Source organism: Lissotriton vulgaris, chromosome 6 (genome assembly GCF_964263255.1).
Source record: "Lissotriton vulgaris chromosome 6, aLisVul1.2, whole genome shotgun sequence".
In the NCBI taxonomy this organism is placed as follows: domain Eukaryota; kingdom Metazoa; phylum Chordata; class Amphibia; order Caudata; family Salamandridae; genus Lissotriton; species Lissotriton vulgaris.
This window is the reverse complement of record NC_141694.1, coordinates 1,170,482,323-1,170,770,680: the sequence shown is the minus strand read 5'-3', so window position 1 is coordinate 1,170,770,680 and position 288,358 is coordinate 1,170,482,323. Positions and strand designations below refer to the sequence as shown.

The 288,358-nt window shown below is 45.3% G+C and overlaps 1 protein-coding gene across 1 annotated transcript; it reads right to left on the bottom strand.

The window, feature by feature from the left end:
- Positions 1-62,541: 62,541 nt before the first annotated feature.
- On the bottom strand, positions 62,542-185,241 carry LOC147708592 (uncharacterized). The gene is made up of 7 exons (XM_086927265.1): positions 184,994-185,241; positions 170,674-170,800; positions 137,236-137,346; positions 112,486-112,590; positions 87,512-87,631; positions 85,956-86,054; positions 62,542-64,777 (listed from the first exon to the last, which is right to left on the bottom strand). The coding sequence occupies exons 1-7, from the start codon at positions 185,015-185,017 to the stop codon at positions 63,981-63,983; spliced, it is 1,383 nt and encodes a 460-aa protein (XP_086783391.1). The 5' UTR covers positions 185,018-185,241; the 3' UTR covers positions 62,542-63,980.
- Between the last annotated feature and the right edge of the window lie 103,117 nt (positions 185,242-288,358).

The following is a 288,358-nucleotide window of genomic DNA, read 5'->3' as shown; positions in this document are numbered from 1 at the left end:
GCAGGGAATTCATTGGCTGATGAAGCCGCGAAGGCAGCTGTGCAAACGGCTTCCGTAGCTACAATCGCTCGTTCAAAAAGAGTAATAGATGGTGAAACGCTATTAGCAGTAAAAGCCTCAATGAAAGGCAATCATGCAGCGTTACCTCTAAACTATCCACTCTGTAATACATACATACTTGATGCAAACTCCGTTCCTTTTGCTCAAATCCCTGGAGTGGGGGACAGAGTAATTCCAAACAGGAAGCGAAGAGCTTACTTGATTCAAGAAGCACATATGGGAGAGGGTCTGAGACATCAAGGTATCTTGAAATCTCTTATAGAATTAGAAAAGATGTACTGGTGGCCGGGACTTGGAGTTGATATGTAAATTTCACAATTTATTGCCCTAACTGCAACAGAGATCGCAGCAGTGAAAGCCACCAGATACCTGACCACAGAGTAGCCAGCCCAGTCCAGATACCATTGCTAGACAGCATTCTGCTATCTACCCGCAAGTGTCCCTACAGACAAATGCGGTCCCACAACTACTAGGACAAGATTTATTTGGTTATGGCCCCAGCGCTCGGTTGACGCCAGAACTGTTATAAAGGATTTGCGAGTCTTTATTGGCACATACGCAATCGCCACGCTACATTCTGACCAGGGTCCTGCATTTAGCTCTTGAGCTTACAAGGAGGCTATGGTTAGCTTGGGCGTTGCATTGCGATATTCTAGTCCCTTCCACCCTGAGGGTAATGCGGAAGGGAAAGAAAAAACTGTGACATAAAGCAATCCATAACAGCTACGGTATTAGGTTCAGGTGATGGGTGGGTCAAACACTTAATAAGTGTCCAACGTAGTCTTAACAATCTGCCAATAAATTCTCGGGGGGGAATCACTCCTTATGAATTACTGTTTGGTACTAGAATGATAATCGAAGACCTCGATTGTCAAACTTCAGTGGTGGAAAAAAAAAACCTTTGATGTCAAAGATCGTTTGGCTGTTTTACAGGACTTAAATGAAACAAGAAGAAGTCTGAGTAACAACACAAAAGCCAACAGCCACTAAAGAAAAACCACCTGTCCCAGCAAGACCGGTCTGGATTCCAAAGATTGAGGATCTAGTCAGGGAAAAGATAGCGGTGAAGAAGGAATTTGGGCCTTCTTACAGAAAAGCAGTACCTGTTTTAGCAATCCAAGGAACAAAATCAGTAGTACTACCGCCCCTTGCTGGTAAAAAGGAGAACCGAGTCATGTCCATCGACCTGTTCAAACCACAACATGTGGCCAATAATAAGTAGTAGGCCCAGTGGACTCCCAAGATGTAGCAGAAGACCAAATCTTGCTACTATCCAAGAGGTTCAGACTGAAAGACTTATCACGTTTGATAAACCTGCAGTAAGAAAAGAAGGACTATGCAACAAAGCCATGGAACTCGTCCCTCTTGAGACCCAAATAACAGTTCGCCAAGAAACACCTGTCTGCAATGATGTAGCCTCTGACTATACCAATATGACAAAGAAGCAACTCTAAAGATCAATAACAATCCAGATGCTATCCCAACAATTGACAGAACTGCCTCTGGCTATTTTATCAACTTTGATACACTCTCTGAGGATCCCAGTGACCCCGAAGAATGGCCAGCAGAGAAAACTCTCAAAGAAAAAACAACAGAACTGTTTCATCAACTGGAGAAAATATATCTGGTTTCACCATGGATTGAATTTTGGATTGGTTTGGGTGTATTTTTTCTCCTACTCTGGCTGATATTAGTTTTAAGCTTGGGACAAATGATAGATGAAAAATACAGTACAATGGACCCAGCAAGTCAGAAAATCAACTTAGTCCTAAAACCTCACAAATCATCCCATCGTGAAAAAAGAGACCTGTGGCCAGTGAACATCACAGCCGTTCCGCTACCTGGTGGTATAGCATGAGATAGAACTGATTATGACATCTATGGCCCTGTGGAGCTGCTAAAAAATTCTACACCAGTTCAAGGTTTCTTTAAGTGACTTTGTATCACCCAGCACATTTTCTGATGATTGGGACTTTGAGACTATTAATAATATGATGTCATAATTTAGAAATGTCTGCAAAATTTACTGAACATGACTATTTAGAAGGGTCATCAGACTATGAACAAATGTATTGTTTCAATCACTATGGTCACCACTATTTGCACAAATCTGCAAGTCCTATTAATGTCTTTACATATAATCAATGGGAACATTGTCCCACGCCACCAAAAGGTAGCTCAAAAACATTCCATGAAATGTTTTCATACTTCTCAGGGTTTAATGTTACAAATCCAGAAACGTTTTATTTAAAAAATGTAAATAAGACAGGAATGAAAACAATGTTGACCAACACTAAAAAAATGTATTCTGCAAACTTTTATGCACAACTGTCTACATTAGGTTTCGACTTTTGGAAAGACAACATTGAGACAAAAACTGGCGCACGAAAGAATGGCAGGTATAAGGTTTAGAGGCCTTGTTCAGAGCCTGCATTATACCAGAACAAATAATGTTTTTAAACGATACTGTTCAACAGACTTCTTGTCTTGGCTTGGCTAAGATAAAAGATTTAAATAAACCGTCTTTACCTAAACCCACTTCTGAAAGTAATGACAGAACAGAAAAGGAGGTAGACGTTTCATATACTTTAACACAAAACAGAACTATTCCTGATTGGAAAAAATGGTTAATCTGGCCCACAGACACCAATAACTGTCATGATAGATTCCTGAACAAAACACAGGGGTTAAAACTGAACAGGCCAGATCCAAGATACTCCCAGAGACAACATCCAGGGATAGTAACAACATATAGTGTAGGAAAACTATGCCTTGAGTGGCTAAAGACATCCACACTTCCGGAAATCAAACAACACTTATCTTTACTTAAAGATAGCAATGATTTGTGAGATTTCTTAATGGGGCCTCGCAAACCACGGCAAAAACGTTTCATATACGCCGGTATATATGCTGCGTACACCGAAGCTTGGAAAATAACGCAAATGGAAACTGCAGAAAGAATACGAGGAATTGATCGTATTAATTTAGAGAAAGCTCTCTCTGTAGTGGACAATGGGTTAACGACTCTGTCCTCCAGAATATATTCTTTGGACAGCATTGTATCCTCTGCAATTGACATAATGGAACAGGACTTGCTAATGTTACAACATGGCCAGTCTCAATTATGTTCTATAATGCGGTTAGGCTGGACGTTGCAAAATCTTCGTTCAGGCTACGTGCCATGGCGTCTAATCAACACAACGTCATTGTTTGCTGTATTTAACCTTACAGATAAACAAATCTCTTTGGCACAAAGAGGAGCAGACTATACGGTGCCGAGCATTAAAAAACTGGAAAGATTACCATTAACAGTTTCTGAGAAGACTGTCATTGAATGGATATTTCATGGCAACATCATGATACTAGTGACGATTTTTCAATTTCAGTATTGTCTACAACATATGCCAGCGGGCCTGTGTGAAAGGTTGGGTAAAGAATACATTAAGTCAACATGGACTTTACCTTACACACACAAATGTTGGAACAAGGGAAAAGAGGTATTTCTTAGTGGAAAAAATTGTAAAAACTCACTAAGTGGTACACTTTTGTGCCAAGGTATTAATTTACACGGAGCCTGCAAATAACCTTTCTTGCCACCTGCACGGTACTCCCTCCACTGTGATAGAACCCATTTTCAGGCAGCTATCCAATGGCAGTTACGTTTACATTATGTTGAATGATCACAGCTGCTGTGGCATGATGTCAGGAAAACTTTATCTAGTTAATGTGTCATCCATGGCCACTTGTTGTATGCAAGTATTGTATCCAACTCAAAATACAGACAGTGGGACTACATTATGGCCTTCACTGAATATCTCTTCTATACAAATGGATACTTTAAGCAGAATAAAAGCCATTCTTTTGCAAAAGTCTGTGCCACTGACCTCGTCTAAAGAAACGTATGATCTGCAAGGTGCGAGGACATCTGCAGAGATACATGCAATATTATCAACAAACTGCCAGTACATTTCGCAGAAATGTTAAGTCAAATCTTAAACATGTCTGATACCAGTGGCATCGCACATGTATTTAAGACAATTTTTTCAGGACTGTTAACACCATTTGAAGCAGTCCTCAGCATTTTTCCAAATTTTGTGCACTCTGTGTTCGGCTGCCTGCCTCTCATCTTGGGACTCGTAGCAGGAATTCTATTTTTATGCCTTCTGCTCCGATATGGCAAGTCCAGCAACCAACGATACCCAGACCAACATGGAAGGGACCCTCCTTTGCATGAGGTATCGTGAAAGGATTTCACAGATTCTTGGCTTGGCTCGTTTAAGAGATCTGAACACAACCTGGTTTCTATCGTTCAGACCAATCTGGCAAGATTGCATCTTACCTGTTCTACGATGCCTGCTTTGCGGAGAGAAATGCGCGTTCGACATCTGTCTTACACTTCCATCAGTCCTGCCATCGGATGTCGACGCCTTGCTAGGTCCTGTAACGGCTCATGCATCGTGTTGTCCCCAACGGCTACCAATCCTGATGACCGCATTCATTGAGGTCTCACCAGTAAGTCTAACTGAGGGTGAGATACGAGAATCAACAGGCACACAGGTACTATCTAATTTGAACACTGCTAATGCGGCACCTGGCGCTGACGGCAATGCTTCTCATCTGTGCACTTTTGATCTGCTTGATTGAGTGGTTCCACTTTCACCTACTGTGGTAGACAATTTCTTTGCCAGCCTTGATGATCTAATGTTTTCTCCTGACACCAAGAATAACTTTTAATTCATGCACACAGCGTTCCCTGAACTCTGAAATTCGGCCTTCAATTTTTCAAAACAAAGAAATTTAACTTTGGGACTCTGTATTTCACAACCATTTGAATTTTTTTTTTCTCTCCAAAATTATTGAATTTTTGGCACAGACTAATCTGCTTAAAGTAGAACTATTCTTAGAGAACAAGAAATTCTTTTCTTTTTTGAAACATTGCCTAGAAAATATATTTGGCCTTGTCCTCATATATCATCAACTCCTTGGAGTCTTAGGGGGAACTGAGGTACAGGCCGCCCCCCACTCAAAATGTGCCAAAACAGTGAAGGCCAGTCCCACAAGACACTTCTATTTATCAGTTAGGCTGCAGGAACTATAAGGGTGTATGCATAACCTTATCACTACTCCTTTCCTTGTTAAATCTAGGTTCTTTAGTTCCTGCGCAAGTGTCACTCTTTGTCGCAGTACAAACAAGGTAAGGTAAAAACTGTCAAGACACCATCACCCATACACAAAAAATTGTGGGGAAAGAGAGTGAGCACCTCACGGTAGAACCGCCAATGGGGTTATCTGGCTAGCAAATGCCAGTGTACCCACTTCTCATCATCGGTTGCTCACTCTCATGAAAGTGGAAAGAAAAAGACGGACACATAGAAGGAAAGGACAAACAACATGCACTAATCCTTTTCCTCCTAAACAGACAAATAACAGACAAATAAAGCTTGATTCCGTGCCCCAGCGACTAGTAAATCCCAATCGCTGTTTAAGTGTACAAATTCACCATTAACCCCTGTGAGAAAAAAGAAAAAGTGAATCTCACGTATTAAAATTGCAGAACTCACTGACCACTCCTGTTTTTATTCTGGGTTGTGAGCACTCCAAATTAAAATGACTCACACTGAGCCAATTTTCATGTGAGACTAAATCGCCAACATGTTTCGTTGCTGTACTTTGAGCAACTTCATCAGGGCAAATAGGGGTTCGACGCTTTTAAATTCCACTTATATCTGGTTTAAACCTGTGATGGTTGAAATTGACAAACAAAATAAAATTGAATAAAAACAGGAGTGGTCAGTGAGTTCTGCATGGGTGATGGTGTCTTGACAGTTTTTACCTTACCCTGTTTGTACTGCGACAAAGAGTGACACTTGCGCAGGAACTAAAGAGCCTTGATTTAACAAGGAAAGGAGTAGTGATAAGGTTATGCATGCACCCTTATAGTTCCTGCAGCCTAACTGATAAATAGAAGTGTCTTGTGGGACAGGCCTTCACTGTTTTGGCACTTGTCCTCATATAACCATTGACATGATATGTTATGTTATGAAATGGTCTCGACCTTTCTTTATGTATTTAAGGGTAATTTGCATAAATGTAAATTCATGATACATTCAGTTTGCATATTCAGATACAATACTATCTGGCAGATGCATCAACGGAAATACCTCCCGGTAAAACTGCGAATCGGTAAAACAGGCCGATACCGAACGCAAAACCAGAAAATGCTATGCATCAAACAATGAATCGCTAAAAAATAAAGAATCGCAAATAACCCCCCGCGGTAAAATACCGAATCGCAAAACAGACAATCGGAATTACCGACCCCCAAAGCGGCAATCGGTAATACCGAATCGGTAATAACGAATCGCAATGGTATGCATGAAAATTCGCTAATACCGAAAAACCCAAAAATCGCTATTTAGCATGAGCAAATTAAGGGGAATCACAATCAGGAGGTAAAGTAAATGGAAGGACAGAAAAAAATATTACAACCACCAACTGCAGGTGCTCTCAATCAATAACCCTTCAAAAAATCCCTGGGAAACCCCACATGTCTTCCAAAATGGCTGCCCTGTACGTGCTTGCTAGGAGGAGGAGGATCAACGCCCAGGCCCAGCGCAGGAGGATGATCCAGGACGGGATCTTCAGGGTGCGCATCACTTTGCTGGGGCAGACCGAGGAACAGGTCTACGACAAGTATAGACTGAACCGTGCCATGATAATGCGCCTAATAGCAGACCTGGAACCATTACTGCAGCACGAGACCCGTAGGACCAACGCCATACCAGCCCATGTGCAGGTCCTATGCTGCCTGCACCTGCTTGCGTCTGGAAGCTTCCAGGGGGTAATAGCTGAGACTGGAGGCGTGTCGCAAAGCGCTTTATCACGCTTCTTCCACCGGTTCCTAGAGGCCATGCTGACATTAATTAATCGCCACATCGCCTTCCCCAAAACCCCCCAGCAGCTGACCCGCACCAAACGGGAATTCTACCAGGTGGCACAATTCCCCCATGTCATAGGGTGTGTTGACTGCACGCATGTCCCCATCTGTCCTCCATCAGCCACCGAATACATTTTCCGCAACCGGAAGTCATATCACTCTATAAATGTGCAGTTGGTGTGCAATGCCAAGTACATCATTACGGACCTTGTAGCCCAATTCCCCGGAAGCACACACAACGCTTATATATTCCGTCACTGTGGCCTCCACAGGCGCCTGATCAACGGTGAATTTGGAGAGGGACACCTACTAGGTACATATTGATGCATCATCGTACTCTCCACCCACTCCATCCCCACATGTATATGTTCAATCATGCTTATGTCCATTCTCTCCCCATCCTGCAGGTGACAGCGCATACGCATTGCGTGAATATCTACTCACTCCCTACCTGAACCCAGCGACACAACAAGAGCAGCGCTACAACAGAGCACACATCAGCACAAGGAATGTGGTTGAGCGTACATTCAGCATCCTCAAGAGCCGCTTCCGTATACTGCACAAGACTGGAGGTGCCTTGCAGTACGACCCAGTGACCTGCTGCCAGATCATTGCTGTGTGTGCCATCCTGCACAACATCGCCACAGGCAGGGGGATACCCATAGAGGTGGACGGAGAGGATGAACTGCGTGCACAGCAACCACCCCCCCAACACCGACAGACGCATGTGCCCAACACAGCTGAAGGGCAACGGAGGTGGACATACATCACACGGAATCATTTCTGAGACAGGTAAGAGAGAGACTTGACAACAGGTCTCGATTTGCAAGGGTTTAATGGGCATGGACACCTGAGTGGTGCAGAGAAACAAAACAAAAACATGCTGCTGCTGCAGTTAAAGTCAAACTTAAATTGCCCGTCCTCAGAACAGGTGATGCGTGCGGCACTTAAGTCTGGCCATGGTTACGTCACCAAGAACAGTGTAACTTTGTCACATGTTCACTTGGGTTTGCCGCGTACCCCCAGTCTCTTGTCCTGTGACTCCTCGGCTTCTACTCGATGGGAGTCTGTGGCAGTTGCATTGCGGCCACTGCGCCTCCTCCGGCTGGTGTCCGATAGGGAGACGCTGCTGACACTGGAGACTGCCTCACTCCCCTCTTCCGCCCCCAGTATGCTGACACTGGCTGACCCAGGCTGCAGTTGCTCCACTGCGGTGGTCACCCTCTCAAGGGCCTTTGCCACATCCCCACAGTAATGACCTAGGTCCACTTGCAGGGACACGGACCTGCGGGACAGCACAGCCGTGCTGTTGCAGAGCTTATTGATGGCCTTGTTGGTTGAAGTCACTGCCAGCATGATCTGCCTGTGACGACGACGCTCACTCTGTTGGCCTGCCACTACGGCACGTGTGAGTTCTTGCAGGCACAGCTTAATGTCATTGTTGCCGGCAGCTACGGCAGTGGTGTGCTCACGCATAGCGTCTGTCATGTTGCTAAGTTTGTTGCATAGCTTGGTCATGGAGAGTTTCATGGCACCCATGTGTCTCCCCTGCAGGCACTGGACACGCAAGTTCAAGTTCAAGTTTGGGCATTTGTATAGCGCACTGCTCACCCAGAGGGTCTCAAGGCGCTTGGGGAAGGGGTACATTATTTGTCGAATAGCCAGGTTTTAAGTTCTTTTCTGAAGGAGATGTGGTTTTGAGTAAGTCGGAGGTGAGTGGGGAGTGAGTTCCAGGTCTTGGCAGCTAGGAAGGAGAAGGATCTGCCACCCATGGTGGATTTTCGGATGCGCGGGACGGCGGCGAGGGCTTGGTTGGACGATCTTAGTTGTCGGGTGGGTTTGTAGAAGGACAGTCGAGTGTTGAGGCATTCGGGTCCTAGATTGTAAAGGGCCTTGTGTGCGTGGGTGAGAAGGTGGAATGTGATTCTTTTGTTGACGGGAAGCCAGTGGAGGTCTTTTAGGTGTCCGGTGATGTGTTCGTGGCGAGGAATGTCCAGTATGAGTCTCGCTGATGCATTTTGGATGCGTTGTAGTTTTTTCTGTATTTTTGCTGTGATTCCGGCGTATAGTGTGTTACCATAATCCAGCCGACTCGTGACCAGTGCGTGGGTGACAGTTTTTCTTGTTTCGAGGGGGATCCAACGGAAGATCTTTTTGATAATGCGAAGTACGTTGAAGCAGGAGGATGAGACTGCGTTGACTTGTCTGGACATCGAGAGAGATGAGTCTAGGATAAAGCCAAGGTTACGTGCATGATCTGTGGGTGTGGGTGCTGTGCCCAGGGCGGAAGGCCACCAAGAGTCGTCCCAGGCAGAGGGAGAGGATCCTAGGATGAGCACCTCCGTTTTGTTTGAGTTGAGTTTTAGGCGGCTATGTTTCATCCATTCGGCTACTTCTTTCATGCCTTCGTGGAGATTGTTCTTGGCGGTGTTAGGGTCTTTGGTGAGGGAAAGGATTAGCTGGGTGTCGTCGGCGTAGGAGATGATGTTGAGGTTGTGATGACGCGCGATGGAGGCGAGTGGACTCATGTAAACATTGAAGAGGGTGGGACTGAGTGAAGATCCTTGTGGTACGCCACAGATGACTTCAGTGGCCTTGGAGTTGAATGGGGGAAGTCGAACTCTTTGAGTTCTCCCAGCGAGGAATGAGGTGATCCAGTCCAAGGCTTTTCCTTGTATGCCGATGCTGCTGAGGCGTTGTATAAGGGTGCTGTGGCAGACTGTGTCGAAGGCGGCGGAGAGGTCAAGTAGAATGAGGGCTACTGTTTCACCGTTGTCCAGTAGTGTTCGGATGTCGTCAGTCGCTGCAATGAGGGCGGTTTCGGTGCGGTGTTTGGCACGAAATCCGAATTGAGATGGATCGAGAGAGTTGTTGGATTCAAGGAAGGCGGCGAGCTGGTTGTTGACGACTTTCTCGATGACTTTGGCCGGGAATGGGAGGAGGGATATGGGTCGGTAGTTTTTGAGTTCCGAGGGGTCTGCTGTCGGTTTCTTCAGAAGGGCGCTGAGTTTGGCGTGTTTCCAGCTTTCTGGAAAGGTGGCAGAGTTGAACGAGCAATTGATGACATCTCGGAGATGGGGTGCGATGATGGAGTCCGCTTTGTTGAAGATGTGGTGGGGGCAGGGGTCGGTTGGCGAGCCAGAGTGGATGGAGTTCATTAGGCGGATGGTGTCTTCGGTGGTGATTGCGTTCCAGGCGCTAAGGTTGTTAGTTGGCGGAGTAGGATCTGAAGGGGGTGGGGAGGGTTGAATGCTGGGAGTATTCACGAAGCTGTTGTGAATGTCGGCAATTTTGTTGTAGAAGAAGGAGGATAACGCATCGCAGAGGTCTTGTGAGGGAGTGATGTCGTTAGATGCTGCGGTGGGGTTGGTGAATTCTTTGACGATGTTGAAAAGTTCCTTGCTGTTGTGATTGTTGTTGTCGAGACGGTCCTTGAATGCTGATTTCTTGGCGGATCGAATCAGTTGGTGGTGTTTGCGGGTGGCTGCTTTGAGGGTGGCCATGTTATCGGTGGTGGAGTTTTTTCTCCATGTTTTCTTCCGGGTCTCCACAACTCCGTACCCTCCGGACAGATCGACTGGTCTTGCAGCACCACGAGCCGGGGTCACAGCCCTCTGCCTGATGCGCTGTCGTGATGATGTTTGGCTGGTTGGAGTGACGACAGCCTGGCGTGGAACATTTGGGGGTGCAGATTCCATCAGGGGCAGGGAAGGAACATCAGCTCTGCGGCTCTGCGGAGTGGCCCGCACTGGTGGTAGTGGTGGTGGTGTCTTGGACTGCGAGGTTGGTGGTGGTGGTGTCTTGGACCGCGAGGTTGGTGCTGGTGGTGTCTTGGACCGCGAGGTTGGTGCTGGTGGTGTCTTGGACCGCGAGGTTGGTGGTGGTGGTGGTGGTGGTGCCTTGGACTGCAGGGATGGTGGAGGTGTCGACCGCCGTGGTGGTGAAGGGGAGGACATGGCTTCAGCTCCATGTGAGCACTCGGCTTCTGACAACACTGGCGTCTCAGAGATGACGAGGCGGGCACTGTCGTCTGAATCGTAGGGGGATGCATCTGTGTGTGAAACAGTGCATAGTTATAATCATGGTATAGTATGTGGAAATAGCAGTGGCATCTCACAATAAATAACATTTTCAGTCTGACAATTGGCCCTTAGCTGCTGTATTCATCTCTGTGCTCTGGCATGCACCCATTCATGTATGGACTACAACTCCCATGGTGCAACACATTGGTGAGGGTATGTGTTTAGGGCAACACTACATGGGCACTGGGTCTGGCATGGGGGATTGGGCAGGGACTTAGTACACGCTGCATTGTTACGCTGCCATGCTTCTTACCTTGTCCTCCTTCCGCAGCACCAGAGGTGTCCAGATGTGTGACCCCCACAACAGCTTCCCGTTCTATGGTGGACTCCACTAGATCCTCCAGGACAGTGTTTGGCGTCACGTTGGCTGTGCCCCCTCCTGTGCCATCAGCATCCTTGACCCTCTGCGCAATCTTCTCCTTGGCCCTCTTCCTTAGGTCATACCACCGTTTTTTTAGGTCGTCGATGCTGCGGTGGGTGACTCCGCAGGCATTTACCTTGTCCTTGATGCGCAGCCACATCTTGCGTTTTTCTGCCTCTGGCACCTTCAGGGACAATTTGCCAAACAGTCTGTCATTATTGCTGGTCACACACTCGATGAGGATTTCCAGCTCCTTATCAGAAAACTTCCTTTTGCGCTTTCGGTGTGTGTCCTTTCCCTGCTGGGGGGCCTCCTTCTCCATCTTCTCCTGCTTGCCTTGTCCTGCTTGCTACAGGTTCAGTCTTGGTCCTCAGCTCCTGTGCTCTGCCTCCTCCTCAGTGCAACTCCGAACACAGAATGCAGCGTGGCTGTCCTACTTCCTGGTTGTGATGTCATCGGCCCGCATCCGAAGCGTCGCGTAATTTGCCCGTTTTCGCTATTACCGAAATCGCTAATACCGGATTCACTAATACCGAATCGGTATTAGCTAACTCGGTATTTGCTACTCGTGCGGGTGTACTTTCGCTATTTAATAGCGATTTTTACCGAATCGGTAATTTTTACCGATTTGTTTGATGCATCGCGGTTTGCATGTCCTTAATAGCGATTCGGTATTTTTCGCTATTACCAACGTGTATTACCGAATGTTGATGCATATGCCTGTATATGCTTAGAATGTCATCACTTCCTTAAAATGCGTACTGTAGAAATACTCAATATTTTTATGATGTACAAACCATTTCAAAGCGCATTTTTTGTATATTGGGGTGGGATTGTAAACACTAGCTTTAGATATGTTCAGTGCTTATTAGATTAGCTTAATTGAACTTAAGATCATGGAGTGGGTGTTGTAATCGAATCTAGGCCCCTAGTGTAATTTTCCCGATTCATGCCCTTATATAGGTATACTTTATCATATCCTTATATAGGCATATAAATCACTACCCTATTTGGTCTAAGCCATACAGCCCAAATACGGCATGGCTACTTCCACTAGGTTCCGAGAATTAACAACTATTTCTTGGAAAAACCCGCCTTCAGCAGCAAGGAACTTCCCCCTGCTTGAATATTAAGTTCTCCAAGAGCTCCTGGCGTTTTCCAAGAATTTAGCCTTTGAGTGACGATATTAGGTCCAAACATGCGTCAAACTCTGCACCTTCAAAGTATAAATATGCCCAGGTTTGCCCAGTCAAACACACGGTGGTTTGGAGCAGATTGACTATCTACTTGCCCGACGCCCTGCAGCAGCAAGTGCCGAAGGAAGCCGACCCTCCAGCTGACGCACTGAGAGAGACGCTGTCTTTTCTCTTGCTGAGAAATCCAGCTCCAGTGTTTCCGGCTTATCCTTGCGGGTATCTGGGAAATCGAGTCCTGAGAGAGAGAGATACAAGACCTCCTTCATTCTAACACCAAGGTACGGAGCTGATTAGACCTCTTAGAGAATTCTTGGAATAGATTCCTGGCAGGGAACTACTAAACCTAGGCTACTCCTCACTTACTTCCGCCCTAGTACTAGACTTAGGTTAAGTACACCGGGGTAGGTGTATTTTAGAAGCACCAGTTGAGTACTTTTAGTCATTATTTATTACTGTATGTATTTTATAAATTGTATGCACTTTTATGGCTTAGAAACCATATCATGCTTTTACAGTACTACTTTATAATACTGTTCATATTATATGCATTGTACTGTATAACCAGTATTACGATTGTAGCAGTTCATTTCCAATGCTTGAGAAAGAAGACTGTTCAATAAATACTTTTGTTGAAAACGCCCGTCTCTCTATTTCTCTGCATCTCTGGTGAAACGAAGCATGCACGATTAACTGAGTAAAATAGTTATCTATTGTTTCCGCGACTCTAGAAATTTGATTTCTTATTCTTGGGAAACAAAGTTGTCATGTTTATGCGGTTGTCGGAAACTAATCCCTTCTTGTAAATTCAAGAAACTTTCTAGTGACCTCTGAGCTAGCTGGCACTCACTATTAAGTTTAATATATTCGGTAGAGACCTAGTAGACCTCAGTTCTACGTCTAAACTACAGTATATATTATTCCAATGCGCAGAGCCTATTAGGAATATAGGAACTACACTACACTCCAATGCAAGTAGCTGGGGAAGTGATGAGATCTGACACAACCAACAACCTCCTCCTCGAATGGGGTACGGCATGCCTTCATACCAAGGCCCCCCAAGGCTGGCATCCTTATCAAATGTATCCACAAGGATCACCTCATACATTTCCCCTGCCCTATTACCCTCCTTTTTTTAGGCAGACTCTGAGGCAGAGGGAGAGGAAAAAGAAGAGGCACCCACCAGAAACACATACAATGGAACCACCAGCGGAAACCACCCGGCAAACAAGGAGCCAAACAACCAAGCAAAATTGATAATCAACCTGTCTGAAAGATCTTGTCAAGAGCAGAAATGGATGTCTTATAAAAAGGGTTGGGATTCATTCCAGCCTCCAAAGAAGACAAATTCCGTACTGCACATGAGCTCCACCAATTATTTAGAAAAATCAGACTACAAGCTTATTTCCAAGGTAAACCACGTATTGAAAACCCGGACTCAGGTCTACACAATCCACACTTTTATCCCTCCACCAGTAATGATTCCCTGTGAGATCCTAACCTTTGAGCAGGCATTCCACAATAATCCAAACTAGAAACAACCGCAATGTGGACCTTTGGCAATGACACCAAGATCACAATCAAACCCACCAACAAAGGGGGCACGATAGTGATCATCTACACAAATGATTACGTCTCGTAACGTGAACGAAAACTGGCCAAGCATGACTACTATACCCTCATAGTGGAAGAACCCACCAGACAACTCAGCGCACAGATAACCTCACTGGTTTCCTGGTCACAGGGCTGCAAAAGCAAAAAGGAATCCGAGGTCTTTATCTAAGACCATCCTAGAATACCATATTTCTACACCCTTCTTAAAATCCACAAGGGCACTCCACCTCTACCAGTCATACCTATTGTGTCAGGGATAGAGTCCCTCCTAGAGACTTTGTCTCAATTTTTATGACAACTTCATACAGCCTTTGGAGAACAATACCCCGTCATTTCTAAGAAACACCAAGATGTTCTAAGTCTACTGGAAGCCATAGATTGCAATACCCCCGTTGATCTAGTCATCACCCTAGACATTGAGGCATTGTACACCAATATTCCCCAAGATGCTACCTTGGAGGTGATAGAGACCATCCACCTAGCAGAGGAATTGACTTCAGTGAGTTTCATCATTGAGTGCGCCACTCTTTCACTAAAAGACACTTTCTTTCAATTTCAGCACCAGCTATATCACCAAACACAGGGTACCTTAATGGGCAGTGCCTTTGCCCTGAGTCTTGTCCTGCCTGTACATGGCTGATTTTGAAAAGCACCACATCGTACTGGACAATAACCTCTTCCTTCCCAACATGATCTGGCGTTGTTTTATCTTCGACATTCTCATCCTATGGCAAGGTACCGTAGAGGCATGCCAACATTTCTGTGACTGGATTAACACTCTAAATCCATATCTGAGGTTCAAAAAGAACAACCTAGCCATGAAGCTGCCTTTCTTAGACCTGCTAATTTCTCTTAGGGAGGGTTACCTGTATACTACAATATACAAGAAACCTACTGATAACAATAGCTTATTGAGGTATGATAGCCACCACCCCTAAACAGCGAAGAAACAACCTACCCTTAGGCAGCTCTTGTGACTACGTCACAACTGCAGCTCCACAGACGACTACAAACACCAAGCAGAGACCTTAACTGCTGACTAGGTAGCATGACAATATCCTGCACACGTGGTACAGAGAGCTTGCAAAAGAGCTAGAAACAGCAATAGAGAAGGACTACTGGAAACTCACAGGTGGCCAGTAAATGATGTGTCACATCATTCACACCGCAGTCAAACCAAATATCATTGAGACATTGGTCGATACTACACACATGGTCCTTGTCACCTGCCATACCACATTTCGCCTACAAACGCACCCTGAAAATTAAGGATAATATTGTACAGACAAGGCCATAAACGAATAGACCTGCACCACAACAGTCTCTTTGGGGTCTTCCTCCGGTGACAGGTCACTACCCCTGTGGCTCATGTAGTGTATATCCGAAACAAGTATGAGAGGGACCCCTTAAGATTATCAAGGGAATTGAGGTACATGTACCAAAGAGAAATAAAGTTCCCTTGACCCAACAATCAAGACAAATAACCGTGGTTTTTTTTAACAAAAGGATTATTCAAAAATTTCTTTAAAAAATTATACTGTCACTTTATTAAAACAAAAGATTTTTGTAACACACATGTTAAAAAACTCAATCAGTTTCGCGGAATCCAACACTCGGACGCTAAACTCAGACCAGTTAAGTGGCATGATCTATTGACGGCTTACTCTTAAAACGTCTGATTGAGAGGACGTAGGAATCGGAGTCTCTTAAATTGACCGAAGGGCGGACGTATACTAAAAACGAACTCATAATTAAGATCCACATTGTATGAATATATAAGGTAGGATCAGCGTGTATGAGAAATCGCCACCATATTCAAGCTAAAGTCCGGGATATATAGGACAAGAAACAATCGCGCATTCGCTGACTTTTAAATAAAACAATATACAAGTGCAGAGCACGGAGAAACATGAATAATAAGAAGCATCCTGATCAAACAGGGAAGAAAGTATTCATTTCATGCAGAGACAGATTAAATTGTTGTCTTGACAAAGATGGTGTGAAAAGAGGAAGGCCATTGAAACCCGTCAACGCTTTTTTAGAAGTACAATCTAAAGGAACATTACTATCGTGTCAATACAGATTTATCATTGTATCAAGCACAGTGTCCTTGTATCAATTTGGATGTACACCAGTATTAGACAAAGATTGTTCTTACTAGAAGTTTTTTTGTCTGTCTTAATTATGCTGGTCATAATTAATATATTTTAGTGATTCAACCTTGATGTAATTGTATCGTTTTTAATCAATTCAATTGGTTTACTTGCTCAATCTGATTGAGTTTTTTAACAAAGTGACAGTATAATTTTTGAAAGACATTTTTGAATCATCCTTTTGTTAAAAAAAAACGGTTATTTCTCTTGATAGTTGGGTCAAGGGAACTTTATTTCTCTTTGGCTCATTAAGTGTATGCCCATTGACACAACACTCCAAATAAATTTAGGTTGGTCCCATCTACACCTGGACCTAAAACTCCCACACAAATTGTAACACCAAAAACTGCAATCACATGAACTCCTGCCTGTGTCTAAAGTGTTACATAGGAATTACGACTAGGGCTTGAAAACCAGGATCATAGAACACCGTAGCAAGGTAAGGTGTAGTAGAGCAACAACAAAGATGAGTACCCACTACACAGAATCAGGACATACCCAGGACGACCTGCATTGTAGAGTCCTAGAGGCTCATACACACATGCACAAGGATGCCCTTTTCTGTAAAGAACACCAATGGATTTACCGTCTGTCTACACACATAAGAGGTTTTGCCAAGACACAGACTCACTAGATCTTTCCATCTCACCACCAACGTTTCACCCCATCAAGCACATGACTTCCTGATATTGTGCCTAGTTTTAGAGTTGTCAACTGGGGGGAGGATTCCTGAATCCACCTGATATACCGAGCACTGTGTCTGATCCCACTGGACCCCTATCAAGATTGTTATCTTGAAGGAACAGGTTCAACCCCATGACACCTCGCTGAACCATTCCTAGTGACTAACAGCCAGATTCATCAATGTCAAATTCTGCGATTTCTAAATTGCGAGAAAAAGCGAATCGCAATTTAGAAATCGCAGAACGGCATTCATGAACATTTGCGATAAAAAAATGCGAATTGCAACCGGCCACAATCGCCGATTGCGAGCCCCCCAGAATTCGGTAAATAATCGCAGAATCCACGATACCCATGTTGAAATTGCGATTTCGCAATTACCGAAATCGCAAATAGCGATCTCGCTAACTGCGAGATCGCAAAAACGGGAAGTCGCATCCTGAGCACAGTGATGACATCACAACCAGGAAGTAGGCAGGTTCCACCCTCATTCAGCAGTGAGAGGCTGAAGTACAGGCAGCAGTGTCAGAGCTCCCCTCCAGTGTTCCTACAGGAGTACAGCAGGAGACACCACAGTGGCAAGCATGTCACAGGATGCAGCAGGAAGAAGTAGTTTCAAAGGACCACAACCGGCTATTTGGCAAAGACTCCCGAAGGGTGCCAGAGGCCGACAATAGGCGCATATGGCTGCGCATCCGCGCCAAAGTGAACTCTGTGGGGGTGACCCAGCGCTCGGTGGACGAGCAGAAAAAGCGCTGGTATGACTTAAGAAGGCGGGCAAAGGAAAAGATTGCTGAGAGGCTGGGGGAGCAAGTGGCGACAGGTGGAGGGGAGCCCACTTTCCCACCGAACACACCACTGGAGGACCGAGTGGAGGAGACCATCAATCCACAGGCCTGCGTGGGTGTGACCCAGCTTGACTCCTCCCGACCCACCCAAGACACACCAGGTAAGTGCCATGCGACTGCGACCCCCTGTCCCCTAACAATGTCCATGACTCCAGTGCATCCCATATCAAACCCCAATCATGCAGCCAAAGCACACCACTATAGCGCTACTGCATTGTGGGACATGTAGTCTGCCCACAATTACCATCCTGTACCATTAAGCCTGACATGTCCAGTGAGAGTCAATCCTGCAGCGAGTCAGGGAATGGTAGTCTGCATGCATGTAGCAAGCCTAACTGTGTACGGAACATGTCACTAATCAACGTCCACTTTACATCACAGGTGGCACTGATGTCCCCAGCACAGACAGCGAGGCCCTGGTGATTGAGGACAACACGGAGGACACAGAGGGAGACACACATCATACCCCACAGCCCGGACCATCAGGGCAAGCTGCTGCAACAGCGGTCATCCCACCACCCGCCCCTGTGGCCCGTGCCACCCCTGTGACAACAGGCGCTGCTGTACCACCACGCAGCACACCGCCACCAGTGGGGCCTGCAACACCAGCAGCAGGTCGCCAACCAACCCGCCGCCCTGCGGCTGTGAGGAGCCAGACAAGCGGACTGGTCAGGGAGAAACCAACACATCCCGCGCTGGCAGGGTCCGAAACGTGCGTGCAGGTGGGCTCTCCATTGAGCGCAGGATGCTACGTGTGCACCAGACCCAGGCCCAACATCTAGCCGCCATCCACCTCCAACTGGACAAGACCACACGTAATGTGGCACATATGTCTGACCTTATGGACAGGATGACAGCAGCTCTGGAGGCCAACACACAGGCAATGTCCAGCCAGCGGGATCTCAATCGCCGCAGACACCGCCAACTGTTGACCCGCCTGTCGGCGTACACGCGGTCCAACCATATAATTGGGAACGCCACCTCCCAGCTCTCGCGACGCTCACTAGCCATGCAGGTCCAAATGGTCCAGTGCTGCCAGGACGTCGCGAGAGCCCTGGAGAACATTTCAACAGCCATGCAGGGCATGCAGGCTACCGGCCATGGCCAGGCAGACCAGACGACACCAGTGAGGCTACATCAAGCCATAGCAGCCAGTCCCTTCCACCGGTCGTAGCCCTCTGCTGCCTCACGGCAGAATCAGGAGGAGGACGTTGAGAGGAGGTCCGGGGCAACTACCCGGAGGCGCCACTGAACTGTTGTACATTACCATGAGGGAACATGCTGACGCAACAAGCATGCCCTACAGACTAAAAGAGACATATGACGCAATAGGTCATTCATTTCCCAGTTATCAGAATGCTCAGTTTATTGTGCAGTAACAATAACTAAAAATCTGAATAACTTAATCTGACTCATGTCATTATTTATGTTGTCATACATGAGTTGAGTAATGGGTGTGGGGAGTGGGTGCACTAGAAATAGTTCATGCAGATTTGGTTGCGGCGCCTGTGTCCTTCTGCAGGATTCTCGCCGCGTGCGTGACGCACATGTGCAGGTGGTCGATTGTCCCCTTCTGACTCACTGCCAGAGATGTCTACAGGTATCCTGCGCTTGGTAGCAATGTTGTGGAGGATAGCACACACGGCCACGATGTGGCAGCAGACCTCAGGCTCGTATTTGATGGCCCCACCAGTCTTGTGCAGTATGCAGAATCTGCTCTTCAAAAGGCCAAATGTCCTCTCAATGCAATTTCTTGTGCGTATGTGTGCTGCATTGTAACGCCGTTGCTGTGGTGTTGCAGGGTTGAGGTATGGGGTGAGGAGGTACTCACGGAGAGCGTAGCCGCTGTCACCTGAATGATAGGAGCAGAGGGTGAGTGCCTGTGCCGCGCAGCATCATTATCACATTGTACTGTTGTGTGGCATGTGTACTTACCCAGTAGGTGTCCTTCACCAAAGTCTCCCCTGGCCAGTCGTGTGTGAATGCCACTGTGCCGGAATATGAAAGAGTCATGTGTGCTCCCCGGGTACTGTGCCACTATGTCCGTGATGATTGACTTTGCATTGCATACCATCTGGATATTGAGGGAGTGGTAGGACTTGCGGTTACGATACATGTATTCCGTTTGTGCTGGCAGGCAGATCTGAATGTGGGTACAGTCAATGCATCCTATGATGTGTGGGAATTGTGCTACATTGCAAAATTGCAGCTTGGTGTCATTCAAGTCCTGTTGGCTGGTGGGGAATGATATGTAGTGGTGTAGGCGGGTCAGCATGGCCTCCAGGAAACTCCTTAGGCAGCGGGACATGGTGGGCTGGGATATTCCCCCTGCAACAGCGACTATACCCTGGAAGCTTCCGGAGGCCAGTAGGTGCAGGCTGCACAATACCTGCACATGGGTGGGAACGGCATTGGTCCTCCTTGTTGGGTGCTGCAGGAGGGGATCTAGGTCCCGGATCAGCTTGATGATCATTGCCCCATTTAGCCGGTACTTGGTGTAGATTTGCTCCCTGGTTTGGCCCAGTAGGGTGACCCGCTGACGGAATATCCGCTCCTGGATACGTCGTCTGTTCCGTGCTGCTCGCTGTAGCCTTCGCCGCCTGACCACCATGTAGAGTCCTGGCATTGTGTGAGTCCTCAGGCTCCAGCTGCATGTCCTTAAGTGTGTTTGGTCAAGCCTGCACCTGTTGGTAGTTTGCTAGAGTTTATTTCAGATGTGAATTTTTTTTTTACTGGTTACCACCTGGTTTGGGTTCTCAATAATTTGCGCGTCGCAAAATGCGATTTTGGGTTTTTTCGCTATTTGCGATTTTTCATGAATTGCGATTGCGATTTATTTGCGATATCGCAGTTTTATTCGCAGAATCCATGGTTTCTCGCAATTACAGATTCGCTAATGGACGTCTTCCTGGATTCTGCTAATTTAATTGCGATTTCGCAATTTTGGGATTTCAACTTTCATGAATTCCTTTTCATCAAATTGCGATCGCAATTGCTTTTTCGCAGCTATTGCAATCGCAATTTGGCTTCATAAATCTAGCTGTAAAGTCCTTCAAGAAGCCTGTATGTGTTGTAAACCTGTAATACTATTGTCGATATCAACACGCACATAGTTTAACTTCAACAACTAACCCAAGATGGCGCACACTCCAGAGACAGGTTTGACTCTCTTCCTTCCCTCCTCCTTTGAGGTTGCCAGTTTCTCCACCCTGGTTGATGCCACAACAGTTAGGGTAATACCCTTTCATGCAATTAACCCCTCCTCAATTGCAAATAATCACTAGTCTCTTGTTATAAATAATAGAACCACAGCACCGTGCTACAGACAATAAGGCGTCTTTAAGGCCTTAAAGACCTGGCTATTCACACAACTCTGCTAACTTGTTCCACCGCTTCATCATCATACATACCCAGCACCAGGAAACTTATGGTGACAGTGCGCTTTACAAGCTCCTATTAACATAACATAACATAACAGAGTGCCTCCCCCGCACAGCGTTTTTTGCTCTAGCCTCCACCCGTATTCAGGAAGTCGGATAAGAACTCCCATCCACCACGGGACTACTCACTTCCCATACCAGCAATATGAGGGGTAGATCGTCGTATAAAAGACCACAGCGAACTATAAGTAGTACCTCTATCCCACGCCCCCTGCTTGACGGGCCGCTTTCCCTCTGCCCGATTTGGGGATCCAGGTACCCCCAAACTTGCAATTTTTCATCCCGCAACAGCCCGTGCCCCCCACAACAACCATTACCAAAACCTGGGTGTCAACCTGCTGTGCCCTGCCCGGGCACCTTCCTTTACTTTTACAGGGGCCCCTGTTACTGATACATGTCGGTCACTCCTACCATTCTCCCGGAGGGTTTAAGCAGGGCGGTCCACAATTGTTTGCGACCCATCTAGGCCCTTTCCGAAACCTAAGCGCCAGTGTCACTCATAACAGGCCCACATAACCGACATACCCGCCCCCCTCCCTGTATTAGCTCCTAAATAGGACCTTGACCTGTACAAATACAGTTGATCATTTCATTTTACTCCATAGGTTCACCGATATGCCAATGAGCGTTTGTCCTACCCTTACGACTGGAGCCTGTAGACGTCCCTATTAGGTAAGATGCTATCACAGGTTACCAAGTTTTTTTCGGCCCCTGCATTGGCATTTTACTAAGTGGTATGCGCCAGTGTGTCTTAAGATATCTTGTGTCAATATTCCTTTTTATTTACTTATTGTACCAGCCAGCCTTTGCATACCCTGGTTGACAACTAAATGTGCCAGTTGACTTTGTGTTGCTTATTTCCTGTTGCTTACCTTTCTCTCTAGGTTCCCCAGAAGGTATACTATACTATAAATTACACCGTTTTAGGGTATGGTATTATACACATGCACCAATATACCATCCACACATGAGTATATAACGAACCCTTGGTCCTGATGAAAAGCTGTGATCCTTTGGACAAAAATAGGCATGAAACATGTAACACAAGGACCCTTTTGTTTTTTCACACACACTAACTAGGGTCTGAGAGGTTCCTAATTCCCTGGTCACGCCTTGACTTGTTTTTTAATCATAACCCAGCAAATGAAGAATCTTTGGGATTCCTCTAGTTATTTTTATTGACACACTCCCCCTTGACTTCTACTCAGACTCCTTCACCACAAGCCTGACCACTCCACTCAACTCACATCGGCAAAAAAATATAAAGACCACCGGGTAAGGAGCCCCATGGCTAGGCTGTTGGGCATTGCAGCGCTGGCCCAATGAGGAGCTGCCCGATGATGACGCATGACACCCCTTGGGGTATATGAGGGTCCTTGCTCCTGAAAGGAACCCCTTTCTGTAAAAACCAATTACCTTATTTATGAGCCCTTTAAGCTGCTGTTGCGTCACTTTTTGTGACGCTGCAGCGCTGTAAAATATACGCCACACTGTGCCTTATTTGCAAAGTGACGCGTCTAGGCAGATGCGTCACTTTGTAAACCCCTGCATTACATTATACCTGTGTCAGGTATAATGTATGCAGGGTGGACGTTTCCCCGCACAAGAGGCTCATAGTAGTGGTGCAGTGAAATCTATGATATTTCAGTGTGCCACTGCATCAAATCCTTATGCCTGCTTCAAAGGGTAGCTGTGGAGAGCATCTAAGGGTTTTTCAGGTGGGTGTAAAGCGGGTACATTTACCACAATAGTCAGTCAGAAAGCCTTCACAAAAGAAAGAACCACACAAATGTTTATAAAAATACTGTAGTATTTATTATCACAACACAAATAGCTAACTTGATATATCTCCTACCCAGCGATATCAAAAACTCATCAGAAATACTTAAAAAAACAGGTAAGTAACATAGAAAAACATGTGGGTCCCAATTGGGGGGGGGGGGAGCTAACCATATAATGAGAAAGTGGCATAAGAGGTAAGTATCAAAACAAGATGGATATCCAAAGGAAGGAGAAGTACAGGGCAAGCACGGAACCACCAAAGGTGAGTAGCTAGGGACCCAAGGCGCAGTGGTGCAGAGTGGTTACACAGGGTCAAAAGTCCATAGGATAATGGAGGTTAAGTCACAGTTGGTATTTTTATTTTTTATTTTAGGACCCTTCCCAAAGGACCTGAGGACACCAGTTGGATTAGGAAGGTTGGAGAGCCACCCAACCCTTGGATACCCAGGGAACCAGGATACTTACACCAGGGAGCCCAGGTGCACTTGGGCGAAGTAGTGTTGGAACCACAGTTGAATCCAACGGGGTGTCTTGAAAGTCCAGTGGCTACAGTGACTCATGGACCAGGGCTTTGGAACCCAAACATGGATTCAGAACGAGAAGTCCAAATCACCCGGAGATGACTAGGAGGCGCAGAAGCACCATGCCACCCCTTTTCAGAGAGTACTTGCTGTAGCACAACAGTCTTGATGAAGCTGCCATGGAGCCCAGGTGATTATGCAGGAGCATCGGAGCTGTCCAAGAGCTGTCCCACAATGGTTGAGGAATACAGGAAGGTCAGTCGCCAGCAGGACCACCAACAAGCCATGGCAACCTCAGCAGTTGGGTCAAAGGAAAAGATACTTTGTTGCAAATCAGAAAGGTCTGTGGGACTAACCCAGGGCCGGCCTACAGCATGCAGAAGAGCCAGCAGGATTCTTGGAGCCCCCTCGAGGACCCTCTGGTAATAGGCACAGGGAGTTGCAGGGAAGCCTTATCAGCACACAGAAGATGGAGTCCCACTATGCAGGCAGGATGTCGTTCTTGGTGCTGTGCAGCGTTGGTGGTTGCCGCTTCTTGGAGCTCGAAGATCTTCCGTGACGAGAGTCAACAAGCCTTGGCAACAGCATACAGATGCAGTGCACAGGGTTGCGGTTCAGGTCTGCTGGAGAGGGATTGCAGTCTACCAAATAGCAGGGAAGACTAGTCGGACCTCTGGGGAGCAAACAAACCACCATCTGAGTTGCAGAGTTGGGACAACAGGATCAGCAAAACCGTTGTCAACGTAGAGGTGCCTGCGGATGCAGGGAAGTGACTCCTTCACTCTATTATAGTGTTAATGTGTTGAGCCTAATAAGCTATTTTTATCTACCTTAGTTTTTCTTATCCCAAATTAACCACAGCTATTATATGACATCTCATAGGTCCTCCAATGGGTTTTGTTCTGTGCTGATAGGGGCTGGAATATTTAGAGGATGAGCAATTATGAGGACATGGAGTAAGATCATTGATAACATTCCAAGTCTGAGACAAATCTTCCAAGCAATCCCAATGTTAGTAGAATTTAGCCACAAAAAAATAAATGAAGTATTTTATCATAATTTATATTCTCTAATTAATTTTCAGGAAAACTAGAATGCAGCCTTAATTTCAAATTAGATCAGGTGTAATAAGCATTTGCAAATTCTGCAAAATTCAGATATGAGAGAAACAATCTTCCTCAGCTGATGGTGATTTTATAATCTAAGGAATAGTAAATTAGCGGAAAATCAATTAGGTCTCATACCAATCCTTTTAGGGAAGTTCAGCAAATGTCAAATGACCAGTTCCAGCTCATGGACGGAATTGTCTGCCCCTGTCAGTACTGCAGAGTCAATGCCACAGCTGCTCTGAAGTGAACCCTTTCAGCTGAATGGTTCCACTACGATAGCAGACCTGCAGGCAGCAAATGCAGTATTTCGTCACAGTTCATGTTGTTTCTGGAAGTCCCAATCGTCAGTCTCTGGATCACAAGAAGGGTGACGCCCCTTAGTTCCAAATTTAGGCAATTATACTCCATCGAATCCAGGCTTACACTACTTCACATCACTAACATTGTTGGACCACTCTGTCCCATTGGTCACTCTCGATAGGATAACATGATGTAGTAAGTAAAAAGTATACAAATCCGGACGAATTAAGTAATCCATTACTCTCAATTTCTTTAGGACTGCAGTATTTTAGTCATATAATCGTTTGCAGCATTTAGAAAGTTGGCAAGTTCATGCTCTCATCTCTTATGTATCTGTCTCTCAAGCTTTGCTCTAAGAAGTAACAACTTTTGTTGTAAGTCTAGTCAAGTAAGCTACTAACGAAAGAAGGCGATTGAGTGTTAAATCACAAGTGGTGGAGACTTTACGAAATGTTCCCATAGGCTCCAGACTATTCAGTTGATAAGTTCATACTAAGAAAGGAAGCAACGTTTGAGGCCTTCATGAAATACAGCTTATCACAATGAATTTGAGCTAAAATAGGAATTTCACATTACATGGAATAGTGCATTAATTCTTCAATTACGCGTATAAATATAATTTCAGTACAAATTGCAATTAACTCATGTAACTATAGGGTACTCATACAATTTTAAATACTCATTATCATTTCAAATAGAATTTTGTAAGCCTCTTTTGTATAAAGGATTTGAAAGCACATCAGAAATAAAAAATACTTAATACAAATCATAACACAATCTTGTGTAACACCTACTTTTCTTGTCAATGTCAGTGCTTAAGTTACACATTCTAATCCTATTATCCGTTTTCTAACACATGAAGCAATTTTATTCTTACAAAGAGATTTTCTGTGTTAACATTTATTTACCACGTTTATCTAAGCATAAGATAACTTTTTACTGAAAATATCAAATTTCACATCAACTTATTAACATGCTTTCATGATGCAGTATCTAAATTATTTGTGTGTTTCTTAATACATGGATCTTAACACACTTAGTCATTTTCATGTAAAATAGTGTCACAAACCATTTCTGTGTAAAATTATTGTAAGTAGATGAGAGATAACATTCTTGCTCTGTCAACTCCAAGGGAGATTCCTTTTTGCTTGGATACAGGCAGAGTCCTTGCTGACTTGGAGGATGCATGGCCAAGCGGTTGCAGAAGCTTGGAAGAGCACGGAGACGAAGTTGCAGCAGGAATATTCCCACCAAGAACAGTCTTGTCTTTGGTTCTGGCTCGATCCAGCGGCAGAGTTCCAGTGTCCAACAGCAGAAGTGTCTTCAGACAGGTCTTGATGAATCTTCATGAAGTCCAGGACGATTCTAAGGACCCACCATCAGGGGAGCCATTAAGTAACCCTAAAAGGGGGGAAGGATGTCTTCTGCAGTGACCCACCTATCAGGGGAGGCCAGGGACGCTACTCAACTGGCCTAGCCAGTCAGATGCTCCCAGGGGTCAAGATTCAACACAGCAGAACCAAGTGGCCACCTGAAAGAGCTCTGGGCACCTCCCTAGGGAGGAGCTGGACGGAGGGTGGACACTCCCGTCCTTTGTGTAGTTTCGCACTAGAGCAGGATCCAAGAGCTCCTAAACTGATCAAAACTGGTTTATGCAAAGAAGGCACCAAATGTCCCCTTCAATGCAGTCTGGTGGTGCTCCGAAGCACCCCCACTCTATCTTATTCTACAGAGAGGTGATCACACCTCTTCTTTTCAGGAAATCCTTTGTTTAGCTTCCCCTGCCTGAGTTAAGCTCATCAGCAGGGGGACAGAACAGTGTCTGTGGTCAGCAGCAGCATGAGCTGGCAGGCAGATTCCTGCATGGTTACACAGGTAGGTATTAGGGGGTCTTCTAAGGAGCCCCGGAGTACGTGTTATCACAGAACTAACACTGGAATTGGTGTAGTTGCATGATTCCAACAAATTTGATACCAAACAAGAACAGGTTCAGAACAGCCATTATGTAGTTGACAATCTCGACTTGCCAGTGTCCATGACATACCTTAAAATGGCTGCCCTGCACTTACAAAGCCCAGAGAAGGGAGTCTGAGGTTTGTAGGGGTACCTTTGCTCATGCAGGGATACCCACACACTTAGGACTAGGCACCCTTCCCTTGGACTGAAGAATCTACTCTAGGGGAGACTTATAGGTTTAAAGTGTAGTGACCAGGATATAAGGAAAACCTTATATCTAAAGTGAAAGGTCCTTGCACCATTTCAAGCAGACTGCGAAGGCAGCTCTGCAGACACAGTTTGCATGGACTTCCATGGGTGGCACATACATGCTGCAGCCCACGGGAGACCGCTGGTGAACTAATGCCCTGGGTACCTCAGTACCATATACTAGGTACTTAGAGTGGTACCCCAGTATGCCAATTGTGGGGTGTACAAACTACTTACCATAAAATTTAGAGGAGAAAGCACTGGGGACCTGGGTAGCAGGATCCCAGTGAACTACAGTCAAAACACTCTGACAATCAAAAAGTGGGGGTATCTATGCCAGAAAGATACTACTTACAGATAGGCTGCCACAAACTCAAGTAATACATACAGTGAGTCATCATTTTGTGTGAATACACACTGTAGGGAATTCCCTGGCTGATGAAGCAGCAAAATCTGCAGTAACCACAGCTCAATTAGCAGCAGTTCCACACTCTAAAACTCGTATCAATAATGATATCTTGGCTGCCGTAAATGCATTTCAAAACGGCACCCCTTTGCTTAACGGTTTTCCTTCTAAATACTCTTTTCATTTAAATGACCAGAATTATCCTTTTGTAACTATTCCTGGAGTCGGAGATCGTACAAATCTCAACAATTACCGCAGACAGGCTTTGATTGTTTCCACACATGAAGGGGTAGTTTCCGCTTATGCTGGAGTGACACCCATTATTTCATTCTGACAGCATTGCTATTAGTGGCAAGGCTTATACCAACATACCAAAAAATATGTCCTGTGCTGCAACATCTGTCAGCAAATTAAAAGCTCTATAGTGTCTTGTCCACCGCAGACACATATCTTAATTTCTAACAAGCCATTTGGCTGTGTTTATTTTGATCATTGTGGTCCACTGATTTCAGATACTGTGTTCAAATTTATCTTGGTTGCAGTTGATTCTTGCTCCAGGTTCCTTTGGGTTTGGCCACAGCTCTTGGCTGAAGCCCAAACTGTTATTAAAGACCTGCAAGTCTTCATCAGGACTTATGCATGCAATGCTTTTCATTCAGTCCAGGGTCTGGCGTTCGCCTCTAAAGCGTACCATGATTCAATGACATATATTGATATACAGGTGCATTATTCTTCTCCATATCCGCGTACCTAGAGTATTAGGTACAGGACGTGGGTGGTTAAACCATCTCTATGAGGTTCAACAAGCACTTTATAATCTCCCCCAAAGATCTTGGTGGGTTGACCCCATATGAAATGCTTTTTGACATCAAGATGTATGTTCCGGACCTTGACAGTTCAGACATTGTGGTGGCTGGCGCAACCTTTGACGTCAATAACCAGTGTGCTGTCTCATAGGACTTACAAAAGGTCCGCAAAGCTCACTCTCGCAAACACTTGGCTGCATTTCTCTTTGAGTACTGAAGAGCAAGCTCCGTGTTTCCAGTTGACTTCCAAAAGTGGAGTTCGGGAGAAGGTGGCGATAAAACAGAAATTTGGACCAACGTACCCTGCTCCTGTTGCAGTCCTTGCATATAAGGTACACAAAGAGTGATCTTGCCACCACTTCCAGGATCTAAAGACAAACACTTTGTCTCCATTGAACATGTCACCATACATCATGTGGCTGATTATCCATAGTATGCCCCAAAGTGTTCATACACTTCCGCAAGACTTTCATTTACAGCCTGTGAGCACCACCAATGCTGATTCTCCCCAGCTGGGGGGGGGGGGTGAAAGGCTGAGCCCTCCGCCGATAATTTGACAGTATCTGTTTCTACTATACTGTCTATGACGGATGTTATTTATACAAATCCACTGTTGGCGAGTCCTTCCGAGTTAGATTTTTGGAGTTTTACAGCCTCCAGTTTTCTAGCAGAGTACCTCTGGGTACTATATGGATCAAGATGATTTTACTTCAAACAGTTTTTCTGTTTTGCAACTGCTTCCTGCACGGATTTGTATTTTTATTTCATGGTTAAAACGCACTTATCTAGTCCCACCTTGGATATATCTCTGGATCATACTCTCCGTGGTTTTTCTGTTCATGTGAATTGGATTTGTGACAGTTTTTTCCAGTTAATCAATAGACATTACCTCCCATAATGATCTGCTAAGGAACTAGTCGATGCGGTGTTGGCCCCCATTCTTCATCTCATAAACTGAAAAGAGACTTGTCCTTCGTCAACCTTTCAGCTGTTTCAGTGACTGATGGAATTGTTTGGGATAAAGTTGCTATCGACATATTCGGCCCTACGGAGATCCTGCAGATACCATATGTGTTCAAAGTTTCTATGGGTGATTTATTAGTACCTGGGGTTACATTCAAATGATTGGTATGTTGACACCATAAATTCTATGCTTTCATAACTAGAGCATTATACCGTTTACGAATCAGAGGACCAATTTCTTAATTCTGCTAACTATGTCAATATGTTCTGTTATCATTATGGACATCATTTTCTGCACAGAGCTAGTGGTCAGTGTCCACATTTTAATCACACACAAAGGAAACATTGCCCAACTCCTCCACAAGAGAGTTCCAAAAGGCAAAAAGACAAATACGCGTAGTTTCACACTTCAGATCCTGCATCATAATATTTCAAATTAGTTCCTACCCACCCAAAAAATATATGCTCACCCAGATTTAGCTCATAAAGTCAGCTTTGTTTGTCAGCCAGTTGGCCCATAAAGGCTATGTTTACTGGAAGGACCCCATTGATTTAAAGGAAATTTGGGGAACTAAATCTTGGCAGGTTCAGGGAACGGAGTCAATATTTCGAGCCTGTTTAATTTCCAGTCAAATGATTTTCTTGAATGAAACAACCCAGCAGACTACATGTCTAGGATTGGCAAAAATTAAAGAAATGAACGGCCTGACAATTCCCTCTATTGCTCGTTTTGATAATTGGTAGAGTTTCACAAATTACTCAGAAGAACAGTTAAATAGCATGATGAAGAATAGTACATTTAATTCCTAATTTTCCTGATGGGTGGTTGTTGTGGCCGGGAGAATCTAATGACTGCCATGCTTGTTTTTTTAAGTCCACACCAAGATTCAAATCACACAGACCTGATTCCCAATATGCTCTGTCAAAACATTCCGGTATTATTACCAACCACTCAATGGGAAAGTTATGTCAGCAATGGTTGGAAAATTCCACACTGTATGCAGTTAAGCAACACCTTTCTGTCTTGTCTGAAGACATACATTTATGAGATTTTCTTGTAGGTCCCAAATCATCATGTCCTAAAAGATTTATAAATGCTGCATCTTATGGAATTTAAAAGTTATCCCAGATGAAAGCTGCTGTACGTTTGAGACAAATTGACCAAGATGATTTGAATAAAGTGCTTGCTGTTGTGGATAATGAGAGTAATACGTTTTCATCTCATATTTACAATTAAAGCAACATTGTGTCGTCTGTTATCGATATTGTGCAGGGTGACACATCAACAATGTATCATGGGCAAAGTCAGCTTAGGTCTATTATGCAGTTTAGTTGAACACTTTAAACACTTAAAAATTACTTAAATTGCAGTGATTCATTTCTGCTTTTTAATTTAACCCGCAAACAGCAATTGATGGCCACGAAAGATGAAACCTACGACATTTCAATCTACAGCTTGCATGAAACATTTGCCTATAGATAGATATGCACTCCTTGGGTTCAAGATTTTTGCAGAATGTGTGCTGGGATTCAGTTTTTTTATCCATTTCCCAGTTAATCACTTGTTGCTATCATATCTTGTTTCCCCCTCTGCATGGGATCCTAGATAGCTCCTGCGGCCTTCCACTCCAACGTTGAAGGCAGACTTAGGCAAGATAAGCAAACTCAAAGCATTATTGTTCCAACAAGAAGTAGCTCTCACATCTGCTCACAAAACCTTTGAATTGCAAGTGGCTAGAATTACAGTGAAATACAGTAAATGTTGAATCCAAACCTTGCTCTGCATTTCTGAGAATTAGTACATGAACATTTTAATACATCTAGGGCCATATGTATCATAGTTCCGTTTTGCGATTCCTAAATAGCGATTTTTAAGGAATCGCTATTTAGGAATCGCAAAATGGTATGTATGAAGAAAATCGCTTTTCATTAGCGATTCCTTAAGGTTCCTTAATTGCGAATTCGCATTTTGCGAATTCGCAATTAAGGAATAATTTCCAATGCATTCCTATGGGCCAGGAGGCCATAGGAATGATTCCCAAATAATTCTCAAATTGCGAATTCGCAATTTGCTAATCACAATTTGTGAATTATTGCAAGGGTGCAGGGGTGTCTCAAGGACACCCTGCTGCACCCCTGTAAATTACATGTGTGTGCATATGGCGCACATACATGCCAAATGGGCATGTATGTGCATCATATGCCACCCTCACAACTGCACAATTGTGCATATTTACAAGAAATCGCAAATTACCACCAACTACAAGTTGGTGGTAATTTGCGATTTATAAACCTGAAATCGCATTTCTTAAATGTTTCATACATAGCATTTAAGGAATCGCAAAATTGCGATTCCTTAAATGCTATGGCAAATTAAGGAATCGCAAGTATTTGCGATTCCTTAAAATGCGATTGTGTCATACATCTCAAATCATGCAAAATAGCCTTTTGCGATTCGCAAAGGCTGAAATTCGGCGAATTTCTACCTTTGCGATTCCCAAAAGGCTTGATACATATGGCCCCTAGTACGTCTAGCCTTGCCCAAATTTTTAAGATTGTAGGCTCTGGCCTTGGTAGTTCATTCCAAACTATCTTTGAAGTAGTCCCGGCATTTATCCACTCCATCTTTTCCAGTGTATTCGGTGGATTCCTGTTGCTGTTATTTCTTATTTGCGGCATTCTCATCCTGTTCCTGCTTTGCAAGCCCTCTGGAATTAGAACCGATCCAACACTACAGTGAGCATATCCTTCTGATCTTTGGAATATTTCTACTGCATGAATTGGATCTTGATTGGTCCTTAACATTCCGGCCTGCGTGCAAGCAGTGTTCCACTGTCACTGGTGCCCCTTTGACTGGGCACTGGAAATTTGCCTGACTTTCCAGACGCCCGCTGCCTTTGGACTGCTAATGAGTCCCTCAGCAATCCATTTTCAGGACTGTCCTCTAGGTTTGTAACACCTACACAATGCAAGGTTTGAGCCACTCACCTTCAAGTAACCATGTGCATTGGCACATAACTTACTGGAAACCGGCTCTACAACACAGTTGCAAGGTTACCCGGCAACTATCTCGGCATCGGCTGAGATAGAGGATCATGTTTGTTCTTTGGAGCTCATGACTTGGGCTGTTGACCAATCATCATATGCGGAGTCGGACTCCTTCATGGAGTCCTTTGTCTTTGAGTTGGCGAGGGACACAATGGATTCCTAGGAAACACCATGATTTGACTATTTTTTCTAAATTGTCATTGCCGTAATCGTTTTCAGAGTATATTGTTTTCAGACTATGGGGCATATTTACTAGTTCTGGCGCATCTCTGCATATCAGCAGAGATACGCCAGAACAAATGCGTCACCCAAAACTACCCTTGCGTCATGTCAGAAGCGCCGCATTTACAATGCGGTGCGCCATGGCGCAAGGGTAGGTAGATGCTAGACGCATCTCGTGACGTAAGGGCGGTGCAACGCTGGAGTTGCGTCGCAAGCGCGACGCAACTCCAGCAATGCTCAGGGCCGCCCAATACTTAACATGGTGCGTCAGTCCTTACGCCTACTTCAAGCAGGCGTAAGGAATTGACGAAGCAGCGTCGCGGAAGTGCCTGCGTGAAATCTTGTAGATTTCATGCAGGCACTTTTGCGAGCCGCACAGGCGCCGGAACGCCCACCCTGCGTGGGAACGCCCCCATTGTGGCACTGGGCTTTAAAACGTGACGCATCTCCCTGGATGCGTCACGTTGTAAATGCCTCGCAGTGATGCGCCACGTTTACGCCGCTGTTGCGTCACGCAAGGCGGCGTAAACGTGGCGCAAGGGGCTTGTAAATCTGCCCCTATGTTTTGAGTTTGTTTACCTTCTAACTATATTCATTACCTTTAGTATTCTATTTCATGCTTTTATCCTGGACAAAGGGAGGGTGTCATGTGTTTACTGCATCGCCTATTGTCGTTTTCCCTATGTTAGGCTAATTGTACACATTGTAGCCTGTATTTCACTTGCACACGTTACTAAAAAACACGCTTGCCTTAGTGCCACATTGTATTTTCACACAAAACCTGCATATGTTATCCTGTTCTGTTCTTTTACTAAGATTTAGTCTGAACACCATAGACAAGGTAAAACAACAATTCCCCTTGTTATCCTCTCTTGTTGGACACTAGCACCTAGACATAGCATTAGAATGCAGCTGCTGTTTGTGAGCACACATGTTTTGTCATATAACTAACGACAAGAGTTCTAAAAAACACACACTGAGCGAAGGTCCAGGTGCAAGCTTACCACATTAGTTGAGATGTAGAACGTCCATCTATGTGTGCAATAGTATGGGGTCCACCACTCATCCCAGAAATCTTCGATATATAATCATTAAGCTTCAGTAGGAAGGGGAGGGTTAAGCTAATCTGTCTAATAACATGATAGGGCTTTTTATGGTATATGTTAATGTTATGTTAATGTTAATGTTTTGTTTGAGCGCACAGCTGCCCCAGCTAAGGGGCGTCCCGGCGCTGACCGTATCATTGTACCGGAAAAGGAAACTGAAGAGAGAAAAACCTAAGTCAGAGGGAAAAGATAGGTCTTAATGGCTTTCCGAAAAGGGAGAAGCTCATCGATGCTACGAATAGATACAGGCAAGGAGTTCCACAGTTTGGCCGCCAACAGTCGAAAGGAACGTCCTCCAACCCGGCAGAGTCTGAACTTGGGTGTGTTTACCAGATGTTGACCCAAGGAGCGCAAATTATGCTGAGGAGTGTACGAAGTTAACAGTGGGCGGAGCAGCTCAGGGCTAGTACCTTTCAATATTTTAAATGCTAAACTGAGTGTCTTAAGAGTCGGGCTGCCGAGTTCTGAACTCGCTGTAGACGCAGAATCTCAGCTTTATTTGCGCCCAAAAATAGCGCGCTAGCGTAATCCAAGCGCAATAGAATTGTAGCCTGGATGATAAGCTGCCGAACAGGCGCACTAAAAAACTTCAGAATAGGGAGAAGGCCCCTCAACAAGCCCACACATGTCGCTGCCACCTTCTTCGTGTGGCACTGAAAGTTGAGATCTGCGTCCAGCCACACTCCCAAGTTCTTGACCGCTGGTTTGGCTGAAGGCATAATGCCTAAGGAAGCTGGCCACCAATGTTCGTTCCAAAGGGAGGTGTTTTTCCCTACCAGCATCACCTCGGTTTTAGTGCATTCAATTGAAGGCAATTTTCAGCCATCCATTGGGCAACTGCAGTCATCTCATCTCTGAACCTAGAGGCAGAGGGACCTTCAGCCAAGGTGACAATCAGCTGAGTATCGTCAGCGTACGAAACTAACGTTAGGCCCCACTCTCTAGCCACAGCCGCGAGAGGTTGAACATAAAGGTTGAACAACGCCGGGCTCAACGCAGAGCCCTGCGGAACCCCTTGGCAGATGGGATGGGCTTGAGACCGAAAAGGTGGTGCCGAGACCCGGAAGGATCTATCCATCAAGAATGCACGGAACCATTACAGGACCTGATCCATGATCTCAATTGCATCCAGACGGTACAACAAGATGTCATGAGACACCGTATCAAAGGCAGCGCTAAGATCTAATGATATAAGCGCTGCACTCTGACCGGCGTCAAGAGTAGATCTAAAGTACTCCGTGGAGGCCAACAAGGCTGACTCAGTGCTATGACCCGATCTGAAGCCGTTTTGAGACGGATTGATAACCATGCTAGAGATATTTTTGTTATCTGTTTGACTTCTAATTGTACCTTCTAATTGTGGCTCAAATACTGCATCTTAGAGCACAATAGTTTAAATAAATATTCTAAACTTCCTTTGTGTCTCTTGTTTATCTTATTGTGGACAAGTACGAATGAGAGAGCGAAATGGTGTGTCCTGTTACAAGCGATCCCTGAGAGGATTGAGATTGATGTGTTCTGGGGTGCCAACTCACTCGTTTCTCTGGAAAGGTTAGGAGGGCACGTGAGGCACTATAGCTAGTTGAACTCGGGCTCATAGCTACTGAGACTGTATGGTGACTCAGTCGCTATATACCTATGTTCTATGGTCCAAGCATAGTTCTGTTCCTGGGTAGAATCCCTGCAACACCGGGTGTGAAAAGGAGTGTCCTCCACTATTGGCCCTGCAGCTCTGTGGGTTGTCTGCGAGGGAGAGGGAAGCGGATCAAAGGTGTCTGGTCGATTGATGGAAGGTCAGGTGTTTGTTGATGTATTCTGGTCCTTTGTTGTGTAGGGCCTTGTAGGCACGGGTCAGCATCTTGAACTGGCATCTCTTCTGAATAGGGAGCAAGTGTCGTTTCTTGAGCTGGGTCCTTCTGGGGAGGTCAAATATGAGTCTTGCAACGTAGTTCTGCAGCGATTCCTATGTAGAGTGTGTTTCCATAATCCAGTCTGCTGTTGATGAGGGTCTGTGTGATGGTCATTCTGGTGTTTGCCGGGAGCCACCTGAAGATCTTGCAAAGCATGAGAAGGGCGTGGAAGCAGCCAGATAGGATAGCAAGTTATCCATGAAGAAACGAGTCAACGCATGATGCTGAGGTTGCGGGCGTGGTCTTTTAGGACGGGAGAGGTGCCAAGCTCGCCAGCCACCAAGTATTGTTCCCAAAGATGAGGACTTACATTTTTTGTTTAAGTTTAAAACAGTTGTCCTTCTTCCAGTCCGTGACGTTCATTATTCATCTGTGGCTTTTGTGATTGAGGGATCTTCCGGACAGTGAGAGGATGAGCTGTGTGTTGTTGGCGTAGGAGATGATGTTGAATCCGTGTGATCTGATGGTAATGGCCAGGGGGGTAATGGCTAGGTAGGTGTTGAAGAGGGTCGGGCTGAGGGACAATCTTGGGGGACTCTGCAGATGATCTTCTTTGGCTCAGAAGTGAACGGTAGTAGGCGGGTCCTTTGGGTTCTGCGGTGAGGTACAATGCAATCCATTCAAGGGTGTTTCCTTGAATCCCGATGTGGTGGAGTCTGTTGATCAGGATGTGGTAGGAGACACAGTCTAACACAGCGGACAGGTCCATGAGGATGAGGGCTGCTGTTTCCCCGCTGTCTAGGAGGACTCTGGTGTCATCTGTGGGTGCGATCAGGGCTGTCTTGATGGAATTCTGGATTGGAAGGGTTCGAGGAGGTTGTGGTCTTCTAGGTGTTGGGTGAATTGCTGGTTGATCTTTTTCTCAAAGACTTTTGCTAAATAGGGGAGCAGAGAGATGGTCCGGTAGTTCTTAAATTAGACTGGGCTGCTAGGTGTTTTTTTAGAAGGGGCCTCCCTTCAGCGTGTTTCCAGTCCTCAGGGAAGGAGGCTGCAGTGATAGAGGTGTTCAGACTTTCCTGAGGTCATCGCCAATTGTCTTGCTACCAAGGTTGATGATGTGGTGGGGGCATGGGTCCATGGGAGCTCCCAAGTGCTCAGAGTTCATGATGGAGACAGTGTCTTGCATGGGGAGGTGTTCAGGGTTTGTGATTGTGGGCGTGAGCTGGTTGATGATGTCCGTGTCGGAGGGTTGGCATTCAAAGTTTTCGTAGATGGCTGAGATCTTATTGTGTAAGAAGTGCGTGAGATTGTTGCACAGTTCGTGGGAGGAAGTGATGTCGATTGGGGAACTCCTTCTTGATGACAAAGAGTTTTTTACTGTGGTTTGCGCTGTCTTTGATGCAGTCTGCTAGGGCATTCTTTTTGGTAACACAAAGAGGGTACAAAGTTCCCCAGTAGGAAAATAGGACAGAGTGAATGTGCAACGTAGAAAAAGGAAAAAAGGGGGGAATTCCCTTTTTGGAACTAAAACCCTCACACACCCAGCGAGCTAGGTGTCATGCTTCATCATATAGGTTCTGCTCCTCGTCAGACTGGCGCTGCAATGTCTGATGGGCACCCGTAAAGGGGATCTTTATCGGAGATCTTTTGTTCTAGCCATATGGTGCATGTGTGTGAGAGGGCAAGGGAAGTATAGTCGTGAGGTGAAGGTGAGTTTAAAAAATATGAGTCAATCCACAATATACTTTATTAAGGTGGTAGACTCCCTTGGTTAAAAGGGTGGGAGGGGAGATATAAACTGGGAAAAGCTCACAGTAAATTATCTGGAACCCTCAGGACAGGTCAACATGTTTCTTGCCAACATGGCAATTCTTCAGGACCTAAGTGTTACGTACTACACAGTGTAAAAAATGAGAAAAGAAATTACAACCTCATCCAGTGGGTCAGTAAAGGGCAGGCCAAAAGGTCCTACTATGATCAAGCGACCTAAAAATGTAAAAGCAATAGAAGAATACGGTCAGTGTGAGGCTCTATTGCTTATTAGATCGCTAATACTTCTACGTGTTACACACACACAATTAAAAACAAGGATGCTGAAAGCATCATCACAGTTAAAACAAGCTCAATAGAGACTGAGGACGAAGGCATTGCAGAGATACACAGTTCTATCCTTACCCTAAGGGGTGTCCTAGGGTGCCTCGCTGTCTGCTCCCGTGGGACCTGCACAGAGATTAGTAAGGTACCTAGGGAAAAGAATATGCCAGGTAGGATGCCAGTAATGAGGAGGGTCGAGAGGGCAACAACAGAGAAGCTGATCACAAGGGGCTCAATGGCAACAGCACGGGCAGATGACCGCCTCTTAGATAACCCCAAAACCTGCACTGTGTGAGTTACGTGGTAGCCACATAGGCGCACTGTGATAGTTGAGGCCATGAGTACTGATAGACGCCCCCAACCTGCCGATCGGAACGCCCCTCGAACACCCGACCCCGTCAGAGTAACTTGCTGAGGGAAAGGCGGACGCGGAACGGCCAACCCCACAGGCCAGCAGCACCCACCAGCAGACAGCCGTGTGCTTTACACGGAAAGTGGCATCAATGTAGCGCTGATCACGACAGTGGAGGTACAGGCGCAATCAGGGAGGGAATGGTACACGTTGCCCGATCGTTAACAGCGTGATCCAAGGAGCGGCAGAATGGGCCACCAACACCCAGCTTACCTCAATGGCGTGCGGTCATTACCGTCTACACCTACCCCCACGATCAGCGCTGGGTCGAAGCGTAGAGGAGCTGGTGGCATACTCTGTAACGGTACTGCGAATATGAAGACCACTTTCTCCCGCCATGTCAGTGCTGAGGGTGGGCGTGGCGGATAACATCTGACTGCGCATGCGCCACATCGGATACTGGATGCCGGATAACCAGTAGACAGTGTAAAGGTCTGAGCGGTAAACGTGGCGGCCACCTTGGGTGTGAAAATGGTCTGCGGAGATCTGTAAAGGAAAGAGTAAGCAAGCCAAGCCACTGTTAGTAAGGAACAGGCATTGTTAATTAAAAGATAAGCTCAATATATGGATTAATTGACTTGGTTAAATAACCTGGGTCAAAGTCAACCGAACCGACAGTCAGGAGCGGAAAACTATATCGGTAGGCAATAAGTTAATTGCCAAAGTTTAGTAGAGGCATTGCTCAAGGGGAGTGCGGTGGTTCTTTAATTGGATGCTGATGTAATAATGTTACAGCCAAAAGCGAATGGGTGCTAACATTCCCTACGGGTATGGGACCTCATTATTAGGATAGACCCACTATGACTGATGTGACAGGGGCGCAGCCATTGGTGATGTAGCAATGGTACAGTAAAAGTGGACGATTGGGGGCCGAATGCCAGACACTGCTGTATTGAGATAGCTAGAAAAAATCATCATTGGTGTGGACATCTCAAATCTCAAATTCATGCGTAAACTGCGGTTGAGATGGTTCTTTTCGAGCATGGCAACAACGAGTGGAGAAGAACCTACATCATATAGGTTTAAACCAAAGAGTAAATTCATTTCACCCATCTCTCACAAAACTTTGGATACATTTGAAACCCTAGTAAAAAAGGATTTGGAAAGTATACGATATGGGCCACCATCTCAGTCAAATCTCACTACAAGAGAGCGACACATTTTAAACAAATTACGACTAGAAGAATCAATCACATTCCATCCCGCTGATAAAGGAGGTGCTCTGGTGGTATTAGACACTGATTTTTATATCGACAGTGTGAATCGCCATGTATCAGATGAAGACACATACATCAAGTTGGATCATGATCCCACGCAAGAAATGTTATCCACGTTGGAGGTCATGCTACAAAAAGCATTTGATGAAGGCTCTATTGATGACAACACTAAGAAATTTTTGTACAATTCAACTCCACAGGTCTCTACAATATACATGTTACCTAAGATTCACAAGCACAAAACTCAACCTCCGTTCAGACCCATTGTAGCAGGATGTGGATCAATCAATGAACCACTAGGATACTATCTTGACAACCATCTTCAACCACTGGTACAGGCATGGGTAACCTACGTGAAGGATACGACAGATTGTTTACATAAGCTTGAATCTGTACGACATCTGTTCTTACAAGACATTCATCTTTGCACCATAGACGTGGTAGCATTGTATACCTCGATAGCACACACTGAAGGCATTGAGGCATTAGAATGGAGATTACTGCAATTAGATATTCCGGAGGAAAAAAGTATTTTTCTCTTGGAATTGTTACACTTCGCGCTATATCATAGCTATTTCATCTGGCAAGGAGATCATTACATCCAACGCATGGGAACATCCATGGGATTTCCTGGAGCGCCCTCCTCTGCTAATACTTTCATGTCACACTTCGAAGAGCAACATGTACTATCGAACATACATTTGAAGGAGAATGCAGCACTTTTCATTCGTTACATCGACGACATTTTAGTCGTCTGGACAGGTTCAAGACAACTGTTGGAGGAGTGCATTAAGGAATTGAATCAATGTAACCCCAGAATTAGATTCACTTTTGAAATTAGCACAGAATCTATTCATTTCCTAGACATACTAATCAAGAAAACACCATTGGGTTTAGAGACCACTGTGTATAAGAAACCAACGGATGTGAACAATGCTCTATTATACTCAAGTGCACACCCACATGCTCTTAGGAAGCATTTACCCAGCTCTCAGATGATGCGCATAAAAAGGATTACCTCTGAATCGGAAACATGTCAGAGACTGATTGAGCAACAAATTACAAAGTACAAGGATCGAGGTTATCCGGAAACAATTTTGAAGGAAGCCCAACATAAAGTTTCTGAAATACCTCGTGAAGACCTCTTGAGAAAGAAAGACAAATCACCTATGAAACGTGAAGTTTGTGTTATCAAACATTCAGCTCAGGCATCAGCAATTAAAGCGATCATCAGACACCGATTAGAACTCATTGAAAATGAACCGGATTTCCAACAAGTGTTTCATGGAATACCAATGTTTGCGCACACAAGGGCAAGTAATGTAAGAGAACTTTTGAAACCTGCAAAAAAGTCATCCCACTCTAAATATAAGGGAATGATGAAATGTTACAACTGGTAATGTAATCCTGGGCAAGAATTTTACACACCCACACACAGGCAAAAATATTGAGTTGAAACATACATCAGACTGTAACACAGAAAAAGTGGTGTACGCCATAAAATGTCCATGCGGACTAGTATATGTGGGACGAACCAGCAGGAAGGTTAAAACACGAATAGTGGACCACAAAAGCCGCATTAGAAATAAGAATACTAATTCTTCTCTGGTAAGACATTGGATAGAAACATCTCACACGATTCCACAATTGCGATACACGATTTTAGAATGCATTCAATCTAATATAGGTACAGACCTAAACACAATGTTGGCACGTAAAGAAACCCACTGGATAAAATTATTAGGAACTGTTATACCAGGAGGTCTTAATGATCACTATGAACTCTTATGTTACCTGTAAAGTGTTAAATGTAAAGCTATAGATTGTGAGGGAATGCACTGCTTCGTCTATTTTCTTTTTCACTCTGTTTACCATGAGAGGTATGACACTTCTTTTTATAATCAGTAAAACACTGAGATGATGCACCAGCTCTGTTAATGAAGATGTTATGCGGTTTTGAGTTTTTAGATAATTTTTCATTATATTTTTCTTTCATGAGTTTTTTTGTATTGTTTAGTAATGGGTCATAATTTAAGCACAATGAGAGTGGTGAGGCTTGTTTTTAGAACCATAGGGTTGTACCCGATTGCGATGGAGAATGTGAACAAGTGGTCCTATGTTAGTGTTGTTGGACCTCTGTCCATCCAGAATAGTTAAGTATTGTGGTCCTTTGTTAGTGTTGCTGAACGCCTCGTCCCTCTTTGATGTTTAAAGCTTTTAAGCTAGATTTCCAAACGCTTCCGATCACGTGACTCCTGTTGCGGATCAAGTTTTTGAGAAGACTGTATGGCGGCGTTTTGCATACTGTGGTGAGTGTTTGCTAAGGAATCGTTTTGATTTCGAGCGAGTATTTTAGAGAGTAAGGTCTGATAATGTAGTAACCCCCTTCTGTGTGTATGATTACTTTTAGATACATTTACGAAGAAGAGTGGTGAATCCTGATAGGTTGATGCAAGAGGAGTCAGGTATGAACCACGTAGTGGTGTTTATGTGGTAGAGGCCATTGAAAAGACAGGGGTTAGTACTCATGAACGTTGTTCATTATTTGTAGGTTCTCTCGCTGCTTTATGTTATGTGTTGCTTAGCAGGCATATACTGGATTCAGCAGACTATATACTGAGCGGTTAGTAAGAGATATTTTAACACAAACTCACTTTCCTTTCACATGGATTTGGTGAATCTCTATTACACTATGAATGCGAGCACTGTAACTCCCACACCATAAAGTTTGATTTTCGTGTGAGGTATCACATATAAAATTAACTATTGGGATTCCAGGTCTCAGCATTCGGTTGCGGTATACTTTTCTTGATTTATTCGATTTACACGTGCAATGTCTTCATTCTATTAGCACTATCAGTTCTCTTTTTTATTCCTTTTAAATTGGTAATTATGTAAATTTTACTAATTTATTTTCTGTAGCGGGTTGTGGGTTTATAGGGGAATTGGGTGGGAAGTAATTCAATTATAATTAATTAAATATGTTAAATTATTTATTGGTATTTATATAGAATTAATTATTAATTAAGTATTTATGGGTAATTATAAACATTTTATTTGCCAATTAATTTAATTTAATTGATTAATTGTTAATTATGTTTACTTTATTCATTTATTTTCTGTAGAGGGTTGTGGGTTTATAGGGGAATAGGGTGGGAAGTAATTTATTAATGATTAATTAAATAATTACATTTATTTAAATGTATTTAATTGGAAATATTTGTTAAATAATTTTTAATTATTAAATAATTAATTGTTAATTTTTAATTAATTTGTAATAATAGGTGATCAATTGAAATAATTATTGCTAATTAGTAATTTTATTATATTAATTATTATATTATATAAATTTTTTAATTATTTTTAATTAATTATTAATAGATATTCATTTTTAAATTTTGAAATAATATATGAAGTATTTACTTTCCCTAATGTTTTATTCTCTGGAGTGGGAATAGTAATTTTAACCCTTACGCTATCCAAAGCTTTCCCTACTGTTGCACTCTTTGGAGTGGGAATAGTAATTTTAACCCCTACGCTATCCACCGTTTTCCCTACTGTTGCACCCACTGGAGTGGAAATACTCATTTTAACCCCTACGCTATCCCTACTGTTGCACCCACTGGAGTGGGAATAGTAATTTTAACCCATACGCTATACAACGCTTTCCCTACTGTTGCACTCTTTGGAGTGGGAATAGTAATTTTAACCCCTACGCTATCCAACGCTTTCCCTACTGTTGCACCCACTGGAGTGGGAATAGTAATTTTTACCCCTACGCTACCCAACCCTTTTCCTACTGTTGCACTCTTTGGAGTGGGAATAGTAATTTTAACCCCTACGCTATCCAACGCTTTTCCTACTGTTGCACCCACTGGAGTGGGAATAGTAATTTTAATACCTACGCTATCGAACGCTTTCCCTACTGTTGCACCCACTGGAGTGGGAATAGTAATTTTAACCCCTACACTATCCAACGCTTTCCCTACTGTTGCACCCACTGGAGTGGGAATAGTAATTTTAACCCCTACGCCATCCAACGTTTTCTCTACTGTTGAACCCACTGGAGTGGGAATACTAATTTTAACCCCTACGCTATCCAACGCTTTCCCTACTGTTGCACCCACTGGAGTGGGAATAGTAATTTTAACCCCTATGCTATCCAACGTTTTTCCTATTGTTGCACTCTTTGGAGTGGGAATAGTAATTTTAACCCCTACGCTATCCAACGCTTTCCCTACTGTTGCACCCACTGGAGTGGGAATAGTAATTTTAACCCCTACGCTATCCAACGTTTTCCCTACTGTTGCAGCAACTGGAGTGGGAATACTAATTGTAACCCTTACTCTATCCAACGCTTTCTCTACTGTTGCACCCACTGGAGTGGGAATAGTAATTTTAACCTCTACGCTATCCAACGTTTATTCGATTTACACGTGCTGTGTCTTCATTCTATTAGCACTCTCAGTTCTCTTTTTTATTCCTTTTAAATCTTTGGTGTCTGCGGTGTCATTCCCCAGCTTCTACTTGTATCTACGAAGTGCAGGCAAACACTGCGAGTTGAAGAAATAAGAAGTGGAAATATATGTTTTGCTGTTTTTTTTGTGTTATAGATCCAAACTGGAACCACAGAATTATCTTCAAGAAATTTTGTATTACAAATATGTTGTGAAATTTAATCCCCTGATGAAGGGTTCATTCCAGGACCCGAAATGCATTGGGTATCACTTGGAGTTTTGTAAATCAAATGTTTTTCAACTGATTTAAATGTATTGAGTGATTAAGAAACTCATGAATTAAATTTATAATTTTGTTGTGACGGACTGAAGCAATTGATACACAGTGATATCGAAATTACATGATTAACTATGGTTTGATGTTGCTTAATAAACCATGAAGAGAAAAGAGAAAATTATATGTTTGATTTTTGATTAGCATAGAGGCCCTCTGCCCATAACTGTGTGACAGGTAGCGTAGAGTTTTCCTTACGCTCTTTTACGATTTATTTGACACTTGAGGGCTTTGGGCACAGGCCCCTACACTTGTCAGCACGCGAAAGACAACATAGAGCATAGTTTTAGACATAAAAGGAATATAAACAGGTGTGCAGGATCACCATACTATACACCCTATATACATTTTAAGCATAAAATAATGTATATATAATATATATATATATATATATATATATATATATACAACCATAAGTAATATATACATTTGTTAAGCAGACCTAAAGAATATGTGTATCTTTCTAAATCATAAGTAGTGTATATTTTTGCAAACAAATGCACATTTCTAAATAGTTTCAAATAATCCAATTATACAAATTTTACATGCACAGGCATATGCTGTTTACTTGTGTTTGAGTGTGGTGATCATGTAGAAAAGAGGCAACTCTTTTTTAATCTTCTGATGGAAAGATAGTTATTTGAAGCTCTTATGTTTGGGAGTAATGAGCTCCATAGTTTGCCTGCTTGAACAGAGAAAGATTTACCACCCATTGTTTTTTTGTTGTATGCTGGGGTTTTGAGTTGCAGCGTCAATCTTGAGCAGAGGTTCCTTTGTTGTATGTATTTGGTGATTTTATTCCTGATAAAAAGTGGACCTGTAATATGTATTGCTTTGTGGGTGATCCAAAGCAGCTTGAAGGTGGATCTTCTGGCAAACGGTAACCAATGTAGGGCCTTCAAGGCAGGGGAGATGTGGGATTGTGGTTTTACATGTTGAAGTAGTCTGGCAGCAGAATTCAGAATTTGTTGTAGTTTTTTTCATAGTCGATAAAGATGATCCATGGTATAGGACATTGTCGTAGTAAAATGTAGACAGTGCAAGAGCGATAGTACTTTGGACCATGTGTGCAAATCCTAGGTGGGCGAAGATTCCTTGCAGAATTTTCATATTAATGACGCTTGCTCTTATTAACTTGTTTGCTTATGTATTCATTAATAATTTGGAGTCCATGGTAATTCCAAGGTTTCTTACTTCCTTAGATACTTTGGTGGTGTGTTATTGGCACATTTATAGCGGTGCACAGACATAATATCGAGTCCAAAATATCGATTGGACATAATATCGAGTTGGAAATATAGACTGGACAAAATATCGACAGGACAGAATATAGATAACCAAAATATCGTTTTTAAGGTAAGTGATGTAATATCGACTGTTAAAAATATAGAAAGTTAAAATATCGAAGTATATAATATAGATAGTTAAAAATAGCGATTTTTTAATAATATCTAATTTTTATAGTGTATTTTTATGTTATAATATATGTGAAAAGTGTGTATTTATGATATAATTAATTTTAATTAATGAATTTTGTTTTAATAATTATTGCGTAATTTAATTCTGTAGCGGGTTGTGGGTTTATAGGGGAATAGGGTGGGAAGTAATTTAATTATATTTAATTAAATATTTAAATTTATTTATTGATTGCAATTTTTAATTAATTGTTAATTAATTTATATTTGTTAATTAAATTTTAATGGGTAATTAATTTTAATTAATTGATTAATTGGTAATTATGTAAATTTTACTAATTTATTTTCTGTAGCGGGTTGTGGGTTTATAGGGGAATTGGGTGGGAAGTAATTAAATTATAATTAATTAAATATGTTAAATTATTTATTGGTATTTATTTAGAATTAATTATTAATTAAGTATTTATGGGTAATTATAAACATTTTATTTGCCAATTAATTTAATTTAATTGATTAATTGTTAATTATGTTTACTTTATTAATTTATTTTCTGTAGTGGGTTGTGTGTTTATAGGGGAATAGGGTGGGAAGTAATTTATTAATGATTAATTAAATAATTACATTTATTTAAATGTATTTAATTGGAAATAATTCTTAAATAATTTTTAATTATTAAATAATTAATTGTTAATTTTTAATTAATTTGTATTAATAGGTGATCAATTGAAATAATTATTGTTAATTAGTAATTTTATTATATTAATTATTATATTTAATACATTTTTTAATTATTTTTAATTAATTCTTAATAGATATTCATTTTTTAATTTTGAAATAATATATGAAGTATTCACTTTCCCTAATATTGTATTCTCTGGAGTGGGAATAGTAATTTTAACCCTTACGCTATCCAAAGCTTTCCCTACTGTTGCACTCTTTGGAGTGGGAATAGGAATGTAAACCCCTACGCTATCCAACGGTTTCCCTACTGTTGCACCCACTGGAGTGGGAATACTCATTTTAACCCCTATGCTATCCCTACTGTTGCACCCACTGGAGTGGGAATAGTAATTTTAACCCCTACGCTATACAACGCTTTCCATACTGTTGCACTCTTTGGAGTGGTAATAGTAATTTTAACCCCTACGCTATCCAAGGCTTTCCCTACTGTTGCACCCACTGGAGTGGGAATAGTAGTTTTAACCCCTACACTATCCAACGCTTTCCCTACTGTTGCACCCACTGGAGTGGGAATAGTAATTTTAACCCCTACGCCATCCAACGTTTTCTCTACTGTTGAACCCACTGGAGTGGGAATACTAATTTTAACCCCTACGCTATCCAACGCTTTCCCTACTGTTGCACCCACTGGAGTGGGAATAGTAATTTTAACCCCTATGCTATCCAACGTTTTTCCTATTGTTGCACTCTTTGGAGTGGGAATAGTAATTTTAACCCCTACGCTATCCAACGCTTTCCCTACTGTTGCACCCACTGGAGTAGGAATAGTAATTTTAACCCCTACGCTATCCAACGTTTTCCCTACTAATTTTTATAGTGTATTTTTATGTTATAATATATGTGAAAAGTGTGTATTTATGATATAATTAATTTTAATTAATGAATTTTGTTTTAATAATTATTGCGTAATTTAATTCTGTAGCGGGTTGTGGGTTTATAGGGAAATAGGGTGGGAAGTAATTTAATTATATTTAATTAAATATTTAAATTTATTTATTGATTGTAATTTTTAATTAATTGTTAATTAATTTATATTTGTTAATAATTAAATTTTAATGGGTAATTAATTTTAATTAATTGATTAATTGGTAATTATGTAAATTTTACTAATTTATTTTCTGTAGCGGGTTGTGGGTTTATAGGGGAATTGGGTGGGAAGTAATTAAATTATAATTAATTAAATATGTTAAATTATTTATTGGTATTTATTTAGAATTAATTATTAATTAAGTATTTATGGGTAATTATAAACATTTTATTTGCCAATTAATTTAATTTAATTGATTAATTGTTAATTATGTTTACTTTATTAATTTATTTTCTGTAGTGGGTTGTGTGTTTATAGGGGAATAGGGTGGGAAGTAATTTATTAATGATTAATTAAATAATTACATTTATTTAAATGTATTTAATTGGAAATAATTCTTAAATAATTTTTAATTATTAAATAATGAATTGTTAATATTTAATTAATTTGTATTAATAGGTGATCAATTGAAATAATTATTGTTAATTAGTAATTTTATTATATTAATTATTATATTATATACATTTTTTAATTATTTTTAATTAATTATTAATAGATATTCATTTTTAAATTTTGAAATAATATATGAAGTATTCACTTTCCCTAATGTTGTATTCTCTGGAGTGGGAATAGTAATTTTAACCCTTACGCTATCCAAAGCTTTCCCTACTGTTGCACTCTTTGGAGTGGGAATAGGAATGTAAACCCCTACGCTATCCAACGGTTTCCCTACTGTTGCACCCACTGGAGTGGGAATACTCATTTTAACCCCTATGCTATCCCTACTGTTGCACCCACTGGAGTGGGAATAGTAATTTTAACCCCTACGCTATACAACGCTTTCCATACTGTTGCACTCTTTGGAGTGGGAATAGTAATTTTAACCCCTACGCTATCCAACGCTTTCCCTACTGTTGCACCCACTGGAGTGGGAATAGTAATTTTTACCCCTACGCTATCCAATCCTTTTCCTACTGTTGCACTCTTTGGAGTGGGAATAGTAATTTTAACCCCGACGCTATCCAACGCTTTCCCTACTGTTGCACCCACTGGAGTGGGAATAGTAATTTTAACCCCTACGCTATCCAACGCTTTCCCTACTGTTGCACCCACTGGAGTGGGAATAGTAATTTTAACCCCTACACTATCCAACGCTTTCCCTACTGTTGCACCCACTGGAGTGGGAATAGTAATTTTAACCCCTACGCTATCCAACGTTTTCTCTACTGTTGCACTCTTTGGAGTGGGAATAGTAATTTTAACCCCTACGCTATCCAACGCTTTCCCTACTGTTGCACCCATTGGAGTGGGAATAGTAATTTTAACCCCTACGCTATCCAACATTTTCCCTACCGTTGCACCCACTGGAGTGGGAATACTAATTTTAACCCCTACGCTATCCAACGCTTTCCCTACTGTTGCACCCACTGGAGTGGGAATAGTAATTTTAACCTCTATGCTATCCAACATTTTCCCTACTGTTGCACTCTTTGGAGTGGGAATAGTAATTTTAACCCCTACGCTATCCAACGCTTTCCCTACTGTTGCACCCACTGGAGTGGGAATAGTAATTTTAACCCCTACGCTATCCAACACTTTCCCTACCGTTGCACCCACTGGAGTGGGGATAGTAATTTTAACCCCTACGCTATCCAACGTTTTCCCTACTGTTGCACCAACTGGAGTGGGAATACTAATTTGAACCCTTACGCTATCCAACGCTTTCTCTACTGTTGCACCCACTGGAGTGGGAATAGTAATTTTAACCCCTACGCTATCCAACGTTTTCCCTACTGTTGCACTCTTAGGAGTGGGATTAGTAATTTTAACCCCTACGCTATCCAACGCTTTCCCTACTGTTGCACCCACTGGAGTGGGAATAGTAATTTTAACCCCTACACTATCCAACGCTTTCCCTACTGTTGCACCCACTGGAGTGGGAATAGTAATTTTAACCCCTATGCTATCCAATGTTTTCTCTACTGTTGCACCCACTGGAGTGGGAATACTAATTTTAACCACCTACGCTATCCAGCGCTTTCCCTACTGTTGCACCCACTGGAGTGGGAATAGTAATTTTAACCCCTATGCTATCCAACATTTTCCCTACTGTTGCACTCTTTGGAGAGGGAATAGTAATTTTAACCCCTACGCTATCCAACGCTTTCCCTACTGTTGCACCCACTGGAGTGGGAATAGTAATTTTAACCCCTACGCTATCCAACACTTTCCCTACTGTTGCACCCACTGGAGTGGGAATAGTAATTTTAACCCCTACGCTATCCAACGCTTTCCCTACTGTTGCACCCATTGGAGTGGGAATAGTAATTTTAACCCCTACGCTATCCAACATTTTCCCTACCGTTGCACCCACTGGAGTGGGAATACTAATTTTAACCCCTACGCTATCCAACGCTTTCCCTACTGTTGCACCCACTGGAGTGGGAATAGTAATTTTAACCTCTATGCTATCCAACATTTTCCCTACTGTTGCACTCTTTGGAGTGGGAATAGTAATTTTAACCCCTACGCTATCCAACGCTTTCCCTACTGTTGCACCCACTGGAGTGGGAATAGTAATTTTAACCCCTACGCTATCCAACACTTTCCCTACCGTTGCACCCACTGGAGTGGGGATAGTAATTTTAACCCCTACGCTATCCAACGTTTTCCCTACTGTTGCACCAACTGGAGTGGGAATACTAATTTTAACCCTTACGCTATCCAACGCTTTCTCTACTGTTGCACCCACTGGAGTGGGAATAGTAATTTTAACCCCTACGCTATCCAACGTTTTCCCTACTGTTGCACTCTTAGGAGTGGGATTAGTAATTTTAACCCCTACGCTATCCAACGCTTTGCCTACTGTTGCACCCACTGGAGTGGGAATAGTAATTTTAACCCCTACACTATCCAACGCTTTCCCTACTGTTGCACCCACTGGAGTGGGAATAGTAATTTTAACCCCTATGCTATCCAATGTTTTCTCTACTGTTGCACCCACTGGAGTGGGAATACTAATTTTAACCACCTACGCTATCCAGCGCTTTCCCTACTGTTGCACCCACTGGAGTGGGAATAGTAATTTTAACCCCTATGCTATCCAACATTTTCCCTACTGTTGCACTCTTTGGAGAGGGAATAGTAATTTTAACCCCTACGCTATCCAACGCTTTCCCTACTGTTGCACCCACTGGAGTGGGAATAGTAATTTTAACCCCTACGCTATCCAACACTTTCCCTACTGTTGCACCCACTGGAGTGGGAATAGTAATTTTAACCCCTACGCTATCCAACGTTTTCCCTACTGTTGCACCAACTGGAGTGGGAATACTAATTTTAACCCTTACGCTATCCAACGCTTTCTCTACTGTTGCACCCACTGGAGTGGGAATAGTAATTTTAACCCCTACGCTATCCAACGTTTTCCCTACTGTTGCACTCTTTGGAGTGGGATTAGTAATTTTAACCCCTACGCTATCTAACGCTTTCCCTACTGTTGCACTCTTTGGAGTGGGAATAGTAATTTTAACCCCTACGCTATCCAACGCTTTCCCTACTGTTGCACCCACTGGAGTGGGAATAGTAAATTTTACCCCTACGCTATCCAACCCTTTCCCTACTGTTGCACTCTTTGGAGTGGGAATAGTAATTTTAACCCCTACGCAATCCAAGGCTTTCCCTACTGTTGCACCCACTGGAGTGGGAATAGTAATTTTAACCCCTAAGCTATCCAACGCTTTCTCTACTGTTGCACCCACTGGAGTGGGAATAGTAATTTTAACCCCTACGGTATCCAACGTTTTCCCTACTGTTGCACTCTTTGGAGTGGGAATAGTAATTTTAACCCTACGCTATCCAACCCTTTCCCTACTGTTGCACTCTTTGGAGTGGGAATAGTACATTTTACCCCTATGCTATCCAACGCTTTCCCTACTGTTGCCCCCACTGGAGTGGGAATAGTAATTTTAACCCCTACGCTATCCAACGTTTTCCCTACTGTTGCACCAACTGGAGTGGGAATACTAATTTTAACCCTTACGCTATCCAACGCTTTCTCTACTGTTGCACCCACTGGAGTGGGAATAGTAATTTTAACCTCTACGCTATCCAACGTTTTCCCTACTGTTGCACTCTTTGGAGTGGGATTAGTAATTTTAACCCCTACGCTATCCAACACTTTCCCTACTGTTGCACTCTTTGGAGTGGGAATAGTAATTTTAACCCCTACGCGATCCAACGCTTTCCCTACTGTTGCACCCACTGGAGTGGGAATAGTAAATTTTACCCCTACGCTATCCAACCCTTTCCCTACTGTTGCACTCTTTGGAGTGGGAATAGTAATTTTAACCCCTAGGCTATCCAAGACTTTCCCTACTGTTGCACCCACTGGAGTGGGAATAGTAATTTTAACCCCTACGCTATCCAACGCTTTCTCTCCTTTTGCACCCACTGGAGTGGGAATAGTAATTTTAACCCCTACGCTATCCAACGTTTTCCCTACTGTTGCACTCTTTGGAGTGGGAATAGTAATTTTAACCCCTATGCTATCCAACGCTTTCCCTACTGTTGCACTCTTTGGAGTGGGAATAGTAATTTTAACCCCTATGCTATCCAATGCTTTCTCTACTGTTGCACCCACTGGAGTGGGAATAGTACATTTTACCCCTACGCTATCCAACCCTTTCCCTACTGTTGCACTCTTTGGAGTGGGAATAGTAATTTTAACCCCTACGCTATCCAACGCTTTCCCTACTGTTGCACCCACTGGAGTGGGAATAGTAATTTTAACCCCTACGCTATCCAACGCTTTCCCTACTGTTGCACCTACTGGAGTGGGAATAGTAATTTTAACCCCTACGCTAACCAACGCTTTCCCTACTGTTGCACTCTTTGGAGTGGGAATAGTAATTTTAACCCCTACGCTATCCAACGCTTTCCCTACTGTTGCACCCACTGGAGTGGGAATAGTAATTTTTACCCCTACGCTATCCAATGCTTTCCCTACTGTTGCACTCTTTGGAGTGGGAATAGTAATTTTTACCCTTATGCTATCCAACGCTTTCCCTACTGTTGCACTCTTTGGAGTGGGAATAGTAATTTTAACCCCTACGCTATCCAACGCTTTCCCTACGCTTGCACTCTTTGGAGTGGGAATAGTAATTTTTACACTTTTGTTATTGTACGTTAATATTATTGGCTATGATTTAATTATATTTTGTTACTATATATATGTTTTAACAAATATGAATTAAAAAATGTTGTTTTTTAACTTTCATTAATTATTGAATTACTATAAGTTAATTTAAGTATTTTTAAGTATATTTTAGTAATTAATTTTTAATATTAATGTCATTTAACATTGTTTTTAGTAAAGTCGATATTTTTAAAAACTATATTTTAGTAAACGATATTTTTAACTCGATATTTTTATACTTACCTGTTTGTAGATAGAAACTCGATATTTTGTCTGTCGATATTTTTTCAACGATATTCTTGATGGTCGATATTCTGTCCCTCGATATTATGTCAGTGATCCGATAGAGCCTTGTGGGACCCCTGCTTTTGTGAAGTGCGTTTGGATGAGAAAGGGAAAGTATGGATGACATTTGTTCTGTTTTAAAGGTAGGGTGTGATCCAGTCAAGAGCAGTCCCCTCTCTGCCGGCTTCATACAGTCTTTGGTTTAGAGTGCAGTGGACTACAGTGTCGAAGGCGGATGAAAGGTCCAAGAGAAGTAGTGCAGCAACCCCGTTCCAGTCTACTGTGTTTTTAAGGTCCTGCCTTATGGCAATGAGGGCAGATTCTATGCCTCTTCCTGAACGGAATCCTGTTTGGAAGTTGGAAAGTATTGAGTTATCTTCAATGAATTTTTACATCTGGACGGAGGCTGCTCTTTCAATCAGTTTTCCCAGGAAAGGTCAATTTGTAATCGGTCTGTAGTTGTGTCTCATGTGGGTTGTTTTCTTTAATAATAGGTGCATGTTTACCTTTTTTAAGCCTTCTGGAAAGATTCCTGTAGTTAAAGATTTAATGATGATTCCTCTTACTGGTGTGTGAGCAGAGGTAGTTAAAAGAATGTTCTTTAAAGATTTGTGGTAGACAAGAGTCAGAAGGGAAGCTGGCCGGCCTGCTTGCTTTGACCAGATCTATAAACTCACTTTGTAACTGTTGTTTGAAGGGATGCAGAGGCTGGGGTAGCCTACCCTTAGAGGGGATTTTTGGAAGTGGGTTTCCTTTGTTTTAAGTAGGAGTCCAACATGTCTGCTTTCGTTGTGTAATGATTTTTAGTAAGTTCTTCAGTCATGAGATGAGTTCCTTCTGTGCATTTAGGTTTACGAAATCCTGTGAGAATTTCATAAAATTCTTTATTTGCAGAGTTAGCATGTTTATTCTATCCTTTTGATTGCTTACTTCTATATTCTGTTAAGTTTTTGTAGGTGACTTCTGTCTTCATTACTGTTTGTTGTAATCCAGGTGTGTTGCACCTTTGCAATTTGTTCTTTTATCTTTTTGAGTTCTGCATTAGGGCAAGGTGATTGTTTTCTTTTGTCATGTTATGTTGTTCTTAGTAGTATTAGGATATCAAATGCTTCCTGGAGCCACTCAAATGTTTTGAACGGAATTTGTTGTGTATACATCTGTGTTGGAACTCAGTGGTTTTTCTAAGTATTCAAAATTGAGTTTGTTCCACGATCGATAGGTGGATGCATGTATGATGGCCTTAGGTGTGTTGATTTGCAGTGTTTTGAGTTGGAAAGCTATCATGTGGTTGTCTGACCATGTAATTAGAATAATTCTTTGAAAGGTAACTAGTTCTGGATTTCCAAAAACGACATCATGGATGTGTGTAGGTTTGTGATGGATCTGAATGAGGTTGGATGTGTCTATGCCAGTGATGATAGTTCTTGGATAGGGCATATTGAGTTTGTCAAACCATATATTTAGGTCACCAAGGATACAAAGGTTGGAGTGTTGTGCCATATGGTTTGAAACTGTGTCTAGAAACATTTCTGGGAATGTTGCATTGCTAAGTGGTGTTCTGTAAAGAAGGAGGAAGTTACAGGAGGTAGATGGTGTAGTATTTCATCTGGTCATGAGGGCCTCACAACCTTGTATGGAAATGTCATCACCTTTGTTGAGTTTATTGTTTTCGTGAATATAACAACTATTCCACCTCTTCTTTTGCCTATGCAATTTTGCGTGATAGTTTGATAGCCTGGAGAAACAGCTTCTTGCAACATTGAAGCCATGTCATCTCCTAACCAAGATTCAGTTATGGAGAGTTAGTCAGGCTGTGTGTCAGTGAATAGGGAGTAGATGGTGTGCTTGCTTTTAGAGAGTGATAGAGCATTGATTAGTATGCAGTCTAGAGATTGTGTTTTAGTTATGGTGTGACTTTGTTAGAGGAATGAGTAAGACTCTTTGAACTTGTAGCAGTTGTATTATCAGTGCTGTATTATTAGTGCTGGTATTAACTGTATAAAGCTATCCATCATGTTGTTTCTCTATATTGTAATCCTCATCCAGAAGTTTTAGAAGGCATTTATTTGGGTCTGCGTGTGTAGGTGGTGGTTGAGAGTAAGTTAATGAGCTGTGTTGTTTTTGTAGAGTAGCTTTGTTGTGTAATAGACAAGGAGATGCGGAGTGGTGAAGAATGGCATGTAATTAGTATTAGTAGTAAAAAACTTTATTCGGTTTCAAAGTACCATCAGAGTGTACATACATACTCAAAATAATACAATAAATAACATCAGAATAAAATTTTGAAACATCACGTTGCTCAGGCTTATGGTGAAAAGCAGATGCTACTAGGAATTCATTCCTACAATCATTACTGTATACAAGACAAAGTGCAAGAGTTAAGCAAGGGCTATGTTCAAAATGAGCAGAGAGCAGCATAGAAAGTCCAGAGTTTAAAAAAATCAAAAATATATAATTGAAATGAAGTGGTAATTAAAAGATATCTTAATCCCTGGCAATCACAGCATGTAATCTACCACGTTTGAACCAGACCGCCTGTAAAAATGTACTAACAATGTACTAGCAATAACAATTTCGGGAGTAAAATCACTCTTTAAGATTCTGAAAGCCGCTAATATCTGGTCACCTCCAGGTCACAACATAGTGGAATGATCCATTTCCGGCAAGGGCCTAGGTAACCAGGGCAAAAAAATAATATATGTCCCCTTTCTTGGCTTTCCAAGCCACACAACGGGCAAATACTGGAAGCTAAGTTCTTATTCCATTTGTTAGTAAAGGACCTTAGAGGTAAGGTGCCCGATCAAAAGCAGATATAAAGACTTTGCACTAAAGAAGGGGAAGCAAAGTGTAAACATTCCTCGAAACGAGGAAATGATTTAATATTTAAAAATCTATTTGCCAGTGGGCCAATTGACTGGTTATTGATATAACCCTCTTGGATATAAATCTAACGGCATGTAATTATTTTCTTTGCGTCTGTTTAGGGTAGAGAATGTATGGGTTAGGGATGGTGGTAGATCATGTTTTAAGATTAAATTGTGCAATGGATGAGAGGAGGGTGAATGAGAGTTGATGTGTTGAATTATTAGTGGTGGGTGTTGGTGAAGAGAAGATTTGGGAGTAAAGATGATTTAGGGTCTGTATTATTTGTGTAGTCATGAGGGTGAGATGAGTTGTCTGTTTTAGTGACGGAATATAGTCTGAAGTTGGTTGTGTGAGAGTTTTTGATATGCTGGTGTGTGTGTGTCATGTTTTGTTTTTGTAGAATAGACAGATGAGATATTGATGTAGTGAATTGTTGTGAATGGTTTGAATGTAAAGTACTGCTGGTGAATGGAAGTTGAGTTATAAAGGGGGTGGCGATGTGCGCTGGAGGAGAGTGTATGCAGTGTGTGAAAGAGGATGGACAGGGGTTATGAGTGTGTTAGATCTGGCAGTAGGAAGAGCTAATATGTATGGTGGAGTGGAGTGCAAGGAGTGTTTGGTGGTGTGTTTATGGTACAAAGAGGTGTTGGTGGTGATGGAAAGGAGTCTGTTAAGAGTAAATAGAGGGTAGATCTGGTGTTTTGTTTGAACAGTTTGAAGGGATTAAGGTTATGTATAATGTGGGCTTGTGTTGTGTTGGTGAATTTGAAATTGGTATAGGATAGAGTGGAGTTCTGTGCGAGAGTGAAGATGTCATTTTGTGACAGTTGGGTGTATAGATGTGGCTTGACAGATTTTTGTAGTGGTTGTTTAGACACTGAAGTGTGGATAGGGTTTGTTTGTTGTTAGCGAGTAGTGTGCATTCATTGAGAGTGTGTTAATATGTTTGTAGTTGTGGATGGCTTTTGGTGGTTACTGATAAATGGAGAAAAGGGTACTATCTGACCTGACCCAAACAGGCAACTGCAGTTGTCCTCTCTGCCCTTAGCCTCGATACCCGGGCTGAGACACTCCAAGGTCAAATAGACCTAGGTCAGGTGACTGTTGGCCAATCAGAACCCTAAGCCTAAACCCTAGAGCCAATGGGAGACCTGGTCCTATCCACCAATTACAGCCCTAGCCCTATTAGCCAATCAGAACTCAAACTCTAAGCTCCAAGTTGAATAGAAGCCCCAGCCCTAGGAAACAATCAGAACCCTAGCCAATTGACCAGTCTGAACCCAAACTCTAAGCCCTAAGTCAAACAGAAACCCTAGCCCAAGGAACCAATCAGAACCCTAGCCCTATCAGCCAATCAGAACTTAAACCTTAAGCCCTAGGTCCAGTAAAAACCCTAACCATAGGAGTCAATCATAATACAGATGCAACAACCAGTTAGAAACGTATATAAAAGGGGTAAGTGACCTTAAACACAGGCTGATGTGTAGGGAGGTGCTTCTGAGTCAGAATCTCCTTGGATACAGACAGGTTCAATACACACTTTGTAGTTCCTGTTCAACCTTCCAGTTAAAGTCCAATTCTAAAGCTACGAAAAATCCTGTTTTTCCACACTTATACAAACCACTCTTTCTAGCCAAAGACAACTGAGTTCTACATACACTTTCCAAACACAATTTAAACCACAAAGCAGATTAAGCAGTCTCTTAACCACTTGGCTGCTATGGCTCTTCTGGCTCTTCCATGTAATTTCCATTGAAATCAATGGAAACTCCATGACGAGTTACCCTTGTCATTAGCGGCGAAGAGGTTAAACACACTGGTTAGACTCTGGAGTGTATGTACCTTTTTCACAGGTAGTGCCAGTCACAGGTAGAAAAAAAACTTGTAAAAGTACAAACTGCACAAAAACCAATAGATAAATGTAACAGTCACTGGTAGAGGAAAAGAGCAGTTTTAAAGTTTCAAAATACACTGCACAAAGTCTGTGTTCTTACTACCTTCTTTGTCTTTGCTCTCTGGGTAGTTTAGGGCTCAGAGGGGCTGGAGCGATAAAAATGGAGGTGTCTGTTTTAGGGTTCCTCCACAAACCTAATGGACTGTGCAGGTGTAAGAGGAAGTTTGAGGGCTGCTGCTTGGCAGCTTGAGGGACAATCGGTACAGCACAGACTGGTGTGGAGGGGGACTGGGAGGTGCCCCTGAAGTCGGAATCTTCTTTGATACAGACAGGCTCAGTCCACACTTTGCAGTTCCTGTTCAGCCCTGCAGGTGTGGCCCAATTCTAAAGCCACTAAAAATCCTGCTTTTTTCCCACTTAAACAAAACACTGTTTCTAGCCAAAAACAAGTGCTACATACACTTTCAAACACAAATTAAAGCATATTAAGCAGTCTCTTAAACACACTGGTTAGACTCTGGGGTGTATTTGCCCCCGTTTAGCTTGTAAAAAAAGAGGCCATAGCACAGTTTAGGGGAAAACCAGGAAAGACATTTAAACAGTCACAGGTAGATAAAAACAGCAGTTTTAAAAGTATAAATTGCACAGAAACAAAGAGATACGTTTAAAGTCAGAGGTGCAAAAAAAGGGAAGTTTTAAAGTTTCAGAATACATAGCACAAAGTCTGTGTTCTTACCACCTTATTTGTATTTGCTCACAGGGCAGCTTAGAGCTCAGAGAAGCAGGGGCTACAAAATGAAGGTGTTTGTCTTGGGATTTCCCTCCACTGTAACTTTCCTGGGGTAGGGTGTGTGTGTGAAACTGCATCCAAAAATAGGAGAAATATCTAACTACGCACGTTGCAAACTAAACCTGCCAAAGCAAACGTTGATTGGTAGCTCGCAGTGGTTACAAGGTGTAGTGATGACGACACCTGGACATAGCTTGTCAGGACCTAACAAAGCCATGCGTTTGGGCCTACCACCGGAATAAACTCATCAATCTGATCAATGATGAACAGCCGGGCTAAACTAGAACCATCAATATACTTATTCCTCACTCAATACGGCTAAGTCCCTTGTCTTCTTATTGTTAATGCATGTGACTCCTGAGACACAATGGAGTGTTTATGCTGTCAAAAACCGATTGAGTAGTCATCTGACAACTAGCCTTGCTTATACTTCCGATCTCTGAAGTGTTTCTGATATTGGAAATACATATCCTTAAGCTTAGATACCCTGCCATAGTGACTAAAGTGCTCAATATCCATCCGCACGGATGGAAAGCCTATTAATGGTGTTCATGACTGTCATGCTAGAACATTAAATGCTGTGGGGGGATGATTTAAAGTTTGGCAGACAGGATAACGTTGCAAAGGAGACAGAGTACTGGGTCCATCAAACCCAAGGTCCATCTTCCTCGTTTGAAGATGAGCAGACCTTAAGTTTCCTGCTGATGAAGCCCCCGCCGGCTGTCTGAGAAAGGACATTACATCACCCATTCGATTTAGGGTGGATAATGTAATGTCTTTCTTTTCCTGTCGGTCACAAGGGACACAAGATCTAATGACTCCCACAGCAAAGGTGAAAGCTGTCAGGGTGATGGTTTCCTATCTGTTGGATCATAACCACTAACCTGAGTAATCCAGTGAGTGGGGGCGATGGAGAGAAGATAGTCCGGCTACTCCCCTTCATGTTCTCTTTGAGGGACAAATGAGAACTGCCCACCCAAGTCGAACACATAGGGGAAAAGAGAAGTGGAAAAATGAATAAAGAACAGCCTTAGAATACTTGGCGGTCTTTCTTGCTGCAACTTCACCTTATGTAGTTTCCATTTTATATACAAGGCCAACCCTAAATGGTGCAACCTGAAGGCAAGGTGAAGAGGCATTAATATTCACTCCTCCTACTACCCACTACCCCATTCAGTAACTACCACCTACAATACTACAGCAATCATGCACACATAGGCAAATAAGCTGTAGATACAGAAACAGGAGTTGGGTACACTGAGTGAGTATCATCCTCGATGCTACTGGTTTTTACAGGGCGGGTTAAACCTTAGTATATGGAAATCTCAAAAGGAACGTAGCCCAAATAGGAAAGTACTCCAGAGAGATCCTCTCTCTGAATCTGAAACAATATGGGCCCTCAATATGCCTCGATTGAAGCTGCCATATGCACATGTACATAAGGAGTCTTTACTATATAACACAACTCCATCTGTGAACAAGCTTTCACTGGCAGGGAATTTGTAACAGTCAAAATAACCACAGACCGTGGTAAATAATGTCAGAAAGCAGAATGAGAATGCGCAGATCCATTAGTGAGTGGCACTTATTTGAGCGTCGTAAGAGTCCGCAACAAGACTTGGCCGACTTCAGTGAATTGCTGGCCGAGAAAGAGTACCAGGGCTCCCACCGGCAAGATAACAGACGTCAAACACTGGTGGTAGCAGGCGGCAATTGAGTATATCCCTTTCAACACCAGCCATGGTTTGGAGAAAGGACATGCCCCCTCCAGGACGTTATGCCGGCACAATACTGAATTGTCCGACAAGAGTGTAGATATGGGATGCGGAAACGAATAGAAGCAGGACTGTCCTCCTAGCTTGTTGTTCGAATGTCAAGCAGCGTGGATGTCAGGAGGAATGTTTTTTAAAACCCAGGTAACCATCATGTCTGTCAGGGAATACAGCACAGAGTGCATCCCCAGCTGTTTTTGGGGATGCTGGAACATGGAGTCCTGAACCAGGTGTGTGAATACACATTCATTCCTCATTTGTTCCCCCATTAAGTGATTATACCACTGGGCTGTAGTGCTTAGCCATTGATTGTTTTTAATTATTGCGAATACTTTAATAATGTACAGGGTCATGACACAGGGGGCATTGTGTTTTTTGTTTTCCAGAAACAAACTCCCACTTTGGGGCTTTGTCCACCAGATATTTAGTACGTTAAAGGGTACCGCCGGGTTGGTGGTTCTCTTCAAGGGACAGAGAAAACCACTGGGCCAGTGGTCACCTCTAAATTTGAATAACGGTTTTCCACCAGGATGGCAGAGCATTTTGACAGATGGTGTACCATCTGTCGAGCCATAAATTATGTCCTGTGTCTTTAGTTCCCTAATATAAGGCCATCTAAAAGTAGTGCCCATTTTCCACAGATTTTGCAATCTTTACTGTGCTAATTCCTTATGTTACAGATTCACAAAATATGGCTGTTCTTTGAAAATGATTTACTATCACAAATCAGCTGTCTGAATCAGAAGTACCACAGCGTGCAACATCAGCATCCTGATGTCATCATTATGGCATGTGTGCGATAGACAAGAATCAGAAACAGAATCAAGATTGGGAAAATACTGACCCTTGCAGTGCTGCAATACATATTTTGCACCAGTCAAAGACATTTTTGACGTTACCCTGCAGGCCCCAGTGTATTTGGTTTTAAAATAGTAGAGGGAGGTAGGATTTCCCTTATGTTGATACTCTGTTATATGTTTCTATAGCATTATATGAAAAAAGCATCAGTAGGTTCATATTTCTGAACTGAAAATCACAATGTCTCTCATTTGATATAATTTTAGAGCAAAACTGCTCATGAAAATTGAAGCAATTTCTAATGCAGTGCAATTTTCTGATGACTCAATATTTGTGCCTGTGTTTATGTGAAGTACTCTTTTGTGCAAACACTTCATGAGCACAACTGGCAAAATCTGGTGTACATTATGTGACTCCTAATGCCTTTATGTAATAATGAGAAAAAAAAGTGAATGATGGAATGTTTGAATTAATAGCAGTCTCCTGTTATTACTCAGGGTTGCATTCTAGTTCATCATTTTTGCACACTATGTGCCACTGAAGACAGAGACTAAACATTTAAATCAGACTTTGTCCTTCTCTATTAAGAACAGTCCAGTCAGAAATTACGTTGTTGAATGAAGTTCAGAGTAATTACTAATTGCTGAGATTTATTCAAGCATTCCACTTACCACTATTTTGTTTTGCAAACCCATAAGCTCTGATTATGATGGGTGTTCTGAGAAATAGGGCTTGTGTTCACTATGCCATTAGAATCAAGGTACACTTCACTAAAGAGAGCCACTAAGGCCAATGCTAGAATATTTTCCTGTGCTTCCATCTAGAGGAAACCTGGCTTGTCAGTTTGGGGTGGACTATTCCTACTGGAGTATGCCCTAGGCTGTGTATATGGTTGGGTCACGTGGCTCAGTTATGCCTGGTAGGAAACATGGCATTTTAAAATGCCCATGTTTCTTAAGTTGCCTTCTCTTTCAAATGATGACTTTTGACATACATTTGCTTGTGCGACAGTGCAGGATTAGTTTCTCCGAAACCACTTTGCTTGTAAATCCTCTTTGCAAGAACACTATCACGACACCTACAACATTTCGAACAAGGCCACAAAACACATTTTGTAAATGTTATTAGGTATTTCATTCATGAGGTGACGTTGCTATCAAAGAGGCAATAAACAATGTCAGCTAAGAGAAGCATCAACACAGAATTGTTGTAAATTCACACGCACTTCCATGCTCAAATTAGAGGAGCACTCAGCTGTCACTCGCAAGGTCATCGCTCTGTTGGCGTTTCAGCTTAGCTGGTTCTTGTTGATCTATCTGCGAGGAGTGATGTCCAACCTGTGACCAAGATGGGGACCTACTTACCTTGCCTCCAGGTAATGGGGAGTTAGATCATCCTAGTGGGGATTCTTGGCAGAGCACACACACCCTAGACAATTAGGTTAGGTAATCCAAAGTAGGAGTACACCATTCTCAATACTTTTATGCCAGCATACACTGTTTTAGCACAATGGTGAAACTGTTCAGTCTCTGCATCGTCCATGTACTTCTAATCCCTTTTAGCTGCTTACGTCTATTGATCATTGCAGCACATTTATTTTATACAAAAATTACGATGGTTCAATAAATATTGAAAACACCCCTTTGTGTATGTCTTGTATGTCTCTACAAGAGTGCACAAGTGAATGAGCGAAAAGGTCCTAGATCTGTTACGATGATTCCTGAGAGGGATCAGAGTTGTCATGTTCTGAGGTTGCCCTAACCATTCGTCCCAGTCTAGGTTAAAGGGACTTAAGGTGGCACTGTAAGCTAGCTGGCATTTAGGACACCATATCATGAGGGGGGTGCATAGAATTAGTCTGACACCATCCCAACGTTTATGTTGACCAACAAACGTGCAGTTCCTATTCGAAAGTGGAAACCGTACAAAGTGGCATTGCAGACAAAAAAACACAAATAAAAGAGCTGGATTGCAGTTCTGAGTTATTACAACCGGCTCGGATTAATTTAAGCATTTACAAGCACAATTATAAAAAGAAAAACCGGTCGCAAACGGGCAGATTCTCAGAATCTGCCCCTTTGCGACCAGTATTTTTGCATTTGGGATGCATCATCCCAAATGCAAAACCGCAATTTAAGTACTCTCTAAATTGCGATTACTTAAATTGCGATTGCATTTAAGGAATCGCAAATTGTGATTCCTTAAATGCAGTGCATTAAAGTAAAGAAATTAGCGATTTCGCTAATAGGGGGTGCAAATTACTATGAAGGTGAACTTCATGGTAATTTGCAAAAACTTTGAAAAATGCACTAAAGTTTCATGTGTGCGCAACATATGTGCATAAATCAATTTCAGGGGTGCAACAAGGTGTCTTTTTGACACCCTTGCACCCTGAAATTGCATGTGCAATTTGCGAGGACCCATTGGTTCTCGCAAATTGTTCATGCAATTTCCCATAAATTCCTATGGGCCTGTAGGCCCATAGGAATGAATGGGAAGCCATTCCTTATTTGCGAGTCGCAAATAAGGAATGTGTAGGAATCACTATTTTTACAGTGATTCCTACATGCATAGGCTTTTGCGAGTACTTAATTGCAATTCCTTAATTATTGCAATTAAGGACTCGCAAAATCCTACCTTGATGCATGTGCCTGTTAATGTATCACTTTTTTTGTAATACTGACTAGTACATCTTGGGGGCTGGTGAAGAATACATGACTCTATCACTTTGAACCATACTATGTTGCATAATAAATTTGTAGTGCTATTACTGAGCTGTCTCTTTGTACTACCAGGCCTATACAAAAACTGTTATTTATTCTTATTTTGAAGAAAAATAGTGCTCCGAGCTACAGTGACTGCATGCATCAACAAATGGGCACTGATGATACTAATAAACAACAAACTTTTTTGAAGTGCCCCAGTGTTTGGCTTTTGGTGGCGGTATCATCATATCACTGAATACTAACCATTTCTCTATTACTAATGTGGATATTTAGTTGGAAGATAAACCAGTTGCATGTGTCCTTTTATGCCTAATAAGATGACCACGCCGACGAAATCTACTGGGACATTCAGGACAATGATAAGGTCTCTCATCTGTGTGTATTCGCTGATGCTGAATTAAATTTGCGACATCGCTAAAGCACCTCCCACATTCACTACAAATGTACGGCTTCTCTCCAGTGTGAATTCTCTGATGTGTTGTGAGAGTCTGGGACTGTTTGAAACTCTTTCCACATTCATTGCAGCTATAAGGCCTTTCTCCCGTGTGTAATTTCCAGTGCATGATTCGAGACTTTGACTGTCTGAGGCCGTTCTTGTATTTTCGACCACCAACCAGTTTGTTCTGATTTTCCAACTCACTGGCATTCTTCTTGCAGTCACTGCATTTATTTAGCAGTTCTCGATTTTGTACTTGCTGAAGTGTTGTTTCATTTGCAGACTGGCTGTAATACTTTCCACACTGGATGCATGTAGACAGTTTAAACCCAGTGTGCATGTTCTGATGTGGATTTATAGCTGGGGGTTCACTTAAGATCTTTCCAAATTCAGGCTGGGTGTACGGTTTTGGCCTTGAGTTGGTTTCTTGATGTACAGGAAGTTTTAACCTCTGACTATAAGCGTTGCTATATGTGTCGCAAGCAGATGCACTCTCTCCTGGATACACTCTGTAATGCCTAAAAGGATCTGACTCGTCGCTACCAACATTCTGTCTTTCATTGGTGGTGTATTTTCTCTTCATATGGTTTGCTGGATATTGCTCAATGGGGTTTACTGATGTACTGGCAGCTGAGAGAAAGAGAGAAAGGGACAGAGATAAGTGAACACTCACTGTATACTTGAAACCTAGGATTAAGAAAACAAGCAAATATTAGATAGACCGGTCATTGAAGAAGGTTATTTAGTGAATTATGTTTTGCAAAGCCATGTTATCAATATTTTACTAAAATCCCATGTAAGGAAATGTTTGCTTAGTGAGCTAGGAAGTCGATTTCACAACTTGGTCCTATTCTGGAGAATGTTCAGCTATTCATTGTGAAGAAGTGTATGCCTTAAGTACTGCAGAAGGTAGAGGCCTGCCAACCTTATTCATAGAGCATAGTCTATGAGCTTTGCTCTCTTCCTCCTGTTTTAGATGAAATACCCTGAATATTCAGGCCTGATCCACAAACACTTTCTGGTACTACCTGTGCCTTTCTAAGGCTTAAGTGTGATTTATCTTTGAGATTTTAGGAATAGGCATGCTATATATGCATAATAGGACTGCACATTCAGGTGTAAATCACATTTTAGATAAGAATGAGATTCAACTACTCATAGAAAAATCTTCGTGATCTGAGTCCAATGTTTCACTATCATCAATCTATTTTGCAATAAAAGGAACTCTTCACTGAAGGGGTCATCTTAATCAATCAATCAATAAATCAATCAATCATTTGGAAAGCGCACTACATACCTGCGAGGGTCTCAAGGCGCTTGGGGGGCGGGGGTGGGGGCGCGCGCTACTGATCGAACAGCCAGGTCGTGAGTATCCTCCTGAAGGTCAGCAGGTCTTGGGCCTGTCGTAGGCTCAGTGGGAGGGTGATCCATGTCTTGGCGGCGAGGTGGGAGAAGGATCTCCCACCGGTGGTTGTTCTTCGGATGCGCGGGACGGTGGCGAGTGAGAGGTCGGCAGAGCGTAGCTGGTGGTTAGGGATGTAGAAGGAGAGAAGTCTGTTGAGGTAGGCTGGGCCGGTCTTGTGGAGTGCCTTGTGTGCGTGGGTGAGGAACTTGAAGGATATCCTCTTGTTGACGGGGACCCAGTGCAGGTTTCTCAAGTGGGGAGTGATGTGGCCGTGGCGTGGTACGTTGAGGTTCAGTCGTGCCGAGGCGTTTTGGATCTGTTGTAGTTGTTTGATGAGCTTGGTCGGGGTTCCCGCGTAGAGGGTGTTTCCGTAGTCGAGTCTGCTGCTGACGAGGGCCTGGGTGACTGTCTTTCTTGTATCTGTCGGGATCCATCTGTAGATCTTGGAGAGCATGGGAAGGGTGCTAAAGCAGGAGGAGGAGACGGCATTGACTTGCTTGGTCATTGAGAGCGTTGAGTCGAGGATGATTCCCAGGTTGCTTGCGTGGTCAGTGGGTGTCGAGGCTGCCTTCAGTGCCGTCGGCCACAAGGAGTCATCCCAGGCTGAAGGGTTGGAGCCGAGGATGAGGACCTCCGTCTTGTCCGAGTTCAGCTTCAGACGGCTGGTCTTCATGCAGTCGGCGACGGCCTTCATTCCTTTGTGGAGGTTGGCTTTGGCGGTGATGGGGTCCTTGGTGAGGGAGAGGATCAGCTGAGTGTCTTCGGCATTGGAGATTATATTGAGGTCGTGCTGTCAGGCTAAATGTGCGAGCGGGGCCATGTAAATGTAGAACAGCGTCGGGCTGAGGGAGGATACCTGGGGTACGCCGCAGATGATCTTGGAGGCTTTGGAATGAAATGGGGGGAGGCGGATGCTCTGGGTTTTGCCGGAGAGGAAGGAGGTGGTCCAATCCAGAGCCTTGTGTGGTTGTGTGTGTGGTTGGGTGTGTGGCTGGGTGTGTCTGTGTGGTTGTGGTTGTGTGTGTGGTTGTGGGTGTGTGGTTGTGTGTGTGGGGTAGTGTGTGTGTGGTTGTGTGTGTGTGTGGTTGTGTGTGTGGTATTGTGTGTGTGTGTGTGTGTGTGTAATAAAAAGTGTTAAGCATTTTTCTTACCTTTATACAAACAAAGGCAACATTATATGCAACTGAAAAACCTGATTAAAAAAAGATTTTAACACAAAAATGGTCTTCTACATTTTTGGTGCTTGCACTGCTGGCAACTACTTCCTGCCTGTTCTTATGCTTGCTTGTTATAATTTTTTTGTTATGGGGGAGCGGGACATAAATAACTGGGGAGTGGATGTTTAAAAACAGTAATTTAATTAGAACATGAGCAGCTGACAGACACTAGGGGAGACTCAACAGATGCCAGTTTCCAAGGGCAGACTGACGTGATGCTTAGGTGGTGCGCTGATGCAAAATGGTGGTGGTGATTGATGTCTGGTGCTCAGATGGAGTTTTGGAGTTGAAATATGTTGTTTGGGGTGTAATTATGTGGTGTTTATTGGAAATGTGTGGAGTTTTATTGTGTGGCCTGGAACTGTGGTGTTCTGTGAAATTAGGCTTAGTGAAATTGTGTCATGGTGTGGAGTGCATTTTGCATTAAGTGCAGTGTAATTGTGTAGCATATAATTATGTGGCACTGAGTGGTATTGTGTGGAGTATATGTTGCATTCATTAGAGTGTAATTATGTGGCGTGTAATATGTGGTACTGAGTGGTACCTGAAGTGTGTCTGTTGCATTGAGTGCAGTGTAATTATGTAGCATATAAGTATGCGGCACTGTGTGGTAATATGTGGAGTGTATTTATGTTCAATTGAGTAGAGTGTAAGTATGAGGTGTGTAATTATATAGCACAGAGTGGTATTATGTGGAGTGTATTTACGTTACATTGAGAAGAGTGTAATTATGTGGCGTGTAATTATGTGGCACTGAGTGGTAATATGGGCAGTGTATGTTGTATAAAGTAGAGTGTAATTATGTGGTGTGTAATTATCTGGCACTGAGTGGTATTTGGAGTGTATGTTGCATTGAGTACAGTGTAATTATGTTGCATATAATTATGTGGCACTGAGCGGTATTACGGGGAGGTTATGTTGTATTCAGCAGAGTGTAATTGTGTGGCGTGTAATTATGTGGCACTGAGTGGTATTATTTGGAGTGTATGTTGCATTGAGTTCAGTGTAATTATGTAGCATATAATGTGCACTGTGTGGTACTATGTGGAGTGTATTTATGTTGCATTCAGTAGAGTGTAATTATGTTGCGTGTAATTATGTGGCACTGAGTGGTATTATGAGGAGTGTATGTTGTATTCAGTAGAGTGTAATTGTGTGGCGTGTAATTATGTGGCACTGAGTGGTATTGTTTGGAGTGTATGTTGCATTGAGTGCTGTGTAATTATGTAGCATATAATTATGTGGCACTGAGTGGTATTTGGAGTGTATGTTAGATTGAGTGCAGTGTAAGTATGTGGTGTGTAATTATGTGGCACTGAGTGGCATTTGGAGTGTATGTTGAATTGAGTGCAGTGTAATTATGTGGCAGGTAATTATGTGGCTCTGAGTGGTATTTGGAGTGTATGTTGCATTGAGTGCAGTGTAATTATGTGGCGTGTAATTATGTGGCACTGAGTGGTATTTGGAGTGTATGTTGCATTGAGCCCAGTGTAATTATGTGGTGTGTAATTATGTGGCACTGAGAGGTATTGGGAGTGTAAGTTGCATTGAGTTCAGTGTAATTATGTGGCATTGAGTGGTATTTGGAGTGTATGTTGCATTGAGTGCAGTGTAATTATGAGGCGTGTAACTATGTGGCACTGAGATGGTATTTGGAGTGTATTTTGCATTGAGTGCAGTGTAATTATGTGGTGTGTAATTATGTGGCACTGAGTGGTATTTTGAATGTATGTTGCATTGAGTGCAGTGTAATTATGTGGCTTGTAATTATGTGGCACTGAGTGGTATTTGGAGTGTATGTTGCATTGCGTGCAGTGTAATTATGTGGCGTGTAATTATGTGGCACTGAGTGGTATTTGGAGTGTATGTTGCGTTGAGCGCCGTGCAATTATGTAGCATATAATTATGTATCAATGACTGGTATTGTGTGTTGCATTCAGTAGAGTGTAATTATGTGGCGTGTAATTATGTGGCACTGAGTGGTATTTGGAGTGTATGTTGCATTGAGTGCAGTGTAATTATGTTGCATATAACTATATGACACTGAGTGGTATTTGGAGTGTATGTTACACTGAGTGCAGTGTAATTATGTGGCGTGTAATTATGTGGCACTGAGTGGTATTTGGAGTGTATGTTGCATTGAGTGGAGTGTAATCATGTGGCTTGTAATTATGTGGCACTGAGAGGTATTTGGAGTGTATGTTGCATTGAGTGCAGTGTAATTATGTGGCACTGAGTAGTATTTGGAGTGTATGCTGCATTGAGTGTAGTGTAATTATTTGGCGTGTAATTATATGACACTGAGTGGTATTTGGAATGTATGTTGCATTGAGTGCAGTGTAATTATGTGGCGTGTAATTATGTGGCACTGAGTGGTATTTGTAGTGTATGGTACATCGAGTGCAGTGTAATTATGTGGCATGTAATTATGTGGCACTGAGTGTTATTTGGAGTGTATGTTGTATTGAGTGCAGTGTAATTATGTGGCATGTAATTATGTGGCACTGAGTGGTATTTGGAGTGTGTGTTGCGTTGAGTGCAGTGTAATTATGTAGCATATAATTATGTAGCACTGAGTGGTCTTGTGTGGAGTGTGTGTTGCATTCATTAGAGTGTAATCATGTGGTGTGTAATTATGTGGCACTGAGTGGTATTTGGAGTGTATGTTGCATTGAGTGCAGTGTAATTATGTTGCATATAACTATGTGACACTGAGTGGTATTTGGAGTGAATTTTGCATTGAGAGCTGTGTATTTATGTGGCGTGTAATTATGTGGCACTGAGTGGTATTTGGAGTGTATGTTGCATTGAGTGCAGTGTAATTATGTGGCGTGTAATTATGTGGCACTGAGTGGTATACGGAGTGAATGCTGCATTGAGTGCAGTTTAATTATGTGGCGTGTAATTATGTGGAACTGAGTGGTATTTGGAGTGTATGTTGTATTTAGTAGAGTGTAATTGTGTGGCGTGTAATTATGTGGCACTGAGTGGTATCTGAAGTGTATGTTGCATTGAGTGCAGTGTAAATATGTGGTGTGTAATTATGTGGCACTGAGTGGTATTTGGAGTGTATGTTGCATTGAGTGCAGTGTAATTATGTGGCGTGTAATGTGGCACTGAGTGGTATTTGTAGTGTATGTTGCATTGAGTGCAGTGTCATTATGTGGCGTGTAATTATGTGGCACTGAGTGGTATTTGGAGTGTATGTTGCATTGAGTGCAGTGTAATTATGTGGCGTGTACTTATGTGGCACTGAGTGGTATTTGGAGTGTATGTTGCGTTGAGCGCAATGTAATTATGTAGCATATAATTATGTGGCACTGAGTGGTATTGTGTGGAGTGCATGATGTATTAAGTAGAGTGTAATTGTGTGGCGTATAATTATGTGGCACTGAGTGGTATTTGGAGTGTATGTTGCATCGAGTGCAGTGTAATTATGTGGCGTGTAATTATGGGGAACTGAGTAGTATTTGGAGTGTATGTTGCATTGAGTGCAGTGTAATTATGTGGCGTGTAATTATGTGGCACTGAGTGGTATTTGGAGTGTATGTTGCATTGAGTGCAGTGTAATTATGTGGCGTGTAACTATGTGACACTGAGTGGTATTTGGAATGTATGTTACATTGACTGTAGTGTAATTATGTGGTGTGCAATTATGGTGCACTGTGTGGTATTTGGAGTGTATGTTACATTGAGTGCAGTGTAATTATGTGGCACTGAGTGGTATTTGGAGTGTATGTTGCATTGAGTGCAGTGTAATCATGTGGCTTGTAATTATGTGGCACTGAGAGGTATTTGGAGTGTATGTTGCATTGAGTGCAGTGTAATTATGTGGCACTGAGCAGTATTTGGAGTGTATGTTGCATTGAGTGTAGTGTAATTATTTGGCGTGTAATTATATGACACTGAGTTGTATTTGGAATGTATGTTGCATTGAGTGCAGTGTAATTATGTGTCGTGTAATTATGTTGCACTGAGTGGTATTTGTAGTGTATGTTACATCGAGTGCAGTGTAATTATGTGGCGTGTAATTATGTGGCACAGAGTGTTATTTGGAGTGTATGTTGCATTGAGTGCAGTGTAATTATGTGGCATGTAATTATGTGGCACTGAGTGGTATTTGGAGTGTGTGTTGCGTTGAGTGCAGTGTAATTATGTAGCATATAATTAAGTAGCACTGAGTGGTCTTGTGTGGAGTGTGTGTTGCATTCATTAGAGTGTAATCATGTGGTGTGTAATTATGTGGCACTGAGTGGTATTTGGAGTGTATGTTGCATTGAGTGCAGTGTAATTATGTTGCATATAACTATGTGACACTGAGTGGTATTTGGAGTGAATTTTGCATTGAGAGCTGTGTATTTATGTGGTGTGTAATTATGTGGCACTGAGTGGTATTTGGAGTGTATGTTGCATTGAGTGCAGTGTAATTATGTGGCGTGTAATTATGTGGCACTGAGTGGTATACGGAGTGAATGCTGCATTGAGTACAGTTTAATTATGTGGCGTGTAATTATGTGGCACTGAGTGGTATTTGGAGTGTATGTTGTATTTAGTAGAGTGTAATTGTGTGGCGTGTAATTATGTAGCACTGAGTGGTATCTGAAGTGTATGTTGCATTGAGTGCAGTGTAAATATGTGGTGTGTAATGTGGCACTGAGTGGTATTTGTAGTGTATGTTGCATTGAGTGCAGTGTAATTATGTAGCATATAATTATGTGGCACTGAGTGGTATTGTGTGGAGTGCATGATGTATTCAGTTGAATGTAATTGTGTGGCGTATAATTATGTGGCACTGAGTGGTATTTGGAGTGTATGTTGCATTGAGTGCAGTGTTATTATGTGGAGTGTAATTATGTGGCACTGAGTGGTATTTGGAGTGTATGTTGCATTGAGTGCAGTGTAATTATGTGCTGTGTAAATATTTGACACTAAGTGGTATTTGGAGTATATGTTGCGTTGAGTGCAGTGTAATTATGTGACGGCTAGTTATGTGTCACTGAGTGGTATTTGAAGTATGTTGCGTTAAGCGCAGTGTAATTACGTAGCATATAATTATTTGTCATGGAGTGGTTTTGTCTTGAGTGTATGTTGCACTGAGTGCAGTGTAATTATGTGGTGTGTAATTATGTGGCACTGAGTGGTATTTGGAGTGTATGTTGCATTGAGCGCAGTGCAATTATGTAGCATATAATTATGTGACACTGACTGGTATTGTGTGGAGTGTATGTTGTATTCAGTCGAGTCAAATTGTGTGGCGCGTAATTATGTGGCACTGAGTGGTATTTGGAGTGCATGTTGCATCGAGTGCAGTGTAATTATGTGGCGTGTAATTATGGGGCACTGAGTAGTATTTGGAGTGTATGTTGCATTGAGTGCAGTGTAATTATGTGGCGTGTAATTATGTGGCACTGAGTGGTATTTGGAGTGTATGTTGCATTGAGTGCAGTGTAATTATGTGGCGTGTAACTATGTGACACTGAGTGGTATTTGGAATGTATGTTGCATTGACTGTAGTGTAATTATGTGGTGTGCAATTATGGTGCACTGTGTGGTATTTGGAGTGTATGTTACATTGAGTGCAGTGTAATTATGTGGCACTGAGTGGTATTTGGAGTGTATGTTGCATTGAGTGCAGTGTAATTATGTGGCATGTAATTATGTGGCACTGAGTGGTATTTGGAGTGTATGTTGTGTTGAGCGCAGTGTAATTATGTAGCATATAATTATGTGGCAATGAGTGGTATTGTGTGGAGTGCATAATGTATTCAGGGAAGAGTGTAATTGTGTGGCGTGTAATTATGTGGCACTAAGCGGTATTTGGAGTGTATGTTACATTGAGTGCAGTGTAATTATGTGGTGTGTAATTATGTGGCACTGAGTGGTATTTGGAGTGTATGTTGCATTGAGTGCACTGTAATTATGTGGCACGGAGTGGTATTTGGAGTGTATGTTGCGTTGAGTGCAGTGTCATTATGTGGCGTCTAATTATGTGGCACTGAGGGGTATTTGGAGTGTATGTTGCGTGGAGCGCAGTGTAATTATGTAGCATAGAATTATGTGTCACTGAGTGGTATTGTCTGGAGTGTATGTTGCATTGAGTGAAGTGTAATTAATGTGGCGTGTAATTCTGTGGCACTGAGTGGTATTTGGAGTGTATGTTGCATTGAGTGCAGTGTAATTATGTGGCACTGAGTGGTATTTGGAGTGTATGTTGCATTGAGTGCAGTGTAATTATGTGGCGTGTAACTATGTGACACTGAGTGGTATTTGGAATGTATGTTGCATTGACTGTAGTGTAATTATGTGGTGTGCAATTATGGTGCACTGTGTGGTATTTGGAGTGTTTGTTACATTGAGTGCAGTGTAATTATGTGGCACTGAGTGGTATTTGGAGTGTATGTTGCATTGAGTGCAGTGTAATTATGTGGCATGTAATTATGTGGCACTGAGTGGTATTTGGAGTGTATGTTGTGTTGAGCGCAGTGTAATTATGTAGCATATAATTATGTGGCACTGAGTGGTATTGTGTGGAGTGCATAATGTATTCAGGGAAGAGTGTAGTTGTGTGGCGTGTAATTATGTGGCACTAAGCGGTATTTGGAGTGTATGTTACATTGAGTGCAGTGTAATTATGTGGTGTGTAATTATGTGGCACTGAGTGGTATTTGGAGTGTATGTTGCATTGAGTGCACTGTAATTATGTGGCACTGAGTGGTATTTGGAGTGTATGTTGCGTTGAGTGCAGTGTCATTATGTGGCGTCTAATTATGTGGCACTGAGTGGTATTTGGAGTGTATGTTGCGTGGAGCGCAGTGTAATTATGTAGCATAGAATTATGTGTCACTGAGTGGTATTGTCTGGAGTGTATGTTGCATTGAGTGAAGTGTAATTAATGTGGCGTGTAATTCTGTGGCACTGAGTGGTATTTGGAGTGTATGTTGCATTGAGTGCAGTGTAATTATGTGGCACTGAGTAGTATTTGGAGTGTATGTTGCATTGAGTGCAGTGTAATTATGTGGTGTGTAATTATGTGGCACTGAGTGGTATTTGGAGTGTATGTTGCATTGAGTGCAGTGTAATTAGATGGTGCGTAATTATGTGGCACTGAGTGGTATTTGGAGTGTATGTTGCATTGAGTGCAGGGTAATAATGTGGTGTGTAATTATGGGGCAATGAGAGGTATTTGGAGTGTATGTTGCGTTGAGCGCCGTGTAATTATGTATCATATAATTATGTGACACTGAGTGGTATTGTGTGGAGTGTATGTTGTATTCAGTAGAGTGTAATTATGTGGCGTGTAATTATATGGCACTGAGTGGTATTGTTTGGAGTGTATGTTGCATTGAGTGCGGTGTAATTATGTAGTATATACATATGTGGCACTGAGTGCTATTGTGTGGAGTGTGTGTTGCTGAGCAGCCAGTCAATACAGAACTATTTAAATTATTTTGCGCACAAACAAGCAGAGAAACACTCATAGAAACGTATCTTTGCCTGTCTCAGCACTGTATCACACAACTACTGCAAACTGTATCAATTTATTTTCATAGATTGAATAAGTTACACCAAAAGCCAGAAGGATTCAGTGGACATGATCAGTGGAAATGTTAGAGCCCTTCTCGTGTGCAATCCTCTGATAGAGTACTGAGGGCTAATGAGTTCTCCGTTTGTCCTGCTCCAAATAGATACAGAAGTGGAGAACGACAGAGAGAATGAAGGTGGTGAAGGAGAAGAATGCCAGAGCGCACAAGAGGAATGGAAAGAGGGGGCACAGGGAAGAGGGAAGGGAGGGGATTAGCGGGAGAACGAAACGTGCAGATTATAAAATAGTGAAAGTAACAAGAGACTAAGTTTTAACAAAACGCCAGAAGATTCACGCGTGGATGCACCACACACTGCAGTGAGAAGTTCTGAGCAGCCAGGCACATACGATGGGGGGGCGGGGGAGAGCATTCCTTTGAAGTGTTTGAAGTCGGCTGCAAGCAAACCAGCATGAGTGCAGAGAGAGGTAAATGGTATGCGATGTGCACGCGTCCGCACACATGAACTGTAGCAATCCGCCTTTGGGTGCATTTTTGAGAGAGCCCTTACTTAAGTTCAGCGAGACCTAAAAATGATCCTAATTTTGATTAAAGAGAGTACAATTTGAACTCTATGCATAGGTTTCATGGTATATGTTCAGATCAAACATTGCCTGGTATTACAATTGTATATTCAATAATGTGCTGCTTTGTTGAAGTAATGCAATATTTCCAATTTAATGAGATGCAGGAAAAAAATCTATTGGAAAAGCTGATGCCAGCTGTCATACTGACAGGCGTTTGAGACCACTGTCATAACCAATCCCAGGTGCATGGAACTGTTTGCCAAGGTCACCTCTAGTTGGAAGAAAATCCCCACACTAGGTTGTTGGGTGACTCGTGTCTGTTTTTTAATCTTTTAAGAGCGAGCATGCTCGATGAAACAGTACTTGGGCACAGAGCAAGTTCAGGACTTTGGACATACCCTTTCCAGTCAACCAGGTAAAACAACCGACCTCTCCTGCGCCTAGAATCAAGGATAGCTTAGACCTCAAACTCCTCTGTTATATTCTCACTTCTTGAAGTTTCCCTTTTAATTCTTCCCTGTATATATTTCCCTTTTAATAGAACCTTTGTCTCATGCTGCACATGCACACCATTCAGGCAGTTCCATTTAGAATTGTTATGATCTAAAATGTTATACTGAATCTGGGAGTTTGGATGATTGGAAGTACTGTGCTGCAGCTGAATAAAACTTGGACTTACAATATACCTTTGGATTCAGCTTTATATATTACAAAATTGGCGACGAGGGTGACCAGTACCTACTACTTCTACATTTGCAGCACAGGAGTGGTACAAAACTGGAAATTGGGAAGTTTGTGGAGTATTTGCTGTTGTTTACCCATTTCCAGAAGCTTTGGATTGTGGATTTACTTTTCAAGCACTTGGATTTGCCTTCAAAAACTATCGTTTTGGAGTGTGACCTGTGTACCAAGAATACAAGGAAAAATCCGTTTCTACATCTATTTCACTGGAACTACGTAAGGTCTTATGAACTGTTAACAATCTTGAGTGACAACCGCCATCACCGTTTCTTCTGCCATTGCATTACGTGAAAATTGCTTAGACCTTGAAAACTACGACCTTTGTAAGTGTTTCCCTGAATTTTTGTACAATTTTAAACAAATACATCGCGTCGCGTTTACCTTTGAAAGCGGCACGCGAGTAAGTATTTGTTTTCCTGTTCGTGCACTGCTACCGTGCTGTACCCATGGAAACGAAGCAACAAAGCTCGTAGCGTAATGCGTGCAGTATCCATAGAAACGAAGAAACAAAACGCATGACGTAATGCGCAACGTCTACGCGGCGGCCATATTTGTTTACATTTTGACGAACGCTGCAACGAAGCTGAGCGCGTCTGCCTGAAAGGATTTGCAACTCATTTGGAAAGTCATTATTTCACCACGCGGTTCACTTAACGTATTTGTAACGCGTATTACAACTGTTGAACAACGAAGGCATTACAGTTGAAGGTACTTTTTTGACTGGTTTCGAGGAAATTACTTCACAGTGAAACAATACTCTGATACAAATTTCATTGGATATGCGCTGATGTACACAGCTGGTGTACTCATTGACTAACTTATCTTTTATATAACAGTTAGTGTTTTATTTTATTGTGTTTCATTTGTTTAGACTGGTTACATTTAATACTTAACATGCAGTTTGATCCCCCTTCAAAATTCTTACAAAGCAAAGGTGATCCTCCTATCCCATGGAACAGATGGAAGGAAGAGTTTATGACTTACCTAAAAGCTATTGATGGGGAAAGGATGGGGAATGAAAGGAAGAAAAATATTTTCTTACATTGCCTGGGATCTGAAGGGCAGGCCATTTTCAGAAATTTACCACCCATTCCTGGTGATAATGGGGTTTTTGATGAAGCTATGCTTCGTGTTGAAACACGTTTTAAACCCACCACTAGCCTAGCTTTAAATCGATATAAGTTTTATACCAGAACGCAAAAAGATAATGAATCGTTTGATGACTTTCTGACAGGTTTGAGAGCTTTAGTCATGCCATGTAATTTTGGTGATATGACAGATGAAATGCTTAGAGATAATATAATTGTGAATGTTAAATGTAAGAAAACACAAGAACAGTTGTGGATTGTAGGAAATCCAACGCTGTTGGAGTGTATTTCTACTGCTAAAGCTTTTGAGCAGTCTAACAAATGGATGAAAACGATAGAAGAGACAAACAGTAAGAGTGGTAAGAGTGACAAGTTAACTGAAGAAGTATGTGCTATGAACAATTTTGGAAGAAGTCCCCAAAATCATAAGTTTGGACCACGTAACCGCATTATTTGTTTTAGATGTGGGAGTTACAATCATGTTGCTACGTTCAAATTTTGTCCTGCTTTGGGCAAGGAGTGCAACAAATGTGGAAAAATAGGTCATTTTTCCAACTCTTGTAGAGAAGACAAAAAGAAGGGTGGGGATAAAGGAAATTATTTTAAGAAAAAGGAAGTTTCTTGTGTGAGAGATGAAACAGACTATGATTCAAGTCTGGTTAGATATGAACATGCTGTGTCTGATGAATCAAACAGAGTAAGTGGGATGATTGTGTCCATTATTAGCATAAGTTTACTTGAGGAGGATTATTTGGAGTCCCCAAAATGTGTTGTTAGGTTTAAAGGAGTAGAGTTAGAGTTGATGGCTGATTCTGGGTCTCCCTGGACTATCATAACTGAAAAGTATTTTGATGAGAAGTACAGGAACATAATTTCTAAAGGTGAATTGTGTCCTCCTGACATAATGGCAAAAGGTTTCAATGAATCAAGCATTGATTTTATAGGATACATTGCATCTATGATTTATTTTAAAGATCAATCTGCATATATTAAACTGTATGTGGCTGTGAAGGGAGTGAATGTGTTGGGGTGGCGGGATCAATTCAGACTTCACATTACATTGAATCCACGCAACAAAGATCCTGTCATGGTGTCTTATGATGGTGATATGTCTGAGGATAAAGTCAGATCTGTTGAAGAAAGTAACGTTTGGAAGACTCTTTCTGACGAATTTCCTAGTGTGTTTTCGGACAAATTGGGTAGATTAAGTGGGTTCACCCATGTTATCAAGCTTAAACAACGAGCTATCCCTGTGGTGCAAAAACTTAGGCCTGTGCCACTTAATGTCAGAGAAGAATTAAGTGATGCGTTGAATGACATGTTAAAGAATGATGTCATAGAAGAAATAGAGTCATCAGAGTGGGTTTCGCCAATGGTTTTGGCACGCAAACCTGATAAATCTTTGAGATTGTGCATAGATTTGAGGGCACTCAATGCCAACATAGTGGTAGACTGCCATCCTTTGCCAAATATCAACGAGGTAGTGAGTATGCTAGGAGGTGGTATGATATTTTCCACGTTAGATTTGAGATCGGCATATCATCAGGTGGTGTTAGCTGAGGAGTCACGCCATCTCACGGCTTTTATCACACCTCAGGGTTTGTTTCAGTTCAAACGGATGCCGTTCGGTTTGGCATCAGCTGCCTCCGTTTTTCAGAGGTCTATGTACCATATATTTAAGGACATGAGTGAGTACGTGAAGTGTTTCCAAGACGATATCTTGGTTTTCTCCAAAGATGACGAAATGCACATGGAGCATTTGAGGAATGTGTGCAAGATGCTAGATAAATTTGGTCTTACCATTAAGAGTAAGAAATGTAAGTTGTTTCAAAAAACCATAGAATATTTGGGACACACTATTTCTGGTAAGGGTGTTGCTCCTAAAAGATCCCTAGTGGATGCTATCTTAAAGGCTCCTGCACCAGATTGTAAGGATAAGTTGTTATCGTTCCTAGGACTGTGCGAATATTACAGTAAGTTTATTGCAAATTTTGCTACAAAGATGGAACCGTTAAGGGAGTTGACGAGGAAGGAGGTGGAATTTTTGTGGGGTTCAAAGCAGCAGGAAGCTTTCGAAAGTGTCAAACTCGACATGGTGTCAGCACCAACTTTAAGGCCATTTTGTTTGAATAAAATTTGCATTTTGACAGTGGATGCCAGTCTTTATGGTTTAGGTTGTGTGCTTTCTCAACGTTCTGGAAAGGAAGATTGGAATGTTGCGTTTGCGTCCAGATCATTGAATCAAACTGAGAGACGGTATGCGGTCATAGAGAAAGAATTGTTGGGATGTGTATGGGGTGTCGAGCATTTCCGTAATTACATTTGGGGTGCAAGATTCCTCATACGCACTGATCACAAGCCATTAGTGAGCATTTTATCACCTGGTGGAGGTTTAAATGCAACAGCTCGCATTGCAAGATTGATGTCACGTTTGCAAGAATATAGTTTCGACATTGAATATGTGCCGGGAAAGTTAAATGTTACTGCAGACTGTTTGTCTAGGTTGCCCTGTACTAGTTCTGAGATTGATGAAGATACAGAAGTAGTAACAAGCGTTTCTGAGATGTTTCCAGAAAAATACAAAGTCATATCGGAGGATATGTGGAAGAGAAGCATGGATGAGGATGATTTGCTGTGTAAGGTCAGAGACTATGTAAGGTTGGGATGGCCTTCCAAAGAATGTGTTCCTTCTGAGGTCACGCCCTTTTACAACGTTGCTGATGAGTTGGCCATTGAGGGAGATCTTTTGTTCAGAGCTGGTAAATGTATTCCACCTGTGGCTATCAGAAGTGTGATTTTACAAATGAGTCATGAGTGCCATATGGGAATGTCTTCTATGAAAAGACTTATTAGGTCCAATTTCTGGTGGCCAGGGGTTGATAGAGTAGTGGATAGATTTGTCAGAGAATGTCCCGAATGCATTGAAAGTGATAAATCGTGTAAGTGCGATCCAGCACCTTTAGTTCCCGTAAAGTGGCCAGATCATCCGTGGCAAAAGCTAGGAATTGACATAGCTGGCCCTTTCAACTTTTTACCACAAGAATGTAGATTTGCCATTGTTGCTGTAGATTATCACTCAAAGTGGCCAGAGGTCAAACTTGTGCCTCATCCAAATACTGAAAGTGTTATTCTGTTTTTAAAGGAGATCTTTTCCAGAGAAGGTTCTCCAGAGTGCATTGTATCCGATAATGGGGTACAGTTCAAGTCTTCTCTCATGTTGGAGTTCTTGAGTACGTATGGCATCAAGCACTGTACTACAGCCCTCTATGAACCACAAGGTAATGGTCTGGTGGAGAGGTATAATAGAGTCCTCAAGGAAGATCTGGTTTGGGCTCGCAAATCAGGAGGTCTGTGGAAAGATAAGTTGAGAGAAAAATTATGGTTATACCGTATTACACCTCATGCCACTACTGAAGTCTCTCCTTTCCGTTTGCTGAAAGGTAGAGACCCTGTTTCAGGATTATGTCCTTGGTGGTTTAAGAAAAGTAGTAGTCAACAAATGACTGATGTGAACATTAAGGATGTGGCTAAAAAAGTGGAGCTCAAACAAGACAAGTACAAATGTAATTATGATTCCAGGATGAAAGTTAGACAACCAGCGTTCATGGTTGGTGATGTTGTCAGGATTCGTAAACCAGGGTTTGTTGCCAAAGGAGAGAACAAATTTGGTAAGCCAATGAAAGTTATGCGTGTCTATCATAATAGCGTTGTTACTCAGGATGGAAAAAGATGGAATGTCAGAAGAGTTTCCAAATGTGTACCATAGTTAATATTGGTTGATTCTTTATATATGCTTCTCAATGCTTGAATGCGTTTCCTTTTCTTTAAGGGGGGAAATGTGTTATATTCTCACTTCTTGAAGTTTCCCTTTTAATTCTTCCCTGTATATATTTCCCTTTTAATAGAACCTTTGTCTCATGCTGCACATGCACACCATTCAGGCAGTTCCATTTAGAATTGTTATGATCTAAAATGTTATACTGAATCTGGGAGTTTGGATGATTGGAAGTACTGTGCTGCAGCTGAATAAAACTTGGACTTACAATATACCTTTGGATTCAGCTTTATATATTACATCCTCCTGACCATCTACCATCACAGGGGCGGGAGGGGGCAAAACCTGATCAGAGGGAACAAAGGGCTTCAACAACGATGTGTGGAAAACAGGGTGGATCTTGAAATCCGATGGCAATAAGAGCTTCATCTCCACAGGATTAATCACCTGTACTATAGGGAAAGGACCTACATACCGGGGCTGTAACTTTCGTGACCCCTGCAATCGTAGATTACGTGAAACCAACCATACTCGATCGCCCACCTGGTAACCAGGGGCCGGGGCCCTATGACGATCGGCCTGTAGCTTCATAGTAGCCTTGGCTTCTTGCAACCTAGCCCTTGCCACTTCCCAGATGCCACTCAATCGCTTACACACTTCATCAATGGCTGGCATGTGCCCAGTGGGTTGTATAGCTAATGCTCTAGGATGGTATCCCATAGAACAATAAAACGGTGTCATTCCCAGGGCAGTGTGTACACTATTGTTATAGGCGAATTCAGCTATGGGTAAAGCCGTCACCCAATCGCACGACAGGGACGTAATCAAGCACCTCAAGTCCATGGTCTGGTTGGTACGCTCCGTCTGCCCATCTGACTGTGAATGATACGCAGATGACAAGCGTATGTCCATTTTGAGCACCAAACAGAGTTCCGTCCAGAAATGGGACACGAATTGCGCCCCCCCTATCAGATATTACCACGGACGGTAAGCCATGTAACCTTACAACCGAGGTCATGAACTCCAAAGCCATCTCCTTTGCTGTTGGGATCTTAATGAGTGGTATGAAATGCGCCATCTTAGTAAACGAATCCACCACCACGAAAATGGCGGTGAATCCGGACACGGATGGAAGGTCAGTGACGAAATCCATACTGACAGTATGCCACGGGGAAGGAGGGACCTCCAACGGCTGCAAAAGACCAGAGGGCTTCCTGTGAGAGGGCTTGTTGATGGCACATATAGGACAAGCGGTCACATACGTCACACATATTGTGGAGAAGTGTGGCTCACTGGTTAGAGGAGGCAGACCCTGATGCAGAGGTCAGTCCCGGGACCAGGGTTCAATTCCCGACGCGGCAGGGTCTTGAGCTCAAAATGTCCACGGACTTGATAATTCTCGCCTCGGTGCCTACTCGAATCATGGGTTCACACTCTGCAACTCTGGGCAATAGCTTGCTTAATCTCCACTACGGCCCTACCGCGATGGGATGCCTGGTCTTCACCTTGGGGATGCCCAGTAGGGGTTATCTCGCAGGGAAAGCCAGGACGGGTTCCCAAAGCAAGCGCTAAGAGACCTGTCGGTGATTTGGCGCTATATAAATCGAAATTAACATAACATAACATAACATACCTTTGAAAATCCTGTGTCATGGTCTCCCACCAAAACCATCTCAAACATAACTCCTTCGTCTTACCCATCCCAGGATGTGCAACCAAAGCGGAGGAGTGACACCATTCCACAACCTTCCCTCTCAAATCGGGTGGAATAAATAGCCTATCCTCATGATATAACAACCCATCCTGGGAAACCACCTGAGGCAGCTGTAACCATGGAGCCAGATCCATCCGGCGTAAAAGATCACGCTAGAGGTGAACTCATCCACTGAAACCGCTCCAACAATCTTCTCAATGTCAATCATAGGTCTATTCTCAACAATCGAGTCATGGGTGCCACAATATCAGAAAAATGAGCTATAAAACGCCGATAGAAATTGGCGAACCCTAAAAGCACCTGTATGTGCTTAACAGTGGATGGCACAGGCCAGGTCACAATCGCCTCTATCTTTTTTGGGTCCATTCGAATCCCTTTTGCTGAAATCAGGAACCCCAAAAACTCCACCTCTACAGCATCAAACTGGCACTTTTCGAGCTTGGCATATAGCCGGTGTTCTCGCAATTTCTGCAGCACTTGAATCACATGCTTGTGATGGTCAACACCTGTCTAAGAATAAATAAGGATGTCATCCAAGTAAACAATGACCGTCCTATCCAGATACTCGCTCAAAACCTCATTGATAAAGTACTGGAACGCCGCCGGCACATTGCAGAGGCCAAACGGCATCACACAGTACTCAACCAGGCCATCTTTAGTTTTAAAAGCCGTCTTCCACTCATCCCCAGGCCGAACATGTATCAGATGATAAGCTCCACGCAAGTCCAACTTAGTAAACACCGTGGCCTTGCGGAGCTGGTCCAGCAACACGGGGATGAGCGGAAGAGGGTACCTGTTCTTCACCGTAGCCTTATTTAAGGTCCGGTAATCAACACAAGCACTCAGCGTCCCCTCCTTCTTCGGTATGAAGAAGATTGCTGAAGACACAGGCGAGGAGGAGGGACGGATAAACCCCAATTTCAGCATCTCATCCAGATAGTCCTTGAGATGTTTTTCCTCGGGTTCAGACAATGCGTAAATATGACTACATGGCAAAGGAACACCGCCATCAGATCGATCCTGCAATCAAAAGACCGATGCGGTGGTAGGCTCTGGGCGCAACCCTTGTCAAAAACATCCTTATAGGCTGAATACCGCAACGGAACCTCACCTCCCTCCATTGCCGCGCAGGACAACGAAGGGACCTTATCACTGGCTTCGCTATAGCAGGGGCCCAAACAATAATGGGAATCCAGTGTTACCAAACGCTGCACCCAATCGATCCTGGGATTGTGTTCCTGGAGCCAAGGAACCCCTAATACTAGTCCTAAAGAAGGCGCATCAATTAAATCAAAAACCACCTGCTCCGAGTGACCATTCTCACATAACAACCGCAAAGGCATGGTTTGTCGAGTGATACAGCCTGATGACAATTCTGTCCCGTCTATAGCTCTTACTGGCTCTGGTTGCTTTTTGTATTGACAGGGAACACCCAACTTCTCCGCGAGTGATGTATCAATAAAATTACCAGTGGCACCAGAATCCAATAGCACCGACACCGGTACTCGTCTATGTACTGCCAACAACAGATAGGCTGAAATGACAAAATGTCTGGGCGCCAAGTCCACTGCCCCTAATACCTCGTACTGACCCCTTAACTGCTCAGAGAGTCGGGGGCCTCCTACCTGTACGTATGCCACCTTCTTACCATACCCAACTCCTGAAGGTTTAACAGGACATTCCCTTGCAAAATGGCCTCCCTGTCCACAGTACAAACATAGATTCTTATCTCTTCGTCTTACACCCCCTATCTCCATTGGTTCCGGTGGTGACTTCTGTTCTCCAACGGGCTGTCTAACTTCTGACTTCGTAAAGCTTCCCCGGTAGACCTGAAAACGCACACGATCCCCACGTCGCTCTGAAAGCCTATGATTCAGTTTCACAACCAGGTCTATGAATGCGGCACACTCCTCTGGTGGATCCACCACTTGTGACACCACATCCTTAAGTTCTTCACTAAGACCCTGGTAAAACAAAGAGGTCCGCTTTTCCGCCGGCCAGTGAGTCTCAGAAACCAACCGGTTAAAAGTAGCTATATACGTTAGGAGATCCTGCCTGCCCTGCCGTAACTTCAACAACTCCGAATCGCTTGCTTGCATGAACGCATGCTTAGCAAACAACCCCCGCATCAACTCCTTGAAGGCCTCCTAATCACGCAATACCTGATCCCTGCCTTCCACCAAGGGAATAGCCCACTGAGCAGCAGTACCAGCCAAATAGGAGAGAGTGAAAGCTACTTTCGCAGAGTCATAAGGAAAGGCACCAGGCCTGCACATGAAATGCAACTGGCACTGGTTCATGAACATCCCGAACTTCGCACTGTCCCCATAAAACCTCTCAGGCGGAGCCAAGGGAACAGGAACGGGAGATGTCACAGTGTTCTGTCCCGCCCCTCCATACTGAAACGTTGCAGGCTGTATAATAGGAGCCTGGCCCCTTGGTTGTATTTGTTCTCGAGCCCTCACAGCTCCCAATTCCTGTCTCAGCCCTACGTTCTCCTGCCGTAAGTCATGCACCTGGGCCTGTAAGGCTGCCAGGGCACCCATTACATCCAGCATGGTAGGGGCATCAACCCCCCCCCTGCCATATGTCCTGTATCAGGATCCATACCCGTCCAGGCAGTGTATTGTAACGCGGGCTTGTTATTCTGTTAGGCTCCCACACGGCCCACACACTGCAGGAACGAGGTATGTCCCAATCCACTTCCCCGACTCACTGGCCACTCACTCGATGTAACCAATGAGTAAGCCAATGACCCAGAAAAGGGGGTGGAATATGTAGAGACACCAAGCCTTCCACCCCTGTAGAGCGTAGTATAAACAACTCCCTCCTCCTCGCATCCGCACCTGCATAAACAGGGAAACAAAACACCTCACAATAATAACGCAGTCCCCAAATCTTCTTTATCATCGATGATCATATCCAGCCAACAATATCACATGCACTTACCAATGACAAATGCAGGTTTTGCTTCGAGGGGGCGTCAGTCCAGGAAACAAACAAGTCCAAGATAACGTCTCTTGGGTAAGTAAAAAACGGGACTGATCCTAGGGAGTATGACTCGGGCTCTTAGTTGTTTACAGAGTAAAAAACATGTCTGGGTAATAGACATGAACAAAAAACCCCTGCGAATGTAGACACACTTCTGGGAAATCGCTAAATCGTAACAGAAACTAACACCGTCCCAAGGGTAACAGAGTGTATTCTCCGGGCTGGGACTACACACGCTGAATGACCGCAAACGTCATTCCTGCCTAACAACAATATGGAGCGGTTACTGTAGGGCGTCTGTATAGCGCTAGACAGCGCATGAATCAATACCACTTCACCGCGCCCCGGTTGGGAAGTAAACAGGAGCCCCTGCAAGCCCGCAACACGGGAATTAAGGTGAAATGGACCAACTTTGAAATACAAAACAAAAAAGGGACAGGAATACTAAAACTGACTAACTCACTGCAAAAACGGGAGAAACACGAAGGAAAAGGGAAGGAACAAAATTCGGTAATGGAAACTCAGGAACAAACTACAAGGGGGGACAAAAAAGGGACACACCAATAGTTCTCACGAGCCCGTGAGAACCAGCAAATGTGAAACAGGATACACAGGAACCAGGATACCAGGAACCCACAGGTTGGCAATAACAAGCACCAACACTATGGTAGGACTAACCTTTATGTGAAACAGGCGGGTCATGTGACAGCAAAACATGATCATCGAAAGAGGACTGGGGACCGAATCCTAACACCCATCTTCATACTTACCAGGTGGTGTTTCCTTAGGAGTCTGCTCGACCATAAACTGTGATTTTTCCTTCTGTACATGAATTGGTGATAGAACAGGCTTGATGATAACTGGTTCACCTGATAAAGAGAAAGTAGAAATAACTGGCCCTGTGAAAAAAGAATTCAATATATTGATACTGAGAACGGCTGCTAATTCTATTATTATGCATATTACCCACTATTTCTCTTCCCTATTGTACTACTTGTGAGTTCTCGTAAGAACTGAGAAGGGCATTTCTCTTTGTTTAATACTCTATGTAATCGGCCCCTCCTTTCACTGAAATTATAGGGATAAGAAACATCTAATTTCCGGTTTCTAAAACACCTCATTACCTGTTTCTTATCAGTCAGTGACTAATGTTGTTCCTATCAAAGAGAATTCTGTTTTTAAGTAGAGGCCTCTGCGGGCCGGGTGATGTAGGAGATGTAGGATAACTTACATATATTCTCGGGAAGGCTGTAGAACAACGTTTGGATTATTTTTTCTTAGTTACATTTATGGTTTATGTCATGTTATATTTCAACCTTTGTTAGAATTCTAGGGTCAGATGTAGGAAGGCTAATACCGGTCGGTAACGGCCGAAATTACCGAATTTCGGCCGTTACCGACCGGTATTAGGCATTTGAGATGTAGGGGCCTAATTTAAGGATTCTGTAATTTACCGAATCGGTAATTTAAGGAGTCAGTAAATTACCGAATTCTTAAATACCGATTCAGTAAATTACCGAATCCTTAATGTAGGAAGCACTCAAGTGAGTGCTTTTCACTTGTAAGGATTCCTTATTTACCACCAACTACAAGTTGGTGGATAAAAACGAAAACCGTTAAAAAAGCAATTTTGTGCTTTTTTAACAGTGCCAAGTGGCAGACATACATGCCCTTAGGGCATGTATGTGTACCACATGTGCACCCATGCACTATTCAGGGGTGCAACAGGGTGTCGATGTGGCACCCTTGTAGGTCTACCCCTCTTACCGATTCAGTATTTAACGATTTGGTAATTCCCATTCATTCCTATGGGCCTCCAGGCCCATAGGAATGAATGGGGAATACCAAATCGGTAAATACCGAATCAGTATTAACCGAATTTTACCGATTCAGTAAAAATTACCGAATGAATACCTACATACCATTTACCCATTCTAAAATACCGAATTGGTAAAATTCTGTATTTTAGAATCAGTAAATGGTATTTACCTACATCTGGCCCATAGTCTTGACTCAAGATAGAAACACTGAGTGTGCCTATAGAACAGCCTGTAAGTCAGGTTTGTTGATCTGAAGAGGTACAGAGGAGGCAGACTTTCTTCAGTTATGTATGTCCAGGCACCTCAGCATTTGGTACTGGATATTTGCTGGGCATATCCGCTATGATGCCAGGATTTGTGGCCTGGGCCAACGGACGGTACTTTACCTTTGACAGATCCGTCGGTAAACCATGATACAACGAAAAGATGCAATAACTATGAGCTATTAGAACAAAAGTTTCTTTTGATGGAGAGCATGTGTGCCTTCAAAAGCCGTGTTTACTTACAGGTTGAATTAATGTTGATGTCTTTGCTTCCAGAGTTCTGATGGTCGATGAAGCAGCCCTCTTCCTCGTCCTCGTCTTTAATGATGAAGGAAACAATTGGTGGGATAACATTTTGCTCTGCTGAACGAAAAAATGCCAACTGTTGAATCATTTTATCTCACTTGTAAGTTATTTTGGTGATTAGCGTTTCTCGAGAAAAATGCGATTAATGAACATGAATAAACACATGCTTAAGTGGTTCGCAGATATGCAACCAATCATCTAATGGGCAGATTAACCCTTAGTTTTAGCACCACAAACCGACGATTAAAACCTGAGCTTGTTCGCTGAAAAGAAATTGGAATTCTCCTCAGTTTACCTGTTTCAATGGACCCCAAAACAACCCTCTGCCAGATGTAGAATATGATGCAGCAACAAATGATGGACGGAATGCTGAGTGAATCAAACATTCAACACCAGCCAAGCGATCTGGGTTTAACAGAGCGGGGCAGAGGGCACCAGGAACAAAGCGGAGCATCGGACCCCTCTGCACCTACAGCCGCAGCAGAGGAATGAGAGCGGGGCAGCGGGCACCAGGACGAAAGCGGGAGAAGCACCGGACACTGTGGTCCCGACGGCAGCAAAGGCAGCACCGGGTCACGGCGACGCACCCCCCCGTCCCCCGCACACCGCAGCAGAGGAGCACGAGCGGTCTGGAGAGCCGGGAGGGACGTTGGTTACAGGTGCTGGCTCACACGGCGGGGGTCACAAGATCTCGAAGCGGAGCCGGGAGAGCTAACACAGCTCACAGTCAAAAAGAGCAAGTTAGGATCGGTAGGGGCGGCGGAACACCGAAGTCTGCCCCCAGTGACATCGGTATACTGCTGGGATGCCTTTTTATAACCAGTCACATACACCTACGAAGGGGAAGGAAGCCAATCATGGATTTTTGTAATGCTTCTGTATATCTCTGCTGGCAAGATTGACTGAATCACAAAAACTCAGGTATTTACTTCTCCCACCCACCGGCTCTCTTTTTGAAAAGCCTAACTCACTTGAAAAATTCTATTCCTTTGTACAAAATGGCTGGGGCCATAAAACTGTAACAATAAATCCCCCCATACCTTCTGTCTTCCACGTGCCCCTTCAGCTCAACTCCCCCACATAGAGATAAGATTCCTCCCAGCTAGACTTGAGCTCTGGTTGCTTGAACAGAAAGTGGAATCTCTTCCCCTGTGCTCAGAGCAATAGCAGCAAAAAGAGGACTATTCTCTCTTTCTCCCAGCCTGCTTAGCAACAAACAAAGGACTACTAGCCTGATCTGAACTATTTGGCGGCCATTTTAGTCTAGTCTCTAGTTTCTATGGGATTATAGTATTTTAGACTAGTAGAACAGAATGCCGGCCTATGCCTGTATTATTATACTCTCACTATAGTTTTATTATTTGTTTAGACCTGATTACTACCTCATATATGAAAGAATGCCTACCTATTACTATATTTTTGCAATATTGCTCTCTTAGCCTTTTCTGAATGTATGTACTACACAGACTGCTGCCTCATATAGGAAAGAGTGTTTGCCATCACTGCATTAGTACGCTCTAGCTCTACTCTAAACATTTGTATTGCTCAGATTACTACCTTATATAGGTCAGAGTGTTTACACATCATTGTAGTACTACACCGATATCGGTATTTTGAACACCTGTATGCACAGATTATTACCTCGTATATTAGGAGTCCTCACTAGTGCCACTTTCACTTGTATTCTGAACATTTGTAAATGCACAGATTGCTACCTCACACTATTTGAACTGACAACCAGTGTCACCCTCGATTTTTGAATTTTGAGTCTTGTAAATTGTGTATCTGGATCCTTCCTCCATATTCTATCAATATTATCAACTATAGTATAGTGCACTCACCCATTGTACCCTACCCTTATATATTATCAGTATTATGCCTATTCTGACACCTTGTACCTTACAATTTACCGTATGTATTTGCCCTACTGCTCACTCTCATATCCTGGATAGGCTGGCTGAATACTAGTGTCACTTTGTTTTATAACATCTTGCTTGCTGTAACTTATTATTGTGTTTCCTACTGTATGCACCTGTTTTTCTGCAAACATGTCTTTCTGCACATTGGTACCACTATAGTCCACTACTGCATCCTCCCATACCCACCTAATCCTGCAACGCAACATGGACCCCATCGGCAAACATACATACAAAATCATCTACCCACCATCACTCACCAAAAAAGCCGCCAAACGCTTTAAACACAACTTCCTTAGGTCACACTCGGAAAAGCCCTTTGCTGACACCTACTTCTCACCGGTTAATGGATCCCTGAACACCGATATCATCTTCCACACCACACGCAGAGCTCAATGGAGAAAAGCGTTCTTCACCCTACTCACCGTCTCCTCGACTAGAAAATCCGCACACAGCCAAACTCTCTCCATCTCCCCATCCCTGGTCTTTCCAGGCAGAGCCACCATCACTATTTACAATACCGGGATTGTCCTATTACAATCCACAGACAAGAACCTGGAACTGCTAGACAACATGTTCCCCACCTTCAAAGAACACCTCTCCAAGTCATGGACAAACACGCATATCTCCCCCAATCCCACCAACCATGACCTCTCAGCTGCATACTTTTCAATCAGGGACACACCTACCACCCCTGACCTCCCATCCCCTACCCACAACCTCACTATCCCAACTCTGCACCCCATCACAGACATAGATCGCTCCCCCTCATACACCGCCCTTTCCCCCGCCCCCTCCACCAACCTGCGGACCTCCACACATACCCTCAACACACCTATCACACCTACAGCGGGCATTAACACCTCGCTCGGCGCTGACAGCAGTCTCCACACATAACACTCCCAACTTAGTCCAGCACCAGAATAACACGCATTCCGACAATTCCCCCCCTCTATCCCCCCCCATTCTCAGTCCTCATTACCCTCCAATCAACTGCGCAGAACGTACTCCCTCTCCTAATTTAACGCCCCCTCCCCTCAACAGGACCATCTCCACTCCCACTCCCCCTCCTACTCTCAGCCCCTACTATCCTCCTTCCAACACGGCTACCAGTCTCCCAGCCTACACGTTGTCCCCCCCCGCCTACCGCCAATGCCCCCACCCATAACACCAATTTCCTCCCTACCCCATCCACTCCCCTCCCGTCCAGAACTTCTCGCCTCCCTAACCCCATCCCGCGCTCCAACACAACGCAGACCTCCCCGAACACCAGCCATCCCTCCCGCTTGCACACGAATTCCCTGGCCAGCCAATCACCCCTGACTGCCACTCCCACCCCCACCACCTACCCTACGATGGAATACATCACGGCCACCCTCACTCAGATCAAAGAAGACATTCAGGTCATCAAAGAACTACTCTCCACACGCCCCATACACCGCCCACCCACCTCCACCCCCCCTCCCAACCTGTCTCCTACCCCGCCGGCGGACCCCCACCCTCACCACGCCCCACACCAGGCGTCAATCCCTGCTCATAGGCGCAGCAACTCCCGTAGTCCCCAACATCGCCCCCTGCAACGCCTCACACATCCACACCTCCCCGCCAAATGTGTCCCCCACCTCTCAGACTAACTCTCGCACTCAGCTATGCCCCAATCTGACATCAATCCCAGCTCTTAATCGCAACAACCGCCCTCGCCGCACCCACAACTCTTCTTCTGACCTCGACACACTCACCCTTCTCCGCTCCTATGAACCAGCCCCCCAAACTCACACAAGCACCCCACACCGCAACATTCCCACGATACACCCAAATCCCCTTAGACCACCCACACTAAACAGCAGATCCTCCATCCCCAATAACCTTAGAAAAGTCCCTCTCTCGCTAGAACAATCTAACACCCTCTACACACCCCGTCTCAAATGCGCTCTTTTCAACTGCAGATCGGCGACAAAACACTCAGCAGCCATTGCTGAACTCCTCTTATCGCAGGACCTTGACCTAATCATCCTGACTGAAACGTGGCTAACTGAATCCTCGACACCCATAATGGACATTCTGGTTCCTCCCAACTTCCACATTATCAGGCTCGACAGAACAGGCCAAATAGGTGGCGGAATCGCATGCATATACAAGAACAACCTCTCTGTTCAGAAAGTCAATTCCACATCCCTACCATCCCCAACATCCTGTGAATACATCTGCCTCGACATTATTAGTGAGGGCAAACCGATATGCTCTCTGCACAGCATATACCACCCACCCAGGGACAACCTCACCTTCTCCCAACAAATCATGGATATGATCTCAACCAATTCCGGTCGCCAGCTCACCCAAATATACCTTGGTGACTTCAACCTCCGCTGGAATGATAGCAACGACGCGGTGGTAAACAGTCTTAAAAATTTCCTCGATGCCCTGAACCTCACCCAAATATGCAACAGTCCGACCCACGAGAAAGGCTCTACCATCGACCTGATCATCTCCAAGGAGCACTCTATCCAACTCGAATCCATCCAACCCTGTGACTGGTCAGATCACCACATTATCACATTCTTTATCAACGAAAAAGTCAAAGTCAATCCTGTGCAACTCTCCAAACCCAAGGTCTGGAAAAGAAACTCGAAAAAGCTCAACCCTGGCTCTCTGCCCCCTAACAGTTGCAATCTCCTACTCCCTCCTGCAGGCGCCTCGGACGTCCAAACTCTGACTGACCACTATCTCAACACTATGACTTCTATAATCAATGAGGCTGCACCTATGCAACTAAAAAGAGTCGCTACTAAAATCTCCAAACCGTGGTACGACGGGAGTCTCAACGAAGATAGAAGAGACATGCGAATGGCAGAACGGACCTGGAGATCAGCCCCCTCTGCAATGCACCTAAAAGAATTGAAGAAGAAGAGAAACGCCTACTTCAGGAAAATAAAACGCTCAAAATCGGACTTCTTCCGCCTCCAACTTAACCAAGCAAAGAACCGCCCGAGAAAACTGTTTGAGCTAATCAAATCGCAATCCAAAGAGCAACCACAACCACTCAACACTGGGCGTGTGGCACCCTCATGTGAAGACTTCGCTGCTTTCTTTATCCAAAAAACTGACAAAATAAAAAGCGATCTCCTCACTGACGCAAGCCTCTACTCCAAACCCAAATGCCCAGCACCCGTTGAACCAAAAAACAATGCGACATGGTCAACCTTTGACACATATTCGGAAGAAGAAATTGGCAAATTACTCAGCACCCTGAAACCATCCAATCACCTCACGGACCCCCTCCCTGCCTTCGCAGTAAAAGACTTTACCCCACTGATTCTCCCTCTCTGGACTAAAATCATCAACAGCTCTCTCCAACAAGGAAGCATACCTGACTCCCTCAAAGTTGGTCAGGTCACACCTCTACTAAAGAAACCAACAGCCGACCCCTCTGATCTCAACAACTACCGTCCCATCACCAATATCCCCACTCTCGCCAAACTGCTGGAAAAATGCGCCCAACTACAATTGACTAAACACATTGAGCAATTCGATCTCCTCAACCCTCACCAGTCAGGTTTCCGAGCAGGACACAGCACAGAAACTGCTATGACTCACATAATTGACGACGCACTTCAAATGCTAGACCAAAATGACACCTGCCTCCTCATCCTTCTTGATCTCTCCTCCGCATTCGACACCGTTAAACATGAGAATCTACTAGAACTACTAAACAAAAGAATGGGCTTATCTGGAACTGTCCTCAAATGGTTCACTTCCTTTCTCCGCAACAGGTCGCAGAAATTCAAGAGCAACAACCTGATGTCCACGCCAGTACCTGTAACGCTAGGCGTCCCCCAAGGATCCTCTCTATCCCCAACTTTGTTCAACCTAGTCATGGAACCTCTCACCACTCTGCTACAAGAATCCAATGTACACTTTCACATGTATGCCGATGACACCCAACTTTACCTCAAACTGCAATCACCCAATGACATCCTGCTCCTGAACTCAACGATCAGATGCACCCAATCCTGGCTTGCCGACAATCACCTCAAACTCAATGCCCTGAAAACAGAGTTCCTTCTGATCGCACCTCCAGCGAAGATATCCACCACTCAACATTGGCTTAAACTCCTAACCGCACTCAATGTCCAACCCACCATCGTGGAATCAGCAAAATCTTTAGGCATAACACTCGACACCAATCTCAACATGCAGCAACATATCAGCAAAGCAACAAAGGGAGCGAACTTCCAGATCAATACTCTGAGGAAACTTAAACCCTACCTCCCAGGGAAAGACTTCCAAACAGCGGTGCAAGCACTAGTCATCCCACGAATTGAATACGGCATCACCGCCCTCTGCGGACTCCCACTAACTACAACCGCACCACTAAAAGCATCTCTAAATGCTGCAGCGAGACTTATCACGGGGTCAAAAAAGCACTCCCACATTACCCCTGACTTGAAATCCCTGAATTGGTTGCCGTTTGAAGCCAGAATACATCTGAAAATCGCCTGCATGACACACAAGGCGGTACACCTAAACTCACCCGGCTACCTTGCTCAGAAACTGACAATCTCTGGGGGAATCAGAAACACGAGAGGCGCAAACAATCTTCTGCTGAAACCTCGAAGATTCCGGAAGGAGAAAACATACAAGCGCTCTTTCTCAGGAATGGCGCCTAGGATTTGAAACTCACTCCCTCCCGAAACCAGGCTTATCTCTTCCACTACACTCTTCAAAAAAGAAGTAAAAGCTATCCTCATGGCTAAATTCACCTGTACTACTATCTCGAACCCTATCAACACCCTGCAATGATCTGTATTACTTGCTTGACCCCTTATCTATTTGTACGAGCTGTCCTATCACCCACTTGATTGCTTTGCAGTCACCCAATTGTATTATTTGTACTGTATGATCTACTGATTTACTTATTTGACTTTGTTCCCTCATGTACCCTTCTGTACTGTGTGAACTATCGATCTACCTATTTGACTTTGTTCCCTCATGTACCCGTCTATGTAAAGCGCTCTGATATCTGCAAAGATCTTGTTCGCGCTATATAAAACTCTGAAAATAAAATAAATAAATAAAAAATAAAATAAATAAATAATCCATTGTTCTTTTGCTCACTTCCCCACCCCAGTTTGGACCCAGCCATATGAAAATCCGTCTTGACCCTGTGCCTCAAGGGAACAGTCCAACCCGAACTGCCAAGCAGGGTCCTCCCTGGATCGGAAACAAGCATACTGGGACTGGTTTCGGGGTACCACCCCTCATCAGTCAAACTAGCTTGAATCGAATGGCACAGTGAGCAGGGGACCCATGTCGGGGCATGTCCATCCCACTTAGGACGAAAGATGCAGCGGCAACAAATGATGGATGGAATACCGAATGAATCAAACATTCACCCCCAGTCTAGAGATCTGGGTTAAAACCATTTTTCTTTTGCTTATTTTGCGTAGCTGTAGAATAAAGGCATACACCAAGGCGCTTTATAGTAAATTACATTTGTCATGCAGTAATCAGAACCAAACCGTAGATTGTGGTATGGTATACTCACGTGTAGGTACAGTAAACACACAGTGCCTACAATTTTAATCTCCCTAACCTATAAATGAAAATAAAAAACTGCCACATTTTACTAGCCCGGTGAAATCCCTGGACCTCATACTTGTAACCAACACACTATGCTACTCTACGCCACGCCTACTATTGGCCCATTCCCATCTGTTTAAGACAACATACACAATAGTTAACATTCTTTCACAAACCAATGCCCCTGCTTCCAGAAGGAAACATTCCCTGGCTTTTTCAAACTAAGTATGTGATGATCTCACTCCATTCCTACCCGTTATGTCAATCCCTTCAACAATAGTGTGAAAAACCCTTTAGTTCATCATATCCACGTATACCCTCTTCACTCACTGCCTTGCACAATAAACCAGGACGTCGCCTACTATTCGAAATTTCAAAAGTAAAGTGAGAGCACTTCTGTGGAAAGGTGCTAAAATAACATTAACTTGTGCTATCAAGAGTGCAAAATCCTCATACTTTAACCACATCAGCGCGGCGCTGATTCCTGCGCTGTGCTGAACGTTCTAATGAGCCAACGGGCTCATGACGGAACGGTTCCGTCATGAGCACAGGCCAACCGACGCTCATGACGGAACTGTTCCGTCATGAGCATCAAAGGGGCTAAAAAATTCAGCACCCCACTTTAGACTTCGTATTCAGACGCACAGAACACTACCAGCAAGCTACTCTCTCTACTCACTCAATGGCTCCTCTCTAGTAGCTAAGAACTTTGCTACCTACTTTTCCAGTCACCATAATAGTCCTGCTTGCTTCATTTATTACTGCACCACCAACCCCTCCCCAGCCAATGATACAACCCCATGACACTTGAATCCCGCATATCTACACTCTCCCATATTGTAACAACTTCTCTCACTAAACTCATTAAACTGATAAAACCGTTCATGCACCAGCGGACCTTTCATTTGAATTTAATTTTTATTGTATATTCAACAGAAAATAAAGCAAAAGTTCCCAAAGTTAAACATTTATTTAAAAATTAAAGACTCGATAACAAATATTAACAGTCAGATGTGTAAAACACTGAACAGCTTTAGTCTATGTGGCAATATGATACGATATAAAATCGACGGTAAATTATACTGTCGGCGCAGATGCCAACCCAGAACAGACAAGCATTTGTAATGCAATAGGTCTCGCATTAGGAAAGTTTGAGCTATTGGTCTTGTAAATAATTTTTTTTTATTTATGTGTTGGTTTTGAAAATAGCTAAATTAATATCTGTCATTTACAATGCCAATAGTTATAACTTTGACAAATGTGACACCTATAACCTGGGGTTGCGCTGAGTGTTGCTGTGGTGCTGCTGAGGGATGCTGTGGTGGTGCTGAGTGATGCTGTGGTGGTGCTGAGTGATGCTGTGGTGGTGCCAAGTGGTGCTGTAGTGGTGCCGAGTGGTGCTGTGGTGGTGCTGAGTGATGCTGTGGTGGTGCTGAGTGGTGCTGTGGTGGTGCTGAGTGATAATGTGGTGGTGCCGAGTGGTGCTGTGGTGGTGCTAAGTGGTGCTGTGGTGGTGCTGAGTGGTGCTGTGGTGGTGCTGAGCGATAATGTGGTGGTGCTGAGTGATGCTGTGGTGGTGCTGAGTGATGCTGTGGTGGTGCTGAGTGATGCTGTGGTGGTGCCAAGTGGTGCTGTGGTGGTGCCAAGTGGTGCTGCTGAGTGATGCTGTGGTGGTGCTGAGTGGTGCTGTGGTGGTGCTGAGTGATAATGTGGTGGTGCCGAGTGGTGCTGTGGTGGTGCTGAGTGGTGCTGTGGTGGTGCTGAGTGATAATGTGGTGGTGCTGAGTGATGCTGGGGTAGCGCTGAGTGATGATGTGGTGATGCTGAGTGGTGCTGTGGTGGTGCTGAGTGATGCTGGGGTGGCGCTGAGTGATGCTGTGGTGGTGCTGAGTGGTGGTGTGGTGGTGCTGAGTGGTGCTGTGGTGGTGCTGAGTGGTGCTGGGTTGGGGCTGAGTGGTGCTGGGGTGCGCTGAGTGGTGCTGTGGTGGTGCTGTGGTGGTGCTGAGTATGCTGTGGTGGTGCTGAGTGATGCTGTGGTGGTGCTGAGTGATGCTGTGGTGGTGCTAAGTGATGCTGTGGTGGTGCTGAGTGGTGCTGCGGTGGTGCTGAGTGATGCTGTGGTGGTGCTGAGTGGTGCTGCGGTGGTGCTGAGTGATGCTGTGGTGGTGCTGTGGTGTTGCTGAGTGATAATGTGGTGGTGCTGAGTGATGCTGTAGTGGCGCTGAATGATGATGGGGTGGCGCTGAGTGATGCTGGGGTGGCGCTGAGTGATGGTGTGCTGGTGCTGAGTGATGCTGTGCTGGTGTTGTGGTGGTGCTGAGTGATGCTGTGGTGGTGCTGAGTGTGGCTTTGGTGGTGCTGAGTGAAGCTGTGCTGGTGCTGAGTGGTGCTGAGTGATAATGTGGTGGTGCTGAGTGATAATGTGGTGGTGCTGAGTGATAATGTGGTGCTGCAGAGTGGTGCTGTGGTGGTGCTGAGTGGTGCTGTTGTGGTGCTGAGTGGTGCTGTTGTGTTGCTGAGTGATAATGTGGTGGTGCTGAGTGATAATGTGGTGGTGCTGAGTGATGCTGGGGTAAGCTGAGTGATGATGTGGTGATGCTGAGTGGTGCTGTGGTGGCGCTGAGTGATGCTGGGGTGGCGCTAAGTGATGCTGTGGTGGTGCTGAGTGGTGCTGTGGAGGTGCTGAGTGGTGCTGTGGTGGTGCTAAGTGATGCTGGGGTAGCGCTGAGTGATGATGTGGTGATGCTGAGTGGTGCTGTGGTGGTGCTGAGTGATGCTGTGGTGGTGCTGAGTGGTGCTGTGGTGGTGCTGAGTGATAATGTGGTGGTGCTGAGTGGTGCTGTGGTGGTGCTGAGTGATGCTGGGGTAGCGCTGAGTGATGCTGTGATGATGTGGTGGTGCTGAGTGATGCCGGAGTGGCGCTGAGTGATGCTGGGGTGGCGCTGAGTGATGCTGTGGTGGTGCTGAGTGGCGCTGTGGTGGTGCTGAGTGGTGCTGTTGTGGTGTTGAGTGGTGCTGAGTGATGCTGCGGTGGTGCTGAGTGATGCTGTGGAAGGGAAGGGAAGAAAGAAAGAACAAAAGAAAGAAGGAAGAAGGGAGGAAGGAAAGAAAGAAAGGAATGAAAGGGAGGGAGGAAAGGAAGAAAGAAAAGGAAGGCAAGAAAGGATGGAAAGGAAGGAAAGAAAAGAAGGAAAAAAAGGATGAAAGGAAAGAAAGAAAGGATTCTAATTGCAAGTGTCAACATGAACAGGCTTGTTTTGAAGATGTAGTCCCCAAATTTGAGATTCCATGACAGAGAGGGCTGTGAAGGACGGAGATGCGACAGGCAGAGGCCACGGGACATCAAAGGAAAGGTGGGAGGGGAAAAAACGCATTAGCGAGCAAGAAAAGCCATAAACACCAGGGGGCGGGGAAGCAGATTGCCTTCAAGCTTTCAAGCCTTTGAAGACAAATGATGGTGGTGTGGGAGGCCAAGTGCGCGCCTGTGCTTTGCAATATTTTTGTAAATACTATGTCTTTTCTGAATATAGTTGATAAGTACTTTATGATGAGATTACGTTCTATAAAAGAACGTACATATTTCTGTTAATAGAGCGGTACTCCAAGTCAAAGCTGCGGGCTCTAAAAGTGATGCTGGCTAAAGCGGCAGGGATGGCTGAGTGATAAACATGACACGGGGCCACTTGCCAGCACTGTGGTGCTTGAGCAAAGGAGGAAGACGTCACTGAGACTCCACAGAGTAAACACTGAGGGCGATTATCACTGAAAGGCGACGGCCTGAGCGATGAGCGAGCAGCTACATTTATTTGGCATACTTTGTGCTCTAGAAGCCTCCGAAGTGCTGAGTCCAAACCTCAGCCTATTAATAGCTGTTCCAAGGACAAGGCTCCTGAACGTAACAGTACATGTTTCTGTAACGTGTAAAATATGGACTTTTCTCCTCATGTAACGTTCTTGGTTCTGTTGTGAAGCGCTCTGACACCTTTGGGTAAAGTCAGCGCTATATAAAAATGCACTAAATAAATAAAATAAATAAATACATACAGCAGCACCGACCCGCTAACCCTTCTCCTTGGCACCGAGGAGTCACCAAAGTGAGGCGACCAGCTGAGCTGGCAGATGTTTCCAGCAGAGGAGTCTTTCTACTCTGCACATATTTGCATTCGCTGACATTCTCACTCTTGGGTGCAAGCAGGAAATCTCACATTGTACCATGAAAGCGATGATGAAAGAATGAAGGAAAGGAGACCCCGCAGTAAACGCCTCCTACGAGTGCAAACGATGAGCTGTAAGAGGATGCAGGGCAGAGCTAGCTGGGCACGGCATGATTCAATACACAAAAAGACGGTGGATCGAACAAGGGGTGTACAGGAACGGGGGGAAGCCGAGAGCAGCATGGTATGGTGGGTGGTCAAGAGGCATGCAAAGGGAAGGAGGGTGAGAAGAGATAATAGGTCAGAGAGAAAGGCTTAAGTCGGGAAAAAGAAAGTTTAAAATGTGTCTGGAAAAGTACAAGACTTGGGGGAAGGTCCAGAGTAAAGAAAGAAGTCCTAAGATATGACAGGTGAGACCAGGAAATAGACTACATAAACAGATGAGACAAAATTAGAAATGAAGGGGGCTACGAAAAGAGATGCGGTAAGTCGAATCAAAAGGACAGGACGCTAGAGGAAGTGATAATGATGAGGGCAGGTGAAGAGATGCAGTGGATCGTATGCCAAGACAAGTAAAGGCCAGACTCAATAAAAAGAATCCGAGAGAAACTTTAAAAAAAAAGCATTGGCGCTGCGCGGCATTAAAAAAAGTATCATTAGACCCAATATTAACCAAAATCACCAAAACTAAGCTAATGTAATTAAAGCAGGCGGCGGATCCCTTTGAAGCACGGCCTCGCGGCCGTGAAAGAAATAAACAGCAGGGATGTAATTAGGGGGGAGGAGAAGTCGCGCTGGGGTGAATGCCTGAGGCCAAGCTGCCCATGTGAGGGAGGCTGATGGCTGTGATGTGGACGCGCGTCGTGAACTAGCCTCTTGTTGCCTATGGGATGGAGGCTAATAGCTTTTATGTGGATGCGCGTCGTGAACTGTCGGAAATCCGCTTCGGAAATCCGCTGGTTTAGCCTCTGGTTTACTGGTTTAGCCACAATAGGTCTCTCTGCAAGACCTAAAAAACAACAGATGCATGGCATCCTGTATTGAGCAGAAGCAAAACTGATAATCTGTAGTTGCACATTTAGACAAATTTGAGCATACATTTTAAAGCTTGTTTTCAAAACGGATAAAATGAAAAGTTGCATTCTACTACCAGGAAGGAAATTACAAAATAACCCCAAATGTAATTTTTTCTAGATTTGGTGATTATAATGCAATCCTGACTTTTTAATTGGGCCTATTTTTAAGCCACCTCAAAATTTACTTCGAGTTCCTTATGTTTAGTATAATGGAGTGACCCAGTGCCCCTCAGAACCTGGGTGTAAAGTTTAGAGATAGTTAGTTCCGCCGGGAACAGAATTACTTTATAGCTTTACTGAATAAAAGAGCCATATATCTGTGTATGGAACAGCTTATTCATACAGTTGTATCGTTTTTAAATCACACAAAGAGAAAACAAAACAACAACAAAAACAAGGGAACACACAAACCATGAGTGAATCTATCAATATATTGAAGGAACTACTTTTTTGTTTTTTAGATTATAAAGTGTCTGAATGACACTAATAGGCTGTTACACAAAAGCCTTAGCAGCATTATTAACAACTACCTGAAACCAGCGATTGGTAATTACTCGGGCCGCACCCCCTCCATCGTTATTTTGCACACCAGGCCACCTCAGTTTGGACCCAGCTATATGCAAATCAGTCTGAAGCATGGATGGGGAGATGTTAGCTGACCAAAACTGTAGTCCCTCATTGATTCGAACGGCTTCTGCAGACTTGATCAGAAATGTTCCATTCACCAGTGCAATTAGCATACACAGAAGCAGTGAAATAGCATTCATTGGTGCAGTGGGAAAAGTGGCCCAATGGTCTGAGGGGCCCTTTAAACCCCGATTTGTGCTGTATTTTAAAAATCAAACAGGAGCCAGGGGGCCTATTTCCTCCTACCTTGCACTAGACCCATGGTAGACTGGCTACACTACTGCACAGAACCAAACTCCAGCTCAGGGATCATTTGAGCTGCATGCTGGAGAGCAAAAATAATAATTGAGGAACAGAATGCAGAACAATGTCATACATTTACCCCAGTACAGAGCTCTGGACTAAATCCATATTTTTTTTGCTCCCCGTGCCATTCCAGTTTGAACCCAGCCATATGCTGACCAGTCTTGACCCTGCGCCCAGTAGGAGCAGTCCAACCGGAATTGCCAGGCCAGATACTCACTGGAATGGAAACAAGGATCCTAGGACCAGTTTCGGGGTTTCACCCCTCTTCAGCCAGGATAGCTTAACTCCAGTGGCATGGAGAGCAAGGGACCCCCGCTGGGCATACCCACCCCACTTGGGGTGACAAATGCAAACAGAACAATTGATGGACAGAATGCAGAACAATGTCATACATTCACCCAGTATAGAGATCTGAGCCTAAATCCATTGTTCTTTTACTCCCCATGTCATTCCAGTTTGAACCCAGCTATATGTAAATTATTATTGACCCTGCGGCCAGTGGGAGAAGTCCAGCTGGAACTGCCAGGCCAGGGCCTCCCTGGAGAGTAAACAAGCATCCTAGGACCGGTTTCGTGGTTTCATCCCTCATCAGCCAGGATAGTTTGACTCCAGTGGCATGGAGAGCATGGGACCCACGTCTGGGCATACCCGGCCCACTTGGGTTGACAAATGCAAAAAGAACAATTGATGGACAGAATGAGGAACAATGGCATACATTCACCCCAGTACAGAGATCTGGGCCTAAATCCATCGTTTTTTGCTACTCATGCTATTCCAGTTTGAACCCAGCCATACGCAAATCAGTCTTGACCCTGCACCCAGTGGGAGCAGTCCAGCCCAAACTGCCAGGCCAGGACCTCCCTGGACTGGAAACAAGCATCCTAGGACCGGTTTCAGGGTTTCACTCCTCATCAGCCAGAATAGCTTGACTCCAGTGGCATGGAAAGCATGGAAACCCAGGCTGTTGTTTAGTTATGCAGCTGAATGACTTAGCGAAGATGTTGCTATTCATGTGTGTGCTTGTGAGCTGCATATAAGGCTTCACAGTAGCAGGACCCAGCAAGTGAAGCAAAACCCCTAGAGCAATTGAAGTGAAACTTTTTAATGCCCCCACCCCCTTCAATTAAAAATAAATTATTAGGCCCACAGAATGACAAACACATTTTGTCGGAATTATCATATAGTACTAGTAGCTCTGGACATATTTAACAACTCAAACATTTCAATTAGGTTTTAAAAATGCAATCCTGTGCATGATTGCTAACATTCTAATGGCAGTCAGGTCTCCTTAAAAGTGTGAATGTAGCTACAGCCTGATTCTTTATCAGAAATGGGGGAAGGGGCTTTGAGGGTTATTTGGAACCCTTCCAAGCAGGACAGGTATCAAAAAGACTTTACTGAAAGTTTTGTTACATAGTGGTTTACTGTCACTCTTGTTTTCTTACACTGTAATCACAGCGCACATCACAGTTCTAAACATGATACTTGCCTCTGTTCCCCTGGGACATAATAAATGCTCCCCTAGACTAGAGCCTCATGCCCCCTACCCTTAGATTAAGACAGGCACTGCCAGAGGTGTCCACTCCCTAGTTTGAAGACCTTTCCCATCAAAATTATACCACTGATTTCGTATTATCTCACCTTTCTATCAGATGGTAAAATAAAACAAAGGTAAACAATCCCTTTAGAGTCTTGCACTGGGATACGAATAAATATTATAAAGGTCAGAAAGGCCGGTATGGGAAGCCCTCAAAAATGCATTAATATGTGGCAGTGGTGGGCTGACTACATGCCGCAGCCCGAGGCAAGTAGATCCGGGGTCGATACAGAAGTTCAAACTTGTGGTGGTCCCCACCACTGAGATGGCCTCTGGCATTATTTTAGGACCTACCTCCTTGTACGTTCTGGAGACCTCGGGCTACCCATGGGTGGGGATTGTGAGGAGAGCATTGCGCATTGTTGTTATATGTTTACCACGTCGTATGGTATTGCAATGTGTTCTAAATAAATATATTCTAAAGGTTAATCTTAAAGCGACTGTACTAAGAAAATCTTCTGGCTGCACTACAATATTCAGTGTGCTGTACACCTGGGATGATGAGGAAGGAAACACTGCCTCTAATCTACATTGGACCACACTTCTCTGTATATTCAGAGGGCTTGCTCTTCACCCTATGCAACTGCACCGCCGTCAATCTTTGATAACAGTCTCCTCTCTGTATGCAGAACAAGCTATTTCTTTACCATAATAATTCGTTTTTATGGCATTTCGCACCACATTAAAGTGTAAAAAAAAGAAATAAAACCAGATAACAGTCAATGTTCATTTATGTACCCAGGATCTGGAACAACATCTCAGTATTCATCAGGGCAGTCCCAATTTAGGAAAGAGTTGAGGACACACCTCTTCAAAAAACACTATATCATGATGCCGAAACTGTTCACCCGCAAGTTACCTCTCAGATCACTTGTTGACCGTATCCTTGCCTATACCACACTGTGGTGAGTGTGTGTGTGCGCATGTGTGTGTGCATGTGTGTGTGCGTGTGTATGTGGGCGTTTTTATTTGCTCCAGGGCAATCAAGTGTGTCTTAAGGTAAATAAGACTGAAATTGTGTTACCTAAGCTCTTATTTCCATTAAGATGTTGACAGTTGGAGAATTTAGCACCCAAGAGCAGCCTAGACCTTCTACAGTGCACCTCCTGCGTGGGAAGAGACACACTTGATAGCACTGGAGGAAATAAACACAGAACACAATATCTTTGGTCAACAAAGCTTCCTCTTAGATAGATTAACAGAGGCCTTAAATGCTCTGATTGGGAGTTTTCAACTGAAAACTGGTTTTAGCACTGTACTAAACCCATTAAAGAGTCGGAAACTTTATACCGATTCCAAAAATGGGATAAGCAATGAACAAGGAATCTCTATTTGGTAGAGGCGCGTTCTAGGGGTTCCTTCCAAATATTAATTCCTATCCACCTGTATCAATGGTTTAAGGCCAAAGTAGCGATCACCACTGAAAAGTTAGTGACCCTCAAGCAGACTTTAACCCATTCACAAAAAGGGAAGACGTCACCTAGGGACCCCTTCCCTTTTGTGAATGCTAAAAAAAACACGTTTATTTGGGAGTAGGTAGTGGCCCATATAACCACAACAAACTCTGAAAAACTCAATTTAGTTTTTTAAATTTTGTATTGAACTATGATCACAGACATGGTGGTCTGCTGACCACTGCAGGCCACCATCCCGGTGATGGGATTCAGTTGTACTGAGTCACAATCTGCAACAAACCTCATTAATATTCATGAGGTATATTGGTTGCGACCCACTATGAATCAGATTTTTAAGAACCGACCTATTAGTGCAATGGGCGGTTTAAAAAAATCTTTACTAGTCGCAATAATACTCGATGCAAACTGTAACCAATATTTTGCGACCAGTAAATAGAACATCTGGCCTCCAGATCCCTAGCTCTGATTGTCCTTTTTAGTACAAAGAAAGAGCGAAGTACCTGATCTGGCTGCAGTGCACTACCCCAGTTTAAAAATATGCTCAAAAGTGTATTGGTGGGGATCTTTTGGAGTTTACATGTGCGAAGGTTCTTTGAAGCACAGCAGCAAGCTACTATTTACTCACCAGCAGAAAGGTTACACTTTTTCACACTTTCATGCTGTACCAGGGAATAGTCCTCAACCTCTTTTTTGATAGTGAATGAAATAACTGTCTCATCAGTGTCATGCTCTGCAATGACAGAAACAAGTATAATTAGAGGCTGACCAAAAGCAGTCCCGGCCACTGGACATGGGCACATCTAGGAAGTGGTTCATATTTATTCACACTGAGGAACATACACACTGTCGCATCAGATGAGCTCTACTTCTGGAAAGAGCCATGGACAAACATATTAAGATTACACTGATACTCCAGTGATCACAGGTGAGCTTCAAACTCCTCACAGACACCATGCAGACAGAAACAACTTACCAAGGACAAACGAAAATATTTCAAATTCAGTACAACATCAGGCTTACATCAACCAATGGAAGATAAATAGCAAAAGAGAGAAATATATATATATATATATATATATATATATATATATATATATATATATATATATATATATATATATTTCTCTCTTTTGCTATTTATCTTCCATTGGTTGATGTAAGCCTGATGTTGTACTGAATTTGAAATATTTTCGTTTATTTTCGTATATATATATATATATATATATATATATATATATATATATATATATATATATATATATATATATATATATATATATATATATATATTTGTAAAACACAAAGCATACAGCCATACAGACTATTCTTTAGTTTCCAAACCATAATGCATGTAGGCCGGATATACTATTTACCGGTTACAGTTTGCGACCAGTAAAGAATGTTATGAACTGACTTATCTGCTAAAAGGTTGGATCTTAAAACTCTAGTGCGGAGTGAGTTGTAATATGACGCAACTTATGAATTTTAATGAGGTAGGTTCCAAATTGCGACTCACTCTGACTGAAGGACATAACAGAATTGTGTCCTGCTAGGGTCAGCAGAACACCATATCTCTGTGATCGCTTTCCAATTAAGAATTATAGTTTTCTTTTAAAGCAAACCAATTTCCTCAAGGAAAACAACGCTGCTGGTCTAAAAAACACACTACTTTCTTTTTTACGTTAGCTTGCGAGTTGCTAGGGTCTCTGGCATGACTGAAACTGCCCAACAAACTTTTTTTTAACTTTGACAAGGGGGAAGGAGTCACAAGGGATCCCCTTCCCTTTTGTGAATGGGTACCACTCTTACTTAGGAGTAGGTACATTTTAAATGTTTCGGTCATTCAATGCATAATGAAACAGTATTTGGAAAGGGAGCCTATAACAACTCCTTACAAATACCAAATTGGTATGCGGTCTCAATCTCATTTTTGGAGTTGGCAAAAGGGTGTAGATTGCTAAAATGAGATTAGTACAAATTCCAAATCACGAACTCCAAATAGGAGTATTTGCGACTGTAAAATTGCTTTTAGCATCTGGTCGTTCGTTTTAGATGCTATTCATATGAAACAAGTAAGGGACAATATAACTACCCAACACATCAAAGATCAACCCTTTCTCCTAACTTTAAAAATAACAACCAAAGCAGCATTTGTTGAAGGGACCATTGCCTGCTGGATCCTCCTAAACAAGAAGGCTTTATATAAACTAATTTCAGCAAACGCTGATCCAGTGAAGTTCAATTTCTTTAAAAAAAAGTTCATCTTGACATTACTACATTGCAAACTCTATTCAGAAAGATGGGATGGGGCACGCTTGAAAATCAGACGCAAGAACGATAATAACATGTAACATGTCAGTATGGGTACCAAGCGATAAGTATCAAAGCATTACATCTATTACTCTGATGCTTCTGTCATCTGGGATATTTTTGATAGACAAGAGATTCTACCTCACTACTCACAGCACTTTCTGAAACATGATCACTTTCTCCTTGCCCAGTACGTCAAGCTGATCGGCTTCAGAGCCAGCACGAGCAGAACCAGCAGCAGCACCACATACACATATGTGGGTTTGAAGAGCGGAATGCGGAACAAAGGAATGCCGAATCATTGACAGAAAGATTTCTTAATGCTGATTTGACAAACTTGGAGGGTTCCGAAGTCTTCTAAAAGCAATGAGGATGCTTTCAGATACGGATATGCCTCTCTGTCCAAAGAATCAGTCACATGTGCACAGGGTGGGTTTCTCTTATGGCTCATCTGAGGATTTCTTGGGGGGCATCCTTTTTACCTTAGGACAGAGGTCTTCAAACTTTTTTCTCTGAGCCCCCCCTACCCAAAATATTATGAAGTTGGGCCCCTCTCCAAAATGTTATGAAAAGACTTTGACGAGCTGTATGGTTGAGCTCAGAGGGTGGGGCTTATGAGATCATTTTAGGGGCACTTTTTCAGTAGCCTCTATTCCACAACAAGCGCGAGACATATAAAAGAGCAAATACATTTAAAATAACTGAACTAGACAAAACACTACACTTGTTAATTGAAGTCTTGTAAGCCCCTCATAATCTTGGGTCCCAATGCAATTGTGCCTTCTGCACTAATGATTGCTGGGTCCTTGAAAATCAGACTGTCCCCTCTGCCTCTTTCACTCTTTCCACATCACATCTGGCATTCACTCCAATCTTGAAACAGACTGTCTGCACCTATAAAAAATAATGATCTCCCACGTGTTGCCCACCTCATTTCAGCATGGGTGCCCTCATCCCAAATGCTCTCTACATGTCTCTATTGTAAATCAAGACAGTCATAATTGTGATGCAGTGGGCCCGGGCCCGTGCCAATTTGCCTTATTCACTAACGAAAGCTACTGCTTTGAGAAGCAGGAATTCTCCTCTGCCCCTTGTAATAACCCTCCCCATCCCCCTTTCTGCGATCTCTCCGAAGCCTGGATCTACGGTGTCACTTCTGCTCCTATTTTCCACTCTCTTGGGCCATTGGTTCGATGCTGAAAACCACACTGGCACAGCAAGGGAGCACTGAGCCCTAAAGCGAGGAAGGAATGAGTAAAACAGCCATAACAGGGATTTAGTTTGGGCCTTACTCACACCTCGGGCCCTGGTTCCACCGCACCAGAGGCACCAATGATATCTACTCCTCTGCCCATTCCACTGGGCCAGTATTTCTAGGCCTTCGGCCCAAAGCAGACTGCCTGCCCGTTTGTTTCGACAAAAAAAGGAAAAATACCAATATGTCCCCCCCTTTCTCCCATTGCTTGTGATCTGAGCCCCAATGCTAATAAGGTCCCCCGCCCCTTTGTGCTAGTACCACATCCAGTATTGGGGTTCAGTGGTCCCTCACACCATTGGCCTGGTGCCAGTGCACCTGCTGCACTAATGGTAGTGATGGCTTTTATTTTTAGTAAATGAGCCCGCATTTCTCAACACCTTCAGTGCATCTCTCTGAAAAAGGGGAGAATATGTGTAATTTGTTTAGAAAATATAATTAGATCTCACATAGCGTCCCCTGCTCGGGACCATCTCTTTGACTCTATCCATGGATTTCGTTCCTTTCCTTTTTCTACTGGGTCATTACCCAGAGGCCCCAGGGGTCCGGATGATCAGGACTCTGAAGATTACTTTTTTGGCCTCCTCTCTTCCACCCGCTCGACTCATCTGAAAGGACATCTGCATGTAAACAGAGTTCATAATTGGCAGGGTGCATGAGGACTAAGGTGCCCATGTGTTTTTCATTTTACAAAACAGTTCCCATACTTTTTCCTAAAAACAACCATCCCTGAATTGTTAATGGGGACCTGGAGGTACCTTTGTGAAATGAAATGAAATGAATGAAACTTATATAGCGCACGACTTACCCTGGGGCATCTCCGCGCTTGCTTAGGGAACCCGTCCTGGTATTCCCCTGTGAGATAACCCTGGCAGGGTATCCACAAGGTGAAAGCCAGGCATCCCACCGCGAGGGGCCGTTGTGGAGATTAAGCAAGCTATTGCCCAGAGTCGCAGAGTGTGAACCCGTGAGTCGAGAAGGCACCGGAGCGAGAATTAACAAGTCCGTGGAATTTTTGAGCCCAAGACCCGCCGAGGCGGGGAATTGAACCCTGGTCCAGGGCCGAACTCAAGCTCCAGGTCTGCCGCCTCTAACCCCTGAGCCACACTTCTCCACACTTTGTGAGAAAGTAAAAGGAGGGGTGTCTAAATTGCTTTCATTTTAAGGAGCCACTTGAAACCACTTGAAGCATGAGGATGAAAAAGATCTTGGTGAATCGGGTCCCTCTGATGCTTTTTCAACAGCCTTCCCTCCATCGACTTCGCGTTCCGCACGCTGTATCTAGATGTTGTCAGGTCTATGGCCGAAAGACCGCCCGAGACCCGTTGACTCCGACAGAATCATCCTCCCACATCGACTTCAGAGGCAAAAGTGGGAGGGAGTCCCGCCAAGAAGACGACAGAGCTCATTACGATGTGTCTTTCGTTTGGGGCAACTGTGGCTGGAACACCTCCATACTCGAGTTAGTTGGTCCATCTACTAATACTGGAATGCAAGGTAGTTGTAACATAGACTGAGTAGGAATATACCATGATGATGTCCCCTTTTCAGGTTCACACTTCAGTTTGCATCTTGAACCCCATTATACAGGTCCTCCCTGTGCTGCTACTGCTTGACCAGAACACTGAGTCACCCCGTCGTCGCCGGACTCTGTGGGTGTACATTCAACAGTGTGTGTATTTGTTGTTGGTGTGCAATGTTATATGTTGAAAAAAAAGTGCATCACACATTACCTACATGTACATGTTGACAGATCCACAACATATATGTGCAATGAGATCATGATAAGTAGTACAAACATGTCTGCACACTCCCACGGCCTCACTCCGTCAGGATTCCAGCACCAGGACACCGCCAGCACAACAGGAATATCTAAATTAGCTCAGAACAATCCCGCCGGCCCGAGGGAGTACTATCTGCCAGCTGAGAAGACCGCTGACACAGCGGACCACAGTTTGTTGATGTCACATTTCAATATGGCAGGCGGGAATCCATCAGCTCGTCTGAGTACTTGGAACCGCAGTTGCGGCAGGACAATGGTAGTCCCGCCAAGATCTAAATCAGCCCTTTATTATTCCTGAGAGGCAATGTAAGGTGCTGATTTTTGGAAAGTGTCTTTTTAATTGACTTATAAAAATACACTAGGACCAGTCCAGTTGGCTGATACTAATATGTATTCTCTGAAAGCACTTGTTTCATCATATACATGGCCACTGGAATTATGCGTAATTATGGATTTGCTGCATTTGCCACATAAGCCATCACCTGCTGCAAAAGCAACAGATTTTGACTTAAAACTTTTTCTTTCTAGTTCAAATGGATTAAAGGTTATTAGAAACGTGGCGATGGGTGTGCACACAGTGAAAAGCCCTTCGCCAAGGTCAAATGGTAATCTTTCCAGTAGCTTAATACTGTACTTGGTTGTTAAATTGGTACTAATGAGGTGAAATTTTCACCCAGACAGAACTATCATGTGAAAAATTACTTAAGTAATGAAGTAATACTAGCAAAAAATGAGCCCCATTATACTGCATAATTAGCCTTTTCTTGCCAAATAATTTCTTTTTTGAAGCATACTTTGGTGCTCCCCTACAGCATAATTGCAGTATCCCTGATAGTATATAGACAAAATGATGGTGTGGCATCCTATCTTGTACTGCGTGTAATACAATTTTAGAATACTGCCTTACATATTCACAGTGCTTTCTTTAACATGCTGTGTGCTCATAACACTATAAATACAAAAGTCACTAACCTGCACTGCACCAACCAGGATTTAATTCTGTGACTCTGTGGTCTCACATATAGACATCTTGAGTGATCACATTAACCAATTGACAATTCATAATGTGAAAAAGTGCATTTCCCACCAATTAGTTTAATTTGCATTTATTTTACACTTAAGGTTTGTGCATTATTTTAAATACAATTGCTGTGAACCTGAAAATACAACAAAATACTTAAAGAATATTCTCTGTTTTTAGCCATGTCCATGCCACCAATGGCTTAGGATCATAGTTGTCTTCCTTTTATATGCGTTTTAACCTTCATGAAAATGAAGACGGCTTGGAAATGCGAAAAATAAATACAGTTGCGCTTCCAGGCCATCTTCTTTAACTTACAGAGGCATTTGCGCCCCCCTCTCTCCCGGATTGCTTCCACGGACTCCCAGGGGGGCACACCCCCTAGTTTGAAGACCTTTGCCTTACGGAGTGAATATGTGGAGGGTTGCACCTCTTTAACCGCATCGCTGCGGCAGCTTTTCCCGCTGTGTGCGGCAAAATTCAAAGAGCCATGTTACATGACGAGCTCAGCTCGTCATCAGCACACGACCACCGTGGCTGATGACGAGCTGAGCTCGTCATCCGCAGCGAAGACAGGTTAATGTTATGCACCTTTGAGATGCTCATTGTCATTGTCTAGGTAGCACCTGAAGATCACCCTCAGACGTTGGGTGATTTTAAATGCTTACTTTTTTTCAGAATTCTTTTTGACCCGGTGGAGAGTGTGTCATGAACAAAGAGGCCACAGACACTGAGAAAAAACAAACACAAGTCACTTTCTTTTTCACACAAAACCTCCTAGTCACCTCCAAAAACAACAGAAGTCTATACAACCATTCTTCTTCTAGTAATAACTAATTCACCAAAGTCTGAAGCAGACATCTTGGGGAAACTCTTAACTTGTAAATCAACATTTCAAAAAAAGAACTGTTCCAGCTGCCCTCAACCAAGCCATCATCACACCACTGCTCAAGACACTTTCCCTTCGCCACACTGTACTTAACTACAGTCCCATAAATGGCCTCTACGCTGTATCAAAAGCAATTAGAAAAAATACTATTAAAGTCCAGGGCCACCTCGATAATAACAACCATCTTCACTCACTGAAGTTCAGCTTCTCCACACAGTGTTTCACAATAACATCCCATAAAATCTTGGGTGTTAATCGCAATCCTACAGATGAAGGGAAGGCAAACCTACTAGTACTTCTAGACCTCTGTGTGGCCTTCAACACTGTTGATAACAAGATCCATGCCCTAAACTCTAAAGTCTCTCAACCGTCTTAACCCCTTCGATGCTATTGACGGAACGGTTCCGTCATGAGCGTCGGTTGGCCTGTGCTCATGACCGAACCGTTCCGTCATGAGCCCGTTGGCTCATTAGAACGTTCAGCACAGCGCAGGAATCTGCGCCGCGCTGATTTGGTTAAACCTCATCCTCTGCTTGTTCTTGTCCTTAATTTGTAATGACGCAGACAGACCGGATTCCTCCCTTTAACGTTCCTGGTCATTCCTGTTACTTGTTCTTTTCAACATCAAGGTCCTTTCCCCCTGAAAAAAATAGCCATCTACAACTTATTTACCACTGACATGCACATAAATATGAACTATACCCATGCATCACCAAAACACAAAATGAATACCAGGCTCTAAAAACAGGCCAGCTAGCACCTAGGTCAGTTCCTAAAAATGTCTGCAAATTTGGATCAATATTTTGCGACTAGTAAATCACACATCTGGCCCCTTTAGTACAAAGAAAGAGTGAAAAGTGCATGATCAGGCTGCAGTGCACTAACACAGCTTAAAATATGTTCAGTGTGTTGGTGAGGATTTGCTGGAGTTTACAAGCGCCTAGTTTTTTTTATGTGCAGCAGCAAATTATTATTTTCTCACCAGCAGAAACATTAATCTTTTGCTCACTTTTGGGCTGCTCCATGCGATAGTCCTCAACCTCTTCTTTGATACTTAATGAGATAACTGTCTCATCAGCGCCATGCTCTGCAATGAAAGAAACAAGTATAATTAGAGGCTGATCATATGCAGTTTTTGATCGTCGGGTTGATCTTGGACGTGGTCAAGAAACGTCAAATTTAGTAAAATGTCTTGCTCATATTAACCAAAGGAATATAAATATCAAACAGAGAAATAATGTACTTTATTTTCCAAAACACAAAGCCTACAGCCATAAAGACTATTATTTAGTTTCCAAATCATATTGCACTTAGAGCCTGAGTACTATTTACAGGTCACAATTTCCGACGTAAAGAATGTTATAAACCGTTTAGGTATTAAAAAGTTAGTTTGTAAAATTACAATTTGGAGTGGCTTGTAATCTGAACTACCACATGAATTTAAAAGAGGGAGGTCGCAAATTGTGACTCACTCTGATTTGGGGACATCACAGGGAGGTGGCCTGCTATGGTCAGCAGACCACCATATCTGTGATTTAAAAAAAAAAGAAACTAGGCTGCAATTCTAACAAAAATAATAACAACAAAAAGTATTTACCTTTTTTCCAGTTTGAGGGTTGCCAGTGGTCTCCCCGACCCCTGAAACTACCCGGCAAACTTATTTTAACATTCACAAAGGGGAGGGCGTCCAAAGGGGCTTCTTACCCTTTTGCACATACATTACCACACCTACTTGGGAGTCTATAACTTTTCAATATTTGCAACCTGATTTCAATCCCAAAAAAGATACATTGCTCACTGAATCAGCATTTGGAAGGGATGCTTACAACACGTCCCTTTGAAAATACAAAATCGATATGAGGTTGTAATCCCATATTAGAAGTCAGTAAAAGTTTCCAGATTCCTAAAATGGGCTACTACAAATTCCGAATCACAAACTCAGAATTGGAGAACTTGCACTGTAAAAATGATTTGTACATTTGGCCTTTAGTTGAAATGGTATTTATATGACACATGAAAGTGTCAATGTCACTACCCAATGTAACATGGTTAAATCATCGCCAAACATCAATTAAAGGTAAAAGGTAAGAGTAACTTCATTGGTGCACCTCATCCATCAACCACCACCTGCAGATATCACACCCAGCACCAACAACGACCAATCTCTACCCCCTACCTTTAAAAAAAAACAACCAAAGCAGCAACTGTTGAAGGGAACATTGCCTGCTGGTTCCTAAACGGGAAGGTATTAGATAACTACATTTTAGAAAATGCTGAACTAGTCTTGAAGGTCATTATTTATTAACCCTTTTGATGCTGATGACGAGCTCAGCTCGTCATCACCCACGGGTGTCGTGTGCTGATGACGAGCTGAGCTCGTCATGAATAACTGACATCCTGAATTTTTCAGCACAGGACGGGAAAACTGCCAGCAGCCATGTGGTTAAAAAGCTCATCTTTACGTAATTTATGTATTTTTGTCTTAACCATTAGATACAATGTAAGGCCTGTACAGAGAGATGGAGCACACTTAAATATCAGATCCCAGAGGATGTCAGTGTAGGTACCAAATGAAAATAATCAATGCATTACATGAATTCCTCTGATGTTATTAACCTAAATGGGTAACATTTCCCATACATTATGACCACTAGGATATACCTGATAGACCAGAGATTCTACCTTGCTATTCACAGCACTTTCAGGAAAAGGATCCCTTTCTCCTGGCCCAGCAGGTCAAGCTGATCTGCTTCAGAGCCAGCACAGGCAGAACTTGCTGCAGCACCACAGGTGAACAGGGTTTTGGAGGACTGTATGAGGGACAAAGAAATGCTGAAGCATAGACAGAATGATTTGACAACCTTCCGAAGTCTTCTAAAAGCATCAAGGGCAATTTCACGTACAGAGAGGCCCTTCTGTCCAAAGAATCGGCCACATGTGTACAAAGTAGAGGTGGATTTCTATGATGGCTCATCTGGGAATTTCTTCAGGGCACCCTTGTTACCTTAGGGAGGAAATATTTGTAGGTGTGCAACTCTTTAGAGTTCTGTACCTTTGAGATTCTAATGGTCATGGCCTAGAAAGCACCTCAAGATTGCCATCAGAAGGAGGATGATTTTAACTGCTCACTTTTGAACAGAATTTAGTCCCGGTAGACAGAGTGCCATGAAAGAACAGGTCACAAACACTGAAGCAAAAAAAAGCCACTTTCTTTTTCACGCCAATCCTCTTAATCACCTCCAAAAACATCAGACGTCTATGCAACCATTCGTCTTCAAGTAATAACTTATGCAACAAAGTCTTAAAGCAGACATCTTTAGCGACTCTAGTCTTGTAAATCAACACTTCAAAGAAGGAACTGCTACAGCTGCCCTCAATCACGCCGTCATCACCCCACAGATCAAGAAACTTTCCTTTAGCTACACTGTACTTAACTACAGTCCCATAAATGGCCTCCGCACTGTACCAAAAGTAGTTAAGAAAAGTATATGCATTAAAATCCCAGGCTACCTCAACAATCACTTCCATATTCAGACAGTTTCTCCATACAGTGTTTCACAAAACCATCCCACAAAATCTTGGATGATAAGCTCAATCCATTGATGAATGGAAGACCTTGTTATGTTATGTTACAAGAATTTTTATAGTGCACGTACACAAAGCAGTTTCATGGCACTAAAGTCAAGGGGAGGCTGCAACAGTGAGAGGATTAAATTAGTCTTACGCCTGGGAGAACAGCCAGGTCTTCAGCTGTTTCCTAAACTGTGTGTAAGAGGTCTCAGACCTCTGCTCCATAGGGAGAGAGTTCTAAAATTGAGGGGCCAAGACCGCAAATCTTAGTCCCCCATGTTGCTTGCGTTTGAAGGATGGGATAACCAGCAAATTCAAATGGGAGGACCTAAGGTCCCGAGATGGAACCTAGCGCTGAATCCTAGAGGAATGAATGCTGGACTGTTGCCAGAAAGGGTTTTGAAAATGATACACCCTAGCTTGAAGGCACAGCGTTTGGCCACAGGGAGCCAGTGTAGATTTTCCATTAGATATCTGACATGGTGCCATTTGGGCTGGTGCTAAATTAATCTGGCCGCTCGGTTCTGCACCAGCTCTAAGCGATGTAGTTGATATGCCAGGCTACCTAGATCAGTGAGTTGGCATAATCAATACGGGAGATAACCAGAGCCAAGATGGCTAGGGTCAGGGCTTTGGTGGTCAGAAATCTGCTAATCTTCCTGATCCTTCACAATTGAAAGAAACAGGCGGAGACCACTGATCCAATCTGAGCTTTCATAGACAGGTCGTTGCTGATCACAATGCCCAGGACACGCTTACACAGCCGTGAGGGGAACGGCCTTATTCTTCTCTATCCTGCCGTGAGGGGAACGTCTTTTTCAGCTCTAACTGTGCCGTGAGGAGAACGGCAGGGCTCCTATCTTCGCCAGCGCCGTGAGGGGAACGGCTGGAAAAACTACAACTCCCAGCGCCCTGACATCATCCGCTGGAGCCAAGGCTGCCATATAAACGCTGTCAGACCCCCGCAGCGCTGGACGCATGCGGGCAGCGCCCGGGCCAAGGGTGGGCCCGTCCTAGCCCGTCACAGCCAGGAAGAGGCTGTGCTAAGCCCCCCTTTTTGGCCCCTCTCCTTGCGCACTTCACTGCAAAAGAAGCTGGTCCACACCCAGGTACTGTTACAAGTTACATCGTGGGCCCTTTATTTGTTCTTGGCTTGGACTTTTGGACTATTACTATATCCTATCAAGCCAGCCTATTACCTGTATCTTTGAGATTCATTGGGCCCTCGGAGAAGAGTGGGTTCTGGGATAGGCGAGGGTACTACTTGTTTTAGCTTAGCCAGCCCTAGTTCTATCGTATCTGAGATAGACACAGGATAATGGGGAAGCGGAAGGCACTGGAAGAGAGTGGGGAAGGAAGTGAGGGGGGGGGGAACGCAACATCAGCAAAAAGGCAAAAAAGGCACAGAAGGTTATTGCTAATAATTGTGTCATGGATCGGACAGACACTCATCAGCGAGTGTGAGGATATACTCGAATCAGCCCCTCTTGAACATGTAAATAGTAACATCAAACCCCACCAGAAAGAGAAGTCCCAGGTAAATCAAGCACAGTTAGCCATTCCAGACATGTTTTGTAAAGCTAGAAAGAGTCAGTTACACACACACAACTATTGAGACCCAGGTTCAAAGTGCTTCTCTTCCAATTGCAACCGATTCCGAGGGAGATGATCTTTCTTCAGATGTAGATTATGTAGCCCACATTGATCCAATTGTCATCTGTACCAATAGATTCCAACTACTTGGAGATGCACAAATGCAAAATAGGGTAGAGGAAAATGGTATGAGGAGAGCGCAAGCTCAAACTCAAACTGATAACCTCCCTTACGAGCAAAAGTCTATTACTGGCTTGCAAGTGCAGACTCTAGAAAAAGTGTCACAAGACGTTTCTGCATTGAGAGATGAAGTACAGACAATGAAGGGCTCACTAGAGGAGATACTTACACTGGTTAGATCTCTAACTTCGGGGGCGGGTCCACAGGGGCAGACCAGCTTACAGGGCATTAAGAAGACGAAACCCCCATAGAACCATCATTTAAAGATTATTTGGGTCCTCTGACAAACTCAAGCCTCCCAGTTACTAAAGATCTGGGAGTGGCAAGTTTAAATGCAACATTATACCCAGATAAAAGATGTTCTAATGGCTTGAATGTTCAATCAGTGAGGTACACAGCCCCCACCGTAGACGCCGCTGAAATTTTTCCATTGCATGGTACACAATTAGATAGCAGAATCCATCTACCCTTAGGCACAAGGTTTATGCACAAGAGGGCCCAAGGCTTTCAGGACCGGGTTTGGGAACAACTAGAGGGTATAAGCAGAATACACATAAACTGCCTAGAATCTATATGGCTAACGTTCCAAAACTAACTCCAAATGGTGGCATTGAGAATGGGAATTTGTTGACGAACAAAGCCATCCATTGGATTAGGCATGTGAGAGGTTGTTGTTTGGTGATTAGGGAGGACATCATTGCTGCACGAAGGATCTCTCTCCACAATCAACCTTTTGATAGTATCGAACTTACTATTATGAGTGTAGATCTAGTTGACAATCTCTTTACACTGGAGTTCCGCACTAGTTGTCCGGAGAACTGTAGAATACAATTTAGGCGCTCCCTTACTGGTTATGACACCGTGGCCTGTCAGGGATTGCGCAGATTGCAGGGTTGCTCTAGCCTTGAGATTAACGATGGACTAAATCTTAATGACCTTCCCACGGCTCATAAAGGTGATTCCATTACATCCCCTAGGGTGGGTTCTAAGACGAGGCTCTCGACCCCTATTCTTAATGTGGCTCCAACACTAGAAGATGATGGGGGAATAAGATTAGCTATCCTACCAACTACGAAACAACCCGTGCCCCAGACCCTAGATTCTATCCTATCTGTAATTAATGTCCCGAGTGGGGTCCCTGTAGAACCTTTTAGCAATATGGGCACATACCAACCAGGAACGCCGCAGATTGTTGAGAATTTACCAATAGTATGTAACATTTTGAGCTGGAATATCGCAGGACTTAACTCAAAGCTATGCTCGCCTGAATGGAATACATTTGTAAAGACATACAATATATGTGCCTTCCAAGAGACTTGGGCCGAAACACCCCTGTTTTGTGATGGGTATTTACATTTCTCCGTAGGAGCTGAAAGGGGAGTGAAGGGAAGGCCCTCTGGAGAGTTAACGGTTTGGGTTCGTCAAGAGTTTAAAGTCAACATCCAGATTCTTTCAACCTGGAACAAGGATATACAAGCGATCAGATTAACCACCCACAACCATTTATCAATAGTGTTATTTAACATCTACGTCAGGGGCACAAGAGGCAAAAGATCAATAGTTTTAGCGGCTCAGGAAGACCTCCTTGATACACTGCCTGACGCTTCCAAGGTAATAATAATGGGGGACTTTAATATATCATTTGAACCCCTTACCGAAGAAGATGGCCACTGGATTGAGGTAGACGACAGTAAATGGGGTGTTCCACCGCTTGAGCTGCAGCCTATTAGAAAGTGGACCGATGTGGCTATCCAATTAAATAGCATCTGCATGGAACAGGGCCTAAGGGCTCTGAATGGGCGCTCTAAATCAGATAGGCAAGGAGCGAATACTTTTAATAATGGGCTTCATGAAGTAGAATCAACTATGTTTTGGTAAGCCTGAGCCTGTGGTATTTGGTGGAGGACATTAGGTCTCTGTTAGGCTTGAAAGTGATCATAACCCGCTGTGTGGTTCTTTGCTTCTGAATTGTCAAATGCCAGACTCACACTTAGTTGATAGGTATCACCTAGGCGAGGTTGTTCCCACCAACGACCAAAGGAGACTTAAATGGGTACAGGTAAAAGAGGCACCAAACCTGCTAGCTAACATTGCACTGAGCCTGGATCTTGCTATTAAAGAACTTGAGGCTTGCGTACACCAGAAAGGAGATCAAGCTAATATAGTGAGCACTCACTCCGCCTTTTTTAATCTCTTGCGCTCATACTTTGTGAAGCAGGGAAAGAAGCCCAAAGTATCTGCCCAGAAAGAGGGGCGCTGGTACAGCGGTGAATGCCGGGAGGTACTCCTGGCCCTTGGGAAAGCCATAAGAGGGAGTGACCCAATAAAGGTTCGCGAAGCAAGAACCCTCTATAAGCTCATGCAAGTAAAGGCCAAGAAAGCCTGGGAAGCTAAAAGGCGGCAGGATTTGAGGGACGCATGTGCCTCGAAAAATCCTAAGCATTTTTGGCACATTTATAAATGGTCTACCGGGGGACAGGCTGAGCGTCCCCAAAATCATGTCTCTGTATCAGACTGGGTAAATGACTTCAAGCCCCAATATGCTTCAACCCCGTTATCGGGGGAAATTGATCTTATAAGTGTGCTGCATTCAGGGGATACTTTTACTAAGACTGAAGTTGAGTCTGCACTGAAATCAATTTCACCGGGAAAAGCACCAGGGCCTGATGGCATCCCTGGCGACATCTTTCTACATGACAAAGCTAGTTGGTGCCGATATATCCTCTTGCTGTCCAATGCGATTGCACAAGGTGCCCCGATTCCAGCATCTTGGAAAAGTGCGGAAATCATCCCTGTCTACAAGAAAGGAGACCCGGGGAACTATAGGCCTAATCGACTGCCTCCAGAAAATAATTGGTAGAATGGTGCTAAATAGGGGTGGATCGAGGAGTTCGGAGTCCTATCTCCATTGCAAGATGGATTCCGAGCGTTCATAAGCACCATCAACCAGGTATTCAGAATTATCTTAATTTACTGGAAGACTGTGACAATAGGTAAGGGTAGCCTTTATGCTGCCTTCGTAGATCTTAAGGCGGCATTTGATCTAGTACCCCGTTGGAAATTATGGCTAGTTCTGAAACAGCTTGGGCTCCCCTTGAACCTCTTGACTTTGATTAGAAGGCTCCATGAAGATAATAACGCCCAAATTATATGGGGGGGGGGGGGGTAGGGGGTAGGGGGAAGTCACTGAATTGTTCCCTGTTGAACGTGGTGTGAGACTGGGATGTGTGATGGCCCCTACGCTAATCTTGTTATATATTAACGGGATAGTTGAATGTATGAGTGCAACACCAACTGACGCCCCCACACTTGCCGGAGAAAAAGTACCGATATTGATGTTTGCCGACGACACATTGATCTTATCCAAGACCCCTAGTGGGCTCCAGGAGGCCTTAAAAATCTTTGAGGATTTTTGCTCACAGAGGGGGTTGGAGGTCAATGTGTCCAAGACAAAGCTAATGGCATTCAGTGCTCGTAAGGCTAACCTGAGGGGTTTTAGTATGAAGGATGGACCGATAGAATCAGTTAAAGAGTTCACTTATCTAGGGGTGAACTTCCAAGGAAGTATGAAATGGGATCTCCAAATTGAATTAGCTTCTCTTAAACTCAGGCAGATTTCAGGGATTCTCTGCCAGGAGCATAATCTCTCTGATTTTAAGCCAATTAGCCCAGCCCTAGAAATGTACAACCTGAAAGCTGTTAGTTCAGCATTATATGGTTCGGAAGTTTGGGGATGCGAGAACCTTCTAGCTCTTACCATCTCTGAAAACAGGTTCTTAAGAAATATCATCAGACTACCCCAGAGTACCCCAGTGAGCCCGTTGTTAATTGATTTAGGCAAGAAACCTATTGCAGCAGCAGCTAAATTGTGTCCTCTTCTGTATTGGAGGAGATTATGGATTACACCAGAACTTGCAGGCTATGCACAAGGTTTCCTAGAACTAATCAGGGCTGACACATTACATTGTATTAAATGGCTGTGGGCAGTTCGAAACCTTTGAGCAGATCTAGGCCTGATCTCGCTGTGGGTAGACCCTGTAAACTCCCACTTCCCCTTCAAAAGAGGTGTTGAACACCATGTACTGGGAATGGTTTCAAGAAAAAAACGCTAGACAACAAGTGTCAACTTCCCTCACTAGCTGTTTTTTGGACCATAAAGTCGCCCGAAGCTGGAACCTTACTGGGATGCTATTACTAAACCCCTGGACCGTCAGTTGTACTTTCAGTTCAGTGTGGGAACGCTCCCGGTGAGATCGTTTACCATCAAATGGTCAGCCCAATCTTCAACTAGGTGCCCGGGGTGTAGATCCTGCAACGAATCCACAGCCCATATCCTCTTTGCTTGTGATGCTTATGCAGCCCCGCGCCGGCTTGGTTGTTACCAATCTGTAGGCTCTTGGGCACAAGGGTGGTAGTGGAAGCTGAACGCATCCTGCGGACTGACACATCACTACCTATTGTATTAACCATGGCAACATTTTTAGGCTGGGTATGGATTTTGAGGGCTCGCCTAATTTCTCAGAGTGTGTGAAAACAAAAAACAAAACGATTTCTACTTAATGTTGTGACCTGTACATATTTTAATTGCGTTTATCTTCTATTTTAACGAGTTTTTAAATGATTTTACTACATGCATTTTTATCTATGGGGATGCGAAGCAGTTTTATTATATGATCTATGTATGTTCTTTTTATCATCTATGATTTTGTATAATTAATTCCATTTGTTTTATTGTACATCGCTTTTATGACTGCAAATGTCGAATAAAGCTGTTGAAAATGGATCACAATGCCCAGGCTTTTGGTAGAACATGCTGGGAGTGGGGAGTTGCCCAGTTGGGGTGGCCAGAAGTTGGAGTTCCAGGGATTGGCCGGCCCACCTGTTAGGATAAGCTCGGTTTTATAAGGGTTTAATTTAGCTTGTTGCTGTTCATCCATCCGCTGATGAATTTCATGGTGGATTGGAAGTTGGAAACAGAGGATATCGAATGATCGATCTCAAATACCAAATGGAGCTCGTCAGCATAATTAAAGGTTCCAACCTTTATTTCTCTGAGAGAGCAGATCAAGGGTAGTAGATACAGATTAAAGAGAAGCGGTGAGAGAGAAGAACCCTGGGAAACTCCGCAGGTCATTTTCATTTTGCTAGAAGAATAATTGGCAATGCGAACCGCTTGAGACCGGTTACTGAGAAAGGAGGAGAGCCACTTCAGAGCCAAGCCCTGGATCCCAGAATTACTGACATGGTTGATATAAAAGATCATGATCGACCGTGTCAAATGCCTCTGACAGGTCAAGAAATACCAGGGCCTGGGTGATGCCCTTGTCTGCCCTCCCTCTAAGCTCATCCATGACTGTAAAAATAACCGACTCTGTTGAGTGTGCAGGTCAAAAACCAGCCTGATCGGGGGTCGAGATAGTGGGAGTGTTCAATGAAGGAGCTGAGGCAACTCGCTACATGAGCCTCTAGAATTTAGCCTAAGTAGGGTAACAGGGAGATGGGACGATAGTTGCTAAGGGCTAAGGGATTACAGCCCGGTTTCTTTAAGATTGGGATGATTTCTGCATTTTTAAATATATTTGGAACTATACCCTGCTCAAGAGAGTTGTTCAGGAGTAAAAACGGGGGGTCCGGACAAGTGAGAAAAGCTTCCTGTAATATGTAGGAGGGGCAACAATCAGTAGGGGAACTGGAACTGACTTTCCTGAGCAGGCCAAAGAAATCTTCCCTAGAGATTGAAGGGATCTGGTCATGGAGAAGAGGGTTTCTGCAAATGAGCGGAAAGTATGTTGGAGAAGAATTGGTGGGGATGCTAGATTTAATAGTGACAGTTTTTTTATTAAAATAGAAGGTGAGAGTCGCATAGGGTTTGAGAAGGGACAGGTTTCACAGTGACTCTTTCTGGCTTGGATAGCTCATCTATTATAGAGAAGATATCTTTGGGCTTATTCGGCGAGTTTAAGATCTTGCAGGAAAAATAATCTGCCTTAGTTTGTGGAATGGCTGGTACTTCTAGACCTCTGTCCCTTTCCACATTTTTAGTCACAAGATCCATGCCCTAAACTCTACATTATCTTGAATGTCTTTGACCTTATCCTCTGCTTGTTCTTGCCCTTATTCTACACCCATTCTTAATGACACAGAGAAACTGAATTATTTCCTTTAAAGTTTCTGGTCATTCCTGTTACTTGTCGTTTTCATCACCAAGGCCCTCCCCCCCCCCCCCTGAAAACAGTAGCCTCTATAACTGATTTTACCAGTCATAAGCAGATAAGTCTCAACTAAATGCATGCCCCATCAACACAAAAAAGAATACCATGCGCTAGAAGCCTGCCAGTGGGGAACACAATCATTGATGACTAGGAGTTTCATGAACGGCAATGAACCATAACTCAACTACTGTTTCTTTGCAAGATTCACCCCCAAACTTTCTTTCATAATAGCCCCACCTCTGGTTTTGCATTAGTGAATTACGAAGATGAGAAGCCTATGAGACATATCTGACTCAACAATAACTCTCAAGATCCACGTAAGATCCATACTCAGCCTATCAAACCACCAACTCTAATGCACTGTCCTCTTCACAATCCTGCAAAGATGCCCAGAAATAATGGAGAACAAATAATATACTATTAACTCAACTATGCCAGCTCACTCTGCTGTGACAGTCCAAATCACTTCCTGATCTTCAAGTGGTATGGAACACTACAGCAAGAATAACAGCTGGAAAAACATTTGATTACACCTCAACAGTCTTAAAATCTCTAGGCTAGCTAAGGTTCAAAGCCCAAATCAGTTTCAAGACCCTAAATCTTACAAAAATATGCATAAAGGAGGGGGCCGTAAAATACCCCAGCAACAAAAAACAACTCAACATCCCTGTTAAACCCTGCCATCATCAAAAACCTTTGCCTAACCCAACACACAAGGAAATTCGGAAAGGAATATAATTTGCTATCCAGGTACTCTGGCTAGCAGAAAGTCCCCTGATGGCAATCCATGCCAAAGCAAACCAACTCACCTTTGGAAAAATAAATTAAAGTCATCTTTTCCCAATTCTGTGCACACTCATTCCACCTGCTATTAAGCATTTTGAGGCGATTCCATTTGCACAACTTTTTTAAACACAAGGAACTCACGTTGGTGCAAGACCCGAAAATATTCTCTGTAGCTCCCCAATTTGTGTACTGCTACCCTAGGTGCTTTTTATTAATTCATGTGCTCTAACAGGGAAGAGGGATGCTCAACACCCTGTGATCCCAGGAAAAATCAAGTATGGGTAGATGCATCAACGTTTTCATTTGCGATTCCTTATTTGCGAAAAATAAGGAATCGCAAATAAGGAATGTAGGAGAGTAGGGTCTGCTATCCTATGGTCACCCCAATTTTTGCTTTTTGCTTCACTGGTTTTCGACTTACTGAGGCTGTGGGCCTGCTAATCAGACCCCCAGCCTGCTGTTCTCTCTCTAAATTTATAATACATGTGCTATAGGTACATACCACAATTGGAAATGGACTCCTTGTCAGCCCCTGTACCATGCACTATAGGTGCTCAGGGCATAGGTGCCACCAAGGCCTACCAGGGGCTGAAGCATAGCTTTTGCCACCCCTGGCTGGTTCTTAAATTGACACAACTGGCTGATCACTCAGCTGGGGCAAGTGGGTGTAATCACCCCTTGCTTAGATATAGTATACCTATATCTAAACCTATATCTGGACACATATAGCCTGTAAGCCACTCCTATGGAAGGCCTCATCAATCCTGGAGGCAGAGTGCGTGGTTTTATGTGAGATGGTGCTCTGGCATGAGCTGAGCCTGTCTGCAGCTGTCGGGAACAACTCCCTAAGCTGATCCGGGATAATGCCATACCATATACTCTTAAGCGCCTTATAATCCTCGCGGTTATATAGCAACTTTGGTTTGGCTTTATCAAAACATGTCGTGTAAGGTGTCATACGAATTGGAATACTACCCCCTCGCCAGTTCTGGCGACGGGGGTAGCATTCCACCCTTCTAGAGGGAGAAGACATGTTACTTTACTGAAACGCGGTTGATTTAAAATGAGCCTCAGATCCACAAAATGGATGCCCCTGCCACAGACACGGGTCTGGCCTCCTGCTGCTGACCGAAACCCGGCAGAGGAGGCCTGGACAAAGAGTTTCCTGTCACAGGGCGGTGTCAAACCACCCCAGACAGGAGATAGTGGATTGGAGTAGGGAGGTTTCAAAGAAACCAGACACTGCATGGGGAGCACAAGGCTGCCCCTTGCATAATCCGGCCAAACCGGTTCTGGGGCCTCCCAGCCCCTGTCCCAGCGCGGCCAGGATCAAAGGAGAGGGGTGTAACCACCCCCTTCCTGGGTCCCACCCATAGGAGGGGACCTAGCAGGATGTCCAACCCCCGAGATTCGAATAAGAGGGGGAGCAGTCCCAATGGAACTCAGATCATCCTGAAGAAACATAAGAAACGAATTCTGGACCCTTCGACTTTCTACACGACGTGAGAAGACTGAAGAATCTCCCTTGTGGTCAAGGAGTGACCACCCTGTGCAAACAGGCACCATCCAGCCCTCGACCCTTGCTTTGTTGCAGTTCCCGCCGGAACTCGAGCGACAGAGATCGACGAGATCAAGCTTGCCTGCCTTCTACCTGCCCGATCCACAGTCCCTGCAGAGCTGAGACCCGTGGAGGCGACCGGAAGCGTGGGGCACGCCATCTTGAAAAGGCCACGAGACGCTGACCGTGCAGCCCACGAGTGATCCTCGAAGCTGTGCACCGGGGTTTGAGAAGCCCCAGCCCCGAGCTCCACTTGCACCAAAGCTCACCCCTCCACACTCGACGAGTGCTGCGTGGGACCCTTCTGCTTGTGTGCGCTCGACGCGTTGGCCCGGTCACTTGCCAGCTGGCTTGTGGCCCCTGTGCCGACGAAACTTGAAATACGACTTGCTTTTCTGGTTGCTCCAGATCTGCACCAGCTCCTGTGAAAAGGAGCACCCACTCTGACCCTCCTGGTTCGAGTGATAAGCAATCTCCCGGTTCCGCGTGGATTGCTTTTGCCAAGTGCTGTTTGCTGCAATCTTGAAGCCGACGGTGCTGACGGCGAGAGCCTACGTGGGACAGATCGTGACCTGCTCCTGGACGTCGCAGATGCCCCAGAGCCCACGTGACAGCGGAGAGAAGCCTATCGACGACCGCCCGATTGCGCCCGACATTGCCTGGTTCCGTCCTGGTTCCACCCTGGTCACTGCTGAGTGACCCAGACTCTGTCCCCTCTGCTTTCAGGTACTTTTCTACTTCGATCCACCCTTGGATCGCACCGGACACTTCTGCTTCACAGCGCCTGCAGCTGCAACAGCTTCAAGCACCAAGAACCTGCGTGACAGAACCCGACGCCACTTCGACCCTGTGCACCCACGGCCTGTGGGTGAGGTAACATTGCAACGCCGGTGTCTATACACTGGTACACACCTCTAGGGTCTGTGTCTAAAGTTTTGTGGTCCTAGGTTCAGCGGAAGTATCTTTTAATTCACTTTAACTGACTTTTACGCACCATTGACAGTGCATTGGTGCGCGCCGCACTTTCCGTGCTGCACCCGTCTCCTGTGGGCTACTCCCGACTTCATCATTGCTAGTCCTGACTGCTCCCAGCGAATCTCTAGGCCCTAGGCCTAACCATTGTTCGATAAGTGTTACTTATACCACTTTTTTAATATATGGTCTGAGTGGCCACCCGCCCTCATCCATAATTGTGCAACTTTATATGTTTTACTGTGCTTTTGATTTAACGCTTGTGCCCCTTTCCTCATAAAGAGTACTGGGGAGTAATTTAGAAATAAATACATATATTTTTATAATATATACTTGTGTGGTGTCCTTTCATTTGATTACAGGATTGTATGTGGTAAAACAGCTCGCTTAACACGACCTCTTAAGTTAAGCCTTTAAGGCTGCTTAGTCCATGCTACCACTAGGATAGCTTGTCTAACAAGGTTGACTTACAACCAGACATCTTTGGGGTTTGTTTGGACTGATACCCAGTGGTTCCAGAATTGGAAACACTACATATCAGGCCAACTTCTCACATTGGTGTGCAGCGGTGCGGATTTGAGCTTGCTGTTTGTTTTACCATTGCAATCTTTATCAAATTGAAAGATCACATCAAGTACCTCTAGGTACATATAAATCAAAAGCTTAGCATATTAAGTTCTACTGAACTTAGTAGTTGTAGATTAAAGGGATTAGCACACCCTGACTACAACTCACTAGCAAGGTACAGTAGGAAACCACTTAGTGTAGGTAAGTGCATCACTTACACCTCACTAGCAGTCATGTCTGATACAGGTAGAGCCTCAGGCTCTGCTCCTGTAATAGTTGATCCTATAGGGACAACATCCAGATATGACAACCTTAGCCACAAAGACCTGAGTGCCTTGTGCACAGCCAGGGGGCTAAAAAAGGGCAGAGGCCCTACCATTCCTTCCCTAGTAGCTCTCCTAGAAAAGGATGACCTAGATAAGGTGAGTCAGGCTCCCTTAGAAACAGGTGAAGGGATAAACTCCCCTGAGAATGAGGATCTTCCAGATGATGTCGTGGAGGAGGAGGAAGAGGAAGACTCTGATTTAGAAGAGCCTGAAGATCAGGATCAGGGGGGAAACCAGGTACAGGTTGTCAGGCTTAACCAGGCCAACTTGGACCTACATGAGAATGGAGAGGGCCAGCACCACTCCAGATCTCATAACCAAATTCTCCCAGGCAACAGGAGGGTGAGATCTCCATCAGGGGACTCTCATCTTTCTAGTGCCTCAAGAGAATCTCAAAGAGGAATGACTTCCTCCCAGAGAAAAGAGCATAGGGCCAGGATGAGGGCTGTCCAACTCCAAATAGAAAGGGAAGAGGTAGCCTTGGCTCAAGCTAAACTTGCTTTAGCAAGAGAAAGAAAATTGTGTGGCTTAGATGCCACTGGTGGCAGCAAAGTTCCTAAAGAAAAAGACAGGGCCTATGACAATAGAAACCTGACAAAAATTGTGCCCCCCTACAAGGAAGGGGATGATATCCACAAATGGATGACTGCTCTTGAGAGGGCCTGCATGGTACAGCAGGTCCCTGAGGATCAGTGGGCAGCAATTTTATGGTACTCCTTTTCTGAGAAAGGGAGGGACAGGCTCCTCACTGTTAGACCTGAGGATGCCAAAAACTACTCTGTTCTGAAGAGTGCTCTTATTGAAGGGTTTGGCCTAACCACTGAGCAATACAGGTTGTTGTTCAGAGACATCCAAAAAGCACAGACTCAGGACTGGACTGATTTTGTAGATTGTGCCACTAAGGCTCTGGAGGGTTGGCTGCAGGGAAGTAAAGTTTCAGACTATACAGGATTGTACAATCTTATGATGAGAGAGCAGATCCTTAATAACTGTCAGAACCAGCTGTTGCATCAATACCTTGTTGACTCTGATTTGACCTCTCCCCAAGAATTGGGAAAGAAGGCAGACAAATGGGTCAGGACAAGGATTAAGCAGAAAAACCAGAACCAAGGTGACCAGAAGAAAACAGACCAGAAGGGTGGGAATCAGAAAGATAAAGAAAAGGACCAGAAGTCTTCAGGCCCCCAAACTAGCAATAAGGAGGGGGTTTCCCAAAATGGAAACAAGAAAAAGAAGAATGATGGCCCAAAGAAACCTTGGTGTAATACCTGCAAATCAGTTTCACACTGGGGCAGTGAATGCACTAAGAAAAATCCAGTCCCCACCACTGCAGCTCCTAAAGCACCTGCACCCCCTAGTACAGTTAACAGTGGTGGTACACAGCCAAAGGGTTTAGTAGGGTTGACCCTGGGTACTGAGGTGGAATCTAGCCTAGTCAGAATCCCCACACAGGCAGTTCTCCTATATGATGTGGACTTATCTTTGCCCACTGCAGTAAGCCCCAGTAACCTGGGCAAATATAGGCAGACTCCCTTAATTAATGAGAAACTGGCTCAGGCCTACAGTGACACTTGTGCCAGTGTCACAATGGTGACACCTGGCTTTGTGGACCCTGGACAGATTGTACTAGGTGAAAGTTACCTAGTGACCAATGCAAGCAACTCCACTACTTCCCATAGTGTGGCTGTTGTGAACTTCTCCTGGGGAGGGGTAGATGGCCTAAAGAAAGTTGTTGTGAGTGCAGACCTCCCAGTAGACTGTCTGTTAGGCAATGATCTTGAAAGCTCAGTTTGGTCAGAAGTGGAGTACAGGACTCATGCAGAAATGCTAGGGATTTCAGCTCATGTCCTTGCAGTGACAAGGTCTCTGGCTAAGAAGTGCCTTCCTGAACCAGTGGTGGATCTTGAAACAATAGACCAACCACAACCCAAGAGGAGGAGCAAGAGGGTTAAGGCTGTGCCTTCCCACTTGCCCCAGGTTGAGGATCAAGTTTCACAGGAAACTGATTCTGCAGTCCAAGAGGAGACTGTCTCAGAGGAGCTTGAACCTGATCAGGTTGAGTTTCTGGGGACAGGGGGACCCTCAAGGGCAGACCTGGGGCAGGCCCAATTAGATTGCCCTTCACTTGAACCCCTCAGACAGCAAGCTGCTGCTGAGGCTGCAGGGAATGCTCAAGGTACCCATAAAGTGTATTGGGATGAAGGACTCCTTTATTCAGAGGCTAGAGACCCCAAGCCTGGCACAACCAGGAGGTTGGTTATACCTTTGAAGTTTAGGGGCTTCCTTCTTACCTTGGCCCATGATATTCCCCTTGCAGGACACTTAGGCCAGAATAAGACTTGGGACAGGCTTGTTCCACACTTTCACTGGCCTCACATGTCAGAAAATGTCAAGGAGTTTTGTCGCTCCTGTGTCACTTGCCAAGCCAGTGGTAAGTCAGGTGGCACAACAAAGGCCCCCCTGATACCACTACCTGTGGTGGGGGTACCCTTTGAAAGAGTTGGAATAGACATTGTGGGTCCCATGGATCCTCCAAAAGCATCTGGGCACAGATTTATACTGGTGGTAGTGGATCATGCCACCAGGTATCCAGAGGCAATTCCCCTGAGGACCACCACAGCTCCTGTGGTGGCAAAAGCCCTCATTGCAGTTTTCTCAAGAGTGGGCTTTCCAAAGGAGGTTCTTTCAGACAGAGGTACTAACTTTATGTCTGGATACTTAAAAGCAATGTGGAAAGAGTGTGGAGTAAACTATAAGTTTACCACACCCTACCATCCACAGTGCAATGGGCTTGTGGAAAGGTTCAACAAGACCCTAAAGGGAATGATAAAAGGTTTACCAGAGAAGCTTAGGCGGAAATGGGACATCCTTTTACCCTGCTTGCTCTTTGCTTACAGAGAGGTCCCACAGAAGGGGGTTGGCTACAGCCCTTTTGAACTTTTGTTTGGCCACCCTGTAAGAGGTCCATTGAGTTTGGTGAAGGAAGGATGGGAGTTACCTCTCAAAAAGCCTAAACTAGACATTGTGGACTATGTACTTGGTCTCCGCTCCAGGATGGCTGAATACATGGAGAGAGCATCCAAAAACCTTGAGGCAAGTCAGGAATTACAGAAAGCCTGGCATGACCAAAAGGCTGTTCTGGTTGAGTACCAGCCAGGGCAGAAGGTGTGGGTGTTGGACCCAGTGGGGCCAGCAGCTCTCCAGGACCAATGGACTGGACCCTACCCTATCATTGAAAAGAAGGGAGAAGTCACCTACTTGGTTGACTTTGGTACCCCTAGGAGCCCCCACAGGGTGCTCCATGTAAATCGTTTGAAAGCATTTGTTGACAGGGAGGACATGAGTCTCCTCATGGCCACAGATGGGGAACAGGAGGAAGAGAGTGACCCTCTCCCAGACCTGCTTTCCCAGAACCCTGATGATGGTTCAGTTGATGGAGTAGCCTTGGCAGGCAGCCTCACTGAGCAGCAACAAGTGGACTGCAGACAGGTGTTGCAGGCCCACAGACATTTGTTTTCACTCACACCCAGTCAGACTAACTGGTGCACCCATGAGGTGGACACTGGTGACAATCTGCCTGTGAAGAATAAGATCTACAGGCAACCTGACCATGTCAGGGATTGTATAAAGGCTGAGGTGCAAAAGATGTTGGAGCTTGGAGTGATTGAGCCATCAGAGAGCCCATGGGCTAGCCCAGTGGTCCTTGTGCCAAAACCTCATACCAAAGATGGGAAGAGAGAAATGAGGTTTTGTGTGGACTACAGAGGTCTCAATGCTGTCACTAGGACAGATGCTCATCCCATTCCAAGAGCAGATGAGCTCATTGATAAATTGGCTTCTGCCAAGTTTCTGAGCACATTTGAGTTGACAGCTGGCTACTGGCAAATCAGACTAGCTGAAGAGTCAAAAGCCAAAACAGCATTCTCTACCCCTAGTGGACATTATCAGTTTGTGGTAATGCCCTTTGGTTTGAAGAATGCACCTGCCACCTTCCAAAGGTTGGTGAATCAAGTCCTTGCTGGGCTGGATGACTTTTGTGCAGCATATCTAGATGATATTGCTGTCTTTAGCTCCACCTGGGAGGATCACCTGATCCACCTGAAGAAGGTTCTGGAGGCCCTGCAAAAGGCAGGCCTGACTATCAAGGCTACTAAGTGCCAGATAGGGCAGAGCAAGGTTGTGTACTTGGGCCACCTAGTAGGTGGGGGTCAAGTTCAACCACTGGAGAGCAAGATCCAGACCATACAGGACTGGGCTCCTCCAACTACCCAGACACAAGTCAGAGCCTTCTTGGGCCTGACTGGGTATTACAGAAAATTTGTAAAGAACTATGGGTCCATTGTGACACCATTGAATGACTTGACATCCAAGAAGATGCCCAAAAAGGTTCAGTGGACAGTTAGCTGTCAAAAGGCATTTGATGACCTGAAGAAGGCCATGTGCTCTGCACCTATCCTGAAGAGTCCTGACTACTCCAAACAGTTCATTGTACAGACAGATGCTTCTGAGTTGGGGGTGGGAGCTGTGCTTTCACAACTTAATCAAGATGGTCAAGACCAGCCCATTGCTTTTATTAGCAGAAGGCTGACCCCAGGTAGAAACGTTGGTCAGCTATTGAGAGGGAGGCCTTTGCTGTGGTTTGGGCCCTGAAGAAGTTGAGGCCATACTTGTTTGGTACTCACTTCCTAATTCAGACAGACCATAAGCCCCTCTTGTGGCTAAATCAGATGAAGGGTGAAAATCCCAAACTGCTCAGGTGGTCCATTTCCCTACAGGGGATGGACTTTACAGTGGAGCACCGCCCAGGGACTGACCATGGTAATGCAGATGGTCTCTCCAGGTACTTCCACTTAGAACATGAAGACTTAGCTGGTCAAGGTTAAGTTTAATGTCCCTGCGTTGGGGGGGGGGGGGGGGGGGGTTATGTAGGAGAGTAGGGTCTGCTATCCTATGGTCACCCCAATTTTTGCTTTTTGCTTCACTGGTTTTCGACTTACTGAGGCTGTGGGCCTGCTAATCAGACCCCCAGCCTGCTGTTCTCTCTCTAAATTTATAATACATGTGCTATAGGTACATACCACAATTGGAAATGGACTCCTTGTCAGCCCCTGTACCATGCACTATAGGTGCTCAGGGCATAGGTGCCACCAAGGCCTACCAGGGGCTGAAGCATAGCTTTTGCCACCCCTGGCTGGTTCTTAAATTGACACAACTGGCTGATCACTCAGCTGGGGCAAGTGGGTGTAATCACCCCTTGCTTAGATATAGTATACCTATATCTAAACCTATATCTGGACACATATAGCCTGTAAGCCACTCCTATGGAAGGCCTCATCAATCCTGGAGGCAGAGTGCGTGGTTTTATGTGAGATGGTGCTCTGGCATGAGCTGAGCCTGTCTGCAGCTGTCGGGAACAACTCCCTAAGCTGATCCGGGATAATGCCATACCATATACTCTTAAGCGCCTTATAATCCTCGCGGTTATATAGCAACTTTGGTTTGGCTTTATCAAAACATGTCGTGTAAGGTGTCATACGAATTGGAATACTACCCCCTCGCCAGTTCTGGCGACGGGGGTAGCATTCCACCCTTCTAGAGGGAGAAGACATGTTACTTTACTGAAACGCGGTTGATTTAAAATGAGCCTCAGATCCACAAAATGGATGCCCCTGCCACAGACACGGGTCTGGCCTCCTGCTGCTGACCGAAACCCGGCAGAGGAGGCCTGGACAAAGAGTTTCCTGTCACAGGGCGGTGTCAAACCACCCCAGACAGGAGATAGTGGATTGGAGTAGGGAGGTTTCAAAGAAACCAGACACTGCATGGGGAGCACAAGGCTGCCCCTTGCATAATCCGGCCAAACCGGTTCTGGGGCCTCCCAGCCCCTGTCCCAGCGCGGCCAGGATCAAAGGAGAGGGGTGTAACCACCCCCTTCCTGGGTCCCACCCATAGGAGGGGACCTAGCAGGATGTCCAACCCCCGAGATTCGAATAAGAGGGGGAGCAGTCCCAATGGAACTCAGATCATCCTGAAGAAACATAAGAAACGAATTCTGGACCCTTCGACTTTCTACACGACGTGAGAAGACTGAAGAATCTCCCTTGTGGTCAAGGAGTGACCACCCTGTGCAAACAGGCACCATCCAGCCCTCGACCCTTGCTTTGTTGCAGTTCCCGCCGGAACTCGAGCGACAGAGATCGACGAGATCAAGCTTGCCTGCCTTCTACCTGCCCGATCCACAGTCCCTGCAGAGCTGAGACCCGTGGAGGCGACCGGAAGCGTGGGGCACGCCATCTTGAAAAGGCCACGAGACGCTGACCGTGCAGCCCACGAGTGATCCTCGAAGCTGTGCACCGGGGTTTGAGAAGCCCCAGCCCCGAGCTCCACTTGCACCAAAGCTCACCCCTCCACACTCGACGAGTGCTGCGTGGGACCCTTCTGCTTGTGTGCGCTCGACGCGTTGGCCCGGTCACTTGCCAGCTGGCTTGTGGCCCCTGTGCCGACGAAACTTGAAATACGACTTGCTTTTCTGGTTGCTCCAGATCTGCACCAGCTCCTGTGAAAAGGAGCACCCACTCTGACCCTCCTGGTTCGAGTGATAAGCAATCTCCCGGTTCCGCGTGGATTGCTTTTGCCAAGTGCTGTTTGCTGCAATCTTGAAGCCGACGGTGCTGACGGCGAGAGCCTACGTGGGACAGATCGTGACCTGCTCCTGGACGTCGCAGATGCCCCAGAGCCCACGTGACAGCGGAGAGAAGCCTATCGACGACCGCCCGATTGCGCCCGACATTGCCTGGTTCCGTCCTGGTTCCACCCTGGTCACTGCTGAGTGACCCAGACTCTGTCCCCTCTGCTTTCAGGTACTTTTCTACTTCGATCCACCCTTGGATCGCACCGGACACTTCTGCTTCACAGCGCCTGCAGCTGCAACAGCTTCAAGCACCAAGAACCTGCGTGACAGAACCCGACGCCACTTCGACCCTGTGCACCCACGGCCTGTGGGTGAGGTAACATTGCAACGCCGGTGTCTATACACTGGTACACACCTCTAGGGTCTGTGTCTAAAGTTTTGTGGTCCTAGGTTCAGCGGAAGTATCTTTTAATTCACTTTAACTGACTTTTACGCACCATTGACAGTGCATTGGTGCGCGCCGCACTTTCCGTGCTGCACCCGTCTCCTGTGGGCTACTCCCGACTTCATCATTGCTAGTCCTGACTGCTCCCAGCGAATCTCTAGGCCCTAGGCCTAACCATTGTTCGATAAGTGTTACTTATACCACTTTTTTAATATATGGTCTGAGTGGCCACCCGCCCTCATCCATAATTGTGCAACTTTATATGTTTTACTGTGCTTTTGATTTAACGCTTGTGCCCCTTTCCTCATAAAGAGTACTGGGGAGTAATTTAGAAATAAATACATATATTTTTATAATATATACTTGTGTGGTGTCCTTTCATTTGATTACAGGATTGTATGTGGTAAAACAGCTCGCTTAACACGACCTCTTAAGTTAAGCCTTTAAGGCTGCTTAGTCCATGCTACCACTAGGATAGCTTGTCTAACAAGGTTGACTTACAACCAGACATCTTTGGGGTTTGTTTGGACTGATACCCAGTGGTTCCAGAATTGGAAACACTACATATCAGGCCAACTTCTCACAAGGAATCGCAAATGACAATGCACCATTAATTTCGCAATTTTATTGTGATTCGGTAAAAATCGCATTTTTTACCGAATCGCAATAAAATTGCGAGTTCCAAATTGCGATTTCGCAATTCCCATTGATTCCTATGGGCCAAAAGGCCCATAGGAATCAATGGGAATTGCGAATTCGTAATTTGGAACTCGCAAAATGTTCATGCATTCCATGGGTGCAAGGGGGGGTCCAAAGGAACCCCCCCTGCACCCCTGAAATGTATTTTAAAGTGCATGTTACACACATGTCCTAAGGACATGTGTGTCTGTAACATGACAGTGTTTAAAAATGCATGTTTGGGCATTTTGACACATTTTTGCAAATTACCACGAGGTTCAAACTCGTGGTAATTTGCACACCCTAATTGCGAAATCGCAATTTTAAAAATAATCATGCATTGCTTTTAAGGAATCGCAAATTTGCGATTCCTTAAAAGCAATCGCATTTTTGGAATTCGCTAAAAATAGCGATTTTCCAAAAATGCTTGATGCATCCCAGACGCCTATTTAGGAATCGCAAACGGCCGAATTTTGCGATTCGCACCGTTTGCACTTCCTAAATAGGTTGATGCATCTAGGCAGTAATCTCCCTGTGCCTAAGAAAAAATAAATGTGTCAGTTTGTAACGCAACTGGGGCTCATATAAAGCACTCTGATACATTCGGGTCTAGTTGCGCTATAAAAAACGCCCAACAAAAAAAAGTCCAAAAGTGTTCCCTCCAACAGTGATTGTGACAGATTGGGTGCATCTTAAGTGGAGATACTGACAAAAAAGAAGAGCTTATAATAGGATGAACAAAGAAAAGGTATAATGTGTTGCCACCTACCTGCCTGACCCGGTGGCAGTGTTCTTTATATTGATTATGATCCTCTGAGACATACATGCAATGCTACCAATTATAAATGGAGATTAGATGGCAATATGCCTTTTATTTGTTATTTTTCTTCAGCTGCCATGCATTTATCATTTCACCTCATATCTTACTGTGGTGTAATTGATACTTCATTGTATTGTACCATATTCCATTATATGGAAGCACTTCTATAGCGCTTTTCTATGCCCTGGTGAAGGCCCAAAGTACTTGTTGGTCGAGTTGTTGTTACTTCATTTGCTGTATCTGTTAGAATAAGGTGTTGGTTGAAGAGTTAACTATAGGTTTGATCTGTTTTCGCTTTCTATGTTTGGTTATCAATACATGCACGATGTCTTGTTTGTCAACCATAATTCGCTGACATCGTTCAATCATCTGCTGCAATCATGGACAAGTGTACCTTAACTAGATATGTTGCTACATTTTACACATCAGTCATATAATATGGATAATGTTTTATCTTGGTACATCTTGATTGGATACGTATCTGCAGGAATGCCATTCGGATTATCTGGTTCACAGTTACTGGATCAAACTGTTGCTCAAATCTCTAAAGATAATCAAACGGTATCTACAAACCTTGAGACTGGGTGTATACATGTATACACTTGCAAAGCATTAACAATCCTGGTATGAATTCTTTGGATTAAAGTGGAGTCATTCTCGAGGTGCTGTATCCATTTGTAAAATATAAACATTGGTTGTCCAATCATATTGTAAAGAGAAACCTGTGGGCAAGCCGGGACGCAGAGGCCATTTTGTCTCATGCGACAAAGATGCAAACGGAGAGGAGAGGTAAGGGTATGTGTAAACAGCAGACACGAATGCTGGTGTGGGGGGGGGAATAACCTGGAAGATAGACACACAACAGGTTGGAAACAGGAGGAAAAGAGGTGCCAAGTGGAAAACACACAGACAGTGGGATATTCAGGTGAATGGGTTCAGATGTAAACAAGCCCAGTGAAGAAGAGAGACAAAGTCACTCAGAGGGGATGGAGAAGGGCTGAGACACAAGGTGCAGATAGGAACCAGGCAGAGTGAAACAGTTGCACAGGTTGGATGGAGAGGGAAATGTGAAGGAAAGTAATATTTGGCAGCGGAGTCTATATCTCATGGAAAGGAATCTGAATTTCCAAAGTAACTCGTATAAATAATAAAGGGGTGAGGCGTACCAAGATGAGACTTAAGTCTTGCTGCATCACACCTACAAATGTTGATGTGCAAGAAGGAAGGGGTGTCTCAGAATGTACAAAAACGTATATAAATAACATGACTTGAAAAAAACAGAAGAACGCGCCTGAACTACTTCATTGAACATATAAGAAAGACAACTCTGGTCTTGGCTTTCAAAAACACTAGAGCACAGATAGAATTAGTGTACTTCAGCACTCCACACTCACTTGTAGGGTGATTATTTTGCGGTCTCTCCTGAGAATCCTGAAGGTTTGCAGGGTAAAGATCTTGACTATCTTTAGCTCTTAATGAAAAGACAGAACTTGCAATCAGGGGACCTGGATTAGGAGTAAAAGTACCAAGATCAGTTACATGGAAGATTACAGAAATAAAATGACATCTAGATGATTTTGTCATAAAAGGAACCATAAGTAATATTCTGCAAAAAACATATGGAACTAAGGGGCTCATAAGGATGGCGGGCGGAACTGAGTCCGCCCGCCATACCCGCGGATTTGGGTCTGGCCACCAGACATGCGGCGGTCCCGCACTGCGAATTAGAATGTGACCGCCACCATGGCAGTCGCATTCTGCAATTTAGCAGTGCGGCGGGTGCTGCTGACAGCAGCACCTGCCGTGATGTTAAAATTGCATGTCTGGCATTTCACTGCACCACACAGTGCCTGCAACTTGGTGCAGCGAAATGTAGGGGGGTACCAAAGGTACCCCCAAGTGCACCCCACCTCCCCCAGACACAAGGGGGCCCGCAACGGGCCCTCAAAACCAATCCCCGCTAGCCTTTCCATGGTGGCGATGCTGCCATGGAAAGGCCTTTCAGTCCCTGCATCCCAATATAGCGGACGGTGCCTGCTAGGCACCGCCACCATATTAGTGCCCCTGCTCCGCCCGGCAGGCAATCGGTACGATTGCCACCAGCAGTAAAGCGGCGGATGGACTTTGTGTCCGCGGCAATACCCACCGCTATCCTAATATGGCGGTGGGTATCGTAATGAGCCCCTAAATCTTTGTCCTGAGAAGTGTAATGACTATAACCCAAGGGCACACATTATCATATGGGGTGAAGAGCAAATATTACACCAATGCCCACCACAAATGTGCTACTCTGAACTTACAAATTCGGCAATGAGTAAAATCTAATGCATGTGAACTGTACGCAGGCACAAGTTCTGAAAATGCTTGTTCACATTGCAATAACTTTCAAACCACACGATAGTCGCATTTAAGGATGCCCACCATTGCACCAGGTATTTTTCCCATAAATTGCTCCTGTACATTTTGCAAGAGGAGCTTTGTGAGCAAAAAAACACGGTGACACGTCCGCAATGTAGTACCGTCATCACATATGTGAGTCCTACAAATAAACTGTAAGAATGGGGGTCCATTACCAAGACTCAAATAACAAATTTCCCTAATGCTCTGGGAATTGTCTAAGTACATTATGGTTTGGTAAAACTTTTGTATGTATAGTAGCATTAATATGACATTAATTAACATGTTTGTGAGTTCGATTGCATTTATTTTAACACTGGATAATGTAGGCCTCGATTTCACAATGGCTGGTGCTGCTAGCAGCCATCTTTTCAGTATGTGGTCCTCTGTTTGTTTTGTTTAACTCTGCACACAGACTATTCGTATATAAGTAACACTGTGCATGCTGCTTTAAGATGTAATGTCACTTTCCCAGATATGGGATGATGATTCTTTCTTTGGAGTTCGTTTGCAAGGTATTCCACTGAGAGTGAACTGTTTCAAGGCCTTTCCTATTGTGACCACAATGGTTTCTCATGAGAACCTGTGCATATACCACAAATAGCAACATTTATACAAACGATTTCTGCGTCTGAAAGGCATCAGGGATGGGAACTGCATTACGAGATTTTGTAAGATAATGCTTAGTAATGTGATTTTAGAAACTGTATTGTTTTTTCTTTGACCTCAATAGTCCAAATCGCGAGATCCTTCCTTAAACAACTGTATTCATGTTTAGTCTTCATCGTATTCTGCAAATTAAAAGAAGGCCATTCCTGAGGGTTGTGGGCTCGCTCTCCTCTGGTCTTTAAGAGGCTACACTATGTCGGCATGACCTATGATTTTTAACTTTTATTTATTGTTTAGAGCTGAACTATACTTACTTCTGCTTGTCCATTTCCTGCATTTTATTCTGAGCATCATTCTATTATATGATAATTGATTCCCTGACTGACTTTTGACTATTTCATTTTGTTTTCTATAATGATCTGAATCCTTTAATAAACCTTTGTGGTTCTATTTTAATATGTGTTTCGTCCTCATGGTAAAGTCTAACGTGCTTTACTATTTACATTGTTCTTTGCATTATAATTTTGGTGACTAAGTCCAATTGAGAAGCAACACCACCATTGAGGGAGTTAACACTGCTCCAGGTCCATCAGGAAAGCATTATATTTGACATGGGTAGGAAAAGTGTTAATCGTCCCATACAGAAGAGACACAGGAGGGTACAGAAGAAAAGGACCCCGGATGGCCTCCCATGATTGGGCAGCCACCGTGACACCATCTCCATCGGCTTAGGTCTGCTCGGGAAAGTGAATCCGGTGGGGGCTACGCTATCAGGAACACAAACCACTGCCCACTAAATGTGGTTGTGGATGAGGGAGGACAGACGTGACATCTGCAACTGTTTACGGATGACCCTACAGTTTTTAAATGAGGTTTTTAGTCAGAAGGAAGAAGTAGTGCTCAACAGTCAGTAGTGTGATTTCAGACTTTACTTGGTCAAGTATCACAACTAGGGATTGAAGTTAGTAGCCAAAGGGCCTATTTACGAAAAACATCCAGCAACATTTTTTAGGTAATGTACTAGGACAGTGGTTCCCAAACTTTTGACTCCTGAGGGCCCCTATTGACTCACGACTGGAAGTCGGGGACCCCAAGCAATTTGTATGATTTAAATTTCAAACATTAAAAGAGTCATTCGAAAAAAATAAACACACGTGTGCACACAAAACAAATACTCGAATTACTAAGGATTTTAGTATTTTATATTAAAAGAATTTGCAAAAAAAGAAAAGCTTTAATGGGAAGGTTGGCACTGAATCTCCGTGACTAACTTTTCAATGGTTAGTTTTATTTCCCAGTACAAGGCTCCTGCTCCTTCCAGGGCCAGACTGGAAACCCAAAGTAGCCCTGGCAAATGTTTTCAGACCAGTCCCCATACAGTGCACACTGAGTGCAGTGAGTGAGCAAGACCACTACCTTTGGGAGGCTCTCCCCCCAAATAATTTAGGAAACAATGGTGCATTCTGCAACACATTTATCATTATATATTGAATTGTATTAGCTTTTAAAGAATATTAAATGATGACTTTACTATGCACCAGGATACAACAATCTTTGTTGGGGTTCTTCAATAATTCCCTAATTATCACCCTTCAACAGTGCCTCTCATTTCTCCATATCCCCCCAGTCACATGTATTTCATTTTATAGCAGAGGCAGGAATGGTTGAGAGGCACTAAGCAGAGGGAATAAGAACCACACTCTGGGCCTAATACGCAAATACACTTTTGTGTAAGTTTACTCTTTTTTTCAGTATTCACTAAGTACAAGTAAATAGTAAGTTTATAGCTGCGGAGAGTCCACAGGCATGTTGGAGTACTCCGCACATACTTTGCCATTTCTGTATTACTGCTGAAATGTAAAAATAAAAGTCGTTATTTATAGTACACTTAATCAATAAACCTCTGCCTTAACTATGCCCTTCTAACGTTGGCAGATAGGGAACTGAAACGAAGGGCGCTAAATTGAGTTGTATACAATCAGACCATCTCATCAAATGAAAATTACATATCACATCTTCTATGTTTTTTTTAGGTTTATTGAAGCAACTTCTTTCCCTCTGTTCTAGCCGGTGTTTTTGAAAATGAAATGTAAATGACCATTAACTTATGCAGTGGACAACGGAATACAAAGAATATTGCAAGACTGATCCTCGAAATCATCAAATCTTAAAAAAATAAAAACATCCAAACATGCCCCAAGACTTTTGAATTGCATTTCTGATATGGCCTGGTGCTATTAGCCTCCAGAAAAGATCTAAGAACTCAGCTCTTCAAACTATACTTTTCACTGACTAAAAACTACTGTTCTCTTTTATACCTTCTTTAATAATATATTTTATACCACCCCGTGGATGTTATATATAAGACGCTCTGCCGCCCCGTGGCTAGGTCTATACAAATAACTTGGACAAAAATAAAAACATAAATAGCACTGCATCATTCAGGGTACTTAAAACACTCCAAATATTGTCTGAAAGCGGGCTTGAGAGACATGGTGATAAAGTGATGCACCTTAGATTAGACATTGTAGCTAGGTATAAAAGATGGATTTCAAACTACTCTTGTGGACAACGTATACATTAATCCTCAAACCATGTGTAATCAAATAAGCACTTGCCGAATTTTCACAGGAAATAGAAACATGTCACTTATTTATGCTTTTATATATGGCTTGCATTTGGACTTTTTACTATTTTATATGCTTGTAACTACTAGGCATCATTCTTACTAAATACAACTTTACTCAAACTATTCCGTTGATGAATGGCTTAATCAGCCCTGAAACTATTGGAACCTGTCACTACTTGGTAATACACAGATCTTCGTGAAGGGTGAGCCGAAATGGTTTACGTGGCAATTGATTTTATGATTTCTGCAGGATGACTTCAATTTGTTTGTTCCAAATCATTTGGAGATTAAACAGTAAGACAGTAGTATATCCTAAAGGGAATTGCTGGCTTTGTGACTGGCTGAGTGAGAGAGGTATACAAGCCTCCTGTTTCATGAATAATGATTAGCTGGCTTCATTGTTACCGCTGACCAAAATGAAGCCAGCCATCACAGAAACCATTTCTCTCATGCATGTGCTGCAATTGTCTATATGTGTATCAGTATCTCTGTACTGCTTGACAATAACAGGTCATAAAGTTCAAGATGGTTCAGCAGGCCACTCTTATTTTGACGAATGAAATATTAGAACTATTTATTTCATGGAAGCGTCTATTTAGCGGGCAAATGGAAACATAGCGAAATTAAGCTTGAAAGGCAAACACAGTGAAGATTTGACTCAAGTTTGCTTTTTCATCTAGACTATTATAATATGATGTGAGCAAACATGCTATTCCTTTTTAAAGGAAGGAAAATGGAATCAGGGCAATTGTCAATATTGTAACAATCGCATGTATGCTTTGTGTAAAAACAAACCTGATCAAGCCCAAAAATCACAAACAGGAACCGCAATTAACAGTAAAAATACACGAGTTGCAGGTTTCCTTTATGCTTTCACATAGAAAATGCACCCACACTACACATGACCTTGTTTCCCCATTGTGCATTACCCTGTGCATTTTGTAGCACATTACCTTTTCCCCTAGTGCACATCAACCCGTGGTCGACTCTTGCAGAGAACCCAGTATTACCCTACTGCACAACACACAGCACTTGCCTGCAAGATATTATTCAGGGGTCCTGGGAGTCCTATCAACAGGTGCTCTCCTCCGTCACCTCACCCTATGTTCTGATGACGCACTTCAACTTGTGTCTCCTGTTATCAGGGCCTTACTGAGACATAGGTCCAAGGGAAGGGTGCTTCATATCCTGGTGAAGTTTCTTGTGGGCACTATTAGAGGCCTCCTGACTAAACATAAGGCCTTGCTGCTTTTTATTGCAGAGCACATATGACTGTCACAAGAAATTGAGGGCATCATTCTTGTAATCAGTGTCCAGAATTTACTTTGACCCCTCTACAATGTCTGAGATTCACCACCCTGCCATTACACTGACTACACATGGCTTCATCCGTATACACCGCACCTTGCTCATAGGATTAGGAAAACAACTTGTAAAATAAGTGTAATTTACCACTATTGTTTAAAAAACGAAACTATTCGAGAATTATATATATTAATGTACTTTTGTTTTATTTAAGTTTATGGCTAGTATTACCATAGTTAATTGGAATTATTTTAAGTAAAATGAGTTACAGTTAGGGGCCGATTCCGATTCGGGTCGGAAGGGCTCCGAACCATGGGGCCGATTATGATGGCAGACGGACCTGAGTCCGTCCCCCACCATAGAGTAGGAGGGACCGTCCGCAGGGGCAGCGGCGGTCCCTTCCATGCAGATTAGGATGTGACCACCAGGATGGCGGTCACATCCTCTATTTTTAACATTGCGGCGGGTGCAGCATCAAGCTGCACCTGCCGCAATGTTAAAAATGCATGCACGGCATTTGCGTGCACAAAGCGGCAGGCACCGCGCGGTGCCTGCCGCTTTGTTCATGCAAATGCAGGGGGTACCATAGGTACCCCCCATGTGCACCCTTCACCCAGGTGGCCCGCAGTGGGCCCCCGAAGTGAAGGTCCGTATGCTTTTCCACGGCAGAAAAGCCGCCGTGGAAAAGCATACTTTCTACTCCATCATAATATGGCTGGCGGTGTCTGATAGACACCACCAGCCATGTTACTGCTTTTCCGCCGCGCTTGGAAGGCGACCGCGGCAGAAAAGCGGCGGACAGATTCCAAGACCCACCAGCCATCCTAATTTGGCGGTGGGTCTTTCAAGCATCCGCTGCGGTTTTCCCGCATCATCCGGGCCGGCGGTGGCTTCGGCTGGCCCGGAGGATGCAGGAAATCCGCAATCGTAATAGGCCCCCATGTTCGGAACCCTTCCAACCGAATCGGTCATTGCCGGCCGGATTAGTTCCCGACCGAGCCATTCCGAGGGGCTCGGTCAGGAAGGAATCCGACTCGGATTTCCGGATTGCGGACGACAGGCTCGGATAGCCTGTCCGCAGTCCGGAAATCTTACAGTACTTCCCCGGTCGCCTCTTTCCGACTGAGGGAGTACGATGGCAGCTTTTCACTGCCTTTTCGTGTCGGTCTGTCCGGCACGAAAAGGCAGTCAGAAGCTGTCTCTGGGGGCCCCCAGCAGGGCCCCTATGGGTGTGAGGCCGCCGGATGGCGGCCTGGGGCACCTATGGTTCCCCTCCGTTGATGCCTACACCCGGGGGACAAAATATTAACAACAAAAATATTAAAAAAGCTAAATAAATAAACAATTATATAAATATGTTAAAAATTAAAATACAAATATATTTAATAACATTTAAAAACAAAACATACAATGGTAAAGGCATTTGACACATACGTACAAATACTATATCAAATAAAATAAAAAATGATTTTCAAACAAATAATTTTTTTTAATTAGAAATTATTTAGAAACAAAGATATTAATTATTAAATAAATTTACTTTTTTTATTTTTATTTCCTGCCCTATAACACCAGCCAATTCACAATCCACATCTAAATTAAAAAATATTTACTCACATAATTAATTCTCAGTTAAGGAAGTAGTATCAATTAAAAAAAAATCTAAAACTCATCAAATGTAATAAACTTCCTACACTTTACCCCTATAGCCCCAAAAAAACACACCTAAAATTAAACTGTAAACATTTTTTAAATTAAAACTTATTTTCAATAGGGCGTGGCTTGGACGCCGGAGAAATGGCGGCGTAGTTCTGTCCTCCTCCGAGCGGCTGAAACGAATATGTTGTGGGAAGCTGCAATCCGCCTCCAACCCTGACCAAAACGGGTGCCTGGCCGTCGGAAGTCTTGAACCGGCGATGGTGAAAATTTGAGTCGGTTCCGACCGGAGATTGAGGAGCTGACTGCCCGTTTGTCCTGACCGAAGGGAGCTACACTCCGCGGTGGAGCCCGATCACGGACACAACCACGTGGTCCCCCGGTCTCCCACAGATTTAGCCGCGCTGCACACTACGGGCTGCTAGGCTCTCCCAGGGCAGTGCAGGATCATGAACCCACACGGCGACACGGCAACACACGCAGTGAGTAAGGATCGAGGCTGACAGTGTGTGGCGGTTGATTGCGCGCTAGTGCGCTAATGCAGAATACAGCGCTGACGAGCTGTAATGGCGGTCACCCGGAGAGCCTGTCTCCGCGACTTGATCACCCTGTAATGAGACTGAGAATCTGCGTGTGACTGCACACATCTCTGTGATAACCGAGGGGTACATCGGGCCAAACGCTCAGACACAGCCTATCTTTTAAAAAAGCAACGAGCAGAATCCTGCACATTACATGAAGGATCGTGGTGGCTGTTTAAAATGGCGGTCCCTTGTTAATCTAACACCGTGTTTGTACAACCTACGCCTGAATACCACGATGTATCCTGTGGTCACTGGCGTGCTATGAGTCACTGTAAGCAGGTCACCAGAACAAATTAACCACGCTTCCTAGAAATAACGCTACAAACACATATATATACAACAGTTGTAAACATCCACAGAGCCTAAATTGAATCTCTGACGCAGCTGGTATCAGAGGCATTGAATAGACCTGCGGAAACCCTAGGAAGTCTGGTGACATGCATGTAGATTGAGTCTGTGTCACTGTGTGTGGCGTGCTGGCTGAACCTCTGCAGCAACTATTATCATCGATATTTACAAGGGTACAAATGACATTTGATGATTTTAACGATGATTTAAACGCTATTTACAAGAAACAACTCGAACATTGTGCAAAGCGACGTACTAATGAATGTACATCTATAATCTCTCTTCAATAAAAATCGTCTCTCGCTATTCACAACGCAACGCAATTCAGTATCAACACCGTGTGCTGGTGGGAATCAGAACATAACAACATCAAGTCAAGTCACTACGCACAACCAAAGATGGGGGATAAAGAAAACGGTGCAACTTCTAAACGCCTGAAATCTAACCCACCGACGCCAGTCAAAGGAAATAAAGAAATGACGGATGACATGGCAACAATTTTGAGCAGGCTAGAAGAGGTTAGAGACTTGGCCAAATCCACCAAAGAAGAGGTTGTAGCTATCCGCCAGGATATCAAAGACATCAACTCAAGAATTACGGAGTCTGAGACCAGGATAAGCAAACTGGAAGACTTTGAGAATAAAACGTGTGGAGCTATCAAGAACCTCTCCTTATGCTCAGACCACCTGGTGAGAAAAGTTGCGGAAGTGGAAGACAGAAACAGAAGGGGGAACCTAAGAATTTTTGGCATGCCGGAAAAAGCGGAGGAATCACATGACTCATGCATACCCTTCCTCGAGGAGTGGTTCACGCAGGCCACAAATCCAGTGGCGGCTGGTGACATTTGAGCCTGGTGGGGCGGAAAATGATTTCCGCACTGTAGCTCACGAGCGCGGCGCGCGTGTCCGAACACCCCCTGCCCAACCCCCCCCAAACCCCCCCCCAGGAAAAATGTGAAAATCGAGTGAATATAACGCTCTAATTTGTACCTTTTATGATACTTTTACTATCGACAGATGTTATTGAACGTGCATTACAGAGTTGCTAACTGGCACTCTTTTTTACCACTGAAAAAAAGCAGTTTTACCAGCATTATGCGTGTCTTGTCCAGGGTGGATAGAGGGAGTTATGTTCATAAAATTATTGGTGGCGTCGGGTCACATTAGTCACTCCAAGATATTGAGTGCAGCTACACAACACATTTGTCAGATGACCCATGAAAAAGATCCAGGAATTATCGCATGTCCCTAGAATCTCGTGGCATGCATAAAATACTCCTTTGTTAGTTGTGTGTTGCGCTAACCCAGCAGCATATGACAAGCAGTCATTACTTTATCCTGCTCGGGAAGAACCAATTAAGAAAAAATGCATCCATTCAAACACTCCCAATTTATGTGGGTGATTCCTCAATTTGTGCGTTAAGAATTACGTTGTTGTAGGTTTCACCCATGTAAAACTCCATCCAGTCCTAATCAAATTCCAGCGCCAACTAGTGTTCCCTGATTATTGTCTCTAAATTTCACTCTTTTCCAAAATGTTGGCGTCTATTAAAATGAGTGGATGGCACTAACAAAGGTAGTGAGTAATGTAACATGAACTGATGTCACGGAAAGGTTTATTGCAACTGAACCATGCTATTCACGTTATTGAGAACGAAGGGTTTATTTTTCAATCAAAGCTGAATGATATCTTGTGTTTACAGTGCTTAGAGACAGTATGGTAGGATACACTATATGCAAACACATTATTATAGGTCCATGTAAATATATTTATAATATGGAAGTATCTCGTTGCAGACCAGTGATTATTTCATATGATGGCTTTTGTTCATTTAAAAAAAATTGTGCACGCATATAAATAAACATTGAGTCATAACTCATACCTGCTATGACATAAAACACAAATTGAGGAAAGTAAAGATGTGTGCAGACGTGCTCGTGCTGATACAGATACAGGGTCGAAAAGGAGGGCAGGGGGCCCAGAGTGAGCATCTAAACACTATTTTTCTGTCCCAACCACGCACAGAGACGGTGCAGCTAAGGGCTGATTGGCATGGTCCTGTCTTGGCCTCCAGGACGAGAAAAGTAAATATGCAGTGCTCTGGGTCATGACACAACCCTATGTGTGGGTCTGTAAACGGGCCTGGCTCCTGGCTGGACGCTGGGGACCTCCTGGGTCAGAAGTCCTCGTGGCCCTGCCCAGTCTAACGGCCTCTGAGTGAGAGCAGGGAGAGTCGTCGTATATTTTCTATTCCACCCAGAAGCACGCCCTCAAAGGACAGTAAACTCTGCCCAGCTTTAGACAGGGGGGGGAGGGGGGGGTGAAACGACCTAGCTCAAGTGCTGCGCGCGCAGATTAGAATGGAATCTATCAGCTCAGATCGAAGCAAAACAATCTATATAGCACTCGTGACTAACTGATTTGCCTCTTGGCGCTTAACCTGTCAGCAAGGGTTCTAATTAAGCAAATCGGTTCTTCAGCTTTGGGAGGCTGAAAGGCCAAGGTCAGGCATTCTACGTTACGGCCCCAGGCTAGCTACCGACCGCAAGCATGAACACGAAAGGTGCATGAACCCGTCGGGCTATCACTGAGTCGTGCACAGCTGTACGGAGGCTCGTTCAGGGCCTAGCATCAGCGGCGGCCGAAATGCTCGAGGGAGGGGGGTCGAGACCGGATTACAAATGTACCAGCATTAAAAATTATAAAAGTAAACGTACCTGAGCCTGAGGGCTAGGAATCTAGGATACCACCTCCGCTCTGGCCTGGTCTGGTGGGTCCGCGACGCTTGTTCCTCCTGCAGGAAGCAGCCAGCAGCACGCTTCCCTCCCCTACGCAACGCAAGGGAAGTAGCGCCGGCCAATCACGGAGTTCATGGAGCAGGGCAAATACTGCCCATAATGAGACCCGGCTCCCCCGGGTCTCTGCCTGTGTGAATGTAAGGAAAGGAGGAGGAGGGAAGGGGCTACTGCGTGTGTGCGCATGCGTGGGCAAGTCTAAAAAATGACTTGTCCTAAATGCGCACACACTTCTGCTGCCCCTGCCCTCCCTGCCACTCTGCTCTACTGCTATCTGATAGCCCAGCCTGCTGACTGCCACTCACTGCCGCAGGCCCGCCTCCCACACACTCTTCCGCGATGACGTCACTATAGTTAGTGACTCCGACCGACGGCGACCTCAAGGCTCAATAATAATTATCATGACTAATTTAATTGGTATGTATTTATGCAGCGGTCGTCCATGGCAGTGGGGCAACGCCCCAACGCCCCCAATGGACGAACCGCCACTGCTAACCTTCACTCAACCACTGGAGTTTGATAGAGCGCATAGGGTTCCAGGACGAATTTCTAAAGACCAGAAGGGCCCAAGAGCGATCGTGTGTAAACCACTAAGATACCAACACACAGAGCAGATACTTACCTTCGCCCGCAAGCACAACCATGTGCTATGGAAGGGTCACAAAATCTTCATCTCACAGGACTTCAGTAAGGAGACTATGGAAGTAAGGAAGGCCTTCCTCGCAATGAGGCCACAATTGAAGTCACTTGGTCACATGTATGGCTTTATTGGTCCGACGAAGTTTAGAGTAACCATACAAGGTGTGACACATGTGTACTCTGACACGAGGAAACTGCGACAACTCCTGTTTGAACATGGCGATGGCACCATGGAAGTATCCCTTTCAGCTCAACAAGGAGCCTCTTCACCTGGCCTAGGATGAGTTTAGGCTTGAACTTTTGGTACTGTTACTCTCATGTTCCTGAATCCACATAGGAATGACTATCTGATCTGGAACTGATATGAGGGTCTCTTGTCCGATTCTGGTAAAGGGCTGTTAACCACGACTGCATTTAAACGAATTCCAATAAGGACAAGCCCACATGGGATCTGGTTCTGGTCTGCTTGCCTGACATGTTGATGGTCTACGTACCCTTTGTGCCCTCTGCCAGCGTATCCGTTAGAACCAGGATCTGTATCAGAACGATCTCTTGAATTCTGGATTTGAAAAATGATTCACAATGATTATACCTATGCTATCATGATTTTGCTTGTGTCCCTCTTGGATCTCAAAAAAGTTCTGTGCTATGGTGCTGTTCTGTAACACTCCCTCTAGGTACCAGGGGCACCCACGATAACCCTTTTACTGTGCTTTTGTGCTTGGTTTATGATACTGAAGTCAAGGCATTGACTTTCCGTACTCAAGGTCATGGTACCATTGTTGTTCGTCGTTTATTGTTGCCTACATGCTTGGTTTATTTCTTCACTAGATTGGGATTGCAGCCCAAAAGTTTAATAGTTTTGAGCGAGCTGCTTGGAGGCGGCCTCGTGGTCGTCATTTCCGAGTCGCCATGTTCTGCTGTTTCTACTATTGGGGAGGGAGGGGTGGGCTGCGGGGGAGGGAGGAGGGTGGAGGGAGGCTGGGGGGAGTGAAGGGGGGATTGTTTTTGCATTCTGTATATTGTTTTGTTTAGTTTTGTCCATCTTGCATCCTAACTTGCGTCCATTACACCACATTCTGTTCCGGAGCTTAAACTCTATCCTACGATTCCCTGAATATGGTTCTAGATATGACACTGCTGGTTCTGACAAAGGTATGAGACCTTCTTCTCGGTCTAACCGTTGCGCATACGCATGGGTCATGAGACTGTATCACTTATTGTATAACTGATGGCTGCTGTTATGGATACTCCAATAGGGACAACAACTGTAGCTAACCTTCGAATATTGTCATTGAACGTGAAAGGTCTCAACCAACCAGTTAAACGTCAAAAGGTACTTGATTATTTACGTAGGCAGCGTGGAGATATAGCCTTGCTGCAGGAGACAAAACTAGAGGCGAAGCTATTTCACACATTGCGTAACAAATACTACACTGAAGTGATAGGGTCTGAAGCAATCTCAAAAAAGAACGGGGTGGTGATGCTAGTGGCCAAGAATGCGAATGTTGAGGTAGTCTCTACCACAACAGACACGGAAGGGAGATGGATTTCGGCAAAACTACTCAAAGATGACACTGAGTTCTTTATCACGACTATTTATGCCCCAAATACACATGATCCGTCCTTCTGGGTAGGCCTCACGAAACAGATCATCTCCATTCCCGACACAGCAGTCCATATTTTGGCGGGCGACTTCAATCTCCCATATGACCCTATATTAGATAGAGACTCTAAATGTGTATTTCGCCCAGGAAAAGCCCATAAGGCATTCATGAAACTATGCAATAGGTTCCATATGGTGGACACGTGGAGATTAATGCATCCGGATGGTAGAGACTATTCCTTCTATTCCCCGCCACATGACTCGTTTTCGAGAATTGACTATATACTCATATCTAAAAATGCGGTGGCAAGAGTTGAGGACGCGGACATTGCTCCCAGATTAGTCTCTGATCATTCATGCGTCTCCCTTACACTTTCTAATCTTAAACCAACAACCCGTCAATCTATGTGGCGATTCAATGACACTATTCTTAATGATACGAAACACAAAGAAACCCTTGACGCCGCCATTAAAGACTTCCTATTGTCCAATAAGAGAGGGGACACTTCAGACACCATCCGTTGGGAGGCACTGAAATCCACTATAAGGGGACTTATTATAAAAATATCCTCTGCGATTAATAAGAACCGCACCGCTGCCTTGTTGAAATTAGAAGAGGACATTTCAAAACTCCAGCGCAAATACCTGATGAGTAGAGACCCTGAAGTCCTAACTGAATTGTCCAATCAAAAATATACCTATAACAAACTTATCAGTGAGAAGGCAGGAATTTGGCTGGACAAGAGGAAGCGTTTTAAAATCTGTGACTCGAACAAAGCAGGGAAGGGGCTAGCGGCATATCTTAAATTTAAAATTCAAAAGAACGCCATTACTTCTTTACTCGATGGAAACGGTACTCCTAACTCTGATCCCACTAAGATTGCGAATATATTCAAAGACTTTTATGAGAAACTCTATGCTAGGAATGTACATGTTGACAGTGAAAAAATGAAGAAGTATCTCTCGAACTGCACACTCCCAACACCTACGGCCGCAGAAAAGGATTCTTTAAATGAACCGATCTCTGAATCGGAGGTTGTTAGCGCGATCAAATCCCTTAAAAAAGGGAAAGCCCCCGGCCCTGATGGCTATACAGCACCATTTTATAAGTCTTTTGCCCATATTCTTGCCACTCCTCTACTGGAAGTTTTTCGAGAAATTAGCACCACAGGAGAAGTTAAGGGAACTATGGCTGAAGCCGTAATTGCTGTAATACCCAAGGAAGGCAAAGATCATAAACTCCCCAAAAATTACAGACCCATCTCATTGATAAATTTGGATTGTAAGCTCCTGGCATCGATTTTAGCAAAACGCATACAGAAGGTCCTGCCGTCCCTAATACATCCCTCGCAAGCGGGTTTCCTGAAGAATAGGCTTTCGAGCGATAACACGAGAATTCTGGCCCACGTTATTGAAAAAGCGAAATTCTTATCCACGCCCACCGTTGCAATTACACTAGACGCTGAAAAAGCGTTCGACAAAGTAGAATGGACTTATTTAAATGCCGTACTACACAAATTCGACCTGGGTCCCCTATTCACTAAATTAGTCATGTCCCTCTATGCCTGTCCTTTGGCTAGAGTACGGGCTGGCGGCGCCTTTTCTTCCCCGTTTAGTCTAGAACAAGGTACTAGACAGGGTTGCCCATTGTCCCCGTCCTTATTCCTCCTGGCAATTGAACCCTTTCTGTACTATATTAGGGAAAACCCTGAAATTGCAGGAGTCCAGTTTGCATCCTGTACAATCAAACTCACGGCCTATGCTGACGATGTATTTGGTCATGAGTGAAAAAGCTGATAAGGCTATAGCGGCGTTACTCTCCACAATCGAAGAATTCTCAAGTGTATCTGGGTACTCCCTGAACAAGGATAAAACTGAGGTGAAGTCATTAAATAATCTGTGTGATAAAAACATCTTGGGCGATTCCGGGCTAACCTGGCAGCCGAAGAGTTTTAAATACTTGGGTTTGGAATTTGAAAGGGACTTGATAACTACCCAAAAAATTAATGAGGAGATACTCTACAAAAAAGTACAAAAACTCTTAGATGGCTGGTCCCCAAAGTTCCTCTCATGGTGGGGTAGGGCGGAAACATTAAAAATGATGATCAGTCCCTTGGTAAACTATATGGCATGTATGCTTCCCATGACCTTCTCGGAGGATTTTCTACATAAAATTGAGAAGTGGCTAACGGAATTTCTGTGGAAAGGGAAGAAACCGAGAATTGCCATGAAGAAACTGCAACTGCCAAAGGTTAAAGGGGGCCTAGGTCAAACAAATTTCAGAAACTACCAAACCGCCTTCCTCTGCAGGCAAGGAGCTTCCTGGTTCACTGAGGACCCAACTTACACGCCATTATGGATTGACATTGAAAAATCCATTATCAGCAAGGCCCCACTCTCTGCTGTGCTCACAATGGACCTCGCACACCTTACGAACTCTAAATACATCATGCTTAATACTAAGAGAGCCCTTTTACAGATAGACCGCACCCACTAGACTGGTCTACAAATCCACAATTCATCATCTGCTTCTTTATGGCGTAACCCGTCAATTAAAATTGGCGGATCACCCATTATATGGGACCACTGGTCTAATAAAGGTGTTATTGTAATTGCAGATCTACACGAAAATAACATGCCACTGCCATTCTCGACTCTGCAGACTAGGCACTCCCTATCGCCGATTGACTTTTACTCGTTCCTGAAGCTAAAGTCAGCCCTATCCACCAGAACGTTCAAGCTAGCGACACCTTGGCTAAAATCTATGCTCCCTCACTTTCAGTCCTCTGGACATTTTGTCTCAAAAGTATATAAACTTCTTGCACCAACACCCAACAAATCGATGAGGCGTAACGAAACCAAATGGGAATCGGAACCAAATAACACTGGCATAAGCATAGACTGGGTCAGGATACATGCATCAGCACTCACTCATAAGGTCTCGCCGATACTATCACAGACCAAGTATATGATTCTTAACAGGGCCTTCTGGGCTCCGCAACGACTATTCAAAGTTGGCCTGCGAGACACACCGACCTGCTGGAACTGCTCCTCAGGTATCGGTGACCTTCCACACATGTTATTTAATTGCCCCATGCTTCACACATTTTGGACTAAAATCTTTGACTACATTGGGCACACGTTTGACATACACCCTGCAAGGGAATTCATCTACATTATCTTGGGGGCTCTAGACCCACTGCTAAAGGGGGATCACGACCGTCAGCTTCTGGATCTCTTGCTAACACTAGCATGCAAGGTAGTCCTATGCAATTGGAAATCAACATCTGAGGTCTCTTTTAATGCCTGGAGGGAATGGCTATCCTGCATTAGAGGCACCGATAATTCCGCTCTTCATTCGTCACCATGGCAGGTTACCAGCAAAAAACTGTGGTCTTCCTTAGACCAGGCCTCCTTTACTTTCGACCCACCATGAAGTACCACCAATGAGGTCCATACTTGGTAATTGCGGGGATGTCGAGGTATTAATTGTACTGGTTATATCCTGTCCACATGGGCTTACCAGCCTTAAACACAATGTGCATGAACGTTAAAGTATACCTGGTGTTATATGACTAGATCTAGATGGAGAACTCTGTGGAACCGCGTACAACCGTAAGAATGCAATGATGGCATATTTTCTTTTCTTTTCTTTTACTGTTTGCCTTGTCTATCTGTTTATCCATCTATTGATTCATTCATCTTATATCATTTACAGATCCGGACTGATGTTACCTTCTTGTTTTTAATATGCTTTATTTTCCGTTGATGTATGTATGTATGTATTGTTTTATATGCACTGATCCATGTTTGATTATGGCATCACTCCAATACGATTGTAATCCTACGAATGCCTCATGGCCGTTATCTTTTTTTTTTTTTGTTATTGCTTAATAAAAGTGATTTGAACTAAAAAAAAAAAACTTATTTTCAATAAAGAAAACTAATAGAACCCACCCTCTACCTCTTTAGTATTACATTTTTTTTATTGAGCAGCAAGGAAAACATTGCATCAAGCACCGCAACCGGAGCTTGCAGCGGCACAAAGCGGTTGAGAACACTTCAATAGTGTAAACATGGTTAAATGAAGGTCCAAATGTGAGCGTTAACACAGCAAGCCGCCTACAACCCATCTGGGCCGGCCGCATCTTAAGGGCTAAAAAACAGGTGCATGCTGCAGTGGTTACGTGACAAGAGGAAAAAAGAAAGGAAAGAAAGAAGAACCACCAACTTCTGCCCCCACCCTCCTCCCACAACAACCCCCCTCCTTGTGCCATAGGTTGCGGCGCCACCCGGAGTCTTACGCTCACGTGGCTGTGTTTTAGGTTCCGTGAGCGGGGTATCTGCGAGGCGCAGCAATCGTAGGTATCGGGGACAGCTCAGTTCACGGAATTCTCCCGTCAGCAGGGACAGGAATGGTCGCCAAAGTGCTGCAAATTCTTCTCCCTTCCCTGCCTTTGCCAGTGACAGTTTCTCCATCCCTAGGACCGCCCATAGTCTATGCAGCCACCCTATTTGTAGGGGAGGCTGGGTAGCTCTCCAGTGCGCTACAATATTTTGCACCGCTGCTCCTAGTGCGATCGCAATAAGTCTCCCCCTCCTGGATTTTAAGGGGTACATCAAGGCGTTAGGAAGGCCAAGCAGGACATAAGCAGTGAATCTGGGGAGTTGGGTATCTAAGTGTGCATCTATCAAATCCAGGATTGAGGTCCAATAGGGTTGTAGACGGTCGCAACCCCAAAGTAAGTGCTCCAGTGTTCCAAGCTCCCCGCAGCCCTCCCAACAGCGGTCGCTAACTCGGGGATCCCATCTATGTAAGCGTTCAGGTGTGTGGTACCAGTAGGTGGCCACTTTGGTCATAGTTTCGGTGAGGCTTGTGTGGTAGGCTGAATGTCTGGCTCTATAGTAAACCCCCTCCCACTCCTTGTGTGTGAGTTGTCTCCCCAGGTCCCTCTCCCACCTGACCCTCCCTGCATTGTAGGTGTGTATGTTGGTGAGAAGTAAATGTTGATATAGATCTGAGATCAGTTTTTTATCAGAAGTGCGTGTCAGTAGCCACTTCTCGTACGGGGTGAGAAAACGCTGTGCTCCGGGCCTGACCGACGATTGTAAAACCCAGTGGCGGACCTGCAGATAGGGCAAGCGATCCGTTTCCGGTATGCCGTAGTCCTCTCTCACCTTCTGAAAGGGAAGAATGCCATTAAGGTCAAACATATGTCCCAAATCCCTGCATGGTGTAGCCCTCCATTTCACGAACCCCCAGGGATCCAGGCCGGGAGAGAAGTCGGGGTTGTCGAAGAGTGGCGTCAACGGGGAGGGGAAGGAAGTGAGCTCCGCTTAACGGCTACCCTGTCCCACACATCCAAAACGTTGCTGGTGACTAGCGAGGCATAGAAGTTGGGCGGTCTGTGGCAGCGCGGCAAGAACGGGACACCTTGGAGCGTCCGACCAGCCACCGCCTGGTCTTGAAAATCCAGTGTTTGCTAGACTCCAGTTGGTGCCACTCCACCAGGGTGCGAAGCTGGGTCGCCTGAAAGTATAGGGTGAGGTCAGGCACTCCCACCCCGCCATGTTCGGGGGGGGGGAGTATAGCGATCGTATGCTTAAACCGTGGGCGGCGTCCGTTCCAGACGAAGTGCGCTAGGTCCGATTGTGTCTTCTGGAGCCATCCTGCCGGGGGGCGGAGAGGGAGGGTCTGAAACACATAAAGGGCCTGTGGCAGCAAGGTCATTTTGACGGCCGCTATACGACCCAGCCATGACAATGTAAGATGTTTCCATCTCCTGAGATCGTCGCGAAGATGGGAGTCTAGCATATTTGACGTCAGCGGTAGCCCGCACCGTTGGGGCTAACAAGACCCCCAGATAGGGAATGGTAGATGTCGACCACTGCAGGTCAAACTCAGCTTTGGCGTCCGCTAGCACATCTGGCGACAGCAATATATTCAGTGCCTCTGATTTCTCCACATTTATCTTGAAACCTGATGCTAGCGCAAAGGTGTGGAGCTCAGTGAAGAGCGCTCGGAGGGATTGCAGCGGATTGGTCAGGGAAAGTAATATGTCATCGGCATAGAGACTAATCGTGCGTGTGTCCCCGCCGAACGGGATGCCCGTGATAAAATGGTGTTTGCCTAACCCGTTGTGCCAACGGCTCCATATAGAGCGCAAACAGAAGGGGTGAAAGTGGGCACCCCTGTCTGGTCCCCCTTTCGATTGGGAATCGTGGTGAGGTGTGCCCATTAACCCGGACCACTGCGTTTGGCTGGCGATAACAGTTAAATATACGGTTGCAGAAGGTTTCTCCCATCCCGAACCGCTGCAGCACCAAATCTAGGTAAGGCCAGTGCACCCTATCGAATGCCTTCTCTGCATCGATAGTGAGGAGCATGCAGCCCGGTTTCGTCCGCGACCAGGCCTCGATAAGATGGAGCACTCGCCTGGTGTTGTCACTGGTCTGCCGTTGTGGGATGAAGCCCCCCTGGTCGGGTTCCACCAGTTGCTGCATATAGGGTGCCAGTCTGCTAGCAAGGATGCCTGTGTACAGCTTCAGGTCGATGTTCAACAGGGATATTGGCCTGTAGGAGCCACATCTGGTGGGATCTCGTCCGGGCTTGGGAATCACCGAGATTGCTGCTTCTAGCAGATCTGGGGGGATGGCACCAGGCTGGTCGAAGGTGTTAAAGAGGTCCCTCAGCAGCGGGGCCACCTTTGGCAGAAGGTTTTATAAAAGGCCGCTGTGTATCCGTCTGGGCCGTGGCGACTTCCCCAACTTGAGGCGGGAAATCGCCGATATTACCTCTTCCAGACCAATGGGTCGGTCGAGGAACGTCTTTTGTGCTTCATTCAGGGATGATAGGGTCGCTCCCTGCAGATAATCATGGCCATTCTACCGATCGAGGCGGTCCGCCGTGTATAGTTTAGTGTAATAGTCTCCAAAGGCCACAGCAATGGCCGCGTCTTCCGCGATGGGGCACCGCGTTCGAGCTGGAGGGTTCGGACATGCTGCTTCTGTTGCTGCTCCCGCAATCTGCTCGCTAACAGTTTCCCGCAGCGGTCTCCCCCTGTTTAGTATGCGTGCCTGAGGCGCATGGCGGCATATTTCCGCCACATCCTGATCTAAAGCTGCCAACATTTTTCGCTCCGCGCACAGCTGACGCCACGCCCGGGCGGCCCTGTGCTTTGGTGCATCCGTTCCTATTATTCGCCGTGGCTACGGAGATAAATTCACCGCGGAGGACCGCCTTGAGGGCTGCCAACTGGGTGGCTTTGGTGGTATCATCATTGGCGTTGTGAGTGAGGAACTGGGCCATCGCCGTTTTAATCCGTTCCAATGTGGTCGGATTCTGCAGAAGGCCATCTCGCAGTCGCCAATGCCGCTATGGGCCGGGTGAGGCTGGGACAAGAAAGGACGCCACCACTGGTGAGTGATCGGACAGTGAGGCCGGGAGGATCTCTACGTCTTGTGACTGAACCACCAGTTGGGAGGAGCACAGGAGGTAATCAAGTCTTGCATAAGTTTTGTGAGCTGCGGAGAAGTAAGTGTATGCCGTGTCATGTGGGTGTGAGTGCCTCCACAGGTCGGTCAGATCCAACTCTGAGAGGTGAGCGCGCCCTGCCGCTGAGAGCGCCCCCACCTGACCAGACCTCTGGCTGGAGCGGTCCGCAATGTTGTGAAATACTAGGTTAAGGTCACCCCCGAGTAGTAAGTGTGGATGCGTGGTAGCGGTGGCAGCTTCCAGTACCCTATGCAAAAATTTCTCTTGGCCTTCGTTGGGGCCATATATGGTACCCACCAACAGTGTCTGTCCCGCCACTAAGAACTGATGGACCAGCAACCTACCCTTAATCTCAGCCTCTTTCTGCAGGACCCGCCCCTCAAAGGATTTAGCCACTAGGATCGCCACCCCAGCTACTTTTTTGTTTGCGGATGAGAAAAACTGCCAGGGAAAGGAACGGGACTTAAGTCTGTGTTGATCTTTGGGCAACAGGTGTGTTTCTTGCAGGAGGCAGATGTCCGCCTTCGAGTGTTCCAGGAGGGACAGGACCGCTTTGCGCTTAATAGGCTTGATGAGCCCTCTCACGTTAAGGGAGAGGACAGTCAGAGAGCGTTTCATTCTAATTGATCAGTCGGGCTGGCTGTGCGCCGCCCCCTGCATGCAGTAGTGAGGCGTACTGCCACGTCAGCATTGCGCTGTGGTCTGAGCGCGCTGGACAGAGCAACTCAAGGGTGGACTCAAAATTCCGTGGACAAGGCGACCCCCCCTTCTTCCCCCGTACCCCCTCCAACTCCAACGTCCCACCCCAACACCCGTTGTTCCCAAGCCCACCCCCCCATCCCCTCCCCGCCCCAACTGCGAGCAACCAACTAGTGAACATTGTCCCAGGCCCAGTCATCAGTCCGGCTGGGCCTGTGGTAAAGTGTGAAAAACAAACTCCTTTCATAGTCTCTGGCCCGTCAGGACAGAGTCCGGGTCCGTAGAGTGTCCAAGTGGGGGTAAACATGGCAGCAGCCGACCCAGCCCCCCCCCCTAAACGGAGCTGTAACATGAGAGCCAACCCCTTAGCAAAAACATCTTACTGCTTGGCTGCTGTGTTGTCTGCCACCTCTTGCACAGCCGCCTCTCGTTCCTGAGCAGCCATGAGGGGGTCAGGCTTCGGAAGAGGCCTACGCGATCGCCGTCGTCGCACAGTCTGCCAGCCGGCCTTAGGGCGACTCGTGGGCCCATCCGGCGATCGATGCGGGGAGGTCCCCCTCGAACCAGCCTCCTCCGGGAGGTCAATGTCCAGTACCGCACACGTGTCTCGGAGCGATCTGAGTTGATGCAGTGTTCCTTTCCATTTGAAGATGAGGCAGAACGGGTGACCCCACGTGTATGGCACTCCCTTGTCTGTCAAGACGTCCGTAGCTACCCTGAAGGCTTTCTGCTTCTGCAGGGTGATGGCGGAGAGATCCTGGAAGAGGGCCACTGGATCTCCCCGGAAGGTGATCGGCTGCCTCGAGCGGGCCTCCCTCAAGATGCGTTCCTTCAGAGGGAAGTCGGGGAGGAATGCCAGTATGTCCGGCGGAGGGGCCTGTGCGCGGCGCGCCGGTCTGACCCTGTGCGCGCGGTCAATACGGATGTCGAACTCGCTGGTCTCTCCCAGAACCTCTCGGAATAGCTCCTGTAGATAGGTGACGATGCTGTTCCCCTCCGATTTCAACTGAACCCCCGGGACCCGTATGTTGTTCCTCCGGGAACGGTTCTCGAGATCCTCCGAGTGCGCCTGTAAGTCCACTTGTTGATCTTGAAGACAAATTATCTCCTGCTGCAGCCTCTCCACCTCCATGCTGCGAGTCTGGTCTGCATCCTCCACATCCTCCACGCGTTCCCCCAGACCATCTATGTCTCGGCGCAGTTCCCGCTGCTCCCCCGCCAGTTCCTGCTTCAGGGCCTGGAAATCGTCGCTCAGAGTGTTAAAGAGGGAGGCAAGGAAGGCTTTTGTGATAGGAGCCATTTCGTCATCCTGGCTGGGGGTGGTGACTGGTGTCTTGGAGGGTGACGGCACTGGGGCTTTCTCCCCTTTCGCGGTATTCTTGTGGAGCATGTTCACGATGTTGTGGTTTCCTTTGCGTCCCCCGGTGGCCATGATGGCGGTGCGCAAGAGCCGATGTGCGCTCAGATGGTCTCCCACGAGGCCGCAGGTAGCGTCACCGCAGAGCCAGGGACAAGGACCGATCGGGGGCTCGGAGGGTAGCGCAGCAAGGTCGCTGGGTTGTCAGCACGTGCTTTTGTCGGCCCAGTAGGGTCTGGAGTCGGTCAGCACAGGTCTAAGCTCGCCATAATCCTCCGGTATAGGCCCAGGGCTTCGTAGCTCCGTCTGGTCGAGGCGCAGGGCGGTGGGAGCCACTGGGCAGCAGTATTCTCCTCAGAGGGGCACAGAAGAAGGGCGACTGTTATGCCCACGTGCCCTGTATGTAAAGGGCTCAAGTGACTGGCTCGGTAGGGCGTGCGTGGGGTCTAGGGACCGGACTGTGGGCCCAGCGAGTACGTAGAGGCCTTAGGTGTAGCAGCCGGTTATCAGGGGGCCAGTCGCGGCAGGAATCTCGTGGGCCGGCCATCGCTGCCCGATGCAGGACGGCGACGGTCCCCCCTCTCGCACGGAGCAGCCGGAGCGCACCCCCGTGAGTAAGGAGGCCAAGTCCGGAACCCCGTGCCCAGTGTAAGTGGTCCCGCTATCAGAGGAGGTGCGCTCTTCACCTGTTGATCCCAGGGGCGCTTTCAACCCGATCAGACGTCAGCATACAGACCCGGTGATTCTTGTCCTCCGGCCAGACCCGGGGGCCTCTCAGGGCCAAGCCACCAGTCCTCCGTTTTCTCCACTGCCCTTGCGCCCGTTCTCCAGGCGCCGGGGGCCCGCCGCTGCTCACCAGGCTCGGCGCCCCGGTCCCCGGCGGATGAGTTCTCAGTGTCCCTAGGCTCTTGAGCCGGAGCCCGTTCACCGCCCTCACGCGGACCAGGTCCAGAGCCGGGGGCTCGATTGCCGCAGCAGCCCGCTCGACTGCCACCAGACGTCGCCGCAGTCCGCTCGGGTCGCCCCTCCGTCGTCTGAAGGCTTAGGTGCCCAGTTGTCGTCCCCGTCTCCGCCTCGTGTGTTCCGGCGCTCTTGGCCTCCTCAGGCAGCCCGCCGTTCCTGCCGCCCGGGACCCAGGGGCACCGGAGTCACTCCAGAAGCCAAGCCTCAGCCGCCGCCATTACTCCGCTTCCCACCGGAGAGGCCTCTGCCAAACTTTCACTGCCTCCGCTGGCGGCGTCGCATAGAGCGGTGATCTGGGAGCACCGGAGCTAGTACTGCACCTCCGGTCGCAACCTCGAAGATTTTTAGGGGTTAATGCTCGCTATTAAAGGGCGATACAAGGTTCAGGGCCGGGGAGCCTCGCCAGGCACGTCCGCTCAGGCCGCCACCTTAGCCACGCCCCTCCCCCTCTACCTCTTTAAAAGTAAAACCCACACACAAAAAATATAAACAATTACCCTAAGGAAGTATCAATTAATTACTATTAATGATCAACTAATTATTAATTAATGAAACAAATTACATCCAGGCCTTTGCCCCTATAAACCCCACAACCCTCACCTAAAATTAATTACACAATTCCCATAATTAATTTACAATTAATTAATATTTATTAACAATTAATTATTAATTAAACATAAATTACTTCCCACCCTTTACCTCTATAAACCCCACAACCCGCACCTAAAACAATTACACAATTACCATAATTAATTAGAAATTCATTAATACTGATTAACAACCAATTAATAATTAATTATTAATAAATTGCTTCCCACAAGTAACACTATAAAATCTCGATTAAATTTAAAAAAACATTAATTTTAATATAATTAAATTACTACCCACCTTATTCCCCTATGAACCCACACCCGCTACAGAATACACAAAATGTAATTAAAATAAAATTGATAACTACTAAAATGTTAACATATATTAAAAAACATAATTCTCAAACAAAAAAGAAATCACATACATTTAAAATATATACTAATTTACATAACACTAATTAAAAAATCGATATTTTAAACAACTATATTTTAGCAAATGATAATAATGACTTCTATAGCCGCTGCCCGAATGTACGTCCTGGTGCTGCCTGCAGTCCCCCGATGACATTTGGGGCCGACTCTGACCCTTCCAGCGCCCGCTCTGCTCCTGCGGCCGGAGGCCTGCCCTCCTCAGCATGGCGGCCCCCATGTGGCGCGGGCTGGAGCCAGGGCGCCACTACCCCTGAAGAACGGGACGCTTCCCCCTACGGCGAGAGGCTGAGGCAGCTGGTCCGGAGGGCCGCTGACCCTCCCTGGGTGCTACGGTGTACGGTGGAGCCGAGCGAGGGTGGCCGTGAGTGTCTCCTGTGGTCTGCGAGGCCTGGGCCCATCCTGAGGCGGCGAGCCGGCCTGAAGTGGAGTGATGGTGGCGGCTGCCGAGTGAAGGTGGAGGGGGCCCCGTGGGGCCGCGATCAACGCCGACGGGTGGACCAACGCGAGCGGCGCCATTGAGGTGAGGGCTCCTTGGGGGGGGGGCCTGGGCCTGCGCTTGTCACCGGGGGCTCGGGCACGCATTGGCGGCCCTGGGGCGTCCCCGCGACCTGCTGGATTGGACCCCGGGACCCCCCACTGAGGATTGCGACCATAGGAGGACCTGTGGGTGGCGGCCCGGTGGCCCAGCGCTCTTTCTGCACGGCGATCCCCCTGCCCTGTGCCGCCTGCGTGGGGCTGGTGACGCCAGGGTGGCGGCGGCTGGCTCCCCTGCGCTGCCTGAGGAATAGCGATGCTGCAGATCTGCGCCGGAGCGTGGGAGCGCTTACGGGGGGATTCCCAGGGGCCTTGTCTGGCCTGGAGTTGTGTGCCAGTATCTGTTGTAGACCCTGGGACGCCCTGAACCTGGGCCCCCTGGTTTTGGGACCCATCTGGGAGCGACACTGCACCTTGACTGGATCAGTGGGGTGCTGACTGACTCGGGGAAGACTGACCGGCGCCTTGGGTGCTGCTCTTCCCCCCCTCCGAGCACCCCCGCCTGCAGGACTCTGTTTCGCACCGGCCAGGAGTGGGGGTGAGATTCGGCCACCATCTCGGGTGGCGGGGGCACAGCCTTGACATCCACTCGCCCTTCCCCGGCACGTTTTGGTTGGCCAGCTGCTACAATGGGCAAATCCCGCGCCCCCCGGCCTCCGGCTCCGCGACCCAAACAACGATGGACCAGTTTGCAACATTGGATCGAGGGCCTGGTGGAGGAGTAGCCGTCGGCTCGGGCCCAGCCGGAGGAGATCTCGCGACCATCCTACAGGCGATCAACGCATCCCAGTCGTCAGTGGAGAGTAAGATAGGGGAGGTCCGGACCAATATGGCCTTAATCCGTCAAGACCTTCTCAAGGCCACGGAACGTATCACTGAGGACAAATCCCGACTCTCCACAGTAGAAGATGACGTCAAGTCCAAAATAGCCCGTCTTCAGTCACAGACCTCAGAACTCCATCGTCGAGCCAAGGATGCCGAAAACAGGGTGCGCCGCAACAATCTGCGCGTCCTGGGCTTTCCAGAGGGAGTGGAGAAGGCCAACACCGCCACCTTTATGGAAGCCTGGATCCGCTCCTTGATACCCAAGGATAAACTCTCCCCCTGGTTCGCGGTGGAGCGGGCTCATCGCTCCCTCGCCCCTAGACCACCGCCTGGTGCCCCCGCCCGGCGCATCATCCTTCGAGTCCTTAATTTCCGCGACAGGGACGCCTTGCTGGGGGCGGCCAGGGAGCTGGGGCCGTTGCATTATCAGGACTCCAAGATAATGGTGTTTCCGGACTACTCAAGGGAGGTTCAGTCGCAGCGCAGATCGTACGATGAGGTCAAACAACAACTTAGAGCGCTTGGCCTGCGGTATAGACTTCTCTTCCCAGCCCGGCTGAAGGTGATTTTTCAGGCCAAGTCCTTCTTCTTCGATTCCCCCCAAGCCGCCTGGAGGTGGCTTACGGAGGAGCGTCCCCTCCTGCCGAGGGCTGTTCCCCCCGCTGTCCAAACGTGTCCCGGAGCGAGTGAATCAGACTGCACCGAAGCCCAGGAGACGCCGGACGGGATCCCGGAGAAGGGCTGGCCGTCGAGGTGGCGGCTCCCAATCGCCGGTGGCACGGCCCCAGCGCTATCTGACAGACCCAGGAGCGGGGGTCTGCTGCTCCGCCATTGGTCTCCTCCTTGGTGGACATGGGCAACGTCCCCGGACCCAGTGAGACTATGAGACGAGCCTTGTCGGACTCCGACCTGTCCGGAAGCCCTGTGATCCACGGGTCAGACGTGGACACCGGCCCATAAACAGCACGGCCGCTGGTGCCCGCAGCTCCAATTTGGATTTCCTTACTGATACATATGCCCATGACTTCATGCACAGACTCACTCGGAGCTTGCCTGACTGGTTTGTGGGGGTATCTATGGCGCTGTAATCCTGAGCACGAACACCTTAGTCCGCAGATACTTGACCATTTCTTCTTCCTTTAACGTGCTGTTAACATTTATCCGAACACATGGGGGGTTCTGACTCAGCCATGTTCCGATTTTGTGGTTGCTAACCGTTTTAGCTTAGCTGGTTGCCTCCTTGTGAGGTATTGGGGATTTAGTTTAGGGCGACAGAAGCTTCCTGTTCTGAAGTATATGGTGGGGGGAGTTGGGGGGCGAGGGAGGGGGGAGAGACCGTTGTCTCTCGGGATTTGGTTGTTGTTGACCGCCTACGGGCTGCCTTGTTTTGTTCTTATGAGTAGTCACACGTCCTACTATCCTCTTCGACCGTCACACGCACCTCTGTCTTCCTTAGCTAGGCCCCTGAGCCCAGGACTTAGCTCGACCCTTCCCCCTGACGGGAGGGGCTCCTCTTTGCCCACTCACTACACTCCAGATCCCACTTCCAAACATGACCCGCGCCTATGACACACTCCTCCACATTCTCTCCTGGAACGTGGACGGCCTCCTTGATCTCATCAAACGAACTGCGGTGCTGCGGGCTGCCCGCCGCCACAGGCCTGATGCCCTTCTCCTCCAGGAGACACATCTTCTGGGTTCCCAGTGCTAATTCCTGGCCAGATACGGGTTCGAACGGGTCTGGCACTCCGGTTTTACCAGAGGCTCCCGAGGGGTGGCCATTCTTCTGAAGCGGGGACTTCCCTTCACCGTGATCGATGCCATCACTGATACCCAGGGCACGTACGTGGCCTTATTGGGACTGATTGAGGGTAACCCCTTGAATCTCCTCTGCACCTATGTTCCCCCAACACTCTTATCATCCACTCTCCGGCGCCTCACGCAGGTAATTTCCTCCCTTCCCCAGGGCCTCACCGTCGTTGGGGGAGACTTCAACGCGGTCCTCCAACCCTCCAGGGATGTGTCAGGCCCTCCCTCGGCGCAGCGGCTCGCCTCTGCAAAAAGCTTGGTGGGATGGACCTCGGCAATGGGTTTTTGCGATGTCTGGAGAGTGTGGAACCCCCGAAGGCAACAATATACTCATACATCAGCCGCCCACCGCACCCATTCTCGCATAGATTTAATACTGATACCCGCCACGGACTGCCAGTTGGTGTCAGGGGCAGAGATTCTTCCCAGAGGAATTTCCGATCACTCCCTCATCTTGCTCCGCATTAGGTCTCCGACCACAGGCCCCAAGACAACCTGGCGCCTAAATGCGTGGTTCTTGCAGGACCCCAAGCTGGTGGACTCCCTCGGCCCGGAGCTTCGACATTACTTCTCCACCAACATAGGGTCAGTCCCTTTGCAGGGAACGCTCTGGGAGGCGGGTAAAGCAGTGCTCCGCGAAGTCGCCAAGGAGCTCGTGCATGCCAAGCGCACGGCCCAGACCGCCCAGCTAGCACAGCTGGAGTCCAGAGCCGTTCGCTTGGAAGAGGCTCAAAGGGCTACTGACAATGCCGACCCCTCTAGACAGCTTGCACTAGTCCGGGACGAGATTCGGTGACTTTCCCTTGAGTCGGCCAAAATGCTCTGGCGCTCCTCTGTGGCCCGCATCTACGGCTGGGGCGACAAGAACGGGAAACTACTCCACAATCTGGTATCCTACCCCAGAGCCCATCGCATCATCCCTGAGATTCGAACGGCCCATGGGACGCGCCATGTAACATCTTCGGCCATTGCGCAAACCTTCGCACAGTATTACGAGGAACTCTATACCGCACGCCCCCCCCGGAGCCTCCCTCGCCGACTTGATCACAGACTCCGACTTACGCCTTCCGTGTCTCCCCAGAGAGGCGGCGGATGCCCTAGACGGCCCTCTCTCCTCTGAAGAAATTTATGGCGCCATCTCCCTGCTATGCTCCGGCAAGACGCCAGGGCCTGATGGATTTCCACGAGAATACTACTCAGCGTTCCGCGACGATCTGGTCCCCCATCTGACAGAGCTCTTCTGCCAGGTGGTCGATGTTGGGTCCTTCCCGTCTGAATCTGACGTGGCGACCATCGTGGTCATCCCGAAGACACAACCACCCTCCCTGGATTGCTCCGACTACCGCCCCATCTCCCTGATCAACACCAAAATAAAAATCTTTGCCACTGCCATAGCCCAAAGACTCCGGCCTCTCTTCCAGGATTTGGTCCATCCCGACCAATGCGGGTTCATGCCGGCCAGGGGTACCTGTCACTGTATCCGCCGTTTCCACCTTGCACTGGCTCATCGACATCGCCTCTCCCCATACCTGGCCCTACTCCTTGTTGACTTTGAGAAGGCCTTTGATACAGTGGACTGGGGATACTTGGGAGACGTTTTGGAGAAGATGGGCTTCGGCATCCCCTTCCGCCGCCTGATCCAGGTTCTTTTTAACAGTCTTAGAGCCCGTATGATCGTCAACGGTGCGTCCTCCGAACCATTTCCGATTCGGAGAGGTACCCGCCAGGGTTGCCCCCTCTCACCACTCGCGCTGGCGATAGAGCCCCTGGCGGCACTAATGCAGCAGGACTCCCTCATCCAGGGCTGTAAGTGGGATCAGAACCAGGTGGACAAAACTGCTCTATATGCAGACGATGTTCTACTTTATTTGGCCGACCCGGAGCACTCTGGCCCTAGGTCTCTGAAGGCCCTTTCTGCTTTTGAGCAAGTCTCGGGTCTTCGCCTCAACCCGGCGAAATCCACACTGGTCCCCCTTCACCCCTCCAAGGCATGCTTCGACTGGCAGGCGGTGATTCCCCTCCAGAGGCAGTCTTTCAAGTACCTGGGTATATGGGTGACCCTCCTGCCTGAGCTAGAGTGGGCCCTTAACGTTGCCCCCCTAGTCACCCAGATGAAAACTGATCTCAGGCACTGGCAGTCCCTTCCCCTTAATCCATTAGGCCGCAGCGCCCTTTTGAAAATGATTATTCTTCCCTGTTTTCTTTATATTTTGCAGAACACTTCGATTCCCCTCTCGAGTAGCTGGTTCAAAGAACTGGATAGCGCACTTATCCGGTTCCTCTGGGGGAGTGGGTGATCACAATTGTCCCTGTCCCATTGCCGGGTCCCCCCCTACGACGGCGGCATGGGAGTCACCAACATCTACTTTTACCACCTAGCCACAAAACTCATTGTGATTCATGACTTGTTTGCGGGCAGCTGATCTGACCCAGCCTACCGAGTGGAGCTCACTGTCCTTGACTTTGCGCAGATACAGGGCTTCCTATATGGTTCCCCAGTGCCGCACTCTGTGCCCTCAATCACCAGATCGGTCCTTATGGCCTGGCGCGCTGCCCTCCGTATGGTACACTGGGATCGGAAACTGACTAGACAAACGCCCCTATGATGTGGCACCTGGTTGGGGGAGAGCTCATCCATGGAGGGTTTCCGCCGCTGGGACCTGGTGGGGATATCCCTGCTGGGAGACGTGTGGGTAGGGGACCACGTACGTTCCTTCTCTGACCTACAGCAAAGGCACGCCCTCCTACGCTCCCAGTTCTATAAATACTTGCAACTCTGTCACGCCCTCCACATACACCTCCCAACACCCACCTCTCTTCCGGAGTTTAGTCCTCGGGAGGCTCAAGTCATGCTGGGTAATCTGGGGAGAGGGGGGGTGTCCCGAATATACTGAGCCCTGATTAATAATTGCCCCACATCCTTGGATCGCCTTAGAGAGCGATGGGAGGGGTGGGTGGGCCCTTTGGACGAAGCAGACTGGCGGGATGCCCTGATGGCTCCCAAATCCCTAACCACATCTTCCAAACTACGCCTGGTCCAGCTTTACTTCCTTCACATGGCATATCTCACGCCGGTCCGCCTCTTTTCGAGCAGGTGTGAGGACCTCCCTGGCCTGTACCCGGTGAGCCGACACCCCCGCTGACTTCTATCACATGGTGTAGCTCTGTCCGGCCTTGGTTCCATTCTGGGGAGGGGTGGAATTGGAACGTATGCGGGCTTTGGGTTGGGTGGTCCCCCACGACCCCAGGCGCCTGTTATTGGGAATGTTCGACGGCCTGGACGGCTCCCGGGCCGATAAACGCTTCCTGAAAACAGCTCTGGCGGTGGCGAAACGAGACATCGCAGCTAAATGGTCCCAGACAGAGGCACCGATACTACGGAAATGGAGGATGGGGGTGGATTGGTGTGGGGGGCAGGAGGAGGCCCTCTTTGAAGCTCGGGGATGCCCTGAGATGTTTGGTAAGGTATGGGGCAAATGGTTGGGCTTGTTACCATCTTGATTGGACCTGACCCGTTAACTCAGTGTGCTACGGGGGTGCTAGTTATTTATCCTGAACAGACTGATATGATTTGTGTTTTCATTTGGGAGGGACAGGGGTTTATAATTGAACTGTGTGACTTATGATTAATGAACTTATTTGTGTTGAAAACTTCAGTAAAATTTGATTATCAAAAAAATATATATAAATGACAGGAGCAATGCTAGAGTGCCCTTGATCTCGTCTGTTCAATTTTTCCTAACTATTTCTCAGTGAGCTTATTAGCATTTACTGCTGAAATCTTTCTATGGTCGTTGCTGTCTTAACCCTTTTCTCTATTTATTTTTCTCTCATTTCTTTCATCCACTTTTCCTTCTCATCTGCTGCTTTTTCTCCTCCCTTTCTGGTCTCCTTCTCTGGTTTCTGTATCCTACTATATAATTGTCCTCTTTTCTCTTTTCATCACTCCTTTCCTGCTACCCCCACTCTACCTTTATCCCTCTAGCGTTTGAGATTACCCATATCACTGTTCTCTCGATTGTCTCGCTCTCCAGTCGCTGACATTATTCTTCTAACTCCCCTTTCTTGTATTCTCACTCTATCTTGTCCGTCCTTCCTGCTCCTCTTCTTCCCTTTTACCACATTATGCCTGCTCTCTCCCATTCATCCCTACGCTCTATGTTTCACCCCCACTCCCCTCACCTACCTTCTCCTCACTCCTCTGCCCCACACTCCACCATACTAGTGCCCAGCCTCTTTCAATCTCTCGTGGTTTTCTTCCTAATTTTAATCTCTTCCTCTTTGCTGCTCTCTTTGTTCTCTTTTCTTCTTCAGGTAGCTGCTTTCGGACATGAATCCACCTTTACTGAGCTCCGTCCCATACTTCCAGTAGTGCTGCCTGCTCCATTGTTTCCCAGGCAGAATACTGGCAAGAGCTAGGAATGAGGTAGCATCAGCAGGCTCTGTTAGAGTCAGTGCCACCTTCGCCTCTTGTCCATGTGCAGGTAACACTCCCTTGGGAGGAAAGGAAGCAATAATGCAACACATTTCAATAATGCCTCTTAAGAGCCAACTATGGTCCAATCTCATGTGAGATACCTTTGTAGCAGAAACATGACCACTTCCTTACTATGCAGCCATTCAGTCACTCCAAGGCATTTTAAAAGAAAGTTCAAGTTGGAAGAGGATTCTTCTATTAGGGAAGTTTCACAATCAGACAAGCTGAGAGTCAGGTTTGGTGGCTCAGTGCACTAAAGCATCCACTCCAGGATTCTGTTTGACCTCATGGTCACTAGTGCAAATCCGAATTGGTCCCATTCAGCATTCAATGTTTCTGAGGTCGATAAAATAAATACCATTGAGTTGGGTAAAAATACATATGCATCATTCAGCGCCAAGACATCCCAATGAGAGAACATCTGCTTTCCAAATACACACGTTATGCTATGACAGTTTATGCTACCATGTTCCTCGTTAACGGTCCATGGACTCTAAGTAAGGCACCCCGATAGAAAAATACACAATAAATGAACACATTTTTCAAGATGGACCAAGCAACTGAGACAAGACATAATCAGAATGCTAAAATGCTAATCATGCAGTATTCTATATTTGTAATTTGTAATTGTATTTATATAGCACTTACTACCCCTGACGAGGTGTCAACGCGCTTTTCGGCGAGTGGCACGCTACTCTGAAACCCAAAAGGGATTAGTATTGTGAAATTTGAGCAGTGGACATGCGAGTCTGTTAGGTGGATTGAAAAGGATAATGGGGGAATAGAAGAGGGAAGAGTCTAGAAAGTGTTTATTGGGAGATCATAGCAGTAAGATGAGGTTTGGGGTGAGATTAAGGAGAGATGGAGGAAGGAAGAATCTCTAGAAATGGATTAGGGAGATCATAGTAGTAAAATGAGTTTTAGAATGAGTCAAAGGAAGGTTAGGTGAAGGAGGAATTTAGAAGGGTTGTTTGGGAGATCATAGAATTGGAAAGAGGTTTAGGGTGATCCAAGGCGGGATAGAGGAGGGAAGTGTCTAGAAAGTAGTACAGCCACTGAGTGAGCAACACAATGTACACTTACCCAGTGAAATCAAGGCTTGGTGAATTTCATTCATCACATTCCTATACAGTTCCTTTTGCCACTCGTGTAACAGCCTCCACTCGTCCACAGAGAAACAGGCAGCAACGTCGTGAAATGTAAGCAGGGTCTGAAAGAGGTAATCCAGGCCTTAGGCACGCTGATAAATTAGATAGAATACACAAACACAAATTGTCATGTTAAACTGGTCATTAACAACACTCAGGGAAAAGCAAATACCACCCAAAAACCAACAGATATGATTCTAGATAAAGTGTTTTATATCTGCAGGACCAACTTTGAATTACTCTATATATGTTGCTTTGTGGACTTTCGTGCAGCCTTCGACTTGGTGGATAGGGACTGTTTGTGGGAGACATTGAGAAAGTATGATGTCCCTGCTGATCTTTTGCTGATTATCCAAGAACGGCATAGCCATAACTGGGCACGGGTAATTAAAGATACCTCTGGCGGCCTTACAATGGAAATACCGATAAATAATGGGTTGAGGCAAGGCTGTGTTTTGGCCCCGTTACTTTTTGCCATATTTCTAGCAGACTTGCCCGTTCTCTTTGGTACAGCGAGAGGTGCAAGTCCAAAAATAAATGGTAAGCATTTGTCCTGTCTGTTGTATGCAGATGACCATGTAATAATGGACCAAACAGAGGTGGGGCTTCAGAGGAAGTTAAATGTATTCAATGAATATTCTATCGCAAAGCGACTTACAGTAAACATGGATAAGACAAAATTCTATGCCTTGGGAAGAAAAGTACGAAGTTTAGCTGGTACTTGGGCCAAACCAAGTTAGATACTGTAAGTGAATATAAATACCTCGGAATATGGTTTGCAAGGTCTTTGAAGTGGGATACCCATTTGGAAGCACAGAAACTAAAAGCGCATTTAGCGGTATGCGGGCTGAAAAGATTCAACCATAGCTATGGCGATATGTCAAATAAGCCTCTCTTGACTGCCTTTAAGGCTATGGTTCCGCCACAGTTCCAATATGGGGCTGAAGTTCTCTGCATTGATGGGAAAAGCACCTGGGATAAAGAGGAGGGAAAATGTTTAAAATCCCTGCTGTCCCTCCCTGGGTCGGCAATGATCCAGGCAGTAAGATTAGAATTGGGCCTAACCGCATGGAATGTCCAGGTGCAGATGAGTCTCCTTAGATTCTGGAACCGTTTGGGTCAGGGGGAAGTCACTAAGGTGTCACAATGGTGCATGAAAGAAATTCAGACCAGAGAGTTAAAGTGGGCGAAGGCAACAAGAAGGAAACTCCTGGCCATTTGTGACCACCTGAATGTGAACATCAACCCTATGACACTCCAAACTAATGTAATAAAGAATGTTCTTAAAGTGCAGGGTAAAGAAACTTCTAGGGCAATAGACCAAATGTATCTGAGAGAGAAAGACTCCGTAAAGTTTATGAGCTCAGGATGGGAGAAAGACTCAAACTTTCCATATATAGACTTGTTACCAAACCGTTGGTTAAGAATAGAAGTTCTTAAATTAAGAATAGGTATTAATCCGTTATTTACAAATAGTGCAATAAAAACTGCCTTAACGCACCCTGATGGTAAATGTGTGTGTAAACTAGGAATGAAATGTGATATTTTGCACATCTTACTGGATTGTTATATGTTTTTAAATTTACGCAAACAGTTTGTTCGCCCAATATTTTTAAAATATGATGTTGAGGATCGCACCCAAGCATGAGAGCTTCTAGTTGATATGGAAAATCTTGATATTGCGATAGCCATCGGGAAATGTATGCAGGGGGTATATAAGTTCCTGATTTGACTGGAGGCCCAAAAATAGCCAATAGCCCTATAATCCAAATGAACTCTGGTTTTAAATTGTACAAAGGTTGTTTTTAGGATAATATAACTTTTACTGTTAAGAATATGAATTTGTGTTATGTGATTTTATATGATAAAGTATGAACTGTGGTTTATAGATCAAATGGTCTAAATAAAATTATTTTTTTACTTGAATTTGACTACTCTATATAAAACAGCATGGCGATTTCTGCTGCTACTAAGATATTATCAGAATATGTAATTAGGGGTCAGATGCACAAAAGACTGCATTTGCAAAGCCAGTCAAACCAACTTTGTGAATGTGCATTGTACACCCTAATGTCATTTTTAAGTCGAGCCTAGCGGCAGCGTGGATACACTGCTCACTCTGCAAGACTGCTGTAGTAGAGTATGGGTGAGAAGCTGCGTCTACTCTCCACCCATATTTTTCATTGGGTTGTGTCATTGTCTTTCGTAAATACTGCCTCCAGATTTGTTAATAGGCTTGTTAGTCCCTCCTTAGTATGGCCTTGTCTTCATTTGTACCCTCTTATGGCGACTGGCCCTTTTACTAAGGTTGTTACATGGGACCTGTTATTTAGTCTGTAGCACTATTTACTTTATTGAGTTTCTCTTACTGCAGGCCGGAAATGCGCTGCTTCAGCTGAAACCGCTTGTGGTTTTTTAAGCAGCACGGGTGCCCCCGTAACACTGCTGCCAGATTTCAATCATTTAACCCCGCATTATCTTGTCTGTTTCAACCCCCCCACCGAAGTAAAATGGAGTTAGAAATGATTAGCTAATTAAGTCATGTGAATTCCAGGTAGCACATAATCCTGTGCTAATGGGCTGAAGTGGACAACTGCATATCTGTGCTACATGTCATCTGTACAAAAGCCACCTAACGGGTTGCTTTCAAAAGCCTGTTTTATTAACACCACCACCACCAACAACAATGCTACCACAAACACCACCACCAATACCACCACCACCACCACCAATACCACCACCACCAATACCACCCCTAATATCACCACCAATACCCACACCACCATAACCACAAATACCACCACCAATACCAATACCACCACCACCAATACCACCACTGCAAATACCAATACCACCACCACCAATACCACACTAATACCATCATTACCAACAACACCACCAATACCACCACCACCAAAACCAATACCATCACCACCAATACCACCACCCGCAAAACCACCACCATCAATATCACCACAACCAATACCACCACCACCAATACCACCACCAGTCCCATCCTCACCAACAATATTACCACCACCAATACCAATACTACCACCACCAATACCACCATCACCAATAGCACCAATACCACCACCAATGACACCAACACCACCACCAGCACCAATACCATCACTAATACCAACATCACCAATATCACTACCAATACCAACACCACCAATACCATCAATACCACCACCACCAATACCACCACCCACCACCGCCAATACCACCACCAGTACCAATACGACCACCACCATTGCCAATACCATCACCACCAATACAGCCACAAATACCACCACCACCAATATCATCACCACCAATACCATCACCACCACCACCAATACCATCACCATCACCAAAACCATCACCATCAGTACCACCACTGCCAATACCACATCACCAACAATACCACCACCAATACCATCACCAATAACAATGCCGCTGCCAATACCAATACCTCCACCACCAATACCACCACCACCAATACCACCAACCACCACTAATACCACCAATACCACCACCAATACCATCAATACCACCACCACCAATACCATCACAAATACCACCAATACCACCACCAATGCCACCACCACCAATACTACCCCCAATACCACCATGACCAGCACCAATACCACCACCACCAATACCAGCACCACCAATACAACCACCACCACCACCAATCCCAATACCACCACCTCCCCGCCTTTTGCTTCCTAGTAATAGCAGGGGCACCTTACAAGGCCGGAGCTTCGAAGCTTCAGCCGAGACCATCCCTCACTCCCTCCATACCTGCCATAGAGCACAGTCCGCACTGCCCCAGGAGGTGAAGCCAGGGCCTTACTTCAGCTGGAGTGTTTTTATTAGGCTAAAGATAGCAATGACATAATGCAATGCCACGCTGCACACTCAAATCACGGAGAAGACAGGAAATAGCCCCCCGCTGCTCTTCCTCCTGAGCTATGACAGTGTAATCACAGAGCACAATGTGTTCGAGCGCTTTGCTAGAGTTTATAGCTCGGAATATATGTAACTCTCACTTCACACTTTGTGTCTGAGTAAATTACAACACTTACACATATTCTTCACTGTACTATTTATCACTAATTTGAAGACGTCACAGGTCGGTCTCTTCCTCTGATATTTAAACCTAACAAGCGGTCCAGAAGTCCCTTTATTGCAATGCAATAGGTCTAGCATTTATGAGAGTTTAAGCTATTAGTATTAGGTTTCATTCACAATATGCCACTGTTTGTGGCATTGTGAATGAAAATGCCCCGATGCAGGTCATCTGTCCCATGCAGGTCTCCAACCCAGCACTTACTAGTTTTTGCAAGGGGTTACAATGCGAATCCTGCCTTATAAATATTCATGAGGGACATATTACAACTATATCGAAAAAAATATGCTTTGTGGTGCGAGTGCACTGAAGCACACCCTGTAACGCAAAGAGAGTGTCTTTTGCTGCGCAAGGCAAAATTGTGTTGTGATCAGCCGCTTTCGTGCCTCAGATCTCAGATGCCTTAGCCCTATAAACTACATAGGGGGAGCCAGACTAAACAACTATCCAAAATGTGTATAATGTAACATGTAGATGAGTAAACAAAAATGTGTAAGAACCAATCACCAATTAATAATCGAGTACAGATTTACTCCGGTCAATGCCAGGGCGGGATTACAGTGAATCTTCCCAAACATGGTGCAGGTATAGGTAAAATGCGTTCTCTAAAAAGGAACAATATTTTCCATGTGGAAAAGTTAAATACAAAAGTAAGTGCAAAATTACTTTGGTGAGACATTAAAGCATGTGAAAATACATGGATTTCACCTGCGGAATTGTTTATGCTTGATAATACGAGCAAATGTTGCAGCTTCTCATTAATGCTCATGGATTTCTTTGAGACCTAGCGGAGGCCTTAGGAAGTGTATGCAAATCACAGGTCTAAGACTAGAGGCAAGTACCGGATTTTCAGGTAGGAGTCTTGAAAATAGAACCCTGTATTTTTTATATGACATGCTTTTGTAATAGCCATTATAAGTAACAATGAGGTGGTAAGGACCAATAAAAGAACAAGCAGTGGCAAAGCCTACTGCTCGTAACTTGGCAAGCCTGCAATGTTTTATTTCATATCTTTCTTTTTGCAAACGTACGCAGTAGCCATTGAAGGTGTAATAGCAATAACATATAAAGATGCTGCCATCTAAAAGTGGCCTGAATGTTTAAAAAAAAAAGAACACAAAAAAGACACACCAGTAAATAAACACACAAAATGAAAGTGGAAATGGTACACTAGCAACAAAGTGGCAAGTGTGCAGAAGTGCACCAGCGAAATGCCGATACAGTGAAGAGAGCCAATGGCTGAAGTAGGCTGTCCGAGTGCCCCATGCTGAATGCTGTTGTGGGCGGAAGCAGAATGTGAATGGCACTTGAACAGACCAATGGATGTTATGTACATTTGTGTGTATTTTTGTTAAGAATTTGTTCGGAATAATAAGGAAAATTCAATAAATATATATCTCTACAAAATATACTTTTTGGGAAAACATAAGGCGTCTAAGAACTGTGTTAAGCTCTGTGGTGTTTGGGAACTGTGAGCCCACCTATAAAAAGAGAGAGATTCCCACCTCTATAATTAAATGGTTGATGCATTTTCTAGTTGGAGTAGCATAAAAGGCTTGTTGGAATACTTTGGGTTTCAGAAGAGCGGGTGGTCTTAAAATGAATTAGAAGCATTGAGAAGTCTATGGTTCTGGTCTCAGAGAAACCCGCCTATGTGCATCATCCAAAATCTCCGTGACCTCCACTGGCTCCCGTTGAAAGAAGAATAAGCATCAAACTGCTCATACACACCTACAAAGCCTTCCACAACACCAGACCCCAGTACCTCAAAAAACTAATCTTCTTCCACACACCCAAGAGAAACCTCCGCTCTGCCGAACCCGGCCTAGCCACCATCCCTCCCTTCCACAGGACCAGGGCAGGAGGCAGATATTTCTCCTACCTCACAGCCACGGCCTGGAACTAACTCCCCCTTCACATCCGACGAAGCCATACACTGCACCAGTTCAGAAAGGACCTCAAAACCTGGCTTTTTGAGTGACCAATAGAGTTGCTCATACCCCCTCTCCCAGTGCTATGAGACCCTCACAGGTGAAAAGTGCGCTCTACAAACCTTGACTGATTGATAATCATTGGTTTGCTCCCGGCTGGGGAGGACGCTATATCAGGTGATGAGTATGGGATACACGCTACAAAGAAACAAGACTGCTTTCCCTGAGAGTTTGCAATGGTACAAACTGCTTGTACATGCCACGTGTGCCCAAAGTTGAAGCAAAGCAGTATGAAGTTGGCGTATGTGGAGTCGAAGCCCCGCTCAAGCCCAGACACGGATGTTGAAGAAGTTGAAGGCCCTACAGAGGAGCACATTCTAAATGCCCGCCAGAATCTGCTGGCAAGGCTGAAAGGAGAAATATTGAACTGCGCCATAACATAGAGGCATCTTCAATACAAAACAAGCATTGAAAATGCAATAGGGCTCGCCTTTTATTAAGTTAAAGCCATTTGCTTTGCTATACAAAACCATTAGCAAGGAAAATGGCTTTAACTTAATCACAGCGAGACCTTTTGCATTTTCAATGCTTGTTACAGCATGATCCCCATTTTCACCCTCTGCTCTTGAGTAAAAATGACGTCAGGTATCTTTACCGTCACGGGCACGGCTGTCTACTGTCCAGCCAGAGATGAGGCAAACACATGTAAGGTATACACACATGTACAAAAGGCTCGCAAGATACCACTGTCCATCAGGTTTCCACAATGAATGATGCTTGTGCAGCGCAGGCAGCCGTGGGAAATATTTCCTTGGAGATATTTCTGCTTGAACCACGTTTTGTGCGAGACACAGTTATGAGTCAGCGCAAGCATAAAAAGTCCAGGAAATTAATCTAAGTCTGAGTGAATCAATGCAAGGGGTTTCCTCGAGATTTAAGTGTCATAACAAAAATTATACACAGTCTTGTGGTAACACCTATTATTAGGCTACAAAAGGCAAGTCAGCTTGTTGTGTGACTAATAATGCTACTAACCAGTGTAGAAGATATTAGAAGGAGCCCCACTCACTGTGCTTACAATGCTGGTATTGTGTGGGATTTAGCATCGTTACATAGTCTAGAAACAATGGTCGCTCTATAGATTTGTTTTGATTTTTTTAATAGGAGTGGTTGGAGTCAAGTTGATTATATGTTACCTGTAGAAGCAAGAGACGTGTTCTAGGCTCCCCACTGGGACAGTTTATGTGATCTGGGGCACATTGCATGATTTCCTTGTGCCTATGGTCTCAAACAGCTGCCAAACACAAGTAGCATAAACAAACACAAAGATACTGTGCACTGCTGGGAGCAAGTGAGAGATCTGCAGACTGTCTTGCATCAGATCACAGGGAGAGCTGCACACTTCTAGGCACCGGCGGCCAGAGAGATCTCGCTGTATTGTATTGTACGCAAGAGCAAGATCTGCACCCTGTTGTGCCCCAGCGAGACGTGTTCTCTGCTCCCCACTGGGACAGTTTATGTGATCTGAGGCACATCGCATGATTTCCTTGTGCATACGGTCTCAAACAGCTGCCAAACACAAGTACATAAACAAACACAAAGATATTGTGCACTGCTGGGAGCAAGTTAGAGATCTGCAGAATGCCTTGCATCAGATCACGGGGAGAGCTGCGCAATTCTAGGCGCTGGCGGCCAGAGAGATCTCGCTGTATTGTATTGTACGCAAGAGCAAGATCTGCACCCTGTTGTGCCCCAGCGAGACGTGTTCTCTGCTCCCCACTGGGACAGTTTATGTGATCTGAGGCACATCGCATGATTTCCTTGTGCATACGGTCTCAAACAGCTGCCAAACACAAGTACATAAACAAACACAAAGATATTGTGCACTGCTGGGAGCAAGTTAGAGACCTGCAGACTGCCTTGCATCAGATCACGGGGAGAGCTGCGCAATTCTAGGCGCCAGCGGCCAGAGAGATTTCGCTGTATTGTCTATGGTCTCAAGCAGCTGCCAAACACAAGTAGCGTAAACAAACACAAAGATACTGTGCACTGCTGGGTAAATGAAGTGATTCGCCCTAGCATATGGAGTTTGTAAGGGGAGTGGGGGTCAGTAATGCGCCGATGTACGTTGCAGGCATTGCTTAAAAAAATATATATAGTGGTCGCGGACCCGAAAATGAAAGCGTACCGCACATGCAAAACATAGTGGTTGCAGTCCCGAAAATTAAAGCGGACCGCGCATGTAACTTACTAAATAACAAATGTCAAATATAGTACTTACCGAGTAATTGAAGGAGGCCTTGTCCCTCCCCAAGTAAACGATCCAATCCCGGTGGGCGGGGCCAAAAAGGGACAGGGTGGCAACCAGGAGGGACTAAATAGCCTCATTTACAATTAGAAGTCTCCGTTTAATATAAGCTATGACGGTAAATGAGACACGCCAATAGAAATTAGGGGCGGAGCTGAGACGCGACTTCTGGAATCGTATTGATTTCAAGAAGCCCTCATATGACGAGAACAGCGCATGCGCTGCTCACGTCAGACCGAGACCTAAAGAAACGTTAAGGACAGCCACAATCAGGTACAATGCAAAAAGCTAAAAAAGCTAAAGGAAGCGCTGCCCAAGTGCGAAAGACAAAACAGTTACTCACCGTCAAGAAAGAAGATGGTGCCTTTGCCGACCTCCAAGCAAGCATGCAGCCCAAGCACAAGGTCGGTGCTTGAAAAAGGTGCACATTAAGGTGCACTGCAAAAGCTGTTAGAACAGCAGATGCTCTCCATGGCAGCAGAAAGAAACACAAAATACACGGGAGCCGCATTCCTAAAACCACCACAGCAATTGAACACCACCAAGACGCACAATATTGGGGTTACATGGACTTTATGGATCGAGGCGTTTGATGATTTAATGGACGCACTAGAAGAAACAGGCAATCAATAAATCATAAGTACTTAATGAACCTTGCTGGTGATGGAGTGAAAGAAGTGGTAAGGAAAATATCACAAGCTGATGCAGTATCATACCGTCAAATCAAGGAAGCCAAGTTGAATCTGATGCCGAATGTCGACTATGAAAGGTACATTTTTAATCAAGCATGACAACAAGCTGATGAAACGATGAATGAGTTTGTTGAGAGAGATGACGTTCTTATCAAACACTGCAAGTTCAGTGAATTCAATGATGAAGAAGCCTTGTGCCTTAGAGTCATTGATGGTTGTCTTTCAGAAGACACATGTTGAGAGAGACACTCAGTTTAGAGAAAGAGCTAATGGTCATGAGGGCAGAAGAACATGCAGATCGACAGGCTGCTGATATGGAAGCTTGAATAGCGCAAGGTGAATCAGTGTTAATCATGAAAAGCAGGCACAAGGCTAATGTACGCAAGTCGACATCTACAGAGAAGAAAATGTTATGTTTTTAATGTGGGTTTTTATTTCCCATAAAGGTAAGTGTCCAGCCATGGGACTGACATGCAAAGGCTTCGGGGAAACCCCCCACTATGTAATGGTTTGCAAAGCGAAAGAGAAACCAAATGCGTCACAGCGAGGAGAAAAAAATGGTGCCAGGTTCCAGAAGCATTCTCGCCACACCCACAAGGCCAAACAACAACATCAGTTATGACAAGTAGAAACCAGACAAAGTTGATCTTCGTCATGTTCATCCTACAAAGGCTATTCAACTTCATCAGCAAGGGACAGTGAAGAAGATGGATATGCGATTATGGTATTGATCCAGGAACGACAGGCACACACATGAAGGTTTGGCTGCTTGCAAGGAAGAGCAAAAGACAAAGGCAAACCACCGAACAAAACAACTAAATTAATTTGGACACTGTCTCAAGACAACAATAAAATTCATCTATTGCACCATAACTTTTATCATAGACAGTGGAGCGTCAATTACCATCAAGCCAGTCTAAAAGTCTAATAGCCTGTCTCCTGTGCCATGCCTTAACCTGTCAAACACGAGGTATACATATGGGCTGCTTCTAGCCAGTCTAAAAGTCTAATAGCCTGTCTCCTGTCCCATGCCTTAACCTGTCAAACACAAGGTATACATATGGGCTGCTTCTAAAGTTTCACAGAGTCAAAGGTCATTTACAGTGTCAATGCAACACAGTACAGTATCAGTGCAAGAGCCAATCCACGTTCTTCAAGTAACTCTATCCAGGGTATGCCTACTCAATTACAACCTCCACATTCATTCTGAAAGTGGGAGTCAGTTCCTGCTGTTTCATGGCCTAGGAAGGCTTAAGATAGTAAAAGGGCAACTTCATATTAATGAGGGCATTTGCGCTGTTGCCCAGGTGCACTGCAGAATCGCTTTCCACTTGTAAGAAGCCACTGAGAAGAACTAGAAACATTGTTGAAGCATGACTCATTTAAGCACTCCACCGGTCCTATGCCATGGGTCTAGTCTATAGTGGTGGTGCCAAAAAAAAGACAGTGGTGGAGGTGCAGTACGCATTTGTGTTGATATGCGCCAAGCAAACAAAGAAATCGGAAGAGAAAGACATCCTGGTCCACACATAGAGGATATGATCATGCAACTGAATGGTGCCGAAATCTTCTCCCATCTTGATCTGAACAGGAAATACCATCAACTGTAGTTGGGAGAGAACTGTGGGTACGTCACTACTTTTTGACTTATGTTGGTTTGTCGAGATATAAAAGGTTGGGTTTTGGAGTGTTGTTAGCTGCAGAAAAATGTCAGGATGTTCCACGTCAAATAATTCAATTTGTCAAGCATGCTTTTAATTACAGTAATGATCTACTGGTATTTGGGGCAATGCAAACGGAGCATGGCAAGGCTCTGACACAAGTGTGCCAGTTACTTGCTGATGGAGGTCTCACTCTGTATGCAGCAAAGTGCAAGTTTCACAAGACCAATGTTAAGTTCTTTAGGCACATATTCTCTAATGGGAAAATTACTCCTGATCCAGTTAAATTGCAAGCACTTTCAGCTACTTGCCCTCCACAAGATGTCACCATGCTGTGATCCTTCTTAGGCATAACCAGTTATTTCTCAAGGTACATATGCGACTTTGCTAATGTGAGTGGCCCATTAAGAGACTTGACACATAGAAATGTCACTTTCCAGTAGTCTGCTGAATGTGATTAAAGCTTTAGAAGAATAGGACACGCGATTGAGAATGCAACCAAGATGGCTTATTTTGACCCCAAGTAAAATACTGAGATCACAGAAGATAAGAGCCCGGTGAGGCTGGAGGCAATCCTTGCTCAACATAATGGTCATTCGAATGCTCAGAGACACATTGTGGCATATGCTAGTCGAAGCCTGTCTGACACAGAACGTGCCTATTCTCAGCTGGAGAAGGAGTCTGGCTGTAGTGTGGGCCTGCAAACATTTTCATGTGTTTCAATACGGGAAACCTTTCACTATCATTACAGGTCACCAAGCACTGCTCACTAGTTTTGGAAACCTGAAAGCCAAGATGTCCTCTTGCATGGAGAGGTGGGAGTTGCGACTAAAGATCGGAACCCTGCTGATTACTTTTCACGAGTACCGCTACATTGTCACAGTTCGACATCCAAAATGGCCGAGGAGTACATTAACTTTATTATGAGTTCCAGCATGCAGCAGCCCTATCCAATGAACAGATTATTGCTGCTGTTAATGCCGATAAGAACAAGCTTATCCTCAAATACATCATTTCAACTCAAGCATGGAAGAAGAATGCTCAACCTTTTGCTGACGATGTCGAATTTCAAATATTTAAAAAATGAACAGGATGAACTGTCTGTTACCAAGGACGGTGTTGTATTGAGAGGCTTCAGAATCATCATACAAGTCATTGAACTAGCCCATGAAGAACAGTGTAGCATTGTATCACACAAGAGAGCCCTAAGAGACCAAGTGTGGTTCCCATGCCTAGATGAGTGGTTGGAGAGGGAACTAAGAGTGCCATCTTTGCAACTGCTTTCCCTCACAGTGATGCAGCATCCATTGACAATGTCTGACTTTCCTGCACGTTTGGGGAAGAGTTGCAGTTGATTTCCTTAAGTCCTTAAGAAACTGACATCATCTCATGACAGTAACTGATGAGTATTCACGCTTGCCTTTAGTAGAGGAGCTATCATCAAAAACCCATATCAAGGTTATCAAGCGGCTGGATTTCATCTTTGCAGCGTGGGGTATCCGCACCAGTCTCCTAACTGACAATGGTCCACTGTTCAATAGCAAAGAATTCAAGGAGTTTCTAGTCAGACTACATTTCAAGCATCAAAAGAGCACACCTCTGTGTCCCCAACCCAAAGGTGCTGTGGAATGAGTCATAGGTACACTCCAAAGGGTAATTTAGTGAGCATCGATGGAGGGGATCGAATTAAACCAGGTCCTGTGTCGAACCCTCTGTGCTTATCCTTCAACTCCTCACTCACAACTGATGGGAGTTCTGCCACAGTGCTATTTGAGAAAGCCATTGGAACCAAACTGCCACAAAGGACAGTAGACTGATTCTGGAGTGCTGCAAAGGTTTGTGTCACAGACACTTCTCAAAAATGCAAGATGAAACATATGTCAATATGTGTTGACGAGCTCCGGAAACAGTCTTCGTTGAAGGTGACTGGGTCCTGGTCGAGAGGAAACTAAGGCGGAAAACAGACACTCCATTTGCAGTCGATCGTCTGAGGGTTATGAGATACAAAGGATGCATGGTGATGGTACATCATCCCAGAAAATCCATCACACAGACTTGTCACACTTTGAGCGCTTACCTCGACGTTCGTCAGCTCCTGCAATCATGAAGGAGTCAATCCCACCTAACAGTACAGATCAAGCACCAGAACCTGTGCCATCGGTGAACAATAAGAGCGTATCTCAACAGTCTCATACCACTCGATCTGGCCGATTAGGACGAGCGCCTCGATGACTTATTGAAGACATGTAATGTGGCTGTTGTTTGTACTTTTTACTTAACGGGGATGTAGTGTCGTGAGACTGCACGCTAGGACACTTGTGGTTCTGGGTGGACCCAACAGAGGAATTACGTAACGTGCTCAGAGATGTGGTGATGAATAGTTATGACGTACTGAGAGTGCAGTTTGTGACTGTATTCTGAGGAATAAAGACATCTGTTACAGAGCTCCATGTGTGGCATATTCATTTGCATGCACCTGGGCTGGGGAGGATGCTACAGATGGCACTTCTGGGACCTTTAGTCACTTAGAAGGTCTCACCCCCTCCTACAGCATGAGACAGACACTCATGTAGATTGACACACCCACATGTACCCACATAGACACACACACAACCCCTAAGAACATAAGCAATCAAAGAAAACACAACAGACCTGCCAACGATCTGTTCATGGACCACACCAAATCCTTGCAGTTCATCTAAGCACCCTAAACGTGTCCAATCCTGTGAACTAAGCTGTAAACGAGTTAAGCTATCCTTCTCCAAGAGTTATGGACATTATCTCTCACAGTATTCAATATGACTGCACATATCATGGCTAAAGTTTCATTCAGCCTAGTAACAATATGCCCTAAATCAACAATAAGCATCTTTAAAGTGCCATGCATGCACTACTCACTATCCCATGCCATGAGGGAAAGATGAAGTGGCATCCATGTATGCAAGGCAAAAAACTCAGTCTCACATTAGCTATGTTTCTCAGACTACTTTTCACCTTCCTTAACGGATTTAACCTCTCTTTTAGTCCTGTTCCTGGAAAAAGGCAATTAAGTCATTCTGCAGCTGCTGTGCTTTCCACATAATTATAGATTTACAATATTTGCCACATATTCCATCATCTATTGAATAGTCTGCAGTTTTACCCCAAAAAAATGGCATCTAGCTCAAATGGATTAAAAGTCACTAAAGAAAAGCCACAGCATGTTTTGCCGTGCAGTTGAACAGCCTTTACAAAGATTGACTGACCACCTTGCTATATTTGGATGTCAAACTGGTACTAATGAGGCGATACCTTCACTGGGACAGTGTTCACGTTCTTAATGCTATCCCAACATATGCCGCACTATGCAGCATAATTTGCTTTTTTTTTCTTGCTGAAGACACTCATAAGTGTCTCGGAAATATGTATCAGTAAGTGGCTTATGACACTGTTCTCTGCTTATATCCTGTGCGATCGGATAAGCCAAACTGTTCTCTGCTTATATCCTGTGCGATGGGGGGGGGGGGGGGGGGGGGGGAGGATCATTTACCCAGCAAAACCAACCTTATTTGGATCCCGCTGTGACATTGTTTTCTTAATTTTCAGCTTTTCGTTGTATTTGTTCCAGATAGCGTTCGATGTCAGAGCGCAGAGAATGAAAGAACTTTCCTGTAACACGCAGCTTCCTCCTGGTGAATCAAATTAAATAATACGTGCACAGCCCGAGCAGATCCCAGGAGACTCGCAGACACAGAGCAAAGGAGGTCGGACGCAAGCACGGCTTCCGCCCCAGGAATACTTCCCGATGGAACTCCGGTCGCAGGGCATAGAATCGCTCTAGTGATGAGAGCTTCAAGATTTATTCGGCCATGAGCGAGCATGCCCTTGGGAAGGGACACTTACTGGTGCATGCTCAGTGCGAGACCCTGGATGTGTTTGCGCATGCTCAGTAAAGAAGAATTTATATAAAATGTGATCTTCCATTGTTTTTGTGTGAACTAAGTCCAAGGATCTCCACATTTGCACCAGTCACGTTTCACAAGGTCTTATTATTTTTATTTTTAGGAGTGAGATTACATGATTTGTCCGGATGTTGATCCTACGCCCGGGTTTAAACGTTGTTCTCCAGTTCCAAAGTGGGAGGTTTTGGCCGTAAAGGTACATCCTGTCCGTTGCACCGCCGTATAAACAGCTGCAGAGTGTAGATTTTCACTGAAAGATTGAACGCGCTGCTCAGAAATTAAATCGAGTGAGGAGGAAAATATAGAATGAACTGATGTGTTTCTCGGTTTGTCCATCGTTTGCCATGTACCAGAGCTCGAAACCGAAACCCTTCCCGTCGTGTCTGTCAGCCTGGGTTGCTGGGGTCTCGGCTTGGCAGTGTCTGGAGGCTTGTCTCCGTCACGCCCGAGTTTTTCACAGGTGTTTAAAACCATTTGCATGTTTACATACCTTTGTAAACTGGTTACTGAGGCTAAGTTTTAGGTCTCGCTGAGCCAATGCGCTTGCGCATTGCTCCGGCGAGACTTATGTAGGGGCTACATGAAAGGCTGCCAGAGGGCTTTGGAATGCGGATTATGGCCAGTGCATGTGCGCCGGCCGCGCGTTCACCATTTGCTCCCTCTCCCCCCATAAGACTTGAAAGGAAGCCGCTCGCACACCACCATTTGTCTGAGCATCGGCATCAGACTTCAAAGGAAGCCGCTCCCCCGCCCCACCCCCATCAGACTTCAAAGGAAGCCGCTCCCGAACTTGTTTTTTAACTGCCATGATGTTTCCAATGAGGCCCCCCCTGTCCGTTTCCTGGTCCCTGACTGACCCCCTTACTGCTGCATCACCATATTCCCGTCTGCCCTATGTGCACTTTCTCTGTGCCACCAGTCTCTGCTTGTTTTATTGACGATTTGGAATCCCACACAGTTTGCATGGCGCTTTTATTCGGTCCACCATCTTTTACTTAAACAAATAAAACCACTTTTGCGCTATGTAATTTCACCTACTCTAAACGCATGTTTGGCGCCGTCTTTTATATGTTTTACCTGTGCTGCATAAGTTCATTATTTTATATTTACTGTTGTTGGACATTTATGCATGCGCATTGGTATTACAGCTAATACAGTTAGTTACCTGTAGGGTGGCATCGACTAGAAGTTGACACGTATAACATTTGTCTGCTGGTATCACTTATTTAAGTACATGGAAAATATTTTCTTGAGACATTGGGAAACCTTTTACTTCTGTGTTAATGAATACCCAGCTAAATGGACGTAACAATTATTAAACGCGCTTCTGCAGTAACTGGCATTTCTAACTTTGAGACTGGTTTATTTGTCAGTGTCATGAAAAAGGATTGGAGTCCTGCTTCCTAACTGTATTCTTTTAAGGGTATTTGCAAATGAATTCGGTTTGGCTCTTGGTACAAAAGAAAGCCTTAACTTGTTCTGTGCTATGAAATATGATCTGAGTAGGTACTTACACTCATTATCAAAGGATTCAGTTGCTTTGATTTAATTACTTTTTAGTTTGTAATTCCATAATTAGATTCATACTGGCCAGTTGCGATATTCATTCTGAATTGCAACTGCACTCTTCCTCCGCATCGCTTTCTCGCTCTGCCTCTGTCTTGCTCGCCCCTCCCCATCCACAGAGCGCGTCTCGCGACCCTTATTGTCACCTCGAATTGCGCTCACACCTCCTTTCTCCTCTTTCGGGGCGCTTTCGGCCGCCTTGATGTTCTGGGCATGCCAAAGGAACTGGCTCATTAACTACCAAAGGTGTGTCCGTGGTGCTGGAAGGTCAGTCTGGCAGCTCGAAGGTACAGTACAGTGCGTTTCCCTTTGTAAAGCTTGGTTGGCTATTCGTCCACTCCCTTTCATTACAAATTCAGAGGTTCCTGAGTATAAAGTGTCATTTTAAAGGTTTGACTGATTCGTTTTTAATTAAAAACAAATGGAAAGAAAACTGTACCTCTAGATAGGCACGTGTTAAACTTTCTCTCTTGGGAAGTGTTCTATTATCTCATGCACTTGCAAAGCTATCAAGTGTCCAGAAATCACCCACCATTATGTTCATGTGTGTGAAGCTCATATTTAACTACGTCAATTGTTATTTACCTTATAACCTTGGTAACTGTTCGCATAGAAACTGCTTGCATGCAGAAGTAACTGTTCCTGTGTAGTGCGCTCAGAAACCCTTTTGGATCTTGTATGCGCTATATAAAATTGGAAATAAAAAAAATAATTAAAGGTGCTGGAAACTCAGCTGTTTGAATTGCGCTGCACTGGAGGCGCACGCAGTGTTACAAAATGGGTAGATTGTGCTATAAAAAGGAATATTTGATTTGATGAGTGTCCGTGTGTAAACCCTCGAAGGCGGTGAGACGTGCATACAATTAACATGTTATTTTTTTAAAGTCAATAATTTCCATCGAGCACTCAATAGTCCATAAACGAAAACTTTTTCAAGTAATGCAATAGTAGTTTTAATCTTGAAATATTTCAATTCTTTTCTTCATTGAAATGTAATCTTCAATATAGTCTTCAAACTGTGCAGCCAACACGTGTTTCGTCTAGTCTGATTCGACTAATGACTTCCTCAGGGCTGCAACCCAAAACAAAGTATAATCGCTATTATAATACTATATCAATATTCAATATAACAAAGTAATCTATTAAATAAACCTCGGTCTGCAGGGAAACATCCCAAAGCCAAACAAGTGCTTAAAAAGGTATGTAATATGATATAGTGCTTACCACCAAGTAAAAGCTTGGAATCACCAAAGTGTTCATAAGGTTACCAGAGTATGGATCATTGGGAAATTATAGTATCTCCTCATCTATTTAATTATCACAAAAGAGAGTATAGTCTAATTAGGGGTTAGTATCAAACAGAGAAAACGACCATGTTAAAGAACGTCATACCTATATGCCTCCTCGTTGTGCCAATCACAAGATAGTGGTCTTAGTGGTCTTAAATTACGATCTAAGTGGACTCCTCAACTTGCTCAAGGTAACACGATAGATGTGTTCTTTAAAGCAGTGAGCACAGATATAGATAGGGAGTTAGACTACCAACAGCAGAGACATTTGAATCCAAGAGAGGATAATCTATCACCTGGAGAAAGGAAAGCTCTTAGGGATCTGATGAATAATAAGGACATACAAATACGTAGGGCAGACAAAGGGGGCAATCTTGTAATCCAAAACACCATAGATTACAATAATGAAGTCTTATCTCAGTTAAATGACAGACAATATTATGTTAAATTAGAGAAAAGTCCCATGAAAGCAGTTATGGAGACCATTAACAGGAAAGTTAAAGAATGGTATGACTTATCACTATTAGATTGAGATGAATACCTCTATCTTTTAACTACTTATCCGAAATCACCATGTCTCTATACCTTACCAAAGGTCCATAAATGCCGGTACAGACCTCCAGGGAGGCCTATTGTCTCTGGCATAGGTGGCCCGACTGAACACCTTTCAGAATACATAGATACTTTTTTAAGAGAGTTTGTGTATAATTTACCGTCTTTTGTTGAAGATACTAAGTTCATTTTGAATATACTGGATGATATGGCATGGGACAATGGGATGATACTAGCTACCCTTGATGTAGTATCCCTTTATTCGAATATAGAACATGACTTGGGTATCAAAGCACTAGACCTTTTCTTGAGTAAAAGAGCGGCTGAACTCTATGACCATTCACAAATGTTATTACAGATGACGGAACTAGTCCTCAAAAATAATGTTTTTCTATTTGATGGCAACTGGTACCGACAGGAGCTCGGGACAGCGATGGGAGCCAAATTTGCTCCGTCTTTAGCTAACCTCTTTATGGGGTGGTTCAGGGCGGAGCGAATCTGGGGGATCGCTAACAGAGAATGGATCCAGTATATTCATTACTGGGGTCGATTCATCGACGACTGTCTCCTAATCTGGACAGGGTCAGTTGAACAACTGAAGGGTTTCTTTGACTACCTTAATGAGAACACCTATAATCTTAAATTTACAACTCAATATGACTTCGAGAAAATAACCTTCCTGGATATTGAGTTATTTGTTGAAGAAGGCCATCTCAAAAGTCGAATGTATAGGAAACCAACCAGTTGCAATGCAGTTCTTCATGCCAAAAGCTGTCACCCTAATAATCAATTAAAAGCAATACCCTATGGTGAGATGGTGAGAGCCAGGCGAAACTGTTCCTCAGATCGAGACTTCGAAACAAATATTAAAGACATTTCATGCCGCTTTGCTAGAAGAGGCTATGACAAAAAAGTGATCGATATGGCGGTAACCAGAGCCCTTAAACTTAAACGTAAAGATACACTAAAAGTCAAGCCTGCAAATACCGAGAAGGATACTGAAGTTAGGGTGAGAATGATTACTCATTACAGCACAGAAAGCCCTAAACTGTATTCAATTCTCAAAAGACATTGGCATCTTTTGATGCTTGACCAAGATCTTGTACCGTTCATTAATAAATACCCTTCTGTGACATTCAGGAAGGGTTTGACACTAACTAACGTATTAAGTCCTAGCTACCCTAAGAAACATGTGAACAGAGATTGGCTCTCTGGATTTAGGGGTTTCCACAAATGTGGTAAATGCTCTTCATGCAGATGGGCTAAGAAAAAGGTGGTTACTTTCAACTATAATGACACAGGAGAATTTGTTATAGACAAGTTTATAAATTGTGACACAACCTTTGTGGTCTATATCATTGCATGTAGCTGTGGAAAGATATATGTTGGAAGTACCAAGAGAAGACTCAAAGACAGGATGGCTGAACATTTCAGAGCAATCAAGCAAGGTGATACTCGCTATCCCACTGCAGCACATCTGATTAGGAATTCACATGAGAGAGAGAAACACATATTTAGCTATCATGGTATTGATCATGTAGGTCCTGAACCTAGAGGTGGGAATAGGATTTTAACACTTCGGAGAAAGGAAGTGACTTGGCTAATAAAACTTAAGGCTGTAGAGAAGGGACTTAATGTCGATAATGAGTATGAATTCTTCCTGGGAAATGAGTGAATGTATATATTATATGAGATGACCTGATTTGCTGTAACTCGTGATAACTTTACGCAATTATCTGTAATGTTTGTTATAATGAACTGTCATTTGCGTGATGTTTTAATTGGACAAATGGTTATCCTTATGTTCATAACGAGTTTCTCGTTGATGCTGAAATATTTTATTAACTGCATAAAACTGTGTTATTTAATTCTGAAGTCCCACGATAGTTTCAGCTTTACCAGCCCAACTATGGATTTGCAGATATTTAAATTTCGATATAGCCTGCCCCCAGATGTCCACTCCCTGACTCCACCCAACCAGCTTTCCATCCGGAAAAAGATGTCCCCATATTTCTACCCCTGCCGTTCTTAGAGGAATAGCTAATGCATCTTTAGTCCAAGCAGGAGATCCTGGGCTGTCCCAAATGGAAGTATAATACCCATAATAGGGGATTTTTAATATCCTCCTAATCCAGTACCAAAGTTCCGCTGCTTCCCGCAGCAGCTTAAGACGCACTTTTTTAAAATACTTTGGATCCGCAAATTTACAAAGAAAACCAGATTCCTTATATTGGCAGCTTTTTAGCATTACTGCCAACAATACACCAATACCCGAAGTCGGTGGAGTATTTACAAGAATTCTAAGATTTTTCAACTGAAAAGCCCAACAATATAACTGAAAATCCGGGGCTGACAGCCCCCCTTTAAGCAGTTTTCTCCTTATCTTAGTCCATGAGAGACGAGATCTATCGTGGGACTTCAGAATGAATTGGAAGAGAAGATCCACTCAAGCCAAGTGTATAAAAAAGAAGTAGGACTCTGGTACTGGTCAATATTGGAGACGACGGATGGTCAGTTTATACTGCCAGAAACGCTGTGGAGTGATTGCTTGCCGGACATCGCATCTGACACTCAATGGCAAGTAACTATGGCTATGTTGTATAAAGTTGTCAAACCCGCAAATTTAAGGCGAAATCATCTTTTTACACTCCACAGAGCGTATTGGTCTCCATATAGACTTTCAAAGTTCAAGCCTGGAGGGCTGGTGGAATGCCCAAAGTGCAGAAGTCCCAATGAGAAAGATATACACATGTTCGTGGAGTGTCCAAATATTAAAGAGTTTTGGGAGGAAGTAAGTAGCTGTTTATCCCAAGCTATCGACCAGACTGTCAAGGTAAGCCCTGAACTTATTATAACTGGAAGGTTGAATTTGCAGATAAAAAGCATAGATGATAAAGCTAAACTTGTATTTTATGGGATACTCTTGGCCCGCAGAGAGATATGTAAACTTTGGGTCTCCTCTTTATCTCCCGGGATTTTAGACTGGTTGCGAGCTATGAGATTCACAGCTAAAATGGATACTCTGGGTCCGACAAAAGTTAAATCCAAATTTTGGACATTATTTTTGGTACACTTTGGGAGATGAGTGTTTCTTTTAGAGTAAAGGGATAGGTGGATTTGTAAGTAATTTCAGTCCAATGATTAAGGTCTTGGCCTATCTCGCCGGCGGTGCTTTTTCAACGTGACGGTGGAGTTCATCCATGTACCAACCTCCTACAAAGGGTGGCATATATAAAGAGGCGGTCATGGACTGACACTACTAGTGAGGTTGTTAATGGTCCCGGTATATGAGATAAAAAAACCCATAGGCGGTATCGTTTGGTTAGAAATGGGTGGCGTAAAGGCTAATGAGGACAAAAAAAATTAAAAAAAAAAAAAAAAAAAAAACTGTGTTATTTAATTCAAGTCATCTATATATAAGATGCTGTAATAAGTTAACATGTAGATTTCATTACTTTACTCTCCTTTTCCAAACCTGAATCCTCCTATACTCCTGCATGTACTCGTTAATCAGACTTTTTGACGATGCAGAGGAGCTGATTACTTGTGTACCTTAACGTAGCGCCAATCATTATATTGCGACAATTTATATTAAATACTCATCTTAAATTTAGATTTATATAGACGTTACAGGATGCCTTATACTAGTAAAACACTAATAATATTAATACTAATATTGTATTCTGACCAAGTACTGTTTTATCGAGTTCAGTATACTCAATGGACTGATCATGAGCGGCTAGTATTATAATATGTACTTCCATAGGCAATCTATGATGGCAATTTCGATAGGAGCGTATTTAAAGTTTGACTGTTCCAAAATGGCGGACACAATATCGTAATTACGTTCACTTCACCAGGTTTGATTTTTAATAAGCCTCATTTAGTTTTAAGTCTGAATAAGATTATCTACTATGAGACAGATAAATTATCTGTCAGATTCTGATGATTGATAATTAATTTTGATCGACGATTTAGACCGCACAATAGATCGATAAATTAATACTAAATATAAAATATATTTCAGAACGTGATAATTATATCACTACTTATTACTTAATATGATTTTATAACAAAATTGATACTAACTTGAGCATATACATCAGTTTTAACCATCGAGTATTACCAATATGGCGCATCCCGTCATCAAACAAGTATAAATAAGAATAGTAAGATGGCGCCATACTAGGACGCCGATACGACGAGACGCGATCCGAAGCGAGGAATAACTCCTACGAGGTGAGGACCGATATCGGGCTTAATCGAGACAATACCAAAAACACTTAAAACAGCATAACATTATAGAATCCTTAATTCTGACTTAAAGATTTTGATATTATTTCAGGTGACGGATACCATCACCTATGAATATAGCCCTTAATATGGGTAAATAACTACGATAGAAAGGTAAGAGAGTTGATTGTGCCCACGTTTACTAACACCTCGATATTATGATACGGACAGGTTATAACTTATAAGACAACTGTTGACCATTATATAATTTTGTAGATTGGATTTACTTTGACATATGGACAACATTGGATAGGATTGGCACAACGAGGAGGCATATAGGTATGACGTTCTTTAACATGGTCGTTTTCTCTGTTTGATACTAACCCCTAATTAGACTATACTCTCTTTTGTGATAATTAAATAGATGAGGAGATACTATAATTTCCCAATGATCCATACTCTGGTAACCTTATGAACACTTTAGTGATTCCAAGCTTTTACTTGGTGGTAAGCACTATATCATATTACATACCTTTTTAAGCACTTGTTTGGCTTTGGGATGTTTCCCTGCAGACCGAGGTTTATTTAATAGATTACTTTGTTATATCGAATATTGATATAGTATTATAATAGCGATTATACTTTGTTTTGGGTTGCAGCCCTGAGGAAGTCATTAGTCGAATCAGACTAGACGAAACACGTGTTGGCTGCACAGTTTGAAGACTATATTGAAGATTACATTTCAATGAAGAAAAGAATTGAAATATTTCAAGATTAAAACTACTATTGCATTACTTGAAATAGTTTTCGTTTATGGACTATTGAGTGCTCGATGGAAATTATTGACTTTGTCTGAGCTATTTTATAGCACTTTATCTTGTCGTGGTAACCGACTTGCTTTCATTTAAGCACCATTTCTGATAAATTGATGTGTGAAAACCCTTTACCTGCTGAGCGCTCTTATCCTAACAGTTACCACATCTCTTGTGTTTAAATGTTATTTTTTTAGCTGTGGCCCCAACCTCTTTTACATGACTGCCTTGCTGCAGGCCTGCCTTAGCAGTAAAGAGTTTGCAGCACACTGAATGCAGGGCATCCATTCTACTCTTGCAGTAAGATCAGGTATTCTATTCCTCAAGAGTGACCTCTGCAAACTTCATCTGCCAAGGAATAAAAGATGAAGCTCTCCCGTCGCCTTCAAGGCACCTTCAGAAATACTTCATCAGCCTTCAATCATTTGAAGATCATCTCAAAGAACAGAATAACGTTTGTTTAAAACCGCTTCAAACTGCAGTTTTTTTTACCGTTCCTAAGTGCTCTAAACAACAGGGGTTACTGTTAACCAATTTGAGAAAACCCAGTTATTGACCTCAAAAGGATGAATGGCTGAGTTAGCCTGACACACACAACCACAACCTCACACACAACCACACGCACAACCACACACACACACAACCACACACACAACAACACACAACCATACCCAACCACACACAAACACACAATCACACACCCAACCACACACACACATACAATCACCCACAACCACACACACAACCACACACACACAACCGCACACACAACCACATACACAACCATACACACACAACACCACATGCACACACACACAACCACAAGCACACACAACCACACACAACCAAACCCAACCACACACACAACCACAAAAGCACACACACAACCACAACCACATACAACCACACACACACAACTACACACACACACAACCACACACAACCACATACACACAACCGCACACACACAACCGCACACACAACTAAACACACACTCACACACCCCACACAACCACACAACACACACACACAACCACACACACACACAACCACACAACACACATACAACCACACAACACACACACACACAACCGTGTAAGCAGGGCATCCTCCTCACATAAGTCTTAGCTACTTTATTTTAACTGTGCTCAGCGGTGAATTTTTAAAATGATTATATTTCTGTATCTTACTTTGGGTGACACAAGTCTAGGAGCTGCTGGGTTCGTCAATAACATTTGGGACATACTTGAAAGAGAAGAGAACAGGATGCCAAGACAATTCTTGTGAATCTACTGTTAGTTGTTGAAGGGTTCTGCTTTTGTCCTACTGACTCCTGTCTCTGGGTTTACATATAATCCTTGGGACACACTTAAAATGAGAGACAATTCTTGGGAATCCCTGCATTTGTCTTACCAGACTACTGTCTCTGGGTTTGTTGTAGATACAATACCTGATACAAACTGGAATTTAGTGTTAGATGTGGGAGGGCACCAGAATTGCTATAGTATACTCCCCACACATTCCCCCAGCCCTGAAAGCCCAATATGAGTGTGCAGCTGAAGACTTTTGACATCTTGAAAATGCCCAAATGGGTAGGTTTGGTCCTGGGAACTCTTACCCCTTTGGTTAGGGTGTGCTCAGGAATTATTCTTACCCACTAGCTAGTGCCAGTGCAACTCCAGTCACAAACGTCAGAACACTTCCTTGTTAGACGGGGACCTGGAGGGTCGGCCGAGCACAGGGGGAGAGGCCTCCGGTGAGGACCAAAGCCGGCGATCGTACAGACAAGTAACTTCCCCCCCACAAATGGACACCACACAAGGATAAGATCTGCACACTTTATATAGGATTCTTGAGGCAAGGTTATCAACGATACAGTGGGGGCAGGACACGAGGATCCTCCCAATTCTAGTCTCTGTAGGGAAAGGGGTAGCGGGACAGTCTTGGGGTACCGGTCCGGTACCAGGGCGGCCAGAAGGTGCTCACAATCCTCGAGCTCGGAGGTCTGAAAGGTCGGGCTGCGGCAGCGCCAGCAGGCTAGGATGAAAAGTCTCGGCAAGGAGGGCCGCGGCAGCGCCAGCAGGCTAGGACGATGGTTCTCAGTACGACGGGCCGCGGCAGCGCCAGCAGGCTATGATGATGACTTCTTTGCAGAGGGGCCGCGGCAGCGCCAGCAGGCAAGAGCGATGGTTCACAAGGATGGGCCGCGGCAGCGCCAGCAGGTCCAGACGAAGGTGCACGTTGCAGAGGGCCGCGGCTGCGCCAGCAGGCTTCAGAGGTGGTTCACAAGGCAGGGCTGCGGCAGCGCCAGCAGTCCGTCAGGGATGAGTTCTTCAAGGTGTCTCTCGACTCCAGGATACAACTGCCTTCTTGCTCTGGAGCTGCCCCAGTTATAGGTCTGGTCTCCTTTGATGTCCGGACCCTCGCCCTTGGAGGTCGGGAGGTCCGGGATGAGGGAGTCCAGACACCCAGCAGGGGGGTGGAGCCAGCGCCCGGGGAGGCTGGGGGCGATCGGCACCTGTGGGGGAGAGCCATCGACACTCCTTTCTCCCATTGACCAGCCAAGTGGTCTCTTCGCCTCCTGGGTGGATGGTGGTGCCTCGATGTCGGGGCCTGGCAGGGCCAGGGTTGGGGTCGAGCTGAGGCCATGCGGCCTCGTGGTGCAGTGTCCAAGATGGCGGCTGGGCCGGGGCAATGATGCTGACGGAGGCCCGGGTCAGCCGATGCTGGGGTGTTCGGGAGCTGGTGTCCCGTTGGGGACGGATTGCGGGTTGCCTTGGTGGGTTGCAGGGATGGTTCTTTCTGGGGACACCGGGGGAGCCGGCGTCCGAGTCTTCTCATGCGGGGAGGGAGCGGGCCCTTCACGAGGCCTGTCCAACATGCGTCCCCCCCAGCTGAAGGCAGGGAGAGTCACCCATCCTCTTGGGTACTCTCCTCGCCGAGGCGGAAAAAGCGTGACAGGCCGTCTGCGTTGGCGTGGTCCTGGCCCGGACGATGCTCCACAGTGAAGTCCATTCCTTGCAAGGAGATGGACCATCGCAACAGTTTTGGGTTCTCCCCCCGCATTTGCATCAACCATTGCAGGGGTCTGTGGTCTGTCTGTACCCTGAAATGGGTACCGAAGAGGTAGGGCCGGAGTTTCTTGAGGGCCCATACCACTGCGAAGGCCTCCCGCTCGATAGTGCTCCAGCGCTGTTCTCGGGCTAGCAGGCGTCGGCTGATGAAGGCCACTGGCTGGTCGACCCCCTCTGCGTTGAGTTGAGAGAGGACTGCCCCAATGCCATGATCTGAGGCGTCCGTCTGGACTATGAATTCCCGGCTGTAGTCGGGGGCCTGGAGCACGGGGGCGGTGCACATGGCGGCCTTCAGCTTCTCGAAGGCCGTTTGACAGTCCGAAGTCCAGTTGACGGTTTTGGGTTTTTTCTTGGATGTTAGTTCTGTGAGGGGCCCCACAATGCTGCCATAGTCCTTTACATACCGCCGGTAGTATCCGGTGAGTCCTAGGAAGGCCCGGACCTCGGTTTGGGTGACAGGTGGTTGCCAGGACTGGATGGCAGCGATCTTGAGCTGAAGGGGGGCCACCAGACCGCTCCCCACTTGGTGTCCGAGGTAGGTCACAGACCCCTGGCCAATCTGACATTTGCTGGCCTTGACAGTGAGGCCAGCCTGCTGGAGGGCGTGCAGGACTTCCCGGAGGTAGTGCAGGTGGTCCGCCCAGTGGCAACTGTACACAGCGATATTGTCCAGGTAGGCGGCGATGAATTCTTCGAGGCCCGCCAGTACCTGGTTCACAAGTCGTTGGAAGGTAGCTGGAGCGTTTTTCATGCCGAATGGCATCACTTTGAAGTGGTAGTGACCATCCGGGGTAGAGAAGGCGGATCGTTCTTGGGCCCTGGGAGTGAGGCCGATTTGCCAGTAGCCCGCTGTGAGATCGAAGATGCTCAGGTAGCGGGCAGCCCCCATGCGGTCAACCAACTCATCTGCCCGGGGGATGGGGTGCGCGTCGGTTCTGGTAACAGCGTTCAGGCCCCGATAGTCTACGCAGAACCGGAGCTCGGGGGCAACGCCCGGGGCGGCAGCCTTGGGGACCAGTACGACTGGGCTGGCCCAGGGGCTGTCGGATGGCTCGATCACTCCTAATGCCAGCATCTTAGTGACTTCGTTCTGGATGCAGGTGCGCACCCGATCTGGCACTCGGTACGCCCTGTGTCGAATGGGGGGACTATCCCCAGTGTCCACATCGTGAAGGCACCAGGGGGTGACCCCGGGGGTGAGGGAGAACAGGCTCGCAAATTGCAGCAGGAGAGCCCGACAGTCTTGCCGTTGTTCTGGGGACAAGGCATAGGAGAGTCTGACCCCTTCCACTGAGCCATCTTTCTCGCGGGTCCTCAGTAGGTCAGGGAGGGGCTCGGAGTCCTCTTCTGTCCCACTATCGGTTGCCATCAGTAGGCTGAGCTCCGAACGTACCAAGTGGGGCTTGAGTCTGTTGGCATGGAGGACTCGCAGGGGGTTCCGGGAGGACTCCATGTCTACTAGGTAGGTGACAGGGCCCTTGCGCTCTATCACTTTGAAGGGGCCTGTCCATTTGTCCTGCAGGGCACAGGGTTCGACTGGGGCCATCACCCACACTTGCTGGCCTGGTTCGAACTCGATGGAGGAGGCATGCTGATCGTACCATTTCTTCATGTCCTCCTGACTGGCCTCGAGGTTGGCTTTGGCGAGTTCCCTGAATCGCCGGGTCTGGTTGCGGAGGGTCAGGAGATACTTATAGACATCTGGAAGGGTCTTCTGGGGGGCCATCTCCCATCCTTCCTTGACCAGGCTGAGGGGGCCCCGGACGGGGTGTCCGTACAGGAGCTCAAAGGGACTGAAGCCGAGGGATTTCTGGGGAACTTCTCGATAGGCGAAGAGGAGGCACGGGAGCAGCACGTCCCATTGGCGACGTAGGGGTTCTTCTAGGCCCATGATCATCCCCTTGAGAGTGCGGTTAAACCGCTCGACCAGTCCATTTCCTTGTGGGTGATAAGGGATCGTGAACCGGTAGATGACCCCGCACTGTTGCCAGAGAGACCTCATGTACTTTGAGATAAAGTTCGTGCCCCTGTCGCTGACGACTTCCCGGGGGAAGCCCACTCGAGAGAAGATCCCCATCAGGGCTCGGCCTACCACTGGTGCTGTCACTGTCCGAAGAGGTATGGCCTCGGGGTAGCGGGTGGCGTGGTCCACCAGGACTAGGATGAACCGGTGCCCCTGGGCCGTTCGGGGGTCTAGGGGCCCCACAATGTCTATGCCGACCCGCTCGAACGGGGTGGTGACGACGGGAAAAGGTTGCAAGGGTGCTTTGATCTTTCGGCAGCTCTTCCCGCTGGCCTGGCAGGTAGGGCAGGCCCGGCAGTGGTTGGAGACATCATTACGCATTTTGGGCCAGTAGAAGTGAGTCACTAGGCGGTTGTAGGTTTTGTCTTGCCCCAGGTGCCCAGCAAGGGGGACATCGTGTGCTAAGTTCAAAAGCAAGTCTCTGAAGCGGAGGGGGACCACCAACACCCGACTGGCCCCCAGCTCAGCAATTCTTTGCTCACTGTAGAGCAGGTCATTGTCCCAATAAATCCAGTGGGCCCCTGCGGGGTCCCCTGCGCTCTGGGCGAGGGCTTGCTGCCGGAGTCCCTCGAGGGAGGGACAGGTCCTCTGCTCTTGTCGGAACTGCTCTTGGGTGGGACCACCCTCTTGCCGCCACTGGGCCAGTTTGGGAAGGTCCTGGAGTTGAACGGGCCCCTCTTCGGTCTGCTCTGGGGGATTGGTGCTTAGGGCGGCTCCCTCCAGGACGATCGGGGGAGGAGGTTCTGGCCATTCTGGTTCTTCAGGACTGGAGATGGCGCGGGCGGCCATGGACCGGGTCGTTACGCAGGCCCATTTAGGGAGGCCCAACATCCCCAGGTGCTCTCTTCTTTCGACGGCTGCCCAGGGGGAACTTTCAAGGTCGTTCCCCAGGAGGCAGTCCACTGGGGCATCATCGCGGACAGTCACCTTCAGCATTCCGGACACTCCTCCCCACTCGAAGGGGACGCAGGCCATCCAACACAGGCTTTCTGAGTTGTCGGCTGACCGGACGGGGCATAGGACATTCGGCAAGATCTGCTCCGGGATCACCAAATGACAGCGGACTGCCGTCACACTGGCCCCGGTGTCACGTAGGGCTTCAGCCTGGCGTCCGTTGATGTTGACCCACTGGCTGTATTTCTGCGTATTGGCGGGTAGGGGAGCCCGCGGAATCATGTCTCTTTCCCCTAGGCAGACCAGGGACATGGCGGCTGGTTCCCACTCGGCCTGGTCGGCCTCGTACCCCTCAACGTCTTCTGGGGTTTGCTCTTCTCCCAGGGCGGCGGCAGTGACCTGGCGTGGCATAGGGTTCTGGTTCTTCGGGCAACTAGGGTCGTTGGCGTAGTGGCCGGGTCGCTGGCATCGGTGGCAAGTAACGTTGGCTCGGAACCCTGGTTTCCCCTGCCGGCCGGGGGCGGGGCGTTGCTGGCGGGAGCCGCCGGGACGGCGTCTCTGCCCCGACCCTGGCCTCCTCCTCCCCCTCGGGGGCGATGGGGTCCTTGGTTGGTTCTGTTTGGTTCGCTGGGGCCGTTTCGGGCAACTCGGGTGCTTTCCCATCGGTCAGCTTCGGCGGCGAGTTGCCGAGGTTCAGTTAGTTTACTGTCGAGGAGGTGCTGCCTGAGCTCGACGAAACAGTTGTTAGAGAGGTTCTCCCACACAATAAGGTCAAAGAGTTGCTCGTACGTGGTCACCTTGCTGCCCTTGATCCACCCTTCGAACGCTCTGCTGAAAAAGTTCACGTACTCCACCCAAGTTGTACCCGGGATCCGTTTGCAGTCGCGGAACCGCTGGCGGTACATCTCGGGCGTGAGTCCGTATCGAGTGAGGAGGGCGGCTTTCATGTGGTCGTAGGAGGTCATCTGATGGTCCGGGAGTTGCAGCAGGGCGTCTCGCCCTTCGTTGACGAACCTCCCCCATAACCCGGCTCCCCAGTCGCTTCGGGGAATCTGGTGGGAGGTCATGGCTACTTCATATGCTTTGAACCATTGCTGGATGTCGTCGTTCCGTTAATACTCTCTGACGACATCCTTGGGGATGTGGACTTTCGGGTCGGTAGTGGCAGGAGTGTTCGGGCGCTCGGGCGCTCGGGCACCCGAGATCTTTATTCTGTTTCCGAAGCTCTATTTCTTTTAGGTTGCGCTCATGTTCGTAGGCTAGCTTTTTCTCTTCTAACTCTCTCTGTCTTTGTTTTTCTTCCCGCTCTTCTCGGAGCCGCAAGTGTTCCAATGTTATTTTTTGTTCCGCCAACTTCAGTTCTCCATCCAGCCGAAGTCGAGCCAGCTCCAATTCATGGAGCCTGCTTTTTTCCCGTTCCCGGATCTCCTCTGGGGAGAGACCCGATCTTCTTTCTTCCGTCGGAGTGGGGTTTGTTTCCGGTGCTTCGAGGCTTTGGTTTTGGGGTACGGCCGTACCCGTCTCTGCCCAAGATTCCAGGGCCTTTTTGAAGTCTTCTTTCGTGCTCAGTCCTGTGGTAGCAATGCCTAGTTCTATGCAGAACTGCTTCAGTTCTCTGTGGTTATACTCTTCTAATTTCTCCATCTGGAATTTCTCTGTGGTTCCGCTCTCTTTCGTGGTCATTGTGGTTGTGTCGTGGGGTGAGTTACTTTCTGTACGCTACGCGTTGGTTCGGATCGCGCCGCTGGCCACCAATGTTAGACAGGGACCTGGAGGGTCGGCCGAGCACAGGGGGAGAGGCCTCTGGTGAGGACCGTCTCCGGCGATCGTACAGACAAGTAACTTCCCCCCCACAAATGGACACCACACAAGGATAAGATCTGCACACTTTATATAGGATTCTTGAGGCAAGGTTATCAACGATACAGTGGGGGCAGGACACGAGGATCCTCCCAATTCTAGTCTCTGTAGGGAAAGGGGTAGCGGGACAGTCTTGGGGTACCGGTCCGGTACCAGGGCGGCCAGAAGGTGCTCACAATCCTCGAGCTCGGAGGTCTGAAAGGTCGGGCTGCGACAGCGCCAGCAGGCTAGGATGAAAAGTCTCGGCAAGGAGGGCCGCGCCAGCAGGCTAGGACGATGGTTCTCGGTACGACGGGCCGCGGCAGCGCCAGCAGGCTATGATGATGACTTCTTTGCAGAGGGGCCGCGGCAGCGCCAGCAAGCAAGAGCGATGGTTCACAAGGATGGGCCGCGGCAGCGCCAGCAGGTTCAGACGTAGGTGCACGTTGCAGAGGGCCGCGGCAGCGCCAGCAGGCTTCAGAGGTGGTTCACAAGGCAGGGCTGCGGCAGCGTCAGCAGTCCGTCAGGGATGAGTTCTTCAAGGTGTCTCTCGACTCCAGGATACAACTGCCTTCCTGCTCTGGAGCTGCCCCAGTTATAGGTCTGGTCTCCTTTGATGTCCGGACCCTCGCCCTTGGAGGTCGGGAGGTCCGGGATGAGGGAGTCCAGATACCCAGCAGGGGGGTGGAGCCAGCGCCCGGGGAGGCTGGGGGCGATCGGCACCTGGCAGGGGAGAGCCATCGACACTCCTTTCTCCCATTGACCTGCCAAGTGGTCTCTTCGCCTCCTGGGTGGATGGTGGTGCCTCGATGTCGGGGCCTGGCAGGGCCAGGGTTGGGGTCGAGCTGAGGCCACGCGGCCTTGTGGTGCAGTGTCCAAGATGGCGGCTGGGCCGGGGCAATGATGCTGACGGAGGCCCGGGTCAGCCGATGCTGGGGTGTTCGGGAGCTGGTGTCCCGTTGGGGACGGATTGCGGGTTGCCTTGGTGGGTTGCAGGGATGGTTCTTTCTGGGGACACCGGGAGAGCCGGCGTCCGAGTCTTCTCATGCGGGGAGGGAGCGGGCCCTTCACGAGGCCTGTCCAACATTCCTGGAACTGCGGAATATCAGAAGAGGACTGGGCCTGCTGTCTGTGACTAGAGAGGAGACCTGAAGGACTGACCCTTGTCCTTCTTGTACCCAGGATAAAGATGTGGACTACAAGGGTCACAAGGCTGACCTTCTGTTCAAGATACAGGGACACAACAAGCTACAAAAGGCCTTTTTCAGGAGGTGCCCAGTTGACCAGTGGCAACTAGAGCTGAACTGGCTTTACTGCTGGCATCTGCCTGATACCATGTGAGCCTCTACGTGCCTCTTCTGATGTCCTTGTGGCTTTAGAAGTGAACTCCTTTGGTGGATTGGGACTTAAAAGACTAAGTCAGAAGGTAAAATCTTTGACCAGGATCAACCTGGCTGGTGTATCTGACCTGTGCTCCATCGCAGTCAGTCTCAAATTGCGCCTAGGCCCCGGTCTGCTGTGACCAGAGACTATGATTGGCACTTTGTACTTTCTTGGCACTATTTTCTCCTAAATCTAAACATTCATGCTTCCGGGTCATCTTATTGTATTTTTGTCATTTTGGTGTAATTTTGTTGATTAATTATTACTCAATTTTTCTATTTCAGGTTGGGATTTTTATTGTTTTGCATTTTGACTTTCTAACTGTTGTGGTTCTGCGTAAGTACTTTACACATTGACCTAAGTTACTTCAATCTATTATACGCCATAGCTACAAGGGGATTGAGCTCAGGTTAATTTATTTTCTTTGTTGGTGCACCTTGACAGAAGCTGTGATTATTCCAAGCAATGGGTAATCACCCACCCCAAACAACAATCCACAATAGTGTTACAATGGTGTTTACCTATGGGGTCCAGGACAGTCTTGTTCAGTACTATGCAGTGATTTGAGTTTAGCTTAACATTCCTTTTAAATTGTCAGCAAAAATTAACTTTTGGGGATTTTCAATTGGCCTTTACTTTTAATTGTTTCATTGTTTACTTTTTTTCTAAATTTGCCCGGACCCTCAATTTTTGCACCTTAGGTTTTTGAGAACATGCAGGTGGATATGGCTAACGTGGAGAGCCTTAGTATGGCAGAGCTGAGGTGCATGTGCAAGCGAAGGATACTGATGCGTAACAAGCAGTCCAAGAAAGAGTGTTATCAATTTGCCTTCAGTCCCTAAGAGGAAAGTCCATCAGCAACAGTTCATTTCAGATGCGAAGGACGTTGAGGTTGAAGAAGCAAATGAAGAAGACATTGAGGAAGCTCCTGTGTCGGGAGTGTTGTCCCAAGGAGCAGCATCACCATCATTGTCTAGAGCAGATTGCAGTGTGTCCTCTTGCAGCTTGTTCCCATCAAAGCTGGAGGGAACACAGACTGAGAGGGCCACAAAGTTGCAACTGGCTACCCTTGTCCCTGAGGAGAGTAAGGTGACTGCTGAGGGGGAAAAGGCAGCTCTGTCTGCTGAAGAGAAGAAGGCAGAAGCTACCCTTACATTGGAGGAGTAAAAGTTGACCTTGGCCTTAGAAGAGAAGAAGGTCCTGATGGCCCTTAACCCCTTCCACACTCATGACGAGCTGGGCTCGTCATGGTGTAGCCTCCTCATACACTGATGACGAGCCCAGCTCGTCATAAAACAATATAAATAGCGAATTCCCAGCACAGGAGGGGAATTGCCTTAGCAGCCATGGAGTTAAGAGAGAGCCAGTGCAATATGGACTTGAGGCTCCAAAGTTTATATGAGTATGGTGATGCAAGTAACAGAGTTCACACCCCAAATACCTTGTAGCTAGCTTTTTGGTGGGGGAGGACATATATTTATTTATTTGAACATTTTCATAAAGTGCGAACATGACCCTTGTGGGTATCAGAGCGCTGTACACAGAGGCAGAAGCATGCATGAACTCAGAACAGTTGAGGTCAACATTGTAAAACAACAAGAAGTAAAAAATCAAAGTCAGATACCGGGTAGAAGGCACTACTAGTTCAGTTTCTCATATAGTGCAAAATATTTACCGTAACATTCAGTAAAACAATCATATAGTGGCTCGTCACAGCATAGTAGAGTAAATGACAAATCTGTAATCAGCCCAAGAAGTATTCTTCGATTATATTTCTGTAAGGGCCCTAGAGTAAAATAAAAGTTTGTTGGGATTAATGTCAAATCTGTCAACAAGGGGACTAGAGAAAGAGTACATGATGATGCAGTTAATGTCCACTCAGGAAAAACCATTTGGCCTGTTTCTTGAAATAGGCAGTGGAGGAATTGTAGTGGATATATGAGTGGTTTGCCGCATATGATGTGGCCCTAAGTATGCATAGAGTCCCAGAGGTAGACTGGGGGCCAGTCTGTGGAAGCACATGCTCATTGATGCGAGGGATACCCTAGTAGCTGACCAGATAAAATATGCCCCTATGAAGTAAGCCCTTATCAGTAAGTTTGATGTAATCCCTCGTAAGTATCACCTGAAGTTCAGGTATTTTGCCAGAAGCAGTCACAACAGTCATGGGTCCATTTTGTGGATTTGCCTAGCAAGGCACTGGATGGTTGGGTAAAAGACAGAAAAGAAAAATATGATAGGCTGTACAATTTGGTCAGAGGGACCACATTTTAAGTAATTGTTTTACTGAGTTTTGCCAGCACTTGATAGACACCAAGCTCACTACTGTGCCCAGAGAGCTTGGGAAGGAAGCTGACCTTGGGATCATCACCAGAGGAATATAGCCCTTTTTTCGCAAGCCATAACAACGCATGCCATAACAATGCAGTCATTACAACGACCGCGTTGTTATTTTGCATACCGTTACAATGCAAGTCAGAACAACAACTTGCTTTTAGGGGGCGCTGGATGTTGGAATAATATAATTCACTATTCCAACTCCAATCTGTGGGGACACTAGGGATGGTGTTTGATTTTAAATCCAACCCTTTCTGCCCCCTAACGCAAGTCTTTTTTCTGACTTGCGTTGTAACGGTATGCGAAATAACAAAGCGGTCGTTGTAACGACCGCGTTGTTATGGCATGCATTGTTTAGCATGCGAAGTAAAGGTTGTTTACCGCACCGGAGTATCAAAGAAGATAAACAAAAGGAATCCTACTTACAGTGGGAAGGGAAAGTGTCTACCACAGGTGTGGGGACACTCAGTGTTTTGTAAAATACCCCTCACACACCAACAGGCCCCTTGGTGTCATGCTTCATCATAGGGGTCTTCGCACCCCTCTAACGGGATGTGGCGTGCTGCAGCCTACGGCTACGCGGGAGCACTGAAAGTATGGACTATGTGTGGTGTATGTGGTGGAAGTGGTTGGGGTATTTTATGTGAGTGGTGGGATATAGTGAAGGTTTAAAAAGTACCTGGCTCGTGGGTGTATATGAAAAAACTTTATTCACAACCCCGGGCTGGTACTATTAAAAGAAGTGCAGTGCGAGGTAATTATGTGTCGGGACTATGGACAGTACTTCAGGTGTGCGTCGACATGTTTCGGACCATATGCTCCTTCATCAGGACGGGGGCACAACTTCCCCACCTTACTCACGTATCTCTATAGTTTGTGTAAATAACCAAAAGTGCAGGACTATTTACAGTGTTTTAATGCTAGATTAAGGCTATAATGTGCCTACAGCGGTTTTTGACTCAGGACCATGCATTTGCATGACCTGAAAAGAACCATAAAGAAAAATGAATATGGTTACCCTGATTAGGGTGGTTCATACAGGTGCAGTCACCTGGAACACCATTGGCGCATTAGCCCTGTAAAGGAAAATGACAGACAAAACACACAACATAGATAACACACAAAAAGTTCTTTGAAACACTTTGGTTATACTCATTGTTAAAAGTTGTCTTGCTTCATGAGCATTCAAGAACGTCTGGGGTTGATTGCTAATTTTGCAATCTAGATGGATAAAGAATCGATTTTAGTACTTTGTACTCACTTTTTGGTAGGGAAATGGTGTGTTGTTTTACCCTATACTCACAGACTCGGGACGACTTTTCCTCCGTGCTACCTCACACGCTGCTCCGCTGGTAGTAACTGTGGATGCATGTCAAGAGGACTAACCTGAACTCCTATGGTCTGTGGGGGCGATCAAGCGGGGGTCTTCAGAAGATAAGTTCCCAACTCCCAATTGCCCCTGCACCCAGAGTCCTCTGAGCCCAGGAACGAAAGGGAAAGGGGAAGTGGATGACAAACAAGAGAGGCTGCCACACCCTGGTGTCGTCTAGGTTTGGTTGTGTTGAGGACACCTGCAAAAGTAACCACAAATTAATACGTCCCTTCAAGATGTGGAGTTCACTATTCACAATACACAGTTCAAGTGACATTTACTCTTCTCTGACATCACTGTTGCGAGTAGTACCTGATAAGAGTGTGGATTGCGCTGCTCTCCTTGGTAGACTCAGATTGACAATGGAGGATGACGTCTTTTCTCTGCGGAAGCCAGGACCATGCTTGGTGCGTGTGTGTATAAGGATATAACCTATATGCGCATATATTATAACCCCTAAACACTTCTCCGACTGGATACAGTTCAAAGATGAAGTGGTTCCACCTGGTTGATAATGGGAGATCCCAACTGGTATTCCGCATGTGAACTATTCCTTGTGTCTCTGAGGTGAATAGCTGAACGTTCAAGTGACTAGAACAAACAAAGTCTCATTTATGACTCTTAGCACTAGAGTTCATAGGTACGGCTTACTTGGAGAGTTCAAAGGACTGGCCGCTAACGGAGAAGCTGTGAAGGAACTGAAATGGTACGAAATCTGACGAGAACTAACTCAGCAACTAGTTCCACAAAAAGTCTCTGAAATCCAAGGAGCAACCAATACTAGGATGTACTTGACGAACTCAGTCGAGGAAACCCAAAGCTGAAGGATAATCCGCTAGGAGTCGTCCGTAGCGGCTTACCTCACGACTGCTGAGGCGAAGGGTCAAAGCAGGACGAAAGCTGCAACTCCGGGATGACCCGAAACAGACTGTGAGGAACTGACAAGTCGAAACTTCTCCGGAATGACGAAATCCAAAAGAACGGCAACCAGAATGAGAATCTTGAAGAGACTCTCCGGAATGCTGCCGCTCGCTTCAGTATGACGGTTGAAGTGCGCAGTACTCAGGGAAGGAGCGCACAAAATGGCCGCTCGAATTGAGAAAGGCTAGAACGCTAACCTTGCGCTAGAGCGGCACAACGCTGCCTTGACCAACCGGGTATACCGTTCTTGCATCAATGAGTTTCTGCAACCACAGGAACGGTAATACCAAGGAAACTTCTTGAGTCTTATTCCTGGCAGTGGGGCACAGCGTGTTGACACCAGGGCGGGCTTGACAGTACCCCCCACCAAAACCCCCCTTCCAGGTTTCAAAGGGAACATCTTGTGGAAAGCTGTCACTAATCTGGGGGCATGAACGTTAACACTAGGCTCCCAAGATCTCTCCTCTGGACCATAACCTTTCCAATCTACTAAGTAGAACAATTTTCCCCTCTTAAGCTTAGAATCAAGAATTCTTTTAACCTCAAACTCTTCTGAAGACTGGATCGATATTGGTACTGGAGGGGTTTACCGCCGTAGTTGAGGCGGACTTTTCTTGACCAAGGAAACATGAAAGGTGGGATGGATTTTCATCGTGCTGGGGAGTGAGACTCTAACACTGACAGGGTTTATCATCTTGACCACCGGGAAAGGGCCAACAAACCTCGGTTGGAACTTCTTAGTCCCCCCAAGTCTCATGTGTTTAGTAGAGATCCAGACCAACTCTCCCGCTTTAAACTGAGGACTGTCCCTTCTTTTACGATCCGCTGACCTTTTATAATTAGCTTTGGCTTTAGAAAGATTAGCAAAGGCCAACTGATAAGCTTGTTGTAAGTTTGATAGTACCTCTTGGGCAGCTGGAACCTCAATATCAGCTTTTCCTACTCTCATGTTTGGATGCCTACCGGAATTCAAAAAGAACGGGGAGAAACCTGTGGCAGAATGGACTGAATTATTGTACGCAAATTCCGCAGTACTAAGTAAGGAGGGCCAGTCGCCTTCCCGATCCATAAGGTACAAACGGAGGTATTGCTCCAAATCTTGGTTCACCCGCTCGGTCTGTCCATCCGTTTCCGGATGAAAACTGGTGGACAGGCGAGAATCCACCCCCATTCCTTTTAGAAAGGACCTCCAAAAACGGGACACAAATTGGGGTCCACGGTCCGAGATCACCACCTTGGGAATCCCATGTAACCTGACCACATGTTGGACAAACAAATCGGCTAATTGAGGAGCTGTTGGTAGGGATTTTAACGGAATGAAGTGACTCATTTTGGAAAACTGATCCACCACCACCCAAATCGTTGTACTACCTTGACTGGAGGGGAGATCGACAATAAAATCCATGGAGATGGTATGCCAGGGGGAAGGGGCCACTGGGATGGGTTGGAGTAAACCTTGTGGGAGTTGTCTCATGACTTTTCCTTTGACACATTGCTCACAAGTGGCTATGAACTGTCTTACCTGAGCTTCCATGCCAGGCCAAATGAATTCTCTCTTGATCAACTCCAAAGTCTTTGCAACTCCCTTGTGGCCGGCTAACAGATGGTCATGAAACTGCTGAATTCTTCTGACTCGAAGATCTTCACTGGGAACAAACACCTTCCCAGACTGATAAGGCTTTCCTTCCTTGACTTCTCGATCAGGACCTTCATCCACCCAATCTTCGAACTTCTGCTGTGAAAATTCCACCCGAATCTTGTCTTCCAGATCGTCTTCCACAGAGGTGGCCACTATCTTTTCAGTGGGAATAACAAAACTCTTCTCCTGATGCTCAGCTTCACTTCCAAATTCCAACCGGGACAAGGCGTCTGCTTTAGCATTTGCTGCTCCAGGCTTGTAGGTTAGGACAAAATCATAGTCTGCAAAGAAAAGAGACCACCTTAATTGTCGAGGAGTTAAAGTTCGAGCTGACTTCAAAAACTGAAGATTTCTGTGGTCTGTGAATACGGTAATGGGATGTTTGGCTCCCAGAAGATAATGTCGCCAGACCTGAAAGGTATCCTTCACTGCTAATAACTCCTTATCAGCAATTGAATAATTAATCTCTGCAGGGGTGAGTTTTCGTGAATGATAAGCAACTGGATGAAGCTGACCAGTGTTCTTGTGTCGCTGAGATAAAATTCCTCCAATAGCCAAATTCGAGGCATCTGCCTCCACAAAAAATGGAACATTCAAATCAGGATGCTGAAGGATAGGTGCGGTGGTAAATGCCTCCTTCAAAGATTGAAAGGCCTCTTCCGTTGCTGAATCCCACACAAATTTTTCGTTCTTCCGTAACAATTTAGTTATTGGGCTCACCTTGCTAGAAAAGTCATGAATGAACCGTCTGTAGAAATTTGCGAATCCAAGGAAACCTTGTATCTCTTTGACGGATCGAGGAGCTGGCCAACCCTTGATGGCTTGCAATTTGGTGTCATCCATGTACACTCCTTCAGGAGACAGAATGAATCCCAGAAACTCAACCTTGGATGAGTGGAAGACACACTTCTCAAGCTTCACAAACAGCTGATTTTCAAGTAATCTGTTCAGAATGGCTCGCACATGGCTCACATGTTCTTCTCAACTATTTGAAAAAATCAAAATGTCGTCAATGTACACGACTGCGAAACGATCCAAATATTCCCGAAGGATGTCGTTTACAAAATGCTGGAACGCAGCTGGGGCATTGCAGAGCCCAAAAGGCATCACTTGGTATTCAAATAGTCCCAGCCGGGTGCGGAATGCTGTCTTCCATTCTTCTCCTTCAGCCATGCGTACTAAATGATAAGCTCCTCTGAGATCTAGTTTTGTATAAATACATGCTTCCTTGACCTGGTCCAAAATCTCCGAAATGAGGGGCAAAGGATAGCGATTCTTTTTTGTGACCAAATTGAGTGCTCTATAGTCAATGCAGGTTCGCAGAGATCCATCCTTCTTAGGAATAAAAAAGAGAGGAGACGACACTGGGGACTGGGATGGCCGTATAAATCCATTGGCTAAATGTTGTTCAATGTATTCCTTGAGGTGTTCGTTCTCTGGTTCTGAAAGGGCATAAATGCGACTGCACGGGAGTGCCGCTCCAGGCTCCAAATCGATGCGACAGTCGTAAACACGATGAGGAGGTAACTTCTGCGCCTCCTGTTCATTGAACACCTCCTTCAAGTCTAGATACTCTTCTGGAATCTCTGGCATCTCCAAGGAGCAAATTGTTTGAACTTGATCCGCCAAACTAGAGGACATGGACTGATGAAGTTCCCACGGAGAGGATGCCTTACAGTGTTCTTGACAATATTCCGATGACATCTCCAGTGTGCGCTTGGCCCAATCTATCTTGGGATTATGTTCAGTGAGCCAAGGCAGACCTAGAATTAGCTGAAACTGTGGAGGGTCAATTAAATTGAATCGCACCAAACTCCGGTGGCTCCCTGGACCGAATACGGTAATGGTCTCTGTATCTGCTACGATGGGCCCCGAAGACAGGTTTGTTCCGTCAACTGCTCGTACCAACTCAGGCTTTAATTTCTTCTCAAATCGAATTCCCAAGGATTTAGCAAATTGAATATCGCAGAAGTTCCCAGTAGCTCCGGAATCTATCATGATTGAGACATGATGGTGAACATCTTCTCCAAACTGAATTCTACTAGACAGAATGAGATGGGGTGCTGCACATTGTAAAGTGTTAGCCAAAGACTGCGATTTTGGAGCTGACTCTTGTGTCGCTTCCACCAGGGCAACTCCGTCTACTGGTGGAGCCGATCTTTTACCATCGTAGACTTCTTCAGTCTCTTAGGGCATTCACAAACAAAATGGCCCGGCAGACCACAATACATACACAGTTTTCCTGCTCGACGCTTCTCTCGTTCTTCCATACTGAGAGGTCCCCGAATTGAGCCGATTTGCATAGGTTCCTCAGCCTGGGTGACTTCATGACTCTTACTGACTTCGGTTTGAGCTCGATCCAACCTTGGCGGGACTGACCTGAAATCCTTGCGTCTCTCACTCCGCCTCTCAGACTGGCGCTGATCGATGTGTAATACTAAATCGATCAACTCCGACAAATCCGTTGGCCTCTTGGGAATTTGAGCTAGACCATCCTTGAGCTCATCTTTAAGTCCTCTGTAAAAGATGGCGGCTCTCTTGGCCGCGGGCCAGCTGGTCTCAACGATGAGTTGATTAAATTGTGCTATGTAAGCAACCAACTCCTTATTGCCCTGTCTGAGATCCAACAATTCATTGTCGGTGGCCTGCGAAATGGTCCTCCTATCGAAAATACGTAGAAATTCTGCTTTGAAATCTTCAAACTTGTAGAGTACCGGATCATCTGCTGATACCAAGGGTAGAGACCATGCAGCTGCATCTCCACTCAGATAAGACAGAACAAAAGCCACCTTGGACTGATCCTCCTTAAACAAAATGGGTTTGCACAAAAAATGCAACGAGCATTGTGTCAGAAAAATTTGGGCCTTATGAGGATCCCCTTGAAACCTCTCTGGAGGAGCTAATGGAATAGTGGGTGACATGGCATGTACTACTTGGGTAGTTAACTCTGAGGAAGACGAGGAAGAAGCAAAACTCTGAAACTTTGATCTTTCGAAACTGGGATTGGGACTAATAGCTAACTCGTCTAATCTTTGCCGTAAATAACTAGTCTCCTGATTTGATTTCTTAATCTCCTCCTGAGTGTCGCTCAACTGTTTTTGCATACCCTCAAGCACTGAGGTCAAGGCCTTCATATCCCAACCCTCAGCCATCTCGCCCAGACAGAAGGCACAATGTGTCTATTGGCACTTCAATCTGTCAAGAGGACTAACCTGAACTCCTATGGTCTGTGGGGGCGATCAAGCGGGGGTCTTCAGAAGATAAGTTCCCAACTCCCAATTGCCCCTGCACCCAGAGTCCTCTGAGCCCAGGAACGAAAGGGAAAGGGGAAGTGGATGACAAACAAGAGAGGCTGCCACACCCTGGTGTCGTCTAGGTTTGGTTGTGTTGAGGACACCTGCAAAAGTAACCACAAATTAATACGTCCCTTCAAGATGTGGAGTTCACTATTCACAATACACAGTTCAAGTGACATTTACTCTTCTCTGACATCACTGTTGCGAGTAGTACCTGATAAGAGTGTGGATTGCGCTGCTCTCCTTGGTAGACTCAGATTGACAATGGAGGATGACGTCTTTTCTCTGCGGAAGCCAGGACCATGCTTGGTGCGTGTGTGTATAAGGATATAACCTATATGCGCATATATTATAACCCCTAAACACTTCTCCGACTGGATACAGTTCAAAGATGAAGTGGTTCCACCTGGTTGATAATGGGAGATCCCAACTGGTATTCCGCATGTGAACTATTCCTTGTGTCTCTGAGGTGAATAGCTGAACGTTCAAGTGACTAGAACAAACAAAGTCTCATTTATGACTCTTAGCACTAGAGTTCATAGGTACGGCTTACTTGGAGAGTTCAAAGGACTGGCCGCTAACGGAGAAGCTGTGAAGGAACTGAAATGGTACGAAATCTGACGAGAACTAACTCAGCAACTAGTTCCACAAAAAGTCTCTGAAATCCAAGGAGCAACCAATACTAGGATGTACTTGACGAACTCAGTCGAGGAAACCCAAAGCTGAAGGATAATCCGCTAGGAGTCGTCCGTAGCGGCTTACCTCACGACTGCTGAGGCGAAGGGTCAAAGCAGGACGAAAGCTGCAACTCCGGGATGACCCGAAACAGACTGTGAGGAACTGACAAGTCGAAACTTCTCCGGAATGACGAAATCCAAAAGAACGGCAACCAGAATGAGAATCTTGAAGAGACTCTCCGGAATGCTGCCGCTCGCTTCAGTATGACGGTTGAAGTGCGCAGTACTCAGGGAAGGAGCGCACAAAATGGCCGCTCGAATTGAGAAAGGCTAGAACGCTAACCTTGCGCTAGAGCGGCACAACGCTGCCTTGACCAACCGGGTATACCGTTCTTGCATCAATGAGTTTCTGCAACCACAGGAACGGTAATACCAAGGAAACTTCTTGAGTCTTATTCCTGGCAGTGGGGCACAGCGTGTTGACACCAGGGCGGGCTTGACAATGCACGCCGTGAGGTATTTATGCTAGGATTCCCTAATTGGTTTGGCAGTCATAGGCTAATTGTCGGTGCGCCTGATGCCCATATATGGATAATCCGTCCACTTAGTGGATAGTTGACACACCTTGTACGGTATGTCCGGTTAAGCAAACTAGCGTAAATACTCAGCCTGGGTGCGGTGATGGTATTTAGAGACGCGCATGCGCGAATGTTCTATGTCGTACGCACACGTGTGGAAAGCGTTTGTTCCAGCGTGTTGATTTCTCGAAAGCGCATGCGCGATTGGAAAGCGTCTGTGCCAGCGTGTAGAGCTCTCGGATGCGGATGCGCATGCGCGATTGTTGTGTGCATGCGTTTTGGGTGAAGAGGTTTATTATAGCGCGAGCATCATTATAACCGTGTTAGTCACAACTCAGAGCGATTATACCCTAGTTATGGTGCTAAATCGATGGAAAGTAAGCACTGCGTGCCTCGTTGCAGCAATATGGTTGTCAGACCCTGACTTTTATCCACAAATTCACAGTAGACCTCATGGGTGTGAGAACTGCCATTGAGGTAATGTTGGTAAAACGTTGCCTTGAGCCTGCAGAGGGTACTAGGTTGTTGCACCAATTTACTGTAGGGGGCATTTTGGTTAGCTGGACAGCTGACCCCAAGGGACATCATCATTCAACCCATGGATGTGTGTGCACAAGCGGAACACCCATCGTTGTTTCTTTTGGAATAGACCTATTTCTGATGGCATGTGTTTGATTACAGTCCATTTGAAATCGTTCACACAGTGTTGCTTTTCGAAGTAATGTGTCGCCATTTTAGTTGTAGACTTTTTGCAGCGGACGTTGCTTTTATGTTCACACACTCTCGTTTTTACAGGCCTCGTGGTCATGCCCACATATTCCAAACCACATGGGCATGTGATCATGTACACAACATTCTTAGTATTGCAATTTGTGAATTGTCGTTGCTCCCAGGTGGTGCCATTCCTGAATGTCAAGGTGTTACTTTTCTGCGTGAGATGACAACTGCTGCAATTGCCACAGGGAAAATGTCCCTGTATCCCAATTGTGGTTTGCCTCGTCGTGGTATTTGGTTTGGGTCTGGTGTGGACCAGTATGTCTTTGAGGTTCCTGCCTCGGCAGTGTGCATGCATTGGTTTCTCAAGACTGAGACTGCCACAATTTAGTATCCTCCAGTGTTTGTTTATAATTCTAGACACCTCATTAGACATAGTGGAGTAAGTCGTGACACATATTGGTCTTTTATTTTCATCTTTATTTGGTGGTTTGTCTTCCAGGAGTGCCTCCCTATGATTGTTTTTAGCCCTTTTCATAGCTTTGTCGATAATTCTCGTGGGGTATTGTCTCTGTATCAATTTCTTTTTCAAGTCGCCAGCTTGTGACTTGAATTCTGTAAGTTCTGTGCAGTTGCGTCTCAACTGCAAGAATTGTCCGTAGGGCAAATTTTCCCTCAAATGTCTGGGATGAAAGCTATCATACCTCAGAAGGCAATTTCTGGCCGTTGGTTTGAAATGCGTGGTGCTCTTGAGTCTGTCCCCTTCTTCATAGATATTAAGATCTAGGAACACCATGGATTGATTTGAGATTGTGCTTGTGAATTTCAGATACGGGTTTTGGTTGTTTAGCCAGTTCACGAAATTGGCGGCAGTTTCTAATTCTCCATCCCAGATGATGAAGACGTCATCAATATACCTTTTCTAGGTATTGATGTGGTTTCTGTATGGGTTATCCGTATGTAATATCCTGTTTTGCTCTAGATGGTGGACATATAATCCAGCCAGACTTGGAGCAAAAGTACTGCCCATACTGGTACCGTGACTCTGTAGGTAAATTGTTTGGTTGAATTGAAAAAAATTGTGTTGTAGTGCCAGGGAGATGCACTTGAGGACTAAGCCCCGCGGTGTTTGGTATTTCCATGGGGTGGTGAACAGTACTTCCTCAATGATTTGGAGTGTCTCATCATGTGGTGAGGAGCAAAGTCAAGGAATCAGGATTAGGAGAACAACAGCCAGCCAGTTAAGTTAGGAAATAGCAACATGGCTCTCTCCTCTCGCAAGTCAAAATCTACCTCCCAAGTCTGCCTAATTATAAATTCTAACACTAGGAATTATACCCTAATTTACTAAAGATCCAACCCCCTATGTATCAATGCACAAAAAATCCTCAAATCCCATTGGACTAGACCAGGGGGTGTCTGGTCACTCCACTTTCAGTGTACCTACTTTGCCTAATCTAATCTCTTCCACGGCTTGCACATTTCTTCAACTCACTAATGTATCAAACGTGTAGCACAAGTGTCTACATACTCTGGGTGGCAAGGAAATTCCATTAATAACGTTCAATACTTCCTCCACACAGCCTTGGCCATTCAGGAACTGATGAAGGAAAAAATACATTTCCTTGCAGCCTACGTTTTAGAAAGCAAATTAAACCTAAAAAAGACTCTTGAGGCCTTCTCTGCAGAACAGTAAAATGTGCTCTAGGAAAAACAAATACACATGTGATTAGCGTTGTCACTTTAAAAACTTCACTATTAATGCTTCTGAAAATGCTTTGCATTTCTCTTCATGTTATGTACATTATTTTCAAACAGTTAGTGAAAAGGAAATTATCATGTCTCTTTTAAACTTATGGCTTCTATTATTATTTTCTTTGGTTGTTATTTCTGCATCATTAATTCACATTTGCGGCCTACTACGAAAGCACTGGAAATACTGATTTCATACCAGCACGCATTTTCACAATTTTTAGTTTTACACTGTTAATTTTCACACAATTTTGTTATTAATCCACACAATGAGAAGCTGATCAGAGCAGGTTATATTTTTCAAAACCCTGATCCATCAATCCCCCCTTTGATGGCGATTTGAGCCATCATAAAAACTCAAAAATCTGTTTGTCATCAGGATATTCTACCTAGAAAGCAGTAGTTTTCTTCTCTTTCAACCTAACCCTATCTATGTCTTTTACTATTTCATAGTAATTTCCTCTTCTGTCTGTCTAACTCTATTTCTTCTCTCTTTCTCTTCCTTTCTCTCCGCTTAGTCTCTAGTGTTTGTTTCTTGCACTTGCACTTCAATACTTATATATTATTAGCAGCATTAAAATCCCTGTAGCAACAATAATTATTGGCGTTAGTATTCTCCCTAGCAAGCTATTACCAAAAACAGAAAACCAGTTACCTACTGAAGAGAAACCCTTACCAAGTCTCTCCTGAGCACCGTCAACCTTCAGTGCAGTTAAATCTTCCCATAAATGCGTAATATTTGTAATATATACCTCTATGTTCTTACTTTTGTCAGGGATATATGTGCAATACTGTCAAATTTTCAACATGCAACAGACCCGCCCTCTTTTGCCAATAATACGTCTGGCGCAAGCTGATTTTGTAAAACCATATATCTCATAGCCACCATTTCTGTATCAATCATTAAGAACCCACCAGCAGTGTCTGTTGATAAACAATCAACCACCGTGGACAATTCTCAAATTTTATGTGAATTCAAGATTAATCCAACTGAAGGTATCAATGCTCCAAAAATATCACCCATAATTTTCGCAGCAATAATTCCCCTTTTATTTCGAGTTAGTCCACTTTTCTTTTCATTGGTTCCATGACTTTTATCCATATGATACACCTTTGGGAAGACAATACCCCTATAACAACACCCATACCAATGTGCAGGTAACTTATAATAGGCTTTCTTACCACACACATAATATATATCAGGAAAAACAGGATCTGTACCACCTTTTATTCCATAATCCCCTGTGATCAGGAAAGTATGGTCACATTCACTAGAATGAATGAAATAATTATTATAGTCAGTTTTTTGTCTAAGTAAGCAAAGCGTTACCCTATATTGCCAATGCAGAATCATTGCAACATATGTCTCACCCTTTTGTAATTACCTTCTCTAAAAGCCCAATGAGGTATATGGGACTTTTGCTGAGCAGCCTTTTTTTTTTAAGTCTTTCTCCTACCTTCCACAATATTTATGAATTCATTCTCCTCCTGACACAAACTACAGGTTAAATTATTATGATGTGCATACACAGCATCTATTGTTTTAGTAGTATGGAAAAATTCACCAACATATTCAGCGTTTTTTTCACGCTACTCACCATGTTCATATTCTTTCAAATAGGTACTTCAGAAAAGACTACATCATAAATTGAATAGTAATACTGAAAGAAACCTTTTTCATAGAACAGACTTGTTAGCACACTACCAGAGACTCCATATGTTAAAGGTAGGTGATGATAGGTCACCCTCTCAGACACAGACTACAGTAATTGCAGGCACTCGTAACATTCTCTTGCATCCATAGTATCCACATACTCATACAATAATTTAGTAAAGAAATTTTAACGAAAAATCTTTTTGGAATTATCTTGGTGTAAAAAATTATCACCTGTTAATTTCTTAATGTTAGTCTGTGGATCTTTTTTAAGATTTTCCACATGTATTTTTTCACTCACCAAATTATCAGTAATATTATTCTTAATAGAGTACATAAAATAGGCACAACAACAATTAATGTTAACCAAACAAACATCATAAGAAAGTCACTTGTAAAGCAAGCATTAATATATCTATGTTTAAAAACTTTGATTTTGAAATCCAGTCTCTTGAAATATAGCCCTTGCCATTTTCTAGAAATATCAAAAACTAAACTAAAATTAAAAAAAACGAAAAACTAGGATGTATACTGTGTATAAATGTGTAAACATCTGTAGTGTATCCAAGCAAGCACCTTCTTTAAGCCTTCTTGCTTTTCCCCCTTTTTAGGTCTCGCCTACGCAGCGCGTATGCGCTGCTAAGGCAAAAAGACCTTTTCTGATCGCTTTGGCTTTTCAGCCAAACACGTGCACGCGTTCCATTGCCTTCAATGGCAGCGCGTGCACGTGTGGCGATTCACTTGCGGGAGCGAGTGCCACCATATGGTAGCAATTATCGCTCCCGCAAGTGAATTGCGCAGGCCCCCTTCCTCACGCGCGTCTTTCCCTGCTACAGCTCGAGCTTGTGCTTGTTTTGCTTTATTATTGCTTGCAGGCGCCTCCCGCACCAATGGCGGCAACTTGCAAGCCCCGGTTCCTGTGGTTGTGAAGAGCACTAGAGGGGACCAGCTCAGCGTGCAACTCTTCGAGACCCACCTTTTAATGGAGCTGCTCGCAGCAGCGCTCATAAGAGCTTATTATCGCTGCAAATTGGCGAATCCGGTTTAGAATACCACTGTTAAGATTGGTGTTTTGTCAAGGGCAGGTACTTTTGCGGACAGTTTGTCGTAGCGGGGCGGTAGCTAATGCGCGAGAGCTTTAATTTCTGCGTAGGCACATTTCGGCTCGACCCAGGCAATTTGATATTTTCTGCCACCTGGATAAAGAGGAGCTTTTATAACCTGCATTCTCTGTATAATTATAGCTGGCACCGTTTTATTTTAAGACAATGGATTACAAGCTTTCGCTCGCTGTCAGTGGCCTACTCCTGTTGCAGCTCGAGCTTGTGCTTGTTTTGCATTATTATTGCTTGCAGACGCCTCGCGCACCAATGGTGGCAACTTGCAAGCCCCGGTTCCTGTGGTTGTGAAGTGCACTAGAGGGGACCGGCTCAGGATCCAACTCTTCGAGACCCACCTTTTAATGCAGCTGCTCGCAGCAGCGCTCATAAGAGCTTATTATCGCTGCAAGTTGGCTAATCCGGTTCAGAATACCAATGTTAAGATTGGCGTTTTGTCACAGGCTGCTACTTTCACGAACAGTTCGTCGTAGCCAGGTGGTAGCTAATGCCTGAGACCTTTAATTTCTGCGTACGCACATTTCGGCTCGACCCAGGCGATTTGATATTTTCTGCCACCTGGATAAAGAGGAGCTTTTATAACCTGCATTCTGTGCATAATTATCGCAGTTTTATTTTAACACAATGGATTACAAGCTTTTGCTCGCCGTCCGTGGCCTCCCCTGCTGCAGCTGGAGCTTGTGCTTGTTTATTATTGCTTGCAGACGCCTCGCGCACCAATGGCGGCAACTTGCAAGCCCCGGTTCCTGTGGTTGTGAAGTGCACTAGAGGGGACCGGCTCAGCGTGCAACTCTTCGAGACCCACCTTTTAATGCAGCTGCTCGCAGCAGCGCTCATAAGAGTTTATTATCACTGCAAATTGGCTAATCTGGTTCAGAATACCACTGTTAAGATTGGGGTTTTGTCACGGGCAGCTACTTTTGCGAACAGTTCATTGTAGTCGGGCGGTAGCTAATGCGTGAGAGCTTTAATTTCTGCATAGGCACATTTTGGCTCGACCCAGGCAATTTGATATTTTCTGCCACCCGGATAAAGAGGAGCTTTTATAACCTGCATTCTGTGTATGATTATTGCTGGCGCCTTTTTATTTTAACATAATGGATTATAAGCTTTTGCTTGCCGTCCGTGGCCTCCCCCCTGCTGCAGCTCGAGCTTGTGCTTGTTTAGAAAGTCATTAATACAACCTCTCAGAATAGCTAAAGTCTGACCACTATGTTTGGATTTTTCCGCAGCACTGCTTGCACGGAAAATTTTAAATCACACATCCTCTATCCAGCGGATGGTCATCACACCGCTTTTAAGGTATACTAGTGCCATTAGGCATCTCTGTTGAACAGTCTGTTGCAATTAAAGTTGGGTCAGATGTCGTTTTTAAAAACATTTTCATTACTTGTTTTATTTTGACTTTCACCGTCCCTCGCCAATGCTTGTCATTTTCAGCGCACTTTCAGTTTTCTTTTTTAATTGTTTACAATTGCAGCTGTGGGCGCCACACACACCACTCGCAAAACGCTGCCCATGACTGTGCGCCATGCGCACTTTCCCTTTTATTTTTTTGTCACAAGGCGCTTCTCGTGTTCATTTTCTTTCCCTTTTATTTGTTTGTCTCAATGGCGGTGGTGGCCGCCGCACACATCACTCACAGGAGGCTGATAAAATGGCCATCGACGTCTGCACTGCAGTCGGCGTGCCAGCTGTGTGTCCGGGGCATACAACAGCTTGAAGAAGTTTACCAATAATTTAAAACAACGGAGTCATTTGTGCATTAAGTAGCTCATCCAAGCCGCTTCCTCTCTACCAGGCAGAGAGAGTTAACGTAAATGTTGTTTACAGCTCACATTTGCAGATATGTAACAGCCTGTTTACGAGCCCACAAAAATGGCTTCAGCGCAGCTGCTCCGACACAGCACTTCCCTCAGTACTCTAATTACTGAAGCAGAATAACAAACTCCAGCTCCTCCAAACACATCCTGAGGCAGGACCTATTCTGAGAGAAATCTTCTCCAACAGAGGCTCCCCCTGACTAGACATATCTGTGCCAGCGATTGCGCAAGTTCTTCAGACTAAAGAATGAAAGAACCTGTCTTTGGACCTTGTTTGTTTATTCATTAAATGACTTTAAGCAAAGCAGAGGATGTGGCTTAAGTGCCAGAGCTGCCGACTTTGAAGCTGGGGAAGCAGGTTCGAGTCTCGGCGTCCGCTCAAGCATCCGGTGATTCTGGGAAAATCACTTAGACTCCCCGTGACTACAAAAAGAATGCGCCAGTCTGTAATGCAACTGGTTCTTATGTAAAGTGCTCTGACATACCTGCAGGTCAAGTTCTCACTACATAAGACTGTAAATAAATATAAGATGATGATACAAAAGGAGATAATGTATGCATGTGAACTACCTCTTTTTAGGGGTCTAATTTCTTTTTAATCGAAAAAATTCATTATTTCAAAGCGTTTTTACACCAGTTCAGGTTAATCGTAAACATTGCACGTGTTACCTACCCAAATTTTCCACTTGGTGATTTCAAATGTTATGCGATAGGCGTGCCCAAAAACCAAGTAGGGCAGTAGGTGGCTGCAAGAGCAAGTGCTGGTAAAAATATAAAATAATAAATCCACGAGTGAACAGTTCTTTGGTAGAATATCTGATCAAATTTTTCTACTCCAGATGCCCTATTCACCTCTGTACAAAGCTCTGAGCCATTTGGGAAATTGACAACAGAATTAAATTTATAATACCATTGTTAAAGGGAAATGGATTTTTCCAGGCTAAGCCTGCTTTGCTTTATTTACAACTCCTGGATAATCCTTGGAACATTTTTAATACTGCAAGTTACTTTGTAGCAGCTGTATGTTTGAGGAAATTAAGATATCTAAACAGCTCGGACTGCTGATTGCCTGCCTTTTTTTACTGTATTTCATGGTCTTTTTTTATTATTCCTGATAATATGTTTTAACAAGCCTCATTGTTTTAATTGAATTTTCTGAATTGTATTGTATTGTTTGTTTTGTGCGTCTTGATTGTTTATCTTTTATGATTTTAATTAATCGATTAAAGTGGTTTTGACTTGACTTGACTTGACAACAGAATTGGCAAGACTGACTAGAAAGGTTGATTTCAGCGTGAAAATTAGTGACCTTTACGCTTGCTTCTGGCACTGTTCCTGCAACCGTTAACACTGACACCCACAGTGATCCTGCAACCAATCACACCTGCATCTAATCCATTGCCTCTGGCTTACAAAGCGCTTTACGATTACAGTAAAATGTCTACGGTCAGGGCTAGTTTTAGGTGCAGTCACTAAACTAGGGAGATGTGAAGGTTCTCTATAATGAAAAGAGAAAATAAAATAAAATATTGTGTTTCAAGAATGGGGAGCTGTGCTGTTCCCCCTTGATGATAATGTATGTAAAGGAAATGCACTGAAACACATTAAATGATGTGTAAAAAGTAATGATCGATGGTGTTTATTTACCAGTTTAGCAAAAAAATCTTTACTCATTTAATCGCAGGTTACTTTAATTTTGCTAAATTCAGGCTGCTTTTCACCAAGTATTTGTGGTGGCACAGATTCTAATATCTTTTTAGAAACTACACCAGACAAAAATGTATCAGTAGCCTAAAAACAATAGTAAGGTTATATAGTCAAAATAAACAAACATTTGCAATGAAAAAGGTCTTGCATCTGCGAGAGTTTGAGCTATTAGCATAGTAATTTAGAATACCTCTAATTTATGTGTTTTTAAAACCTGCAATGTTAATTTATGTGTTTTTAAAACCTGCAAGTGGTGCGTAACACGCACTTTGTACTTATAGTCCTTGCTTACGAGATACATGACTGGCAGTAAAAGAGTCACGGTTACGGCCAGCCTTGCTTTTAGTAAGCAGCAACTATAAGTACACAGTTCATGTTTACACACCGCTTGCAGATTTTCAACACACATAGATAAAAAGTATTGTCATTTACAATGCCAATAGCTCAAACTCTCGAAAATGCGAGACCTATTGCATTGCAAATGCTTGTTTTATAGTTTCTACAGCCTTTAGAAGAGTTCCAGCTCAATTTTTCTGCATTTTCAGAACAGTTTTTCAATCTTCTGCACCCCAATTTTTGACAAAGTTTATTTAGGGTGGTTCATAACAGTTCTTGTAAATTGATTCTGCAACAGTCTTTTCCTTACAATTATCTGTAGGTTAATCTGCTTCAGCCACTACATATGTCCATTCAGGTGCTGTGTACTTCTTGTCTGGAACTCTTGCTTTTTTTGTTCACCTAACTGTATCTTCTTCTGAGTCACTTTGTTCTGTTTGGCTCAATACTTCTATTATTGTATTTGGAACCTTTCCAGTCAGAGTGTATTTCAGTCTTTTCGCTCCCTTTGGCCATATGTCTCCTTTTTCGCCTTTTTCGCTTGCATAGAGTCTCCAGATTCAACACTTGATTCAAAACTCCTTTAGTTTGCTTCCTTTCTTGTTTGCACTTGCTCTTGAATCAAACTCTCTTCTGCATCGGCATTGACAACAGTCTCGTTAGACCCAGTAGCTGGTGCTCACTTTATTCGACTCTGCTCAGACTCTCTTCGATTTCCAGTCTGATCTTGATTTCTTTGATCACTTTCATTCGTTCCTGTTCTTTCAAGTGGATTTGGGACTCTTCTTGATTTCTTGTGTGACTTGCATTAATCCAGTTTGGTAAGCCACCACACTTCCTGTGGCGGGGTATCAGTAACTGAGAGTAGACCAGGTCGTTTCAAATAGGGTTTTATTTTTCCAAACACTCTATTTTTTCTACTCGTCAGTCTTTCGTTGGCAAAGTTTGCGGGATCCTTTTTGCCTCTACGTCTAGGAGCCAGACTGTATGGAATTCGCCTTGATCTGTAGGGTCCTGCCCAGCTGTTACCTTGCTTCGAACGACCTGTGGCAGTAGCAGTACCCCTTGGCAACCAAAAGAAAACAAAGAAATATATATATCAGGACAGCCGTCCTACTATGCAACTCAGACACCAGGGACCGGGGGTGAGGGAGACACCTTTCTTCTGTGCACAGCGTGTAATCGCACACAAATGGCGAGGATTGGTGCTTGAGTGCTCGTGGGAGGGAAGGGGTTTATGTACAGGGAGTATTTACACTGCGTGCAGGCCAATGGTGTAGGACCTAGTATCAAAAGTTCGGGCGGTCTCTTTTCCCAACCCAGCCCGCTACTTTGCCCTGTAACTGTTCCAGCCACGATCCTCCCCTGGGAACGTGGCAGGGCGACTCGTGGTGCCGTTGGCCTCCTGGCTTTGAAGGGGTGGTAATGGGGCCCAGCCTTCGCTCTTCCTCGTCTTCTTCCGCAGTCCGGTCTCTCTCTCGGGTTCTCCACGCTACGTCTTCTTGTCCTCCGGTAACGCTGTACGCCGTCTTCCTGGAGTCTCCTTCATTTGACGGCCCAGGCGTGATGTCGTCATGAGGGGGCGGAGTCTTGTCCTGTAGAAAGCTCCTGTTAAAGGCACCTGCTGCCTGTTCCTCGTCAATGGACAATAAAGTTTGTGAAAGGGGCAAGAGGAGGAAAGAGAGGTATAGCAGTCTACCAGTCCCCATTTGTCTTTGTCTCCTCCCTGTAGTGTCCCGCCCCATCTCACGCCTCCCCCCCCTGGATTCTCCCGCTTGGGGAGAGGAAAAGCCCGGGATAAGTAATCTGCATTTCCATTTTACTTCCCCTTCCTATGATGGACTTCAAAAGTAAAGGGTTGGAGAGATAAGAACCAACGCAGCACTCAGGCATTTGGGGCTTTGTTCCTACACATCCATTGTAAGGGAGCGTGATCGGTGTAGAGGATGAATGGCTTCCCTTCTAGGGAATAGTGAAGTTTGTCGATGGCCCATTTAATGGCCAGACACTTCTTCTCTATCGTGGGGTACTTGCATTCTCTGGGGAACCGTTTTCTGCTGACATACAGGATAGGGTGCTCCAGTCCCTCCCCCCCTATCTGGGATAACACAGCCCCCAGTCGCGCTACTCGAAAAACTTTCAGCACCTCTGACCTGCTACTTGGAATCTTGATCGCCCCTGGTTGGTCATGGGGGTATTTGTCGGTTGCAGAGGGGACTCTTGCCTAACTTGCTCTCCGCCTCTCCCACCTCGCGGACCGTGCGCTGCCCTGGACTACATCTCCCAGAGGGCAGCGCGGTCTCGCGAGAGGCGTGTGGCACTTACCCCGCCCCCGGGGTCTCAAATTGGTGCGCGGGCTCCCGCGGCGCGGGCCAAGGGTGGGCATGTCCTTGCCCGTCTTGGACCGGATGAGGCCAGGCTGGGCCCAGTCCCTTGGTTTTGCTCTCTGATTAACAACTATTGCTGTTACTAACATGTGTTTCTGTTGACATTGACCGTATCTAGTTTAGTTAGGAGGTTGGAAAACCGGACACTATTATGGGCAAAAGGAAACTAGTGAGTCCCAAACAGCCCGGGGTTAATAGGTTGATTCCTGACTCCCAGCAATCTCTTCTGAATTATTTAACTGGTGCGGTAGGAGTATTAGATAAGCAGATTCTATCAGTGGAGGAGTCAATTGAAGGGACTTCCTCGAGGCTAAGCCAGGAGTCACTTCATCATGAAGAAATCGTTCAATTAGATTCGGGGAAGATAGTTGAGAATCCCTCCAATGGTTGTATTCAACCGAGCTCTGATGAGCTCTTATCTATTATTAGTGACTCCCCCACGCAACCCCCACAAAAAAAGCGAGGTCCAGTGAATGGCAAAACAACCCGAAAGATTTAGCTCCAGGCGTGGTTCATTCTTCTTTTAATCCCAAAAAACAAGTGAAATGTACCCCACAAGGGGAAAAAATGAGAAGGGCAGTACAAAGGCCAATTAAAGCATAAGGCCGAACTAACTAGTAGGCCCACAACTCAATCGGACATTAAGAACTTGATATCCCTAGTGGAGAGACTGGATTTATATGTAAGGGTTAGGCTGGATCAGTTATCATCTAGAATGACCAACATAGAGGATCTCCTCACTAGTAAGCTTAATCCAGTGGCTCAAAATTTCAATAGGTGTGTTAATGCCACTACGCATACTAACATCTCCACAAGGAAATTACACCCCCCATTAAACATGGTCAGTGCACCTAAGAGAATAGACCTGACTGTAACCACCAAAGCATTGAACGATAATGGACCTACAGTAAATATTGATAAAGGGGACAACATCTTCCTAAAACATCGTCCAATATGTATAATAGAAGTTTAACAACTCCCCAGGTTTCTATACCTCAGGTACAACCGTCCCCTTTCCACCAACTTCAAAAACAAGTTTACCCTGTGACTCTTCTTCCAGGCGATTCATCAGTGGTGGACACTCATTTAGATCTACCCCCAGAAGCCACTCCTTATATTATTGTTTTGGGCAATGTACCGAAAAAACAAGTTGCTGTAGAGGAATCATGGGTATCCCTTAAAAACAAATCCTTACACTGGTTAAGCACAAGGGTAGGATTAAACAGACAGTTATTCCAGGATTTTAAGATGGTTAGACGAGCTCAGTGAGTGGGATCACGTGAAAAAAGGTTGGCAGGTGACTGTATAGTTATGACATTCGGTTCACCTGTGTCAGTAAATGAAACTCTGAGGTCGGGTGTAAACCACACTGTAGATGCCGTTGTTATGAATATTTTACCATTGGGTTTCTTCTACCCTCCTAGAAGAAACAATCAGATTCCAGTTATTCGGAGACACCCTTTCATTAATCAAGTCCAAATGCACTCTGTTCCCACTTATAAGAGATTCAGTGCTCTCTCAGGGCTGGATGACAATGAATGACTAAAAGCGGTAGATACTCCAATAGGGGGTTCACCGACTGTTAGTCCCAGCTTGGTCCACAGACAACCTGATATGCAAGCTTTAGGAAATTGTCCAAGCACTTTGGAAACATGCAATTTTTTAAACCTAGGCCCGCAATGCCTAGTACCAATTATAGCATCTGAGGCCATGGGGCCCCCTACGATTGTGGCGGAGAACGAAATCGAGCTGACGGCCTCTATATTAAACATAGAGCCACTCGCCCAAGTTCCGACAGGTCAGCTCGAACCAAGAGGTTTGAAACTTGATATCGTGTTTTGGAACGTAGCGGGCTTAATTCCAAAAGGTCAAATGATGTTTGGTTAGAATTGGTGGGGAACCATAACATCGTTTGTTTACAAGAGACTTGGTTAAGCACCCCAAATCATTTGGAGGGGTACAAGACTTATTTTTCGAAGGTTATGCCTTCTATTTCGGGAAGACTGAAGGGGGGTCTAAAAACATATATATCAAATGTCTTAGCTATCAAGGAAATTTTTCCACTGAGGTTGGAAAGTAATTATCAGATCCTCATGTTAACGTAAATAAGACGTCTATTTATTTTTTGGTTAATTTTTATAATAATCTCAACCAAATTGATCTAATTGATGTTTTAAATAAGATTTCATTCTTTTTACAAGAATTGCGAACAAAGTATATTAACAAATCGTTTATGTTGATCTGGGGTGGAGATTTTAACTTATCATTGTGTAAAAAGAATAACTCTAATAACTGCGGAATTCAGGATGAGTGCGGGAAAAATTTAACGCAATTTACTCACACAAATATTGGCAACCGCATAAATGAGATTTTGTTTGTAATGGAGCTGGGTTTTGCCAATGAATTGGTTGTTCCTTCAGTTACTTTTTCCCCCACATTTAATGGGAGGGGGCTTTCAAGTACAATCGATTTCATACTAGCTTCTTACAGTATTGCACCTATCATGCGAAAGTTTAATACAATTAACAACGCAGTTAGTGACCATTTTCCCAATACCCTCTCATTATTTCTAGCAACTGTTTTGGTGGAGCCAAACTATTTGAGACTTCTGGATCAGCAAACTTTTAACCTAGATAAACTTAATGGATTTTCTATAAAATGGGAAATAATTGACCCAGCATTGATGACAGCTAAAGTGTTTAAGCGAGCTTTGCCTTCATTTGAAATCTGTATCAATTCTAATTCTTCCAATGAAGAAATATTGTCCAGCTTTAAAACCATTACTAGAACTGTACAAGAAGAACTACGTCAAAAACACACAAAAAAGGGAATATTAAAAAGGGGTGGTTTAACACAGAGTGTACAAAAGCCTATTCGAGATTAAAAACTGCACTCCATACAAGTAATTGGGATAAAGAAGAAATTATTAGACTTAGAAAGGCCTATAATGGGGCCCTAAAAACCCGAAAAATTGAGGTAAGAAATGGTCTATGGGACAAACTACATAAGAGTTGCTCCACGAATGATAGCGCTAATTTCTGGAGAGTAGTCAAATCCCTGTTTCTTTCAGACACAAATGATTCCCCTAAGATAGACGATGATGTAGACGAAAAAACATGGGTTAACCATTTTTCCCAAATATTTAGTTTGGCTCCGCATTTAAATCTTGAGCATTTCGAGAAAGATGGGAGGGAAATACTCCCCAGCCATACAGTATACCCAATCGCATTAAATTTTACACATGGGGAAGTGATAAATGCTCTAATGGCCTCCAAATCTGGAAAAGCACCAGGGTCCGATGGGGTCTCTGTGGATCTTTTTAAATATAACTTGGATCTATGGTCCCCTATTTTTACAAGAGTGCTTGAAGCTGCCAACACTGTAGGATTAGTTGAATCCTGGTCTGCTTCAATTTTAGTACCGATTTTTAAAAAGGGCGATCAACATAGTCCAGCATGCTATCGACCTATATCCCCCCTAGATTCCCTTGGTAAGGTCGCTGGCCGCATCCTTTTAGAACGACTTCAGGATTGGGCCACCGACCACAAAATAATCTCCGATCTACAGTACGGGTTTCGCGAGGGACTGGGTACTGTGGATCTAGCCCTGAATCTTTCACTTTTAAAGGGGAAATACGTTCGAGCAAAAGGGGGGTATTTACAAATGGCCTATGTAGACTTGACCGCAGCCCTTGACTGCGTCAGTCATGCAAAACTGTGGTCAATTATTTTGGCAATGGGGGTGGATCCACCACTGGTAAATTTCCTTGTGAGCTCTACTCGGGTGCATCAGCAAGAGTCAGGTATGGACTCGGGGGAGAACTTACTGAGCCATTCCGGGTAGAGAGGGGGGTGAGGCATGGCTGTGTCCTGGCTCCCTTCTTATTCACTTTCTATACCAATGGGTTGGAAGCAGTGTTGTTGGAAGGGAGTCAGGACCTGCCCACCATTTGTCGTCATCCAATACCGGCATTATTATATGCCGACGACGCAGTGATTATGGCAAGAACCCACCTGCAGCTTCAGCGGGTACTAGATAAATACTGTAGTTTCATGAAAAGTTTGAATCTCAGGGTGAACATAAAAAAGACTTATGTAATGCACGCAGGTCTCAAACAAAGAAAGATAAAAGACATCTTTATAAATAATACCAAGTTGGAGCGCACGACTTCTTACCCATATTTTGGGATTTTAATTGATAATAAGTCTTCATGGACGCAGGCCATAAATGCGAGGAAACTGTCATTTCTTAGGGCTACTACAGCTCTTGTGGTATTCGCCCATTTCTGGAGGTCCCCGCCAGAAATGATAAAGATATATCAAGCCAAATGCATTAGCGTAGCAACCTATGGCGCAAGGGTGTGGGGCCATGCTAAGGTGGATGTGCTGCAGAAGATTGAGAATAGTTTCCTGAGATATCTACTCGCAGTCCCTCAGAGCACTTTGACATATTGCTGCCACTCAGAATTAGGGTTGGACTACATATCGGATATTGTTAGAACCCAACCAATTATGTTATGGCATCATGTTTGGACATCGGAACAGTGTGAAATGTCACGAAGTCTTATCCAAGATTGTCTCACGCTTGATAAGATGAATAAGATCAGCTAGATGGTCTTTGTGAAAACGTTTTTCGATGATTTGGGCCTTGCGAGATATTTCAGTCATCCATTAACTATATCTGAGATATCGAGGAAAGATTTAAAAAAGTTATGTCTGTTGCATTTAGGACAGCTGCGACTTTCTAATGAGATAGGAAAAGGCTCAGTCCAGCACACCTTAGCTATTCAGACTATTCTTACTTTGCAGCCATATTTAATGTTTAATTTGAATTCATACGAAAAATTTCTATTAACTCATTTCAGATTCAACATTTTCCATCTCTTAATAACTTTCCCCCAACAGAATGATTGGTCTAGAAATGTATCTGTGTGTCCGTGTGATGATGTTTCTCTACAATCCCCAATTCACACAGTGATGGGTAATTCCTATATTGAGATTAATGGAATTACGGTGTTGTCGTCCAGCTTTCCTAGCGCTCCAACTTTTGGAAAATGAACTGTATGCTAAATCTATAGCCTGTTTTCTGAAGTTTTGTGTCAATCATCGTCCTAACCTTGGTTAATTCCTGACGCACAGTAATTTAACTTGTAGCACTCTGTTTTAATTATTCCTTCTTTTAACAATTACTGAATTTGCAATGTATTGACTGAATTGATTGTATTTATTGCTTGAAATTGTTTTTATCTATACTTTTATGGTTTCTCTACAAACTATGGAAACCGAAAAAAGGAATTTGACTGACAGCCCCCAGTCCTGAATTAGAGGCGTCAGTGGCCAGAATGAAGGGTTTGTTAAAGTCGAATGAGATGAGAACAGGATTAGTAGTGATGATCCCTTTCAACTCTCTAAAAGCTTTTAGCATGTCTGGTAATGGGTTATGCAGCATTCGGGGCCGGACTTCTTTCCTGAGTAAGTCGGTTAAGGGTGAGGCCAGGTCTGCACACTGGGGAATGAACCTACGGTAATACCCGATCAAACCTAAAAATGCCTTTAGTTCCCGCTTTGTGGTTGGAAAAGGGGTCTCAGCTATGTTAATGTTAATGTTAATGTTAATGTTAATGTTAGGCTGCATTAATAAAGCGCACTGACACCGGATGGCCTTGACTTTTTCTGCCTGAGGGGCAATCACCCCGTCCCCCAACACGAACCCAAGGTATTTTACCCTCTGAAACGCCGCTCAGGACTTTTTTGCATTAACGTGTAGACTGGCCTGTTTGAGGGCTCGTAGGATAACGTTCAGATGGTCTAAGTGTTCGGCCCAGCTACTACTGTATACTACAATGTCATCCAGGTATGCTGAACTAAACAAGGGGTATGGTTGCAGGATGTTGTTCATTAGCCGTTGAAATGTGGCAGGTGCCCCGTGGAGTCCGAAGGGAAGAACATTAAATTCAAACAATCCTTCGCCCGTAGTAAAGGCTGTTTTCTTTTGGTCCTACTCACAGAGGGGCACCTGCCAATACCCCTTGGTGAGGTCAAATTTCGTGATGTACATAGGGTCACCGAGCCTTTCTATCAGTTAGTCCACCTGTGGGATTGGGTAGGCATCAAACGTGGATATGGAATTTAAGGCTCTGAAATCCATGCAGAAGTGTGTCGTTCCGTCTGGCTTCGGGACCATGACAATCGGAGACGCCCAGTCACTGTTGGAGGGGAGTATAACACCTAATTTTAACATATCTTGTACTTCCCGTCTTACGGCGTCCCTTCTAGCTGCAGGTATCCGATACAGCTTTTGCTTTACCACTTTTCCTGGTTGTGTCTCGATCTTATGCTCAGCTAGTGAAGTCTTTCCGGGGAGATCTGAGAAGATGTCTGAAAAGGGAAGGAGAGTGTGCTGTAGTTCTTCCCTCATCTCTTCCGTAAGATTTTCATTGACTATGAGGTTCTCTAGCGTTGAGTCTTGGTTGGTTGTAGCGGGAAGCAGAAAATTTGCTGTCTTAGGGGTAGGACCGAGCCACCTCTTCAGCAGATTTATGTGATAACATTGTACTTTGGAGGGTGTTATCTGTATCCTATAGGTTGTGTTGCCTATGGCTTCGGTCCCTCGATAGGGACCCATCCATCACTTTTAAATTTATGGGTGGAAGAGGGGAGAAGTACCAAGGCCCAATCCCTCACGGGTAGTCTTCTTAACTTCTTTCCTCGATCGTAATATTTATTTTGCTTGGACCTGCTCTTCTCTAAGTTGGAGTAGGCGAGGTCTCTCAACTTTTATGACTTTTGATCTCAATTGTTGTGTATACTCCAACAGAGACCGCTGGTCTTGTTCCTCTTCTATCTCCCATACATCCTTGGTCATTTCGAGTTATCACAAGAAACTGAAGGCTATAGAGACTATCTGACAAATAAAAAATCTATAAAATTGAGAAAAGATATTGAAAAATTCAGCGCAGAAATAGTGTATCCATTCCTTAACACGGACTACTATACCACTAGGAATGATCAAAGGCGGGAAAGACCCCAATACCCCAGACAAATCTTTTCTAGAGGGGGCAATAACAAACGAGTAACTTTTTCGGAAACATCGGGGTCAAGTGACGATGAAGATCACACTAGTGACCATATAGGGCGATCAAACTACCAAAGCGAACCACAACCTTTTTTAGGGAATCGCCAATTCAGGGGCCAAAAAGGTTATCGGAACCACTCACGGCAGGAACCCATGAGGGACCATGCACCTCCAAACCAAACAGCACCAAACTACCTGAAAACCAGGAATTCCAGGTATTGGAGGTGAATGAGTTTCCCATCATAAATCTTTCCAATATAACTTTATCCAGAGAAGAAGAAGAAGTATTAAAACTAGGCTTTAGTTTTGCACCTACTGCTAATCCAAATAAATTTGAACTAGAAAAAGACACTAGAAGCTTTTTTAGAAAAATCAGACTGAACAAATGTTTTGTAGATAGAGAATATGAGCCAAGACCAAATGTTACAGGGTTCAAACCTAAATCAGTTTTTACACCAAGCCTCAACCAAATAGATAAAAATGTTGAACTATTCGAGAGGATAGTAGAAATTGAAATAAAAAACATTCTCAATAACACCCAAGGACATGGTAATAATTTATCAAAAGCACAAAGGTCGGCATTAAAATAACTACAAGAAAATGATTCAATAACAATTAAGCCCGCCGATAAGGGCGGCGGGGTGGTTGTCTTTAACTGTGATGACTACGAACTGCGGATGAGATCCCTTCTAAACGTAAAAGAACACTACATCCCAGTCTCTAACAACTTAATTACAAAACTAAAAAAAGACGTCTCTACATTCCTAACATTTGGGAGAGATAACAATATGATCTGCGAAGACGAATATAGATTCCTGTTGAACAACAATCCGATTTTACCGGCAATATATGGATTGCCTAAAATCCATAAAGATGTAAACAACCCCCCAATGCTGCCCATTGTGAGCAGCTTGGGCTCTTTATTGGAACCGCTAAGTAAATATGCTGACTTTTTCTTGCGGCCCATAGTTCAAAGGCAGGAGTCATATCTGAGGGACACAGCGCATGCCATCGCGGTATTCGAGGGGCAGAGCTTCGACAAGGTGACCCAGCTTCTGGTCACCTTGGATATCGAGGCTTTGTACACGAATATACCCCAGAATGAAACAATAGAGGCTTTGGCCTCAATCCTGGAAGATGAAGACCTTAAAGGTGGAAACAAAGACTTCATTATAGGATGTGTTGAGTTGGTATTAAAAAACAACATTTTTTTTATTTAAAGAAGAGTTATTCAAACAGGTCAAGGGGACCAGTATGGGGGCCACATGTGCCCCCAGTCTGGCCTGTCTGTATGTCAACAAGGGGTGGTGAGGGACAGAGTCTCTGAATTAAACAGAATACTCTCACCCAGTCAAGAGATCAGGGCTAGATCCAACACCGTTTTTTAGCTCACTGCACCATCCCAGTTTCAGAACCTGGCTGTATGCAAATTAGTCTGTTCCTGTCCCAATGCATGATGGGAACAGGGCAAACCAAACTACAAAAGCCAATTCTTACACTGGGAAGGAAACAAGCTACCGGGGACCGGTTTCTGGCATTTCAGCCGTCTTCGGCCCGGCTTGCTTGAATCCTGATGGTGCAATGAGCAAGGGACTCACATCTGAGTATACCCTTCCACGCTTAGGGTGGACAAAAATATTTACAACAAGGGGTGGTAGCTTGTCTCCTTTCTGGTGAAGAATTGGCTTGGTTGTTTAGTCTGCCCTGTTCCCATGACGCACTGGGCCAGGGACAGATTGATTTGCATATAGCCAGGTTCTGAGCTGGGATGGGGCAGTGAGATAAATAACGGTGATGGATCAAGCCCTGATCTTTGGACTGGGTAAGAGTGGTCTGTTTAACTCAGACACTCTGTTCATCACCACCCCCCTTTTCTAAATCGTTTTTGGCCACTATAGGTGTGGCAGGGTATACTCAGACATGAGTCCCTTTCTCACTGCTCCATCAGGATTCAAGCAAGCCGGGCCGAAGAAGGCTGAAATGCCAGAAACCGGTCCCCGGTAGCTTGTCTCCTTTCTGGTGAAGAATTGGCTTGGTAGTTTAGTCTGCCCTGTTCCCATGACGCACTGGGCCAGGGACAGACTGATTTGCATATAGCCAGGTTCTGAGCTGGGATGGGGCAGTGAGATAAATAACGGTGATGGATCAAGCCCTGATCTTTGGACTGGGTAAGAGTGGTCTGTTTAACTCAGACACTCTGTTCATCACCACCCCCCTTTTCTAAATTTTCTAAATCGTTTTTGGCCACTATAGGTGTGGCAGGGTATACTCAGACATGAGTCCCTTTCTCACTGCTCCATCAGGATTCAAGCAAGCCGGGCCGAAGAAGGCTGAAATGCCAGAAACCGGTCCCCGGTAGCTTGTCTCCTTTCTGGTGAAGAATTGGCTTGGTAGTTTAGTCTGCCCTGTTCCCATGACGCACTGGGCCAGGGACAGACTGATTTGCATATAGCCAGGTTCTGAGCTGGGATGGGGCAGTGAGATAAATAACGGTGATGGATCAAGCCCTGATCTTTGGACTGGGTAAGAGTGGTCTGTTTAACTCAGACACTCTGTTCATCACCACCCCCCTTTTCTAAATCGTTTTTGGCCACTATAGGTGTGGCAGGGTATACTCAGACATGAGTCCCTTTCTCACTGCTCCATCAGGATTCAAGCAAGCCGGGCCGAAGAAGGCTGAAATGCCAGAAACCGGTCCCCGGTAGCTTGTCTCCTTTCTGGTGAAGAATTGGCTTGGTAGTTTAGTCTGCCCTGTTCCCATGACGCACTGGGCCAGGGACAGACTGATTTGCATATAGCCAGGTTCTGAGCTGGGATGGGGCAGTGAGATAAATAACGGTGATGGATCAAGCCCTGATCTTTGGACTGGGTAAGAGTGGTCTGTTTAACTCAGACACTCTGTTCATCACCACCCCCCTTTTCTAAATCGTTTTTGGCCACTATAGGTGTGGCAGGGTATACTCAGACATGAGTCCCTTTCTCACTGCTCCATCAGGATTCAAGCAAGCCGGGCCGAAGAAGGCTGAAATGCCAGATACCGGTCCCCGGTAGCTTGTCTCCTTTCTGGTGAAGAATTGGCTTGGTAGTTTAGTCTGCCCTGTTCCCATGACGCACTGGGCCAGGGACAGACTGATTTGCATATAGCTAGGTTCTGAGCTGGGATGGGGCAGTGAGATAAATAACGGTGATGGATCAAGCCCTGATCTTTGGACTGGGTAAGAGTGGTCTGTTTAACTCAGACACTCTGTTCATCACCACCCCCCTTTTCTAAATCGTGTCTGTATGTCAGCCAATTTGAACTCAAACATATATACAACGAGCTGGCGCCGTTTTTCGAAAATGTGTCCCACTGGCACCGTTTCATTGATGATATCATTTTCATTTGGAACGGTGCTAGTGAGGAGCTTGAGCTCTTTTTAGAATGGTTAAACCTGGGAGACAATAACCTAAAATTCACGGCCAACTACAGCTCCAGTAGTGTAAATTTTTTGGACATTAAAATCAAGGAACATAACGGTCAATTAGAAGTAGAACTCTATACAAAACCGACCGATAAAAATACCCTCTTACAGTATAAAAGTAACCACCCGAAAGCTCAAAAGAATAACATCCCTTTCGGTGAATTTCTACGCCTTAGACGCAACTGCACAAACATAAGTGACTTTTATAAACACGCAGAAGTCATGGAAAAAAAACTACAGGAGAGAGGGTATCCAAAAAAGCTAGTAAAACAATCACTAAAACGAGCAAGGTTCTATGACCGCGATCAATTGCTAGATTTGAATAAAAAGAAGGTCAACAAAATGCAAGATAGGATTGTCTTTGTAAGCCAGTACTCGAGCTTGAGTAATAAAATAAAAAATGTTGTGAACCGTAATTGGAAGCTACTCAACAACGGGGCAAGTGTATCACTGCCCAAACCCCTCTTTTTGTTCCGCAGGAACAAAACAATCAGAAATTCGCTGGTAAAAACATACAAAAACCCGGCAGATGCTGTCCAGACAACTCTGACAGGGAATGCCAGGGCAATTGGGAATCACAAATGTGGTTCCTGCTCAATTTGTCCCAATTGCATCATTACCAAAAAACTAACTTTCAACGACAAAATACTGGTGCCAAGAAGTCTAAATAACTGCAGAAGTAAAAACGTAGTATACCTGCTCGTCTGCCCATGTGGCTTGGGGTACGTGGGTGAGACGGGCAGGGAGCTTAGAACAAGACTACAAGAACATAAATCAGCAATTAAAAATAAAAAAGAGAATGCACCACTGACACAGCATTATCAAGATTACAATCACAGCTGTGAAGACTTCAGTTGGTACATTTTAGAAAAAATAACCGCAAACAGACGAGGTGGCAGTATAGATGAAAAAAGAAAAAAACGGGAACAATGGTACATTTGCTATCTGGATACTATAGAAAAGGGTCTCAATTCCAGGGAAGAATGGACCAAAATAATATTAAGCCTGTAATAAATTACACCCAGAAGACCATAGCAGAAATCCTGTAGACCAACAAAAGAACTACTAGGTCTGCCATGTTATAACAACTGGAATTCATACATAAGCTTCTAATGTAGAAATTTAAAGAGGGCTCAATGTAGGTTATATCATGGATTTCACACAATTGCGTCCCAGTGTATAATTGCACAAAGGCCCTAGTCGGTATAAAACCCAAAAATCTATAACATCCTCCCAGCACTGCCAATCAATGTTAGACACACTAAAATTAAAAGTAGAAAATCAAACATTTTTAGAAAACGCCGTATAATATCTCCTAGAATGAAGCTAGACATATAAGCATACTGTCAAATCGGAACAAGTAAATAAAGGTATGAGGAACTGAAAATATCTGATAGCGATTATGACAACGGGGCTTGAACACATAAACCGCCAGATTCAAAGTATCCGATAGCGAGGCGTGAAACGCGGAAGCAATGGAGTATGCGTTCCAGCAGTGAAACGCGGAAGGAATGAATCGCGCTGTCTAATCAGCGAAGAGACGTGTTAAAACAGACACAGCTGGTATTAGTTAATAATAGCCAATGGGAGGATACTTCTCATGGTTAAAAGACGTCTCATGCACTAGACCCAGTTAAACCAACTCTCGCAGAGAGGTATCGAGGAGGACAGACGACAGACGCAAGAGGTCGGGTGCGCTATCCGGACTTCCGCTAAACCAAGGTAGGAAAACAAACTTTGAGGGGGGTGCTTAGACAGTACCCACACTAGGAGGGACAAAGACTAATAGAGCACTTAACTTTGTGTTAAAGGGACGCCGAGATAACTGACCGCATTAGACCGCAGCGCCCGCATCAGTGTCAGACACCCGACCCTGGGATTCTGAACTTAAAAAGACTGGGTAAGGACCGTATTTAATTATGTACCTAGAAACCGTCTAGGAAGGGAGGGACCAACATTAACCAAGTGTTCAATCCTCTTTGTTAAAGGGACGCGAGACACCCGATGTTTGATTGCAGCGCGTGCACCATTCTCAGGCACCCGACCCTGGGATTCTTAACCCATAAAAACCGGGTAAGAGCTGCATTAAATTGTGCACCTACAGATTAGCAAGGAACAAAAACACAAAATACTAATACCCACCAATATTAAATCCTTCCTTAGGCTACAACGAGCAGCAGATACAACAGCTTATGACAAGGTGTGATAGCAGGCAAAATTTTCAAAACAGCCAACGCTGCTAATACAAGGTACTTTAATAAAATAGGATTTTTAAAGACAACCTATCTCTAAATAACCAATGGGAATAATTATAATGAAACTAGTGTGAACCATCCTTATAGGAAACAGACTGCTATCTACTCCCTTCTCCATGCTGACTGAAGGTGTGTTTCATGATACTGAGAAACTGTAAAGAGAACAGGTAAAATAACCGCAACAAGTAATCTGAAATCTGATAGGACGTATTAAAGTATATCTTGCGGTATAAACAACTATATTCCTCAACAATATTTTCAGATCTAACTCCAAACAATAACTGCGATGCAAAGATCGTCCGATAAAGACTCCATCAAAAGGCAGTTAACTAGGACCATGGTATAAGGTAATTCTTCCCCTTTAACTGGCTAGTCTATAAGCATAAGCAATAGGTGTGTTTTACAACAAGAATAACAACATAGCGAGCTCTGGCCTAACATTTGACAAACTAACCCTGCATCTGCAAAGCGAATGTTGATATGAAGCCCACATATTGGTTGGATTATAAATCTAGATCTAGATTCGATATAATGGTTATCTTATATAAATGCACTAGTGCAACACAAAATGTGTAATAGTCGATTGTCGAAATTTATACTTATAAGGAGTATGAAGATGATTGTGGAAATGGTATCATGATTTTTCGAATGTATTGTAAGATAACATCATAAAGTGACATGTGATGTACTGATCCAAATATATCTACCAACAGGGTCTCCAGTTATAGGCAACCACCCAGTGCCCAAACAGGAGAGAAGTATAATCTTGTGTCTTGAAAAAGATGGCCCACATCCTATGAGTCCATCGAAACGCGTCGACGCCCATTTCTTGCACAATTTAATAACCTAACTCACCCCACGAATATTGAAAGAAAGACAAGTCTGGGTTTGAGTAACATAGAGGGATATAATGTGCACTATCATATGACAAACTGTGAATGTCTGTGTCTTTTCTTCTCTCCCCTCCCTTCTTATTGTACATTGTATGAATTACAGGTGTTTTTTATACATTTTTTCAACATTTATGTCTACTTAAATAGTGTTTGTACTGTAGGACCATTATTTTAGAATGTCTAAATGAGTTATGTAAAGAGTGAAAAACTCTATTTTAAACTTTGTGTACGTGTTTTTTAGAATTATGAAAATATTGTTTTAATAAAATCGTCTACCTTTTTACATATAGTGTTGTTAATGTTTATGCTTTGTATCAAATTGAGTTCTGTGTCCAGAATTAATATTTGGGCTTCAATTCCTTAGACATTTGACCAAGGGAAACTGTTTTACTCTACGATTTGGTAGCACCCTATTCCCCTGGTTTCATAAGGGGTCTCTCTCTATTCCTTCAGACATTTCGAGTAAGGACCTGGGCTGTCGTCCGTACAGTAACTCAAACGCCGAACATCCTAAGCTGCTTTGTATCTGTGATCGTCAAACGTATAGAGCCAGGGGTAGGAGCCGGTCCCAATCACTTCTTTGGGGAAAGCCACCCTGGAGAACAACTCTACAAACTTCTCCGCTATGTTCTTGGTGGTAGGGGCTCGGAGAGGGAAAGCCTCAATGAATCTGGTGGCATAATCTACTATGACAAGTGCATAGAGGTGCCCTTTCGCGGTTTTAGGTAGGGGACCTATCAAATCCATGCCCACTCGTTCGAAGGGGTCTCTATAATGGGCATAGGTTGTAGGGGAGCAGCCGGAGGTCTGTGCAGGTTCTTCTTCTGGCAAATCTCGCAGGTTTGACAGTATGTCTGGATATCCTGTAGATGCCTGGCCAGAAGAAATGTCGCAACACACTTTCAGAGGTTTTTTCCTTTCCAGAGTGTCCGGCCATTAGGTGTGCATGTGAAAAGAACCAAACCTGCTCTCTAAAGGGGATAAGTAATGACCTAACTGCTCTGGTTAACACGAGCGGCTTCCCAGGCATTAAATAAAGTGGTGTCATTGGCTTGCGCAAAGCAGAAGCTACGGTCTATTATCCAGGGATTCGAGGATTCAAAGGTCTTTACAGGGTTCCCCAGTTCTCCCTTCTGTCTACCTATTCTGTCATGGAAGAGGGACAGAAACTCAGGATTGTCAACCCCTAGGATGATATCTTCGGGCAGGGAATCGACCACTCCCACCTTGACCGTGCAAGGATCCCTGTCTAAGGGCACCATCATTATTAGGGCAAGGGGGTAGGGTTTCACATCTCCGTGCACGCAACGGATGTGGACCAGGGTATCAGGGATTGTGAAAAACAAGGACCCCCTGAATAGTAGAGTAAAGTAAACTCCTAGGACAGGGATACAATGTATGTAAAAAAATTCCTAGGCAGTAACGCACTGGAAAACAGAAGGCATAAAATGACAGCAAGAAAAGGCCAAGAGGGGAAGGCTAAAATAGAACGTAAATTTAATAAACACATTTAAAAATCATACAGTTTATTACACAATATAAGCTATATGATAACGGAACATTAAAATCAGAAATTATACATATTAATAAAAACAATAATCATCAACATATAAACATTCTAACAGATTCTGTCCATAGTAACCAGACAGGAAGTGGCGAATAAAGTCGACGCGCGTTTCGGCGTGGGACACGCCTTCTTCAGGAGCCACAAAAATTGTATATATAATAATCTGAAACATACATAAAAAGAAAGGAATAACCATCATAAATAATTTTTTCACAATATTACATTCTAAAGTGCACTTAATACTTTCCAAATTCACATAATACATTGGTATATTTATAAAAGAGAAAGGAGCTTTCAGCTGTCATTTTATTTCCTATATATTTCATATTGTTTTCCAAACAACAATTGATGTAACATCATAATATAAAAGCAATGAGTACCCACAAACTTCGACATGAAATCAAGTAAATAAGGGGGAGCGAAGAGGTAGAAAAGGAATGAAAAAAGGATAAAACAGATGGTAAAAAACATGAACAATTCAAAAAATCAAAACAACATTATATTACATTATATTACTGACAAGCACAATATGTCCCAACCAAAATACAGGCCACCAACCAATTCAATGGGTTGTGCTTTGATGGCCTAACCAGTCCCTAGTAACAAGGGATTACTAGAAGGTATAACAATTAATAACAATTTCATATGAAAATTAAAAGAGTAAGAGACGTACTCTTAGCTAAAAGATCACTGCATATAAGGGTGCCCTCAATATGAATCCATGGATTGGTTGAAAGCAGGAAACGATAAGCTCCTATTTCTATAACAACGGATATAATGTTACAATTAAGTATTTCCTATCCTCACAACTATTCATCACGAGTCAGCAAATAAACAATTTAAAACACGACCAGGGTATCAGGAACATACTGGGTAGGGAGGATGAGATTTTTCTGTACCACTGACCACTTGTATCCCGAGTCTAAAAGGGCTTTTACTATTTTGCCATTCATCCTTACACGTACATAGAAGGATGCTCCCATCTCAGCTGAATATAATACTGCTTTTGGGAGGTACCACACTTCCATTGGCTCTTCTGCAGGTCTTTTCCTGGGGCACATATGGGTGATGTGGCCCCAGTCGCCACACTCAAAACACTGTGGTCCGCGAAATGTGAGGGTTTCCATTATGGTGTTTTTGGTCTTCAGCGGGTCCATCAGGGGTTTCATCTTCTTCTCTGGTTTAGCAGGTTGAGCCGCTTTGTGCGTTTTGTCAAATTCCCACCCCATAGCCCGGGGTTGTACTCTGGCATAGTTCGTGGCCATTTCAATGGCTTGTTCGGCTGAGAGGTTGGAGTGCTGTTTTAGCCACCTCTGGGTGCCGTATGGGAGCGCATCCATGAACTGTTATGAATAGACTTTTGCCATGATTTCTGCGTTGGTGCTAGTGGCCGGTTTTAGTCACTTGTCCGCGGCCATTTTGAGGCGAAAAAACAGCATTTTGGGGTTCTCCCCAGGCACACCTCGCTCCTTTCGGAATCGCACTCTGTAGGCTTCAGCATCGAGCCCAAGGTGATCCAGAATCACCTACTTGATCCCATGGTATGGAGCGTCTCCCGTAGGGTTGGCGACTTGGTAGGCGAACTGAGCTTCACCGGTCAACAATGGGGCTAAAAAGAAGGGCCATTTGTCTTCGGGCCAGCCACACTCTCTGGCGGCCCTCTCGAAATTTAGCAAAAATGCATCCGCAACTTCCCCAGGTATATACTTTTGGAGGGCTACCCCTGAAGGGTTGGGGATATGTGCTCACCTCTCCATGGGTATTGGGGTGAGGAAATATAAATTTTATGGTCAAGTTGTGTTCCCTAGCGCGTACCCCACCGACTCCATGTACCAGCTAAAAGTGCATGTAACTTCCCTCCTGTGTCAGCTATGAAGACGCAAATACATTTACGTCCAACGTTAACTTGTCCTCTTCCAGATCCACCCTGAATGGATTAAATAGTCCGTTCCTAAGTATGCTATGCCACCGTCTTTTTGTAGTGTACTTTACATGTTTTCCTGCTCTGGCAAAGTAGGCCCTGAATTTCTGCCATCGAGCCTCTTTTCTGGCTTCTGACTCTGGCAGCCTCAGCCCAGGCTGCCTCTGTATCCGTGAACTCTGACTTACTTCCAGCGCGGCCCCTCGCGCTCAGCTCAGCCTGTTTTCTGCCAAGACTGACTATAACCTTCGAGTTATCTGTTCCGCTCCTCGAAAATGCATTCCTGCCTACTAGCTTCAGTAAACATCCTCCCCAGCTGCAGAGCCAAAGGGCCGACCTGTCTCAGTGCAAGTAATTCATAGCTTCTGTTGCCATGCTTCCATGGAAGGCCCCGTGCCCCCACGCTTCTCATGCAGACACTTAGGTGCTTATACACGCATCCACAGTTAGTATAGAATAGCTTCTGCCCTAGAGACCTTTCCGCCCAGATAATATGGTTCCTAAACATCAGATATCAGATATGATAGAAGTACAAGTTGATCTGACATGCCAGACTTCTGTCTCTTTCCGTCAGTGTAAATGTCAAGTCCCCTGCACCCCTCCAGTTTCACGTTTACCACACGTCATGCAGCTGCGCGCGCATCCAGGCTTCCGATTTCTGCTGACATTGCAACATTTCTGTTAGTGCCACCCCTTTGTGACACCCATCTGTGACGTTTCTAGCGCACACCTCTAGTTTCACGCCTAGTCCACGCCTTCTGATTACGTACTAGTAACACGTGTATACTGTTATCTTGTCTTCTCTCAGCTGTTACGCCTACTACACTGTTTCCTATGACATGAATTAAGTATATAAGCTATGTACTGTCAATAAAATGGAGCGCTCTATCCCTTCTTCCACCCCTGCGGTGGGAAGAACATGATATTATGGTCCTGACCATTCCTTTTTGAGGAATAAAACCCCTAAGAACTCTAACACCACGGACTCTGGTTCTTTCTTTCCGATTTGAGTTATTATTGATTAAGTACTTACCTGCATAGAAATTAAGAGAGTAAATTATATATTTACGTCATTTTGGCGCCCGAATAGGGACCCCTCCCCCACCTCACGCGCCGGTTGGCGCGTTGCAAGCTCTGCCCCCTGCCATCAGTTAGATGGAAACTACGCGTACCGGCAGGATTTCCTGCATCTCCCTCTGACCCACGGAGGTGACGAAGACTGCGATCAGTACCCAGACGAGGCGGTGAGGAGTGCGGAGGATCCCGACCAGAGCCTAGCCGAAAGAAGCAAGGTCCGAGGTGTCAAGAGGCCCACCAGTTTTCCGAAGTTTTCCGAAGTTTTCCGAAGTCGAGCCGAGTCGAGTCGAGTCCAGTCGAGTTTTCTGAGGCCTTCTGTTTCCGTGCTTCCCGGTGAGTACCATTGCTGGGACGTATCTAGACGGGTTTGGGTACACAAGTCCGGTCTGCACTGTTTCTAGGCAGTGTATCTGTACTGTTTAGCAGTATATCTAGTATTCTGAATTTCTGAATTCCTGCACTGTTACACCAGTGTATCTGTACTGTTTAGCAGTACATCCAGTATAAGGGGTAGTCATCTATGTCTCAAATGTCTTTTCATGTGATTAATGTCGTGGTATGAATGTGACCGTTTTTAATATGCATTATTGTGTTTTTTTGTATAAACTAGCTGTATCCAGTATTAAGTAGTAAGGATTGAGTATTCAGTAATAAGTAAACAAGATGCAGTTTTTCAACAAGTTAAAGCAGATAGGAACTAGGAAAGGGATACTAGAGGAAGAAATTCCTATTCCCCCTAGGGACACTCCAGGTAACTTTATGTATCATAAACATGGCATAGATGCCATATTGTATCTAGAGTTATGGGCCGACTATACCAAGCATCTAGACGAAAGACACAGATGGCCTGTTACCGGAACATGGGATGCCGAGTGCATCATGAAGGTAGAGGAAGTATTATGGAAAAAGAAAGCTAGACAATCTCAGAAAGACGCCATAGAATTTTGGCGTAAGGAATCACATAAGCGCGCTGAGAAAGCACTCCGTAGAGAAGACAGACTTAAAGAATCAGAAAAAGCCCAAGAAAACGAGTTAGTTACTGAAGGGATCCGAGTAAAAACAGAACAAATAGACCGTGCCCGAAACAATCTCGTAAACGGTATGTATCTCGCGGCCGAGGGTACACCTGAGGCCCTATCAGAAATACCGAAAAACTTACCGCCGCCATTAGTTCCAACTAAAGTAATGCACAAGACTACTAAAGACATATTCCTAAATTCTTATCTAGAGGATGTAGCACCGGCTTATACCAATCTGCCTGTTCGTGCCTTGCCTACTGACAGGGACGGGGGTGGCACCCCGCCCCCAGATCATGTTCCGCCGGTACCGCGACAGACCTCCCCCGTTCCGCCAGCCCCGCCACTTCCCGCACCCAAAATTGACCTACCGAAACCACGTCTACCTGATTCTACTAAACGACAAATTCAAGTTCAGATACAGACTCCACAGGGAGATAATGCCCAAGCATCCGCTTCAGGAGGTGCGACTGCGGGTCTTCAGACCCCGCCATTAACACACAGGTTCAATCTCAGGGACATGCAGAGTCCTCTCACGTTCAGGTCACCCCGCCTTGACGCATTAAAAGAAAACCTTTCAGTTTGCAGATATGATCCAGTACCCGGAAAAGACGATCTAATGATATTGGCATCACTACGGTTAAGGTCTGCTACTGATATCTTGCTGTGCTATGTAGGAATGAAGGACCGTCTAGATAGGATATATGAGTTTGTTCAGACAGGGAAAGACCCTGACAGTATCAAGGATGCCATGGAGAAACAGAAAGTTGACGTTCAAGCACAGATACTACGATTTTTCATAAATTGTCTAATAAGAGAACGAGACAGGCCCGGAACAGATCAAAGTGAATTGGATGCACTAAACAAGAGGGGTCAAAATATAGCTGAAGGAAAACATGACAAGGGGACTTGCATAGCCAGTATGTACAAGAAAATTAGAAAAGCAGTGATAACAGTACACCAAAAAGAAAAAGCTTCCTCCGAGGAGGAAGAAGAACTTGAAGAACCAGAAAGAGCTACAGATACTATAGCGTATGTAGGTAAGGGAACTTACCTTAGGAAGGGCATCCGTCCGGAAAACAAGAGAGTTTTTCTCTCTGCTTTAACAAACCCGAATTCTTCTGAACATCAGTTCCAGGAGACTGATAAAAGACTACGAGAAAGAATGGGGTACCATGTACTCAATTCGATGGATGAACAAGAACTAGCCCGGTCAGCCATATTATGGGCCGAAAATCCAGACATATATAATGATGACACCTTAGCACAGACGTTTCTGAACCTTTCCCCAGACGAACAGAAATTAGCAGGTGTATACATGATACAGCACCTCCTCACGAAATACAGAAACCAACATTCTGATCCAGGTCCCTTACACGAAACATTAGAAGCACTACTCATGGATAGATGGAGAGGTTTCAGTACCAAGGTAATACAAATAATTCTAGAACAACGACATAAATATAACACTTTCGTAAGCTCTGAATATGTTCCCGCCCCGCCTCCAGAAAGGAAAATGTACCACATGCAATGCGGTAGTGGCATTGAAAGCCAGAACCCCTTACGAGAAGTACACCCAGTTATGGGTGCGGATCACCTCTTGAAACGTGTATATGTACACACGCCACTGACTAAGTTAGAACTGTTAGAAATGAAGAAACTAGTCCCGTGTCATGATAAAGACCCTGCAGGTTTCCACAGAGAGCTTAAAGACATGTTATTAATGGGGGATTACACGTATGAGGATATCATGAAAATGTTAAAGGTACTGTTGCCCACTGGCATCTACGAGAAACTAAAAGAAAAAGAATGGGAGGTGGGAGAGAAAAAGATTGTATGGGCAGAAATAGAAGACGAAGAGAGCAAACGTGTCCCAGGGGTAGGCCTTGGGGATAGGACTAAAGCATTACCCGGTTTAATAGTACAGGTCCTGCCAAGATTATTGACAACTAGAAAGGAAGATTGGGACGCCATCTCGTCCTGTAAACAGAAACATGATGAAGATACTAGTGACTTCTATTCAAGATTCGAGAAATGTTTCATTATTAATAGTGGCCTAAAACCAAGTAGCGAGTCATATCCACACCTTTTTGTATCAAAACTAGTCGAGAACTCCCTACCATTAGTTAAAAACCGAGTGTACAAAGTAGAAAGTACTTGGCAGGCAAATACGCCATCCCAGATGTTACAAATGTTACAATACCATCAGAATAGAATTAGAGAAGAACAGGATCAGGAACAGAAACGTATGAAAGACACAAAGATGAAAATGTTAGTAGCTCAGACGGTCCCAGCCGACGGAAACAGAAAGGGTACGAACCAGACAGGTCACGTGGCAGGTCCCGTTAAAGGAACGTGCAATTATTGCAAGCAGCCAGGTCACTACGTACATGAATGTCCAGTTCTGAAACATAATATAGCAACAGGGAAAACTAAAGAAAGACCGCATCCGCCTAGACAAGATCAGGTCCAGCAACAGACCTCACAAAATGTACAGCCCATGCAGAATACACAGCCTATGCATGCCCCATCTCATACAGCACAGACAGTAGCAGTACCTCAGCCCATTGCCGCGACTCAGCAAGTTTCACAACAGATGTACCAGTATGCCCAATCCGCATATCCAGATTACCCCCGATATACATGAAACAGCCTGGAGAGGGAAGGTGGCTTGCCTCTTATTGAAATTCCTGTAGATCAAGAAGGTCCTTATGTACACAGTCACGTATTGGGAAAAGACAGAAAGTTTTTAATTGACACAGGGGCAAGCCGTACCACAATCAGTCATAATGAAGTCCCAGGGGCACCCCTCTCAGGCTCACAGAATGTTTCCCTTGGTTTTTCAGGACAGCCTATTGTAAATGAAGTATCGGAACCAGTACCTTTGGCTGTGGGTCCATTATCACGAGTTACAGATTTGTTACTTACGAACTCATGTCCAGAAAATCTGTTAGGAATTAAAACATTGAAGGCTCTAGGAGCTATAATCTGCTGTTCCCCGGAGGGAGTTAGACTCTTTCTACGGGATTTCAAGGGTCATTATGTGTTGCGAGAATTCGATGTCAGATTGAAAAATGTTCCAGATCACCTATGGGCAAAAGGCCCAACTGATGTAGGTTGTATGCATATCACACCATACCGTGTAACACTCAAGACAGGAGTTGTTCTACCACGAATCAGACAATACAAGTTACCACCCGATGCTGTATGGGTTTACTGGAAATCATTGAAGAGCTTATTGCACAAGGAGTGGTCGTAGAGACCGACTCCAATATCTGTAACTCACCTATCATCCCAATTCTTAAACGTACTGACCCCAATGCACCGCCAGTATATCGGCTGGTGATTGATCTTCGAGAACTGAACAAATGTATTGTACCACAGTACCCTGTGGTCCCCGATATCTCTTCCCTATTGACTGCTATTGATTCAGAAGCAATGTTTTTCACTGTAATTGATCTCAAGAACGCTTTCTTCAGTGTACCTATTGATCCGGAGAGCCAATATCTCTTCGGATTCAGTTTAAATGGACGAAGTTTCAAATTTTCCCGCGCACCTCAAGGATTCACAGAAAGCCCCAGCATCTATAGTCAAGCACTGAAAAGGCAACTAGATTGTATTCAAATGCCAGTTAACACAGCTTTACTGCAATACGTCGATGATCTGCTGATCACCGCACGAAGTGAGCCCGAATGTGAACAAGCATCACTGACAGTTTTACATTTTCTGGCCGACAAGGGACACAAGGTGTCTCCTTCGAAGCTGCAATTCTGTGTTCAGCAAGTTGTGTACTTGGGTCACTTGCTGTCCAAAGTGGGGAGACAGCTCACTCCCGATCGCATTCAGTTAATTGTAAATATGCCACGACCCCAGACACAAAAGGAAGTGCGGGCCTTCATAGGCCTCACCTCGTACTGCAGACAATGGATTCCTCAATATGCATTTCTAGCTAAACCACTCATCCAGTTAACGACGCAGGAGGCAGCAACCTCGACTGCCCTCCCTTGGACTCAGGAACATACACAAGCCTTTGAGGAATTAAAGAAAGCATTATGTCAAGCACCAGTTTTAGCAACACCATGTTACAGCAAACCGTTTACACTCTTTGTTACAGAACGTGATGGTACAGCATTGTCTGTCCTCACTCAAGATCAAGCAGGTTCACATAAGCCTTGCGCTTATTTTTCAAGTACATTGGACTCAGTAGCCCAGGCACTCCCTGCATGCTTAAAGTCAGTAGCAGCAACAGCGTTAGCAATAAGACAGAGCGATTCAATTGTTTTAGGCCATCAGTTAACAGTACAAGTTCCACACTCTGTAGAGGTTCTTTTAAACAGAACCCAGACTCAGCACTTGACTATAGCCCGACTGACAGGTTACGAATTAACACTATTCCAGCCACACATAGAAATCAGACGCTGCAGCATTCTGAACCCCGCAACACTGTTACCTACAATTATGACAGATCCAGCCCCGCATGATTGCATAGAGATCATTAATGCAGTAACAAAGCCCCGACGAGACTTAACAGATGTTCCATTGACAAATCCAGACCTGACACTTTATGTGGACGGTTCATGCATGCGAACAAGTACAGGAGAATTAGTGGCCGCATATGCCGTGACCACTGAAACCGAAGTTAAAGAAACACATCGTATTGACACACTGTCTGCTCAAGCGGCAGAGCTTATTGCTCTGACCCGAGCCTGTATTCTAGCCAAGAACAGAAATGTCAACATATACACTGATTCCCGTTATGCGTTCGGAGTTGTACACGACTTCGGCATGTTATGGCAAGAACGAGGTTTTCTGACCTCTCACGGTGCCAAGATCCAACATGGTCCCCTCATTCAAGCACTGCTAGAAGCAATACATCTGCCTTCAGGAATATCCGTCATGAAGTGTAAAGCACATACTAAAGTCACAGATTCTGTTTCCCAGGGTAACGACCTGGCAGACCAGACAGCAAAACATACAGCATTGACTCACACTCAGACAACTGACATGACAAAGACAACCGGACCGACACATTGTATGACAGTCAGAGATCCCACACTAGATTTTATCGATATTCAGACACATGCTACCCCAGAAGAAATAAAGAAATGGATTGAACTAGGAGGGATCCAGACAGATCAAGGTTGGATGACGAAGGGAAAATCTACATGGTTTCTCCCTGACTCTATGGTTCCAGTCATAATTAATACAGCACATAGTCCAGCACATCTAGGAGAGAAAGCGATGTTAGACAGTTTGCAAAATCTTTGGAACAATAAACACTTACGAGCAGCAGCGAAACAGAAAGTGCGTACTTGCATGATCTGTTGTCAGTTCAATCCAGGTAAAAGCGTCCCTGTAGAGCAAGGTGGATTTCATCCTCCCGATCACCCTTTTGAAGTCCTCCAGATGGATTATATCCAGATGGACCGTTGTCGAGGATTTAAATATGTTCTCGTAGTTGTTTGTGCTCTGTCCCGCTGGACCGAAGCATACCCAGTCCCAGATTACACTGCTCCGACCACTGCCAGGCAGTTGGTTCGTGAATTCTTCCCACGGTACGGCTTGCCTCGTGTCGTGTACTCAGATAACGGTCAGCCATTCTCATCCGCATTAATGAAAGAAGTTTCTTTATTGCTAGGATACCAGTGGAAATTCCATTGTGTCCGACATCCTGAAGCCGCAGGCCTTGTAGAAAGGCATAACCAGACACTAAAGATCCGCCTTGCTAAAATATGTCAGGAGAAAGGGGTCGACTGGATAGTCGCCCTGCCAGTGGCACTATTCTATATGAGAATGGTTGCCCATTCAAGATCAGGGCTATCCCCGTACGAAGTGGTTTTTGGTAGACCACCGAATATGTGGGGGACGCCCATTCCGAAAAGAATTACTGATGTTGATTGTAACATGCTGACAGATTACCTTGCCTCCTTGATGTCTGCACTCCAATCATGTCGTTCACAGGTTGCCGCAGCCTTCCCTGACAACACTGATGTAAAGCCACATGATGTCCGTCCTGGGGACCTAGTATTGGTGCGAAACTTTGATAGGAAGAGCCCGCTGGAGCCCCGCTGGAAATCGCCGAAGACCGTCCTTCTCACCACGAGGACCGCCGTGAAGATCGAAGGAAGAAAGGGGTGGGTCCATACGAGTCATGTGAAAAAATTCCATGAACTGAAACCAGACCGAGACTCGTCCACCCCCACCAAAGACTGTGTTGAGCCAAAAGACTTTACAGTATCTGAACGAGAAAAAACTCCCCAAGAAGAGTACCGATCGAAACTCCGATCTAGCAAGTCAGACAGTTTAATTGTTTAAGTCCTCCCCTAGGTGAATCGGTTAAATAGTTTCTGACATGTATCCCCTAGATCGAGATAGAGAGAGAGAGAGACGAATTAAGAAACATACATACTGTAAATCACTGCGTAGTCACTGTATAGTGACACTATTAATCATGTTTATTCTGAGTATTTTAATTATTGTTGCTAGCATCCTTCTACCTATCTATTGCCCTATTTTCAAGCGTGAACAATCTGCTTACAATGTCTCTGCTGAACACACTTTTAGTGAGTTGCCTCCACACGAACTCTCCTACAGACTTGCGCTGCGCAACAACACGTTCATTAGTATGTTACACCATTCCCATCAAACTAACAATGCTACAGACTGCTGGATATGTGGCCGACTCCCTCCCTACCAGAATTACAAGGGAGCTCTGCCCCTCTTTCCGTACCCGTTCACTCACAATGGCTCCTGCGGTGCATGGTTTAAAATAATAAATTCCTTAGATCCTGACATTGCTGTTTTCGATGGGGGCTGGGTTTGGGGAAACCTGAACTTGGTCCTGCTCGACGTCTGTTACCCTGATAAGGAGGGACTCCCCACTAGAATAGGAACTGATCTAGAAAATGAAGTGTATGGATTAGGTAATTATACAATTAGCCTTATGATTCTTACTGTTGAATCCGAAGCCGCACCTGTTATACCCACTATGTCAGTATTGCCAGTCACTGGCGAATTATGTATCAGGAAGAAAGGTTCAGTACACTTAGGTCATAGTAAATGCACTACTGTGATCGAATTCAGTGATCATGGAAAATCGTCCTTTAAAGCTATTCGTCATTCTTACTTTGTTTGTGGTCATACCGCATACATACGTCTACCTCCAAATTGGGATGGTACCTGTTACATTGCATTCCTTCTGCCACCTGTTTTCCTAGCTCCTCCTGATTACCACAGAAATACAAATCTAGTAAAGAATAGACCCAGAAGAGATATCCCACTTGTCGACTACACAGAAACGGCATGGGAACAGTACACCGATTTTAATAAAGGATTCTTTTTCTTCTTAGGACCAGTTCAAAATAGTAAATTAATACGCAGATTAACTAGAACACTTGAAGCAGTAGTGAATGAAACTGCCTCCGCCCTAGGTAACTTAACAGAAGAGCAGTCCGCCATGCGGGTTGTTGTCCTTCAGAATCGTCTTGTTATTGACGTCATCTTGGCAGATAGAGGTGGAGCTTGTAAGGTCATCGGGTCAAGTTGCTGTGTTTTCATACCACAAAACGCACCATCTGTATATCAAGCTATTACACGTCTCCATAAAATTGCAAATCAGATACATCAGAATCCAGGCACCTGGACTTGGTCCGGTTGGTTCTGGACAACGTTAACCGCTTGGGGATGGAAGATCCTATCCTTCCTAGGCATTGGCCTAGTCCTAGTATTCAGTTGCTGCCTGTGCCTGCAGTGCGGGCCAGCGATTTGTGGACTGTGTGCCACCTCTTGTATTGAACATTCCAGCTTTCTCTCAAAACGCAAAAGAAAGAAAGAAGAACAAATGATGTTACAAGAACAAACTGATCGATTCATGAGGATCGATATATCATGAAGGGTCCGTAGGGAACAAGGAGGGAATGAGGAAATATAAATTTTATGGTCAAGTTGTGTTCCCTAGCGCGTACCCCACCGACTCCATGTACCAGCTAAAAGTGCATGTAACTTCCCTCCTGTGTCAGCTATGAAGACGCAAATACATTTACGTCCAACGTTAACTTGTCCTCTTCCAGATCCACCCTGAATGGATTAAATAGTCCGTTCCTAAGTATGCTATGCCACCGTCTTTTTGTAGTGTACTTTACATGTTTTCCTGCTCTGGCAAAGTAGGCCCTGAATTTCTGCCATCGAGCCTCTTTTCTGGCTTCTGACTCTGGCAGCCTCAGCCCAGGCTGCCTCTGTATCCGTGAACTCTGACTTACTTCCAGCGCGGCCCCTCGCGCTCAGCTCAGCCTGTTTTCTGCCAAGACTGACTATAACCTTCGAGTTATCTGTTCCGCTCCTCGAAAATGCATTCCTGCCTACTAGCTTCAGTAAACATCCTCCCCAGCTGCAGAGCCAAAGGGCCGACCTGTCTCAGTGCAAGTAATTCATAGCTTCTGTTGCCATGCTTCCATGGAAGGCCCCGTGCCCCCACGCTTCTCATGCAGACACTTAGGCGCTTATACACGCATCCACAGTTAGTATAGAATAGCTTCTGCCCTAGAGACCTTTCCGCCCAGATAATATGGTTCCTAAACATCAGATATCAGATATGATAGAAGTACAAGTTGATCTGACATGCCAGACTTCTGTCTCTTTCCGTCAGTGTAAATGTCAAGTCCCCTGCACCCCTCCAGTTTCACGTTTACCACACGTCATGCAGCTGCGCGCGCATCCAGGCTTCCGATTTCTGCTGACATTGCAACATTTCTGTTAGTGCCACCCCTTTGTGACACCCATCTGTGACGTTTCTAGCACACACCTCTAGTTTCACGCCTAGTCCACGCCTTCTGATTACGTACTAGTAACACGTGTATACTGTTATCTTGTCTTCTCTCAGCTGTTACGCCTACTACACTGTTTCCTATGACATGAATTAAGTATATAAGCTATGTACTGTCAATAAAATGGAGCGCTCTATCCCTTCTTCCACCCCTGTGGTGGGAAGAACATGATATTATGGTCCTGACCATTCCTTTTTGAGGAATAAAACCCCTAAGAACTCTAACACCACGGACTCTGGTTCTTTCTTTCCGATTTGAGTTATTATTGATTAAGTACTTACCTGCATAGAAATTAAGAGAGTAAATTATATATTTACGTCAGGGGTACCAGGGTCGGGTGCCCCTTTTTGCAGGCTCTCTATATGGGCAGTAATCGTATTCTGGAACAGTTCGCGATCTGCCTGGGCTGACGACATCTGTCTTTCGACAGCCCACTTTAATTATGTGCTGGATAAGGGCGTCCATCTCGGGTTGACTGACGGACTGGGATGTTAATCCCACTTCTGACACCAGTTGTGGCGGGGTATCATTAACTGAGAGAAGACCAGGTTGTTTCAAATAGGGTTTAATTTTTCCAAACACTCTTTTTTTTCTACTTGTCAGTCTTTCGTTGGCAAAGGTTGCGGGATCCGTTTTGCCTCTACGTCTAGGAGCCAGACTGTATGGAATTTGCCTTGTTCTGTAGGGTCCCGCCCAGCTGTTATCTTGCTTCGAACGACCCGTGGCAGTAGCAGTAGCCCGTGGCAACCAAAAAAAAACAAAGAAATATATATATCAGGACAGCCGTCCTACTATGCAACTCAGACACCAGGGAGCGGGGGTGAGGGAGACACCTTTCTTCTGTGCACAGCGTGTAATCGCACACAAACGGCGAGGATTAATGCTCGAGTGCTCGTGGGAGGGAAGGGGGTTTATGTACAGGGAGTATTTACACTGCGTGCAGGCCAATGGTGTAGGACCTAGTATCACACGTTCGGACGGTCTCTTTTCCCAACCCAGCCTGCTACTTTGCCCCGTACCTGTTCCAGCCACGATCCTACCCTGGGAACGTGGCAGGGCTACTCGTGGTGCCGTTGGCCTCCTGGCTTTGAAGGGGTGGTAATGGGGCCCAGCCTTCGCTCTTCCTCGTCTTCTTCCGCAGTCCGGTCTCTCTCTCGGGTTCTCCACGCTACGTCTTCTTCTACTCTGGTAACGCTGTACGCCGTCTTCCTGGAGTCTCCTTTATTTGACAACCCAGGCGTGATGCCGTCATGAGGGGGCAGAGTCTCCACATCAATAGACAATAAAGCTTGTGATTGAGGGAGCCATTCCTCCTGCTGAAAGGGGACAAGAGGAGAAAAGAGAAGTATAGCAGTCCACCAGTCCCCATTTGTCTTTGTCTCCTCACTGTATTGTCCCGCCCCATCACACTTCCCTACTGTCGTCACCAATATCACTTGAGAGGCCCATGCCAACGTGGTTCCAAACACAACTTCCTCACATGTTTCTTCACTAAGACCAACTCGCCTGGACTCAGGTCATGCACTTGTATTTGCTGTGTTATGGTTGCAACTTCTCCAACCTGATGAAACACAGAACGCGCCACATCAGCAAATCTTTTGCAATAATCGAGCACTAGTTCATCAGTTGTATTCTTCAGTTGATTTCCTAGAATTATTAGCTGACTCATTGCTCTTCCCATAATTACTTCATAGGGCGATAATCCAGTCTTTTTTTTTCAGGGATACTTCTCAGACTCATCAGAACTAAAGGTAAAGCATCTGGCCAATTTAGTGCTGTGGATGCACACACCTTTGAAAGTCTTGACTTAATTGTACCATTAGTTTGCTCGACCACACCTGAGGCTTCTGGTCAATAGGCACAATGTAATTTTTGCTCAATTTGCAATGCTGCACAAATCATTCAAATTATTTAATTATTAAAGTGTGTACCTCTATCAGTTTCTAAAGAGACTGGAAATCCAAATTGTGGAATTATCTCTCTTAGTAGCAATTTAGCAACAGCTAGACTATCATTTTGTCTTGTTGGGTAAGGTTCCACCCAACAAGAGAACAGACAAACCACTACCAACACATATTTCAATCCATTTCATGGAGTAAGTTCTATGAAGTCTGCCTGTAGTCTAGTAAATGGATCTGCTGCTTTTCCAATTTGTCCCCAACTGACAACAGTTTTCCTCCCTTCATTTTGCTGCTGGCAAGTTATGCACCTCTGGCAAAGACTTACTGCAATGACCCTGAACTTAGGGTTGCACAATGTCTGCTTAAATAATCTAACCATTGTGTCTCTTCCTACATGTATTAGACAATGGTACATTCTTGCCGTTTGTGACAACAGGCTGTCAAGCATTATTGGTCTTGCATCAGTGTAAACCCACACTTCATCTTCAGCCCTACATGAACAACCTGCCTTGATTCAAATTAATGTTTCTTCCTCACTAGCTTCTACCTGCAATTGTCTAATGTCTTCCCATGTCTCCACAGAAGAAAACATCAGATGACAATTTGTATCAGATTTCTGCGTTTCTTTGTTAATCGAAATTATATTTTGAGCACAAAATCGTGCAACTAGGTCCGCATATTGATTTACATTTGTTGAATAATCATTTCCTGATTTGTGTGCTGAACATTTTACGACTCCAATTTCTTTGGGCAATTGTAGGGCAATTAATAATTCCTTAACATAATTACTATTCTGAATTGGGGAAACAGACGATGTCAATTGAATTCAAATTTAGCTTTATTCGGTTTTCAATTTTGCGCACCAAAAAACCCATAAAAGCACGAATTTTACAGTAACATATCACAATTATTGCACAATAGTCATTAAAAAATCCACGTTGCAACCTCAATTTTCCAAAGTCATGTACATCTCCAAAACCATCAGTGAATATGGTTATTCTCAATTTTTGCCAATTATGCATGCTTTGGTCAATGTGACCAGCTCAGAAATTTGGGCAGAACTTACTCCTTCCAAGCATGAAGCTTCAAGGACCATGGCCACTGTACAGACTGCATATGAAGCACGCAAGGTACCTTTATCATTCATCAAGCAAGATCCATCTACAAACATCACGCCCTCTGATTCAGGCAATGGTGTGACTTTTATATCAGGCCTTCGTTTTGTACACAATTCAGTCACATCCAGACAATCATGATCAGCTTCGTCCACCACTTCCTCACAACTTGGACTTGGTAACAAAGTAGCTGGATTCAAATTCATGCATCTCGTCACAGTCACATTCTCCGCTCCCAGAATCACTCTCTCATATCTTGTCAATCGACTACTAGTAAGATGCTGTGTTCTAGTTTGTGTCAACAAGATCTCAAGAGAATGTGGAACATACACTCTCAAAGAATGTCCCATTACAATTGATTCACTATGTTCCAAACTCACACAAGCAGCAGCAACTGCTTGCAAACATCCCGCTATCGCTGCAGCCACTGAATCCAGTGTTGCAAAAAAATATACCACTGGACAACGTGCCGTTTCTTGCATTTTCGTTAGAACTGAAAGTTAACAACCATCTCTCTTGCAGCAAAACAAAGCAAAATCCTTGATATAATCTGGCCTTTTTTAGTGATACATTCCTGACTCCTTTCTCAATTTTATGTCCCAAATATAAAATTATTTTCGACAGAATTGCAACTTTGCTGTTGATACTTTATGCCCACCTACTGCCAAATGGTTCAGTAGAGCAATAGTATCTGTCACACATGCTTCTCTTGTCCTTGATTCAACATATATATTACACCAAAATTGAGTCTTCTGGCATTACCAGTGACTCTAAGCATTTCTTCAAAATCTGATTGAAGATTGAGGGACTCTCTGTATACACTTGAGGAAATCAGCACTATGCCAAAACACGGTCTCTGAACCAGAACACAAACAAATATTGACTATTCAGATGTAAGAGAAAAATGCTTGGCATAAATCAATCACAGTAAACAACTCCACATCACAAGGAATCTGTTACAGAATCACTGTGGGGTTGGGCACTGTTGGGCAACAGGGTATCATTATTTTATTGATCTTCCTCAAATGTTGAACTATTCTGTACTTACCACTCGGTTTCTTAAATCCCATAATAGGTAAATTACAAGGACTCCCCAGTATTTCTCTCAAAATGCAGTCAGTGTTCAATCATTAATTCAATTTCGGGTGTTACTCCTGCAATGGTATCAGGACTCATTTCGTATTGGGCCATTTTTGGGAATTCTGCACCTTGTTTGACTGAAATTTAATTAGGATCAACTCCTTTCATCAATCCAAAGTCTTTCCATGAAACATCCCACACATCAGTCAACACCGTGTCTCTCAGTTCAACAGGCAAATCCTTTGCTGTAAATAAAGGACATAAATCATTCACTTCTGTCCCTTGCCTCACCATCATCCTGCGTATGTAATGCTATACCAACTGGTGTACAATAGATGGTACAATTCCTTTCGCAGAGCAAATATCTTGCTAGTAGGTTAACTGGACTTGTATCACACACCACAAAACGATGCAAATCTTGAAAATCTCCAATGTGTACCTTTATTGGTTTTGTCACTGGAGTTCTGATCAACTGATTTAAAACATCTACGACTTGGATAGTATCTCCCGAGGCGGGTAGGTTAGGGATTTCCAGAGTTCTCACAGTGCAACGGATAGTACCTCTGGCTACAAGGTATGTAATCACATTATCTTCGACTTCTCCATCCACAAAGGGAACACACTGATCTATAATCAGAGATGCGCCAAGCACACACTCCTCCTCCCCCCTCAGGCATCATCATTGAGATGTATCTGAATCACTCTCCTGGCACTGCAAGCAGTATTGTGAAACCATTTGCACATTTTGATTATTATAAGCTGATTCACCCGCATGAAAACCCACATTCGCAATGCGTCTTTGTACCTGAGCATTCACATTTTCATTTGGCATCAGGGCTTGAGGTATTTGAACCTGTGTAACCACCTGTTGCAGTTGTGGTTGATTTCTCTTCATCTCAACTTGCATTTGCTGATTAAAATCCTGATTAATTTAATTATTCCCTAAGAAAACCTTACACTCATATTTCCAATGTCCCAACTTGTTGAACGCATAACACAGAAATTTCTTTTTCATCTCTTCTTTATTAACTCTGCCCCTACCTCTGCCTTGAGTAGAAACACCACCATTCACCTTGACACCTCCCATGTTAGAAATATGACCATTCTGATTCTGACTCTTTCCTTGGAAACCTGTTTGAGAGAAGTCTACACAATTACCACTTTTCTGTGATGCTTACATCTGAGCCCACATTAATTTCTCTTTCAACTTCTTATGTCTCGATTCAATTTTTATCACTACACTATTTTGCATACCACAGTATTTCATCTATGCCTTTATTTTGCCAACAAATCAAATGCTGCTAAATCATATTACTAATCTATGGTTTCAATCCAAACACAAACCTGTACACAAAATGTCCCATATCTTTATCAGTTATGTTCTCAAAACCACTATACTGTTAGAATACCTGCAGAAGCCTTTCATACTAAGCATGCACTGTTTCTTTTGTTTCTTTAGTTGTTCTATCTATTTTTAACCCAATCTGTTTCTTTTGGAGAAATCTTTACTGTCAAAAAGGTTATGACCTGATTACATTTTTTATCACTTCATCTGCTGGTGCTCCAATCTTTGCATCTCTGTGATACTCTTTTTTTGGCCAATCTACCGCAATCTTACACTCTACCCATAAATCAGCTGGAACGACAATATTAAACAAACCATTTAAATCCTTCCACAAAACTTTTCAAACCTTTACAAACCTTTCTACTTGTTTGTACCACTCAACTGGTTCTTCTCTCAATCTGGAAAATTGTCATCCCAAGTGGGACGGGTATGCTCAGACATGAGTCCAGTGCTCTCCATGCCACTGGAGTTAAGCTATCCTGGCTGATGAGGGCTCAAAGCCCGAAACCGGTCCTAGGATGTTTATTTCCAGTCCAGGGAGGACCTGGCCTGGCAGTTCGGGCTTGACTGTTCCCATTGGGCCCAGGGTGAAGACTGATTTGCATATGGCTGGGTCCAGACTGGAATGGCACAGTGAGCAAAAAAACTATGGATTTCGGCCCAGATCTCTGTACTGGGGTGAATGTATGACATTGTTCTGCATTCTGTCCATCAATTGTTCTTTTTGTAAATACCTGTAGAAGCCTTTCATAATAAGCATGCACTGTTTCTTTTGTTTCTTGAGATGTTCTATCTATTTTTACCCAATCTGTTTCTTTAGGTGAAATCTTTCCTGTCAATAAGGTAATGACCTGATTATATTTTTTCATCACTTCATCTGATGGTGCTCCAGTCTTTGCATCTCTGGGATACTCTTCTTTTGGCCAATCTACTGCAATCTTACACTCTACCCATAAATCAGCTGGAACAACAATATTAAACAAACCATTTAAGTCCTTCCACAAAACGTTTGAAACCTTTACAAACCTTTCTACTTGTTTGTACCGCTCAACTGGTTCTTCTCTCAATCTGGGAAATTAATTTGTAAAAGACAATATATCCTGCCTTTGACCAAGGAACGTGAACATACCCACCTCCTGGTACCTCTCTCATCGTATATATCATTCCACTCATTTTTGTCTCTGTCCCTGTCTCTCTCACTAGGAAAATAGATAAACCCCTTGATTTGCAGCCATTTCTTCTTTCTTTTTAGCCCATCTGCCTTTCCAACTTTCTAATTCACCCCATTGTCTCAATGTATTAATCACCCCTTTGATTTCTAACTGTTTTCCTGAAGCATTTAAAATCTCCAAGTGTTTGTCACTAAGGGCCATATGTATCAAGCAAAATTGCATTCGCAAACGCCAAAATTCGCAGAATTTCAGAGTTTGCGAATGCAATTTTGCCAAATGGTATGTATTAAGGCAAAATAAGGAATCGCAAAATTTGCGATTCCTTATTTTGCGATTGCATTTAAGGAATCGCAAATGTTGCGAATTCTTAAATGCAATGTAAGAAGCACCAAAAAAGTGCAATTTGGCCTTAAGGAATCGCAAATTACCACCAACTTCAAGTTGGTGGTAATTTGCGATTTCTTTGCAAAATGCACTTTTTTGCATTTTTCAAAGTGCAATGTGAAGCACATACATGCCCTTAGGGCATGTATGTGCGTCACATGTGCACCCATGCTTATTTCAGAGGTGCATCAGGGTGTCCTTTTGACACCCCTGCACCCTTGAAATTATTCTCAATTTGCGATTCTCAAATTGCGAATCGCAAATTGAGAATAACTTTCCATTCATTCCTATGGGCCTCCTGGCCCATAGAAATGAATGGAAAAGTATTCCTTAATTGTGATTCGCAATTTACTAATCGCAATTACGGAATATTAAGAAAACGCTAAAAAATTGCGATTTTTTTTTTTACGTCCATCCCTATTTGCAATTCTCAAATAGCGATTTATAAAAAAACGCTATTTGAGAATTGCATATCAGGATGTTGATACATAAAGCCCTAAAATCCAATTTATATGTCTCTGTAAGGCTTTCTATTTTTCTATGTCAACGCCATACGTCTGTGCGACCTTAGCAAATCTCTCATGTAGAATCAATGGAGCACTTGGTATAATTCTTTCTTGTTCTTGATATGGTGGAGGTCTATTTAGCAACAATTCATCCAACAACTCATAATCAATTTCATTTGGATCTGAACCTGTCTCCATAACATTTTTCTTTTTCTCTTTACACATTCTTCCTTCTTTTTTTTTTAGAACCGTTTTTATTGTCATTTTCTCCAAACTGAACCATGCAGTCATTTCCACCGTAAAGTACATTATGCATTTCCCCCCACTCCCGCCGCCCTCTCCCAACCTTTACCCACAATAAGGCATACAATTCACATATAAAGGTGAGCACCAGACGAGTTCTCGATAACAGCACCAGTGGTGCAGTTCTTAGGGAGTCTCTTTATCCTCCAATATGTGCCTCTCGCAGTGAACCCTTACAGTCCGGCAACCAGTCCGTGGTAGTTTCGCCATTTCCCCCACACTTTTCTAAATTCCTGGGACACCCCCTTGCCTTATATGTAACCCTCTCAGTCGCCATATACATATCTAGGCCTCCCCTCCACTCCTCTAGACGTGGTAGCACAGGTGCCCCCCAGTATTTCGCAATATCCCTCTTAGCCACAACTAAAGCTAGCACCATAAAGGTCAGCAGGGGGCGCGGGAGGTCCACATCAATTGTCATGCCCAACAAAGCCAACTTGGGGTCGACCTGTAAAGGAATCTCTAGTACAGCAGACAGTTCAGTGAAAATATCCGACCAGTACCCCTGTATTTTAGAGCACGACCACAAGACATGAAAGAAGTCCCCCCTGGGGTCCTGACATCGCAGGCAACTGGCATCATCCGTCTTTCCCATCTTCTGAAGCTTCACCCTGTCAAAGTAGGTTCTATGTAGCACGTTAAATTGGATTAGGCGGAGTCTAGATTTAACTGCCACCTCCCTAGGATGTGTTAAGACCAGTTCCCAGTCAATGTCTTCCATGCCTCCCACGTCCGCCTCCCATAATTGTCGTAGTCTGGCCAGGTCCCCTAACATGTTGTTTGTGAGGGTCTTATAGGTCAGAGATACTGCCTTCTGCTGCATGTGTTCCTGTAGAAGCCTGCCTTCAAGAGGGGCGAATTCTGCCAGATCTGCAGTGTCAATATTCTGGGCTCCCCACGCATGTTGTAATCTAGTGTATTTGTATCTCTGTGTGGGGTGTAGGCCGAACTCCGTGGCAAGCGCTGTGAATGTTTTCAGTTGCCCTTTGGCAAGGATATCTCCCAATGTGGAGATCCCTATGGCGTCCCACCCACTGTATCCCATCAGTTTGTGGAGCTCCGTTAGCCACGTGCAGTGCCAGATTGGTGTTTGTTTCGTCGGCTTCCCGTCCCACCCCATACGTTTTGTGGACGCCTTCCAGGCTTGAATAGTGATTTCAGTTGCCGGTAGCAGACGTTTCCGCCCCTGTCCCCCATAGAGATAGGAAAGAATGTGTCTGGGTGCTAGCTTGTGACGCTCTAGTGCGTAGGAGGGGTGGTCTGCCTGCGCATGTATCCATTCGTTAATCGGGGCCAAATGTTCCGCCCAATAATATGCTTCCAGATTCGGGAGCGAGATTCCCCCGCTATATTGATGCCTCTGTAGGGTGGTCAGAGCCACCCTAGGTTGCTTGCCTAGCCATATAAAGGAACGTAAGTCCGCATGTATCTTGGGGAAGACTTTTGGGGGGAGGGGGTAGTACTCATTTTGGAGGGCGTAGAAGTACTTGGGGAGAATGATCATTTTATACATGGCCGCTCGGCCTAGGATGGTGAGCGGGAGCAAACTCCAGCGGTCCATGTCTGCAATGGAGTTAACCATTATACGCTCAATGTTACGGGTGTATGAGATATGTCTATCCAAGGTGAGGTGCACCCCTAAATACTGAAACCCCTCGGTCGTAGTGAGCAGCCGTCCTGGAAGGTCCGACCACTCCTCTCTCCCTGCGGGGTCGTATAAGACCGACTTATGCCAATTTATTCTGTATCCGGCATGGTCACCGTATTTTTCCAATTCATGGAATAGTTGCGGGATCGACGTCTCCGGCGACGTTACATATAGAAGGACGTCGTCTGCATAAAGCGAGATTTTTTCCTCATCTAATTCTCCTTCGGTCCGCTGAAATCTCCGGATGGTCGGGTTCTGGCGAATTCTAGCCGCCAAAACCTCTATTGTTAGAGCAAATAGGAGCGGGGAGAGGGGGCATCCCTGTCTGGTCCCCCGTTGTACTTTGAATTCCCGCGAGAGAACTCCGTTTACTTTCACCCTGGCCCTCGGTTCAGTGTACAGCAGCTGCACCCAATTCTGGAATTTCAGCCCAAAGCCGAATTTCTGTAGGACACCCTCCAGGAAAGGCCAGTGCACCGCATCAAAGGCCTTTTCCGCATCTAGGGATAGGAACCAGTGCGGGTCTTCTCTGTCTCTGACCTCCTGCAGCCAATTGTGGGTGCGCCTAAGATTCAACCTAGTGGCCCTGTCTGGTATGAACCCAGTCTGATCAAGGTGGATCAGCTACGATATCACTCGCCTCACCCTCATCGCCAGGACAGTGGCCAATAGCTTTGTTTCCGAATTTAATAATGAAATTGGGCGATAGGACTCGCAAAGCTCTTTCGGTTTGCCGTCTTTGTGAATAGGGACGATAGTAGCCATGGTCAGATCGGGAGGGAGCCTACCGTCCTGAAGGGCATCCTCATATAGGCTCTTCAGATGTTTTGCTAGTAGATCAGCCGTTCTTTTAAAGAATTCGGCTGGAAAGCCATTAGGGCCTGGAGTTTTCCCCGGTCTCAGTTTGGCCAGTGCATCAGATATGTCGTCAAGCGTAATGTCAGCGTCCATCTCTTTCGCGTCCTCAATGGACAGGGTCGGGAGGTCAGTTTGGTCCATATATCGCAGCGCCTCTTCCCGTGTCCCCAGATCTCTAGACTCATAGAAGTGCTCATAGTGGTCTGCGAATGCCTCAGCTATAAGTGCGTCTGATTGGTGTGTCGTTCCCTGAGGGTCAGTAATCTGGTCCACCCATCTCTCCGCCCGTTCTTTTTTGCTGAGCCACGCCAGGAGCTTACCAGACTTGTCTCCTACATCGTATAGGCGATGTAAGGTGGCCAGTGCCTGGGTTTTCGCCTCCCCTGTCACCAGCTCTCTATATTGTGATTGTCTATCTGTGAGTCTCCTGATTGCCACTGGTTCTCTCGAGTTCTGGCTTTCCCTTTCCAGATCCAATATGTCCCGCTCAATTATTTCGGCCTCAGCATGGAGCTTTCTTCGCTCCTCTGCCAATCTATTCTTTGCCCTATCCCTCATAACTGTCTTCAAGGCCTCCCAGAAAACCACTTTCGAGGTCACTGAACCTTCATTTTCGGCAATATAAACTTTAATGTCCGCTCTGATTCCCCGTATGACGTTTGGGTTTTGCAGATCCCACACCGTTAGGTGTAATTGCCGTGCATCTCCCTGGCGTTGCACCCCCAGTCTGACCAGCAATGGTGAGTGATCCGAAACCCCTCTAGCTTTATATTCTGCCACGTCTTGTGTCGTCAGGTGTTGGCGGGCCACAAAGACATAGTCCAATCTTGAGAAGGCCTGATGGGCGCCCGAAAAGAACGAGTAAACCCGTGCCTCAGGGTGTAGCCACCTCCATGTGTCCGTGAGCCCTAGGTTGATCGCCCATTGTGACAAGGGTGTCTGCGTCCCTTTCCTCTGCGCCGTGCTTGATCTATCCCTAGAGATATCCAGCACATCATTAAAGTCTCCCCCTACAATCTGTATGGTGTCTGCTGTTTCCAGCAGTATGTCTGCTACTTTCGTAAGTGTGAGGGCCTGGAGTTTCGGTGGTGCATAGACTGAGACAATAGTGTAGGCGCGTCTGTTCCATATCCCCTTGATTGCTACATATGTGCCCTGGGGGTCTGTCCACGTTTGTGTAATGAGAAATGGAGTGGTCTTTTTTAGGATAATGGCGACTCCTCTAGAGTCCGACGTATACCCTGCGTGTGCTAGTAGCCTGAAACGACCTCTAGCTAGGAAGCCGCACTTAGTACCTCTTAGATGTGTTTCTTGTAGCAGCGTGATGTCCGGGGCTGTACGTTTCAGATAAGAGCTGACCAGTCCCCTCTTAATTTTACTGCCCAATCCATTCACATTCCACGACAGGATACTAATCCCTCCCCGGCTTCCCCGGTGCGTGTCTTGTTCAGCTAGCATGGTGCTGGCCTAAAATGATCGGGTGGGCGGCCCCCCCATGGTAAGCGGCCCGGACGTTCGTGTGGTATGTCGTGGTGCACCCAAGGGCATCTCTGGGCATGCGGGAATGACTTGCGGCGTGGAGGCGCGGCACATGACCCCAGTGGATTCGACTGCAGTTAACCACCTTTCCCCCCCTCCCCCCAACAAAGTTTCCCCCAACCGAACTGTATCAACTGTTACCCCCCATCCTCCCCCCTCCCTACCATCCCCCCCTTCCAGCCCATTCGTGTAACCCTCAACTAATTGGACTTTCAGGTGGTGAAGGTCTGTCGCCCACCCACAGGATCCCAAGTCAAACTATGTTCAGGATTCAACCCAGGTGTATATACTCACCCCGTGGGCCACTAGATGTGGCAACTAGGCAAACAAACAACAATAGAGTAAAACAAAACACTCTGAGAGTAGTGGTTGTAACTTGCGTGTCCTCGGCAGCGGTGAACCGCCGTCACGGATTTCAGTTCCATACTTCGTCACGAATGGGAGTCTTGCGTGTCCATGTCACGGTCATCTGCCCCTCCAGTCGCTCCCTGTTCCATCTCTCGGATTACTGATACCAGAGGGTGGGTTGAATGGTCTGTCAAATCCTCCATGTCCGACAGATGAATGTTTTCGGTGTCGTCCGTCCCGCCGGCTGAATGATGAGCCAAGCCGCTGAATCTGGACCCCGGCACCTCATTTCCCTCCGTGATCACAGCTCGGTTTCGTTCCCCTCTGGCCGTCGCAGGTCGTTCTGAATTAGGCGGCGAGAGTGTGTGACGTTTCATCCTCGGAATATGAGACCTTTGTGTCTTAGGCGGGCTTCTCCTGAAGTTGGCTGCCGCCATTTCGGAGCGGATCCTGTGACCCTCCTCCTCCGCCTCCCGGAGTATCGGTCACTCCTCCAGCCACCGCCAGGCCTCCTCGGGGCGATTGAAGAAGAGTGATCTGCCTTTGTAGAGTACCTTTAGTTTTGCCGGAAAGAGCAGCATGTAGGATATATGTAGATCTCGGAGTTTTGCTTTAACCGAGTCATAAGACCGTTGTTGCTTTTGTACATCCTGACTATAGTCCGGGAAAATCATAATGGTCATGTTTTCCAGTCTGAGTTCCCCTTTTTTTCTCGCCTCTCTTAGGATGAGGTCTCTGTCCGCAAAGTTAAGGAATCGGGCAATGATCGGTCGTGGCCGCTCCCCCTCCGGGGGTTTCATGAGCAGGGCCCTGTGCGCCCTTTCTATAATGAAGCAGTTCGAGAAGTGGGTTTGCGGAAATGTTGATGTCAGCCAGTCACGGAGGAAGGCCGCTGCGTCTGCCTTCTCAATACCTTCCCTAAAGCCCACGAAGCGGAGGTTGGTACGTCTCGCCCTATTTTCCGCATCGTCCACCCTCCACAGCAGTTGTTTGTGCGAGGCCTGCAGCTCCGCCATGTCTTTCTGGAGTGTGGTGAGTGAATCCTCCGCCTCGCCAATTCTGGTTTCAGTGGCCGTCACCCTCTCCGTTAGGTTCCGGAAATCCTGGCGCAATAGAAGGACCTTGGAGCCCACCTCGCCTATTTTAGTTTCAAGTGCCGTTCTAGAATTTTGAATATCCGCCCTCGAGGCCTGGATCGCTTCCATAATGATGGCCATGTCCGTGCGCTGGTCGAGTGGCGCCTGGGACATCTCCCTCTGTGATCGCGTTGTGGCATAACTGTCGATGGTTTCTTGTCTGGCCTGCCTCGGAGGTGGGTCCCTTTTCCCCATAGTAAGTCTTGGTCCTGAGCAGGAACCTCTTAGCGTGACTAGCAGGGCAGATGAGGCAACAGAGAGAGAGACACTTGGTTCCGGCCTCCCGCAGCGTAGTAGGCCCTACACACTGATCACGAACCAGGAAGCGAGGGCAAGGGTGGCGAGAGGGGGGCCCCGGGGGGAGAGAAATGTAGGGCCGTGGGCACAAGTCGACGGTGGTCCTGATGCGGGTCCCCTTTTGCACCCCGTCACGGTAGGGCCTCCTCAGGGTAGGCGGCGGCGATCTACACCCTTCGTGCCGGACTCTCAGGGCAGTGTGGCAAGTTCCAAGGGGCTTTCAGACTCCCCAGGTCACAGTCCTCTGTCTTCACCCCACTAGGAGAGGGAGCATGCAGCCCAATCTAGGCCCTAAGGGAGCAAGTGCCGGTGTAGTTCAGGCCAGTCTATGGCGTGCAGCAGGATGAGCCAAGCCCTCTCCCCTCCGACGGTAGTTCAGGCCGCAGCGGCAGAGGAATGCGGGGGGAGGAAGACGAGAGCACTGTGCACCGCTCCTCTAAGTATCAGGCAGGGACACCGCAGTTCGCCTTCCCAGTCCGTCGCCGGGGCCCCGGGCCGAGAGTAGCCGCCTCCACAATCAATTGTCCGGCCGGGCCCCCGCATGCAGGTCGGGCCGGTGATAATGGTAACCTCGGTCCCCCGGGGGAGGGGGGGGACTCGTGCACCCGCCAAGCCACCAGACTGAGCCGGCCCCCCTCCTTACCCGGACCTCCGGTCCCGCAGAGTCGCTCCATCTCCGCCTCTCTGCCGCCGTCTGACGTCCCGTTCTCTGACCCCGGATCGGGTAGCGGGTCCCCCTCACGGCCTCCGTCCAGCACCGTAGACGCCCACAGACTCCCTCAGCAGACGCCGGGAGTCGGAGGAGGAGATGGCTCGTCCTCCATCCGAAGGAGCGCCAATGCAGCTCTCGTGGGCTCAGCGGGACCAAGGGGTCGCAGACGTCGGGGACAGGCAGGATCTCTTTCAGGCCGAGAGAGCCGGCCCGGCCGCCATCTTGCTCTAGGTCCGCGCCTCCAGGCAGAGGCTTCTCGCGGCGCCGATTTCAGCTCCCCTCCCGCTGGATTTCAGACTGGTTGAGCGGCAAAGGTGTCGGGACCCCTCGGGCGCCAAAGTGGTGAGTTTTCGAAGTATGGGGTACTGTTTTTACGACGGATTAAGGCAGGGCACCGGGAGCCTGGTGAAAGCACGTCTTACTCCACCATGTCGCTAGCCACGCCCCCCACATTCTTCCTTCTTGATCCTCTTTTACAACAACTGAATATAAGCCTGCACCGAATGCTATCACATCTCTTCTCCACTTCTTCATGTTGGGCATCCTATTTTGCCTCTGAGTATCTACTCACTGTATTTCTTTATTTATACTCAGATCTGTCTCTGTCTCTGTCTCTTTTGTAAGCCTCGTGTTCCTATTCTTCAAGCGCTTCATACTGCATAGGTATAGGATTTGGTCTCAATTCATTCATATGAGGTCTCAAATTTTACATTAAAAGCACCATACTCTGGAAACATCAAATTCCCACATCCTTCAGTATATTTCTCCCAATTTTCCAGCCATGAACACGTGTGATATCCTCGTTCTAAGGACATGAATTAATCAGGAGTACCCTCAGGTGGAACAGAAATTCCCTCTCTAATATAGGCTCATCCTTCCTAAACAAAATCTTCATCAATTTTAATAACTTCATTTTGTTTTGATTGCTATGAAAAAAAAAAACAACCAAAACAGAGAAAAAATCCTCTGTATTTCCACAAATGCTATTCGTTCACGCTGACCAATACCAACGCGACTCACACCAGCCAACCAATAACAGCACAATAATATTTTGTGATGATTCACACATGCTGACCAATGCCAGCGCGGTTCTCTGTGAAGTCAGTATGACTCCTACGACTGACCCTCCCTTTGCAAAAAATAATCAGCAGTAAATTAAGGTTTCTGAAAAGATAAACAAGATTTGAACAACATATAAACAAACCTGCTGGTCTGCTCCACTAAAAGAAAAAAATAGAATCAACCACTTGAAGAATTCATTTGCTACCAGCAGAATATCGACAAGCGTTATTCCACCCTCAATCAAGTGAAAATTCTCTGGACTTCTTCAGCTGTGCTTACTAAAGGTACCCAAATAAATCTCTACTATACAAATTTCAAAGTTCCCTCTGCAATACTAACCACACAACTATGGTTTAATACTGCATAAGCAGCAGACAATGCAATACCACTTAGTGTATGCCACACTAAGACACCTGACTTAGGCTAAGTTGTTGTTGGCAGGCCTATTTGCTGAGGCTACATTATCTACGGAATGTGCTTGATACATTTACTGCATATGGATATTTGACCTGTTTATTTTGCTGTGGCTAGATATCTTCCAATATTTGGCTTTGAGCTATTGTCCGATTGAGTATGAGTCTAATTCAGATGAATTTGTATACTTGTAAATGTACAGGAATTTATATAGCGCAAATCACCGAGCGGTTTCTAAGCGCTTGCCTAGGGAACCCGTCCTGGTATTCCCCTGTGAGATAACCCCGGCAGGGTATCCGCAAGGTGAAAGCCAGGCATCCGGCCGCGAGGGGCCGTTGTGGAGATTAAGCAAGCTATTGCCCAGAGTCGCAGAGTGTGAACCCGTGAATCGAGTAGGCACCGGAGCGAGAATTGTCGAGTCCATGGACATTTTTAGGACTCAAGACCCCGCCTAGCCGGGAATTGAACCCTGGTCCCGGGCTGAACTCTGCTTCCAGGTCTGCCTCCTCTAACCAGTGAGCCACACTTCTCCACACTTAAGTATACTTAAGTATGATTTGTTTATTATCTGCTCAACAGTTACACTTGAAATTGAAGGAGCAGATTGGGTGCAATATTGAGCTAGGGTAAATGTTAAAGATGAGGTAAAGATGTTTGGTACATTAGTTGTGAATTAATGGAGCTGACATGAAGGGAGCAGTGAGATGTTGGTCAGTCTGATAGAAAAAGATGCAATCTGCTTCAGTTATGCACCCTGCACTCTGATGTTGTTAAGTCGCTGTAGTAGTTTGGGATTGTGAACAGTATCAAAGGCAAAGGAGAGATTGTACGATGGAACCACGCATGAAATTATCACGCCATCTATACTACGCATGCGTCATTACCACACATGCTTTTACAACTTAAATTTTCACAACGCATATGCCTTTACCACGCATGCCTTTACCACAAAAATGTTGTTGTAAAGGCATGTTTGGTAAAAGCATTTGCATTGTGAAGATTTTGAAGGTAAGCCTTAAACCAAATCACCTGAGTCTTAGTGGGTGTGTTAATTGGTGAGGAGATTAAAAAAGAAAAATTACTGTAAAAGATGATGGCCATCCTGTCATCAAGGCAGAGTTCGCTCTCTGAAAGCTACAGTAACCAATGGGCCTCCTGCAGCACACACATGGGCAAATGTCCAACAAAAAGGAAACTGAGTGCTGAGTTTGAGAACTGAGGGTGAAAGCCAGAGCAGAAACCACGCATCAAACTGGAAGTGAGGAGCAGAGTGACGCTGCCCTGGCCTCGCCACCTTGACTCATTTCCACTGCTTCTCCTTATGGGCACTGCTGATGTAGTTCTGGGAACCCCTGGGTAAATATCAGCCTATAACCTTAAAGCAGTTGTATGACCGCACCAAAACAAAACCAATCCTAAACACTATGACACGAGTGTCGCACCTAAAAAACAACCCTAAACACTAAGACACGAGTGTGGCACCTAAAAAACAACACTAAGATAAAACCAATCCTAAACAATAAGACACAAGCGGGGCACCTAAAAAACAACCCTAAACACTAAGGGCCATATGTATCAAGCAAATTCGCATTCGCAAAGAGCGAATGCGAATTTGCAAAATGGTATGTATTAAGCAAAATCTGGTGCAAAACAAGGAATCGCAAAATTTGTAATTCCTTATTTTGCAATTGCATTTAAGGAATCGCAAATTTTGCGATTCCTTAAATACAATGTATGAAGCAAAAAAAAAATTGCAAATTGTCCTTAAGGAATCGGTGGTAAGTTGCGAATTCCTTGAAAAATGCACATTTTTGCATTTTTCAAAGTGCCATGTGACGCACATACATGGCCTTAGGGCATGTATGTGCGCCACATGTGCACCCATGCATATTTCACTGGTGCAACAGGGTGTCCTTTGGACACCCCTGCACCCTTGAAATTATTCTCAATTAGTGATTAGCAAATTGCGAATCGCAAATTGAGAATAACTTCCCATTCATTCCTATGGGCCTCCTGGCCCATAGAAATGAATGGGAAAGTATTCCTTAATTGCGATTTACAATTTGCTAATTGCAATCAAGGAATTTTAAGAAATCGCAAAAAAAATGCGATTTTGTACATACATACCTATTTGCGATTCTCAAATAGCGATTTCTTAAACATCGCTATTTGAGAATCGCAAATCAGGTTGATGATACATATGGCCCTAAGACACTAAGAGGCAGATGTAGGCAATCCCAGAGTACCGATTCTTAAATACCGAATCATACCGATTCGGTATTTAAGAACAGGCAAATGGGATGTAGGTAATTTTACTGAAAAAATTACCGAATCGGTAAGTTTCGGTAATTACCGAATCAGTATTTGCCGATTCGGTAATTGCCATCATTCCTATGGGCCTGGAGGCCCATAGGAATGAATGTCAATTACCGAATCGGTAAATACCGATTCGTTAAAAGGGGGAAACATTGAAGGGTGGCAGGATGTCACTTTGACACCCTGCTGCACCCCTCAATTGTGTATGGGTGCACATGTTGCAGACATACATGCCCTAAGGGCATGTATGTCTGCAACATGGCACCGTTGGAAAAGCAAAAAAAATGCTTTTTCAAGGGTTTTTATTATTTACCACCAACTTCTAGTTGGTGGTAAATAACGAATCCTTAACTGAGGAATGCACTAACTTGAGTGCTTCCTACATCCTGGATTCGGTATTTTACCAAATCGGTATGTTAAGAATTCGGTATTTTACTGAATCCTTAAATTACTGATTCGGTAAAATACCGAATCCTTAAAAAATGCCTCCTACATCTGGAAAGCCCAATATCGGTCGGTAACAGCCGAAATTTCGGTAATTTTGGCCGTTACCGAACGCTATTGGGCGACCTACATCTGGCCCTAAGACACAAGTGTGGCACCTAAAAACCAACACTAAGACATAAGCATGATACCTAAAAAACAACCCTAAACACAAAGGGCCAGATGCATCAAAGGATTTTGCCCTTTCTATATCTATGGGAAAATGTGTTCATGCATATGGCCCTAAGACACGAGCTCGGCACCTAAAAACCAAACCTAAACACTAAGACACGAGCGCAGCACCTAAAAACAACCCTGAACACTAAGACACAATGCCATTATCATGCGTAAGTCTTCATCATTTTATTCGTGGTGAAGGCATGCGGGCTAAAGGCATGCGGGAGAAAGGAATATGTGTGGTAATGGCATTGTGGTAAAGGTCACGTGTGGTGACGCGTTGTAATGCCTGTTTCCCCAAGGTAGAGTTCAAGTAATAGGCGTGCCAATACTCCAGTTTTAATCCACTGCTTTAACATGATCCCATGTGGAAATCACTGCTGATTCTGTGCCTCAGCCACTCTAGAATCTGTTTTGGTGATCTAAAAGCAGGTTATTTTCTTAGAATGTAGGTATATATTTTAAGGCAGATCTCTCAATCGTTCTATCATTTTGACTAAAAACAGGCTGTTATTGGCCAGCGGTTAGAAAGATCGATTGGCTCAAAGCATGTTTGGTTTAGTGTGGTGGGGGGTTTATGCAAGGCATTTAGAGTTCCTTTGAGAAAATACCTATATTCAATGAGTTTTGACTGTTCTGACTGGATTGGCTGCAAAGCTAGTCATTAGTATGGGTTGGCAGGCAAGTCTACTGGCCCAAAGGCATTTCCAACATTAAAGAAGGATTGATGAAGCCTTGATCAAAAATGAAAGGTGAGTGACAGTAAACATTTTTCTTTTTGTTATCTGGTAAACTGTATTGAGCTTCTGGAATTGTGCTTGCGCAGGGGGAAGGGATGCAAGAAGAGGGAAATTGGTGGGTGAGACGTAATACAGGTTTGCCCTCCAAACAGCAAGGGCCACTGGTGAGGAGACCTGCAGCTGTACTGCTAAGGAATAAGGATAATAATATCAGCATTTATAGAGCGCAACAGCTACCTCAAACAGAGGAGTCCCGGCGCTTTAGCAGGCAAGCAGTAGATAGAGATTACCAACATTCTAACTTTGGCTAAAAAGCCAAGTTTTTAATGTCTTTTTGAACTCGAGTTCAGATTTTATCAGGCGCATATGGTATGCAGGGAATTCCACAATCTGACCGTCACCACTGTGAAGGATCTGCCCCCTATGCGTGACTTTGCATAGCGAAGTTCACAGAGTAGGTGCTGAGAGTTGAAGCTTAATGATCGTTTTTAGGTCTCACCTTTACCATTCCGCAGGAATGGGAAATGGGGAGAATTCAAGTCGGCAATTTTCTCTTCAAACTAAGGGCTTTCAGCCGCGGTTTTCTTGCAGTTCACGTGAATCACGTGAACAAACATGCACGAGCATTCACGGCAAGGGCTTCTCCTCCCCTAGCAGCACTCCTCCCACACCAGCAACTCCCCCCTCCCACACCAGCACCTCCCCTCTCTCTCCCCGCCAACACAGCCTTGCCGTATCAGCACTCCTCCCACACCAGCACCTCCCACACCAGCACCTCCCATCTCTCCCCGCCAACACGGCCTTGCCGTATCAGCACTCCTCCCACACCAGCACCTCCCACACCAGCACCTCCCCTCTCTCTCCCCGCAAAGACAGCCTTGCCGTAGCAGCACTCCTCCCACACCAGCACCTCCCAGTAAATAATGGCGGCCGCGCATCTTGTTTGTTTACATCTCTGCCATACCCCACTCCGTGTCTTTCCACGTCCCAGCGCTCATTTTCTCTCCCTTCCTTGACCCAGCTTGCTTTCTTTGCCTTCCCTTCCTCCTGCTCGGTGTACCCTCTCCCCCGGCTACTGTCACTTCCTACCCCCACCTCTTCCTTGAGCACGTTTCAGACACATCTTTGTCTTTGTTTTAACAGTAAATAATGGCGGGCGCGCATTTTTAAAAAAAATATATATTTTTTGTGGTGACTTGTGCTGTCACCTACAACGCCCTACAGGGTCCTTCTGAGTAAACACCAACCACAGCTCACCATGCCTCTCCCCTCTCCCTTGCACACACTCTTTCAGAGACACGCTTTCCCTTCGTGCAGCAGGCGCAGTAGCACCGGCCTCAGGAATCCATAAAATCAAATATTTTCCCTGTGTTTCACTTGCTGGGACACATACACGAAAAAACATCTCTGTTCGTGTCTCTTGGTTATCCTATCCCAATCACGCCCGCCAACACGCACAACACGCACAAACAGCCCACAGACTTTCTCTCTTTTCCGTTGACGCACGGAAACACGCACACGTTGACCACATTTAGACGTGCATCTTGCAAGCAAACTCCCCCTGCTACTGTCGCTTCCTACCCCCACCTCTCCCTCGAGCACGTTTCAGACACATCTTTGTCTTTGTTTTAACAATAAATAATGGCGTCCGCGCATTTTTTTAAAATATATATTTTGTGGTGACTTGTGCTGTCACCTACAACGCCCTACAGGGTCCTTCAGAGTAAACACTAAGCACAGCTCACCATGCCTCTCCCCTCTCCCTTGCACACACTCTTTCAGAGACACGCTTTCCGTTCGTGCAGCAGGTGCAGTGGCACCGGCCTCAGAAATCCATAAAATCAAATAATTTCCCTGTCTTTCACTTGCTGGGACACATACACGAAAAAACATCTCTGTTCGTGTCTCTTGGTTATCCTATCCCAATCACGCCCGCCAACACGCACAACACGCACAAACAGCCCACAGACTTTCTCTCTTTTCCATTGACGCACGGAAACACGCACACGTTGACCACATTTAGACGTGCATCTTGCAAGCAAACTCCCCCTGCTACTGTCGCTTCCTACCCCCACCTCTCCCTCGAGCACGTTTCAGACACATCTTTCTCTTTGTTTTAACAGTAAATAATGGCGTCCGCGCATTTTTTTAAAATATATATTTTGTGGTGACTTGTGCTGTCACCTACAACGCCCTACAGGGTCCTTATGAGTAAACACCAAGCACAGCTCACCATGCGTCTCCCCTCTCCCTTGCACACACTCTTTCAGAGACACGCTTTCCGTTCGTGCAGCAGGTGCAGTGGCACCGGCCTCAGAAATCCATAAAATCAAATAATTTCCCTGTCTTTCACTTGCTGGGACACATACACGAAAAAACATCTCTGTTCGTGTCTCTTGGTTATCCTATCCCAATCACGCCCGCCAACACGCACAACACGCATAAACAGCCCACAGACTTTCTCTCTTTTCCATTCACGCACGGAAACACGCACACGTTGACCACATTTAGACGTGCATCTTGCAAGCAAACCCCCCCTGCTACTGTTGCTTCCTACCCCCACCTCTCCCTCGAGCACGTTTCAGACACATGTTTGTCTTTGTTTTAACAGTAAATAATGGCGGACGCGCATTTCTTTTCAATATATATCTTGTTGTTGGTAGAGGCATAACCATTGCCAAAGGTAGCTAGGACTTCCGCCTCGCATTGCCCGAAAGGCCATGGTCAGGGCCTTGAACTCTATCTTTTTGTTACCGGTAGGCAATGGAGCTGTCTTATATGCGAAGAGATGTGGTACTGATACAGTGGAGAAGTGTGGCTCACTGGTTAGAGGAGGCAGACCTGGAAGCAGAGGTCAGCCTGGGACCAGGGTTCAATTCCCGGCTCGGCGGGTCTTGAGTCTTAAAATGTCCACGGACTCGACAATTCTCGCTCCAGTGCCTACTCGATTCATGGGTTCACACTCTGTGACTCTGGGCAATAGCTTGCTTAATCTCCACAACAGCCCCTCGCGGTGGGATGCCTGGCTTTCACCTTGTGGATACCCTGCCGGGGCTATCTCACAGGGGAATACCAGGACGGGTTCCCTAAACAGCCCACAGACTTTCTCTCTTTTCCATTCACGCACGGAAACACGCACACGTTGACCACATTTAGACGTGCATCTTGCAAGCAAACCCCCCCTGCTACTGTTGCTTCCTACCCCCACCTCTCCCTCGAGCACGTTTCAGACACATGTTTGTCTTTGTTTTAACAGTAAATAATGGCGGACGCGCATTTCTTTTCAATATATATCTTGTTGTTGGTAGAGGCATAACCATTGCCAAAGGTAGCTAGGACTTCCGCCTCGCATTGCCCGAAAGGCCATGGTCAGGGCCTTGAACTCTATCTTTTTGTTACCGGTAGGCAATGGAGCTGTCTTATATGCGAAGAGATGTGGTACTGATACAGTGGAGAAGTGTGGCTCACTGGTTAGAGGAGGCAGACCTGGAAGCAGAGGTCAGCCTGGGACCAGGGTTCAATTCCCGGCTCGGCGGGTCTTGAGTCTTAAAATGTCCACGGACTCGACAATTCTCGCTCCAGTGCCTACTCGATTCATGGGTTCACACTCTGCGACTCTGGGCAATAGCTTGCTTAATCTCCACAACAGCCCCTCGCGGTGGGATGCCTGGCTTTCACCTTGTGGATACCCTGCCGGGGCTATCTCACAGGGGAATACCAGGACGGGTTCCCTAAGCAAGCGCTTAGATACCGGGTCGGTTATTTGCGCTATATAAATACATGTACATACAGTACTCGGCTAATTAATCTCACGGCGGCATTTTGTACCGTCTGCAATCTCTTGATCAGATATGCAGGTAATCCGAGGTTTTGTTATTTTTTAAAACTCCTTATTCCAGACTGTGTCAGTTATTACATTTTACAGTTATACACATCATCGTTCAGCAGTCTTTTCAAATTTTCTCCCTTTAACTTCCGGCTAATGTACATGTAACTTTTCCTCTTTATACATAAATTTAGTCTGTCTCAGAGTTATTATAACAATAATTACATTGCATTTTATGACATTATCGCCTCTTAACGGAACTCTATCCCCCCCAACTTCCCCCCACCCTCCGCATCTCCTAGCTTCTCCATCAGTTAGGCACTGTAAACCTTGGCCTGACAACCGTATTCTGTCTAGTACTGCATTTTTAAGTGGCTGTCTAACCTGTACTTCCGGCGGTTATATCTCCACTCTGTTTTCCTCTCACTTCCTATCTTGTATTTCTGGTCATGGGATAATCTTTTGTGAGATCTCTAGGTCCTCTTCCTCTATCTCTACCAGCACCCGCTTCCAGTCCTGCGCAATCGGATGCTTCCGGAGCCCCGTCTCCTCCTCTCTACGCAGGACCACACTTTCTGCCCTGCCCCATTTTAGCAAATCAGACCGCCATACCTCTACATTCGGGGGTCTGGCTGATTTCCACCTCATAGTTATGACTCTGGTTGCTAGTAAGAGTGATAAGTCTAAGAACTTCAGCTGCGCTTTGTGGGTCTTGGTCCTTTTCCTGTGCCCTATCAGGCAAGGCAGTGCCCCCTCCGGGATCTGCACGGTTGTGATAGTGTGTAGTGTATGCCGGACTGTCTCCCAGCATCCGCGTATCCTCAGGCATGCCCACAGCATATGAAGGTCGGCCTCATCCCCCTGACACCGGGGACACCTATGGGAGGAGGCAGGGAACATTCTATGGAGTCTTTGTGGGGTGAGATATGCTCTATGTAGTATCATAGCCTGAATGAATTTGAATTTGACGTTTCTGGACACCCTCCTATGATGTTCTAGGACAATCTTCCAGGCTCCGTCCGTCATAGCCTCTCCCGTGTCTAGTGTCCAGGTGTCCCTGAGCATATTGAGAGACAGAGCAGCGTGTTCCCTAATGCCCACATAGAGCTATTTTACTAAGTGTCCCCCTGTCCCCATATAATGGAGGAGATGCACTAGTTCATGTTGTGCCGGTTTGCTACGCTGCGGGGCCCATGTATGGCGCACGTAATGCGTCACTGTGGCATGCAGGAAGTACAGTCTCATTGGGGCTCCCGTTGACCGCGCAAAGGAGGCGTGGTCCAGTAAAGTGTCATCCCCAAACAGGTCTCCCACTCTATCCACTCCCGCCTCCGCCCAGGGCTGTAACCTGCGTTGTGTCAGGCGTCCTTGCAGTGCTGGGATCCCTAACAGGGGAATGTTATCTGCATAGGGTGTGGTCCCTGCTGTGTTTGCCAATGCCTTCCTCCAGGGCATTAGGGCAGTATGCAGAAGGGGATGGCAGTCTCGAGGGATCCTGGCTCTGGGTAACAGAAGGGAATGCAATTCTCCCCGTGCTAGTTGGTCCTGAGTGAAATCAATCTCATGTAAATTCTTACCCGCCACCCATCGTGACAGCCATTGCAGTTGGCTTGCATAGTAGTAACTTCGTAGGTCTGGTACACCTAGGCCACCCTGTCTAGTATTCAGTTGTAGTTTCTTGAGGCTTATTCGCCGTCTCCCATGGCCCCATATGAGAGTGATTAGGATCGTGTTCAGTGTGGTGAATATGTGCTGCGGGAGAAGGACCGGTAGGTTTACAAAGTAGTACAGTATGCGGGGGAGCATGACCATTTTTGAAACTGCTATCCGACCCATGACAGACAGTGGCAGGGATGTCCAAAAGTTTACACTACCTCGGAGGCCATTAATGGCCCTCCTCAGGTTACCCTCAATCTGGTCTTCCTGCCGTCTATATACGTTGATGCCCAGGTATTTAAATGTAGTCGGTTCTTAGTGAATCCGACAGTCGCCAAATTGTATGTGGGGGGGTCGTTGCCCTTCGCAGAAATAGTAGCCTAGGGATTTCATCGGGTTAATGGCCAGGCCAGACACAGTCTCAAAGTGGGCAAAGATATTTGCCAGGGTTGAGTGGTTCCTGTTCAGATCCCGTAGATACACTAAAATATCGTTGGCGTATATTGATATCAAATTATGTGTTCCCCCTATGGAGATACCCACCTCGCCCGCTCGGGTCCGGAGCGCAACCGCTAGGGGTTCGAGTGTCAGTACAAACAATAGAGGCGATAGTGGGCAGCCTTGCCGGGTGCCTCTGTAAATGTCGTAGCTATCGGAGATGTACCTGCCCATGCGCGCTCTAGCCGTCGGGTTCGTGTACAATAGACGGATCCATTTGATTAGGGAGTCTGGGAAGCCAAAACGTCGTATGACCTCGAACATAAAATCCCATGTCAAGGAATCGAACGCCTGTTGGAGGTCCAGGGCAATGCAACCAGCCTGGGGAAGGTCCGCTGGTGTGGCTGACATAAGGGCGTGGAGCCTCCTCGTGTTCTGGGAAGTGCTCCTCTCCGGGAGTAAGCCACATTGGTCTGGGTGTATTAGAGCAGGGAGACGGGACTGTAGGCGCATAGCGATAGCTTTGCTAAGTATTTTATACTCTGCAGAGAGCATTGAGAGGGGCCTGTAGTTACTCAAGTCAAGGGTATCCCTGCCGGGTTTTGGTATGGAGATCACTGAGGCCTGCTTCGTCGTGGCAGGCAGGTGACCCACTTCGTAAGCTGTCTTATAAATTTTCTCTAAAATGGCTACTAGCGTTGCAGAGTAAGTCTGGTAAAATTCTACAGGCAGGCCGTCCATGCCGGGGGTCTTGCCCCGGTTAAGTGAGCCAATAGCTATTTTAATTTCTTGCTGCGTAATGGGTCCGTCCATCCCAGTCTGTTCCTCCCGGGTCAGGGTTGGGATCGGGAGGTCTCTCAGAAATTCCATCATTTCATCTCCACCACCCTCTGGGGGAGGGGCGTATAGCCTCTCCAGGTGAACCCTAAATGCAGTGTTAATATCCGATTGCGTGGACACCTCTCTGCCCTCCCCGTCCCTAACTTTCGTAATCACTGGGGCTTCAGGGTTGTCTCGGACCAGGCGAGCTAGTAAGGCTCCAGATCTGTCTGCCTCCGCCTGCTGGCGCCTCAGATAGTCCTTGTGATCAATGACTCTCAGTGTCTCTAGTAGTTCCGCATGTTCTATGTTGCACAACTGTAAGTCTCCCTTGCGTTCGGGGTCTACTCCTGCCGCCGTCTCTAGATCTTTCAGGCGGTCTTCGATCTCGCAGAGTTTCCTGTGAATTTCCTGTCTGGCACCTACCATCCGTCCAATAGCGGCTCCCCTTATCACAACTTGCATGGCGTCCCATACCAGTAGGTTTGAGGACGCAGTATCCCAGTTTTCCCTGAAGTATTATTTAAAGTATCTGACAGGTGTCCGCGGAATGGGCCATCCTCCAGTAGCAATGGGTTAAGTCTCCAGGTGGGTATCGGTGGTGGTACCCTCCCCCAGTGTAGGTCTAGTGTCAGTGGTCTGTGGTCCGAGAATGTTTTTGCCAGGTAGTCTGAGGACATACATTTGGTCAGTAGGGAGTTGGTACACAAGATTCTATCTAAGCGGGTATGCAGGGCATGCACTACGGAGTGGTAAGAATATTCCCTGTGTGTTGGGTGCAGGGTGCGCCATACGTCTGCCAGTCCCCATCCCTGGAGCCAGGTTCTAAAGGAGTCGGCCATCTTGTGTATTCCTGTCATCTGGAGGGGGGGATGTGACCTATCCAGGTCGACATCTAGGATCATGTTCCAATCCCCACCCAGAATCCAGGGGATATCTATCCAGTCAGCTAATACCCGGCCCACTTTTGCTAGGAATTTGTCCTGGTCAAAGTTCGGGGCGTAGATGCTGCCCAGGACCAGCAGTGTACTGTCTAGTGTGCCTTTCACCAAGATATAACGCTCTTGGTCATCTACCCTCCTCTCAAGTTCTACAAATGGGGTGCCGTGGCGTACCCATATAGTGGCCCCCCTGGAAAAGGCAGAGTACGTTGCAGAGAAAATAGTACCCCTCCACTTTTTCCATAATGAATGTGCCTCAGCCTGCGTTAGGTGTGAGTCTTATAAGAATACTATTTGGGCGTGTTGGCGAAGTAAAAAAGCATGTATTCTAGGTTGTTTTTGTACTGCTCCTAGCCCCCGTACATTCCAGGTAGCCAGCCTATATTTCCCCTTTGTGTCAGCCATACTGGAGTACAGGTGTCATAACTGCCAGTTTTGTATAATGTGGGGTTTGTATTGTCAGTGCTAGCCAGGAGACGTTTCCACTCCCACCCTAAACTCGAACTCTATAGGCGCAGCATAGGAACATTGCTGTGCCGAACCAAAAAATGCAAAACATAACTAAACAATTTACGGTGCATGCGCCTTTGGGGGGTCGACTAAGCATATGCCGTGTCTACAGAGTCTTACAGCTCTGCGCTGCCGGCTCCACGGTGCCACCAGGGATGTCATTCCTAAGAGTATCTACTGTTGGTATCCTCCGAGGGTTTTTTTTTCCTGCCTCCGTGTTTCTGTGTCTCACCTTTCTGCAGGAGTGTGGGTTGTGAGGTCCACCAATCGCAACTTCCAAGTATTGAACAAAACATATTTAAGCCGGACCTCAGCATACAAACGGCGCACCAAAGGCCGGTGCTCCCGCCCCAGGTTTCCTCCTCCCCTCCCCCCCTCCGCCCAGCGTTTCAATCAATACAACTTATCAGGATATTAGTAGATCCAGGGCCTCAGGCCCCTTCCGTGTATGCAGTTACTCCTGAGCAGCGTCCAAAAGTTCATCTGCTGCTCGTGGCGTTACAGTCGGGAACAATACCATACTGTGTTCTGATTCCAAGTGTATTGTACTGTCTTCAGTGTCTGTATTGATGATCTCTTGCTCCACCCGAAAGGAGCCCACCATTGCGACTGCGTCTTTCTGACCTTCTTTCTGTTGGGATTTAGTGGGTTTTCGTCGTTTCGGTCTCGTAGTCCGCGTGTTAGAGGTACCACCTGTGTGATCCGCGCTGTCCTTGGAGCCACTAGCCGACGATCTCTGGGTTGATCTCGGATTCTCTTCAATGTCCATCACCTCCAGCCATTCCTCTACGTCAGTGGGGCTCTCAAAACAGTACACAGCTTCTTGCGCCTACAACCCGGAGGCCGGCAGCGTGACAATCAAATATAACACAGCCTTGTGACCGGCATCCCGGAGGCCCGGCAGTGTAGCATAGGATCAGGCGATAGTAGTAGCACAGCCGGCATTGCCAAGCATTTGAGGATGTACTGCAGCAGAACAGTGTTTTCAGTTATTAGTTTTTAGGTTGAAAAAACAACTTCCCAACATCCAACAAACTAAGAGGCGTTATAGACACGCTCGGATATGAAGGCCCGCGCCAATAGGGTAAGATAGATAGGCAAGATCGTACTCATCTTAATAGTCATAGAACAAGAGTCCTGGCGGTATACAATCAACGCTATAGTGAGCAACATGTATGGTGTCACGGAGTGTCAGTGAATATGTGGGGGGTGAGTATATGTCATGGGTGGCATGGAAGGACCCCGGATAGAGCAAGGGGGACAGGCGTCACCAAGAGGGAGGTCTGTGGTTGTGAGCAACATATGGGGTGCACTGGGCAGGGCGGGAACTCACGGCTTGGGAACAGGGAGATATCCCCCCTCAGCACGGAGGGGAAATGCATATGTATTGACGGGAATTGTGGTCCCACTTGGAATCCCCGCAGTGTCGCTAATTACTAGTATGGTTCCCTTCAGGTGTATCGTCGCCATCTGTCTGTGCGAGTATATAGCTCACTAGGGGGCCCCAGATATCTTTAGGCCGACTCATGACCGGCAACAATTCAGCGAAGGTAGTATACTGCTCTTGACAGTAGGTCAAGTCTGCTAGCCAATCCTTAAATTTAGGCGCTCTGCCTCGGCCCCATCGGCACGCCACCCGTCTCTTAGCCAAAAGCAATGCAGTATCGACAAATTTACGACAAGATTTAGGGATATGCGGAGTATGCCCAAGGAGTGCCAGCAAGGGGTCCATAGGCACGGTGCCGTTCGTCATCGCCGTGAGGGCGTCCGTTACCTGTTGCCAGTAATGCAGTACTTGAGGACATCCCCACGCCAAGTGCAGAAAGTCTGCGTGTTCGGCATGGCAGCGCCCACATCGATCATCGTCCGCTAGTCTGAATCTGTGATTCCGCACAGGTGTATAATATATCCATTGTAGGAATTTGTAATGTATGATTTTCAGTCTACTGCTTGCGGAGATACGAGACGTGAGGGTACAGCAGTATTGCCATTGCTCATCGGTGAGTGCAGTAGTCAGCTCAGCATTCCAATGTTCCCGGGCACCAGCTTCAGGCATTGGAGCCGCAGCCCTGAGCTGAAGGTATAGGCCAGAGACCAGATGTGTCCCATCCTGCGAGCAAAGTAGGAAATGGAGTGGGAGTAGGATTTCAGGTTCATCAGGGAAATCAGGCAAAATGTCCCTCATCCCCGCGCGCAGGCGTATATAATAGAAAACTTCAAGTGGGGTGCGGCTATGAGATGCAAAAAACAACTCTGCAGATTTAAACTGACCGTTCGAAAACAGGTCACCCCAGCAAGCAATTCGTACCTTCGCACAAAGGGTGCGAAAGCCCTGTTCCTGTAGCAGGGCGAGATCAGGATGAAAAGTCAGCGGTAGCTTGGGTGAATACGGCAGGCAGCAGGACAGACTCTTGGTAATACGACGCCACGCGTCAAGTGTACACGATACCGAGGTGTTCGATGTAGGTATGGACGATTCCGGGCAGTGAAGCAGCCCACTGAGCGGAATAGGATGTACAATCCAATCTTCCACCGCGATGTGAGGCATGAAAGGGGTAGGGGCCAGCCAGTGGTAGGCAAATTGTGCCTGTGCACATTGATAATACGCTTCAAAGTCAGGGATATCAAAGCCTCCCTTGTCATATGGAAGGGTGAGCGTGGACCATTACAACCGAGGGCTCTTACCCCCCCAGAACAGCCGACGCAGTTCCGACCTCAGGGTTTTGAAGAAGAAAGCCCCAGGGAAATAGGGGATATTAAGGAAGAGATATAGGAAGCGGGGGAGAATCACCATTTTTATAAGGGATGCCCTTCCGGCCATGGAGAACGGCAGGGTTATCCAACGATCAACTGTGGCAGCTAATTTAGTGATTGCTACTCCGTAATTGGATCGTAATGTTTCGCTCCTATCTCGGGAAATTTGTATCCCCAGGTATCGAAGTTCGGCCCGACACCACTCCAGCGGATAGTCAAGGGGAAAAACGGTAACCGCCTCCGTTAAAGGGAAAAATTGCGACTTGGACCAATTAATGTGTACACCTGACATTCTGCCGAACACAACGAATTCTCGGAGTAGGGGGTTAAGGTGCACCTCAGGGTGTTTAACATAAAGCGTGATGTCATCCGCGTAAAGGGACACATCGATTTGCCGCTGCAAGCATTGTATCGCCCCCTCCCGGTGCAGTTGACATAGGCGACAGGCAAGAGGTTCAACGGCTATAGCAAACAAGAGGGGAGATAGGGGGCATCCCTGGCGCGTGCCTCTAGTAATGTCAAAAGGATGCGAAAGACGGCCATTGATAAGTACTCTCGCCGTGGGTCGAGTATAGAGCAGGCGGACCCAGGATATGAAGAGTTTCGGGAACCCCATACTAGCTAATACAGAGAATAAGTAAGGCTATTCGACCGAGTCAAATGCCTTGGAAGCATCGAGGAAGACGGCTGCGACCGGCATGTCGGGGTGCACTGTGCCGAGTAGGGAGAATAAAGTGCGGAGGTTATGTGAGGTACAGCGGCCAGCCACGAACCCAGATTGATCGAGCAATACGATCCTGGACATGAGCAGTGAGAGACGGGTAGCCAGGACCTTAGCGAGTATCTTGACATCGCAATTTAGGAGGGAAAGCTGGCGGTAAGAGTTGCAGGAGCTGGGATCCTTATCGGGCTTCAAGAGGGAAGTAATAACCACCTCTCGCATAGAGCCAGGGAGAACGCCATCGCCCAGCGACTCCTCGTAAACCTCTCGGAGGACAGGGGCCATAATATCTATGTATGCCTTATAGAATTCAGCAGGGATGTCAAAGAGGCCGGGGGCCTTGCCGTTCTTGAGGGACATAATGGCCTCGCGAATTTCGTCCAGCTCGGAGGGAGTCGCCAGAAACGCCCTTTCCCCATCGCTGAGCCAGCAGAGCGCCACATCTCTCAGATAAGCAGCATTAGATGTATCGGGCACAGTGTCAGAGGTATAAAGTGTGTGGTAGTGAGATGTAAAGGCAGTAAGCAGCTCGTCCGAGTCCCTGACCGTGGTCCCGTGTGTGTCAGTAAGTTCAAGTATGGTGTTGCGTTCCCGTGAGGCCCGCGTGAGTGTAGCAAGGACCCTTCCAGGCCTATCTCCCTCACAGTATTTTCTGGCCTGCCAGTGTTTCCCACGGAACTTAGCCTCCCTAGCAGCCTCCTCCTCATACTGTGACAATGTTTCCCTATAAGCAGCGTGAACATCAGGGCTATCGTCCGCAACCATGCGGAGTTCTAGTGTTCACAGCTCCCTCTCTAATGTGTGAATTGTGTTTTTAATATCTCGAAGGACCCCAAAGCTTTTGGAAATGCAGTATCCTCTAATGGTCACCTTAAAGGCTTCCCAGACGTGCTCGACTGAATCCACTGATCCCTTATTCCTGGGGAAAAAGGAAGCTATCTCTTCACCCAACTCAATTCGGAACAGACTATCCAACAGGATCTCAGGCCGGAGTCTCCAATGTGGTCTGGGGCTATCCCACCCAGGAATGTGGAGGTGTAGCAGAACAGGACTGTGATCAGAGTATGTTCTTGGCAAGTGTGTCGCCCTTAACACCTCTGTGGTAATCCCTCTGGTAAGGATAAAAAAAATCCAGTCGCGCCCAAGTTACCGTGTGTGAGGTAAAGTGTGTGCCTTCCCTCCCATGGGGGTGTAAGTGCCGCCATATGTCCATCAGTTCGCCCTCCGTGATCACTCCCTCCAGCGCCTCGCGTGCCCTGGGCTTATAGCTGCTCACTCCATCTGCCCTATCTAGATGTGGTATCAACGCTAGATTGAAATCACCACCCCAGATAACGTGGCGCGAGCCTACATCCATGATCCTGCCCCATAATGTGGTGAAGAAAGCGGGTGCATCTACGTTAGGGGCATAGCTGACAACAAATGTGAATGTGTCCCGACCCAGTCTGCCCCACAACAGAGCATAACGCCCCTCACTGTCCACCAGTTCCCCGCATTTATGGAACGGCACGCTACGTGCTATAAGGATGGTGACTCCTCTCGCATAGGTGGAGTATGAGGAGAAGGTGCGGACTCCAGCCCACTTGCTCGCAAATGTTTTTTTCCCCTTTGGTGACAGATGGGTTTCCTGCAACATGGCCACCTGGACACTGTGTCTATTGAGATAAGCGATGACATTGCAACATTTTTTAGCATCATTGAGACCTCTAACATTCCATGACATACAGGTCAATTGCGCGTCAGCATTCAAAGCAGCCATAAATAGAAGAATAACAATTTGACCAGTTCTAGCCTGTGCAATGAGACAAAGCCTACTCTAAGTAGCCGATATAGATACTCATGCCAGTGCATAATTTGAACAAACATTAAAGCGATAAGAGCCTCTTTCGGAACCACCCAACCCCCCTCCCACCCCAGCATCCCAATCATGCCAGTAGCCACCATTCCCCACCCATTGTCCCTCCCCCTTCCCCTCTCCCCCCAACCTCTGCAACAACATCAACAAAAGAGAGATTCGCATGGGGCACACCCTGTAGGGATACAACATAAAGTACGCACAGCCACTTCATCCGCCCATGGCCTCCGAGTCTGTACCGCCCTTGGTGGAGGCAGGGTCAGGAGAGTGGTCCTTGGATTACGTTACCACAGGAGTGATAAGGCAGCGTGGGTCCATCGTGTGTGGTCGTCTCTTTCCGTACACTCGAAGCAAGAGTCAGTGTATGACAGTGCAGGTGAAACAAAGAGTTCAGTAGATACAAGCGATCAGTGTCCATCCGCTGCCGAAGATGGGTCTTCGTCCTCCAGGTCCGCCGCATCATTGCGTTCCTCCCTACGTGCTTTACTGATCGACTTTAGGAAATCTTCCACTTTTTGAGGGTTCGTAAAGAAACGTTGCTTCCCCTGATGTGTGATCCGCAGCTTTGCCGGGTAAAGTAGGGCATAGTCCAGTTGAGCTTCTCGCAGCTTCTTTTTCACAGGGATGAACTTACGTCTCTCCTTCTGCACCAGGGGGGTGAAGTCCGGATATATGGAGAAGCTAACGCCGCTGTATTGTAGGGTCTGCTTAGATCGGGCCGCCCTCAGCGCGACATCGCGATCTCGATTATTTAACAATTTAGCGATAATTGGCCTAGGCGGCAGTCCGCGCTTAGGAACAGGTGCCAATGATCGGTGTGCTCCCTCGATGATAAATTGAGGAGAGAAAGCGTCCTCTCCGATCGAGCCTTTGAGTAGTTTTTCAACATAGAGCTCCATCCTGCCCGTGTCCGTGGATTCTGGAATGCCCGTGACGCGTATGTTGTTGCGTCGGCTGCGGGCTTCCAAATCCTCGTTCTTGGCCGCTATGACTCTGAGCAGGTTGTCCATCCTGGCCAATTGTGTGGTGTGAGTCGAAGTGATATTGTCGTTATCGGATATGCGTTGCTCCGTAGCTGTTAGCCGCTCCTCGTGACGATCCACTTTATGAACCAGGGCATCTAGCCTGGCGGTGACGCCGTCAACCTTTTCCACCACAGTGGCAAACCCCTGCCTCATCTCCTGAAACAGGCTATGTAAGTCAAGATATTTAGTAGGAGTAGCAACGGCCCTCGAGGACGTATCACTGGGCCCGGGATCGGCAGGCACAGATTTTGCGCCTTTTTTGGCGCCATCAAAGCTCAGTTTCGTTTGGCGATTTTCAGGTCGCACCATGTTGGTGGCTGGACGCGGCCTCTCCGCCGCTGCGTGTTCGAACGCTGCTGTGTACCCAGATGTCTGCTGAGGGGGTGGCGATACAATCTAAAAAAGGAGGCGCACAGATGTGCAGATATAATGCCGCGCGGTATGTGTCGGACGAGGCACCTCTATTGCACGGTGAGCACAGCTTGGGGGGGGTGATAGGCCGTCCGACACTCTTCGCGCCTTCGGTGGAGATGGGTTACGAGGCCCAGTGGCAGCAGTGGTATAGAGACAGTCACCTTGTGGGAAAAGTAGGCCCCAAAGTCAGCCCCAGTTCGTGAGGGTAGGTGCACAGGCCGTCAAGTCGTGGCAAGTGTGGAAGGCAGCGTCCACTGCAATTAGAACAGAGTCATAAACCCCCCCCGCGGTCCAAGCGCGGGACACAGCTAGGCTCTGCAATCTGCCAGCGAGGGGTGAAACAGACTACGAGTCCCCTGGGGGTCAGCGCCACCTCCAACGTAAAGCAGGGAGCATGCGAAACAACGGGT

Excerpts from the sequence above, each read along its gene's own strand:
- LOC147708592 (XM_086927265.1), bottom strand. The coding sequence starts at position 185,017 with ATGTCACAGCGGGATCCAAATAAG. Across the intron at positions 112,591-137,235 it reads GCAAAATAATCACCCTACAA|AGCATGGCGCTGATGAGACA; the intron begins GTGAGTGTGGAG and ends CTTTCATTGCAG. Across the intron at positions 87,632-112,485 it reads AAAGATTAATGTTTCTGCTG|CAGAGCAAAATGTTATCCCA; the intron begins GTGAGAAAATAA and ends TTTTTCGTTCAG.